Below are 269,854 nucleotides of genomic sequence, written 5' to 3' on the forward strand. Positions count from 1 at the left end.
TCCAATTTCATATCAAATATTAAGTTATAGTTTTCCTCGTAAGATTTATTACATAACCAAAACCAAAAAAAAAAAAAACCCTAGATTAAATATTTTTAAACTAACAGAACACATCAGTATTCACACAAGTAGCAGAATCTATTTTCATGTTAAAATTCAGTTCAGTTCAGTCGCTCAGTCATGTCTGACTCTCTGTGACCCCATGGACTGCAGCACGCCAGGCCTCCCTATCCATCACCAACTCCCAGAGTTTACTCAAACTCATGTCCATTGAGTCGGTGATGCTATCCAACCATCTCATCCTCTGTTGTACCCCTCTCCTCCCGCCTTCAGTCTTTCCCAGCATTAGGATCTTTTCCAACGGGTCAGCTATTTACATCAGGTGGCCAAAGTATTGGTGTTTGAGCTTCAACATCAGTCCTTCCAATGAATACTCAGGTCTGATTTCTTTTAGGAGTGACCAGTTGGATCTTCTTACAGTCCAAGGGACTCTCAAGAGTCTTCTCCAACACCACAGTTCAAAAGCATCTGTTCTTTGGCACTCAGCTTTCTTTATAGTCCAACTCTCACATCCATACGTGACTACTGGAAAAACCATAACCTTGACTAGACAGACCTTTGTTGGCAAAGTAATGTCTCTGCTTTTTAATATGCTATCTAGGTTGGTCATAACTTTTCTTTCAAGGAGTAAGCATCTTTTGATTTCATGGCTGCAGTGACCATCTGCAGTGACTTTGGAACCCCCCAAAAATAAAGTGTGCCACTGTTTCCACTGTTTCTCCATCTATTTGTCATGAAGTGATGGGACCGGATGTCATGATCTTAGTTTTCTGAATGTTGAGCTTTAAGCCAACTTTTTCACTCTCCTCTTTCACTTTCATCAAGAGGCTTTTCAGTTCTTCCTCTCTTTCTGCCATAAGGGTGGTGTCATCTGCATGTCTGATGCAGATATTTCTCCCAGCAATCTTGACTCCAGCTTGTGCTTCATTCAGCCCAGTGTTTCTCATGATGTACTCCATATAAGTTAAATAAGCAGGGTGACAATATATAGCCTTGACATACTCCTTTTCCTATTTGGAACCAGTATGTTGTTCCATGTCCAATTCTAACTGTTGCTTCCTGACCTGCATGCAGATTTCTCAAGAGGCAGGTCAGGTGGTCTGGTAGTCCCATCTCTTTCAGAATTTTCCACAGTTTATTGTGATCCACACAGTCAAAGGCTTTGGCATAGTCAATAAAGCAGAAATAGATGCTTTCCTGGAACTCTCTTGCTTTTTTGATGATCCAGCAGATGTTGGCAATTTGATCTCTGGTTCCTCTGCCTTTTCTAAAACCAGCTTGAACATCTGGAAGTTCACGGTTCACGTACTGCTGAAGCCTGGCTTGGAGAATTTTGAGCATTACTTTATTAGTGTGTGAGATGAGTGCAATTGTGTGGTAGTTTGAACATTCTTTGGCATTGCCTTTCTTTGGGATTGGAATGAAAACTGACCTTTTCCAGTCCTGTGGTCACTGCTGAGTTTTCCAAATTTGCTGGCATATTGAGTGCAGCACTTTCACAGCATCATCTTTTAGGATTTGAAATAGCTCAACTGGAATTCCATCACCTCCACTAGCTTTGTTCGTAGTGATGCTTCCTAAGGCCCACTTGACTTCACATTCCACAATGTCTGGCTCTAGGTGAGTGATCACATCATTGTGATTATCTGGGTCATGAAGATCTTTTTTGTACAGTTCTTCTGTGTATTCTTACCACCTCTTCTTAATATCTTCTGCTTCTGTTAGGTCCATACCATTTCTGTCCTTTATTGAGCCCATCTTTGCATGGAATGTTCCCTTGGTATCTCTAATTTTCTTAAAGAGATCTCTAGTCTTTCCCATTCTTTGTTTGAGGGAAGTAGATTAGAATCCGGAACATCAGAAGTTTTCACAGATTTTGTTTTTTAATCCATCCTCCTTTTTTGATAAAAGTAATTGTTTTGAGGTCATTTTTTCTATTTTAAAAAGTTTTTTTTAGATTTTTTTTGTTGCTCATATTTTCTTGATTCTTTATTAAATTTAGGGCCCTTCAATTTTAACATTTAACATGCAGAGTTCCAAAGAATAGCAAGGAGAGACAAGAAAGCCTTTCTCAGTGATCAGTGCAAAGAAATAGAGGGAAACAAAGATTTTGTGATTCATTTCATATGTCACAGAATTTTTGGAAACATACAAAAACTATGCTCATGTGAAAATGTTAATGATCATTTTATAAGGAGGCTTTTTATTATGACTACTCACCAAAAAGAGCAATGACAACTGATAACTTGTGTTTTTATGACACCAATGAAAATTATTTTAACTTACTGATTTTCCGCATGTTTAATAATTTGCCTAGGGCAATAAAGGCTTTAAATTAACAAATGCTACCTATGACAGACAAGATACATATCGATAGTAGATACTTAAAATTTACTATCAATAAGATATTTGATACATTGTACATTGTTAGTGTGAAATGAAAGTATCTCCTGCATATCAATAAACAAGAAATGTCACAGCCATCAGTGATTTCTGGCCTCCAAACGTGAATGAGGGCTCCCAAAACTGCAATCCAGAGGATGCTGCCACCCTCGTGGTGACTGCTGAAGAGTTGGATGGAAGAAGCAAGGTGTGCAAGGAAACAGGGCTGGCCCTGGAGAGCCAAGGTGTGTAAGAAGGGCATGAATTCAGTGAGCCCAGAAGCTTGCATCTTCCCACACACAGAATGCTAAATTCCTTAACTGGATACCTGGTCTTTGATGTTCAAACTGCCGGCTCTTTTTGTTGCAAACTTAGTTTCTCAAATGCAAAGTTCAGGAGACAGACTTTACTTTGTTTTATGAAGTAGATGTTATGTGCACTAACAAATGTACTTCTAAACATGTCTAAGCTTTAATTTTGTTTATTTTCCTCCTTTTTCATAAGTGAGATACTTCTTTTGTCATAGACCCCAGAAACCTAGCTGAAATTAAACATTGTATATTCCCAAGACAAGGAGTCATCAACATTTGCATTAAAAATTTTAAAATTTTGCATTTAAAATTTCTTAAACTAAAACTTGAGAGCACCAGAGGCAAATAAGAGCCTCATGCTCTTGTAACCTATCAGATAATTTTATTGTTAAGAATTATTTTTCTTTCTGTACAAATGACATTAAGTAGATAGTGGTTTTTCTTTTGTAAAAAGCCTTCTAAGAATGTTACAGTCCTGATTTCAAACAAGATTTTTTTCCGCAAAGCTCAAATTTTCTGTTCAACATTGTTCTTTCATGACCTCTGATGGTGAAAACGTAAACTGACATTACAAATACCAACAGAAAAAATGCCACAAATTCCATTTATCTTGTGAGTGAACCTCCTTTCCCTTCTTTTCACATTTATTTACCTTAAAAATGTAATGGTATCAATTATTCAATAATCTAGAAAGTGTTGCACAAGTTCATACCACTTCAAAGCATAAGAATCTCCTCTTATTCAGTCTATAAATCTCTAAAATGTATGTGTGCATTTTATAAAGCAGAGTGAACATTTTAATGATGCAACAACTTACTACTGTGACAACTAGCTCTCAAATGGAAATGGAATAAAGTTAGGATAAGCTGAAACAATTATTTTAATTTTCAAAGCCATCACTCTTCCTAAATCTGTCTATAGATGAATAAGGCAGCATGACTGCATATTAAGATCTGAATTATTTGGATTTGTTTATTTATTACTTCAACTTATTTAATAAGATTACTGTCTCAACCTGAGTCACTCCTGAAAAGGTACTTTATCTGGGAATATGACCCCAGAGGGCTTCCCCGGTGGGGCTAATGATAAAGTACCAGCCTGCCAATGCAGGAGACTAAAAGACATGGGTTTGATCCCTGGGTTGGGCAGATTCCCTGAAAGGAGGCATGGCAACCCACTTTAGTATTCTTGCCTGGAGAATCCCACATACAGAGGACCCTGGCAGGCTACAGTCCATGGGGTCAGAAAGAGCCGGACACAACTGAAGCAACTTACATGCATGCACATGATCCCAGAGCCCAGGAATAATGAATTAGGGAGTAAAAACAGGCAGGAAGGAAGAGCTGAAAAAAGGATGCATTATCAAAATGACTATGGCCAACCTATGCTGGATTCCACAGGCCTTCTAAGAGACTGCAATGAAACCCATAAAATAAATAGAAGGAGGATTTCCTAGATGCCTAGTCGTTAGGACCTGCACTTCCACTGCCAGGGGCTGGGTTCGACCTATTAGGGGAACTAATCCTGCATGCCTCATGGATCAGCTGGAAAAAAAAAAACAAAAAGAGAGAATGATTTTTTAATGGGCTTTCATCTCTCATAGGCTTCCCTGGTGGCTCAGATGGTAAAGAACCTGCCTGCAATGCAGGAGACCTGGGTTCGATCCCTGGGTCAGGAAGATCCCCTGGAGAAGGGAATGGCAACCCACTCCAGTATTCTTGCCTGGAGAATCCCATGGACAGAGAAAAGCCTGTCAGGCTACAGTCCATGGGGTTGCAAAGGGTCAGACATGACTGAGCAACTAACACTTTCACACTTTCATCCCTCATAGATTTAGTGGTCCTTAGACTTTGATTACCATATACCACTTGTATGTTGCACATATGTGGTAGTTCAGTGAGCATTCCACACCCATACTTCTCACCAGAAAATGTTCAGGAAAGGAAGCAAGAGGCTCACACCTTAGCCAGAGGTGAGGCACTTTCCAGTGGCACCTTCATGAAGCTGGTCAAAGTCAATGAGAACTGGTTGTAGAAACAGTGACTTCAGTAGAACGCAGGGCCAAGTGAATTTTAGGTGATGTACAAAGTGGTCGCTGATGCACTAGAACTGCTGCAACACACAGATTCACTTTTTCTATCGACTCCAAATCTGTCACCAAGTCTCCTGCCAGAGGCTAGCCAGCCACAATTTCTGCAAGAGGGTTTGTGGAACTAGCTACAGTCCCTGCTGCCACAGTTGGTCCCCAAAGCTTGATGGTCATTATCTCTCTTCTCTACCACTGATTCTAAATTTCTCTCACCATGGCCAGTATCTCAGCTGACCTAAGGTTGTTTGCCTGGAGTGATCCAGACCTGCTTCCTCTAGATTTGATTTGCTTTGCCTTCATCAGGGCTTCCCTGGGGGCTCAGATGGTAAAGAATCTGCCTGAATACAGGAGACCAGGGTTTGATCCCTGGGTGGGGAAGTTCCTCTGGAGAAGGGAATGGCAAACCACTCCAGTATTCTTGCCTGGAGAATTCCATGGACAGAGAAGCCTGGCGGGCTACAGTCCATAAGGTCACAAAGAATAAGACACAACTGAGCAACTAACAGTTTCACTTCACTTTCACTTTTCCTCAGGGCATAGTTGCTGTAAGTGCAATTCATCATGATCACCTGTCACAAAACATGAGGATGCATTAGTCAAGCTGTTGGATATTTTCCCCTGCCTCTATCATATGGCAGTGATTCAAACTCTTTGTGTTAATAAGGGTAAGTTATCCTTGCAAACAGGCTTCCCAGGTGGCACTAGTGGTAAAGAATCTGCCTGCCAATGCAGGAGATGCAAGAGATGTGGGTTTGATCCCTGGGTTGGGAAGATCCCCTGGAGAAGGAAATGGCAACCCACTCCAGTATTCTTGCCTGGAGAATCCCACAGACAGAGGAGCCTGGCGGGCTACAGTCCATGAAGTCGCAAAGAGTCAGACACTGAGCAAAAAATTCTCTTTTGCTTGATGATCCAGGAGTGAGGAGCCAAATTACTTAAATGAGGAGCCCAGAGTGATCAGGTGATAATTTCTGTGGAACTCTTTTACTTTGACCTCTGGTGGCCCTGATAAATAGTCATAAGGCCCTTTTGGAAGTGTAGTGAGAATGCTTATAACCAATCTTATTACATTACACATACTTCCTCAAGGGCACTCACCCTCCCTTTGAACCCTTGGTAACTAGATCTACTGAAATTAAACATATCCAGAAATAGGGTGAAGGATCTGGATTTTCCATTGTGATAGCTGACGTTAGTATTCTGTTCACAAGATCACACACACAAACATACACACACATATCAAGTAATCACTTAATCAGCTGTCCACTTAATCTCATCCCTCAAAACACCATGATTTATTAGCTATCGGCACAGATTTCTGCAGGTCAAGGCAACCTCATTGGTATGGCAGAATTCTGCCCATTTCAGTAATTACAGCCATCTTGCCTTTGATAGTTTTGTATTGCTGCTGCCACTGAGAAATCTCATAACCCCACTGATGCTGGGGAAACTAGTTCTACAGCAGCATCTCCTGTTAGAAACTCTGACCTGTGGAGGACAGAAATCACCAAGTTCTTTTACACCAATGAATTTTTTCTTGCCTTACTGAAGGGAATGTCCTTTTGAGTCCTCCTAAGGAGCAAAGTCAGGTGCTAGGCTCTAGATATCACATAACAAAACTACTCTAACATTCTCATCTCTGTGAGCCTCCTGACATCTTCAATAATACTCTGCCAAAGCAATTTCAGAATCTCTACTTCATCTGCCTATTGGCCATTATCACATCCAGGCTTCAGGGAAACATCCTAGCAGCAAATGACCAGCACCAGGTGTTCTCACTTGCATGTTGAACTCCAAGGCATGAGTGAGTGTTCCCAAGTCCATAAATCCTTATGCAGCCTTATTTTATCCTCCTTATCAGTTCAACACTCCAAAGATCCTCTCCTTCATGTGTTCCCCTGGCTCCTTTCTAGTATGTATACTGTGGAACCTGCACTTTCTGAAAACCATTTTCTCCCAGAGCAAGGATTATATTTCCATGCTCAGATTTTGAGGCTTGACCTGAGTCACTGGCACAGAGATGGTGAACGGTGGCAGGGCTGGATCCTGAAGAGGACAAGTGTCATGTTGTGAGTTGCCTTTCTCACATGAGGGCCCTAACTCAAGACAGCCAATGAGAATGTGCCTTCATTCTCTATTGCACTTATGCTGAAGAAAATGAGGATCTCCTCAAATGCCCATAGAGGTCCTTGCCATTTATGATGTGCTTTGAATTGATTTTGGCTGACCTGAACCAGTTATTTTCTTTATTTCAAAGAATTCAAAGAAAGCAATAAAAATCCAGCCATCCTTATAATTCCCACTGCCACCATACCATTCAAGTATAACAGTAAGTATATGAGTCAACTCTCATTTTCCACCTGTACCTCTCCCCAACCAACCTCATATGAGAAACGCAGAGCTGTGTTTCAATGGTTATCACCAAACCATTTCCCATTAGCAGTGGAATCTTCAGTGCCATCTGACTGCTTGCTGACTTACCCAGCTCCTAAATACCATCCTAATGGTCCCCTTTCCAGGGTTAATCGTGATCTATCCATCTTTCCTAATGTTTGCCTGAAAGCAGAACATGAGACACAGCTTTGCACGAGAGTCATCTATTAATATTGAGAAATGGGTTGCCAAGTAACAGTAGCCATGAACAAAAAGTGACACAGAGAAGGATCAAATGCCAATACAAGAATGTGCTAACAAGTTGGCCTCTGTGGTGAACAACTGGCTCTGGATCACAGAGGACACTCTGGTCAGTCTTACGAAATGAGTATCAATTCTGTCCAGGGTCAATAAGGAAAATCATTTGTTCATCAGCTCCAATCCCCATTGATCAAGCTTAGACCTATAGAGATTAATTTCTGCACACTTCCAAGCTTCAAGTATTGAGTGCTGAGTGGATTCCCTCAAAAGTCAGAGGAGCCCCATGGATCAGAAAGCCAGAGATCCACACTGCAGGCTCCAGGCAGGCCCACAGATGAATTACACCTGTGTATAGCTAGTGAAAGCCTGACTGGAAGTGGTCCCAGCAGCTGCAGCTAGAGTAAAAACATGAGGCCAAGAAGACATGAGGCTAATAGGTATCTGCGAATGACTGTGAAGGAGGCCTAATTTGCAAAATGCTTCCTAATAAGGATGGGTGAGAAAGGTTCCTAGAAGAAATGAAGGCTAAATTGAAACCTAACCCCCTAAAGGATGAGTAGAGGGCAGCAAGAATTGATAAAGAGGAAACAGGTCATTTTCACAGAGAAAGTAGCTTTCTCTATCTCTCAAGGGTTGAGGGAGCTTCTAATGTCTTCTAACCACACCCTACTTCTCCTACAAGTTGTGCTTGTACAGAACTGCAATTGTGCACTCACTGTCTGTCTGCGCCACTAGATCAAAGACTCCACCAGGGCAGGGATTATGACTGTCTTCACCCACTCAGCACTTGTTAGAAACAAAAATATGGACTTAATTGTCTTTTAGACTGTAAAGCGGTGAAGTAACCCATGTGCAGCTCCTAGCAACTTAAGTGGTCAAGAAAACAACAGCTTCTTAAAATCTCTATCATAATATTATTCAAATCTTTATCCTAGGGCACAGTTCCTGGCATGCACACATTTGTATTACAATAAACAATTGTTGAAAGAATAGTTCAGGCGGGACACGATGAGGTCTTTAGGTCTGCCAGCATCAATGATTTCGATTGATGCTGATTTTTCTTTTTATATCCTAAATACTGTCCTCTGAAACTCCAACGTGCTTTGCTTTTATTTTTTTAGAGGAAGAAATAGAAAAAATAAAGTAAAATTCAAGAAAATAATTGTAAGATGCCGCAATAGAACAGAGGCAAAGAAACAGTGGGAAACCACAGAGATGCTCTGATACACTAATATGTAGGGCTTGGGGTGTGTCTATGTATTTTCAATTTCTTGTCCACTAGATGGTGTAACAGAGTCCCTGTCCTGAAAACAGCTCTTTCCTGAAAACAGTTTCATTCACAACGCGCATGCAGGGCGTTGCACATGAAGGAAATCACTTAATATTTTTCAAGGGAAGTTTCCTCTTGGAAGGTAGAGGGCTGAAATAACACGGGAAGAGAAGGATTGAAAGAGATGACAAGCGGCGAGAAACGCTGAAATACTGGGACCGGGGGAGCTAAACTACATTTCCCAGGAAGCCACGGGCGGGCCCGCCACACCGCTCACTCCTGTTCCCGCGCTCACGACCCTGTCGTACATCCACCACCCCCAGGAGCACACGGAAGGCCGCAGAGTCTCCAGTGATGCAGCAGCAGCGGCGGCTCCCACCCGCCAGACCGTCCTGCTGAGCCACGACCACTCTAACCTGCGCTCGCGGAGGCGAGAAGACGCAAGCTGCAGTCCCTCCGCGCCCGCAAGCCACGTGACCAGCTTGCATCATGTGACTCCGCAGGCTGGCGGCTGAAGTCCGTTACCCTGGCAACTGGCTGCGCCCCCCTCCCCCCCCCACCCCTCGGACCTTCCGGGAAAGCGCGGAATTCGGAAGCAAAGGTAGGTGAGGCGTGGAAACCTGTTTCCCGCCCGGTTCAGCAGCGTCCATACTGTGCTCAGACCTGCTTCTTGGGGCCTTGAGTTTTGGGTCAGTCCCCACCTCCGTCCTGACTCTTGCGAGCGCCTTTGTCTTCTCGCGGACGCCAAAGGCGCGTTTCCTGGGGCCGGGTCTGCGGGCGGGATCCGCCTTTGACCTAGAATTTGGGGCCAAGACCTTAACCGCCGCCACCCTGAACTGAACCGAAATGCAGAAGAGGAGGAGGAGGTGTTACTGCTCAGGTTGGCCTAAGTGTTGTCCAGGTCTCCACACCTCCCGCCTCTATAAAAGGAAGCTGGGGTCGGAGCTGCTTCAAGGAGTTACAGTCCATAAGTTGGCGCAGACGCGCCGTTGGATTCATGAGGGGAGGCTGGAGAGAGTTTAGCGTTGCTCGTCACCATTGCATAGTTTTTTGTTGACCTTTCCTCCCTCCGAAGGATGCTTAATTTGTTCTAATTTGTATACTCCACTTTGTTTTAGGTAGATTCTGAGTCTTAATAACTCAGTGCAAAAATTTGCATCTGGAAGCGTCCCCAGTATCAGGAACAGTGTATTTTGCCAAACTTTTAAATATGGATTGATAATGACCTGAATGATAAAACTGCATGACTCTGCCTTTTCCTTTGCAGAAGGAAAACAGTCTTTTGAATATGCTAGTTTTTAAAAGTTTTCTTGAGAAGCCCTGGTTTAAGAGATGTTCATACATACATACATACACACACACACACACACGCATAGATTTAAGAAATATTGTGGAGACCACTTTCTAATAATTGGATATTAAAAATGAAAATGCAATTCTGAACTCAAGTATAATGCACATTGTAAAAGCTGTTTGTTAAATCAATTTTATTAACGAATTAGGACTCTCACTTGGTTTACTGGTCAGTGATTGTACTTAGATGCGAAATCATAAGAAATGCCGCGCAGGAGCGGGATCACTGGGTCGTATGGCGGCTGTAGGGAAGGAGCAAACCGGCCAAAATGATGGCGGCCAGGCGCTCTCACCGCAGGGCCCCTGGCTCTCACCCCACGGTTTGGAAACACATGGTCATGTAAGAGCTGAGGTCACGTATAGTAACCTGTAGAAGCCCCACCTGACAAGCCCTTGCCTCTGCATTGTGGCCGGGGTATGGCTGTGTCTGCGGGCTCAACCCGGCAGAGTACCCTGCGTCAGCTGTGCCAGTCAGGAGAGACTAAATATGTCTGTGGTTCCTTGGGTTCCTCGAGTTTTCTTCCAGCTGATGGCTGGCGATTTGCCTGCCCTGGGTTCAGCAAAGGGAACAGTGAGATATAGCAAGACAGTAAGTTAGATTTTTGGTTCCTTATAAAGAACCGCCATACTGTTCTCCGTAGTGGCCACACCAGTTTACGTTACCACCAGTAGTTTGAGAGGGTTCTCTTTTCTTCACACCCTCTCTAGCATTTAGTGTTTTTAGACTTTTTGATGATGGCCTTTCTGACTAGTGTGAGGTGATATCTCATTATAGTTTTGATGTGCATTTCTCTAATAATTAGTGATGTTGAGTGCCTTTTCGTGGGCTTCTTGGCCATCTGTATGTCTTTGGAGAAATGCCTATTTAGGCCTTCTGCCCATCTTTTTTTATTTTTTTCCTTTTTATGTTGACCTGTAAGTGAACACCTGAAACTAACACTGTTTTCTGTACATCTGAAACTAACATAACATTGTAAATCAACTATATTTCAATACAATTTTTTTTTTAGAGAAATGTATGAAGTTCAAGTCTGCCTGTTTTTTTGACGTGATTACTGATTTTCTTAAAGGATGTTTATTATCTCTTGCCATTTAGTGTTTCCAATGTTGTAAATACTTCAGAATGTTTACTTTGGAAAGTGAGAAGTATTGATAATGGCCCGCTATTCCAAAGAAGAGCTGGATGAAGAGTTTGAACAGTTCATGAAAGAAGTAAGTTTCTATTTTTAGAAGCTATGTTGTAAATACATAAATACATGCATATTTATAAATATAGCTTTCTCACCAGAAACACATTTCTTCAATTCTCCGTTTCACCTGTAAGATACAGTCAGTCAGTCATCAGGCTCTGTCACCTGTCTCCAGAGTATATCTATCATCCGTCTAGTTCTCTCCGTTTTCACTGCAGCCATCCTATTCCAGGGCGCCATTATCTCATTAGGCTACTGCAACAGCTCCTACTTCCTGTCCCAGCGTTCCTTCACCACACTGCAGCCAGCATGGTCTGTGACATAAATCAGACTCTGTTCTTCCAATGTAAAACACTATTCCTTCCCATCACGTAGAGAATAAAATCCAGACTGCTTCCTGGGGCTGACAAAGCCCTAGTGCTTTTGGGTATGTCCACCTCACTGGACTTTACACCATTCCTTCCCATTTTCCAGTCATGCCTTTTTTCTCCTCTAGATATGCCAACTCAATTCATGTTAGGAGCTTTGTACTACTAGCTGTTCCCTCTGCCAGTACTAGGAGCTTCCCTGGTGACTGAGACGATAAAGAATCTGCCTGCCATGCAGGAGACGTGGGTTCAGTCCCTGGGTGGGGAAGATCCCCTAGAGAAGGGAACGGCAACCCACTCCAGTATTCTTGCCTGGAGAATCCCATGGACAGAGGAGCCTGGCATGCTGTATAGTCCATGGGGTCACAAGGAGTCGGACATGACTGACTCACTTTCCATTGCCAACAATGCTGTCTCTTCCTCCGTTCTTTACCTGGGTGGTGAAGATCTCTTCTTAAAAATCCTACCTGAGGGGTATTTTTCCTGTTGACCCAGTAAAAGGAAAAGTAGCCGTCAGGTTCCTTCTTGGTATACCATGTACTTAATTATCCATGTTGCACTTACAACCATTCATTATTTTACTTCTTTAGCTCTGTTTTCTGACTCCCATAAGAATGAATGGTCTATGACATAATGGCTGTATTTTTTTAATTGAAGTGTAGTTGATGTACAGCATTATATTAGTTCAAATAGTGATTCTATTTTCATAGATTGTATTCCATTTAGAGTTATAAAATGCTGGCTCTGTTCCCTGTGCTGTATGATATGTCCTTGTAGTTTGTTTTAAACACAGTAGTTTGTACCTTTTAATCCCTACCCCAACCCCTATTGTGCCCCTCCTCCTTTCTCTCTTCCCACTGGTAACACTAGTTTGTTCTCTATATCTGAGAGTCTGGTTTCTGCTTTGTTATAGTCTTTCATTTTACTTTTTTTTGGTTTCTACACGGTAGTGATAACAGTACTTGTCAACCCTGACTTATTCCACTAAGTATAATACCCTCCAGGTCCACTCATCTTGTTTCAAATGACAATATTTTATTCTTTTTATGGTTGAGTAATATTCCACCATCAGTTCAGTTCAGTCACTCAGTCGTGTCCGACTCTTTGCGACCCCATGAACCACAGCACGCCAGGCTTCCCTGTCCATCACCAACTCCCGGAGTCCACCCAAACCCATGTCCATTGAGTCGGTGATGCCATCCAACCATCTCATCCTCTGTCGTCCCCTTCTCCTCCTGCCCTCAGTCTTTCCCAGCATCAGGGTCTTTTCAAATGAGTCAGCTCTTCACATCAGGTGGCCAAAATATTGGAGTTTCAGCTTCAGCATCAGTCCTTCCAGTGAACACCCAGGACTGATCTCCTTTAGGATGGACATATATATGTATATACTACACCTTCTTTATGCATTCATCTGTTGATTAATACTTAAGTTGCTTCCATATCTTTGGTAGTGTAAATAATGCTGCTATGAAAAATTGGGATACGTTTATCTTTCGAATGAGTGTTTTTGTCATAGGAGATATATCCAGGAGTGGAATCACTATATCATATACTTCTGTTTTTAGTCTTTTGAGGAACCTGCATACTATTTCCATGGTGCCTGCACCAATGTACATTCCCACTAACAGTGTACGTGGATTCTCCTTGCTCTACACCATCACCAGCATTTGCTATTTGTAGCTATTCTGATAGGCTTCACAGGTGGCTCAGTGGTAAAGAACACCTGCCAATGCAGGAGACCTGGGTTTGATCCCTAAGTCAGGAAGATCCCCTGGAGGAGGAAATGGCAACCCACTCCAGTATTCTTGCCGGGAGAATCCCATGGACAGAGGAGCCTGACAGGCTACAGGGGTTGCAAAGAGTCAGACACGACTGAGCATACACAGAGCCGTTCTGACAGGTGTGAGGTGACAGCTCTTTTGAGAGTTTTGATTTGTGTTTCCCTAATTAGCAACGTTGAACATCTTTTCATGTGCCTGTTAGCCATGGGTATATCTTGTGCCCATTTTTAAATCAGATTGGGAGGGGGGCAGTTACATGAGCTATTGATATATTTTGAATATTTACCCTTTATTGAGCATATGACATGTGATTGTTTTTTCCTATCCTGTAGGTTCTTTTCATTTTGTCAATGGTTTCTTTTACTGTGCAAAAGCTTTCAAGTTTGATTAGGTCCCATTTGTTTATTTTTGCTTCTGATTCCTTTGCCTTAGGAGATAGACCCAAAAAAATAATTGCTATGATTTATAATAAAGTGTTCTGTCTATGTTTTCTTCTAGGAGCTTTATGGTTTCAGGTTTTACTCTAGGTCTTTAATCCATTTTGAGTTTTTTTATATATGATGTGAGAACTATTGTTTTACATGGAGCTATTCAGTTTTTCCAGCACCACTTACTTCAGTAAGAGACTTTTTTCCGTTGTATATTCTTTCTTCCTTTGTTGTAGATTCATTGACCATAAATGCATGGGTTTATTTCTGGGCTCTGTTCTATTGATGGATGTGTCATTTTTGTGCCAATACCACAGTGTTGTGATTACCGGAGCTTTCTAGTATAGTCTGAGGTCAGAGAGCTTATACCTCCAGCTTCATTCTTTTTTCTCAAGATTACTTTGGCTATTCAAGGCCTTTAATTGTTCCATATAAATTTTAGGATTATTCTAGTTCTGTGAAAAATGTCATGCATGTTTTGATAGGCATACGTTAAACCTGTAGCTTGCTTTGGGTGGTATATACATTTAATAATAATCTTCCAGTCCATGAACATGAGCTAGCTTGCCATTTCATTGTATCATAGTCAGTTTCCTTTATCAGAATTTTATAGTTTTCAGACTGTAGCTTTCATGGACTTGCCAGGTGGCTCAGTAGTAAAGAACCCACCTCTAATGTAAGAGACAGGGGTTCGATCCCTGGTTCAGGAAGATGCCCTGGAGAAGAAAATGGCAACCCCCTCCAGTATTCTTGCCTGGGAAATCCCATGGACAGAGGAGCCCCGTGGGTTACAGTCCAGGGAATGGAGTCAGACCCGACTTAGCGACTAAACCACAGCCACGTTTTTCACCCTCTTGGTTAAGTTTATTCCTATGTATTTTTTTCTTTTTCATGTGATTTTTAACACACGTAAGGACTATTTTTGTCCATTTATATCTGTTAACATTTGCTTTATATATTTGTTGTAGTTATGTCATGTCTGACTCTTTTATGACCCCATGGACTGTAACCCACCAGGCTCCTCTGTCCATGGGATTTCCCAGGCAAGAATACTGGAGTGGGTTACCATTTCCCTCTCCAGGGGATCTTCCTGACCCAGGGATCAAACCCAAGTCTCTTGCATTACAGGGGGGTTCTTTACTACTGAGCCACTATATTAGGTGCATATATTTTAATGAACATTGTATCCTCTTCTTGTGTTGATCCCTTTATCATTATACAATGCCCTGGGTCTTTGTTATAGACTTTGTTATAAAGTCTGTTTTGTCTGATATGAGCATTGCTACCCCTGTTGTTCTCGTTGTTTCCATTTGTGTGAAATAACTTCTTGAACCTCTCACTTTGTTTTTGTGTGTCTTTATTTCTGAAGTGAGTCTCTTCTGTTTTACTTGATGTTGTTCAGTCAGCCACCCTCTGTCTTTTGGAGCATTTAGTCCATTGACATTTCAAGCAATAGATTTGGTCTTATTGCCATTTTATTGCTCATTTTGGGTTTTGCACTACTTGTCTGTTTTTTTCTCCTTTATGTTTCTTCCTTGTGGTTGATGATTTTCTTTAGTGATATGCTTGTGTTCCTTTCTCTGTAGTATTTGTGTATCCATTGTAAGTTCAAACACATTCTAAAGGATCTGTATTTTTTCCTCCCCTCTCCAGTATTTTGTGTTTTTGTGTTTTGTGTCATATTTTATCCCTTACCTGTTTATTGTAGTTATGTTGATGATACAATTTTTCTTTTCAGTCTTTGTGATAATTTATAAGTGGTTGGTTCACAGCCTTTATTATATGTTTGTCTTAATTAGATTTTTCCTTTCCTATACGTGCTTGCTTCTTATAGCATTTTCTTCTCCACTGAGAGAAGACTCTTCAACATTTCTTTTAGGATCAGTTTAGTATTGATGAACTCTTCTAGTCTTTGCTTGTCTGAGAAGTTCTTCATCTGTTCTTTAGTTCCAAATGATAATCCTGCTGGGTAGAGTATCCTAGGTTTTAGTTTTTTCCTTTTTTAGCATTTTATATATATCATGTCTTTCTCTTCTGGCCTGCAGGGTTGGTTTCTGCAGAAAAATCATCTGATCGCTGGGTGAGGGGAGGAGTGGTGGTTTGCTTGTATCTGAGCCTTTGTTGTTCTATTGTTGCCTTTTAGAATAATCTCTTCCACTTCTAACATTTTAATAACTCTTCAGCTACGATATGTCTTGGTGAGGGTCTGTCTGGATTCATTTTGTTCAGGACTCTCCACGCCTCCTGTACCTGGATATCTGTTTACTTCTTCAGGTTCAGGAAGTTTTCAGCCATAATTTCATCAAATAGATTTTCAACTCCTTTCTCTCTGACTTCTCCACCTGGGACACCTATAATATGAATATTGGTATAGTTGATGATGTCTCAGAGGTCCCTTAAATTGTTTGCATTTTTAAAATTTGCTTTTCTTTTTCCTGTTTGATTATTCTGTCCTCTAAATTCTGCTGTTAATTCGTTCTAGTGTGTTTTTCATTACAGTTGCATTCTTCAGATTTGATTGGTTCTTTTATATTTTCTACTTTTTTGTCAAAATTCTCACTGTGTTCCTCTATTCCTTTTTCTAATTTAATTAACATTCTCATTACTAATGCTTTGAACTCTTATCTGGTAAAATGTTTATCTCTGTTTGATTAGTTTTTGTTCTTTCGTTTGAAGCAAATTCCTCTGTGTTCTCATTCTGCGTAACCTTCTCCATCTCTATGAGATTAGGTGAAGCAGTCACCTGTCCCGTCTTGAAGGGGTGTCTCTTTGTGGGAGCGTCCCTATACAGTCTGTGTGCCCTGTGGCCTTGATGGAAGAGCTGGATCTGACATACGCAGGAGTCCTGTCTTTCTCCAGGTTGTGCTGACAGCTATCATTTTTGTAGGCAATGGGACTAGAGATGAAGGTGTTCCAGCCAGAGCCAGGTGTCAGCCAGGGCTGCTTCTCTGCCCAGTGACAGACACCACCTTATGAGGGTGGGAGCAGGTCCCGAGTTGCTGGGGCAGAAACCCTGGGGGTCGGGTCCCAGCTGGCTCTGTTCCCTGTGTGTACACTCGCCTCTCCAGCATTGCCGTCTTTCCGCAGAGAGGAGCAGAACTGGAGCAGGCGGGGCTGGAGTAGGGCGCTGGCTGTTTCCAGAGTGGTTACCGGATGGCAGCCAGCATTCCTGCAGTGTCAGCCTGCTTGCTCCACCTTGTTCGGGAGTAAGCAAGTGTGTTCACACTCCTCACGAGCAGAGTTTGGGTTTCTCACAGCCGTGCCTTCACTGGCTTTCTAACCAGCTAAGGGGACTCATGTTCCCAGTGTCAGAGCCCAGGGCTGGTTCCCCAAACGTGTAGTTCTAGGCACTCCCCAGGGTGGGTCTCGGAGCCTTCTAATCTGCTTCCTTTTCTGTGTCCCTTCCCTGGAGAGCAGGTCCTGACCTGATCCCTCTTCTTCTCTTCCTACCCAGGTTCATATGGCTCTTCTTACAGCTCCTGCCACTTACCACTTTCAGGGCTCGTCCACGTTGTCGTATCCGTTAGTGCCTCCTGCCTCGTTTATAGCTGGATAATACTGCATTGTGTGGACTGACCACATTTTGTTTACCTACTTATCAATTGATAGACTTTTGAGTTCTTTATACTTTTTGGCAATTATCAATAATGCTATGACAATTGTGTATAATTTTTGTGGGTATATGTTTTCATTTCTCTTGTGTATATACCAGAGGGTGGGAAATGCTGGGTCATGTGGTTTAACCTCAACATTTAACCTTTTGAGGAGCTGCCAGAGTGTTTTCTAGGTGGCTGCACCATTTTACTCTCATCAGCACTTCATTCGTAGTTTTAGGCTTCCAGTTTCCCCATATCCTCATCAGCACTGTTGTTAACTGGGGAACCAGCTTTTTTGTTTTGTTTTTTATGATTGTAACCAGAAAGCAATGTGGAAGATTGTCGTAAGTGAGAACACCTTCTGTGGATTAGACAGCGCCTGCCCGGGCATTCTCCATTTCTTTTATGATCTTTGCCATAACCCTGCAAGGTCGGTGTTACCTGGCCCGTTTTCTAGATGTATAAACAAAACTTAACTTATTTTGAAGTTAAAATTTGAACTCAGATCTCTCTGGTTCCAACAACCTGCAGTCCTTTCATGCTCTTACATAGCCATGAATTTAGGAGGAAAAGACTGAGGCAGGTTATCAGAGTTGGGTAAACAGGGAGAGACCGAAAGAGAGAAATGGAACATTTCAGGGTGACAGTGAAGTTTAAGGGTGAGTGGAAAGTGATCCAATGAAAATTCAGATGGAGTAGAGAGTACTCTTTCTTGCCTTCTCCCCCTTCTTCTTCCCTGGTGTTCAGGAAAGACAGTGAGTTCTTTTTGAACATTTTTAAATGGTGTTCTTACAAGTCCTTGGAGTAGAGCTGTTTGCCTGGCAGGTGGAGATGTGTATGTAATCATCTCAGAAGTTCAGAAAGTCCTTGCATTGCCCTGCTTGGGGGCCCATACAGTGTCTCTGAAGGTGGACAGGTTTCAGTCAGGGAAAGCCGGTTTTGAACCCCAGCCCTGTTATCACTGACGGTAGCAACCTGGGAAAGCTGCGTAACTTCTCTGCGTTTACTGCCCTGTCAGCACATCTCTGCTGGATTGTTTGAAGAGTGAGGTAGCCTGGGTATAGGTCCTGACATAGAGCAGGCCAGTCATTAATAAATGTTAGTTTCTTCTCCAGAAAAAGTGTGTTAAAAGTGAGGGTAAAAAGGACCCAGAGCTGAGTTCTGGGTAAGTTTCGTATTAACAAAAGAGCAGAAGAACCAAGAGCTAGCAGAGTTGGTTAGGAAAGGTCACAGAGATGAGGTGTAGCCTGGAGGAGGTGGTCTGTGAATGCGAAGAGGGTTCCAGGAAGTGAGAGTTGGGCACTGTGTCAAGTCCTGTGGTCTGTCAGGGGGACAGCTGACGGTGGCTCTTTATCTGTGGAGTTTGGAGGCCTTTGGTGACTGAGGAGAGTTGTTTTGGATGGGTACCAGATTTTAAGGAGTTTAGCAATGACCTTGAGAGGTTAGAATATATATAAAAAAAAGTGATGGGTAGAGTGAAAGGGAGATGTAGGACTAAGGACCTCTGCCTCTTTCTTTTGTTTGTTTTTGGTTGCTTTTTAATTTGTTGTTTAGTCTGACTCTTTTGTGATCCCGTGTACTGTAGCCTGCCAGGCTCCTTTGTCCAGGGAATTTTCCAGGCAAGAATACTGAAGTGGGTTGCCATTTCCTTCTTCAGGGGATCTTCCCAACCCAGGGATCAAACCCACGTCTCTTGCATTGGCAGGTGGATTCTTTACCACTGAACCACCTGGGAAGCCCTTTTCTAATTAGAGGAGACTTGAGTGTTCATTCTTTTATCCTACCATTATGCCAGGTGCTGTGCTTGGCCCTGGGGATGCAGCAGTGAGCAGCTTTAGTAACCTGAGGGAAGGAGGGATGGGAAGTTGGGGAGGGAGTGAGATGGAGATGCAGTAGGATCACCTGGTAAGAACCTGGTGAGGAGGGAATGGGCCCCTCCGCAGGTTCTCCTTGGACTGAAGGAAAGGATTTCTCTTCTGAGAGAGGAAATCAGTATCTTAATAGGTGAGTTGAGTGCTAGAGTGGAGGGAGTGAGAAGGGTGGTTTTGACTGTAGGGTCTTCATTTTCTCAGAGGGAGATACTGGCTGAGAGTAAGGGAGGTAGATTGGATTTAGAGTAGGAGTTTGTGATTGTAGTAAGATTTGGACCTAAAGGGTAGAGAAGGAGAAATAAAATTTTTTCACTAAGTTTATTAATCATTGTGACAAGCACTAATTGTCAAGATCTAAGAGAAACATTTTCAGTGATGAATCTGGGATTCAGTAGCTTATATCTGATTTAGCTTTCAGATGATTCTTTTGAAAATTCGAATAAAACACCTAGACAACCTAAAGAAGCGAAGAAGAAAGATACAGTGCCATGGTGGATAACTGAAGATGAATTTGAAAGTGGTGGTAAATACTGCTAATTTTAAATTGTTTGACCACAAGGGGGCAGGCAAGACTTTTGATTCTGGATGTTCTTACTGTGCTGTTTAGGTTGGCCAAAAATTCATTTGGTTTTTTAAGTAAAAATAAAAGACACATTTTTCATTTTCACCAAGAACTTTATTGAACAACATATTCACCATTTTGTTCCACTACTTTCTGCCATTTTTCAGAAAACTTTGTCATTACATCTTCCCCAGATGGAAATGGGGATTTTTTTGAGCAAAGAACTGTTCCAGGTGCCTTTTACAGTCTTCCAGGGAATTGAAATTTTTTCCATTAAGAGAATTTTGTAAAGACCAGTGTAAATGGGCATCCAAAAGTGCAGTGTCTGGTAAGTACAGCGGATGAATCAAAACTTCCCAGCTAAGCTGTAACAATTTTTGCCTGGTCATTGAAGAAACTTGTGTTATCTTGATGGAAGGTCGTGTGGTTTATATTGACTAATTCTGGACGCTTTTTGTCAAGTGCTGCCTTTAGTTAGTCTAACTAGGAGCAGTACTTGTTGGAATTAATTGTTTGGTTTTTCCAGAAGGAGCTCATAATAGAGGACTCCCTTCAATCCCACCATATATACAACATCACCTTCTTTGGATGAAGACCAGCCTTTGGTGTGGTTGGTGGTGGTTCATTTCACTTGCCACACAATCTCTTTGGTTCCGCATTATTGTACAGTATCCACTTTTCATCACCCATCACAATTTATTTTAAAAAGCACTTTTTTTGTTATGTTTCAGTAGAGAATTGCATGTGGAAATACAGTCAGGGAAGTTTTTTTTGCTTAACTTATGTGGCACCCAAACTGATTAACGTAACCAAACTGCTACAAAGGATTTTCAGTGCTTGACTTAGATATTTTAAGTATGTCAGCTGTCTCCCGCATGGTATAACATTTATTGTTCTCAATTAATTTCTTGATTTGATCACTGTCAACTTCAGCTGGGCTCCCTGACCATGTAGCATCGTCAAGCGAGAAAACCCCTGCACAGAACTTCACAAACCACTTTTGACAAGTTTGATCAGTCACGACACCTTCCCCATTCACTGAACAAATCTTTTTTTATGTTTCAGTAGCATTTTTACCTTTCTTGAAATAATAAAGTATGATACACCGAATATGATCTTCAGTATTAAAATGGATATGCAGCAATTCACCAGTTTTGGTAAGGTTTTTTTTTTTTTTAAATGCACCCTGGTATGCCAGCTGTCACAATATAATCTAACAAAATTTTTTCTCATGAAGTTAAAGACAACTAAGCTCTACTAGAGCCATTTTTTGGAAAAAATCAAATGAACCTTTTGGCCAACTCAATATATAAGGAAAATAATACTAATAGTGAATTTTAAGCTTGCATTGATTCTCATATAACTTTATATTTGTTATATAATTGAGAATCTGTATTTCTGCATTTTCAGATTATTTTACATTGAAATAATTTATAATTACTTAGTTTTAGATGGTGAATAATATAGGTATATTTATATGTTTAATGGTAAATTGATTTAAGGTGATTTAATAAGATACTCTGACAATGTGTTAATGTCATTGGATTTGGAAGATTTTAATATTAATAGACCTGTTGATTTTGGTATCACTGTCTGTTAATAACAGTAAAAAAAAACACAAACAAATACCATTGTCTTAATGGTAAAGAACTCATTGATCCTGTCTCCCACATGCATATACCTCTCCCAGAACCTTTCCTAGTCACATTTTTACAATGGAAAAATTACTCTCTTGCCTGTTTCCTTCATTATAGCTAGTATATGTGATACTGCTGAATTCATAAGGATCCCCAGGCTACCTCTGTTAAGTACCTGTGATAACAGAATCTGTGGATCTTTAAGCACTATTTTATGAACTGATAGGATTTCTATAGTTCTTCTTTTTCGTTGTACTCCTTGACCCTCAACAGTAAATAATAAATGTATTTAATAAGGAAATGTTACAATTTAATAGTCATTTCCCTGTTCTTTTTAACACTTTACAGTAAGGAATTTCCTTATTGTAAAATTCAGTGTATTTTTTCATAAATCTATAAATCATGAACAGTGCTAAGGTTTATATATGAAGAATTTTTGTTTTAGAATCTTTCCCCATATTGGTGCTTGAAGAGGATATTATATAGATTAAGTACTATTGAAATAGTTGACAAAAATTTGAGACTTAATTAGCTTTAAAATCTCTCTCCTAGAAAGTAGTGAATTAGAGTTGGGGTATGCCAACTTATGCAAACTCACCCTAAAGGGAAAGAATGAGTCCTAGACCAACACTTAGTGTAACCTGATTAAAGAGACTAAATTTTTTTAAAAGAATGTATCAGTCAGTGGATTTGATTAGTAAGGGGTGCAAAGAATACTTAGGAAGGAAACTTTGACAATGTGCATTTAAACACGAGGGAGAAGGTTTGTCTACCCAAGAGCATAACCTGGTCCCTCATTCATTCATAAGCATTTACTGAGATCATATTGCCTTCTGAGTATTTGGCACTAGTATACAAAGACAAAATATGATTCCTGCCAGCAAGAATGTAGAAGCTTCTAAGGGAGAACTGAACCATCCCTCTTGAGAGGAATGCATTTCTTAAAGAGACACCATTGAACATCAACATTGAACCAATTCTACCTTATAGTTTTGCTTTTTCTTTAAATTGGCATTAAGACAAAATGTTCTGCAGAGAAGGTGAAACTATCTATCTACTGTTATACTCTTTATTATAAATAGCTGAATCAGATCTTGGTTTTGGTTATATTAGTCTCTTGTGAGGTGGGTTAGGGTGGGTCACATCCCTGAGTCCAGCTTCAGAGCCCGGCTGAGACCCCTGGACAGATGCCTCGAGAGCACTTCAACCTTGGCATGCATATTTTCATCTGAAATCTCCTGATTTTCTCTGTGTTAAAGCTATTATTGGACCCATTAAAACCATTATTCACACAGAGCCATAAAATTTGATTCTGAACCCTTTCCAGTAGGACACTAAGTAGGAAATTGAAGTCAGAATTTGTTAACTTACTTTGATAAGGCTTTCTTCTAAGCAAAAGTGGTGTTTGTCTAATCTCAAACTTTATATCATACATTATAGTTATTTTTTCCATATATCAGTTTTTTACAACAATTATATACTGCTGGGATAAAGAAAATTTGATATTGTATAACTTTTACAGTGTTTTCTAATGCTTTTAGAATGACGAGCAAAATCCTTTCCCCAGCCTATGAAGATGAGCATGGTCTGACCATTGACTCCTGCCTTAGGGTTACTTCCTCCAGACTACCCTCACTCACCTTTTTGTATCCTTGCATGTGGCCTGCCCTCCCATTTTTGACCCTTGGACCTCCTTGTTCCCCAGCCTGGAGTTGTCTCCCTTCCTTCCTTCACGTAAGGCAGGAGATATCTTTCAAGTGGCATGGTTTATGTATTAAGTAGTTGCGCTTCAGAATAATTAATTTTTAAAGTCTTGATGCAAATTTTTAAAATATTCCATTGGGTAAGATTCACACAATCAAATAGAATTTTAATTTTCCTTTTGTGAATTTTTCGTCTGGTGAATTTTTATTTCATGTAGCAGATTTAGCTACTGTCCCCTAATATAACTCATATAATAGCATAACAAATCTAAGCTAATTTAACAGTATTACTATGTTGACATCGTGGTCAAAACAATTCTCTTAATGTAAATATCCAACTATATTAAATCCCATCCCAGGACCGTTTGGGACAAATGTAAGCTATTTGAAAACAAAGAAGACTTCTCAGCCTGTTATGGAAACAGAAGAGGAGTCTGCTGAAAGGATTCAGTTTCTTAAGAGCAGTGGAACCTCTATCTTGAGTATTGACAGCTTAGAAGCCAATGGTAAGAATTGTGGGCGATATATGTTGACAGATTATGATGCTTATAATCAGAATTTTTAGAAAAATTAACTCTTAGCTCTCTTGGAGCCTCCTTAACAGAAGTGTATAGACAGATTTAATATCTTCCCTGAAGGTTTAGAATTACACCTCTGAAGAATCCACATAAGCTTATATATTATGAACACAAATCTATGTTTGGTGGTAAGAGAGTAGGTAAAATGTTATAGATTTTTTTAGGTTTTGCTATATAATTTCAATAAATGCAACATTAAAATTAATTTCTTCAAATTGTATTTGTTAATGAAATGTATTTTTGCTTTCTATTTAGAGATAGTTTCTGAGCTTAATCATAGTGTTCTCGGATTGGGGCTGGACACGTTAGAAGAGCAAGAGGAGAAAGAACAATTTTTTGCCAGGCTTGAGAAAGGCTTGACATCGTCCGTTGATTATTCAAGGTTAAATAAGGAATTGGATTCTAATGACTCCATACATTTTAACGCTTTACATAGGTAATGTAAATACAATACAAACAAATCATTAAATAATTTTTGTGTCTTTCTATATTTTTATAAAGCTAGTATATGCATGTAATTAAAGGGGTAAATATAACAGGCAAAATTTAAATCTTATTTTTAATTCTGTTTTCTGTTCATTATTTTGATCAGAGTGTGTGTGTTTATGAGTGTGTAGAACGTGATCGGTATGTATATCGCCTGGAATACATTTGTATTTGAGTCTCTAGATATCTAAAATTTCATGCATGATATACTTTTGAGGTGAACAACATATTGCTAAGTAGACCTAACCAGTAAGGTAATTTATTAAGTCGTCTTCTACAGATAAAGTGAGTCCAGGTAGCTATTAGAGACTCGGGAGGGACTTCCTTAGTGGTCCAGTAGTTAAGACTCCATGCTTCCTACTGCAGGGGACACAGGTTTGATCCCTGGTTGGGAAGCTAAGATCCTGCCTGCTGTGTGGTGCAGCCAAAACTTTTAAAAATAAGATAGGAACAAAAAGGGAAAGAGGAACCAGGGAGCAAAGACAGATCTGGTTTGTGTCCTACCTTTGTGTATGGTTCACCCTAAAGATTATCAACCTAAAGATTATCATTTATCCTGGAAATTCTACTAGCTTACTGAGCTGGTGCCTTGTGCATGCCATAGACCTTTGGCATTCTCAAGATTTGTGTGACCTGATATCTTTAATATCCTCAGTTTTAAGTTTTCCATTTAATTTTGAAAATTATAAATGGAAGTCAGATTACAAGTTTAAGATTTTAAGAACCCCAAACTACAATTAAATTAAGGGTTAGGAAACTCATACCCTCTGGTCATTAGAGTGCCTAGTCTCCTCAGGATACTTGGTTTCTTACAGATAGTGGACAAAACAGTGACTGTTGTGAACTACGTAGAGTCTGAGATTTTTACCCTACTTGCAAACCAGACTGTGGTTTATGGATGCTGACAACTGACAAGGGTTCTTGGGTCAGAAACAAAATGACTGTCTCTTGACAAAAGCAGGACCCAAGTGCCATGTTGATTTGCCTCAGTTTCCCTTGTCCCACAAGGTTCACGGGGTCCATGATGGCTGTCCACCTATGTAGTGGGTTGCTTTACAGGACAGGGTCACTGAGCTTAGGGACTCTACTGCTTTTTTAATAAGTGGAAACAAGCCTGCTTTATGGGCAGAAACGTTGCCTGTCTTTCAGAGTTGATCACTGCAACTCTTGAGAAATGACCTAGGAAGGAGGATCTGTGCCTTATGTTTTTGGCTTACCCAGCAAGAACTTGCAGCGACCCTAATGGCCCATGGTGATTGCCTGTCTTAACAGTGACAACACAGAATAAGCATACACAGGTTTGCTGGCCACAAGTTTTTGTCCCTTTGGAGTATTTCTTAATGTTTCCTTGTTTTTAACAATGTTCTTAGAGATCTCTTCAAGACAGACTAGAGATCTCTTCAAGTAAATTAAAGATACCAAGGGAACATTTCATGCAAAGATGGGCTCAATAAAGGACAGGAATGGTATGGACCTAACAGAAGCAGAAGATACTAAGAAGAGGTGGCAAGAATACACAGAAGAACTATACAAAAAAATCTTCACGACCCAGATAATCATGATGGTGTGATCTCTCACCTAGAGCCAGACATCCTGGAATGCAAAGTCATGTGGGCCTTAGGAAGCATCACTACAAACACAGCTAGTGAAAGTGATGGAATTGCAGTTGAGCTATTTCAAATCCTAAAAGATGATGCTGTGAACGTGCTGCACTCAATATGCCAGCAAATTTGGAAAACGCAGCAGTGGCCATAGAACTGGAAAGGTCAGTTTTCATTCCAGTCCCAAAGAAAGGCAATGCAAGGAATGCTCAAACTACTGCACAATTGCACTCATCTCACACGCTAGCAAAGTAATGCTCAAAATTCTCCAAGCCAGGCTTCAGCAATATGTGAACCGTGAACTTCCAGATGTTCAAGTTAGATTTAGAAAAGGCAGAGGAACCAGAGATCAAATTGCCAACATCTGCTGGATCACCAAAAAAGCAAGAGAGTTCCAGAAAAACACCTATTTCTGCTTTATTGACTGTGCTAAAGCCTTTGACTGTGTGGATCACAATAAACTGTGGAAAATTCTAAAAGAGATGGGAATACCAGACCACCTGACCTGCCTCTTGAGAAATCTGTATGCAGGTCAGGAAGCAACAGTTAGAAGTGGACATGAAACAACAGACTGGTTTCAGATAGGAAAAGGAGTATGTCAAGGCTGTATATTGTCACCCTGCTTATTTAACTTATATGCAGAGTACATCATGAGAAATGCTGGGCTAGATGAATCACAAGCTGGAAGCTAGAATCCCGGGAGAAATATCAATAACCTCAGATATGCAGATGACACCACCTTTATGGGCAGAAGGTGAAGGACTAAAGAGCCTCTTGATAAAAGTGAAAGAGGAGAGTGAAAAAGTTGGCTTAAAGCTCAACATTCAGAAAACTAAGATCAAGGCATCCGGTCCCATCACTTCATGGCAAATAGATGAAGAAACAGTGGCAGACTTTACTTTTTGGGACTGCAAAATGATGCAGATGGTGACTGCAGCCATGAAATTAAAAGGTACTTGCTCCTTGAAAGGGAAGTTATGACCAACCTAGATAGCATGTTAAAAAGCAGAGACATTACTTTGCCAACAAAGGTCTGTCTTGTCAAGGCTATGGTTTTTCCAGTGGTCACGTATGGATGTGAGAGTTGGACTATAAAGAAAGCTGAGTGCCGAAGAACTGATACTTTTGAACTGTGGTGTTGGAGAAGACTCTTGAGAGTCCCTTGGACTGCAAGGAGATCCAACCAGTCCATCCTAAAGGAGATCAGTCCTGAATATTCACTGGAAGGACTGATGTTGAAGCTGAAACTCCAATACTTTGGCCACCTGATGTGAAGAACTGACTCATTTGAAAAGACCCTGATGCTGGGAAAGATTGAAGGTGGGAGGAGAAGGGGACGACAGAGGATGAGATGGTTGGATGGCATCACCGACTCGAGGAGTTGGTGATGGACAGGGAGGCCTGGCATGCTGCAGTCCACAGGGTCGCAAAGAGTTGGACACTATTGAGCGACTGGACTGGACAATGTTCCTAATTGTGGTACTTCTCCTGGAGAACGGCCTAGTCAGAGTGCAGTGTAGTGTTGAGTATATGGTGTTTGCTGCTACTGTTATTAGAGTTTATAGTTTCTTGGGCCTCCTAATGACCTCACTAAAGACTTGGTTGGGGGACCGAAAAAGGTCGAACTGATTCTTTGGTTTGAAAAAAGCACAGTGTATGAACTAATATATCCAATACAGTTAAAACACCTTGCTGAGTGTTTATTGGTTTAAGGCTCTCATTCAGCTTCGATTTTAGGATGAAATTGCTTCTTAGCATGGAAATGCTGACTCTGGGAGTTTTTTTTTCTGGCTTCCTCATATACTTGACTGGTTCTTGCAGCTTGAGGGGCATACCTAATCTGTAGTGTAGAAGGGCTGTCTGGGCCCTGAGAAATATAAGGCACACGTTTATGTGTAAAATTGTATATATTTGTGTATAAAGCTAAGAAATACGGCATTTTCTGCCACCCCACCCCCCCCCCATATTTCTTTGGTGGCTACAGTTACATTCAGGCTTGGAACATCCTTCATTTTTAAAACATTGCCTTCATAGTTTCCAGATTTTTAGCTTTTGCTAGAACAAGAGTACATAAGAAGAAATACGTAATATTAGGATTTTTAAAAAAATATTCACAAAAGATTTCATGGAAATATATTATTAATGTGTGATATTAAATATTTTCTAGTAATCAAGCTAATATGGAGCTAACTGAAGATAAACATGAGAATGAATCAAAACATGAAGATCTGGCAGGTAATGTCATTGATTTTAAAATTTACACTATTTGAACAGATAATATAACTTTTAATAAAGACATTGATAAGAGCAGGCTTCCCTTGTGGCTCAGCTGGTAAAGAATCAGCCTGCAAAGCAGGAGACCTGGGTTCGATCCCTGGGTCGGGAAGATCCCCTGGAGAAGGAAATGGCAACCTACTCCAGTATTCTTGCCTGGAGAGTTCCATGGAAGAAGAACCTTGTGGGCTACAATCCATGGGGTCACAAAGAGTCGGAGACAACTGAGCAACTTTCATTTTCACTTGATAATACAATTTTGTTTTTAATTATTTTTCTCTTATCTTGGAAAGAGCTTGAACAGGTAGAGTGAGTTGCCTGTGTCCCAAACGGAGCTACTAAGAAATTGTTAGAAGAGCAGGACTGTTTTGTCTGCTGGGAGTGGATAGCGGACCTATTTGGAAGACGGAAAAAGGAATTTTTGTCTTAGGACCTGGGGAATGTGTACAGCCGGGACAAATACCTCCAAAGCATGGTTAGGGAGATACATCTTTTTCTGCCTTTTGACTTTAAATGTGTCTGTGTTATAATACTTTAAACGATTTTCTTTTGGTAGTGTATAGCTGAGTTTTGGTTTTATTTCCAGTCAATCTCAGACGTTTAGTTGAAATGTTTCTGCCCTTCGCAGAAAGATATTCATTGGTATGGTTATTTACTGTTTTGCCATTTGTTCCTGTCAATCTTTTGTTGTTGTTGCTTTTGTGCTGCGTTTTATTGATTTGAGTATTTATAGCATTCCATCTTAACTTTTCTAATGGCTTGTTAGTTGTACTCCTTAGCTGTGTTTTTTATAGTTGCCTTATGATTCACACTGTGCTTATGCATCTTTACTTCATTAGAGCCTACTTTAAAATAACCTTACGCCACTTTACATGAATTTTAACAGAAGTAAACTTCCCCCAACCTTTTGGCCATTTTTGGCATACATTTTTCTTCTACATCACTTAAAAACCCCACAGTACAGCGGTATTAGTTGTTGAGGCAGTCTGAGCACAGGTTGAAAAGAATTTCCAGACAGAGAGCATTTCAGAAGGGAGTGAATTTATTAAGAACAGAGAGCAGAAGTAAAGTGGGTACAGCAAGCACAGTGGGCTGACAGGTGGCAGGGTCGACAGTTTTTCTGGGTGAATAGCCAATTTTTATAGCCTTAAGACAAAATTCTTGCTGGATGGTTGGCGTTAGGTGATGGGTTGGGGTGCTATAGGCTGCTTACTGGAATGGGCATCTTTGCCTAATTGGGAATTAGGAAGCTTGATAGTGATTATCAGGGTACTCTTGGCAAGGTTACACAGGGGCTTAGTCAGCTTCGGAGGTGTCCTTCTGTGGTGCAAGGCTTCAAACCTGTGGCCTTGGGGAAGGACTCAACATTATTATTGCTTTTAACAGACTATTATAAATCTTATACATAATATAAAAGTCTATATTTGTACTTACTCACATAGTTACCATTCCCAGTGAATTTTTTTACCTTTTATCTTGAAATGAATCTTTAAAATTTATTTTTAGATTAAGTTACAATTAACATATATAACTTACTAGCTTCAGGTGTATATCACAATGATTCAATATCTGTGTACAATGTGAAATGTTCACCATAATAAGTCTAGTTACCATCTGTCACCTTCAGTTCAGTCGCTCAGTTGTGTCCGGCTCTTTGCGATCCCATGGACTACAGTAGGCCAGGCTTCCCTGTCCATCACCAACTCCTGGAGCTTACTCAAACTCATGTCCGTTGAGTTGGTGATGCCATCCAACTATCTTATCCTCTGTCATCCCCTTCTCCTGCCTTCAGTCTTTCCCAGCAACAGGGTCTTTTCCCGTGAATCAGTTCTTCGCATGAGGTGACCAAAGTATTGGAGTTGCAGCCTCAGCATCAGTCCTTTCAGTGAACACCCAGGACTGATCTCCTTTAGGATGGACTGGATGGATCTCCTTTCAGTCCAAGGGACTCTCCAGTGTCTTCTCCAACACCACAGTTCAAAGCATCAGTTCTTCGGCAGTCAGCTTTCTTTATAGTCCAACTCTCACATCCATACGTGACTACTGGAAAAATTAAAGCTTTGACGAGACAGACCTCTGTTGGCAAAGTAATGTCTCTACTTTTTAATATGCTGTCTAGGTTTGTCATAGCTTTTCTTCCAAGGAGCAAGCGTCTTTTAATTTCATGGTTGCAGTCACCATCTGCAGTGATTTTGGAGCCCCCCAAAAAATAAAGTCTGTCACTGTTTTCCATTGTTTCCCCATCTGTTTGCCATGAAGTGATGGGACAGGATGCCATGATCTTTGTTTTTTGAATGTTGAGTTTTAAGCCAACTTTTTCACTCTCCTCTTTCACTTTCATCAAGAAGTTCTTTAGTTCTTCTTTGCTTTCTATCATAAGGATGGTGTCATCTGCATATCTGAAGTTATTGATATTTCTCCCGGCAGTCTTGATTCCAGCTTGTGCTTTATCCAGCCCAGCATTTCTCATGATGTACTCTACATATAAGTTAAATAAGCAGGGTGACAATATACAGCCTTGACCTACTCCTTTCCCGATTTGGAACCAGTCTGTTGTTCCGTGTCCAGTTCTAACTGTTGCTCTTGATACAGATTTCTCAGGAGGCAGGTCAGGTGGTCTGGTATTCCCATCTCTTTCAGAATTTTCCACAGTTTGTTGTGATCCACACAGTCAAAGGCTTTGGCATAGTCAATAAAGCAGAAATAGATGTTTTTCTGGAACTCTCTTGCTTTTTTGATGATCCAGCGGATGTTGGCAATTTGATTTCTGGTTCCTCTGCCTTTTCTAAATCCAGCTTGAACATCTGGAAGTTCATGGTTCATGTATTGCTGAAGCCTGGCTTGGATGGAATTTTGAGCATTACTTTGCTAGCGTGTGAGATGAGTGCAATTGTGCGGTAGTTTGAGCATTCTTTGGCATTGCCTTTCTTTGGGATTGGAATGAAAACTGACCTTTCCAGTCCTGTGGCCACTGCTGCATTTTCCAAATTTGCTGGCATATTGAGTGCAACACTCTTACAGCATCGTCTTTTAGGATTTGAAATAGCTCAACTGGAATTCCATCACCTCCACTAACTTTGTTCGTTGTGAGGGTTCCTAAGGCCCACTTGACTTTGCATTCTAGGATGTCTGGCTCTAGGTGAGTGGTCACACCATCGTGGTTATCTGGGTCATGAAGATCTTTTTTGTATAGTTCTTCTGTGTATTCTTGCCAATTCTTCTTAATATCTTCTGCTTCTGATAGGTCCATACCATTTCTGTCCTATATTTTGCCTATCTTTGCATGAAATGTTCCCTTGGTATTTCTAATTTTCTTGAAGAGCTGTCTAGTCTTTCCCATTCTATTGTTTTCCTCTATTTCTTTGCATTGATCACTGAGAAAGGCTTTCTTAGCTCTCTATGCTGTTCTTTGGAACTGTGCATTCAAATGGGTATATTTTTCCTTTTCTCCTTTTCCTTTAGCTTCTCTTCTTTTCTCAGCTGTTTGTAAGACCTCCTCAGACAACCATTTTGCCTTTTGCATTTCTTTTTCTTGGGGATGGTCTTGATCACTGCCTCCTGTACAATGTCATGAACCTCCATCCATAGTTCTTCAGGCACTCTATCAGATCTAATCCCTTGAATCTATTTGTCACTTCCACTGTATAATTGTAAAGGATTTGATTTAGGTCATACCTGAATGATCTAGTGATTTTCCCTACTTCCTTCAATTTAAGTCTGAATTTGGCAATAAGGAGTTCATGATCTGAGCCACAGTCAGCTCCCGGTCTTGTTTTTGCTGACTGTATAGAGCTTCTCCATCTTTGGCTGCAAAGAATATAATCAATCTGATTTCGGTATTGACCATCATGGTGATGTCCATGTGTAGAGTCTTCTCTTGTGTTGTTGGAAGAGGGTGTTTGCTGTGACCAGTGCGTTCTCTTGGCAAAACTCTATTAGCCTTTGTCACCTTCTATCACCTTACATAATTGCAAAAAATTATTTTTTCTTGTGATGAGAACTTTTAAAATGCGTTCTCTTAGCAGCTTTCAAATAGTTGGAATCTACTATTATTTTTAATTTCTGTCTAGTAGTATTTTTCTTCAGCATGTAAAACCTCCCTGGCTTTTCTTACAGTGCAGGTCTAATGGGAATAAATTCTCTGAAGTATTGTTTGTCTGAAAGTATATTTTGCCTTTGTTTTTGAAGAACACTTTTGCTTGATACAAAATTGTAGGTAATTTATTTTCTTTGAGCACTTTAATGATTTCCTTCTATTGTCCTCTGACATTTCTCATGAGAAGTCCAGTAATAACTTACTGTGGTCTTGTGTATACAGTGTCTTTTCCCTCTTTGGAAATTTTTCTCTTTGGGCCAGTGTTGTGGCAGTTTGGGTAGTATGATCCTGATGTGCTTTTCTCATGTTTGTCCTGTTTGCAGCTGTTTGAGCATCAGTTGATCTGTTAATTTATGGTTTCCATCCAAATAAATGTTTTCTGCCATTAAGTCTTCAAAATCATGCCTGACTTCCCTTGCTTTCTGATCCTAATTCCAAGTATGTTAGAAAGTTAAATTTTGTCTCATAGGTCAAAAGACTGTCATTTTTTAAAGCTTTTTTCCTCTCAGCTTTAGTTTTATTGTTATGTTTTCAAGTTCATTAATCTTTTTTCTTCTTTAATCTCTTGTTATTCCTTTTTTTTTTGACTCTAGAAGTTTCTTTTGCATCTTTTTTTTCATTTCATTTACTGTATTTCCTCATGTTCTTTGTTTTCAAGTCCTCAACACTGAGTGTATTCTGCAATCCCAGTATTTGTTTATTTCCGGGTCTCTTCTAGTTGTGGTGACTTTCTCCTCCTTGTAATTCTAGTAAATTTTTAATGGAGTGTTGAATATTTTGTAGATTTTTACATTGTTAAAATGAATTTTGAATTTTGTTTTCTTCTTTTGAATAGTGTTGAGCTTTGTTCTGGCTGAAAGGTTGATCTTTTCAAGGCTTTTCTTCTGCTTTGTTAGGGGAAGTCCTGAGTAGCCTTACTTTAGCAGGTTTGACACTGCTACTGAGACATAGCCCTCTTGATTTTTTCACTGGATGCCCCTACTGAATAACAAGGATTTTTTCCACTCAAGCTGGTTAGAGCTTCAAAACCACTTTTCCCTGTGCAAAATACGGAAATTTTCCAACTTCCAACATCCCACTTGTTCTTTGGTCAAACTAGACTTAAATAATTCAGTATGCAGGAGAGCCTCAAGGGGGCTCCCTGCAGATTTCTAGCGCTTTGTTTCTGAAAGTTACTCAGTGGTGTCCAACTCTTTGCAACCCCATGGACTATAGAGTCCATGGAATTCTCCAGGCCAGAATACTGGAGTAGGTAGCCATTCCCTTCTCCAGGGGACCTTTGCAACCTGGGGATCAAACTCAGGTCTCCTGCATTGCTGGCAGACTTTACCAGCTCAGCTTCATCCCTTTATCACTTGCCTGCAGCCTGCCTTGTTTTTTCAGTACTCTTATCTCTGTTTTCTTAACACAGTACTGTCCTGATCTCCCTGATCCTGCTTAGCGCTCCAGGATGTATGTTCAGTTCAGTTCAGTCACTCAGTCGTGTCCAACTCTTTGCGACCCCATGAGCTGCAGCACTCCAGGCCTCCCTGTCCAACACCAACTCCCGGAGCCTACCCAAACTCATGTCCATTGAGTTGGTGATGCCATCCAACCATCTCGTCCTCTGTCATCCCCTTCTCCTCCTGCCCTCAATCTTTCCCAGCATCAGGGTCTTTTCAAATGAGTCAGCTCTTTGCATCAGGTGGCCAAAGTGTTGGAGTTTCAGCTTCAACATTAGTCCTTCCAGTGAACACCCAGGACTGATCTCCTTTAGGATGAACTGGTTGGATCTTCTTACAGTCCAAGGGACTCTCAAGTTTTCTCCAACACCACAGTTCAAAAGTATCAGTTCTTCGGCACTCAGCTTTCTTTATAGTCCAGCTCTCACATCCATACACGACCACTGGAAAAGCCATAGCCTTGACTAGATGGACCTCTGTTGGCAAAGTAATGTCTCTGCTTTTCAATATGCTGTCTAGGTTGGTCATAACTTTCTTTCCAAGGAGTAAGCGTCTTTTAATTTCATGGCTGCAGTCACCATCTGCAGTGATTTTGGAGCCCCAAAAAATAAAGTCTCTCACTGTTTCCACTGTTTCCCCATCTATTTGCCATGAAATGATGGGACCAGATGCCATGATCTTAGTTTTCTGAATGTTGAGCTTTATGTACCTTCTAGTAAGTGTAGACTTAGCTCACTTGTTTATCTTTCTTAAGAATCATATTTTTGCACTGCTGATTGTCCGATATCTGAAAACATTTGTTTCATATACTTTATGCATTTTATGCATTATTTGGAGTAGGAGATAACAACCCTCTCTGGTATTCTTGCCTAGAAAATTACTCAGATAGAAGAGCCCTGGTGGGTTACAGTCCATGGTGTTGCAAAGAGTTGGACACAACTGAGTATGCATGTACTCATTATTTACAAAGTTCTTGAAATCCCACATGGTACAGCTGAAAATCCTCTAAATTCCATCATACTTAAAATTTATCAGCCAAATATTCTAACAGAGAAGGAAAAAATATCTCCAAAATGTATCTTTTAGATCTTTTACATCAAGAATTGTTTGCTTGTTTTCTGTTTATGCAAATTATATTTTGAAAGTTACAGATGCGGAGTATAATAGTAGAAATCCCTAATGTTGAATGTGCAATGTCTTCCAGTCAAACAGATCAGAAGTGTAAAAGTTGTTGTTCACTCAGTCGTGTCCGACTCTTTGAGACCCCATGGACTGTAGTGTGCAAGCCTTCCCTGTACTTCAGCATCTCCCAGAACTTGCTCAAACTCGTGTCCATTGTGTTGGTGATGCCATGCAATCATCTTGTCCTCTGTCATCCCCTTCTCCTGCCTTCAGTCTTTCCCAGCATCAGGGTCTTTTCTAATGAGTCGGCTCTTCACATCAGGTGGCCAAAGTATTGGAGTTTCAGCTTCAGCATCAGTCCTTCCAATGAAAATTCAGGACTGATTTCCTTTAGGATGGACTGGTTTGATCTCCTTGCAGTCTAAGGGACTCTCAAGAGTCTTCTCCAACACCACAGTTCAAAAGCATCAGTTCTTTAATGCTCAGCCTTGTTTATGGTCCAACTCTCATATCCATACATGACTGCTGGAAAAACCAGAGCTTTGACTCTACGGAACTTTGTTGGCAATGTAATGTCTGTACTTTTTAATATGCTGTCAAGGTTTGTCATAGCTTTTCTTCCAAGGAGCAAGCGTCTTTTAATATGGCTGCAGTCACCACCTGCAGTGATTTTGGAGCCCAAGAAAATAAAATAAAAATTAATATTTTCATTGTTTTCCAAACAGTGTGAAAGAGCTGGTGGAATTTATCTCTCATATTTCTCGTATGAGAACCACCTTCTCAATTGCGTTTTAGTCTTTCATTTTTATATAAACTTAATTTCCCTTGGTGTTTCTTTCAGAAATTGCTGATTCATTGTTTTCCTCTCTTTTATTTCTTGTCTCTCTTATTTCTCTCTGTGTCTACCAATGGCATTTCCTTCTTGCTTCAAACCTAGTTTATTTGTGACACAATTCCTGAGATTGGTCTTTTACATGTTAGTAATATTTGCCTACAGACTATTCCGTTACTAAGTGCCAGGAAAATGTAGTTCTGAAGATTGCATATTAGATTAGTACATTTCTTAAATACTATTTGGCTTTATTAACTTTTAATTCAGATTAAGTATAACACAAGCTGTAATGCTAACAAAGATAAATTATTACTGCTCAACATAATGGCTAAGACTACAGTGCATATTGTATAACAGTAACTCTTAATCTTCTCATCAATTCTCTGAAATAAATACTCATATTGTTCCTACTTTATAGCTGGGAAACATGAGGCAATGAGTTTGTGACTTGCTTTTGGTTCTACAGCTGAAAAATACTAGAATCAGAAGTTGAGTACAAGTCTTCTGGTTCTGGGTCATGCTACAAGCACTGTGCCACAGTATCTGAATTGTTTCTTATAATGCTTCTTTGAGGTGACACAAACACTACATCCTCTTCCATTGATTTTAGAAAGTTCCCGAATCCCAAGTAGTTGTTTAAGTTTATGTCATACTCTCCCATAGGACTTCCTGTAGCTCCAGCGGTAGAGAAGCTGCCTGCAATGCAGGAAACCTGGGTTCACTCCCTGGATCAGGAAGACCCTCTGGAGAAGGGAAGGGCAGTCCACTCCAATGTTCGTGCCTGGTGAATCCCATAGACAGAGAGGCCTGCAGGGCTCCAGCTCATAGGGTGGCAGAGTTGGACATGACTGCGCGACTAACACTCACTTAAGCTTATACCCTCCCACATGTCTTCCCTCCTTGTTCATCGTCTTTACTTAAGCAAGACTAATTCCTGAGGTACTTAAAAATCAGTGATTCCCACTGGAATATGAGAATGTTAATCATCTGATATTGGTCCTAGCATCTAGAATTTAATACAAGGTAATTTCTCTGTAACTGTTGTGATTGTGTCTACTGATACTATAAAATTCCAGGCAGAGTTCTTTTTCAGATGGAAGAAAAATAGAAGTGAGCTTCTCAGCCTCAGAACATAGATACTGTTGTAATTAACCAACCCACCTAGTTTATCTACCTAAGTCACAATACCCATGTTCTTCCACCCTTGTGTACCTGTGAACTGAAATGGAGATATGTCTATAGGTAGATCTCACTTGGAACATCTCTGTTTAGCTTACCTATTTTCAGACTTCCATTGTTAATCTCCATTCAAAGAGAAGACTGAAAGACGGTCATTCCAGAAGCAGACTCTCAAACCTCATGCAGCCTTTCACCCTTCAGGCCATCCTGTCTCTGAATGTGATCTAATTTTTTAAATAAAAATAAGATTATGAATGATCAGTTCTCTTCTGAAAAGGCCTTTCTTGTTCTGCAGCCCACAAATCTCACTCAGTCCTTCAACTGGAGGGCTGTAGACAACCAATTAAAAATTGATGATGAGATCCTGGCCAGACAGTTTCTGCCTATCTTCACCATAAGAATCCTGATAGCATCGTGTTAACTGGGCAGAACTTGCGTTTTGCTGCAGAGTCATTGAGATAGTAATTTGGGAGACTTTAGCTGAGAGGTGTCTAGGATTGGGAAACAGTGAAGGTCATTAAGGCTAGTATTTTCCTAAGGGAGGTGTCAAAGATAGAGTTTTCATAAGTTTTCATACCCTTTCATACTGCTTAAGGGTAACAGTAGAAATAACTGTAAAGACTAAAAAAATCAACTTAAGTAAAATCTAACCTTTGTTTAAGCATGTCTAGATTTTTCAAAAGTGCTACCTTTGAAAAGTAAGAAATTTGAGATTTTTATCTTTAAAAATCAAATAACTGTAGTTTGTTTTAAAAGTATATAATATTTTGAACACCTCTAGAAAATTTTAGTTGGAAAATAATTCAAAGTATTAATAATATAAAACTGATAACTACTTGAAAGTACAAAAAAAAAGGCTACCCAAGTCTTAATAATTGAATTCTCATCAATCTTTTCCTCAAAATAGTGTGTTCTTAAAGATATCTTTATGTTAACATTTAAGTAACTACTCTTACACAGACTTCTTTTGAAAATCAATAGTCTTTCCCTGGGAATTTGACTTTTTTGACTATATTATTCTTGTGGTTTTTTAAAAACTATTTTCTTCAGAAAATTATAGTGATGATTTTGAAGATGAGGATATTGATGCACCTTTGACTCCTAAAGGAGAGACTAATTCCAAAGAAAATTCCAAATCGGAAAAAACAAACGTTCCTAAACAGGTATGTATCAATTATATGTTTGACAGTTTGGAAACTTATTTCATTACCTTAGCTGACTACTGACTATTGCTCTAAAAAGAGCTTGAAATAGAGTTCTTTATATTCTTGCTATTGTTGTAAAGTTATAAGTCTGTTAATATTCAGACACTTTGTTAACTCAGGATGTCAGTTTTAATCTTACTGAAATACATAGCAAGTGATGGTTTTCTGAAAGATTTCTTTTGGGAAATTTCTTTAAGCTTTGAAAATTGAAAATTTCATTAAAATCTCAAATCCTAATTTTTAAACAGGTATATTAAACTGTACTTTTCTTTGCTTGGTCTTGTCCTTGTGAGACATTCCCTCCCTAGTATTTATGCCAATAGTGATGTTACTGACTGAAACTTAATGGGCTAAGATTGTTATTAATATTGTTAATTGTCAATTAAATTATTCAGTTCACATTCAGGGATGTTGTACTCTTAATTCTGTCATTTCTCAGTTTTTACCAAGACATGCCAGACAGAACTTATTCTTGAAGCTACCTAATAGTAGACAGTTGCTGTTTGTCATAAACTAGTGAGGTTATCTTGGAGTTCAATTTAAAGAGGGTGATTTCTGAGCAAGGTAGATGAACAGATGACATCAGGTATTTTAAACAAGGTGCATAAAGGCCTAAATTAATTGCTGTTGACCACCAAGGTTCAGAAGAGACTTGCAGAAGTTCTTTCACTGCTTCACTGTCTAGTGCTACAGAATGGTCAGTGAATGAGCATGGTGAGAGAAATCCAGGAAGTGTATTTCTTGATCTTTTCACAATGGGGTAAGGTGCTGCCTTTCAGGTTCTGTTACTCTTTGCAGTGTACTCATTTCATATGAGTTCAATTTCAAATCATATAATTTTCTTTTTTTAATTTAGGAAGAAGAAAAAACTGGCATGCTGGCTAATGGTAAATATTTTGTGTATTCATAAATTTTTGTAGACAGTTGGTCTTTTCAGAATTATATTTAAGTCTGAATAAATTACTGTATCTTGTTTTTAAGTAATTTCTGATGAATTAAAATTTATAGATTTTCTCAATATGTTCTTTATGCCTACCTTAAATTCTTCTTGTTTTATTTAAGGATATATGTTTTTTAAAAACCCCGGACCAAATGCCTTTGTGGATAAATTTTACGAAGCATTCATAGATGATTAATGTTAATCCTCCTTAAACTCTTCCTAAAAAACAGAAGAAGAGGGAATTTTTTCAAACTCAGTCTGTAAGACCAGCATCACCTTGATACGAAAGCTAGACAAATATTCCTCAAGAAGACTACAAACAAGCAATTCTATTTGCAGTGACATTAAAAAGAATACAAACTTAGGAGTAAATTTTATCAAGGAGGTAAATTATGCCTAAAACTATAAAATATCAGATAGAAATTGAACACTAAAATAAATAGAAAAATATTCTGTGCTCATAGATTAAAAGAATTACTACTGTTAAAATGTCCATACTATCCAAAGTGATCTACAGATTCAGTGAAATTCCTATCAGATTCCAGTGACATTTTTCACAGAAATAGAAAAAAAAAATCCTAAAGTTTTTATGAAACTACAAAGGACTTCACATAACCAAAGCAAGCTTGAGAAAAGAGCAAAGTGTGGAGGCATCACACTCCCTAATTTCAGAATGTATTACAGAGCTAAGTAACCAAAACAGTGTGGCATTGGTGTAAAAACAGACAGAAAACCAATGAAACAATACATCCATGCACCTGTGGTCACCTGATCTTCAACAAGGGTGCCAAGAATATACAATGAGGACAGATAGTCTCTTCAATACTTCATGTTTAGAGAACTAGGTATCCACATGCAGAAGAATGAAATTGGATCCTTACCTCATACTGCATACAAAAGTCAACTCAAAATGGATCACAGATTTTTAAGTATAAGACCATGAACTGCAAAAATGAAAAGAAAAACATAGGAATACAGCTGCTTGATGTTATACTGGGCAATAATTTTTTGGATATGACCCCCAGATCACAAGCAAGAAAAGCAAAATAGCTAAATGGGATTGAATTAAACTAAAAAAGCTTCTACATACATAGCAAAGGAAAACAGCAGAGTGAAAAGGCAGCTTATAAATTAGGGCAAAATATTTATGAACTATGTGTTTGGTAAAGGATTAATAACCACAATAAACAGAAAACTCGTGCAACTCAGTAACAATAACAACAAAAGTTAAAAGTGAGCAGAGGCCCCAAATAGACATTGCTCAAGATATGCAGCTGGACAAACAAGTGTATGAGAAATTACTCAACTTTGCTAACCATCAGGGAAATGCAGATCAAAACCATATTGAGATAATCAGCTCACACTTGTTAGATGACTGTTATCAAAAAGAGGAAAAATAAGTTTTGGCGAGGATATAGAGAGAAGAGAACTTTAGTACACTGTTGGTAGGGATATAAATTGGTACGGCCATTGTGGAAAGCAGGATAGAGGTTCCTGAAAAAAAATTAAAAGTGAAACTACCTTATTATTCAGAATCCCACTTCTGTATATAACTGGAAGAGATATCTGTACTCCCATATTTGTATGTGTGCTCAGTTGCCAAGTAGTGTACAACTCTTTGTGACCCCGTGAATCGTAGCCCACCATGCCTCTGTCCATGGGATTTTCCCAAGTAAGAATACTAGAGCCATTACTTCCTCCAAGGGATCTTCCCAACCCAAGGATCCAACCTACGTCTCCTGGGTCTACTACATTGGCAAGGCAGATTCTTTACCCTGAGCCACCTAGGAAGCCCCACTCTCATGTTTATTGCAGGATTATTCACAATAGCCAAGATATGGCTAGAACGTAAATGTCCATCAAAAGATGAACGGACAAAGAAAATGTATTTATAGTTAAAAAAAAAAAGGAAATTCTGCCATTTGCAGCAAAATGGATAAATGTGAAGGTATTGCAGTAAGTGAAATAAGCAGATGAAGAAAGATGCATGCTGTTTATTCTCACTTATATGTGGAATCTAAAAATGTCAATATCCTAGAAACAGAGTAGAATTATGGTTACCAGGGGCTGGATTTGTGGCATATGGAGGTTGGTTAAGGGGTACAAGTAAGTTATGGATATCTGATGTGCAACAGTGTGACTGCAATTAATGTTGTATACTTAAAACTTGCTCAGAAGGGAGATCCTAAGTGTTCTCATCACATACACCAAAAAGGGTACATGGATATGTTAATTAACTTGATTTGGTTGATTATTTTATAGTGTATCATTTCAGTTCAGTCACTCAGTCATGTCCGACTCTTTGTGACCCATGAACCACAGCACGCCAGGCCTCCCTGTCCATCACCAACTCCTGGAGTCCACCCAAACTCATGTCCATTGAATCGGTGATGCCATCCAACCATCTCATCCTCTGTCCTTTTCTCCTCCTGCCCTCAATCTTTCCCAGCATCAGGGTCTTTTCTAATGAATCAACTCTTCATGTCAGGTGGCCAAAGTATTGGAGTTTCAGCTTCAACATCAGTCCTTCCAATGAACATCCAGGACTAGTCTCATTTAGGATGGACTGGTTGGATTTTATAGTGTATATGTTTATCAAATCGACAAGCCATAGATCTCAAATATATACAGTTTTTAATCAGCACTATGTGTCAATAAAATTAAGAGAAAAAGGTGGTTTCTTTTTGGTTATTTTCCTCAGCCCTTTGCCTTTTACATATAAATATATGTTAGACCTGTATTTAAGCATAGATAAGTTTTGATGTAAGCCTACTCTGTTGTATATGAGAAGAAAATCATTTTTGTTCTAGGTATATAGTTATATATTCTTTATATGTAAACATTTATCTTTGTTTTTATAGATTGCATGTGATTTAAGTATTTTATTAATAAAACCATACAAGCTTATTTATATTCCTAATTTTTCTTTTATGTTATTCCAGTAGTGCTGCTTGATTCATTAGACTCTGTTACAGAAGTCAAACTTGATGAACCGGACAGAACAAAAACTGAGCCCAAGGCTCTGCCGGATATGACTGATAATGAAATGATAGGAACAGGTAAGAATGGGAAACTATAGCTAGTCTCTAAACATGTAATATTTTGTGACTAGTTGAATTCATTTCTGGGGAAAATATGATATATAACTATGTATAATTATATCAATAAGATTTTATGTTTTGTATTGAAGTATAGTTGATTTATTAAGTGTTAGTTTCAGGAGTGAATCAGTTATACATGTGTATGTATGTAGACATAGATACTCATATGTGTATATATATATTTTTAGATTCTTTTCTATTACACGTTATTACAGGATGTTGACTGTAGTTTTCCTGTGCCGTACAGCAGGCCCTTGCTGTGTATCCATCTTGTACAAGGTGTGTGTGTCTGTTCATCCCAGACTCCTCGTTCATTCCTCCCTCAGTAGCCAGAAGTTTGCTTTCTGTGTCCGTGGGTCTCTTTCTCTTTTGTAAATAAGTTCATTTGTATCATGTTTTTAGATTCTGCATATAAGTGCTAACATACAGTATTTATCTTTCTCTTTCTGACTGACTTCTCTTAGTATGATAATCTCTAAATTCATTTATGCTGCTTCAAATGACATTATTTCATTATTTTTCATGGCTGAGTAGTATTTCAGCACACATGCATGTGTGTGTGGGGGGGTGTACATCACATCTTTTTTATCCATTCATCTATTGGTAGACACCTGGGATGCTTTCATGTTTTGAGTCTTGTAAATAATGGTGCTATGATTACTGGGGTGCATGTATCTGTTTTGAGTTAGAGTGTTCATCTTTTCTGGATACATGCCCAGGAGTTGGGATTGCTGAATAATATGGTAACTCTGTTTTTAGTTTTGTAGGCAACCTCTCTGCTGATTTCCATAGTGGCTTCAGCAGCTTACACTCCCACCAACTGTGTAGGAGGGTTGCTTTTTCTCCACACCATCAGCATTTATTATTTGTGACTTTTTCATGATGGTCATTCTTCATGGTGGTGTGAGGTGGTGTCACATTCTGGTTTTGACGTGGCGTTTCTCTAATAGCGATGTTGCGCATCTCTTCATGTGCCTGTTAGCTGTCTGTGTGGCTGCTTTGCAGAAATGTCTGTTTACGTCTTCTGTTCATTTTCGATTGTGGTTTTTTTTTTTCCTATTGATCTGTTTGTATATTTTGGAAATTAAGCCCTTGTCAGTTGCATTGTTTGCAAATATTTCTCCCATTCTATAGGTTTATGGTTTCATTTTGTTTATGGATTCCTTTTGTGCAAAAAGCTTATAAGTTTGATTTGGTTCCACTTGCTTATTTTTGCTTTTATTTCTTTTGCCTTATGAGACTTAAGAAAATATTGATACAATTTATATTAGAGAATGTTTTGCCTGCGTTCTTTTCCACGAGTTTAATGGTGTCATGTCTTATGTTTAAGTCTTAAGCCATTTTGAGTTTATTTTTGTGTGTGGTGTGAGGGTGTGTTCTAATCTCATTGATTTGCATGAAACCAACCAGCTTTCCTAACACCATTTGTTGAGGAGACTATTTTTTTCTCCATTGTATAGTCTTTCCTTTGTTGAAAATTAATTGACCACAGGTGTGGGAGTTATTTCTGGGCTTTCTATTCTGTTCCACTTATCCATGGGTCTGTTTTTATGCCAGTACCCGGTTGTTTTGATTACTATAGATTAGTGGTATTGTCTGAAGCCTGGAAGATATGCCTTCAACCTTTCTTTTTTTTCCTCACAGATTTGTTTTAGCAATTTTATTGTGGTTCCATATAAATTTTAGGATTATTTGTTCTAGTTCTGTGAAAAATGTCATGGGTAATTTGATAGGGATCACATTAAATCTGTGAGTTGCTTTGCGTAGTATGCTATTTTAACAATATTGTTTCTTCCAATGCAAGAGCATGGAGTAGCTTTCCGTTTCTTTAAATCATTTTTAATTTCCTTCATCAGTATTTTATAGTTCTCAGCATGTAAATCTTTTAGCTCCTTGGTCAGGTTTATTCCTCGGTATTTATTAAATAAGGGCTTCCCTGGTGGCTCAGAGGTTAAAGCACCTGTCTGCAATGCGGGAGACCTGGGTTTGATCCCTGGGTTGGGAAGATCCCCTGGAGAAGGAAATGGCAACCCACTCCAGTATTCTTGCCTGGAGAATCCCATGGACAGAGGAGCCTGGTGGGCTACAGTCCATGGGGTCACAAAGAGTCAGACACGACTGAGTGACTTCACTTTTCACTTTCACTTTATTTATTAAATGCATTATTGAAAAGGATTTTTTTTCTTTTTCTGATATTTCATGTTAGTATAAAGAAATGCAACAGAGTTCTATATGTTAATCTTGTATCCTGCTACCTTGCTGAATTCATTTATTCTAATAGTTTTTATGTGGAGTCTTTAGATTTTCTATATAGAGTATCATGTCATCTGCATGTAATGACAGTTTTACCTCTTTCCTTCCAGTTTGGATCCCTTTTGTTTCTTTTTCTTGTCTCATTGCTGTGGCTCAGACTTCCAAAATATGTCAATAGGAGAGGTGAGAGAGCATCCTGTCTCATTCCATATTTCAGTGGGAAGGCTTCTAGCTTTTCACTGTTGAGTACTATGTTGGCTGTGGGTTTGTCATAAATAGCTTTTATTATGTTGAGATATGTTCTCTCTGTACCCACTATGGTGAGAGTTTTGATCATGAATTAATGTTCAATTTTATCAGATGCTTTTTCTGCATCTATTGAGATGGTTATATGGTTGTCTTTTCTTCTGTCGATGTGTTGTATGTATCACATTGATTGATTTGTATATGTTGAACCATCCTTGTCACCTTGGGCGGAATTCAGCTTGATCATGGTGTCTGATCCTTTTTATGTACTGTTGGATTCTGTTTGCTAATACTTTGTTGAGGATTTTTGCATCTGTATTCATCAGAGATATTGGCCTGTAATTCTGTTTTTTGGTAGTGTCTCTGTCTGGTTTTGGATCAAGGTAATGGCGGCTTCACAGAATGACTGTGGGTGACCCCCCTCCTTTTCAGACCCTTAGAAGATCTGGAGAAGAGTCGGTGCAAGTTCTTTCTTGTGTCTTTGTTAGAATTCCCTAGTGAAGGCATCCAACCTGGACTTTTGTTTGTAGGGAGTTTTTTTTTAATCACAGGTTCTATTTCACTTCTAGTAATTGGTCTGTTCAAATTATCTGTTTATTCTTGATTCAGTTTTGGTAGGCTGTATCAATAATAAAATTTTCAGTCTCACATTTTCTACTTATTTTAACAAGTTAAATAGTCTGAACTTGCTAATGATGACACTTTATGCCAGTAGGCTTAGTAAAGTGTTTTAAAAGAAATACTTGTTATTAAATGCTGTTGATACAAAGTATGGTACTGAGATGAATATTAAATAATTTCCTGTGCACCCACCCCCCCCCCCCAATTCTGTTAAAGTTGCTATATGTAGGAGAATTGAGACTTTGTTTTTGTGCTTCTTTCTGGGTAGGAAAAAGCTAGATCACATCCTGAAATTCTGAAATGTGTAGGACCATCTAGATTTGACTAAAAGTTTTAGAGACCTTTAAGATAGTGCCTTTTCAAACTTTCTTAAAGCAGTGGAACTGTTAGCTACCTCCCAAATGGAATCTTAGGTAGTACTCTCTATATAGATACAAAATGTATTTTATCAGTACAAATATAAATGTTTACATTTGTGACATTTACTTAAAAAGAACAGTAATGGTCTTTTGAAATTTTTAAAATTGTGTTACAGATACTTGTTACATTCTTATACCATCAAATTTCCAGTATGTTTGTATATGTTTTTATTGTATAATATGAAAATATTTTTGGTTTACCACGTAAACAAGTGCAAATGGGATCTTTTCAGCTTGCTTTTGCAAGTCTTAGGTGACCAATATGGTCAACTAAATCAACCCAGACACTAGTCAATAAAAGAGCAATAGAAATGGTAAATCACTAGCCAACTCTGAACATCTGCTTGCATTTTAATTTTACTTTTTATTTCTCTATGGCAGTATAATATACTTTTTTATGGCAGTATAATATATTTGTAGTAGAATTCATAGTGCAGTTTGATGAATTTTCAAGTACTGAACACATTCATGTCAGTGGCAACCAGATCAATAAACGAAGCATGATCAAAACCTCAAAGTCCACTCACATCTCTTATTTCTAGTCATTGCCATTCTAAGATTCACCACTGTCTTGTTTTGTTTACCTCCATTTTAAAATGTGAATATAACAGTTACAGAGTTAAAGCAACAACAAAAAATTGCAACAGAAGTTTTCCATCACAACATTACTCGTCTCCGTGTTACTGCCTGACTGAGTATTCTGCCATGAGGGAGGCGGGTGCTGGGCACGTGTTCCTCAGTCATACTGCTGTTTTTATCTAAATACTTGTCATGTGTGCTCTGGTAGTCTGCTTGCACTGTTTCCAGTAAGTAGATATGGATTCTTTTAAAAGGCAAGTGTAGAGCTACAGCTTTTCTGATCAGTGATACATTATAGGAGGTTCATTTATATACAGGATGGCCAGAGAAACTTTTTTCTAAGATATGCATGATAACAAAGCCAGAGGAAAGAGTTATCACTCTGCTCTTCATATTTTAAAATGAAAATTCAGACATCTGTGGAACCCATGATTTTCTCTGAATGAAAATCAGAGCAGTTTGAAAACTTCTGCTGTATATTACAAGAAGACTCAGAAATAAAAAACATATTGCTGGAAATAGAAACTCTAATATGATCTGGGAAATTATATAAAATTAAAAATTTTTGGTCTTATTTCTTAAACATTCTTGATTCTGAAATAATTTGGTGAGTCAGTTACTAGAAGAGTAGACTGTGACCTTACCGTCTTTGGTCTTGGACTTGTATTTCCAGCCTTGCCAGTTACCAGCTGGGTGACAATGCACAATTAGTGCGTCAAAGCCTGTTTCCTCTTCTTTAAAATGATGTCATTTGATGATCAATTGAGATTGTATAGTGCCTAGCATACTGTTACAGTTCAACAAGGATGAGCAGCTCTGTGGTTCTCATCACTTTCTATCTCAGTACTATTAATAGTCAAACTATAATAAAGAATCTGAAGGCATAAATACCTTTTGGTTATGAAGTATTCAATTTACCTACTGTTTACAAAAGTAGACTGGAAAATTTTCAAATCTGAGTCTGAGCTTGGATTAAGAACTGAAAGTATCAGCAGCTTCGTTTGTTTACCATGTGTCTTCCAGCCTTAAGCAGGCTCAGTTTAGGTGATACATTGTCAAAGATTTTTATCTCTTTTTATTTTGATAATACTGTTCATGAAACTTGTGCTTTACTGTCTTAAAAAGGTTGGAAACTATAAAATGATGGTCAGATCTCACCTTTTGCTTGTTTTCCTTTGTCTCAAGGACAGGGGCCACTTTGTGGCGTGGTTGCGTGACTGCAGCAGTCACAGGAGGACAGTGTTGGTTCACAGCCAGACCCTTGCCTCTGCCCAGTAGGATCTGACACTTCTCTGCCTCTTGAAGTAGAAAATATAGTGGGTTTTCGACTTGTGGTAATATATAAAATACATGCAAGAAGTCAGCCCTTTTCTCTCTATAAAATACATTAAAAGGTTTTAACATAGAAAGGACCTGAGAAAATATTTGAAGAGATGATAGCTGAAAACTTCCCTAACATGGGAAAGGAAATAGTCAACTAAGTCCAGGAAGCACAGAGGATTCTCAGGCAGGATAAACCCAAGGAGAAACATACCAAGACACATAGTAATCAAACTGATACAAATTAAAGACAGAGATAAAATATTAAAAGCAACAAGGGAAAAATGACAAATAACATACAAGGGAACTCCCATCAGGCTATCAGCTGATTTCTCAACAGAAACTCTACAAGCCAGAAGGGAATGGCATGATATATTTAAAGTGATGAAAGGGAAGAACCTACAACCAAGAAAACCGAGGAAGACTCCTTCGGGTTTGATGGAGAAATCAAAAGCTTTCCAGATAAGCAAAAGTTAAGAGAATTCAGCACCACCAAACCAGCTTTACAACAAATGCTAAAGGAACTTCTCTAGGCAGGAAACACAAGAGAAGGAAAAGACCTACAGAAAGTAAACCCAAAACAATTAAGAAAATGGTAATAGGATCATACATATCAATAATTACCTTAAATGTCAATAGATTAGATGCACCAACCAAAAGACAGACTGACCGGGTGGATGAAAACATGTGCGTGTATGCAGTTCCACTTATATCACTCTGCTTGACACCCCCAAATTGTATGTAATTATTTTATATTGTTAAGTTAATCATGTTCCCATTATGGCTTGCAATTGTAATTATCTTTTATTTTTTGTCTGGCTATTGATTGTGAAAACTGATAAACATCTTTTACTATTGTGATTATGTAACTATTAATACCATTGTATCATGATTGGTCAACAGAAAAATAATAGAACTCTTTATCACCAAAAATAGGATCTAATAGAAAAATCCACATGCATATCAGAATTATCTTGAAGTTTTTTGAAAAAAAGTACAAATGCTCAAGTATTGCTTTTTTTCTCCAGAGCTCCAGATATGTTTCTAATGAGCAGTCATGTTTAAAAACAACTGGACTATATGATGATCTTTTACTTTTATCTAGTTTGTTTCACTTTTTCTATTTCATATTCAGTGCTCCCATTTCATTTAGTTTATGTTTTCCAATTTCTCCATCTCTTTTTTTTTGATGTTCTTTCTCAAGCCTTTATCAAGCATAGTAGAAAAGCTTTTGTATACATATATATATAAATATGTATATATATATATTTTAGAAAACTTATGAATTTTTGCCTAACTAAAAAAATTATGACATTTTGATTCTACTTGTTTGACTTAGTATGAATAGAATGCTAGATTTCTAATTAAAGGGCTTCCCTAGTGGCTCAGATGGTAAAGAATCTGCCTGCAGTGTGGAAGACCTGGGTTCAATCCCTGGGTTAGGAAGATCCCTAGTATTCTTGCCTGGAGAATCTCCCAGGACAGAGGAGCCTAGCGGGCTACAGTCCATGGGGTCGTAAAGACAGAGAGACTGGTGGTCTACAGTCCATGGGGTCACAAAGAGTCTAAAAAATAGATATGCAATAAGCAACAAAGGTTTACTGTATAGCACAGGGAACTATAGTCAATATCTTGTAATAACCTATGATGGAAAATAATTTCAAAAATAATATATGTGTATTTGTATAACTGAATCACCTTGCTGTGCATCTGAAACACTGTAAGTCAACTATACTTCAATAAAATATATATATATTGAAAAAAGGTCAACATCTATGACCCTGAAATTATTTTTAATATCAGTTGGATTAATGATTCAAATTAGGAGACAAGTACCTTTCCCTTGCTCTGTTTTCTGAGCAGCACCTAGTGCTTCTCCATCTTGCGTTTCTAATTTTTAACTTTTAGGTAATTTGCTTTTCCACATGTTTGCTCAGCTGTTGCTTTAAGCCAAAACCACTTCTTTCTGGCACCTCATGCCTGTTAAATTAGGTATGAGCACTCAGTACTGTGATGCTGTTTCCCACTGGGATCATTTCTTTCATGCATACTCAGCAGATACTTAAGCATCCTGGTATTTCTCTAGAGGAGGCAAAATGTCTTCAGCCTTTTTCATTTCTTCATAAATTAATTCTCTTCTCCTTTTGAGTCTGATAGATGGTTTGGGGAAAAATATGCTTACTTTAGCAGGCAAGATTGTTTTCCTCAAGTCCTGCTGGACATCCCTGCCACTTAACTGTTAGTGATTCCAAACTGGTGGTATCCCCCACTTTTTAAATGTGTTTATCTATTTACTTGACGGCATTGGGTCTTAGTTGCAGCCTGTGGGATCTTCCGTGGTGGCGTACAGATTCTCTGGCTGTGGTGCACAGGCTCTGGAGTATGCAGGCTTCAGTAGTTAGAGCACTCAGGTTCTCTAGATGTGGCACATGGACTTGGTTGCCCTGCAGCGTGTGGGGTCTTAGTTCCCCGACCAGGGATCAAACCTGCATCCCCTGCATTGCAAGGTGGATTCTTAACCACTGGACCACCAGGGAAGTCTCCTTCACTTTTTTGTTTTTAGTTTATTTAAGCAAATCTATTCCATATTGGGCAGGCTCCAAACAGCAGTGGTGCCCTGATGACCTGAAGCAGCAGATGCAAAGCTATTCCATTGTGAGGCATTCTTACATAATCACATGTGGTACCTGGCACCCTCTTACACTTAGAGTTGAAACTAGTTCCTCAGAAATTTATACTGTGTAATTTACAGATTATATAGAGAAGGAGGAAGCTGTATATATGCTCTTTTATCCTTAGGCATTAATTGTCACAGTTATCAAGAGAACAGGAGTCTGATCACCCTATTTCTCTTGTTCTACTCTTCTGTGATGCTTTTATTCTTCTAATTTTGAAAATTCTGCTGTTAATAATGAAAAGTACAAGGTGAGTAAGAAAATACTCATAAAAATCTTAGATCATCACTGTCATTAGATTCTTTGAATTCTTTTCTCCAAAGTTTATCAGTTGATGGGAAGAGAAGGAGGTTAATGGGGACGGAAAAGTGAACTGTGACATGAGGTTCTCTGTTTGGGATAACTGGGTGACTGATCACACCATAGCCAAAGTAGCAGATACTGGGAGCAGAACAGATTTTGTTGGGGAATGTAACTAATTTACTTGAGGATGTATCAGATGTGATTTGCTTATAGAACAGTCTACATGTCTGTTAGGAAGTTCAGTGTTCAGAAAAGAGACAGAAGATAGATTAAACAGAAGACAGCTTTGGGAGTCAAATGTCTGTGGGCAGTTACTCAGCAAAGAGTGTTAGTGAAATTATCCATCACTGCCCCCCCCCCCCACACCCATAAAAAAGAGAAGTTTGAAAATAGAGCTGAAGATGGAGCCCTGAGATGAGCTATTTACCACAGAAGGTGGAAAAGCAGCCTTCAGAGCAGTGAGTAGAAGAAGAAGGTGTCATACGGAAGACACAGCCCCCAGGAAAAGAGCAGGGCCTCGTGTCTCACAGGGCAGAGAAGATCTTTCAGGCTGAAGGAAGTTAAAGGCTGGCTTTATCTCCTAGGAAGTTATTTTTTTTTTTATAGCAGCTTTAGCAGGGTTTTGGAACACACTGGACTGCAAAGTTAGAGGATTGAATTTCAGTTGAAGAAATGAAGAATACTAGATGGTTGGTGGCTCAGGAAAGCAGAGAGAGAAAAAGGTGGGGGCGGCAGGACGTGTGGAGCAGAGGAGAGACAGAATCCTTGAAAACTTTTTCTGTCATTTTGAGAAATTTAGTAGTTTTCTCCAGTGCAGAGAGGTTGTATAGGGATAGTGGGCAGAGATGGTTTTACAGGTGGCCTGTCGGAACGCAGTTCAGCCTGCTGAAAGAGTCCCCGAGCCTGCTGAGACTGCACGCCGGCAGGCTGTGGCCACCCTTCCTGAGGTCTGTATTTCACTCTGTGTCATATTGGCATTGTCCTACAGTCTTGTTCACCGTGCTTAACAGATGAACGGAGACCTTAGTGTTTTATGTTTCTCATGTATTTGTGCGGCTGTGCTAGAGATTACTTTTATCTCAACAGGTATTTCTTACGGACAAAGCAACAGTGACATTGAAGCTCTACATCAGGCTTATTGTCACATAGCACGTTCTTTGGGAGATGCAGATGAACAAAGAACTGAGAGCAATGCAGCAGAAAATACCAAGAGCTCGACAAAAGGTCATCCTCAAGAAAATGAAGGCTCCTCTAAAAACATCTCTACTACAGAGTCGGGTAAAAGCATCTTGTTTGAGCCTCTCTGAGCTGTTTTCAGTATGGTATAATTTAAATACAATTGGCTGTAGTAGTGATTTCTCAATATCTGAATTTAAAAGTTATAAATCTGGGAATTACCCTTTTAACTATAAAGTTAACATCGAAGATAAGTTAAAATTTTAATTCCTCCTCTAATATGCTTTGACCAAATTAAGAAATCTCTTGAATATTTTCACTTTTTTTTATACTTTTCCATGAACATACAGTAATGTTATTTTTTTTTAATGGAGAACAGTTTTGGGGGATCAACTACATAATGTTTGTGGATATACCCATACACATATACTTAGAAAGAGGGAAAGAAAGTAGATATATATTTCAAAAAAAATACCAAAGATTTTTTTGGTACAAATAAGTTTACAGTGGGAACCTGGGATTATTATATGTATCATTTTGTTAACTATGTCAATCAGAGAAAATGTGATTTTTATGGTATTAGATGTTAAATTAAGCAATTTACATAACCTTTTTGGTTGCTGTTTTAACTTTTCTTTCCTTAGATCTGCCCACAGTAGAGGAGCTGATGAAGCCTATCAGAATAGATTCCTTTGGGGTCAGTGATTTTGATTTACAACCCGTCAGGTATGAGTTTCTTGGAATGGTTTGTGTAGGTTGTTTGTTTGTGTATTATTTTGTCACTGCAAACTTCTAGAATCATTTGTTCTACCTAACGATTCCTAGTGAATGATTAAAGGTAGCTGGTATGAGTCAAATGGACTCAGGAGTGAGTCCTGTTTTCTTTTCCTATTAATCTTTACTCAGTTTATCAAAATTCATCTAGTTCTAAAATAAAAAAATAAACAATTGCTGCTAAAAAGTTGCTGCCCTTAGGTGGGTGGTCCTAAAGATTTTCACTGGAAAATAAAATCCCTTCAGCTCTAAATAGTTCACGGACAGCTGATTTGAACACTGAGTGTGAACATGAGTTTTATTCTTTGTGTGAGTCATCTACTTGCCTCCTTATAAACCAGTAAATTCTGCACTTAGTCACAGACTAGCCATCATCTCCCAGGGTGAGATCTTGGGTCACAAGAGAAATGGGCTTCACAAAAATCTCCAGCTCCAGTACATTTTAATGACAGCTTACAGGACCTGGCTGTCATTCACCAGCACAGAGAATCATATCCCAGTCACCTTGTCGTAGGACAGCTTGGCACCCATGCAGCACCAAGCGTGTTGCATCCGTTATCTCGTGAGATCTTCGTAACAAATAGGTCAGCATCTTTATCCCCACCGTTCAAGTGATGCACGCGAGGTAAGCAGACTTAACTGGTAGAGCTCTCACAGGAACCAGACAGTGATGACAATAACAGCTAACATTTTAATCACATGCTTACAGTGGACCAGGTGCTGTACAAAGCTCTTTACCTATCAGACTTTATTTAATCTTACAGTGATTCCATGAAGTCTATTCCATTATCATCCTCATTTTATAGATTAGAAACTGGGGCTTAAAGAGGTTAAATGAGTTTCTCCAGATCATATGGCCATGACCCAGGAACACACTCAGATTGTCAGATTTTATCTCCATAAAATATTTCTGTGAAAAGCCTGTCATCTGTTCATGTATTCATTTGTTCATTTGTGTTTTAACAGACAAGTTTTTGAGCCCCTGTTTGAACTCCATCTTCATCATGTAAATCCATTTGCAGTGGTTTCTTGGTCTTTTTCCTGCGTCTGTGCTAGTTGAGACAGTTCAGTGTAGTTTGTACTAAAGCTCGTCTGGTTTTGTTGCTAAGTCGTGTCCAGCTCCTGTGGCTCAGTGCACTGTAGCCTGCCCGGCTCCTCTGTCAATGGGACTTTTCAGATAAGAATATGGAGTGGGTTGCCATTTCCTTCTCCAGGGGACTTTCCCGACCCTGGGTTGAACCCTGGTCTCCTGCAAAGCAGGCAGATTCTTTACCAACTGGGCTATTAGGGAAGTCCATCTACTTGAATACTAAGTCTCGATTCTTCCAGTGATCTGCAGTGCTAGTTAATAGTTTTAAAAGGCAGTTGTGCTCACATAATCGTTGCTGTTTTGGGCTATGCTAGTGTTACTGAAGAGTCTTTTTGTTTGTTTTTTTACACATCTTGTGTCTTTGTTGGCTTCAGTTCAGTTCAGTCGCTCAGTTGTGTCCTGTTGTGACTCCATGGACTGCAGCATGCCAGGTCGTCTTCTCCATCATCAACTCCCAGAGTTGACCCAAATTCATGTCCATTGAGTCAGTGATGCCATCCAACCATCTCATCCTCTGCCGTCCCCTTCTCCTCCTGCCTTCAATCTTTCCCAGCATCAGGGTCTTTTCAAATGAGTCAGCTCTTTGCATCAGGTAGCCAAAGTATTGGAGTTTCAGCTTCAGCATCAGTCCTTCCAATGAATACTCAGGACTGATCTCCTTTAGGATGGACTGATTGGATCTCCTTGCAGTCCAAGGGACTCTCAAGAGTCTTCTCCAACACCACAGTTCAGAAGCATCAATTCTTTGGCAGTCAGCTTTCTTTATAGTCCAACTCTCACATTCATACATGTAAACTGGAAAAACCATAGCCTTGACCAGACGGACCTTTGTTGGCAAAGTAATGTCTCTGTTTTTTAATATGCTGTCTAGGTTGGTTATAACTTTCCTTCCAAGGAGTAAGCGTCTTTTAATTTCATGACTGCATTCACCATCTGCAGTGATTTTGGAGCCCAAAAAATAAAGTCTGCCACTGTTTCCACTGTGTTTCCCCATCTATTTGCCATGAAGTGATGGGACCAGATACCTTGATCTTAATTTTCTGAATGTTGAGCTTTAAGCCAACTTTTTCACTCTCCTCTTTCACTTTCATCAAGAGGCTTTTTAGCTCCTCTTCACTTTCTGCCATAAGGGTGGTGCCATCTGCATATCTGAGGTTATTGATATTTCTCCCGGCAATCTTGATTCCAGCTTGTGTTTCATCCAGCCCAGTGTTTCTCATGGTGTACTCTGTATATAAATTAAATAGGGAGGGTGTCAATATACAGCCTTGACGGACTCCTTTTCCTATTTGGAACCAGTCTTTTGTTCCATGTCCAGTTCTAACTGTTGCTTCCTGACCTGCATACAGATTTCTCAAGCGGCAGGTCAGGTGGTCTGGTATTCCTATCTCTTTTAGAATTTTCCACAGTTTATTGTGGATCCACACAGTGAAAGACTTTGGCATAGTCAATAAAGCAGAAATAGATGTTTTTCTGGAACACTGTCTTTTTTTTTTTTTCTTTTTTTTTTTTAATTTATTTTTATTAGTTGGAGGCTAATTACTTTACAATATTGTAATGGTTTTTGTCATACATTGACATGAATCAGCCATGGATTTACCTGTATTCCCCATTCCGATCCCCTCTCCACCCAATTCCTCTGGGTCTTCCCAGTGCACCAGCCCCGAGCACTTGTCTCATGCATCCAGCCTGGGCTGGTGATCTGTTTCACCCTAGATAATATACATGTTTCGATGCTATTCTCTCGAAACATCCCACCCTCGCCTTCTCCCACAGAGTCCAAAAGTCTGTTCTGTACATCTGTGTCTCTTTTTCTGTTTTGCATATAAGGTTATCGTTACCATCTTTCTAAATTCCATATATATGCGTTAGTATACTGTATTGGTGTTTATCTTTCTGGCTTACTTCACTCTGTATAATGGGCTCCAGTTTCATCCATCTCATTAGAACTGATTTTTGATGATCCAGCGGATGTCAGCAATTTGATCTTGACTCCTCTGCCTTTTCTAAATCCAGCTTGAACATCTGGAATTTCACGGTTCATGTATTGCTGAAGCCTGGCTTGGAGAATGTTGAGCATCACGTTCCTAGTGTGTGATATGAGTGCAATTGTGCGATAGTTAGAGCATTCTTTGGTATTGCCTTTCTTTGGGATTGGAATGAAAACAGACCTTTTCCAGTCCTGTGGCCACTGCTGAGTTTTCCAAATTTGCTGGCATATTGAGCACTTTCACAGCATCATCTTTTAGGATTTGAAAAAGCTCAACTGGAATTCCATCCCCTCCACTAGCTTTGTTTGTAGTGATGCTTCCCCCTAAGGCCCACTTGACTTCACATTCCAGGATGTCTGGCTCTAGGTAGCATCATTTTAATAATGTGGATTCTAGTATGGATTTTTGCATTTGTGTTCAAGAGCTGAAAACAAGTGTACTTACATTAAAGGCATAGCAATAATCATGGAAATGTCAGTAGTATAAATCCTAGTATACTTATCAAAAAATGTTTTATAGTAACCTAGGATAAGTAATTCTAGCTGCTGTAACAACAAAAAAAATCCCTTGAAATTTTAACAGTTTAGCATCATCAAAAATGTATTTCTTGCTCACATCATAATTCCATGTATCTCAGTGGAGTTGGGGTGGGACTCTGGTCCACATAGTCTGTTTAGGGACCCAGGCTGTTTCAGTCATCAACACACAGCTTTAAGGTTCTCATGGCTTCATGTAAAGAGTCTACGAGGAGAGAAAAAAGATGGTTTAGCGTACTTCCTTTTAACTGCCTCAACAGAAATGTTACATCACTTCAGTCTATATTCTGTTGGTAAGAACCAGCACCTCTAGCCAACGAGATCCAAAAGGGATGGAAAATGGTTTGCTTTTGTACCCGGAAAGAAAGTCAATGCGTTTGTAGGCATCTAGCCTGTCTCCTCCAGCATCTCCACTTCTGTCAAATATCCTCTCCACTCTTCTCCACACAGAGACCTACTCAGCTCCTCCCCAAAGCACACAGCCGCAAGTCCCATTTAAGACTGTTCATCTGGAAGGCCAGGATTTCTAGGTGCAGCACAGTTCTCTTCATCAGGTTTGAATATAGCTCCTCACTGTCTGCTAATCAATGAATTAAAAAGACAAGTTACTACTTCCTTACCCACACCCCTCCCATTCAGAAAGGAAAAGTATGAGAAGAACGTAATAGCCATCAGTAATGCAACTCTGGAATCCACTGAAAGACCTTATGAGGAATTTTCCTTAATTACGCCATGATTCTGCTCTTAAGGAGGAACTACCAAGTAACTATTGTTTCATATAGCTCTTGGTTCCAATCCTTGAAGAATTTGTCTTGTATTTTATCACCGTTGGCTTAAACTGAAGTGGTTTTCAGGGGGAAGGTATGCCCTTGGAGGAGGTGATCATTTCTCCATCTGCTTTCTGCCTGCAGGTGGTTTTAAGGCTCCCAAACAAGTCTCTAGCCTTTTTTCTTTTTTTAAGAAGAGTTGTGGTTTCTTTGTCGTTACAGTTCCTTCAGAAAGTTTATTAGACATCTGATGTACTTGGTTCCAGTTAGTCCCATGTGCCAGTAACTACACTTAACGTTCTTTGCTAGACAAAGGTTTTAAATCTGTCTTATGTCTGCTTCCTTATTTCCTCTGTTTTTTTCTCTCTCAGTTGCAGCTGTCTGAATATATTATTAGGAACAGTAACCTTAAGTTTGAAGATGACACTTAGAATAATATTATATTTGCCAAGGGACTGAGTCTCTTTTCAACCAAAAAGTCTCATTGGTATCTTGCTTTTTCATAGCATTTTGTAATGCTGAATCTTACTGTTTGAGTTTAGACACCAAGAGTGAACCTAAGACACCTTAAATGCCCAGACTTCTTTCCCTCTGATTTCTTCTTAACAAACCAACCCATTCTATCTTGAAATTATTTTTTTCTCATAATATCTTGTCAAAAGTAGCTAGTGGTAGCTGTCACTTAAAAACTGCCTGTTCTCTCCTACTATTTTCTTAGTACCCTAGACTGGGTAGCAATGTGGTCTGCCTTATAAACTGTTGTAGGTGACAGTTTAGCAAATGTTCTGTTACCATAAAGCATGGCTTGTTACCTCTCCAGCCTCTGTATCAATTTCCTTGCCACCTAAAACCCACCTACTAAGCCTCGTATTTTCTTGTCATCAGAGCACTCACATTCTAAAGACAAGAACTAGCGTGTGGCCCCGTTTAGACTGAAGGCCTTGATGAAATGTAGTTCAGTCTGTTCACAGCAAGAAAGGGGAACAATTATGATAATAATCAGGTTCTGCTACCATTAAAAAGGAAAGAACTGTTATCGATATGCTTTCTGATTATTACAGATACTTCAAGTATTTCTAACAATTATTAAGAAGCCAGTCTATCTTATGTGAAAATGGTAGCCTCTTAAACTTTCCTTTTCTCTTATTTTAAAAATGTAAAAATCAAGTAACCTAATGGACCATGATCTAGTAATTCAAAAATGACAATATACATATTTCTGGAACTCCCATCATATGCCAATATTTAATCACATTTATAATATTTCTTTAAGGGATAGTCCATATTTTAAAAATCTACTGATCTGAAATGTAACATTGCATTTAAGTGTTTTAAAATAAAGGAATGATATTATTTTAAACTCCTAGTGATTTTTCTTGTTTCACTTAAAAAATTTCCTGTACTGTGGATGAAATTATTCATTTTAATATTTATGTTTCATGCCTTAATTTAAATTATGGTCACTTCTTAGTTTCTTCTGCTCTATGTACTTAGTTGCTCAGTCATGTCTGACTCTTTATGATCCCATGGACTGTAGCCCACCAGGCTTCTCTGTCCATGGGGATTCTCCAGGCAAGAATACTGGAGTGGGTTGCCATGCCCTCCTCCAGGGGATCTTCCCACCTGAGGGGTCAAACCCAGGTCTCTGGCATTGCAAGCAGATTCTTTACCAGCTGAGCCCCCAGGGAAGGCCAAGAATACTGGAATGGAAAGCCTACCCCTTCTCCAGGGGATCTTCCTCAACTAAGAATTGAACCAGGGTCTTCTGCATTCCAGGAGGATTCTTTACCAGCTGAGCTACCAGGGAAGCTAGAAATGTGTAAAATATTTTTCCTGCCTCAAATGCATGTTGACTTTATGAGCTATATTACAAAAAGGCAATTTAGAAATTCATTTTTAAATTTTTCTTGGACAAAAGCAATCTCAGTCTTGTTTGGTTTGTCTTTCCTTTGAAGTAGGTCTCAGAGTCAACCATGAAGTCCCTTATGCAGCATTGAAATTACTATTTTAAAACAATTATGTGATGCTGTAAGTTTACTGTCTTAAACCAGAATTGTAAATAATATGTTTAACATTAGTAATCTAATTTAAACTTTTACAAATATTAAATATGTTTAATATTATTTATTAATGTAAATATGTTTTTATATAATATGTATACACATATTAATAAAACTGATATTTGAGGACTTACATAGGGTTCATTCTCTGTGTCCTGTTTTGTTTTATAGCTATAAGAAACTGGCTGAGAATAAAGAAACTGAATTTGTTAGCCCTTTACCCTTTAAGATTAACCCAAATGTTGTGTCTCAAGAAGCACAAACTGTGAGCCAATTTCTGGACAAAAATGAAGAGAATGTAGTTTTAGAAAAGGCAACAAATGAAGGTACAGAAAATAACTATCCAAGAGTAAATACTGTGGAAGAACAAATAGATAAAATGTACCTTGATATTTTGAAGAAAAAGATATCTGTTGGTGCTTCATTATTACCTCAGGATGACAAAACAAATAAGGTAAGTTTTTATAGTTTGAATTGATTTGGTATACTGATAAATGAAGCTATGTAAATACTGTTGAGAAGTGTGTATTTCCTAAGGTAGTGGGATCGCTCACATACTGACCTCCACATAACTCCTGGATATCTCTGAGCAGTATCTGTTATAACACTCTGCGGTCCCCAAATTTAAAAATACCACTGTAGCATTAGCTCTCTTTAAGAAGGCATTCTGCGTATTTTCCTTTTTTAGTAAACGTAGTCTAGGGTTTGAGCAGCAGCAAATTCAGTGCACTCATCATCCTAGTGACCTAGTAGTCTGTGTTGTACAACAGTGGGTAAGTTGGCATTTTATACACATGCTGCTCACAGCTCTTGAGAAACTTACATTTCACTGTTCCTTCTTTCTCTGTTCTTGACTTATTCTGATTATATATAATCAGACCATGGCCACAGCATTCCATTTTTATTTTACAGTTTTGAGTTATGTGTTTACCATAAACTATCACCTTATAGAATAAGGCAGGGTACTAATCGATTTTTACATTGAGAGCTCTGAAGAAAAAAGATAAAATTTTTGTCATTTCAAAACTTGTTCTTCTCTGCTTTCCTCCATGTTCATTCTTGCTTTCTGGCAAGCTTATTTTGTTTAATTATTTTGCTTTGTCTTACTCTTGATTTTGAAAATTTTGGTTCTAAATATTAAAATTCTGATGAATTAGTTTAGAGAACTTTAATATAATGGTTTGCTTTCTATGAATTATGTTCTTTAGTTATCAATATGATTTTACTACCTGTTAATCTTATTTGCAACTGTAGTTGAAGTTTATTTAAGTACTAAAGAGTTTGTACTTGTATGCAGACTTTAAGATCTCAGCTTGATTCTGGAGAAGGGACTGTAACTGGTAAACAGCTACCGTACAAGAAGGCCAGAAGTGCACCTCCTTTATTTAAAAGAAAACCCCAGAGTGGACTATATGCATCAGTTAGGAGTTCAGGGTATGGCAAACCCAGTTCACCATTCAAGACATTTTCTAATCTTGAAAAGAAAACTTCAAAGGACATCATGAAGAGCAAAAATTTGAGATCTATTCCTGCCTCAAATCAAAGTAGGAAAAAAGGTAATTATTAAAATAGTAAAAATTAAAAAATAGTAGATTATTTTCCTTGTTCTCTGCTTTCCTTGTTTCCTTTCTCCTTCTATGAACTTTATTTATTAATAGAAAAAAATGAGTTGTAAGTCATTGCATTCCTTTTCTCAAAGATTCAGTTCTGTTGAGTTCAGGAGGTTTTTCATCATTAGTTCTAGGTCTTCCTGAAAGAAACCCAGGAAGTATAGGAAGTGAATATAAGATAGGAGAGTCCAACTCCTCATCTGGCTGTCTTTAAAATATCCAAAATGTTTGCCAGAGCAGAGCCATCAATTCAGAATCAAGTGGCAATGTACAGGTGAAGGTTGATCCAGAAAGAAATACATGGGTATGAGTTCAGTATAGACTTTGGAGAGTCAAGATGTTTTCTGGATCACAGAATGCCTGCTTCTATATGTCATGGTTCAGGTTGGTTCAGTTCAGTCTCTCTGTCATGTCCCACTCTGTGCGACCCTATGGACTGCAGCACACCAGGCTTTCCTGTCCATCACCAACTCCCGGAGGTTGTTCAGACTCATGTCCATTAAATCGGTGATGCCATCCAACCATCTCATCCTCTGTCGTCCCCTTCTCCTCCCGCCTCTTGTCACAGTGCCTCCTAATCTAGTTATTTCCTTATTTAGTCATTTTGTTAATATGTTGGCAGTAGGCAAGGGCAATTTTTCACTTAGAAGCCCATGCTGCTAGTAAAAGAAATAGAGATGTTTGACTTAGACCCACATTTCTGTTGCCTTTGGACTTCATTGGGGAAGGGAGAGCAATAGAGCCAGAAGCATTTTGTCCTTTTCTGTATGATTAAATCGAATAGGTGACCAGTTCCATCATTGCTACCTGGTAACAAAAGTTGTCAGAGGAGAAATAACCTCATTGGAAAATTTACTTCTGCCTTAGAGTGCTTTCCCTTGCCTTTCCCTGCAACTGTCAATTTTGGACCACTTTTGACTGTATTTAAAATTCTTTCACATCAAAGATTCTTTTCTTCTGTCTATGCTTGTGCATATTCGCTGCAGAAACTCCTGCGTGTAAGCTGGAAAGGCTGGGACTGGCCCGTGTGAGCAGGGTAACAGCAGTCGGGTGGGTCTTCTGGAGACACAGAATTGTACTTGCTGGCTTAATGCAAGTACAAGCATCCTTTCCTCCTCTTCTCAACCTGTGGACCTCTAATCCCTTCCTCTAAGTAGTCTCCTGTGGTTTCGTTTTCTCTTACTTTTCTGTGAAACAGCTAGAGGGAAGGAGAAAGGCAAGCAGGTGAACGAACAGACAAAACGTTTTATAAGAATAGAGCACACTTTGTAAGTTCTTTCAAAATAAATATTAGATTTAGTTTTACTTAAATCCTGAAGAAAAAGAAACTTCCTCCTAAGAAATATTATATCCCAAAAGATTGTTTTAATAGACCATGAAAACCCCTGAAAGGTTGCCAAAACCATGTTGTTGTTTTTACCTACATTTTTCAATTCTATACATTATCAGTTTCCCTTCTATTAAATATGAAGTAGTTAAACCCCCACTCACTTGCCTGCTGCTCATTTTTGTTGGTTTTACTTTTACTTGTTCAAAATATATCTATTATATTATCTCTAGCAACTGTAATTCCCCACAGGTTTTGAATGTGGATCTTGGTTCTAGCTGTTACAGGACCAGAATGCTTTTCACTAGTCCCTTAACCATCACTTTCTAGAATTATTTTGGTTGGTTTCTCATTTGACTAAATTTTCTTAAACCATTGTTTTTTCAAGAAGGGCTCATGAGTTCCAAACACTGCACTTTTCACGTTTGAATTTTATATCCAAGCAAATTTTCTTTCATGTATAAAGAGAAAAGATATTGTCCGTGTACTGTTACTGAAAATAATTACCTAGGGAGACCAAAATTAAGAACTCAGGAAGGAAGAATTCTGGCATAAAAGCCCTGGCTGACTGCAGCTTGAGCAAGAACCACTTGTCACTCTTGGCTGCCATGTCCTTGGAAGAATCACAATGCTAGCAGATCATACCCCATTCATTGGCCATGTTAATGGACCTCCAGTGACTTGGAAGGTTTAATGCCTACTTTTACAATGACTCAAACTGTTCCTTTATGAACAGTGTAAGAAGTTTTCTCCAGAAAAACCTTCCACATCACAAGTCCAATTAAATATGATTACTACTATATGAGGAAACACTGGCATGCCTGGAAGAGAATAGAAGGAAATCTCAGGGTGAGGTCGTGCTGGGGACTTGCTGTTTCTTTTGACTTTTCTATATTTTCCAAATCTTTAATGATCATGTGTTTTAACTTCAATGAAAAAGCCAACCTTGCATTTTAAAAGTTGGCATCTTGAAGAAATTATATTAAAAATATGTTTCGAATGTTTCATTTACATCTAAGGCAATCAAGTACATGTTTATGCAATATTCAGTTCAGAATCTGTAATAGTAGATTATGGGCCTGAGGATCTCTTCTCAGTATTTCTGTTAATTTTTTTTTTTATTATAAACTGAGCAACTTATTGGTCTTAGAATTATTTCTTCTTTTTGTAAGATTTACAAGGTACCTTAAAAACTGAAAATTTGACTGGAGTGTGTGTGTGTGTGTGTGTGTGTGTATGTATAAACCACATTTTTTTCTAATTTAATAAACAGTATTATAGCAGTTTTATCATTTTATTTTTAATCAGATTTTAAACTACTTGTTATGAGGTTTGTGTGAAATTTATATTATTCCAGTGATACTATATCTTGATATACATTATTTATAAAAATTGTGCTTTGAAAACATACTTTAATCTGAACTGAAATATTTCATTATCAGCTGCTCTTTGATTCATCATTTAAATACTTCTATTTGCTATTGCTATGAACATTTAAAATGATGACGTATTGAAGAATCACAAAACCTGAAATTATCCTAATCCACATTCTCCTCACATTTATTGAGCTCCATCTGTCGTTTAATATGAATCTTGGGTCAAGAAACCTTCTGTGTCAAATCGAACAGAATGTTGATTGTGGGCTGGCATTCCAAGTGCAGTGAAACAGATGCCTTGCAGTGTTTGTCAGGCATTGGCCTCCTTTGAGATGCTCATTTGTCTTAGTGTCCTCACTGGATTAGTACTTACTGTTAAATAATTGCCTGAATACACACTCAACATGGTTTGTATTTGTGGTGCTTTATCCATTGTTCACAATATTTAGAAATCTTACCTGCAACAAAGCTGATCAAGCCTGCATCTTTGGGTAAACCAGCTCCCCAGACTGAAAGTTGGCTGGCTACTCCTAAGTCGTCCGAGGGCCCCACAGAAGTTGACTCCTGTGTTCAGTTTCAGAATGTAGGTATTAGATTTAAAAATAATATTCATACTGTTTTATGTTCTATATATACTAAAGCAATTATAAAAAATGAAATATTTGAAATTTCTTTTGTGTTGACGGGTGCTCATCACTTTTATTGAACAAGTATTGATCTTCTTGATTAATAGAATATTGTTAAACATGTCATTTTTATTCTTTGTGGGGTTTTTGCCCCCTAACCACCTATGTTTGAATCTATTATGTAACTCTACATAATGAAGTAATGCTTTTCATTAAAAGGATTCTTCAGGATACCACGGTGGGAACAAGGAGACAGAATTGCTTATGTTTAAAAGAGTTCAGGAAGCAGAGGAAAAATGGAAGAGTGCCCAAGCTCTGATTGAGCAAATTAAAGTCACTTTCTCAGAAAAGGAGAAAGAGCTGGAAAATAAGATGGAGGAACTAAAGAGACAACAGGAAAAGGAACTCTTCAGACTGAATCAAGACAATTATATTCTTCAAGCCAAGGTACTAGACACATTGTGCTATTTCTCCTTTTATTTATTAAAAAGAACTTGTACTCTCTGCTAAATGCATTGTTATTTTCTTGTCCCTGGGGCCTCTTGACTTGATATATTTGCTGCATAAAACATGAACATGGTTCCTGACAGTGCCTCCTTACGAAAGAGCCTACTTGGAATCCTTGGGGGGAAATCAAAAATTAAATTAGTTCATTTTTATAGTTTTCTTGTTAGCAGTCTTTTTTGAAAACTAATCACTTGGTTCACTGTGACCTTCAGGGAAGACAACAGTTTCAGAAAGAAAGCTTTAGAAGTTCTAGATTCAGGAAAGTGACACTGTGTAGCATTTCTTGAGTTACTTCCGCCATCAGAACCATCAGTACAAAGCATCACTGTAGTGACTTAATGGTAGTTGGTGTTACGATAATTCTAGTGTGCTTATAAGACAGTCTTAGGTCTATACACCTGGAATTTTCTGATGTTTTTCCTCACTTCTCACTGTATCATTTTCTTCCCCAAATGAAACAATACCTGCTTTTTCTCAAAGTTGAGTAGCTTTGAAGAAGCAAGCAAAAAACACAGGTGGTTGCATTTGGGAGAAACAACTGATCCTGTCACTGAAGAAAAATTGAAGCAAATCCAAAAAGAAATACAGGAACAAGAGGTGCTTCTTCAAGGATATCAGCAGGTATGGCTCTTCAGCACAAAGTTAGTCTTGAGATTCTTTGATTATAAAAATAAGGCATTTAAAAATATTTCTGCGTCCATTTAACAGGTAATGGCAATGTAAGGAAGTAGTAATTTGACTAGTCTGTGCATTTTTTAGGGGAGAATTAAAGCGGTTAAGAGCATGGGTTCTGGATTCAAAAAAATCTGATTTTAGATTTTGCTTCACTACCTGCTCTATAGCCTTAGGCAAATCACATTACCTCTCTCTGGCAGTTTCCTCATCTGTGAAATGAGGATAATAATACCTGTCTCAACGCATATGTATGGAATTTAGAGAGATGGTAACGATAACCCTATTTGCAAAACAAAAAGAGATACAGATGTACAGAACAGACTTTTGGACTCTGTGGGAGAAGGCGAGGGTGGGATGTTTCGAGAGAACAGCATCGAAACATGTATATTATCAAGGGTGAAACAGATCACCAGCCCAGGTTGGATGCATGAGACAAGTGCTCGGGCCTGGTGCACTGGGAAGACCCAGAGGGATCAGGTGGAGAGGGAGGTGGGAGGGGGGATTGGGTATGGGGAATACATATAAATCCATGGCTGATTCATGTCAATGTATGGCAAAAACCACTACAATATTGTAAAGTAATTAGCCTCCAACTAATAAAAATAAATGGAAAAAAAACAATACCTGTCTCACAATGGTTGTGAAATTAAAATAAGACTGCAGATCAACCTCTTCCTGCCTACCGCACAGTAACCAGTTAGTGCATGTTAGCCTGTTAGTAATTCTAATAGTCAGATTTCCTTAGAAACTGTCTTTTTTTTGCTTTGAAAGTGTTAGTCACTCAGTCATGTCCAACTCTTTCCAGCCCAGGGACTGTAGCCTGTCAGACTCCTCTGTCCATGGGATTCTCCAGGCAAGAATACGGGAGTGGGTTGCCATTCCCTTCTCCAGGGGATCTTTTTTTTTTTTCCCGTAGTAATATTGACTAGTTTTGATACTATATTGAGAACTATAAATTTGAAATCAATTGCCAGTGCCTTGAGAGTAAAAATAAAAAATGAATTAAATGGGAGAAACTGTGTGTGTTCTGCGGAAGCCTTACGTTGGTTCTCTGTGATAATGGAGTCTCGGTGGTATTGACCGTCCACCGGGGCAGCTCTGGCAGTCTTCCAGCATGAGGCTTGTCTTAGTTTAACTTCTCTATTCTTTTCCTCTGTCTCATTCCTTTTTTCTCTTGACAACTGTAACCTAAGCATCCAGCCTCACAGTAACAAGCATTTTCATTCTGGGGACATCCAGAGAAAGCATTAGCATCAGAAATTACAGCTTTTCTTTTTACTGTTTATTTATTTTTTCACTGGTCTCAGTTGGGGCACTCAGGGCCTTGTCTTCTTTGCAGTATGTGTGGTCTTTAGTTGCGGCATGTGAACTCGTCATTGCGGCACATGGGATCTAGTTCCCTGACCAGGGATTGAACTCAAGGCCCCTGCATTGGGAACACAGGCAGAGTCTTAACCACTGGACCACCTGAGAAGTCCCCAGATGGTCCTGCTGTAAATCAAATAGTATGGATTTTGCAAGATACCCGGCCCTGGAGTTAGTTAGCACCTTCCAAACCCTCCCTGCCATTCTGAGCTTGCTATATATACAGCATGGGTTTTAAAGCAGGATTTCACAGACCTATGATTTTGCCAACCACCCACTCCCATAAAGATAACATGAAATTGATGTGTCTATGTATGTATGTATGTGTTTTTCTGAGTTTCTTTAATTCTGCCTAAAATCACCCACAAACTATGTGTCAGGCACTGGGCCAGACATGTGAGACAGTTCATGGTTTTCATGAGATCCTCAGTGGTCCTTGGTTTTCATCAGTTTCTTGATTTTAAAGGGGTTAATAAGCCAGAGCATCTGAGCACAGATGGGTACTTTCTCCCCTATCCTCATTGTTTGAGTCCCTCTTTCGCTCAAGCCAGATGCTGTACTGGGTCTAGTCTATATACTCACTGCCCTGATCTTCTGGAAACACCCCGTCTCTAACTCCCTGCTCACATAAAGTTTCAGAAACAAACACGGATACCCACTGTGGCTGCATCCAGTTACGTCACTGCAGAAAGACAGGCCAAAAGCAGGAAAAAGAGCCAACATTCCCAGCGGCCTTTCCATCCCGGGCACACAAGTCAGGGTGTGGTTCTTCCTGCAGTCACTGGTCCATTCACTCCCATGAAATGCAGTATATTACTCTGACGGGCTGTTTGGTTTGAGGAATTTTTTTTCAACTAATCATTTTGAACATTTTAGAAAGAACTGTTCTCGGATTACAGATTTTCTTCTGAGACAAAAAGTTTGAAAAAGATGTTGCTTACTCAAAAACTGAAGAAATTGAAAAACCTTTAAAATTGCTTAAAGGATATATCTTTTATGAGCAGATGAACTTACATAAGTACTACTGGTTTTTAACTAAAATGTAATTTTCTGTTTATAAAAAGGAAAATGAAAAATTGTATAATCAAGTGAAAGATCTCCAAGAACAAAACAAGAAAAATGAGGAGCGAATGTTCAAGGAAAACCAGAGTTTATTCAGCGAATTAGCTGCCTTAAAGTAAGTCCTTTTTAAATTCTTAAGATCAAATATACTTGGGACTATTTCTAAGCATTTTATTATTAATAATACATTTAGTTATACTTAGAAATTATAGAAGTTGTACACTGATTTACAGTTCTGTAACTTTTATATTTTTCATATTCAGTGATTCTCTTTGGTGTTCAATGATCAGTACATACTTTAGTATTTTCAACATATTGGTATTGGAGTTTCACATGAATTTCAGGAAACTGAATTATTCCTTTTAAACCTGAGATACTTAGATAATATAATAATAAATAATAAACTACAATATTATTTACTGTGTTAGGTCAGGTTGCATACAAGTAGAGCCTGAGATGGGGATCTTTGTGGAGGTGCTTTCCTGGAAGATAACTCTTAGGAGAAGGGGCAGGAAAAGCGAGGTGAGGTGGGGGTGGGGGTGGGTGGTGAGAGGGAAAATCAGTGAGACTGAGTCTCGGCTGGAGGCTGGCTTCATTCCACTCTCACCAGGACGTGCAGGAGAATAGATTTCATTGCATAGTTGGTTCCTACTTGAGGCAAGTGGAGAGCGGCCCTTTGAGCCCCTCAAGGCAGTCTCACTGGATGAAGTGGGCCCCGGGAAGCAGGTGGCGGGTGTCCTCTGGGGCAGGGGGCAGGAGCTGCTGTTTGGCAAGGAAGTTTCTCCAGAGAAGGAGAACCTGGGAGTTATTACAACAAACACACCATGGCAGGCTGACAGAGCGCTCACACCCACTTACGAACCAATCATACTTCAGACTGTAAGGTCTTTGGGATGTTACTATGTCCCTCTTTAATATGCTAAGTGAAAGAGCTGAACCACCAGACATGGGCAGGCCAGGGTTCTGTCTTTTTTTAGGAAATGACTGCCAGCTGTGCATCATTTCACCCCAACACCTGAAATCTCAGATAGAACCACTATCCGAAGAAACGTCTTGGACTGTGAATGTACATGTACATTATGTTTCTCTACATACTGCTTCCATTTTTTTGTAAGATAATTTAGGGCATAAGAGACACGGCTGCTGTTAGCTCACACTGATCTTTCATGCACAGGAGAAAAAGGCGCACCTTGTAGCAGACAGAGCTAGAAAGTACACAGGTTGGCAAGTTGAGTACACTTTTGTATAAATTGGGGGGTCACCCCTTTCTCCTGTTAAGTGTGACCCCCCCATGCCAAGGCTAATAATCTGCATAGTTCTGATGCCCCATGGCTTCTACATCTGCTTTCTTCCCAGATGCTTCAACAAAATATTTTAAAATTTTATAATCTTATACTGCCTAGCTTTTAAAAGAGAAGATCTATTCCTGGCTCCAAACCTGAAGCTCTAAATGAATTTCCACAATGGAATAAATGGTTTCTTTAGACTTAGATGATCATATACAGATTCCTAAACTCCTTGTACAATGTTCTCTGGAAAAATAAAAGAAAAACTGACTTGAAGTTACCAGTAGTAGACTGTGTTTGGTTTTGTTAGTTTCCATGGGTATGATTGGCAATTTGTGTGTCTCAGAAAGGAGTCTAGAGTGATATGACAGAGAGTACAGAACACCACAGGGGAAATGCAGTAAGTCTTTCCCAGACATTGATTTTCTTTTTTCTGAAAATTGGCAAGAAATATTTTTATATTACAAATACACCAATACTCTTAGAGTTTCAATTCTTTTAGATTATACATAAATGTTCCCCTTAAAGTATACTCCTCTTCTAACATTTCAGTATTATTTTATGCAAATGAACTGTTTATCTTCAGTGACTCAGTTTTGATGTGCAAAGAGTTTTTAATTTTTAATAATTGAATATTTTGTACTTAAAGGAGGACATTGTAAACATATATATATGTATTTATTTTCCAAATAAATCAGAGAACAGATGCACAGAAGTCGTTTCCTGTCTCAAGCAGCTGAAGATTCAGAGCCCACCAGAAATCAAAATTTTACAGATCTGCTAGCAGAACTGCGGGCAGCACAGGTAAGGTACATAAGGATTTTAACCATTAGCAATAAAAGTGTGTTATAAAAATCCTTATGTGTGTAAAAAAGAAAAATTTGTTTTTGTAACTTATGAATAAATCTGCTTATAAATTTCATACCAATTAAAAACTAGGAAATACCTAAGATTAGCATTGACATACGTGTGACATCAGTATAGAGGTAACAATGTGACACTGGTTATAGATGGCATCTTTTATTATCCAGCCTCTTATCAGGCATTTATCATGTGGAACCATGTAGGAGGCATAACCTTATTTAGGGAAGATCCCTTGGAGGAGGGCACGGCAACCCGCTCCAGTATCCTTGCCTCCATGGACAGGCGCTTGAGGGGCTGCAGTCCACAGCATCGCCAAGAGTTGGACATGACTGAAGTGACTGAGTATGCGAGTGTGTACATACCTAACTTCAAACAAACTCCTCTTTGAAAACGGAGGGCTGAAATAGGAAGACAGTTTGAAAGTGATCATTCACCTTAAAAAGTGAGTTGATGTCTCCTCAGTCTTCAGGAAGAGTGAGTGGACTGTGCACTTATGGGGGTGAGGCCGTATCTGCAGGTGTGTGTGTCTGATGGGCCTGAGAGTGATGGACTGTGCACTGATGAGGGTGAGGCCGTATCTGCGGGTGTGTGTGTCTGATGGGCCTGACAGTGGTGGACTGTGCACTGATGAGGGTGAGGCCGTATCTGCAGGTGTGTGTGTCTGATGGGCCTGACAGTGGTGAGATGCAGCATTTGCTGCGTAGTTTTTTCTTTATTTTTACTGAATTGTACTAAAGCAGTGTTTACCAATGGGAAAAGTTTGGGGATTTAGGGCAGATTATCTTTGTCTTAAGCAGAACATAGGCATTGCTTGATTTTTATCACTCCTATCCCCAAGAACTATGCTTATAGCACCCACCAGTCACTGTAACACTCAAAACCACTGCCACAGACAGCTCCTGTGGAAGGGCAGTTAGCTTTCCCCACTCCCTCCTATTAAATACTTCCAATCTATTTCAGTGATTATGCACATTAGAAAAATTCCAATTGCATATCACATTCTAATTAGAAATTTATTATATAAAGTTAGGCTACACAGAAATATAAACATACCATAGTTCAGTAGTTGATGTTTGACAGGTTTTTGTAATATATAAAGTGCAGCTTCAAATATGAACCCATTATAGAACTTCCTTAAGATGCATGTGGGTACAGATGATTAGAAAGGTAAGCAGATAAATAGAATAAATGATTGGACACCTTCACTTATCAGTGGGCCCCCAAAACTAGCAAGTTAAGAGAGAAATTGCTGTGGCTTATGAAGGCTTGGGAAGACATGATAGGGTTTCAACCACAGCATTAACTTCATTTGAAGGCTGTTATTAGTGACCTTTTAAAAGTGTGGTTTTGGACACATTTTTGAACAAATGGTAAACCAAAACTGCCACTGAAATCACCAGAACATGCTGGCTAAAATATAATTAACATCTTGTAAATTATATAACCCTACTCTCAAGAAAGTAAAGTGAACTTCTGGGGTCAGAATAGAACAGAGCTAGCAGTAAGCATTGGTCCTAGGCTGTCAGCCCAGTAACCACGAGCCTTGAGCTTGAACAACAAAGTAGAGACAGGACCTCAGAACTTCACAGGGCCACATCCTTTAGTAAAACAGTGTTTTAGGGGAAAAAAATGCACTTTCAGAAGGGACTGAAATGTCAAGAAAGCTTCTTTTTGTTAACTTGGTATCTATAGAAAGAGGGGGGGAAAGATCTCATCTTCTCAGTGCTTTATTGATTATTCAGTATAGCTGTCATCCCTTCTCCTTTCATTTGTGTTTTAGTATTTGAATTGAGACCACCTTCAAGGGTAGTGGGGCTTCCCTCATAGCTCAGTTGGTAAAGAATCCACCTGCAATGCAGGAGACCCCAGTTCGATTCCTGGGTTGGGAAGATCTGCTGGAGAAGGGATAGGCTGCCCACTCCAGTATTCTGTGGGCTTCCCTTGTGGCTCAGCTGGTAAAGAATCTGCCTGCAGCGCAGGAGACCTGGGTTCGATCCCTGGGTTGGGAAGATCCCCTGGAGAAGGGAAAGGCTACCCACTCTAGTATTCTGGCCTGGAGAATCCCATGGACTGTACAGTCCATGGGGTCGCAAAGAGTAGGACATGACTAGGGGACTTTCACTTTCAAGGGTGGGTCATGTTCAATCTGGAAAAAAAAAAAACGTGATCTTCAGTCAGCGGTCATCTTAAGTGTGTCTGAAGAAACATAATGCAAAACACTTTTAAGGGTGTCTTCTCTTAACTCAGTTCACGCAGTATTCCTTCAGATTAAATCATGTTGACAGTACACTTGTAATGCAGAATTACAAAATCCGGGGAAATAGCCCACCATGATTAAGCATGGCGTGACTTAATAAACAGGGTTAAAACCCCAGTAGAATTATTGAGTAGACTACAAATTAAATAGATTTAAAATGATTAAATATATAGAATATGGAGAAGGAAATGGCAACCCACTCCAGTACTCTTGCCTGGAAAATTCCATGGACAGAGGAGCCTGGTAGGCTACAGTCCATGGGGTTGCAAAGAGTCAGACACGACTGAGCAACTTCACTTCAAAGATAAATAAGAGATAGTTTAATTTGGAAATGTACTGATATTCCTATTGGAAAATAATAATGTTTTTAAAAAGAAAAAAATATATAGAATAAGGGAGAAATTCAATGTGAGGAAGGAACAAAACAGACCAGGGAAGTTCAGAGAAAAATAAAGAGAATAAGTAGAAAAGTTAAATAGATGATCAGATGTAACTAAGAAGAAATTAGTCAACTGGAAGATAGATCTAAGAAAACTTAGAGTGAAACACACAAAATAGAGAAATAGAAAATAACAGAAATAGGAGATGCTATAGTATGTAATTAAATATTTTTATAAAGTAATGGCCAAGAATTTTCTAGAAATTATAAAAGATGAATTCTCAAATTCAGGAAATATAGTGAGTCCTGCTCAGGATACATAAGTAAAAATCTACATCTAAGCCCATTGTGGTGAAAGTATCACAGGCAGGAACACCTTAAAAGAAATGTGTTAGTTGAAGATAAAAGTTATTTGGGGATGTAGTTAGTTGTGCAAATACCAAAAGATGGAATACCATTATGTGTTTTATTTTCATTCACTCTGGTTTTCTGAGTTTAGTTTCAGAGCAAAACTTTATACTGGGATAAATCTGTAGTATAATGTTCATGTCAAACCTACTTAAAAATTAAAACCCATTAGTGTAGTTGTAAAATATGAGCCGGTTCTTTGTAACCTATGCATGGGCACATACTGAAAACAAAGATCTTGAGCCCGTTGCTCCTAGTTTCCCAGGAGGAGGAGGAGGCGGAGGAGGAGGAGGAGGAGGAGGAGGCCAACTGCAGCTCAGCTGTCCGTTAGGAGCTCTTGGCTGTGGAAAAATGCAGGCAAAGAAGACAGGCCTGTGCCTTGCTCACTGGAGCAGGCATTCAACCAGGGAAGACAGATAGTAAGTGAAAGAAATAGGCGCACATGGAGGTTCAGCTCTTTGAGAAAAACAAGAACAGAGACTGGTGGTAGGCAGGGCAGGGGTGAGGCAGCTCTCAGCAGTGTGGGTCAGCAAGCGAGGAGGCGCTCCTGAGAAAGTAGTGTCTGCGTCAGGAGCTGAGGAGCAGCGGCCACTCACTGTGCAAAGACCGAGCTTTCCAGACGGGGACACGGTGCCTCGGGAGCCTCTGAGGAACGAGTGGGTGAGTGAGGACAGGGTGGTGGGAAAGAGGGCCAGAGAGATAGGCAGAGGCCTCCGAGTGTCCCACAGTACATTCTTGAAGAAACTCGGCGCTCTCCTGAAAAGGCATCCACAGAAGATCCCACAAAAGATTAAACAGTGAAATGATGTCGCTAAAACCACGGTTATATTAATACAAGGCCTTATGGGTGGATTTATTTTCTTTATGAGACTGGATTTTAAATTGTAGCGTGATACAGAGTTTCTAAGGATTTTCCTTCGACACTGAACTATAAAGTGTACCGCCTTGAGCACGGGAGTTTCTCCAGCAGTTGTCAGCTGAGTGTGCACTTACTGATGCCTGCCGTGTGCTTACTGCCAAACGTAAACGAGCAGTCAAATCAGCCTTGATGTCCCCAGAGAGCTCTCAGCCTCATGAAGAGAAAAGGCAGGTGATACAGACCAGTGTCACATGAAACAGTAATAAACTCTGTACTTCCAGGTACACTGGAGGTGTGTGGGAATGCAGGGGTGGGGTTTCCCAGGAAGAGCCTCATTTGAACTACACTGTGAAAGGTAAACATGACAAGGGCTGTTGAGTATGGCACGTACAGCACATTGAGAATTTAACTTGCTGTGTCAAGCATAGCTTTTGCCTTTGTGATACAAGGAAGAGAAAGATAAAGTTCTGCTTTCAAGTAAATATATAATATGTCAGGGGGTGATGAGCATGTGAGAGGAAAGTAAAGCTGTACACCCCAGGGCCAGGGTGGGGGTTGCTAGTTTCGAGTGACCAGACAAGGCCTTCCTGGGGCCTCATTCGAGCAGAAATCCCGATAAAGTGAACACGAGCCACTTGGCTGTCTGAGGGCAGGGGAGCACTGAGTGCCAGTACCTTGGGGCAGGGACGTGCCGGGCGGGTTCAGAGAACAGCTGGGAGGTCTCTGCAGGCGGACAGTGGGAGGGGGAGACTTGCAGGCCACGCATCCGAGGAGTGAGCAAGCCTGGGTTCTGTGACACTGAAGGTCACGGTAAGAGCTGTAGGTTTCCCCTCAAAGAGGTGGGGGCCACAGAGAGTTTCAGACCAAGGAATGATATTAACTGAAAACAGTTCCTCTGGCTCCTGGGAGAACAGATTGTAGGTGCTGAGGGTGGAAGAGGCAACCTGGTTAGGAGGGTGGAGAAACCCAGGAGCAGTAAGAAAAGAGATTGGAAGGGGCCTGGAAGCTGTATTAAGTGATGAGAACTGATTCTCGGAGGCTCTGAGGAGCTTGTATCACTGGAAGGGGAATGGTGATAAAATCAAGCTGAAATTTAAGAAAAATAATTAGCAGTCTTTATGATGAATTGGGGACAGGAGGAGAAGGGGACGACAGAGGATGAGATGGCTGGATGGCATCACCGACATAAGTTTGAGTGGATTCCGGGAGTTGGTGATGGACAGGGAGGCCTGGTGTGCTGCGATTCATGGGGTTGCAAACAGTCGGATACGACTGAGCAACTGAACTGACCTGAACTGATGATGAATTGGTTGAAAGAGACACTATTCTACAATTGATTGTGGTTGGAAATAATTTGCCTTTGTATTTTTCTGACTATCAAGAAAGAAAAAAGCAGTTTGTTGGAAGACATCAAAAGACTGAAGCAGGACAAACAAGCTCTTGAAGTAGACTTGGAAAAAGTGAAGAAAGAGAGAGACCAAGCCAAGGACCAGATTGCTTATGCTACAGGTAAAAGTCTGAGCTGAAATGGTTTACCTTTATACTCCTAACTGTTCTCATCTTGAGTTAAGTAATAGCAGTTGGATAGTATAATCAAAATGCTATTCCTTGAAGTGTATTATAATTTTAGAAGCTTTTAAAATATTAGCTATTAATAGGTATGTGCAAACACATCACTGATTACAAGATCAAAGAAAGTCATGGATTATTTTGAATTTGTGGCATCACATACTTAGTTATTTATAGTCATCTCAGGTAGACTGTGACTTTTCAGGGTATAGTCCCTCTTTTTATCTCTGAGTCTGAAACATGCTCTCAGTTCAGTTCAGTCGCTCAGTCATGTCCTACTCTTTGCGACCCCATGAATCACAGCACGCCAGGCCTCCCTGTCTATCACCAGCTCCCAGAGTTTACTCAAACTCATGCCCATCGAGTCGGTGATGCCATCCAGCCATCTCATCCTCTGTCGTCCCCTTCTCCTCCTGCCCCCAATCCCTCCCAGCATCAGGGTCTTTTCCAATGAGTCAGTCTCTTCGCATGAGGTGGCCAAAGTATTGGAGTTTCAGCTTCAGCATCAGTCCTTCCAATGAACACCCAGGACTGATCTCCTTTAGGATGGACTGGTTGGATCTCCTTGCAATCCGACAAGTATTTGCCAAATGAACAAGTAACATTGTACTATGTTGTAGAAAACACAAAGATGGATACGGCATATCTCACCAGGGAAAACAAAGGAGAGTAAAATAAGGAAGCAGAAAAGTTTAATATTAAAAAAATTAGAAATAAACATGAGGATGCTAATGAGGATTTCAGAGAAGAGTGGCATTTGAGCTGGGTCCTGACAGAGAGATTCATAGGTAAAGAAACGGAGAGGCCCAGAATCTGACATTTGTTTTCATAGAAATGACTTTACTTTTATAATGAAAGTCATTGGAAAATCTATTAATCAAGAATTTCTAGATGCCATTTTTGCTGCAAGTTTGATGATGTGGACTATGAGCACAGTCTTCATCCTGCTTCACTAATACACTAAAGTGGACACAACCTTACAAAAAAACAAGTTTTTTGCCTCTTAATAGCACTTTCATTAGAGAGGCATTGGTTTTCATTCAAAATGTTTTAATTTAGTTTATTTCCACATTTTGAAAAATTATTATCGAGTTATTGAATTACTTGATCTTATAGGTGAAAAATTATATGAAATAAAAATTATAGAAGAAACCCATAAACAAGAAATCAGTCGTCTGCAAAAAAGATTACAGTGGTATGCCGAAAATCAGGAACTTCTAGATAAAGATGCAGTTCGGCTTAAAGAAGCAAATGAAGAAATTGAGAAGCTGAAACTTGAGGTAACAGATCAGTTCAGAATGTGTTCTATAGATGAACCCTGTTATCCTCAACACTCCTTCATAGGCCTGTGTCATTGAGTCAGTATACTTGAAATTCTGTTAATTACAGTGGTCGGGTTGACTTTGGTTTGTGTTTATTTGTGTAGTCTATTTTAGATTAAACTGAGAATACAGGCAGCTCTCTGTATCCACAAGTTCCCTATCCAGCAGATTAAACCAATCAAAACCAATCATGGATTAAAAATAATCAGAAAAAACAGAATGTCAAAAAGCAGAATTTGCTATGCAGTGGCAACTATTTTCACAGCATTTACGTTGTTTTAGGTATTATAAATAATCTAGAGATGATTTAAAGTATATAGGAAAAAAGTGAAAGTTGCTCAGTCGTGTCTGACTCTTTGTGACCCCATGGACTGTAGCCCGCCAGGCTCCTCTGTCCATGGAATTCTCCAGGCAAAAATACTGGAGTTTGCCATTTCCTTCAAGGGACCTTCCCGACCCAGGGATCGAACCCAATCTCCTGCATTGTGGGCGGATTCTTTACTATCTGAGCCACCAGGGAAGCCCAGTGTAGAGATGATTTAAAGTATACAGGAGTTACATGCAAATTCTACACCATTTCATACAAGGGGCTTGAGCATCCTTGGATGTTAGTATCTGTGGAGTTTGGGAACCAGTGCCTGGCCCACCCCCTCCCATTATCAAGGCATGGTTATAAATCCAAGCTCCTTACCACAGCCTGTGAGGTTCCCACGTGGTCTGAACGCGCCCTGCCTCTCCAGCCCCGTCTGTAATGCCCTTCCCCAGTCACGCTCCTCCAAGCACAGCAGGCCTCCCTCTGGTTCCTGAGCATGCTGAGCCCAGGCCACTGGTCACTTTGGCCTGAAGTGGTCTGGCCTGCGTCCTTCCCATGTCTCTTCGTTTGTTTCAGCTCTGATTTCTCCTCCCCAGAAGGATCTTCCTGACCTCTTTATCTAATGTAGCTACCAGTCCTGCTCCCCTCTGACTGTTTCTCATTCTTTCACTTTATTTTCTTTGTAGTACTTGTCATGCTCAGAAGTTACTTATTTACTTCATCAGCTCATCAGAGCTCTCCTTCCATTAGGATATAAACCCCATGAAAGCAGGGGTCTGGCTTGTCTTATTTGCTCTGTGTCTCCAGCACAGTGCTCTAAAATGAACTCCCATCATGCTTTCCTCTTGAGGTCTGCTGTGTTTCAAGTGTATGTTTCTTAACATCGTCTTTCCTTATTGGTAGGTTGAGAAGCTGAAAGCTGAATCTGGAAATCCATCCATCCAGCAGAAGATACGTTTAAAAGAAAAAGCAGCTGATACCAAAAAAATTCAGGATCTAGAGCGACAGGTATGTGTTCAGGGTAAATTTTCTTTAAGATATTTTATATACAGTGCATTTTTGTTTTTTATTTTAGAAGTTCCTATATGATGTAGTCAACTGGCAAGCTTTTGGTGTTACTCATTCATTTTAATATAGAACTGCTTCTGCTTTCAACTTTGAATACAGTGTTCAAAGTAACAATAAAAGCAGGAAACAAAATCATTTTATATAATCTGTGATTCTATGAATAAAGAAATTTTTAGAGCCACGTGTCTCATTAGGTGGTAGACCTACTGATGGAAGGTTGTTTGCATCCCAACTCTATTTGACATCCAGGAAGAAAGAAACAGAACTTTGACACTCTGGGTGTAGAGCTAGGATCTTTCTCCTGAAGGATAGGTGAGAGAGGAGGTAGGGTAGGAGACCCTCCAGGTGGGAGTGTGTTAGTAGCACTTGGGAAATCTTGTGGGATGCTCTGGAAACCGAACATCCCACCTCCCAGAGAGCGGGCCTCATTTTGAGCCCTTGCTCACACTGTGTGTGTGCACACAGTTGTGTCCAGCTCGTTGCAACCCTGTGGACCGTAGCCCACCAGGCTCCTCTGCCACTCTTTAGACTTAGAAATACTCATGTCACGGTCAGTGTGCTGGGAGACTTTTCAAAAACTGCATAGTGACACTTATTAGGATCAAGTTTTTTCTTTTTCATTGAAGTAGTTATTTTGTAAGCAGAAATACTAATAAACTTTTTCCTTATGTTTTTACAACCTTCTGTAATATAGTGTTTGTATTCATAACTAAATATTAAAATAGAATTTCCAGCCCTGTTCATAAGGGCACATGATTCTACAGTTGTGACACTTAGATGTACAGCTATTATTCCATCACAGACCTGAAACTGTGAGGTCATCACTGGGCTGAATATTATCCCCATTTTAGAAGAAGAAGGAAAACTGGGCAAAAAATTAACTTCGTTAGTTTTACAGGACCTGTTAGATTAAAAGGTATGATTTGGTAGTTTGGTTCAGTGGCCACAGAAGGAAGAGGAAAGAGGTGGTTTGAAGAGCTAGAAATATTCTGAAATAACTATAGTCTAGGATTGTTTGACTTTTTTTCCCCCCAGTGCTTAAGACTTAGATTAGCCCATGTAGAAGAAGCCATCCAGAATTGCAACAAAAGACCAAAGGAACCACTTCAGCACTAGACGACTTAATTTTAAGAGAATACTGTGGAACCAAACGTATAAGAGTAAAAAAATAAAACATGCTTAAAACAAACTTAAGGTTTGAAATGGTGACCCATATTGACCAGAAATATGTTATAAAAGTAACCTCCCTCTTTTACTAGCACTTTCATTAAAAATTTATTGGTTTATTGGATTAGAGCTTTCTAAAATATTACTCATTAATATTTTGTATAGTTTGCTACATGTGCATTTCAAATCCTATTCTCTTTCCATGAGCAGACGTTTCTATCCTAGTGATTGTAAGTCTTAATATATATTTTATAATCAAGGTATATCAATATATTCAGAATCATTTTGAGCTGTATTCTGAAATTATAGAATAAAACATCCTTTTTTCTAAATAGTAAGTACATAAGGAAAAGTGGGGCTAATTGTATGCATGTTAATAGTGAAAATTTCAGGTTATGTTCATTCATTCATGCTCTTATTTAATGATATATTCAGTAGTTTAATTTCCAGTGAGATTTTTAAAAAAAAAATTGTATGATAGAGCCACACTGATAACAGTGACCAAATAAAAATATTAAAAAACCAGATTAGAGAAGATAAAAATTAGTTTTCCACCAAAAATGTAGTATACATTTTAAAATATCAAAATCAGATTGCAAACACGACTTAAAATTTAAATGAATATATTATAGACATGTTAAATCCATTTTTAAAAACTAGTTTCTTTTTTAATTTATTTTTTAGTTGAAGGATAATTGCTTTATAGAATGTTGTTATTTTCTGCCAAATATGGTCTCTTTTTAATATACATGGAATGTATGTGTGTATGTATATATATATATATATATATATATATATATATATATATATACCTTTATATGCTTACATCTGATCTAGATTTTTAATACCAGAGGAAGCAAAACTGAAAATTTTGCAGATGAAATTACCAGTATTTGTATCTGGATATATTCCACTTGACATCTGTATACATTTATGTCCATATCAATGTACATATCTGTGTACATTTATGAATGTGGAAGCAGTCTTCAGGAATGGAAATACTTGCTGTTAACTTTGCAAATGGTGTTACCTCTAGGTACCTACTAGGACTAATAGTCTAGAAACAGGATTTTGAGCAATCCATTTTGCCTTAGGAAAGGTGGTTTTTGAGACCAGATCATGATAAAACCATAATCAGGCCTTCATCACATGCTGGCCACTCTGCTAATCACTTCACTGAGATAAATGTCATCTTATCCTCACTTAATTGCATGAACACCATGAAATCAGTATTGTTTTCTTGCTGTTTTACCAGTGAGGCAGAGATTTAGATGAGTGTAATAGGAAGTCACAAGATCTATTTCAAATAAATATAAGAGGGTTTCTGTAAACTAATCAGTTAAATTAGACTTATACTCCTAGTGTTTTTTAATCAGATAATCTAGATTAGAAAATTTGAAATTTGTGCTACTGTACGTTTGATTTAGTCTTGAGATGTGATATAAACATCTCTTTGAAATCTAAACATGGCTAATATAATCTAAATGTGTACATTAAACTGCTTAATTTTAATATAGCTGTGACTTTAAATGCCTACTACAATATTTCACTAGGTTAAGGAAATGGAAGGAATTCTAAAGAGACGATACCCCAATTCTTTGCCAGCTTTAATACTGGCTGCATCAGCAGCTGGTGATATAGCAGATAGAAATACAGTGGAATTTATGGAAAAAAGGATAAAAAAACTAGAAGCTGATCTGGAGGGCAGAGATGAAGAAGCAAAGAAAAGCCTTCGTACCATGGAACAGCAGTTTCAGAAAATGAAGGTAAGTGCCAGGTTAGCCATGGAGGTGGGGCTCTGAGGTGCGCCATGGGAGTTAGAGCGTCTTAGAATGAGACAGAAGAGGATGTCTTGGGATGGGGCAGTAGGGAGCAGTGCAGAGACCAAATAGAGGAATGAATTCCAACCCCTCCGTTTTGATCTGTCTAAATTTTCCCAACTTTTTCCTTTTTCTAGTCCCTCTCTCATCCCACTTTTGCCCCTGCTCGTATTTTGGCCACTTCTTCATTTCTGATTCCCAGTGCACATCAAGTGTTCATTTGCCTTTGCATGTGCTCTTCCTTCTTCTGAAATAGCCCTGTTTCCATTTATCCCCAAATTTATACACACCTCTCAAGGCTGAACTTGAATGTGCTCTCTCGCTGCCATCGTCTCCCCTTCCCTCAAGGCCTCCAGACACACTTGGGTGCCTCATCCCCTCTGCCGTGTGTTCATAGGCCGTTAACCGCAGGACATTGAAACTTGCCATGTCACTCTTCTCACCAGGCTGTGAACTGTTGGAACCCAGGAACTGGATTTATCTGTAGGGTCTGATGCAGTACTGGCAGTTGTAACTCAATAAATGCTCATTGAATGAATGAGCGAAACCCTCCTCCCTCCTTGGCCTGGACTGTTAGGTTATGTTTGTTAATTTAGCTCCAGTGTGCAAATTCCAGTCTGACTTCAATGAAATTTCTAAATTGATGTTAAGCCGTTGAAAATGTGCTATTTCTTATAGACGTCAGTATCCCCAACTGCTTTCTCTATTTATCCTCAGGGAGAATAGTTTGTCAGTTTGCATAGAGAGGGGTACACAGTAATGGTGAGACTTAAAATAAGTTTTAGTATACAAAAACGTGTAATTTAATGTTGTGAAACAACATACAGCATTATGAAATTATATAACATAAATTGAGAATATGGAATGGAATGCCTATCAAAGATTAGGACTTCAACACACTTGACTGACTCATGGAGCATGGCCTTGGAGGCATCAGAATATATGGTGGGCCCCTGAATGAAGGAAAAGGCAGGGCCCGGGAGAGTTCAGGGCTTCGGTAACTAATGAAGCACTTAGCAGTGGTCTGTTGTTGCATGGATTCTTTTCTGCAGATTCAGTATGAGCAGAGACTGGAGGAACAGGAGCAGTTACTTGCTTGCAAATTGAAGGAGGCAGCCCAGAACCAACAGGACAACTCCTCAAGGGCTAAAGCCCTGGAGAAGGAACTGGATGATGTTAAGGAAGCCCATCAAATCACCGTAAAAAACCTTGAAGCTGAAATAGATGTCCTTAAACATCAGAATGCTGAATTGGAACTCAAGAAGACTGAGAAGGATGATAAAGATTTCCAGTCCATAGAGTTCCAGGTGGAACAGGCTCACTCTAAAGCTAAACTGGTCAGGCTCAATGAGGAGCTGGCTGCAAAGGGGAGAGAGATACAGGACCTTTCCAAAACTGTGGAGCGGCTTCAGAAGGAGAGGAGAAAGATGCTCTCTAACCAGCACCCTAGGGCTCGAGAGGAGATGACAGCCAAAAGGGTGAAGAAAGATGGTCTGCACCCTGGCAAAGGAAATGCTGACTCCTCCGGAACTCTGGAGGGCAAGCTTTACCAACCACATACTTTTACTGATTCCCACGTTTCAGAGGTTTTACAAGAAAACTGCAGATTGAAAAATGAAGTGGCAAGATTAACTATGGAGGGGAATGAGCTGAAGATGAAATCTGAAGCTACAGTGAATCAATTTGAAAACACCATGAAAAGGTAAAGATAAGTTAATTTGTCAGTGTGTAGAGACATAGAAAATTAAAAAATTTTAAGATGTATTTCCCCTGGGTAATTAGTTTGACCCTGAACTAAATTCACAAACCAAAATTTAAGAACCTGTGTAATGTGGCATTTCCTTCTCCAGGAGATCTTCCCCAACCCCATGGATCAAACCTGGTTCTCCCGCATTGCAGGCAGATTCTTTACCATCTGAGCCACCAGGGAAGCCCCCTGAACCAAATACACAAACCAGATTTTAAGAACCTGTATAACATGGCTAAGTGTAGATCTGTTTGAGGGTTGGATCTCCTACCTGTTGCAAGCCGAGAATCTGGTGAACTGGGATCTTCTTGTGAACCCCATCCTTCCTGCCCAGTCTTGTGTCTCTGCAGATATCCAAATGGTGTTAGTAAGCTGACCCATCTCTACAGATTTATGGTTGTGGTAGGCAGATGGCTGTCAGAAAACAGCTCTTGTTAAAATCAGTTGATATCCTAAGAGGAAACGGTGCTCTTTTCCAAACTCTTCGAATTAATCTTGTGATCACATCTGTCCATGCCTTGAAGAACTTCTGCATCTTTCTTTCTCAGACTCTCCAAGACCTCCTCTGAGCCTTCTCAGAGGCGTACATCTTTCTCACCCAATCAGACCAAGCTCTGGGCCTCTTTCTGCCTTTCGGACCAGGTTTCCCACAGGCCGCCTCTCCTTGTGTTTCCCCGACTTCCTCTCGGCATGGTCCGTGCTCACACTGCTGGCCCTGGTCTCTGGAGAAGGACGGTCCTGTCGCTTTTTCTGCATGGACACTGGAGACAGTGTCGCCTGCACTGCCTTTCCTGAAAGGCTTTCCTCCCTTCGTCTCCATGACCTGCCAGCTCTCACTAAAGCTCCTCTACTGCTTTTAAGTGACTCCTGATTCCTGTTCATTCTTCTGCCTCAAAAATCTGACTTTGTTACAAAGTTTTTGGCTTTTGACTGTCTATTCTCTGATCCTTCTTCTTTGCTAAACTCACCCATTCTTTATGGCTTCTATGAACCTGACTCCTAGATTTTACTTTTCAAGACTTATTTTATTCCCTGGGTTCAGATGTTACATCTGAAAATTTGTTGGATTGTTCCTCTTGGAATCAGTAGTATTTCAATTTTTTTTTCCTCTATTTAACATGCAAAATAATCCCCTCTTCCAGCATCCCTGTCTCTGTCTGTGACCATACTTTTTCAATTTCCAGGCCCAGCTTTACCACCTTTATTCCTTGGATTGACAGTCTGTGGGGTGCTTCCTTATAAGTACTTATTTTGCTTTCTTCCTCCATTTACTAGTGTGGCCCGCTTGGTTTACTAGGCAGTTGGCCCACCCTGATCTCCCTGATTTCGTTTCTTTCTCCCCTGATCATCTTGCTTAAAAATCATTAATATTCTTTAGTATTCCTGTGTCTGAGTCACTGTCCTCCAGTGACTCCCAACTTTGCTCAAACATCAGGACTAAATTTCTGTCCCTAGCATCTCAAGTCCCATCACTATTCTAATCCTGCTCTATCAGAGTTGTGTTACTTGCCAAGTTTCTTCCCTGCCTTTTGCTCATTCATGTTTCATTTTCTAGGAAAAATATTACCCAGAGCTGCTTAGAAATTTCCTGCTCCCACCTCCAACTCCTGTATAACTTATGTACCAAGAAAGCACTGTCATACACCACCTTACAGCTTCTTGAGAACTGATGTCAGATTATACTTTTGCAACTGTAGGCAATAATAGGTCTGAATATGAAGTTCAACATAAGGTTTAGAGTGTATAAAACATGTGTAATTTAATGTTTGTGAAGCAACATATTAATTGTGAAGTTATATAACATATTGAGAATATATAATATTATGACCTTCAGAGATTAGAATTTCAGTACACTTGACTAGGGCTTCCCAGATGGCTCAATAGTAGAGAATTCACCTGCCACTCTAGGAGATACAGGTTCGATCCCTGGGTTGGGATATGCCCTGGAGAAGGGAACAGAAACTGATTCCAGTGTTCTTGCCTGGGAAATCCCACAGACAGAGGAGCCTGGCCAGCTGTAATCCGTGGGGTTACAAAGAGTTGGACACAAATAAACACACACACACACTTGACTAAATTAAGGAGCCCAGAGTTGGAAGCATCAGAATGAGTAGTGATTGCCTGAATGAAGGAAGAGATAGGACCTGGCAGAGTGCAGGGAGAAGTAGAAGCAGCACCTAACAAATGCTTATTGATTGATAGGCAGCCACGTCTGATTGAGCCATCACGGCAGTTATATCACTTCCAAATTGAAACCTTGATTCTTTGTCCTGAATATGATAGTGGTAATGAAGCCGGTTGAAAAGAATGTGTTGTTCAGTCGCTCAGTCATGTCTGACTCTTTGTGACCCCATGGACTGCAGCAGGCCAGGCTTCCCTGTCCTTCACCATCTCCTGGAGTTTGCTCAACTCATGTCCATTGAGTCGATGATGCCATCCAACCATCTCATCCTCTGTCGTCCCCTTCTCCTCCTGCCCTCAGTCTTTCCCAGCATCAGGGTCTTTTCCAATGAGTCAGCTCTTCGCATCAGGTGGCCAAAGTATTGGAGCTTCAGCATCAATCCTTCCAATGAATATTCAGGGTTGATTTCCTTTAGGATTGACTGGTTTGATTTCCTTGCTGTCCAAGAGACTCTCAAGAGTCTTCTCTAGCACCACAGTTTGAAAGCATCAGTTCTTTGGCGCTCAGCCTTCTTTATGGTCCAACTCTCACATCTATACATGACTACTGGAAAAACCATAGCTTTGACTATCTGGACCTTTTTGACGTCTCCAAAAATAATTTAAAATTCAGATTTTCCTGTAAATTTTCCTAGACACAATTTTTTAGTTGTTAGTCTGTTTCTGAGACAGCTCTGAACCGGAGATGTGAAAACTAACCTTTCTTCTTTTGGCTGTTTTTTTTACTATGGTTCAGTTATATCATGGGTACTTTAGGCTTTTATGCTTGTCCTAGGACCCTAATAACACTGTTTCAGTGAAGAAGTATTCATATAGTCAGATAAGCAACTGATATGTTTGTTTATAGTTTGGGAATTGCCATATTATCAACAGTGATTGCTAAATGTCTGCTTTCAATAAAATTGTGTCATTTTTAAATAATTTTTCCAACAAGAGAGGAAATGGTTATCTGTAAGAAATGTCCCGCTTTTTAGTCATAACTTTACCATTTACTGAACAACTGCTGAATGCATAAATTTTGTCACAGAGACAAATGAGCAGTCCCTCACATTTAATGGTCCAATTAGGTTCAGACTACCTTACGTCCTGAGAATTACCGTAAAGATCATTTTATTCTCAAAACCTGAAGCTAGCCCTGAAGTTATGCATGGGCTGAAAGCTGGTGAGTGTTGCCTAGAGACAGAGCATTTGAGGATCTAAAGAATTGGGGCAGTAAATATGAGTTTATCTTAAAAGGTAAAATAACAAGCTCTTTACCTTAAATCCAGACAACATTTACAGCCTTTGTTTCTCTCAAAGTGCCCCAGGCTGCTGGTGGTGTCTGGCTCTGCTGGGCTCAAACCCCAGCTCTACAGTTTACTGACCTAGGATCCCAGATATATCACTCTTTCCTACACTCAAGTTTGCCTTTATAAAATTGAGTAAATAAGAGCAAGCTCATGGAGTGGCTGTAAGAATGCCTAGGCAGTAATGTCTAAAGCACCGAGCACAGCGCAGTAGATGCTGGTGCCTTCTCTCCGTCTGCTTCTTTAAGCTCCTGGCTTCTTATACTGTTTATAAGCTAACTGAATTACAGGTTGAAGAACCACTTTTGTGTGTGGTTTTCTTTACTTTGCTCTAAAGGTTCAAGGAAGAAACTGCAGCACACATCACATCTCTCAAAGCATCTCATCAGAGGGAAGTAGAGAAACTCCTTTGCCAAAATGCAGTTGAAAATTCTTCTTCCAAAGTAGCTGCACTAAATCGTAAAATAGCAACTCAGGAGGTAGGTGACTTTAATAAACTTCGACTGTGATGTGATTTTTCTTCCCCAAGATGGTTGCCAAAGTATCTGGAAGTACTTAACTTCACTGCTTAAGTTTGGTGATAGAAATGAGAAATTATCGTTGCTTTTTTTTTTTTTTAAATAGGAGTTGACACCCTTACCATACATGTGTTTAACTATTCAGCTTTACTGTTATACATCTTAATAAGTGTTTTTGCAATTTTGTCCCTATATTTCTCAAATAGTCCTTCTCCTAAGTAGGTTGTAATAGGTGGTTCAGGGATAAATTGAATATGATTAGGACCTTAGCACTTGAACCTGTGTTGAACCATCTCCCTTCACCCCAAGTCCAAACTGACAAGTCACTCTTCTTTCCTGTTTTTCATTAAATAAAGAATGTTTCCTAGCCATTCAGGCACGGGGGATAAAGTAGTGAACAGAGACATGTACACACTTCTAGTCAATACGAAGCACATTCATCTGAGAATCATGGCGGGGCGTATTGACAGCTCATCTGCATTTCCTCACGTGTGTCGTCCTTGGATAGCATATATGTCAGCTGTAACATTTACCAGTGTCAGCTGTGTGGCCTGTCTTCTGTGGCTTTTACAAATTGAAAAAAAAATGATTAAAAGAGAACTTTCGACTTACTCTCAAATGACGTATCTAAGAAAAAAGAAAAGAAAGCAAATATGGCAAAACATTAGCAGTGAGTAATTCAAGTGGAAGAGTATATGAATGTTCCATGTGCTCTTCATCTTTTTTGTAGGTTTTAATTTTAAAAACCAAGTTGGGTAGAGGGGGGATCTTCAAGAAATAATTCCCTCATGACCACCTCTCCCACCCATAATAATTTAACAGCATCTTAATTAAAAAGAAATCCATCAGTTGTGGAAGTTTGAGCATGGGCAAAATATGAGATATGAAATTATTGTAAATTTTCTTATATGTAAAAACATTATTATTAGATTCAGGCAATTTTAAAATAGGATCCTTTTAATTTTTTTTAATACATACAAAGGTCATTAGTTCACTTTCCTATATTTTTCAAATGTTCATGGAAAAACTTGACTAACTCAGCACTGCTAACATAATTTCCTAGGTACTTTTAAAACATTTTCAAAACCAAGTCACCGAGCTGCAGAGTAAACAAGAGTCTCTTGTCGTTTCTCAAGTTCGAGAGGAAATCCTACAGAAAGAGGTAAGAAGTAACCAAAATATTGGGCTGATGTAAGCTTCTTAGCCATTTCAGTCACATAGTCCTGCATAATTTTTTAATTTAAGTGTACAAATGGAGATAACTCAGAAATGACTGTCCTGTCAAGAAAATATTACTATTTCCCCAGATGAAGCTCAAATAGCAATTAAATTATTTATGTTTGTATTTGTTAAGATTTTCTGGGGAGTGGGGAAATGGGGCAGATTTGGTTTGGTGGTTTTGATTTTTTAGGAGGTAAAATTGTATAATTAAGGCCATTTCTGCAATAAGTAGTAACACTATTTAGTTAAGAAAAAGGTAAGTAAATTATTATGACAGTATTGCTGGATCATCAGGAACAGTACCATTACAGGAAATAGACCTTTCTGGAAGTTCACCATTTTGATTACTCTGAGATCCTTTTGATTCTAGAAAGTGTGAAAAATCAAATAAACTGTGCATTCTATTCTTTGAAGCTTATACATCATTTTTTTTATTATTCAGGGGCTTATTAAATCACATGATAAAAGTGAAACATACAACTAAATTGCATCATGGAAAGATTAATGTAAAATACTGCACAGTCACATAACTATCCACTTAAACATCTTGTTCTTAGAGTTCAAGGACCATAGTTGAACACTGTGCATACTTTTCACTGTTGAAAATATACATAAACTTTGTTGTATAAGTAATAAACGTACAGAACCTCACAGACCTGAAGTAAAATTTTTAGGAAAACAGTGAAAAGAAATAGATGTTCATGTTTGCTGAATGAAGATCAGTTTTGGTCAAGTTCCTGTATTCTTAGTTTGGGAATAGCTGAATATTTTTAAAATAGAAAAGCTGTAACACATGATTTCCAAGCCTGTGTAACTAGAGGACTAAGGAAATCACTTCATTTCTTGAATAAAGCTAGTGACAATCCGCCTTTTGATATGGACTGTACTTAAAATAGCTGTTTTAACATGGCTTATTTATTCCCACCACTGATAACCCTGTAAAGGTCCTCTCTGATGGCGTGTGTGTTATGAACCATTTCATCTCAGGCCAGTGGGAATATGAACCATTGCTAGCCTGTATCAGCTCCAGGAATTATTCAGATTACTGTTTCTAATGACTCCAAAATTGCCTTTAGCCAACACACTAGGTCGCCATAGAGCTTATCTTGTTTGTTTCCCTTCTCTCATGAATTATAGTCCTGCAGTGCTGTTAACCAGTGCTTGAAAAGAGTTGTGTCTTATATTGACTGGTTTCTCTGCTTGTTTAAGAAATGTGTTGCTGACGCTTACTACACCATGGCCTCGAGTGAAAGCACACTGTGTGTGATATCAAAAATGGTGAATTCCGTTTTTTGACTGCTTGTTTTTTTTTAATGTTTTCTTCCCGTTTTTTTTTTTTTCTTTATTTTTTATTAGTTGGAGGCTAATTACTTCACAATATTGTAGTGGTTTTTGCCATACATTGACATGAATCAGCCATGGATTTACATGTATTCCCCATCCTGATCCCCCCTCCCACCTCCCTCCCCATCCCTTCCCTCTGGGTCTTCCCAGTGCACCAGCCCTGAGCATTTGTCTCATGCATCCAACCTGGACTGGTGATCTGTTTCACCCTTGATGCTATACATGTTTCAATGCTGTTCTCTCAGATCATCCCACCCTCGCCTTCTTCCATAAAGTCCAAAAGTCTGTTCTAAACATCTGTGTCTCTTTTTCTGTCTTGCATATAGGGTTATCATTACCATCTTTCTAAATTCCATATATATGTGTTAGTATACTGTATTGGTGTTTATCTTTCTGGCTTACTTCACTCTGTATAATGGGCTCCAGTTTCATCCATCTCATTAGAACTGATTCAAATGTATTCTTTTTAATGGCTGAGTAATATTCCATGGTGTGTATGTACCACAGCTTCCTTATCCATTCATCTGCTGATGGGCATCTAGGTTGCTTCCATGTCCTGGCTATTATAAACAGTGCTGCGATGAACATTGGGGTGCACATGTCTCTTTCAGTTCTGGTTTCCTCAGTGTGTATGCCCAGGAGTGGGATTGCTGGGTCATATGGCAGATCTATTTCCAGCTTTTTAAGGAATCTCCACACTGTTCTCCATAGCACCTGTACTAGTTTGCATTCCCACCAGCAGTGTAAGAGGGTTCCCTTTTCTCCACACCCTCTCCAGCATTTATTGCTTGTAGACTTTTGGATAGCAGCCATTCTGACTGGCGTGTAATGGTACCTCATTATGGTTTTGATTTGCATTTCTATGATAATGAGAGATGTTGAGCATCTTTTCATGTGTTTGTTAGCCATATGTATGTCTTCTTTGGAGAAATGTCTGTTTAGATCTTTGGCCCATTTTTTGATTGGGTCATTTATTTTTCTGGAATTGAGCTGCAGGAGTTGCTTGTATATTTTTGAGATTAATCCTTTGTCTGTTGCTTCATTTGCTATTATTTTCTCCCAATCTGAGGATTGTCTTTTCACCTTGCTTATAGTTTCCTTTGTTGTGCAAAAGCTTTTAAGTTTAATAAGGTCCCATTTGTTTATTTTTGCTTTTGTTTCCACTGTTCTGGGAGGTGGATCATAGAGGATCCTGCTGTGATTTATGTCAGAGAGTGTTTTGCCTATGTTTTCCTCTAAGAGTTTTATAGTTTCTGGTCTTACATTTAGATCTTTAATCCATTTTGAGTTTATTTTTGTGTATGGTGTTAGAAAGTGTTCTAGTTTCATTCTTTTTTACAAGTGGTTGACCAGTTTTCCCAGCACCACTTCCTAAAGAGGTTGTCTTTTTTCCATTGTATATTCTTGCCTCCTTTGTCAAAGATAAGGTGTCCATAGGTTCGTGGATTTATCTCTGGGCTTTCTATTTTTGTTCCATTGATCTATATTTCTGTCTTTGTGCCAGTACCATACTGTCTTGATGACTGTGGCTTTGTAGTAGAGTCTGAAGTCAGGCAGGTTGATTCCTCCAGTTCCATTCTTTGTTCTCAAGGTTACTTTGGCTATTCGAGGTTTTTTGTATTTCCATACAAATGTGAAATTATTTGTTCTAGTTCTGTGAAAAATACCATTGGTAGCTTAATAGGGATTGCACTGAATCTATAGATTGCCTTGGGTAATATAGTCATTTTGATAATATTGATTCTTCCAATCCATGAACACAGTATATTTATCCATATACTTGTGTCCTCTTTGATTTCTTTCATCAGTGTTTTATAGTTTTCTATATGTAGGTCTTTTGTTTCTTTAAGTAGATTTATTCCTAAGTATTTTATTCTTTTTGTTGCAATGGTGAATGGTATTGTTTCCTTAATTTCTCTTTCTGTTTTCTCAGTGTATAGGAATGCAAGGGATTTCTGTGTGTTAATTTTATATCCTGCAACTTTACTATATTCATTGATTAGCTCTAGTAATTTTCTGGTAGAGTCTTTAGGGTTTTTATGTAGAGGATCATGTCATCTGCAAACAGAGTTTTACTTCTTCTTTTCCTGTCTGGATTCCTTTTATTTCTTTTTCTGCTCTGATCTGTGGCCAAAACTTCCAAAACTATTTTGAATAGTAGTGGTGAGAGAGGGCACCCTTGTCTTGTTCCTGACTTTAGGGGAAATGCTTTCAATTTTTCACCATTGAGGATAATGTTTGCTGTGGGTTTGTCATATATATAGCTTTTATTATGTTGAGGTATGTTCCTTCTTTTCCTGCTTTCTGGAGAGTTTTTATCATAAATGGATGTTGAATTTTGTCAAAGGCTTTTTCTGCATCTATTGAGATAATCATGTTTTTTTTCTTTCAATTTGTTAATGTGGTGTATTACATTGATTGATTTGTGGATATTAAAGAATCCTTGCATTCCTGGGATAAAGCCCACATGTATTGGTCATGATGTATGATCTTTTTAATATGTTGTTGGATTCTTTATACTAGAATTTTGTTAAGGATTTCTGCATCTATGTTCGTCTTTGATATTGGCCTGTAGTTTTCTTTTTTTGTGGCATATTTGTCTGGTTTTGGTATATGGGTGATGGTGGCCTCATAGAATGAGTTTGGAAGTTTACCTTCTGCAATTTTCTGGAAGAGTTTGAGTAAGATAGGTGTTAACTCTTCTCTAGATTTTTGGTAGAATTCAGCTGTGAAGCCATCTGGTCCTGGGCTTTTGTTTCCTGGAAGATTTCTGATTACAGTTTCGATTTCCTTGCTTGTGATGGGTCTGTTAAGATCTTCTATTTCTTTCTGGTTCAGTTTTGGAAAGTTATACTTTTCTAAGAACTTGTCCATTTCTTCCAAGTTGTCCATTTTATTGGCATAGAGCTGCTGGTAGTAGTCTCTTATGATCCTTTGTATTTCAGTGTTGTCTGTTGTGATCTCTCCATTTTCACATTTCTAATTTTGTTGATTTGGTTTTTCTCCCTTTGTTTCTTGATGAGTCTGGCTAATGGTTTGTCCATTTTATTTATCTTTTCAAGAAACCAGCTTCTAGCTTTTTTGATTTTTGCTATGGTCTCTTTTGTTTGCTTTGCATTTATTTCTGCCCTAATTTTTAATATTTATTTCCTTTTACTAACCCTGGGGTTCTTCATTTCTTCCTTCTCTGATTGCTTTAGGTGTAGAGTTAGGTTATTTATTTGACTTCATTCTTGTTTCTTGAGGTAAGCCTGTAATGCTATGAACCTTCCCCTTCGCACTGCTTTTACAGTGTCCCATAGGTTTTGGGTTGTTGTGTTTTCATTTTCATTCATTTCTATGCATATTTTGATTTCTTTTTTTATTTCTTCTATGATTTATTGGTTATTCAGAAGCGTGTTGTTTAGCCTCCATATGTTTGAATTTTTAATAGTTTTTTTCCTGTAATTGAGATCTAATCTTACTGCATTGTGGTTCAGAAAAGATGACTGGAATGATTTCAGTTTTTTTGAATTTACCAAGACTAGATTTATGGCCCAGGATGTGATCTATTCTGGAGAAGGTTCTGTGTGCACTTGAGAAAAAGGTGAAATTGATTGTTTTGGGGTGAAATGTCCTATCAATTAGGTCTAGCTGGTCCATTGCATCATTTAAAGTTTGTGTTTCCTTGTTAATTTTCTGTTTAATTGATCTATCCATATGTGTGAGTGGGGTATTAAAGTCTCCCACTATTATTGTGTTATTGTTAGTTTCCCCTATTGTTATTGTTATAGTATTTGCCTTACATATTGCAGTGCTCCTATGTTGGGTGCATATATTTATAATTGTTATATCTTCTTCTTGGACTGATCCTTTGATCATTATGTAGTGTCCTTCTTTGTCTCTTTTCACAGCCTTTATTTCAAAGTCTATTTTATCTGGTATGAGTATTGCTACTCCTGCTTTCTTTTGTTCTCCGTTTGCATGAAGTATTTTTTTCCCAGCCCTTCACTTTCAGTCTGTATGTGTCCCTTGTTTTGAGGCGGGTCTCTTGTAGATAGCATATATAGGGGTCTTGTTTTTGTATCCATTTAGCCAGCCTTTGTCCTTTGGTTGGGGCATTCAACCCATTTACATTTAAGGTAATTATTGTTAAGAATGGTCCCGTTGCCATTTGCTTTGTTTGGGGTTCGAGTTTATACAGCCTTTCTGTGTTTCCTGTCTAGAGAAGATCCTTTAGCATTTGTTGAAGAGCTGGTTTGGTGGTGCTGAATTCTCTCAGCTTTTGCTTGTCTGTAAAGCTTTTGATATCTCCTTCATATGTGAATGAGATCCTTGCTGGGTACAGTAATCTGGGTTGTAGGTTATTCTCTTTCATTACTTTAAGTATGGCCTGCCATTCCCTTCTGGCCTGAAGGGTTTCTATTGATAGATCAGCTGTTATCCTTATGGGAATCCCCTTTGTGTGTTATTCGTTGTTTCTCCCTTGCTGCTTTTAATGTTTGTTCTTTGTGTTTGATCTTTGTTAATTTGATTAATACGTGTCTTGGGGTGTTTCGCCTTGGGTTTATCCTGTTTGGGACTCTCTGGGTTTCTTGGACTTGTGTGACTATTTCCTTTCCCATTTTGGGGAAGTTTTCAGCTATTATCTCCTCGAGTATTTTCTCATGGCCTTTCCTCATTTCTTTTGATTCTTTTTTCTTTTTTCCTCTCTCCTTCATTTATTTCCACCATTTTGTCTTCTACCTCACTTATCCTATCTTCTGCCTCTGTTATTCTACTGTTGGTTCCCTCCAGAGTGTTTTTGATCTCATTTATTGCATTATTCATTTTTAATTGACTCTTTTTTATTTCTTCTAGGTCCTTGTTAAACATTTCTTGCATCTTCTCAATCCTTGTCTCCAGGCTATTTATCTGTAACTCCGTTTTGTTTTTAAGATTTTGGATCATTATTATCATTATTCTAAATTCTTTTTCAGGTAGATTCCCTATCTCCTCTTCTTTTGTTTGGCTTTGTGGGCATTTTTCACATTCCTTTACCTGCTGAGTATTTCTCTGCCTTTTCATCTTGTTTAGATTGCTGTGTTTGGAGTGGCCTTTCTGTATTCTGGTGGTCTGTGGTTCCTTTTTATTGTGGAGGTTTCTCCCAGTGGGTGGGGTTGGACAATTGGCTTGTCAAGGTTTCCTGGTTAGGGAAGCTTGCGTCGGTGTTCTGGTGTGTGGAACTGGATTTCTTCTCTCTGGAGTGCAATGGAGTGTCCAGTAGTGAGTTTTGAGATGGGTCTATGGGTTTGGTGTGACTTTGGGCAGCCTGTATATTGACGCTCAGGGCTATGTTCCTGCATTGCTGGAGAATTTGCGTGGTATGTCTTGCTCTGGAACTTATTGACTCTTAGGTGGTGGTTGGTTTCAGTGTAGGTATGGAGGCTTTTGGATTATGTCTTATTAATTAATGTTCCCTGTAGTTAGGAGTTCTCTGGTGTTCTCAGGTTTGGGGCTTAAGCCTCCTGCCTCTGGATTTCAGTCTTATTCTTCCATTAGCCTCAAAACTTCTCCATCCATACAACACTGATAATAAAACTTCCTGGTTAATGGTGAAAAGATTCTCCACAGTGAGGGACACCCAGAGAGGTTCACAGAGTTACATGAAGAAGAGGAGAGGGAGGAAGGAGATAGAGATGAGCAGGAGGAGAAAAAGGGGGACTCAAGAGGAGAGAGACAGATCTACGCAGTACTCTGTTCCCTAAGTGTTCTCCGCAGCCCAGAACACCCACAGAGATTCACAGAATTGGATTGAGAAGAGAAGGGGGAGGGAGGAAATAGAGGTGATCTGGGGGAGAAAAAGGAGAGTCAAAAGGGGGAGAGAGTAATCAAACCAGTAATCACACTCCTGAGTAAAAATGGGTACTGAAGATTGGATTCTTAAATGTCCAAAATTGATATCAAATACTGGAAAACAAAGGTTAAAAATCTAGAGTAGATGGTAGGTCCTTAAAAATACAATATTAAAAACAAAAACAGAAACACAAAAAATTTAAGAAATACGTATGAAGTTTGCTTTAAAAATAGGGTCCTTTTTTTTTCTGCAAGGTTATAGTGGGTTATAAAAATGAAAATTAAGGAGTAATATAGGAGTAATAGAGGACTTTAAAAAAAAAGAAAAAAAATTTTTTTTTAAATTAAAAAAAATAATAGTAAAAATATATCTAGGAATTTCTCTGGAGCTGTTGCGGGCAGTGTGGGTTTGGTTCAGTTTCAGATAGCTCCTTGTTCCAGCTTACACTTCTCGATATCTATAGGCCCCTTCCGGTGTAGTCGGTGTTACCTACAGGGATTTTAATCTGTTGCAGCGGTCACTTCTGAAGCAGTTCCCTTTGTTTATTTGGCTTCTGTTTGCAGGTCTCTTCAGTGTCTAATTTCCGCCCTGACACAAGCGGGCGGAGGTGGTCTCTTGTTTAGGTTCGCTTGTTCAGTCGTGCTGCGGGGAGGGAGGGGCGCTGCAGACAAATGTCACTGGCCTGTGTGGGGAGCACTCGCAGTGTTCTGGCCACACTGGGTTTGCCCCGCTCACGGGTGTGTGCTTTCCCCGTCTACACTGCTCAGGCTCCAGGCTGCTCTCCAGGGAGCGGGCCCTGAGTTGCGTGCACTTCCCAGGCCTAAGCCGCTCAGGTTCAGGTTTTCGGGTACTCCACAAAGGTGCAGACTCGGTTGGGCCTAAGTTTTGTGCCTTCTCCACCTGAGCAGCTCAGGAAGCCAGGAGCTTGACGAGCGCACTCTCTTCAGGTGCAGCACGACTTCTCCCCTCCCCGTCCCAGCCTCAGTTTCCGGGTGCACTGGTCCGGTGCGCCTTGTGTCTCTTCTGGGGAGCTGATCTCTGGCTGCGACCCTCCCAGCGGATGTCAGCCATCCAGAATCTCAGGAAGTCTTTGGTTAGAAACTGGAAGCCTGTTTGCAGTTTGGTAGGGGATGCCATCTCTGGGGCTGCGTTTGTCCCGGGCGCCCGCCTCCTGCCTCCGGCAGAGGATGGGCCAGTCCACAGCCGGCTAGCTCTTCTCTGGTATTGCTCAGTTCTTTTGTTCTGGAACGGGCCGGCTGTGCCTTAGGTTAGGGCTTTTCGCAGGTTAATTCTCTCTCTCTCTCCCCCTCTCTCCCTCCCTCCCTCCCTCCCCTAAGCAGTGCCACCTGCTCCTCTCCATTCAGCCCCCACTTGCTGGTGGCTGATGCGAGCATCTGGGGTGCTTTTCTGCTGGGAGTTGCTTTGGGGCATGTAATCTGTGGGTTTTATTTATTTTTCCTCCCAGTTAGGATGCCCTCCGAGATTCGAAAACTTCCCCCAGACCCGCCAGTGAGAGGGTTTCCTGTTGTTTGGAAACTTCCTCTATTAAAAGTCTCCCTTCCTGGATGGATCTAAGTCCCTAGCTCTTTTGTCTCTCTATTTATCTTTTACATTTTGTCCTACCTCCTTTTGAAGACAATGGGCTGCTTTTCTGGGTGCCTGATGTCCCCTGCTAGAGATCAGAGGTTGTTTTATGTAGTTTGCTCTGCGTTCAAATGTTCTTTTGATGAATTTGTGGGGGAGAAAGTGGTCTCCCCATCCTATTCCTGACTGCTTGTTTTTAAAGCAGTTTTGTAGAGCCATAAGAAAAAACTGAGTAATTTCAATTTTTTCAACATAGTTCAAAGGACCTTTTTAGGTTCCTTTGATGGTGTCATATTTACCCTGATTTTTTTGTGATCCTTGACTCCCTCATTGATTATCTGTGCATTTGAGTCAGGTTTTCTCTGGCAGAGATGGTTCTTCACTGGTCAGCTCAGCTTGGGTTTCTGGGTGTGCCTGCTGGTCATGTCCTTGGCTGTGTGGGTCTTGCTTTCAGGGTGTATTTTTGGGCAGGGCCAATGCCTGAGCTCTGAAGTTGGGGCAAGAGGGATGCCATTGACTAAACACAGTTGGGCGGGATTTGGGGTTTGATTTCCATACCTAAGTGAAGCTATTTCCTAGCCTGTATCCACAGTACCAGGGGTGGCTTATGATCACTGTATGGCTAAGTATTTACTTAAACCTACACTTTATAATAGGAGTCAAAATCGTAATAATGATAGTTACTGTTTATTAGGGGTTTCCTGTATACTAGGCACTGTGTTAAGTGTTCTGTGTGGTTCTCACAGTAACCCAAAAGAGTAGGTACGATTATTCCTACTTTATATACAAAGAAACTGACGGTGAGAAAAATGAAATAACTGACCTGAGGTGCTGGTTCAGTCCCTCAGTCACGGCAGACTCTTGGTGCCGCACATTCAGCAGCACACCAGGCCTCCCTGTCCTTCACTGTCTCCCGCAGCTTGCTCAAGGTCACATCCACTGAGTCAGTGATGCCCTCCACCCGTCTCATCCTCTGTGGCCCCCTTCTCCTTTTGCCCTCAGTCTTTCCCAGCATCAGGGTCTTTTCCAATGAGTTGGTTCTCTCATTAGGTGGCTAAAGTAACCTGTTACCAGGCCATAGCCAAAGTACCAGCATAGGACTCAGGGCCTCTAGCTCCAGGTTCAAGGTTATTTTACTATTTACCAGTCCCCTATCATTGGACATTCAGGTTGTTGCCAGGTTTTTCTATAGTATTCAAGTCGCAGGAAGCATTTTTTTTAACCTCACACCTTTCTTTTTTTTTGAGGTGTTTGGATTATTTATCATATCCATTTGCTAAGAACTTTAGACAATATATACATTTTGGATGTTGTTTGGTCCCAGCGATATTGAGATTTCTGTGTGTGGTGTGTGTTTTTTAAAGCCGGAAACACTTTTGATCATGCATCTTTCCTTATGTATCCAATTGCCTCCAATGGACATATTCACTAAAATAAAAGAATTTTTTTTAAGGACTTTAATTATACTCTTAAAGGTGCTTCTTAAGAGGTACAAATGAGGGAACGTTATCTTTACTCTTTGTCTAGAACCAAATCTCTGAATTTATGTAATTTACGAATGGATGTTTAATCTTTGAAAAGTGACTCCATTGAATGATTCACGGGTGATGCTAAGCACCTGCTGTCTGCTATGCACAGCTGTAGGAGCTAGGAAAACTTAAGGACAAAGACAAAATCCCAGTTCTCGTGGAGCTTATGCTTTGTTTGGTAGTGAGACCATAAACAAATACAAGTTTTGATAAAGAAGATCAACTGAGTTAACATTTGTCCTTAGCATAACACCTAGCCCACGATACTGCCATAACTCATTACTGCTTATCCTTTAAGACTCAGACACAGCTGCCTCCGGCTGAGAATCCTGCGGCCACCTCTCCTTCAGGTTACGAGCCCCTCACTCACCACCTTACTATGCACGCAACTCTCCACCGCAGCATATCATGTTAGAATTGTCATCTACTCAACTTGCTCCTTCCTCTAGACTAGAACGCTCCTGGTGTACCCAGAATGGGTCACCTGTGGTCACAAGATGATGGTGACTGGAAAGGTGATCTGAAAACAAACTCAGTCATTTTTCAATCATTAAAATGTTTGTAGAGGATGAAGTGATATTTGACTAATACATGTATGACAGTGCTTCTGACAACTGTCTTAGTTCAATAATCATTGCTGGTTTTGTTTTGGGGGTAGTTTTTTGTTTGTAGGGGTTTGTTTTTTACAATTTTGTTTTCAGACATGATTTTTTTGCCCACCACTCATCACCACGGCATGGTATGTACAGCATCTCCCCAATCTTTCTGTAAGTCATCCCCATTAACGTCTGTTTATTTATTTGGTCACTGATGATATACAGGATGTCCTGCATTTAAACTGTTTAGATTTGCCACTGATTTAATTTGCTTATATTTTCACATTTTTTAAACTAACTTCAGAAGAGCATATTGGTTCTTTTTTTTTTTTTTAAGTATTATTGGTGTTTTTAGGTACTAGGTGGTTCCTTGTAAAACATGACTGTTAACTTTATCCATTTTCATTTGTTTGTTAATTATTTTGCCTTTTGATAACAGTTTGCAGGTTATCATAATTATATGGTATAACGAGTGCTACTAATTGTTTTATGAAGTCCAATATAGAGATCCCTCATATCACCTCCATTTCACTCCCTGGTGCCACAAAAATTTTACCATTTTTTTCTCTGGGCCATGACATGAAAAAGGAGGTACTATGCTAGACTGTCCTCTCTGTGAGGACAGGGACCGTGCACTCTGGAACCTAAGACACAACCAGCACAAAAAGAGTTCAGTGCTTACTCATCTCTGTTTTATATGTGTATGTCACATGTGGAATGAATTATTATAAGTTATAAGATGATAAGAACTGGAAAGAGAATTACAAATAGAATTACAGGGAGTGACAAAAAAGGGTTCATATTTATTGAATCCTCTGTGTGTTTTAAATGTATTATTTAATCCAAAAAGTAGTCACACTATTAACATATACTTTGTAGCAAGGCTGAATACATCAAAGAAAGTGCCAAACTTAATTTTGGGCACTACAGCCAGCCTGCATACCTGGGAGAGAGAAGTTGGTCCACTCATCTGGAACCTTTTCAAATGTGAGGTCAGTTCAGAGCTAGGATGAGTCTTTACTTTCTGGACTGAAGAAGTGAAAGCTATTACTCTTAACAACTCCAGATACCTTTGATGTTAACAAGAAGTCTCTGGTCTAAAGAAATTTTATACAAAGAATATACAGTGAATGTTCTTCTAATGATTGCCAGTGAAAAATGAATTATTTCCTTATAATTTCCCATTTATTTCATATCTCAACTTCAGATTACAAAACTCTTGGAAGAATTAAGAGAAGCCAAAGAAAATCATACACCGGAGATGAAACATTTCATGGTCTTAGAAAAGAAAATCAGACAGATGGAAATGAGACATGAGCAGAGAGAACAGGAGCTGCAGCAGGTAAGTTAGTGAATTATATTACACATTTGTGCAGTTGGTAAATTAGTGAATTATATTACACATTTGTGCAGTTGGTAAGTTAGTGAATTATATTACACGTTTGTGCAGGTCTTCACGTTTAAGTCCTCCAGTTTACTGTGTTTTTGTCATCCCTAACAGATTACTTCTTTCAGAGTGTTTTCATTATATATTGATTTTATTCTAGATAAGTGTATAGCTTTTAAGAGAAAATAAGACTAATTCTCAAATACTTGAAGATTGGTTTACCTTATATCTAGAAAAATAGAGAAACAACTTTTGTATTATGTTCTTAATTATTGATGGATGCCTAAAAGATAGGCATTTTACCCTGGGAATAGGACTCTTGGAAAACATGTACATATTTAAGTCATTTTAATAAATGTTAGTAAGGTACAGGCTTATATTGAAATGTGATCATTTAAAATATCATTTGCCTAGCGCTGTTAACATTATGATTACTACAAATAACAAATAACAAATCAAGCTTCCAGCTGATTCGGTTTCTGTGGGAGCTCCTTCTGGCTTGTAGATGACCTTTCCTCAGGGTGTGCTCTGTGGGGTGGGGAAGTGCGAATAGATACCTCTTTTTATGAGGACACTAATCCAGTCTGACTAGGGCTCCACCCTTGTAACTTCATTTAACCTGAATTAGTTTCTTACTCCAAATACAGCAAAACTGTGTATTGGAGCTTTAACATATGAACGAGACGGTGGGTCACATACAAACAGTATGTAAATTTATATACTCTTTGAAAACAACAATTATATAACATGCAAAGCTTTATGGATAGCCCAAGTTCCACAGAGAAACCCTAGCTCTACTTAATCATACCAAGATTCTAGCTCTTTATCATACAGAAACTAATAAATGTGAAATGGAACACAAAGAGATTAATGTACTTGATTTCTTAGGCTTTTTTTTTTGTGCACTTCTCTTAAAAACATTGTAGTCTAAGAAACCACCAGTCATAGTAGAAATAAGGCATCATCATGTGTCACCATATTACCAGAACCTACCCATATTATATAATTCCTGTTGTAAAAAATGGTTTTAAGTTGTTGATAAATATGTTTAACATTAACTTTCTTACTTGTTATAAGCACATACTATATTATAGCCTTAGGACATATTTTGTAGTCTTATTATAAACAAATGTGATATATAAACATATATATAAGTTCTCTATATATTATTTCAATATGGCTTATAAAATTTATTTCACTTGCTTAAGCAAAAATATAGTAGGGTTTTTAGGACATCCTTGATTTATAGAAAGGTGATAGATATCAGTTTGATGTATAGCATGGTAAAAAATCAGGACATCATCAAAATGGTGAAATGGTTCATTCCTGACTTCAGGATCCCTTAGAAGAAGACCACCTAGCAAGTATCTATAAATAAGACACAGTTTGAAAGTCTGGGAACACAGGTGAAGTGAAGCACGCTTTTACATCAGAGAGACCAAGAAGGACCACATTAGAAGTGTAAGAGGAACAATCAAACTGATAACATTTTTCCTCCCCTAGAACAGAATCCAAGGTGAACATCCAGCTCTCCCACCATTGTGGGTTGCTTCCTAGGAGACCCATTCGAGTTTTCCTTCACGGGTATTTCAGGGGTAATCTGTAGGGCTTGACCATTGGGGATGAAACAGAAAAGGGGGACAGGATTTACAGTAACCAGCACTTGACTCGTGGTAGACCAAGTTCCTGCTCAGAGTAGTGCCCAAGGAGACACCAGCCAGTGGCTGTTCACATTTGCTGACCCTGTATGGCCAGGGATATCCGGGTACAGCTCTGCCTGATGCAATACCCCAGACAATGAGCCTTGCCAGCCTTGGAACCTTTTCCACCACCTGCCTGTGTAGGGAAGCTAATTCATATCCCCATCTAATGCTGAATACAGCTTCCAGCTCCCCAAGCAAGGAAACCTAACCAGGTGCCTAGAAGCTGTGTAGCCCATCCTACAACCTCACTTATAATGGCACTTGAGCCCGGAGAGCCTAGACAGCAGCAGCACTGTCTATCTGCAAAGCTAAGCCACTGGCTTAGTAGTCTTATCTAATGTGGAAGCTCAGTCACAATTCTGCCTGATTTAGGTCCCCAAAAAGTCGATCCCATCTTGGACTTTTTCTGCCACCCCAATAATTCATGGCACCATCTACTGCTAAGTGTAGTACTCAATAGAGTTTGAAAAAAAAGCATGACCAGAAAATCTCGGCAACTGCAGAACTCATCCTCTTAGACACACTTGGCTTCCAGTCCTATCCAGTCCCAGCCAGCAGCAGCCTCTTGACCTGAGAGCTCAGGCAGTATCCTTACCCAAAAAAGAGACCCTGATAGCAAGTTCCACCTGCCCAAGGACACTACCAGCTGACCTGTCCAAAACCCCAAGCTGAGCTAATAGACAACAGACTGTCTCTGCCAATGCCAACATATAAAGTCTAGAAAAGGAGTCCATTTACTCAAATGCACAGATAGCAACACAAAAATCAAAGACCATGAAAATCAGTTAAATATAATACTATCAAAGGAAACTAACAAAGCTCCAATACTGCTTATAACAAAATGGAGATGTGTGAACTGTCCTAACAGAATTCATAAAAGTCCTTTTTAAGTTAACTACAAAAAGACACAGAAAGACAACTGTATGGAAATCAGAAAACAGACATGACCAAGATAAATTCAGCAAAGAAATATAAACCATTAAAAGAAAAAAGAAGATCATAGAACTGGAGAATTCAGTAGACAACTGCAGCAGCAGACTTGACCGTCCAGAAGAATCAGTAAGCCAGAAAACAGGTCATTTGCAATTATCCAGTCAGAGAAGCCAGAAGAATGAAAAAGTGAAGAAACCCTGTGGAATTTATGGGACACCATCAGAAAAAAACATTATCCCCACTATGGAAATCCCAGAAGGATAAGTCAAGGAAAAAGGGACAGAAAGTTTATTAAAGGCAATAATGGCTAAAACTCCTCGGGAGAGATATGGACATAGATTCCTGCTTTGCAGGTGGATTCTTTACCTGCTGAGATACCAGGGAAGATAGGTTTAACCCATGAAGGGCTACACTAAAACACATTATAATTAAGTTTTCAAAGGTCAGAGACAGGTTCTAGTTCAAGTGGGCAATGTAAAAAGACCCTGAACTCACCTCCTCCGCTGGGCACACTGATCTACAGCATACAGAATGATTTTTTCAGGACAGAACCCCCAAAATAACTGAGCACCTCCTACACATTGGATAAATGAGAAAAAAGAAAACCACATCAAAGTAGGTAGGAAAGGATAAGACACAATCTCACCATAAACCTCTCCCCTAGCACAGTGATTCACATTCAATAGGGAACTGAAAACCCAAGCTTCTCCCTGAAGGAAAAAGGGTTTGAACCCCATTGGACACTCCAACTTTTAATTCCTGAACCTGAGAGATGAGCCCTGGCAAAAGTCCAACTTTGAAAGCTAACGAGGCTTGTGTCCACGAGACGCACACGGCTATAGCAAACTTGAGAAATAGTTTTAATGGGCTTGCACACAAAGACCGCCCACCCAAAGGCCCAGTGCAGGGACAGATGCCTGAAAAGGCCTAAATAGACATTTCTCCAAAGAAGACATGCAGATAGCCAGTAAACATGAAACATTGCTCATTATCAGAGAAATGCAAATCAAAACTGCAGTGAGATATCACCTCACGCCAGTCAGAATGGCCATCATCAAAAAATCTACAAACAATGCTGGAGAGGATGTGAAGAAAAGTGAGCCCTCCTGCACAGCTGGTAGGAATGCAAATTGGTACAGCCACTATGGAGAACAGTATGGAGATGCTGTGAAAAGCTAGGAATAAAGCTACTGTATGATCGGCAATCCCACTCCTGGGTATATATCTGGGGAAAAACCATGGTTTGAAAGAACACATTCACCCCAGTGTTCATTGCAGCACTATTTACAATAGCAAGGATGTGGAAGCAACTAGATGGCCTTTGATGAATGGATAAAGAAGTTGTAGTATATATATACAATTGAATATTACTCGGCCATAAAAAGAACAAGTGTGAGTCAGTTGATCTGAAATGGTGAATGTAGAGCCTCTTAAGCAGAGTGAAAGTTGCTCAGTTGTGTCTGACTCTTTGTGACCCTGTGGACTATACAGTCCATGGAATTCTCCAGGCCAGAATACTGGAGTGGGTAGCCTTTCCCTTTTCCAGGGGATCTTCCCAACCCAGGGATCGAACCCAGGTCTCCTGCATTGCAGGTGGATTCTTTACCAGCTGAGCCACAAGGGAAGCCCAAGAATACTGGAGTGGGTAGCCTATCCCTTCTCCAGCAGATCTTCCCAACCCAGGAATCAAACCGCAGTTGCAGGCAGGTTTTTTACCAACTGAACTATCAGGGAAGACATACAGAATGAAGTAAGTCAAAAAGAGAAAAGCAAATATTGTGTATTAGTGCCTCTATGTGAAACTTAGGAAATGGTACTGATGAACCTCCCTGTAGGGAAGGAATGGAGACATAGACGCAAAGAACAAACTTGTAGGCACAGCAGGGGACGGAGACGGTGGGACAAATGAAGAAAGTAGCACTGATGTGTATACTCACTGCCATGTGTAAAATAGCTAGCTAGTGGGAAGCCGCAGCATAACACAGGAAACTCAGCCTGGTGCTCTGCAACAGCCTAGGTGGGACTGGTGGGGAATGGGAGGGAGGCCCACGAGGGAGGGGCTTTTATATGCATGTATATACATGTATATATGTATGTATGTATACATGTGTGTATATGTATGTATATATGTATGTATATATATGTAAATACACACATACATAGTACAGCAGAACCAACACATTACATTATAAAGCAATTATCCTTCAGTTTAAAAAAAAATGAAATTTGAACATTTTCTAACATCATATACAAAAATGAAATGGATAAAGACCTAAATGTAAGATTAGATATGATAAATGTCTTAGAAGAGGACATGGGCAGAACACTGACATAAATTGCAGCAATGTCTTTTTTCATTCATCTCCTAGAATAATGGAAATAGAAACAGGACCTCACTAAACTTAAAAGCTCTTGTACAGCAAAGGAGGCCGTAAACAAAGAAAAGGGCAGTCCACAGAACATGAGAAAATATTTGCAAAGGAAGTGACCAACACAGGATTAATAGCTCATACAGCTCTATTATCAAAAAAGCAAAACAGTCAAACACTGGCAGAATATCTAAATAGATACTTCTTCAAAGAACATATACAGATGGCCAAAAAGGAAAGAAAAGATGCTCAAGATCACTAACTACCAAAGAAATGCAAATCAAATGTACAGTGAGATAGCGCCTCGTACCAGAATGGCCATCATGAGAAAGTGTACAAACGGTGAGTGCTGGAAAGGCGACTCTCATGTACTGTTGGTGGAAATGTAAATTGGTACAACCACTATGGAGAACAGTATGGAGGTTCCTTAAAAAACTAAAAATAGAACTACCTTATGACCCAGCAATCCCACTCCTGGGCATGTATCTGGAGAAAACCATAATTGAAAAGATACATGCACCCTGTGTTCATTGCAGCACTATTTACAGTAGCCAAATATGGAAGCAACCTAAATGTCCATCAACAGAGGAATGGATAAAAAGATATAGTACATATATACAATGGAATATTACTCAGCCATAGAAAGAACAAAATAATGCCATTTGCAGCAACATGGATGTCCTAGAGATGACCATACTAAGTGAAGCAAGTCAGAGAAGGCTATCTTACAATATTGCTTTTATGTGGAATCTAAAAAATATGGCACAAGTGAATGTATTTACAAAACAGACTTTCAAAAACTTATGGTTATCAAAGGGGAAATGTGATGTAAGGGAGGGATAAATTAGGAGTTTGGGATTACCGTATAGACACCACTACACGTAAAATATATAACCAATAGGGACCTACTGTATAGCACAGAGAATTCTGCTCAGTATTCTGTAGTAACCTATATAGGAAAAAATCTGAAAAAGAAGGAATATTTGTATATGTATAAGTGAATCACTTTGCAGTCCACCTGAAACTAACACAACATTGTAGATCAAGTACTCCAATACAATTATAACCTCAGAATTGAGAGCAGCTTCCAAATAGCAAGGAAAGCCATAGTTTTAAAAGGTCCCTTTCACACCTGACTAAAAATACTAAATTTCTTCCATAATTTCAGTTCTGGGGGGAAAAAAAAACACAAGACCTAAAAAATACACTACCATGTAGCTTCTTACAAACATCTCTACTGTTAATCTAGGAAACATGTCACCACTAGAAAATGCAAAGGTTTCACTGTGTGGTGCTAGAACAATCTTTTGACTTCATTGTTCTGTTGGGTTTTTTTTCTGGTGGAGTAGTTGATTTACAGTGTGTCAGTTTCTGGTGTACGGCAAAGTGGTTCATTTATACAAATACACATACTATTTCAGACTCTGACTGAAGATACAAATCATCATAAGCAGGGCTTCCAAGGTGGCACTCATGGTGAAGAATCTTCCTGCCAATGCAGGAGACACAAGAGACACAGGGTCAATCCCTGGGTGAAAAGATCCCCTGGAGGAGGAAACATGGCACCCCACTCCAGTATTCTTGCCTGGAGAATTTCATGGGCAGAGGAGCCTGGTGGGCTGTAGTCCACGGGACATAACTAAGCACACACACGCACACATTTCAATCAATGTAGGAAAAAACCTTTAACACGAACGCCCATTCTTGATAAAAACTCAACAAATTAGGTATAAAAATAACGTACCTCAACATGATAAAGGCCACATGTAACAGGACCACATGTGTATGCGTTCGTCTCTCAGTCTGTCCAACTCTTTGTGACCCCAAGGACTATAGCCCACCAGGCTCCTCTGTCCATGGAATTCTCCAGGCAAGAATACTGGAGTGAGTTGCCTTTCATTTAACATCAAAATCTATAATGACAGGTTGGAATCTTTTCTGCTAAGATCCAGAAGCAAGAGAAGAGTGCTCATTCTCACCACTCTTATTCAACATAGTATTAGAAGCCTTAGCCAGAGCAGTCAGGCAAAGGATAAAATTGTTTCTATTTGTGAATGACATTATTTTGTATAGAGAAAATCCTAAAGACTCTACCTAAAAACTTCTGGTGAATTCAGTGAATTCAGTCAAGTTCTTTGATACCAAAATCAGTATACAAAAGTCAGTAATGTTTCTATATACTAACAACAAATTATCTGAAGAATAAAATAATTCCATTTATAATAATATCAAAAAGAATAAAATACTTGGAAATAAATCTGTCCAAGGAGGTAAAAGATCCATATGTTGATAACTATAAGGCATTGATGAAAAAAATTAAAGACAAAGGTATTCCGTGTTCATGATTTATAAGAATTGATACTGTTAAAATGTCCAAAGCCATCTATAGATTCACTGCGATCTCTGTCAAGATTCCAATGGCATTTTTTATACTGATAGAAAAACCATTCTGAAATTTGTATGGAACCACAAAGACCATGCAGAGTCAAAGCAATCCTAAGGGAGATCAATAAAGCAGGAGGTATCTTCATTTCCTAATTTCATACTATATTACAAAGCTGTAGTAATCAAAACAGTGTGGTCCTGGCATTAAAAACAAGCACATAGCCCAATGGAATGGACTCTAGAACCCAGAAATAAATCCATGTATATATATATTTGATAAGGGAGCCAAGAATACCCAGTGGAGAAGAGACACTTTTCTTTATAAATGGTTCTGGGGAAATGTAATATTTACATGCAAAAGACAAACTAGATCCCTGTCTTACACCACTCACAAAAATTACTCTAAATGGATTAAAGACCAGAAACCATAAAATTCATAGAATAAAACACAGGGTAAAAGTTCACTGATACGTGTCTTGTCATAGATCCTTTTTGGATGTGATACCTAAAGCACAAACAACAAAATAAACAAATGGGCCCACATCAAACTAAAAAAGCATCTGCACAACCATGGAAAGAATCAAAATGATGTAAAAGCAAGCTCTGACTCATACAACTCAATAGCAAAAAAAGAAAAAAACTAATTAAAAAATGGGCAAAGGACCTGAATAGATGTTGTTCCAAACAAGGTATTTAAATGCCCCACAGCTGTATGAAAAGATGCTCAACACCACTAATTATGAGGGAAATGCAAGTCAAACCCACATGGAGGCGTATCAAAAGTGTATTTGTCTGCTCGGTTGTGTCCAACTCTTTGGACTCCATGGACTGTTGCCTGCCAGACTCTCTGTCCATGGAATTTTTCCCAGCAGGAATACTGGAATGGGTTGCTATTTCCTACTCCAGGGGATCTTCTTGACTCAGGGATCAAACCCGCATCTCCTGCTTGGCAGGTGGATTCTTTACCAAGGCAACATCTGGAGAAGGGCTATTATTAAAAAGGCAAAAGTATTGGCAAGGATGTGGAGGAAAAAGAACTCTTGTGCACTGTTGGTGGCAATGTAAATAGGTGCAGCCAGTGTTATTTACAGTATTTGCAGTATTATTTACATCAGCCAAGACATGTCCATCAGTGGGTGAATGGGTAAAGAAAATGTGATATATATATATACACACACACACACAATGGGATGGTATGGAATGGTATTCACCCATTAAAAAATAGGAAATCCTAGCACTTGGAAAAAACATGGATGGATCCTTAAGGGCTTTTGGAAGGTTAGACAGAGAAAAACAGACACTATGATCTGATATGTGTATTCTTTAAAAAAAAAAAAAAAAATTAAAGATGAGATTGGTAGTTCCCAGAGGCAGGGTGTAGATGTGGGGGAATTGGATAAAGGTGGTCAAAGGTTAAAACTTACAGTGCAATAGAAGTTCTGGGTGTATAATGTACTGCATGCTGACTGTAGTTAACACTTATATTGTATATTTGAAAGTTGCTAAGAAAGTAAATCTTTTCATCACAAAAAAATTTTGAATCTTAACGTGGTGACACATTAATTTATTGTGGTAATCATTTCACAGTATTTACATATATCATGTCATTTCTTTGCATAACTTCAGTTCAGTCGCTCAGTCGTGTCCAACTCTTTGCGACCCCATGGACTGCAGCTTGCCAGGCCTCCCTGTCCATCACCAACTCCCGGAGTTTACCCAAGACTCATGTCCATTGAGTCGGTGATGCCATCTAACCATCTTATCCTCTGTCATCCCCTTCTCCTCCTGCCTTCAATCTTTCCCAGCATCAGGGTCTTTTCCAGTGAGTCAGCTCTTTGCATCAGGTGGCCAAAACATTGGAGTTTCAACTTCAACATCAGTCCTTCCAGCAAACACTCAGGACTGATCTTTAGGATGGACTGGTTGGATCTCCTTGCAGTCCAAGGGACTCTCAAGAGTCTTCTCCAACCCATAGTTCCAAAGCATCAATTCTTCGGACTCAGCTTTCTTCACAGTCCAACTCTCACATCCATACATGGCCACTGGAAAAACCATAGCCTTGACCAAACGGACCTTTGTTGGCAAAGTAATATGCTATCTAGGTTGATCATAACTTTCCTTCCAAGGAGTTAATGTCTTTTAACTGTATACCTTAAACTTGTACAATGTTATGTTAATTATGTCTGAATATGATTGAAAAGTCGTTAAATGCCAAGTTTTAATATATGAGACCTCAAAATAATGAACTGAAAATTCATACAGTGTTTTGAATTCCCCATAACTCAAGCACCTATTTATACAATGTCTGAAATTCTTTTATTTCACTGATAAATTATGAAGTAATTATTCGATAGCCAGGCAGAATTATAAATTTTCTTTCAGAGGTTCAGCATGTATAATGTCTGGAAACATTATTGGTTTTGTTGCCTTAACCTGTTACTTTTTTATGTCTAGCTTTGTGTGATTTGCAATGACTGTGATTAACATTTCCCTTCTGGTAAGGTATTTTATTAATGACATTGTAAGAACAGTATTGTAAGTTACTGGACAAAGTACTTACTTCACAGCTGGAAAAAACTGATCTACATAAAGAAGGCAGTCTAGTATGGGTAGTTAAGAGGAGGGGCCCTGGGCCAGCCCATTGGTGTGAATTCTAACTCTGCCTCCAGTGGCCTCTGTGTGAATCTAGGGCAAGTTAATTGTTTTATTTATCTGTGACTCTTTTTCCCCACCTGTTAAATGAAGATGGATATGTAGAATATCTCCTGGCATGTTACAAGATTGAATGTTAACATATATAAGACTTGAAGCCAGGCCTGGCACATGATAGGTGTCATCGTATGGTTCATTAGTGACATGTTGCATTAAAACTGTCTTGATTGCATCTCAAGTGCAGTTCTTAAGAACAGCATTTTAGGGATGTTTGAATTCATTCCAAGGTATTAAATGCTTTAAATGGTATCCTGCCCTGCCCCAACCGAGGCTTAAAATAAAAAACTTTAAACTTCTTAACTCCCTATCAGAATTAGATACTAAAATTCCCACTTACTCTTTGCTTATAAGCCTTTACTGACCTAATGGGGCCTGTTAGGTAAGGTTCCTCTCCCGCTGCCCCATCCCCTCTGATACATAGGTCGCCAGGTTACCCTTGTCAGCATTGACCCAGTTGAGCTCCTAGAAGCTGTTAGAGGCTCATATAAACTCTTAACAGTAATGTGGTATTTTTAATTTGCAGATAATACAGCAGACACACCAGGTAGTAGAAACTGAGCAAAACAAAGAAATTGAGAAATGGAGAAGACTTGCACAGCTGAAGAATCGGGAGCTGGACAAGTTCCGAACGGAGTTAGACTCGATCTTGGACGTTCTCCGAGAGCTGCACCGGCAGGGCGTGGTTGTGCCAGCCGCTCTGGCAGAAGTGAACGCACCAGAGTATTAGTAGAAACTCACATGTCACTCGACCTCACAGAGAGGCCTGCAGATGGTTGGGGTCCCTGTCAGAAGGAGGCTTTTGAAAAAAGTGATCCAGTATGTTGCTGGAACATAAGAACAACATTTCAAAATAAATTATATTTTACCAGCTAGGGGAAAATAAAAGCAGCATTAATGGTGTATTTTACTGGAAAAAGTTATCAACATTTTAAATAATTTAGACAGTCCCTTTATGGCAGATGATTAGAACTGGTATTATTTATTGCAAAAGGCCTCACTTACACACTAGATATGGGAAGACAACAAAATTGCAGGTATTTGGCCATTATTGACTAGGTGTGTATTTTTAATTCTTGCCCAGAAGAACAGCTCCTCTTTCTCACAGAAACGGGGGGCAGTGTGAGCACTGTGGCTCAGACAGTCACTGGTGTAATAGTGCTTCATGTTCATTCTGACAAGTAGGTAGATAGTGAACTCTCGTGTTTTCCCAGATTTCCACCTCTAGGTGCCTCATTTTGCACCTGATGCAAGGTGAAAGGTATACATCACAACTAATAGGGGAATTTGATTTATTCAGTTTTGTTTATGCTGTGTGTCTCAAATGCCAGTCCCTCTTTTGTAACTCTAAACAGAATGCAACATTTTTACTTTATTTAAGAAGTAAATATATGTTCACTGAAGAAGTTAAAAGCATGCCAGATTATAAAATAATTAAAAGTAGCCAGATTATTCTCTTACTTCACAGTAGCGTTTCCAAAAGCAGATAATAGGCACGTGAGATACTGGCGAGTGAGAGCTGTCGCTGGGGCTACCCCTGGTGGCTGCTTTGTTTTCAGCTGTTCTGGCTCACTGTTGTCCAGTAGGAGGGTCCTATGAGCCACGTGTCATTTAAAAATTTTTATAGCCACATTAAAAAAGGTAAAAAGAAATTAATTTTGGTAATTTATGTGATATATCTAAAATAATATAAAAATTGGGATTTTACATTCTCTTTTTCATCCCAAGTTTCCAAAATCAGGTAAGTTTTCATTTACAGCACATCTCAGTTTGAACCAGCCACATTCTAAGTGCTCAATAACCACATGCCAGCAAGTGGAGTTCTAGAATAATCATTACAAAGTGAAGTACTTTATAAAGGACATGTGAAGTAGAACTTGGTAAACTTATAGGTAGTAAATGTGAAATGTGGAAATCAAATTAAGGAATACAATTAATGTGTGTATTAATGTCCAGCATTTTTAATGTCCTTTTCCTAAGGGTAGAAAGCATTAATTATAGTTTGCTATTTTTTTATGTGAAAGAGTTGTAAGTTATAAACTATTTTGGTTATTATTTCAGTGTGTTTTGTATACTTTTTATCTGCAAACCTATTCATTTATAACTGTACCTTCCCTTTGTCTTTTTGACTGACCCTCCATGGGCCATCCATTCTAAGCTCAAGCACGGCTGAGTCTGAAACACAGATAGTACAGACATCAAACAGATGATCAGTTCCCGAGAAGGTGCACCCTGCTTTTATGAGGACTCCATATTTTGGAATAAGCCACACACGTGACACAGCTTCGATTCCATTTACAGAGTAAAGGTCCATATCCACTATCAGAACTGCTAGTTACAGCCAGAAACCTCAGAGACCGTATCTCGGCCCTTCGTTTTTGCACTGAGAGTCTAGGATGAGAACACAGATCAACACGTTTAGACCATCTTGAAAAAAAGAAAGGCAGAAAGGCTTTTATGAAAATTCAAACTCCAGAGACTATCAGTCCCCTTCCACCAGTTCTGTCCCCTCACGATGTCATAAGACACCTGCATCCACAGGCTTGCCAGCCCTGGGAAGGGCAAAGTTCAAGATTCTGCTCAAGATTCAAGGTTGCTGCTCACACCATTGCTTTTGTGTGAGCAGAGAGGTTACGATCAGATCTATTACTTGTGAGCCCACAGCATTCCATAACTAGCTGTACCCATCAACCCTTAGAAATCCAGGCTTTAATATTAGGGTTCCATTCCAGACTGGAAAAATTCTAAATCAGTGACTAAATACCAAGAAGATGGTAGCCAAACCGAAGGGTGCCTATTGGGGAGGTCCAAAGTCTACAGGTACCTTATTTAACAAGTCATTTTAATTTTACCCGAGATTAAACACTTAGTAGTTATGCAATGGCTATCCTACTTTGAAGAACCCCTTAGCAGTGAATGGGCTTCCCTAATAGCTCAGTTGGCAAAGAATCTGCCTGCAATGCAGGAGACGCCCAGTTTGATTCCTTGGTCAGGAAGATCCCCTGGAGAAGGGATAGGTTACCCACTCCAGTATTCTTGGGCTTCCCTTGTGGCTCAGCTGGTAAAGAATTGCCTGTGATGCAGGAGACCTGGGTTCGATCCCTGGGTTGGGGAGATCCCCTGGAGAAGAGAAAGGCCACCCACTCCAGTATTCTGGCCTGGAGAATTCCATGGACTGTAAAGCCATGGGGTTGCAAAGAGTTGGACGTGACTGAGCAACTTTCTCTTTCACTTTAGCAATAAATGGTTAGAGGAGTGAAGTTTGAAAGTTTTCTAGTCCCTGTGCTGTATGCTAAGTCACTTGAGTTGTGTCCGACTCTGTGACCCTATGGACTGTAGCCCTCCAGGCTCCTATGTCCATGGGGATTCTCCAGGCAAGAATACTGGAGTGGGTTGCTATGCCCTCCTCCAGGGGATCTTCCCGACCTAGGGATCAAACCGAGTCTGATGTCTTCTGCATTGGTAGGTGGGTTCTTTACCACTAGAGCCAAATCCCTGCTACTGATCATTCTGCTCTAGTATTTGAACCCATTAATTACAGCCTTTTTCAGTTCTTTCGAAGGGTCCTTTAATGAAAAGCACATGTAATCCTTCTCAGCACCTGTTCAGCTAGCTAAGGGATTAGTTCCTAGCCCAAACTAATCTATTTCCTTCTCTCTAAAGCAAAGTATTGGAAGGACTGATGCTGAAGCTGAAACTCCAATACTCTGGACAGCTGATGTGAAGAACTGACTCACTGGAATGAGTGAGATGATGCTGGGAAAGATTGAAGGCAGGAGAAGGGGACAACAGAGGATGAGATGGTTGGATGGCATCACTGACTCAATGGACATGAGTTTGAGCAAGCTTCGGGAATTGGTGATGGACAGGGAAGCCTGGCATGCTGCAGTCCATGGGATTGCAGAGTCAGACACGACTGAGCGACTGAACTGAAAGCAAAGTAGGTCTGGGTTGGTTGAAAGCTTAAATCACAATCACCTAAATAGTGCAAATAGGAGGACTCTTTCCCACCAATGCCTACTTTATAGGACTGTTGTAAAAAATAAGTTTGAAGAGCACCATTATCAAGGGATCTACGGAGGAAAGAGGCACCACGTTCCATCAGTGAAATAAAATAGGTTGTTAGTAAATTCAGTAGCAAGAGGCTAGACTTCATGGAAAAGCAGACAAAAAAGGGAGTGTGGCAGTAATTGTACCAGGTAAGCCTCCTTGGAGCACAGAGGTGAAGAGGCAAGAACACGGCAGGAGTCTGACCCAGTGAGCTAGTCTTAAATAGCCTGCCCTGAACGTAAACCCTTTCTGTGGCCTTCCAGTGTCCCCGCCATAGGGTATTGATAGTACAGTGAGAAAGACCTGATGCAGAGGGCCTATGCAACTCCTTGGAGAAAGGTCTGGAAGGAACTTGGATTTGTGAGGCATGGAAAAGTGAAGTCATTAGAGAAGAACTGTTTACAAAAGGGTTAAGTTGACCTCATTGGGGAAGCCTGAGTGGACTGAAGATCCTGGTTGCTTTTCTCCCACCAGTGGCAGGAAGTGTAAAGATACTTGCATGCCCACGTCTTACCTGTTTTGCGCATCATCCTGGCCGTGTGCAAGGAGCACTCATGAGATCAGGCAGGTGCTTACTCCCCTGACTTGGGGTCAGAACCTTCATAGGAACCAAGTTCCTCACACATAATAGGGGCTTAGTAAATTTATCACCTTCTGTTGTCCTTGGACTTTGATCTACATCCAACCCTTTGCTCCCATCAATCCCCAAAGATCATGTCTACTCTCATACTCACAGCACAGTTGTGCTGCTTCCAGCAGAATGACATTGGATCTGCATCTCTACTGTTCCTTTCTCCTGAGTGCCAGCCCCTATTCCCAGTTCCTGCCAGAATTACCCAGTGTCCTTGTAAAACTCAAATGTGTTTGAAACCAACTCCTTTACTTTTCTCCCTAAAACCAGCTGCCCACTCCCCTGGGTTTCAACATTCTCCAGTCAGTTCCAAACTCTAGGGCATCCTTGACCGTCTTTGTCAACCTGGGATGCTGTAACATCATAGATTACCATAGATTGGGTAGCTTAAACAGGGAGCATATTCCTCAAGTTCTGGAGGCTGAGAAGTCTGAGGTCAGGGTGTTGGTGCTTCCTTGCTTGAAGAGAGCAGACTTACTGTGTCCTCACATGACCGAGGGTAGAGAGACACAGCTCTCTTGAGACCCTTACAAGAGCACTGATTCCATTACTCCTGAGGGGTCCACTCTCGGAACCTCATTTAATCCTATCTGCCTCCCAAAGGCCCTGCCTCCTGACATGGGAGACAGGGTTTCAGCACGAGAATTTTGAGAGGACACACATACTCAGTTTACACATCGACTAACTCTCCCCAACGTGGAGTCGTTAAACCTGTAGCCAACTTCTCCAAAATAAGGCTTATATCAATCTGTCTTTTTCCATTCCCATATCCACCACCACAGAAGCCCAGTCACCATTTTACTTATTTTTCTGGTAGAGGTTTAATCTATTTCTCTACTGCAGTGTTCTCCTCACTCCAAACAGTCTGCGAAGCAGCACTGCCAGCTCTGCTTCAGCACCCCGTGTTCCCCCTTCACCCTGTTGCTTTTTAGGTGCAAATGTCAGAATCCTCACCCCAGCCTCCCTCTCCATCAGACCGTCTCCACCTCTTACACACATCCTCCCTATGTTAGTTTTCTGTTACTACTGTATGTAGCACCTTACTGTTCTGGAGGTCAGGGGTCCAACACAAGTCTCATCTGGCTAAAATCCAGGTATCAGCAGGGTGTGCTCCTCCTGGAGGCTCCAGGAGAGACTATTTCCTTGCTTTTTCTGGTTATCAGAGGCCACCCACATCCCTTGGCTTGTGGCCTCACTTCCTCCACCTTCACTGCCAGCATGCTTGCATCCTCTCGGGACATTCTTCCAAGATTACATCCCCCTCTGACTTCTAAGCTCAGTTGGGATGTGTTCTCCTCTTTTAAGGACCCAGGTGATTAGATTAGGCCCCCTGCAGGATAATCCAGGCTACTCTTCCCACTGTGTCCTCTCAGGATCCTCTTTTCCCATCCCACTCAGGCTTTATGTGGCTATGACACTCACCTTGGGTAATGATTCCTCTTGTGAGCAATGTAAGGCTCAAGACACTTAAGAATGGCATTTTTGCTTTTTTCTTCCTTAGTCTTTCCACATTTGTTACATGTGGTGAGTCTATGAACCCTGTTTATTTGCAGCCCAGCACTAATCTTTAACGCGTTTAAAAGGCAATTATTAGAAGATAGAAATCCTCTTGGATTTTTTCCCTAAAATATCTGTAGTCCCCTTTGCCACGTACAGTAACATTTTCACAGCTGGCTACCTTGTGGGGAAGGGAGGGACATTATTCTGCTCGCCACACTCCCATCATTCATACTAACCTGCTGATCTCAAGCAGGTTTGCCCCCTTCCTCCTTGATCATCTCGTTCCCACCACTTCCTTTGTTTGCCGTGCCTACATCAAATGTCTGATCGTTGTTCTCACTGTATATACACACACATCCCCTACCCATTTATTTTCCTAGACTCTTCTAGAGGAATCAAATCCATAATGGTAATGATGATATTGACTGATTGCAGGGGACTCTCACGGATTCTGATCAAGAGGGAATCATTGCAAGGCTGCTGCAGAAACAGGCTTAACTGCTGTAGTGTTTAATGGAATCAACTAAGTTCATCATTTTTTAAAATTTTATATCATTTTATTTAAGATTTTAACATGAATTTTCCTTAACCACTAACCAAGTTTTTACTCTAGGACAAAACTCTAAGAGGATTTCTTTCTTCCAATGAATTGGCTACTAGCATTTCAAACATGTGATCCCTTCAAAAAATAGTGCTGGGCTACAAATAAACAGGGTTCACATGATCTCACCAGATGCAATGAATGTGGAAAGACTAAGGAAGAAAACAAAAAGCCTTTCCTAAGTGTCTTAAACCTTGCATTGCTTACAGAGAAAACATTACCCAAGATCACTGTCACACCAACATAATGCCCACATGTAATAGGAAAGCTAGTTTTCCTAAGCATATGGTTATGTTGCTAATTTGTTAGGTGCTAAAACAATTTCCTCATTGTATATGTTCCTAATAAGTACGGAAGAGTTTAGGCTCTACAAAGAAAGGTAAACATATTCCCCTGCTGCCAAATCTGTAGACTGAACGTCCCCATAAAAAGGACATGATTATACTTCCTACAGAAACTCCTCCTGAGAAATAACAGGCTTTTAACTGCAGTTCCCCTAGTGGAGGGCTACAGTAGGACTGGAGGGAACCACTAGAAACACAGTAGGTCTGAGGTGAGGCGCTGCTGCCCTTGGCAGCCAAAGATGTCATTGATGTCTTTAAGGATGAACATTTTCTCAAAAGTTCAATGAACAGGGAGAATGTGAACAATAAGTAGATTATTAAGACAGTTGTTAAGCTGCATGTAACTAGCACCACAAGTCAAATATAGCATATTTTGATACTTAGAAAGTAATTATCTATTTTTCTTTAAAAGTGCATTAGTAGCAATAGAAATAATAAAGAATGAGCCATCTTGGAGATAACAATAGAAAAAACAATTCTAAATCTGTCAGATTACTTTACAACAGGCAGGAAATGAGCTAGATGTCTTCCACAGACATCTCAGTGTCAGACTCACTCCTGCAAAGTATAAAACTAGTTTTTCAGTAGACAGAACAAAGTCAAGATTCCTGGATCTTGAGAGGTTTACTACATGGCAGGGGAGATCAGACAAATACATGTAGCCAAATATGAATAAATGCAATAAAAGTATGATGAAGTGTGCATGGAGCACAGAAGAAAGAAACTCCTTTCACCTGGGATCTGGAAAGCCTTTTTTGGAAAAAGTGGCTTTGAAGATGGCCAGAGAAATGGGTGAAATTTTGGTAGAGTCATATGTAAGGAAGGGAATTTAAAAACTTATCCTAAATTCAAATAAAGATGCAAAGGATCTCAAGTACCCAGAACAACTCTGAATAAGAAAAACAAAGCTGGAGGACTTAAACAATCTGATTTTAAGACTTTTTAAACCTACAGTAATCAAGAAGTATGGTCCAGAACTAAACCAATACATACATGGACAACTGATTTTCAGTATCAGTGCAAAGGCAATTGTGGACAAAGGATTTTTTTCAACAAATAATGCTGCAACAATTAGGTATCCACATGCCAAAAAAAATGAATTTCAATCCATACTTTTCTATGTACATAAAAATTAACTCAAAATGGATTACAGATCTAAATATAAAATCTAAAACTATAAAACTTCTAGAAAAAAAAATGTAGGATTAAACTCTTACGACTTGGATTTGGCAAATATTTCTTTGCTACAACACCAGAAGTATGATCCATTTAAAGGAGAAATGAAGTCACTCTGAAAAAGAATTTATATCATGAATAAAGAACTCTCAAAACTCAATAATAAAGCAAACACCCCAGTATGACAATGAGGAGACTTGAAAACACGCCTCACAAAGATATCCAGGTGGATAAATAAGCACATGAAAAGATGCTGAATGGGATTTTTCAGGCAAGAAACTGGAGTGGACTGCCATTTCCTCCTCCTGGGGATCTTCCCAACCCAGGGATTGAGCCAGAATCTCCAGCATTGCAGGTTAGATTCTTTACCATCTGAGCCAGCTGGGGGGCTTATTAGTCATTAGTGAAATGCAACTAAAAACCACAGTGAGATACTACTACACACACATACTAGAATTAATAAAATTAAAAAGACTGACCTTGCAAAATGTTGGCAATGAAGTAAATCATTAAGAATTCATATACACTATGAGGAATTCACAGTAATATTTAAACAATTATTTTAGAAAACTGATAAGCAGTTTCTTTAAAAAGATAAACATCTAAGATATGACCCAGATATTCCTCTTCTAGGTGCTTTAGAAAATAAAAGCATATGTCCATAGAAAGACTTATAACCAAATAGTCACTGCAGTTTTCCTTATAGTAGCCAAAATTGTAAATAACCCAAATATCCATCAATAAGAATGAATAAACAAATTATGGTCTATCCAAACACTACTCAAAATAAACTACTCAGCAATAAACACTACTCAGCAAAAATAATAAACTACTAATCAGGGATGAATCTCAAAATAATTATGCTGAATGAAAGCAGTCAGACAAAATAGAGTAGATACTGCTTGAATCCATTCATACAAGTATCTTGAAAATGCAAACCAACATACAGTGATAGAAAGCAGATCAGTGGTTTCCAGGGCAAGAGATGGGAAGGGAGGGATTAAAAAAGGGCAGAAAACTTTTGGGGGGTGATGGGTGTGTTCATTGTCTTGAATGTGGTAACGGTTTCTTGGGGATATACTTATGTCAAATGAATTAAATTGTATGTTTTAAATATGTGAAAATTATTTTGCCAAATATACCCCAAAGCTGTTTTAAGAAAAAACAGTTCAGTCCTGACTCACCTCAACTGGAGTAAGGTGATAGCCCCTCACTCTGTCTGGCTCATAGGAAGAAAGGGGAGAAATTACTCTCACAGAAGATAACATATGACACATCAAGGAATTTTTCACTCATGATGTCTGCCATGTTAATAAAAATTTCTAGATGTGAAAAGTGTCAAGACTATATGATTGATAATACGAGAATAAGAAACATTAAACAATTAATGCAAACACAGATGATGTAAAGAGATAACAAGAAAAACCATAAAATAATTCCCATTAATATATTTAAGAAAATAGAGGAACTTGTGGGTAAATAGATGACAACATAAAGATGTTCACCAGAGAAACATGCTGGCACGTACTTTTAAGAAAAACCAAGCTCATACTCTAGAGCTGAGGCTTTCAGTTCTGCACACATGGTGAACTAAACTAATTTGAATCCCTTTTAAGTAAAATTCTTATTAATAGTTATGCTGGATAAAATACAACAAAAATAATATAGAGCTAAATATGAAGGAGAGAGAAGTTCGCAGGTGACATATATTAATAAAAAGGACACTTAACCAGGAAAGTAAACTTGTAAGTTGATGCCACAGTACCCTGGAGGAAAGAGGCTTTAATCTGCCTAGTGAATAGGGCTATACTGTCCATTTAGAAATAAAAAGAGGAGTTCATACCAGATGTGCAGACTTCCTTTATAGAACCCCCCAGATTTGCATGCCCAATCACTCAGTTGTGGCTGACCCTTTGAGACCCTATGAACTGTAGCCCACTAGGCTTCTCCTCCTATGGGATTTTCCGAGCAAGAATACTGGAGTGGGTTGCCATTTCCTCCTCCAGGGGATCTTCCTGGTCCAGGGATCGAACTTAAGTCTCCTGCGTCTCCTGCATTGGCAGTAGATTCTTTACATTGAGCCACTCGGGAAGCACCTGGGAAACTCCCTCCATAAAAGTTATTGAAAAAGCTGCCTCTTCATTGAAAGGGAGACTCAATGAACTCTACATGCAGACACAGGGAAAAGATGGAGCAACCGGTGCTGCCAAGGTCTCCAGGAAAAAAAATCAAAGTCTCCCATAAAAAACCTAAACTCCCAAGTCCATGCTTCATGTGGATGTGGAATCCAAATGGATATACTCTCTTTATGATTCAGGAATTCTCAAGCAAAAACTTAACAATTCCAGATTGATCAAATCACTTGGGGCCTCAGGATAAGCAATACAAATTGTTCTCTAGGGAAACTTTTATAAACTAGAATGTGTGAGATAACCATAGGGGAAAAAAAAATACATGCTGAAGAGCTCACACTATGCAACACATGCATCCATGCATATAATACACAAGACAAAAAACAGAAGTAAATAATTGGCATGAGGAGGAAGTAGCTAATCCTCAAAGCCAGGATGATCACTATTCCAGGGCCTGAAATTATGAAACAATCTAAAAGAGAACATAAAATAAGTTTGACTGAATCATTAAATGTAAATCATAGAAAACATAATAGAAATCAGGATATCAAGAAAAAAGATCAATTTTTTAAAGAACTAAACATAACATATAAATAAAATATATATAAGATCTTACATATAAAATTCAATGGTCATTACAGAATATCGAGTAAAGTTCCCTGTGCTACACAGTAGGTCCTTGTTGATTATCTATTTTATATATAGTAATGTGTGTATGTTAATCCCAAACTCTAATTCATCTCTCTCCCCATCTTTCCCATTTGGTAATCATAAGTTTGTTTCCTAAGTCTGTGAATATATTTCTGTTTTGAGATAAGTTCGTTTGAATCATCTTTTAAGAATCAACATATAAGCAATGTCACATGATATCTGTCCTTTTCTGACTTACTTCACTCAGTATGACAATCTCCAGGTCCATCCATGTTGCTACAAATGGCATTATTTCATTATTTTTTATGGCTGAGTAATATTCCATTGTGTGCATATGTGTGTGTGTGAGTATACCACATCTGCTTTATCCATTCCTCTGTTGATGGACATTTAGGCTGTCTTCATGTCTTGGAATCCTACTCAGGGTCTCAGCCATACCTGATTTAGATGAATAAGATGATGATATTTGGGACCCTTGAGCTGACACTATATCGACTAAATATTGGACTTTGATTTGATGATGTAATTATTGAGATTTTAGAGGATGTTGGGGGTGAGACAGATATATTTTGCATGAATCTTTGGGGTCACAGAGGAGAATGTAGTAGGATAATGCCCTCCCCCCGCCAAACATGTCCATTCATAATCCCTAGAACCTATGCATATAGTACCTTGCATGGTGAAAAGGACTTTGTGGATGTGATTAAGTTAAGAATCTTGAGATGAGAGACTACTGTGGGTAATCCAATGTTAATTACAAAGGTCTTATAGGAGAGAGGCAGAATGGTCAGAGACAGAGAGGTGAAGTGGAAAGAGGTGACAGTGATACAGGGCTATGAGCCAAAAAATGTGAACAGCCTCTGGAAGCTGAAAAAGACAAGAAACGGATCCTTCGCTGGAGCCTCCACATGGAACACAGCCCTGATGACAGCTTGATTCTAGCCCACTGTCACTGATCTCGCGCTTCTGCACTTGAGAACTGTAAGGCAATAGCAGTGGATTGCTTTAAGTCACAGAGTGAGTGGCCCTTTGTTCCAACAGCAAGTGCACATGGACTCAGGAACCAACCTGAACATGAAGCACATGCTGCCTGCTATGCCATCATGAAGTTCTTTGTCTCTGACCCAGGAGTCTTGTGCCTTCTGCCAGCTTCCACAGAACTGTGTCATAACTTGTAAGCTTGAAAGAGGGGTCAAATCTTAAACCCTTCACAATTTTTGACATTTAGTCAGTAAGAACAATGGTATATAGCCATGAATATTTTTCTATCTTTTAAATATCTGTCAGTCTTCTAATAAATCTACTTTTAACTAAAAAGCCACTTAAATAGTTTTGCATCTTAGTAATAGATAACCATGGTTTATATTCAGTTACTTAAATTATGAATAATAATATTCACATTCATAAAAGCCATTAAAATCAGCACTCTTTAATGAAAACAGGAAGTTTCTTTTTACAAGAATGTATATTAACTATAAGAAGTGTCCCATGCTTTGAGTCTTAAAGAATACTATTTTCCTCAAAAGACATTATGGGAAAGGGATTTCTTTTGGTGGGATAAATCCTAAAAGAAATTTGTTACATGACTCATACCACTAGGATCCTAGAGATGACAGGAATTAGGAGGCATTATAAACGTGGAACTGTTTTTAAATAAAATGAAAATTTTTTTCTTTGTGTGCAAACAAAGAACCAGAGAAAATTATGGTGCAATAAATCTCTTTATTTTTCAGTTTAAGCAAGACAGGTGGTAAATGAAAGTCCATATTGAAAATGCCACCCAAGAGATTAGTAGCTGGCCATGCATGCAATGTGACTGTGCAAAACAAAGTCATTTCCAAAACTGTGCAGATTTCATTCCTTCATGAAATTAACCCTTGCGTTGCCTGGAATGTCTGTTGATGGGGTGTTTATAACCCATTCACCATCCCACCTCCAAGGCTACACACTAGCCACACAGCCATCACCCACACATCAGACAGCCTGGCAAAGAGCACTCTGCTTGTTCACCAGCCAGTGACGCAGCAGGTGACCAATCACAGCTACACTGACACGGACACAGAACGCACTTCCTTTGACTCAGCTCACAGCCTGCCATACATTTGGGGGATAGGACTGTCATATAAGGTGCTCACCTTGGGGCATGGGGTGTGGGGGCTGTCTTCAGATTTGAGCTGTTTTAGCAAAGCGCTATAAATTTGGCCACAGTGACCGTGAGAGGCAAGGTCTCCTGACATCCTGGGAGATGCTCGAGCCCCTGACATAAGTTGGGTTCAATTAAGGGTTGAGAGAGAGGTACAGACCTGGGGGAATGTTATAACAAGAACCAGGGGGCAGCCTCTAGTTTATATAATTTTGGGTATTTCCAGCCTCATGTGAATACAAAGTCAAAAGTCCACAAATTATTGGATGACCTACTCCAGACTCCTCACCTTACAGATAAAAAGGTGGCATCCCAGAGAATCAAAGTAACTTACTAAAGGTAGAGCATGGTAGTGGCAGGGCCAGACAGGAAACGTAGCACATCAAACCCCATTCGTGAACGCTGACGCCGAATACGTGACCAAGTTCTCAGCAAGGAAGATGAGATAGTGTAAATATTTGGTTCCCCCAAAAGTTCCAAATATGTTTAAAGGCATGAAAACTCAGCTTCACCATCTTTCTTCTCAGGGGGTTCTCTTCTCTGTCTTTCTGCCTCTCTCTCTGTCTGTCTCTTATATACAAACACACACACAATCTCGATGAACAGAGATTTCTGGCTATTCAACGACAAACCCAGCATTTTCAGGAAGACACCTGATAAAATGTGCTTCTCAGTCCAACTCTTTGTGTGAGGTCTGGACCACTGGCTTATTTTCTAGAACAATAGGTGTTTCGGAAATCAGGAGATCATCTTCCCCAAAGGAGTTCTGGTCGGTGTTGACGAAGTTGGGGATGTCGAATTTCATGAGCCTGTTCAGCTCCTCCTCTGGCCGCCCACTGCATCTGATGGCTTCCTGGAGATGAACTTCACTGCCGAGGGCCGTGGTCTGGAGACAAGCTTTGGCCCTCTCCAAGGGGTCCGCTTCACTGATGTAGCAGTGAAAGAAGGACCTGGATTCCTCATTGCCCTGTGAAGAGAACACCTTATCTGGCTCCAGGGGCTTTCCAAAGTCTGACACAAAGCTGTTCATCCTGAATCTCTTCTCCGAAGACTCTGCATTGCTGTGAAGAAAGGCAAGATAAAAGACTCCTTACCCTCCAGCTCAGTTACCCGCGGGATGATGGTTTCTAGCATCTATGAAGTACATGTCCCTGTACAGAAAATGCAGACAAACATCAAACTGAAAGACACTACTTCTGAAGATGTACAAATCAATGCAAGGCAAAAGCCTCAAGGTGTGGGCCCTCAGACCGTCCTGAAAAGATGCTTTTCTCTGAGGGATCTTCTATATTCTGCATCACACACCAGTATTTCTGTGGGGCCCTTGGTATTCTATCTGCAGTAGAATTATTTGTAGGGCTTCTCAAAATGCAGTATTCCTGCTTGCAGATCCTCAGGATCTCTGGCAGAAGGTAAAGGTAATCTGTATTTTCTTAGAATCCCCAAGGATCACTGCTCATGGTCCAGTTTAGAGCCGCTGGCCGACATCAGACCAGCCTGAACAACAATCTGATCCCACAGGGGTGAGTTTCATGTTTGTCAAAGCACTGCCATATCCATTGATCTCTCCCAATTCTCAAAACTGACCTATGCAGTCACTTAGGCCAAAAGTTATACCCATTTCACAGAGGCAGAAGGTAAGGTAAGGAGCAGTCAGACTGCCTGCTTGATTGACACAATCCGTGACAGGAGTGGGGAAAAAGCTCAGCTTCTTAATTCCCTGTTTCATTTAGTGTGGAACAAATTAGCAATTTAATGGTAGAAATTGGTGAATGGATGAGTAAAATAACTCTCAATGAGCACCATAAGTACATGACAGAAAGAGCAGATACAAATTGAATAACCTGATGGCCCACCTAAAATTCATCTGCTGTGGTTTGTGGGTTCTTTAGTTGTGGCATGTGGGATCTAGTTCCCTGAACAAGGATTGAACCCAGGCTCCCTGTGTTGGGAGCAAGGAGTCTTAGCCACTAGACCACCAGGGAAGTCCCTAGCCCACCTACTTTAATCACCATCCTTTCCAGATTGATATAAAAGTGACTCCCACACAGGTAGAGTGACCCATAGGTCAAGAATCATGTCTGAACATGCCTTCAAATCCAGGACAGAACTTGATGACAAGTAGGCTCTGGAGTCTACATTTAAGGCGTGTGTAATCTCAGTGACTTCAGTTTTTAAACCTCTTCCTCCCCATCCCATTGATGACTCAGATACAGTGTTTATGACCAAGCTGTCATGGGGTAGGCAATATGGGATCCATTTACAACTCTTAGAAACTCACCTCCAAATTATCAGGAATCACCTGGATTTCAGAGTTCAGTAATTCTAGAAGCTTTGCAATCCAGGCAGCGGAGACACTTTTATATCAGATTTATCTCCCGCATGACAATCCAGCTGACATCAGATGAGGAATTCTTCTCAGAAATCTGAGTTCCTCCTTTTAGTGATAAGCCTGATTAACCAATCTCATTGGTTAATTGCCCACTCAGCAAAGGTGATATAAAGATCAATGGTTGACACAAGAGTACATCATTAATAGGTTATGTATTCGGAATTCAGAGAAAAATCATTTGAGAGAGACTGACAGAATTGTGTTTTAATGCAAATGTGATTTTCTTCCCCTGGTTGTCACTTCACCCAAGTTTAAAAGATGTTTGAGAACAGGGATGAAAGGCGCCGACAACCTGTGACCTAAGAAACTAAAAAGTCATCGAGGAAACAGAGGGGATTAACATGTTAGAAAAAAGCACGGTTAGGATGGCTGGGATCACGCAGTCTCCCAGCTCCAGGCTGAGAAGCTCTGAGTACTCGCTTCCTGCCTATCTGGAGCATCAGCTGAGTATGAAAGCCAGCCCCCTGCACACAGCAGCTCTTCCATTACCCAGGCTACACGTTCTCAGGATTACGAGTTGCGGCCACTGAGCACCCCCCTCCGCACCAGCCCTTGCTGAGAAAGGCACAAGGGCAGAGCATCTTGCCCCTTCCCCAAGGCAGAGCCCGGGCAGTGGACAGTAAGATGCCTTCCCTGCCTCACCCCCACTCACCTTTCTCCCCATGACCTCTCCTTGTGATAAAAGTACAATCTGATTCTTCCTTCCTGAAAATAAGGGAAAAATCCATCTTTGTTCTCTTAGAGTCTGAAAGGCGAAGTGTGTTAGTCACTCAGTTGTGTCTGACTCTTTGCAACCCCATGGACTGTAGCCTGCCAGGCTCCTCTGTCCATGGGATTCTCCAGGCAAGAATGACTGGAGTGGGTTGCCATTCCCTTCTCCAGAGGATCTTCCTGACTGAGGATTGAACCCGGGTCTCTTTATTGCTGGCAGATTCTTTACCGTCTGAGACACCTAAACAGACCATCCTTTTATTCCTCTTTCCTTCCTTGACTGATAAACTAAAAAACCTGTATGTGAAAAACTGCGGTCATGGACATGGCTTGTTTCAATTCAGTTTCTATTCATCCCACCACTGAGTAAACTCTATGCACTGAAATCCATAGATCTTAAACATAAAATTCAATGTATTTTTATTGACACATATACCCAAGTAACCCTCTAATCAAGATATAGACTATTTCCTTTCTTCTGGAAAGGCTCCTTCCATTCAATTTCCAGCCCCTTCAGGTAACACAGATCTGATTTCTATTTCCATTGATTAGCTTTGCCTGTTCTTAAACTTCCAGTCAATTTACACCTCCTGGAGGCAGGCAATACCTCCTAGAAGCAATCCGTTTTGTTTTTTGTTTTGGGTGAGGTTGGGGGGGAGGGGCGCTGCAGGACATGCAGGATTCTTAGCTCCCCAACCAGGGACTGAACTCATGCCCTCTACATTGGGAGCACAGAGTCTTAACCACTGGACCGCCAGGGAAGTCTCGATCTGTTTTGATTTTTATCACTGCAGGTTAGCCTGTTCTTGAAATTTATACAAAATGGAATCATGCAATAAATAGTGTTTGTGTCTGGATACGATAGCATTTTCTCTTGATCTATGATCTGCATTTTCATTTTCTTAGAGATGTCTTTTGATAAGCAGCTTTACATTTCAGTTAATTTCAAATTACTAACTTTTATCATTTACATTAGAGCTTTTACATCTTAAGAACTAATTGCCAACTCTAAAGTCACAAAGATATTCTCCTAATTTTTCTTCTAGAACCATCCTGTCCAATACAGTAGACAACAGCCACAGGTGGCTCTTCAAATTTAAGTAAAATTTAAAATTCGATTTCTTAGTCACATTACTCACATTTTAAGTGCTTAACAGCCACATGAGGCCAGTGGCTACCTAATTAGGCAATACAAAGAACATTCCTGTCATCACCGAAAGTTCTATTGGATTGAACCATTCTAGGAGGTTTTACTTTGGGTTTATTATATATGTTGAGACAGGGGTCAAGGTTCATTTATTCTCATATGTTTATCTTGTTGTACCAGCACTTTCTTTTCAAATGACCTCATACAAAAATCTGTATTTCTACACACTGGTAATAAACAATAAGAAAATGAAAAAAAAATACATTCACAACAGCATCAAGAAATAGGATACTTGGGAATAAATATAACAAGGGGCGTGTAGGACCTGTACACTGAAAATTTCAGTATTGCAAAGCGAAATTAAGGAAGAGCTTAGTATGTGAAGAGATATACCAGGTCTGCGGACTGAAAGCCTTCAGGTGTAAAGCCATATTACCATAGACACACTACTGAGGGTTCCTTCCTTCAAGGGCCAAAAACATTTCTCCCTTCCGGTTTAGTCTGCTAAGTTTGTTCTCCAATGCCTTCCAATACTCACTCTTTATAATTTGTCCAGATTTTATCATTGTTACCTGCAAGGTTATTCTGAAACATACTACTCTGCCCATCCTGAAATGGGAACCCATGGACGGGCCGTTCATGAAACATTTCTGCTTCCACCTCCTTCCCTGACTCCTCCAGTGAGTTGGGATCTCTCCCAGAGGACAGGGGGCCTCTCTCCACCTGCCTTCTCACTCTACACTAAGCCCTTTTCTTTCCCTGCCTGGCACCCTCTTTAAGATGATGAGCTCTTGAGGGCAGGCAGTTTCTTGTGTGGGTTCTCAGCGCCTTGCAGAGTACTAGGCATAGAGTAGTTGCTTCTTACATTTTTGTTAAATGAATGAATACATCGTCATGAAGAGATCTTGAAACCAAAGCCACTCTTGCCTTGGCAGGGGGCCTCTGCTACAGTGCCTACAGGGTTGGAAATCAATACAAGGGCACGCCCAGGTAAGGCCTAAAAGCAAGGGTGGGTGAGCCTTAATAGAGAGATGGTCTAACACGTGGATTAAATAATATAAATGTAGAGCATAATTTAAAAAAAATAGAGAGAGGGTCTATTAATAGAGACCTTGAATGTGGCTCCAGCTTCAGAGGTATGAGAGATTTAGTAAACTAGCCCCACTGAGGTCTGCCTTGCACTGTTTTTGGCCAAGGGAAGCACTGTCTCTGCCTGCAGCCCACGGTGCTCCCCACATCGCCGAGCTGTCCCAGAGTCATCTGGTGTCTCCTGCCCTGAGTCACTGGAGCTCACAGACCAGAGAGCTACTAAAAGGGCAACAACGGGAACACTGAAAGAACAAGAAACTTTGAGATGTTGACTGAGCTAGCAAGTAATATCATGTTAAAGTATCATAAAGAGAAAGAAAACTGAAGAATATGTGTGCTAGAGACTGAATGTGTGTCCCTCCAAAATTTCTATGCTGAAACTTAATCCCCCAAGTGATGGTATTAGGAGACAGGGCCTCTGGGAAATGAAGTGATTCATCTTATGAATGGGACTAGTGCCCAGATAAAAGAGGCCCCAGAGAGAGAGAAAGAGAGAGAGAGAGAGAGACCTTGTTCCTTCCCCCATATGAGGACACAGTGAGAAATCTAGCATCTATGAGCCAGGAAACAAGTCCTCACCAGACACTGAATCTGCCAGCACGTTAACCTTGGACTTTTCAGCCTCCAAAACTGTGAGAAATAAACTTCTGTTATTTAACAAATCATCTAGTAAATATCCATGGTATTTATAGGAGCCCAAACAGACTCAGAAAATTAGAAAATTCAGAATCTCCAAGAACTTTAGTGCTTTTCATTATATTTGTCACAGTCCTACCTATGCTATACCTTGTCATCATGAAATTGAGATCAAGCTAGTGTGTTTGCAAGAAATTCTCCTCTGTCATACTAACTTTAGAAAAATGATAACTGCTGATTTTGGTACAATCTAAAATTTGTTTCACTTATTTAAGAATCTGTATTCCTCATTTTCAGCTTGTTATAAGAAATGCAATTTGGACCTATCAATTGCAATATTCCCGAACTCCACCAGTCAGATTAAAGAGACTGTTCAGATTGTTCCAATTCTTTTCTTCTTCTCACTCTAGGTTGTGTCATGTAGTCTGTGAACCAGATCAGAGATTCCCCCTCATAAGGACCCATCCAGTCCACCAGCACCTGCAGGGAACGCCATCTGCTTTCATGACACTCCCCCGCTCACAAACTCACTGATTCCCCAAATCCTTCTTCCTGATCTTTCAGAGTCCACTCCCACATCACGTGGCCTTTCCAGCGTCTGCTCCCGCCAGGCCCCCGGCTAACCTACAGTCCAGCCACTTGGACCTGCCTGTCCCCCAAAGCCCTCAGGGTGGGCCCCCTTTGTGCCTTTACTTATGCAGTTCCTTCCACTCCTCTCTGTCAAAATCAAATCTTTCCTTTGCTATCCAACTCCCATGTCCCTGCCTCCACGGACTTTTTGATCTCCCAACAGGAAGGAATCTTCCCCTTCTCTGGGCTCCTGTCCTATTTAATCAACCTTCTCTTACATCATTTACCGGGGGGCTCAGTGGTAAAGAATCCGCCTTCAATGCAGAGACACAGATGTGGGTTTGATCCCTGCGTTGGGAAGAGAAAACGGCAATCCACTCCAATATTCTTGCCTGGGAAATCCCATGGACAGGGAGCCTGGAGGGAACAGATCAATCACATACAGGGTGCGGCCCTTCCTGTCTCAGGTCAGAGCTGCCTGGTGTGATCTTTTCTCTCCTATATACTGCTGTGCTGTATTCCACTCCTCTCTGCATCTCTCAAAGGGACTTGTCATTAGACCCTCCATCAGTACCCTGGACAGTTGTATCTGCAGATGGTCTGGAGCCCTGATTCCTGTGAAAGGCACAGCCACCTCCAGTATTTAGGGACGTGCTCCTTCCTCTGTGACCTAAGACAAATCAAGTCAGGAGGTCAGACTACTCCCCCCTTCACTGGCAGAGGGAAAACACCCGTAAGGCTCTGCGTTACTCCCTTAGGAATTTTAGAGATTTATGAGTTTTTACAAGTGGACTGCCTGCTGCTAAGAGTCTCGGCAAGGCTTCACTGCTGTCAGCTTTGCTCCACCCATAAAAAAGTGGTGGGCAGTCCAGTCTGTGGGCACCTACTACTTCCGGCAGTGACTTCCAGTGGACTTTTAGAGTTGCATAAGCCAAACAAAGACCTACTAAGAGTGAAAACTCTTGTGATGACCCACCAGTGAGAAAATGATAATAACCATTTCTGGAGCCATAACCTGTCCTGAGAGCTTCACGCCCTAGCAGAGGCACCAACCAAACCCGTGTGTGTGTGTGTGTGTGTGTGTGTGTGTGTGTGTGTGTGTGTGTGTGTGTGTGTGTGTGTGTGTGTGTGAGTGCCTCTTGGTTGCTTTCATTGGTAGTTCTGACTTGCCAGGGAGATGTCAGTCTCTGAGGAAAGACTCTACTACCTTAGAATGACCCTTAGTACGTCCTGGGTAAGCCATAGCTTTGCACTCAGGAAATACCTCTTGATTGATGGAGAATTAAAAGAAACTACTGAACAAAGGTGTATAACTTGAATCAGATACATAAAGCAGTTGGATTTTTTACCTGTTGATAAATGGAGACCTCTCAGAATAACAGATCTTCCTTAGGAACCACCTGCTATGTCTGCATTCAGCTGGTTCCTATGACCTTGGTCATTATCGAAGACCTTGAGCACAGACAGTCTCCAGCTGTTAGCTTCTAGGTGCGCTGTACCCATGCTTGGGTGAGAATCATACTCAGGTAAATTGCAACTCCAGGTAAAATGCAATTTCCATTTTTGCAAGGTCATGAGCAATACCGTCCTCATCCCTAAAAAAAAAGACCATCCCCACCTAGACAAGTGCACTTAGCAAAGGCTACTCAAAATGAGAATATCTGAGGTGTATGACGTCTGAGAGTTGATCTTTTTTTTTTTAAGAAGTCCAAAATATTCAACATAAAATGCAATCCAAGACTTTCTCTTACTCCTTCTCTCTGGCAGATTTATGACAATGAGGCGATTATGATGCTTTAACAAGACGGCAAAGAGAGTAAATGGCTCCTCAGTGGAGAAAGCACAGGAAAAATGGTTCTTTTATCCTGACTGTCTATAAAGGATTCAAGTGAGAGGGTCCCCCCACCCCATACAACAGCAGATATTCTATGGGAAAATAATCCCCATTAAAGCTACTTCTTGGACCTAAAAGCTTTTTAAAAAGGCATGATGGCAGCTTTATAAGAGTCTTTCTACCCTCTGCTCTCTGCTTTACCAGCATTCACCCTTATCTGAGTCTCCTCCTGTGCACAGATTACCCTCCCCCGCCTGGCGGTCAGATGAGTGTGGCTAGTCCTGGCCAATGAGCTGTGAGAGGAAGGGATGTGTGCCATTTCCTGGCTGAAGAACAGACCAGCAAGTGTGAGCTCTCCATGTGCCCCACTGCTTGTCACAGAAATTCAGGAGGCTGAACCTTAGAAATACTGCAGCTACAATGAAGAAGCATTGGTCCACCCCTTGGCAACCCTCAGAAGACATGTAGCTTGAACAACGTAAACCTGTGTTGCATTACAGTGAGATTTAGAGAGCTGTGTACTCCTATCTCATAATCTCATTATGACACATCCTCTCCTTAACAGAAGTCACTGAGTAGGCAGTGACTCTGGAATTGAAGTTCTCATGCTAAAATGACCCCAAGTTGTAAACTTCAGGGAAGAAGCCTATTTGTCATTCTTATGTCTTACTCCTTCCAGTGGGATTCACACACTCTTTCCATAGATCAGCCGTTCAGTCTGCCCAGGATGTCTCCATGGAGAAAAAGATAGAACTAAGTGGCAGATTCAACACTAGTCAATTCTGAGTTGGGGCCTTAATCAGAAGCGATGTCAAAATTCTCCAAGCCAGGCTTCAACAGTACATGAACCGTGAACTTCCAGATGTTTCAAGCTGGATTTAGAAAAGTCAGAGGAACCGGAGATCAAATTGCCAACATCTGTTGGATCATCAAAAAGCAAGAGAGTTCCAGAAAAACATCTACTTCTACTTTATTAACTACACCAAAGCCTTTGACTGTGTGGATCACAACAAAGATTATCTTGAGATAATCTTCAAGAGATGGGAATACCAGACCACCTGACCTGTCTCCTGAGAAATCTGTATGCAGGTCAAGAAGCAACAGTTAGGAACTGGACATGGAACAACAAACTGGTTCCAAATTGGGAAAGGAATATGTCAAAGCTGTATATTGTCACCCTGCTTATTTAACTTATATGCAGAGTACATCATGAGAAATGCTGGGCTGGATGAAGCACAAGCTGGAATCAAGATTGCCAGGAGAAATATCAATAACCTCAGATATGCAGATGACACCACCCTTATGGCAGAAAGTGAAGAAGAACTAAAGAGCTTCTTGATGAAAGTGAAGAGTGGAAAGAAAAAAAAGCTGGCTTAAAACTCAACATTCAGAAAACTAAGATCATGGCATCTGGTCCCATCACTTTGTGGCAAATAGATGGGGAAACAGTGCAGATGGTGACTGCAGCCATGAAATTGAAAGATGCTTGCTCCTTGGAAGAAAGGCTATAACCAACCTAGACAGCATATTAAAAAGCAGAGACATTACTTTGTCAACAAATGTCCATCTAGTCAAAGCTTGGTTTTTCTAGCAGTCATGTATGGATGTGAGAGTTGGACTATAAAGAAAGCTGAGCACCAAAGAATTGATGCTTTTGAACTGTGGTGTTGGAGAAGACTCTTGAGAATCCCTTGGACAGCAAGGAGATCCAACCAGTCCATCCTAAAGGAAATCAGTCCTGAATATTCATTGGAAGGACTGATACTGAAGCTGAAATTCCAATATTTTGACCACTTGATGGGAAGAACTGACTCATCTGAAAAGACCCTGATGCTGGGAAAGATTGAAGGCAGGAGAAGGGGACAACAGAGGATGAGATGTTCTTTGTGACCCACAACCCAGAGAGCTTGTTACATAAAGCTGTTAGAATTCAGACATTTGAGCCATGACTACGACTCTCTACTTAGTCCCCTTTCTAAAATCATCTTACTCTTTCTTCACACAAAGACATCACTTTGCCAACAAAAGTCCAAATAGTCAAAGCTATGGTTTTTCCAGTAGTCATGTACAGATGTGAGAGTTGGACCATAAAGAAGGCTGAGTGCCAAAGAACTGATGCTTTCAAACTGTGGTGCTGGAGAAGACTCTTGAGAGTCCCTTGGACTGCAAGGAGATCAAACCAGTCAATCCTAAAGGAAATCAGTCCTGAATATTCATTGGAAGGACTGATGCTGAAGCTGAAGCTCCAGTACTTTGGCCACCTGACATGAAGAGCCAACTCATTGGAAAAGACCCTGATGCTGGGAAAGATTGAGGGCAGGAGGAGAAGGGGATGACAGAGGATGAGATGGTTGGATGGCATCACCGAGCTCAATGGACATGAGTTTGAGCAAACTCTGGGAGATAGTGAAGGACAAGGAAGCCTGGCATGCTGCAGTCCATGGGGTTGCAAAGAGTTGGACACGATTGAGCAATTGAAAAAGAACTTTTTCTGAGAGACATACTCAAGGTGAGGTGAAGCCAGGGTAGAACGAAGTCACATTTGGCACATGTAGCTCCAACATGAAAGCTTAGGACCTGGCTGTCCTGTGGGAGGATGAGAATCTTCTGCTCCTTCCTACTCTTTACCTGCACCCCTCTGCTCTCCCCAGGATGCCATAAGCCATGCAGGTGTGGACTGATCTTCACTGAGGGCTGCCTGCTGGGAGGCTAGTGCATGCCAGCAGTTCTGTAGGCGTCCATTCACTCAATCTTTACGAACCCCTAGGAGGCAGCGACGACTTTATTTTTACAAGTGAGCAATCATGAAGTACAGAGAGGTTAAGAATCCAGGAAATCTGGAAACGCTGACTCCAGAGCCCGTGCCTGATCCAGTATGTGATGAAAGAAAGCAAATCTAATAGCTTGCTAATTATCTTTGCTGTAAGAGAGAAAGATTTAATATTACTGATATGAAGTCATTTAATGCAGGGTTGACAACAGGAGCTTCAGAGAGACTTTAGTTTGAGGCTTGGCTCCATTTGTTGCTGTTGTTCAGTCGCTCGGTCATGTCCAGCTCTTTGAGACCCTGTGGACTGCAGCAAGCCAGGCTTCCCTGTCCTTCACTGTCTCCCGGAGTTTGTGCAAGCTCATGTCCATTGAGTCTGTGATGCCATCTAATCATCTTGTCCTCTGTCGTCCCCTTTTCCTCCTGCCTTCAATCTTTCCCAGCATTAGGGTCTTTTCTAATGAATTGGCTCTTTGCATCAAGTGGTCAAAGTATTGGAGCTTCAAATTTCAGCATCAGTCCTTCCAATGAATATTCAGGACTGATTTCCTTTAGGATTGACTGGTTTGATCTCCTTATAGTCCAAGGGACTCTCAAGAGTCTTTCTCCAACACCACAGTTCAAAAGCATCAATTCTTCAGCACTCAGCCTTCTTTATGGTCCAGCTCTCACATCCATACATGACTACTGGAAAAACCATAGCTTTGAGTATATGGACATTTGCTGACAAAGCAATGTCTCTGCTTTTTAATATGCATAGTTTTTTTTAAACCTGTGAATCCTTATATGAGTGATTCAGTCTCATTTTTCTCATCTGTAAAGTGAGATTTTACAGGGTAAATCCTATGTGATTTATTTCTTCTTTCAGTGGGAACTTAGTGAGATTATACTATAAAGTGATTAACAGACCCTGGCAGATGGTAAATGTTAAAAAATGTTCTTAGTATTATTCTCAGTGATTTATCATTATGTCCTCCATGTCTAATTATCAGGGGCAAACTTAAAACTGATTGTTTTATATTAAAGTTGGCTGCTTGGATAATGTCTATTTTACAAAAAATATTTCCTGCCAAATAAATGTCAAGTTTACTAAAATATAAAACCATTCTTAACTGCTCCATTTAGGGGTTTTTCCATATGTCTGTATCATTCAGTTTGATTTTCATATACTACAGCCAAATGCACGTCTTACACTGCTTCAGAAAAACATTTAAAGTGTGGCCCTGAGGGCTGATCCATCTTTTCATTAAAAGTAAAAATGAAAAGGTCAAACTTTCTCCTTAACCTCACCAAAAGCATGTAGGGTTACAATGACCCCTGTTCTTTGAGATGACTAAGAATAACCATCAAAAGAGAAATCATCTATTAGAAGGACAAATAGCCAACTGGAAAAAGGGAACAAGCCTCAGCTACCCAGGGTCAATGTGAAATGTTGAGGCAATGTATTAGTTAGTGTTATCCAGAGAAATAGAACTAACAGGGGTGTGTGGGTGTGTGTGTGGGTATGCGTGTGGGTGTGTGTGAATGTGTGTGTGTGCCTGTGCACATTTATTTCTATATCTATCTATCTATCCATTCAGGGTGAGGTGGGGACAGATTTAGTTTAAGAAATTGGTTCATGTGATGGTGGAGACAGGCAAGTCCAAAATCTGTAGGGTTTGGACAGGCTGGAGACCCAGGGAAGGGCTGCAGTCTGAGTCTGAAGGCAGTTCCCTGCCAGAATTCCTTTTTTGCTAGACAGAGGTCCATCTGTTTCTAGGAATGCCTTTTGCAGTTGGATGAGGCCCACCCTCATTATGGGGAATGATCAGTCTTCCTAAAAGACTGATCTCACCTAAAAAAAAAAAACAAAAAACCTTCACAGAAGCATCTAGAATAATGTTTTACCAAACATCATGGCCTAGACAAACAGAAAATTACTCATTACAGGAAGTCATGCTCCTTTTTGAGCTAGGGTGTTCCCATCTATAAAATCATATGCATCTTATGTCAAACAAGTACATCTCAACAACCATGAAAAGTCCATCTGGCTCGCTGAGGAGCAGGAAGAGAAAAGGGCTTACTATTCCCCGGTCACTCTACTAGTTGTGCCCGAACCTGAGCTTGTCCTCGGCTTCTTTTACTACTGCTATAGTGAAGTCACTCAGTCCTGTCTGACTCTTTGCGACCCCATGGACTGTAGCCCACCAGGCTCCTCCATCCATGGGATTCTCCAGGCAAGAATACTGGAGTGGGTTGCCATTTCCTTCTCCAGGGGAATCTTCCCAACCCAGGGATCGAACCCAGGTCTCCTGCATTGCAGGCAGACGCTTTAACCTCTGAGCCACCAGGGAAGCCCTTACTACTGCTATAATCCACACCAGATTTCTAAACTCCTTGGACCAATATACTGAAGCAAAGGCATGTGCAGATGTTTGCAAAAACAAGGAGACAGAAAAGGGAAAGTTCATATTTTTTTTAGTGGCTATTCCAGAGATTCTCAACCATCCATCTCCATAGCCTTCAATAAAATGGTCTTTTACTTTCATTTAACATGTATTTGAATTTTTCTCCCAGACCTTAATGTCTGAAAACAGCTGTGTGATGTGCAGAACCATTCCCTTTATATGATTAGTTGTTAGAGTTCAAGTGCAGGCTGGAGACTGAACAGCAGACAGTGCAGACTGTGTGATGAGTTACAAGAAGAACACCACGGCTAGGCTGTGAGGATGAAGGCAGACACTGAATGGAAATGTGAGGATTTGTGCTCACTTTCTTCCATTTACTCTCCCAGGCCGTTCCCTACCCTTCCCCACCCTGCCCTGTGCCCTGGGAAACTGACCTCTGATGTAGGCTCTGGCCACTGGTAGTGGTGCGGGGCTCAGCCAGTGGGGAGCAGTGGTGAGAAAGGGGAGAGACGGGGAAAGGCGGGTGTGGGTATTTGTTGGAGGCTCCCTCCCTAAGAGGTCACACTGGGCTGTGTCCCTTGACCTGGGTCACTGCTGCTCTCAGCCAGTCTCTCTGCAGGGCTCCCGGGAGACAATGAGGACCCTTCAGATTTAGGGCATCTGCTCCTCAGTGTTCTGAGCCCTGGCATCCCGCAGCATCCAGGAAGACGGGCTGCTCTCGTCCCAGGCCACAAGCTGTGACGAGTCCCCTTGTCAAAAGCTCTAATCCAAAAAGATACATGCACCCCTGTGTTCACAGCAGCACTATTCACAACAGCCGAGATACAGAGACAACCTAAAAGTCCACCAATGGATGAATGATAAAGAAGATGTGGTACATATATACAATGGAATATTACTCGGCCATAAAAAAGAATGAAATAATGCCATTTGCAGCAACATGGATGCAACTAGAGATTATCATACTAAGTAAGTCAGAAAGAAAAAGACAAATACCATATGATATCACTTATATGTGGAATCTAAAATATGGCACAAATGAACCTATCTATGAAACAAACAGACTCATAGATATTGCCTTGTGGTTGTCAAGGTAACAGAGGAATGGACTGCAAGTTTGGGATTAGTAAATGCAAACTAGTAGATACGGAATGGATAAAAAGAAAGATCCTACTGTATAAAACAGAGAACCACATTCAGTATCCTGGGATAAATCATTATGGAAAATAATACTGAAGAAGCAGAAATATGTGTATAACTGAGTCACTTTGCTGTACAGCAGAAATTAACACAGCATTGTAAATCAACTATATTTCAATAAGAAAATTAAGTTTTTAAAAAGCTCTTCTAATTACCTAATTTGAATGTGCTATCTGCTGCCTTCTGGAACTGACTGACAAGGTATCAAACAAGTTGTTATTTCTTCCTTTTTTGGAAGAGTTGGGATTAAAAAAGTCTCTAAAACATTTCTGAGTTTTTGCAAACTATAACCACCCAATTATGTTTTTATGTTATTCAACACTCATTAAGCATCCACGCAGTCATTTCCTCCATAAATCCAAAGCCCATCACAGATGTTCTTTACCACACCATGAAACTTTTATAATCCTTTATCTCACTTTGAGCAAATTTAGTGCTGAATTCAGTGAATAATTAAACAATTTAGTCGAGTATTCAGTAACAACAATTTCTCTGCTCCTTGAAATGTTTTTTAAGCTAGCTTTCATCCTATTTTTGTTATTGTCATTTTTCATTGTTTTCAGTCTGGTGAGTCACCTAAATTCTTTTGGGAATAAGGAGAAAATCCATCTTAATTAATAACCTTTCAAAATAAACATCGAGTCAGGATCAGCATTAAGACTACAGGAAAGACCAAGAAACCCAGGTGCATGAGGGTTCACTTGAAAAGAAGCCTCAGAGGCAAGAGGCAAAGTGCTAGGAGGAAGACAGGTTCCACCCAACCAGCACCTGGGTCTGGAGGGAAATCCATCTCTCCATCCATTAGAAGCAACTCCACCCCCCATACATTTCTGTTTGTTCAAGTCCCTGTGGGGTTTAACAGACATTTAGAAACAGCCCAAACTTACTCTTGGTGTGGGGCTCCTGTCTTTGTCAGCAGAGTCAGCACAAAAAACATAAAAATCACGAAGACTGCAAGACCAACCCAAAATCCAATCACAATGGAATCTGTAAGACAGTTAACACTGGGATTAGTATTTCATAGCAACATAAAATTTAAACATTCAAGGAATCTGTGCTTTTTGATACATGAAATGAAAGAGGATGGTCACAGTCTTCTGAGACAACCTTGAACTATCGGACAGCAGGGAACAGTTAACATAAGCAATGAGGGAAGAGTCTATGTCTTCAGGTTCCTGACTCAGGTAACCTAGGAGATGTCAGCCTTCCCGACTCATGGTTGCTACATCCCAATGGAAGAATTTAGGACAGAATCAGGCTGTCTAGGTCCTCAAGATTCCACTGAAGTGTCTTGAGTTAGAAAACCCAATTTTTAGCAGAAACTCCAGGATGAAGCTTAAAATGATATCTGATTCATATCAACCCAATTTTGTTTTTTCACTCAAGTTCATGCTGGCATAACTCAGGTCTTCACTACATCCTGCAAAGAACATACAAATGGCCTCCTGAGTGCTCTTCCTGCCTTCGGTCTTTGCCGGGGCCTCATCTCTAATGGAATCTGCTTTATCATAGCTCTGATAATATTGCTCTTTCATGAAAAATACTTCAACAAAAATATAATTGACCTTTTTCACATGAGAACAGATTCCACATACAAAGCACTTTTACCATATCTGGCATCTGAGAAGAAGGTGGCTCACGTTTGCAGTCTATTATTGTTTAAGTGGTTGTTTTCTCTCAGTTGATCCTTACTTTAAAACTGATGCTTCCCACCAGTCTGGGGGACACTGTATTCCTGTATTTGCCTGAACCCTTAGGCATAGTTTCTTAATACTCACACCTTTCCAGGGCCCCGTACCTTCACCTGGCCAGAACAACTTTCCCCAAACTGGAGATAATGAAAGTCTATCCCTCATTCAAAGTGCATTCCCTACATCAGTTGCTTCAGAAAGCCTAATCTCCCCAACTGATGTGCCTGCTCCCTCCTGTGAACCCATGACCTTTCTGTCTGTGCTTCTCTGCACGGGTCCCTCCTTGATCCTGTCACATGTAATAGTCACTAGTGTGTGTCTCTCGGATGTGGATGAGGTCGAGCTGTCTACACAACCCGGCACATTCATCATAAGGTCTTAAGTTTGGGGGAAAAAACAGAGTTGAATTATTTTACATTTTCTGATTTATTCTAAGAAGTTTCCCTACATGGCAATACAGTGAGGATGCCTAGCAATTTTAAAAAAGATGAACAGAACATATACACTAAATGTGTTTAAATACAAAGCATTATTCTAATTGAATTATGTATATATAGCACTCTTTCTAATATGAAGAAATTAGATTAGCAACTTGCTTTGTATAATTCTTACTTTTATTCTAAATATACTATCACCTAGAGGGTAACAATCTTTATTTAACAATGTTTAAAAAAATTACTTATTTTTAATTGAAGGATAATTGCTTTACAATATTGTATTAGTTTCTGCCATACATCAACATGAATCAGCCATAAGTATACATATGTCCCCTCCCTCTCAACCTCCCTCCCACCACCTACCCCTTCCCACCCCTCTAGGTTGTTTCAGAGCCCCAGTTTATTCAATGGCATTTATTCAGTACTCTGGATGCAAAACCAATTTATCTTTCCCAGGGTTAAGAGTGCCTGAGAAACAGGAATTGTAGACTTTGCCTTACAAACTAATGGAAATGAAGCCTAACAAGACATACGGACAAATACCAAAAAGCACATGTGTACAAAATGCAATTAACATGTAACAATAGCATCTCAGTTATGGGGGCACAGACTGCAAAGCATCATTTTTGCAGATAAATGCCAGCTCAGCCTCCTGTACTTCATCAACTGCCTGAATAGCAAAAGCCAATTCTAAAATGACCTGCCAGCATTACAGAAGTCCTCAGTTGAGAATTTAGTCATGTTGATTCATTTTCAAATCTGTTTACTAGAGAGGGGTTCTCATGAGGACAGCTCTCACACAGCAGATGGTGGCTGGATCCCCATGTGTCCTCCAGCCCCCTAGCCCAGGGTGGGCATAGGCAGAGGTGTCTTTAACCCAGCCCAGTCCCTTCCCCCGGCCTTCTAGTGACCCAGGGAGCTGATCAAAAAGCAGCAATAACGTGGGACCTGAGAGGGTCTCAGCCCTCAGCAAAGTCACAAGAGAGAAGAGAGTGGGAATAAGGAGAGCTTTGGTTAGAATCTTAGAATCCCCACGGTCCAATGGCATTTTCACGCATTCTCTTGATAATGTGGAATCCACGTTTCTCATGACAATATGCTTTAAGTAGCTTTGCTTACTCACATTCTCCTCCAGAGGAAATTCTGCATCCTCAGATTATCGCCATTAATTCTCCTCTACCTATCCTCATCCTCTATCCAAACAATAAATACATGAGGCCCAATAAATACATGAGACACCTTTCTCACTCTGAGACCCTTTCAGAGAGTATCAGAGAGCTCCATCTCATTCCAGGAACAACCAAATTCTCTTGAAGTTTTATTTCTATGTCAAGTTTCATGGATACAAGTATTTCAGTGAAAAGGGGAATACAGAGCCTCTGGTCTTCCCCAAAGTACCCTTTCTCAGGAGGAAGTTAGAACAGATGTTTACGTAGAGTGAGTGGGGGCTCCAAGAAACCTGGTTGGTTAAGGAAAAGCCTTCCACGGGGGTTTCTAATACAGCCAAAGAGCTACTTCTGTCCTGTCTAGAGACTGAGCTACTTAGAGACCATTATAGTTTAAGAGCGTATAGGAGGAGAAACTGCCCAGGGGAATTCCAAATCGAATGCATCATAATAAAATAGCCTCCCCTTTACCTGACATCTAGCGAATGGAATGAAACAAGAGAGCTGACAGCTGCACGGTTTCCACTGGCATGGTCTGCTTTCCCATATATTATGTTTTCCATTTTAGGGGAGGATGAGAGTAACTATCCCATCCCATTTCCCCTCCCCCCCAACCAGTCAGAATGGCCATCATTAAAGGGTTTACAAACAATAAATACCGGAAACGGTGTGGAGAAAAGAGAACCTTCTTACACTGCTGGTAAGAATGCACAGCCACTATGAAGAACAGTATGGAGGTTCCTTAAAAAACTAAAAATAGAGCTACCATATGATCCAGCAATCCTACTCCTGGGCATATATCCAGAGAAAACCACGGTTTGAAAGAATTTGTGTACCCCAGTGTTCAACTGCAGCACTGCCAAGACAAGGAAGAAACCTCAATGTCCATCAACAGATGAATAGATAAAGATGTGGTACATATACACAATGGAATATTACTCAGCCATTAAAAGGAATGAAATAATGTGACCTGTGGCAACATGAATGGACCTAGAGATGATCATACCAAGTGAAGTAAGTCAGAGAAAGACAAATATTATAATGGTGATATGTGAAATCTAAAAAAATGATACAAATGAATTTATTTACAAAACAGAAATAGACTCACAGACTTAGAAAACAAACTTATGGTTACCAAAAGAGAAAGGTGGAGGGGAGAGATAAATTGGGAGTTTGGGATTAACATACACACTACTATGTATAACACAGATAACCAACAAAGACTTACTGTATAGTACAGGGAACTCTGCTCAATATCTTGTAATAATGTAAATGGAAAAAGAATTTGAAAAGGAATAGGTATATGTGTAACTAAATCACTTTGATGATCATCTGAAACTAACACAAAATTGTATTAGGTTGGCCAAGAAGTTTGTTTTTGGCCAAACTCTTTGCAATCCCATGGACTGTAGCCTGCCAGGCTCCTCTGTCCATGGGAATTCTCCAGGCAAGAATACTGGAGTGGGCTGCCATGTCCTCCTCCAGGGGATCTTCCCAACCCAGGGATCGAATCCAGGTCTCCTGCATTGCAGGTGGATTCTTTACCAGCTGAGCCACCAGGGAAGCCCAAGAATACTGGAGTGGGTAGCCTATCCCTTCTCCAGGAGAACTTCCTGACCCAGGGATTGAACTGGGTCAATTTGGTACCAGTTGAGCTACCAGACAAGCCCAAATCAACTATAGTACAATATAAAAATTTTTTTTTTAAAAAGACTATATTGTGACCTTCCCATCTCATGGTTATAAGAAAAGCAAGGGTTAATGCTTAATTTGAAAGACAGGGCTCCGGCACCAGCACAAGCACTGTGCTTACACCGATTCTGGTCCTAAGGCGTTCGGGCCAGTTCTGCATTATGGGCTCCTGGGAAGGGGCCAACAGTGGGCTTCCGGCACTGATGTCTACTGCGCTCCCCATCACAGGTCTCACTCCAAACCATGAAGCGTTTTCTGTAATGTTCTTCCTCAGGTATCTTACAGCTCAATCTCTCATTTCCTTCAGGCATTTGTTCATATTTTCTCCTTCTCAGGAAGGCCTTCCATGTCCATTCTATCTATACTTTGACCTTCACACTTCACACCTCCTTTCCCTACGTTATCTTCTATCACCATCTGGCATAGTTTGTCTATTTATTTATTATCTGTCTCTCGGGGTAGAATGCAAGATCTATAAGAGACGGGCTTTTTTCTTTCCTGTCCACTGCTGTATCTCCAGTGATTAAAACAGGGCTGCACACGAAGGAGACACAGAAATAAAACACAGACTTTTGGACTCAGTGGGAGAAGGTGAGGGTGGGATGATTTGAGAGAATAGCACTGAAATGTGTGCATTACTGTATGTAAATAGATGACCAGTGCAAGTTTGATGCATGAAGAAGGGCACTCAAAACTGGTGCTCTGGGACAACCCAGAGGGATAGTGTGGATAGGGACATGGAAGGGGGGTTCAGGATAGAGGGGACACATGTATACCTGTGGCTGATTCATGTTGATGTATGGCAAAAGCCATCACAATATTGGAAAGCAATTATCCTTCAATTAAATTTATTAAAAAAAGAGTGCTGCAAGTAACAGGTACTCAATAAATACATATAGAATGAGTGGATGAATCAATGTCCATTTTTCTGGTATCAAATATATGTCAGATACAGGTCCACTTCAGATAGTTATAAAGTTTATTATCAGATTCAAAACTGAAGGCAAAAGGAGAATTTACAATGATCATCAGAGGTTGTTTCTCAGATAAAAGACCCTATAGAGATAGGATCTTAATTTCAGCAGGCAGGAGAACTCAGTCTAACTAGAGATGTAACTATTGTTGCTAAGAACAACCCATCACATGTAAAGTAAAAAGATAGCCATTATGGTCACTCTTGTCTTCCTAAATGCTTCCCCTTGAAATGACTGATTTTCATTCTTTTCAACTTGTACCTAATTGGCTTTGAATTTTTCTCAGCAAAACAAGAAGATGCACTCGAAGCCCAGAATTACAGCTTTTTAAAATGGAAGACACTAATCCTAAAGTTATACAATACAATAATTGACTTATTTTCCTGTATGTCTTGGGGTTTGTTCTGGAAGCTAAGGGCCTCTAATCAGATCTCTTACATTAAAATAGTAAAGATTTACCTAGGAATTTCTGTTTTTTGCCTAAAATGAATGCTAACACTAACAAAAAGCACTCCTTCTCAATGGTATAGTAAGTAAAATGTGTAAATAATGCCTACATTTCTGCTTACATTTTGCAGGAATTTTTTCCAGCTATAATCATCTCTAAATGTAATATGGCCCAAAGAGATTTTCAACTGTCTCTGGAAATGCCCCAACTAAAATTACAGTAGTATTGCCCTTTAAACTAAGAAAAAGAGGCAGGAGAAAAATGACACAAAAATAAAATCTGTGTCATGAAGTTATAAAAGCTTGGATTACAGGAAAACATATGATGATTTGCCCAGTCATTTTGATTTTCATGAAAATCCTTAACAGCAAGTATCCTTACCCACAGACTATGCCAGAAAAATAACAGATTAAAGAATTAAAGCAAATTAAGGAGGGTGATTCACACCCTGACAGCAATAGCCCTCCATCAGATAATGGATGACAGTACATCCTAATGGATTCCACATGCTTTTCTTTTACTTCCATACAGAACTACTGAGCAGACATCAACAAAGGAGTGTGTGAAAGCATTTGATTATTACTATTCACTTCAGGGGTAAAGGATATGTGATTTAGTTAATGCTTTTTAAGAAACAAAAATAGAAAGCTCCTGATATAGGAAATTACTAACTCCAAAGCTCTTTACAACCCCATCGATGGAGACCAGAAGGCAGGAACCAGCCAGCCATCACTGCCCCTGTCTCTCTAATAGTCCGGGAGTTGCTCAACCACAGCCACCAGCAATCAGCAGCATCCAGATCCTCAGGACCTACAGGTGAAGCCAGGCTCTTGTGGTCCTTCCTGCAATCAGGGGTGGGGAAAAGGCTAAAACTTCATTAGCTGGAATTGGGGGTCAACCAAGATGGAGACTTGGGAGGCTCCGGAGGTCCCCTCTTCCCACAGACGCATTGACTATATGGCTTCATCTGGAGCAGTTCCCTCTGAAAGAGTTCCAGAAGCTAGCTGAATGACCCCTACACGTCTGAAAAATGAGGAAGTACCCACCTTCATATCAGTAAGAAAGGCTTAGTCATCTCCTGCATTAACCCCACCCCCAGCAGAGCAACGTGTGATCAGAGGTAAGCCCCAGTTCTCACCCTCCCGAGGAAGGGGTGGACCACACATCTGGAGCCCCACTGGAGGCAGTTCAAGATGGCGGCGTAGGAAGGTCCCCAATTCGCCTTCTTCCACGGACATACAACTACAACTACACGGGATACTTTCCTCAGAAAAGACCTGACAACTGAACAAGCAGAGCCTCTACAACAAAGGATAAGAAGACAGCACTGAGACAGTTAGCAGAGGCAGAAACACAGTCTCACACACACACACAAAAACAGAAAAAAACTCCATCCTAGGGGCCGCAATCCACAATTGGGAGCGATCTCAAGAATACAGAACTCTTCTCTAAGGTGAGAGGGGTCTGAGCTCCATCAAAAGCATCCCAAATCGTCAATCCTGCCTAGAAAAGACAAGCCCCCAAAATGGCTGACTTTAAAAATCCAACGGGTATTACTTTCAGGAAAAACAGAGCTCCGCAGGGAATGGAGAATATGTTGAAAGGGCTCATGCGCAGACCCCCTCACCCCAGGACCCATTACAAAACACCAGTTTGAAAATCACCTGGCCTATTCAGAAAGGAGACCCACTAACTAATCTTAAATCTTCTGCTGTAGAGGCACAAATTTGCTGGGACTCTTTCCGCTGATGGACACATTGGCCATTTTTATGATCTCATTCTACCTTGCTAATTCCAGGGCTGGTGGGTGCCATCTTAGAACTCTCCCTCTAACCTGCTAGTGTCAGTGGGGGTGCCCCCTGGGAGCTCCACCACCCCTGTGTCACAGCTGGGCTGGGCAAGCACTCTGCCCACCCTTGCACTGCAGCAGGCAGCCCATACAGGTGATGTCCTTTGAGTTCCTAGTTCTGGTAGCCAGGGCTTCTCACAGAACATTTCCTACATGCCACTCCTTTCAGACTGCAAGAAGTGGCTCTTTTAGCTAATGCACAGAAGCCAACACAGAGAGTCAAGAAGAAGGAAGAAATGGAGGAATATGTTCCAAACAAAAGAACAAGATAAATCTCTAGAAATAAATCCTAGTGAGAGTTCAAAATAAGGGTCATAAATAGAGGAGTAAGCTTTTTGATATCACTCTTAGTAATAATTTTTTTTTTTTTTTTGGATTTAACACCCAAAGCAAAGACAACAAAAGCAAAATAAACAAGTAGGACTACATTAAACTAAATAGATTCTGCATAGCAAAGTGAAAGTGAAAGTGAAGTTGCTCAGTCGTGTCTGACTCTTTGCAACCCCATGGACTGTAGCCTATCAGGCTCCTCTGTCCATGGGATTTTCCAGGCAAGAGTACTGGAGTGGGTTGCCATTTTCTTCTCCAGGGGATCTTCCTAACCCAGGGATTGAACCCAGGTCTCCTGCATTGCAGGCATATGCTTTACCATTGGAAACCATCAATAATGTGAAAAGGTCACCTATGGAATAGAAGACATATGCAAACCACATATCTGGTAAGAGTTTAATATCCAAAGTATACAAGGGACTCATATAACTCAATAGCAAAATAAACACAATTAAAATATGGGCAAAGGGCCTGAACAGACATATTTCCACAGACAATATGCAAATGTTACAGGAACATGAAAATGTACTCAATATCACCAATCATTAGGGAAATGCAATTCAAAACCTCAAAGAGATATCATCTCACCCCTGTTAGAAAGTCCTTTATCAAAAAAGACAAGAGAGAACAAATGCTGGTGAGGATGTGGAGAAAAGATAACCCTTGTACATTGTTGGTAGGAATGTAACTCGTATAGCCACTATGTATGAAGTTCCTTAAGAAATTAAAACAGAACTACTGTAAGATCCAGCTTTTCCACTTTTGGAAAAATATCCAAAAGAAATGAAAGCATTATCTTGAAGAGGGTATCTGTACTCCCCTGGTCATTGCAGCATTATTCACAATAGCCAAGGTATGGAAACAATCTCATGGTCCATTCACTGATGAATGGATTAAGAAAATGTGATAGACAGATGATAGAAATTTGAATATTTTTCAGCCTTTAAGAAGAAGGAAACACTTTCTTTTCGGCCGGAACCGCCATCTTCCAGTAATTCGCCAAAATGACCAACACAAAGGGAAAGAGGAGGGGCACCCGCTACATGTTCTCTAGGCCTTTTAGAAAACATGGAGTTGTTCCTTTGGCCACATACATGCGAATCTACAAGAAGGGTGATATTGTAGATATCAAGGGAATGGGTACTGTTCAAAAAGGAATGCCCCACAAATGTTACCATGGCAAAACTGGGAGAGTCTACAATGTTACCCAGCATGCTGTTGGCATCATTGTAAACAAACAAGTTAAGGGCAAGATTCTTGCCAAGAGAATTAATGTGCGTATCGAGCATATTAAGCACTCTAAGAGCCGAGATAGCTTCCTAAAACGTGTGAAGGAAAATGATCAGAAAAAGAAGGAAGCCAAAGAGAAAGGGACTTGGGTTCAGCTGAAGCGCCAGCCTGCTCCACCCAGAGAAGCACACTTTGTGAGGACCAATGGAAAGGAACCTGAACTGTTGGAACCCATTCCCTATGAATTCATGGCCTGAAGGGTGTAAAAATAAAGACCTGGACTGTACAAATGTTTCTCTTAATTGAGTAGAGGTGTTGTGTCCAAATTCAGTGGGTGATGTCTTTTCAAATTTAGTGTTTTTTCTTCCTTAAAGATGTAAGATAGTTTGTTGTTCAGTATGCTCCATTTTTTTAATAAATTGACGTATTATTTAAAAAAAAAAGAAGAAGGAAATATAGTCATTTATTACAACAAGGGTGAAACTGGAAGGCATTATATGAAGTGAGATAAGCTAGTTAGAGAAAGACAATTAGGGCATGATATCACTTATATGTAGACTCTAAAAGAGAAGTCAAACTCAAAGAAACAGAGAGTAGAAAAGTGGCTGCCAGAGGCTGAAGGGTGGGGAAATCGGGAGAGGTTGGTAAAAAGAGTACAAACTTTCAACTATAAGATGAATAAGGTCTGGGGACCTGACATATAACATGGAAAGTATAGTTGATAATACTGTCTTTACAGTCAGCAAGAGAGTAGAACATAAATGTTCTTACCAATGAATAAACAATCAAATACATATACCTGAGGTGATAGAAATGTTAATTAAGTTGATGGAGAGAATCCTTTCACAATATGCACAATGTATCACCATTTTATTTATTGTATAAATATATGACAATTTTGTTTGTCAATTATATCTCAGTGAAGCTGGAAAAACTAGAAAGTCCACCTTGCAATGGGGCGGCAAGTAGGGGTCAGAGGTCATGATGCCAAGACAGCTCAGAGAGTCAGAGGCCAGAAAATAAGAAAGGAGGGAAAGCACTTCCTTGGCCACATTCGTCTTCAATTCTAACCACTCTTGTATTTCCTAAACATGTCCCATTCATCTGAGTCAGTAAAGGACTTACCACTTTTATAACACTGTGTACATTCATTCTGAAACAACCAAACCTCTCTAGGACATAACCACGACAGGACCCGGGAATGGGCAGCAGTTTCTGCTCATGACAACTCTGCTTAAGGAAACTGATCTGCTTCATGCTTGCCAGTCAGCAGGCAGTTATGATTAGAGGTGAACAGTACCCTTTCATAGAATTATATTTCCTTGCTCTGTGCTAGATGATTAATTACTCCAATAACATGAAGCACAATTCATGCCTACAACAGAGTTGGGAATGATCATGAGTTATTCTGGTCCTTTAGAATGAAAAAACTCAGACAGACTGCTTTCCACAGTCCCAGAAACCTAGCAGGGCTGAAGGCATGCTGTGGACCAAGTGTTAAAAAAGGAAGCTTCTTCAAATTAGAGTCCTAGATTCTATTTGTGTATACATTTTTGATGGTCTAAATGTTCACAGTTTTGGAGAGCTAGAATCATTAATTTTTTTAAGTCTCGATTTGAAAGAGACATTGACTCATCTTCCACTAAGGGAATCTTCTAAGTTCATCATCAGTCATGTTATACATCCCAGATCAACAAGCCTATATGTGGAGGGGATTCACGGGGTTTAGGGGGTAGAGGATAAAGTTATGTGTAAGTATGTCCATGGAAAGTAAACACTGGCGGCTTCACAGATTAAGGCAAACACACAACATGCTTACAATGGGAAATTGTACAAGACTTACATTTGTGAGCCTTCAGTCCTTCAAAAGAAACTGGTCCAATCTCATAATACTCATATTCCCAGGTATAATCAGAATTAGATGCAGATTGCTGGGATGTCCTGTTAGAAATTAACCTCTGGGCAGACATTTCTACCTGCACAAATGAAGAAAGGCAAGCGCAGAGTTTGTTAACTTAGCCACACTGTCCTTGACCATCTTCAGGAGGTCAGCAGGCAAAAGCCTAAGGGAGGTCCAATCCATCAGGTCAGGGACATTTCTCCCTGGCTGCCCATACTTCATCCCAAGTGGCCATTATTTCCTTTTCTCTCTCCAAGAGACTGGTATATATTTGTAACCAGACACCATGTATTCTTTTGAGGTTGTTCCCCCAGAACTTAACCCAGTGCCTAGCACATAACCAAGTTCCAATAACTGATGAAAGAAAGAAGGAGGGAGAGAGTGGATCAAAATCCTCTGAGCTCACAACTTTAGCCTGACCACATATCACCACCTATAAAGAGCCTACAAAGGATAAATAAAATCAGTAGCAGGAGAGAAGCAGCTCAACAGATTTCTATCAAGCACCTTCCATAGAAAAATAGACATGCCACCTACATCTAGTGAAATGGAGTGGGGCAAAGAGAAGGGGACATCAAAAGTCACATCATTGGGGAAGATCCTCAATGGAAGTCCCAATCTTGGTCACCACTAACTCCTGAAATTTGTCCTATTTTCTGGATGTGCCAATGCCTCATTTTTTTACAATTTTAGATTAGAAAATGCTGACTTCTTTGTGAAATGAGGTTGCCCTGTACAGCATGGACACCTAAGATGCCAAGTCCACAGAGCTGGGATCCAGCACTGTGTACCTGTGATATGTGAGGCATGGTACATCATGGGCTAGGAGATGTCAGGCCAGGATCCCAGAGACCTCCCCTAATAACGGGGCAAGAATGTGCTTGCATGCTCAGTCACTCAGTTCTGACTCTGTGACCCCGTAGACTGTAGCCCACCAGGCTTCTCTGTCCATGGGATTTCCTAGGCAAGAATACTGGACTGGGTTGCTATTTCCTTCTCCAGGGGATGACCCTGACCCAGGGATCAAACCCGTGTGTCCTGCATTGCAGGCAGATTCTTTACCACCGTGGAAGCCATAATGGGGGAAGAACACTAAGCAACAAATAACAGTAACATAAGGAAGAGTCTGAATGAAGTACCAGTCAAAACCAAGATTCACTGAACAGTATAACCACTGAGGACCATTGCCCCACCCCAAGAGCTTTTTGAAGCTCCCCTTCTTCCACCCACCATAGGTCAGGATCACCCACTGCTGCCTCCAGGGCACAATCTCCAGAGAAGCTGAGGCAAAATCTCCACCACTCTTCTGCCCCAAAGCATGAATCTCACCTTTCCTTCTTTCTTTTTTAAAAAAAATTAATTTATTTATTTTAATTGAAGGCTAATTACTTTACAATATTGTGGTGGTTTTTGCCATACATTGACATGAATCAGCCATGGGTGTACATGTATCCCCCCCATCCCAACTCCCACTCCCACCTCCCTCCCCATCCCATCCCTCTGGGTTGTCCCAGTGCACTGGCTTTGAGTGCCCTGTTTCATGCATCAAACTTGGACTGGTCATCTATTTCACATATGGTAATATACAACGCTATCCTCTCAAATCATCCCACCCTTACCTTCCCTACAGAGTCCAAAAGTCTGTTCTTTATATCTGTGTCTCTTTTGCTGTCTCACATAAAGGGTCATCATTACCATCTTTCTAAATTTCATATATATGCATTAATATACTATATTGGTGTTTTTCTTTTTGACTTACTTTGCTCTGTAGAATAGGCTCCAGTTTCATCCTCCTCATACAAACTGATTCAAATGTGTTCTTTTTAATAGCTGAGTAATATTCCATTGTGTATATGTACCACAACTTTCTTATCCATTCATCTGCCAATGGACATCTAGGTTGCTTCCATGTCCTGGCTATTGTAAACAGTGCTGCGATGAACACTGGGGTACACGTGTCTCTTTCAATTCTGGTTTCCTCAGTGTGTATGCCCAGCAGTGGGATTGCTGGGTTGTATGGCAGTTCTATTTCCAGTTTTTTAAAGGAATCTTCACACTGTTTTCCATAGTGGTTGTAGTAGTTTGCATTCCCACCAACAGTATAAGAGGGTTCCCTTTTCTCCACACCCTCTCCAGTATTTATTGTTTGTAGACTTTTTGATAGCAGCCATTCTGACTGGTGTGAGATGATACCTCATTGTGGTTTTGATTTGCATTTCTCTGATAATGAGTGATGTTGAGCATTTTTTCATGTGTTTGTTAGCCATATATATGTCTTCTTTGGAGAAATGTCTGTTTAGTTCTTTGGCCATTTTTTGATTGGGTCGTTTATTTTTCTGGTATTGAGCTGCATGAGCTGTTTGTATATTTTTGAGATTAATTCTTTGTCAGTTGCTTCATTTGCTATTATTTTCTCCCACTCTGAAGGCTGTCTTTTCACCTTGCTTATAGTTTCCTTCATTGTGCAAAAGCTTTTAAGTTTAATTAGGCCCCATTTATTTATTTTTGCTTTTATTTCCATTACTCTGGGAGGTGGGTCATAGAGGATCTTGCTGTGATTTATGTCAGAGAGTGTTTTGCCTATGTTTTCCTCTAGGAGTTTTATAGTTTCTGGTCTTACATTTAGATCTTTAATCCATTTTGAGTTTATTTTTGTGTATGGTGTTAGAAAGTGCTCTAGTTTCATTCTTTTACAGGTGGTTGACCAGTTTTCCCAGCACCATTTGTTAAAGAGATTGTCTTTTCTCCATTGTATATTTTTGCCTCCTTTGTCAAAAACAAGGTGTCCATAGGTGTGTGGATTTATCTCTGGGCTTTCTATTCTGTTCCATTGATCTATATTTTCGTCTTTGTGCCAGTCATACTGTCTTGATGACTGTAGCTTTGTAGTATAGTTTGAAGTCAGCTTTATAGTCTAGTCTGAAGTCATCACTTTTCCCTCTTTCTTTATTCCCCATTCCCAGTCCTGGATACCATAGAAACAGACTCCAAGCCCTCACATCCTGTTGTTCAAAAGAGGGTGCACTCTGACCCAGAGATGTGTGACAGTATCAGAATGAGAGGGTGACTGTGAGTGCCCAGCCAGACAAATCACTACTCCAAAGGTAGAGGAGAAGGTACCAACTCTCCTTTGGGAAAGAAAGCTATACAAATTTTAAGAAAAGCTGACCTTTGAGTAAGGATTTGGTTACCTTTCTAATACTGGCACAGAAATAACCACTGGTAATGGTAATGAAACCATTATGAAGAGTAGCTCTTCAGTTGTGAGGTTCAGAGATAAATGGTAGATTAGGACGAACATAATTCCCATTTCAGAATGTTGAGAATTTCACACCACACAGGAAAAGGCACTGCATTTGAAGTCAGAAGATGAGGGTCTCCATTGTTGTTTTCCCTCCATTTGCTATGTTGCCAAACAGGACACTTCAGCCAGCCACGTCTTCCTCTTCTGCAAAACCAACCATCCCGACTTCCTGTTGTTGGCAGGAAGTGGTTCTGCCTACGGTCACTAATTGACACCATCATTATCCACCTGGCCTGCTTCTTGAGCCTCCTGTTTTTTCTGCTTCTACTATTACCAACCCACTGCAATCCATTCTCCACACATCAGCCAATGATTTTTTTAAAAGACTAATTGCCCTTGTTACTCCTTTGCTTAGTACTTTTAAATGGCTTCCTATTGCTCTAAGGACAAAGCCTAAAATCCTTAAGATATTCTACAAGGTCACGACTTGAGCCCTGCCATCTCCCCTTCTCTTGCCTCCTACCATACATCAAGTTGCACTTGGACTTCTTGCAGTTCTTCAAATACTTCATGCTCCTTAAAACCTGCACACATACTGTTCCCTCTGACAGGAGTATTCCTCCTACCACTTCATCCTAACCCACGTCTCCTTTCCCGCATACTCTCATCATGTATACTGGAGAAAGCAAATCCATTTTACCACCTGTTTTTGTATAGTCTGCAAGTGAATAATGTTTTAATATTTTTAAGTTTTATTTTTATTTCTTTCTTCTCAAGTTTTCATTCATCTTATTTTTTAAATTATTTTTTTGCCACATCATGTGGCATGTGGGACCTAAACTTCCTGACCAGGGATTGAACCCACACCCCCTGCAGTGGAAGTGTGGAGTCTTAACCACTGGACCACCAGGGAATTTCCAAGAATGTTTTAATATTTTTAACCATTGGGAAGAAACAAAAGAATGGTATTATTCATGATCTGAGAGAATTTTAAGAAATTCAAGTATTAGAGCCCGTAAATACAATTTTATTGAAACGTAGCTACCCTCATTTTTGTTTTGTCTTCTCTAGTGGTACAACAGCTGAGTAGTTCTGAGGGAGATAGCAGAGTCCCCAAAGTCTAAAATATTTACTTTCTAATATCTTATAGAAAAAGTTTGCCAGCTCCCTCCTCGAGAGTTGTGGCAAAAAAAATGATCTGAGCTTCAGTTTTCCCAACAGGAGAGTAAAAGTGGTAACAGTACTAACATCGTGAAGTTGGTCTAAAGATGAAATGTGATGTTGCCTGAAATGTGCAGAGCCAGGAAGCAGGGAAAAGCTAGTCTGAGAAAGAAATGCCTAGGTTTATTCTTTACACAACCACAACTTCCCTGTCAGCCAATTCCTATCAACTTCACCATATGGTTAGTTGATCTATGTATTTTAGATGAATAAAATTACTATACTAAAAAATAAATCAAAAGGCATTCATTTCATGGTTTAAAATCACAATGAGAAATATGGGATTCATGATGTTTCATCCAATCAAAAACATGGTAATAATCTCTTCTTGAGGCAAATAAGATGAATTCTGGTTTGATCATATCATTTTTATGGGAAATTAGCATTACAGCCAATGTAATAAGCAGAGGAAGGTAGCTGGCTTCAGCTGGTGTCAAAACAGAAAAACAGAAAAACAGAAAAAAGTATATAAAACGATAAAGAAAACAAATATGAGCAAGCATTTTCCATGCTCTGAGCATCACTGCCCATGATGTTCTTCTCCACATCTGTGCACAGTGGTCCCCCATCTGTGGTTGCCCAGGCCCACAGGTCCAGCGGCTCTTCCTGCTAGTCTATCAGCTCAGAAAGAAGCATTAGAACCACCTGCATAGGACCAGCGAGGAAACAGCAAGTAAAATATCTGTAAAAGAGTCAGATATCAAGAAGTATCAACCACTTACCCACCACAGAGAGGTGTTTCTTAAACTTCTTTTTTTTCTCTCTTACATTATTCCTATTCATCTAAATGAACTAGTTAGAGATGGATGGAGACCAAAGGGTGATGGAAGTCATAGGTGACAAGGTCCTGAGAGTGGAAAGGTGGTCCTTTAAGACAGGATGCCTGACAGATGCCTGGAGACAGGAGGCTCTCTGGGGAAGCGGAATGCGATGCAGGCCACACCATCCCCATGCCAGGGCAGCCATCTTTGTGGAGTCCTTCCCATGAAAGGAGCATCCTGTGTTTTCACTGGCTATTTCCTCTCGGTTCTTGAATTGCCAAGACAGATCTGGAGGACAGAACCTCTGGCTTCTGCCTCTACCTCACATCCTTGAAAAAGTCCACGAGGCAGTGCTTTTCATGCAAGTGTCAAATTATCCAGCTTGGGCCATCACATGCCCAGGACAAACAACAAACAGGAGGCAGGGTGTTGCATAATGTCCGTTGTTGAAGCCCAGGGGTGCCTTTCTGAGCTTTGCAGACACAGAGGCTGGCGCTGCTTCACCATCTGGAAGCTGCCAGCGAGTCTGGGTAGCAGTGCCCAGAGTATATTGTTGCCACAGTGGGGAATGTCTGGGCTTTAACACACACTGAAGGAGCGATGGGGCGCTGAGGCTTGCTCGCGGGGCTGCTGGGCTCAGACAGCTGCTCTCTTCAGAGCCCAGCAAACAGGAAGCACAGAGCGCGGTGTGAGGCCGCCTCCTGCCCCTGCTGCTCCCACACTCCCTCCTGAGAGTCTCTTCATGTCAGATTTCATCATAATATTAGAATCAGTAAAACAAACTTCTTCCAGAGGAAGCATATCCAAACAAGCCTATTGGCACTGTACAGAGAGACTAATTGCTCTTTTGAGTAGCTGAATGCATCCTTGCCAACAACAATAATGAAAAATTATAACCTCACCTCAAAGCCCCACCTGAAAAATAAACTTACCTTCTCCAGGTGTGCACTGGGTACTTCAGGACAGTATATAGGGGTGGGAGAGGGCAATTAGCAGGCCCTAGGAACCTCTCAGAACCATCGAAACATTGTCCCTTCTCCCATCCACATGCCCAACACTTTCATGTCTTCTTCCAATTATCCAATCTTTCTTTCTCCAACCCAGGTTCCCACACCACTCCTGGATATCCTCTTGCCTTCTTAAATCAGGTCGAATAATTCTCTCCACCTCCCTGAACTTGGGAAGATGTATATGAACATGGGGGCTTCCCTGGTGGCTCAGGCAATAAAAAATCTTCCTGCAATGCAGGAGACCCGGGTTCAATCCCTGGGTCAGGAAGGTCCCCTGGAGAAGGGAATGGCTACCCATTCCAGTATTCTTGCCTGGAAAATCCCATGGAGAGAGAAGTCTGGTGGGCTATAGTCCAAGGGGTTGCAAAGAGTCAGGCATGACTAAGAGACTAGCATTTTCACTTTCACACATGAACATGGATGCTGCCATGGAATGAATTAAAAACTCTTCATCAATATCTGTGGTGGGTCACGATGGGTGCATGTGACGAGGGAGCTGTTTCCTTGGAACTGGACCTTTACTGCCATGTTAAGGGGTAGACATGAGCAGTTGAGTTTTCCAAGTGACCACCAACTTGGCACAGGACTAGCACATAAAGGAGAGATCCAAAAGATGCCTATAAACCCTAAAAAATGAGCATCCACAGGTGCGCGTGCACACACACACAGCCAGGAAGATACACCAAGCAGTTGCTGGGCCAGTGCCACAGACCTAATGATTGAAGGTGGTCAGCTTGCATGGAGGCAGACCTAATGACCCATTTAAATTTGAGATTAAAATTCCCAACTGTAGGCATTCTTTCCACTCTTCAATTCCCAAATTCCAAAAGTTGGTGTGCCACCCAGGATGGCAACCTCCATTCTGACCTGGGCCATGACGATCTCATTAGTCACTTATCCTTATCTCTTTCTTCCTTCTATTCATAGCAACAGTTATCCCTTCACAACAGAGAAGTCACCCTTTCTCTTTCCAGCCGAGACATCCAAAAAATCAAAGTCTGGCCAGGCCCTATTTTGGTCACCGAGGAGCCCAAGGTCAGAATCACAGCTTTAGAAGCTTCATTCCCTCACTGCACAGAGATACGACCAGGCACCCAAAGTAGAACCGATGATCCCCCCCAGCTTATATGCAGCCACGTGGGATGGACCACACAGAAATCTAATAAGAGTCTTCAGGGTTATGAACTGGGCTCATGGTTAGGCCAGAACCAGCTGGATATTCCTAAAGCATTTACAAAAGGCACTACATTCCAGCAAGGAATCACACTTGACTCTATAAAATCAGAACCACTGTGGTCCCTCCCAGAATACTGCTTAACAAATGCTGACATGGTCTTACCCAGTGCATCGCTCCTTTTTATAGATTCCATGTGAATGTGAACCACCGTGCTCTATGTGCACGTCACTTTAATTCTCATGTTTGCAGATTCCTTTTCAGTGAATCCATTTTAAGTCAGCAACTTCTTACACAGAGTGTGGCTTTTTATTTCCTTCAATTAAGGAGGCCATGCTTCCTGGGCTTCAGTCCTCCTCCTAACTATTATCTTGACTTGAACACACATCTTACTTGTAAAGTCCAGGACTCTAGTTATTCAATTCAGACTATAAATATTATACACACACATGGTCCTTCCTCCCTTTTCAGATGGACACAATTCCAAAATTTCTCTACACAATCAAGGTTTATGCCTTGCTGGATATTTCCTAGGAAGTACTCAGTTACTCACAAAAATGTGGTGATAGGACTTCCCTGGTGGTACAGTGGATAAAAATCTGCCTGCCAATGCAGGGGACATGGGTTCGATCCTTGGTCCAGGAAGATCCACATGCTGTAAGCAACTAAGCCACAGCTACTGAGCCTAAAGCCACAAGTACTGAAGCTCATGAGCCTACAGTCCATGCTCCAAAACAAGAGAAGCCACTGCAATGAGAAGCCCAGGCACCACAATGAAGAGTAGCCCCCATTCGGCACAAGTAGAGAAAGCCTGACAGCAATGAAGACCCAGCAAAGCCAATAAATAAATAAACAAAAACAGCGACTGACGGCTGACAGAAATTCTTGATGCATCCTCTTCCTGTCTCTTCCTTGTTGTCTACTGCACAACAGCAACTTATTTTGAGGAGCAAAACTTGGAACAGAAAGTGCTTGCAAGCCTGAAGATTTCCTGTCTGAAAATCAGAATCAATGCCAATAGAAGAACAATTTCCAAAACCAGAAAGGAAGCTTATATTTTGTGCAACTAGATTTTCAGCCAACACCTGAAATGCAGAGAAGCTGAATTACAAGTGGGCATCCTTCCTCCACCAGCTGATCTCTCAAAGAGGATGAGGGGTGGGTCCTACACTCACCTTCTCCAGTTATTTTCTGGGCACCAGTTACGTTCTGGGTACATAGGCTGAGAAGTACTTTATAAAGTTGCTTGGTCTGTTTTACTCCCTGGGTCAACACAGCAAATACTTATTGCATGAACTATGAGGTGGGGAACACGATGGCTATCCTTGAGCCTCTTGAAGAGGTCTTTTGAGATGGGAACAGTCTCGGCAATGAACCACAGGACAGGCCATGCGAGGACCGCATGAACCACTGGGGGCTGTCTGGGGGCCGTCTGGGGGCCATCTCCTCCCTTTGGTCTCTCTTCTATCAAGACAGGGACCTCTCCACTTACTCACTGCTGTATTTCCAGCAATCCACCCAAAACCTGGCTCATAGCAGACATGCAATTAATACTCACCGAGTCAGTTTCTCATGATGTGGAAAAGCCATGAATTTATTTTTTTTTCATTCTCTTTCTCTACCCTGAACCCAAGAAGAGAGCTTTCCCATTTTAACAGAGACTTCAGCTGGACAGAGAGAAAACTGTCAGGCCTGCACAAGGAAATACACTCCAGAGAGTACCTGTAAAGCGTCCATCTGGGAAGAATTGCCTGAAAGTGACAATGCATGGCTCTGAGATATGCGAGGGGGTAGCAGGCACGCTAGCCTCAGCTCTGCAGATTTAGGGAGCTGGATTTTCACAGTCCTCCAGGGGTGAGGCGGGCACACTGACCAAGCAAAGGAGAATGATTTATAACCAGAACATCCATTTGTTGAATTACAATAAGGAACAAAATGGTCAAGAAGACCAGAGCAGAGGTTCCGCAGTCTGGGAAACAAAATTCAAGATGAGAAGATTAGCCGGTGAATGTAGAGTTAGGGCAAAGGAGTCATGTAATGTAATTTAGACCACTACACACGTGACACGATGCTCTGCTGTTTGTCTTGTATTCCAGCATGGATGTCCTGTTGCAGCCACAAAGTGAGGCCACTCTCAGCAGTGGAGGGGCTGGAGTCCTCACTAGAGAAATGTCATCCAGTTGATGAACTCCTGCCTCCTTCTGGACCCTGTTTTCCTCGTTCTGGACCTCAAAAAGTTCTAAGCATGCTGTGCATGCTCAGTTGTTTCAGTCGTTTCCAACTCTTGGCAACCGTATGGACTGTAGCCCGCCAGGCTCCTCTGTCCATGGGAAATTCCTGGCAAGAATACTGGAGTGGGCTGCCATGCCCTCCTCCAGGGGATCTTCCTAGTCCCGAGGGGTCAAACCCACATGTCCTGCATTGCAGGCAGATTCTTTACAACTGAGCCACTGGGGAAGTCCCCTAGGCGGGTTGAGGACATATCCCAAGATGACCACTCTCCTATAATTGGTCTTTTGGGGTTCCTATTACTATTTACTTTTTGCTATATTCCTGAGCCTTCTGAAAAAGCACAGCAGAAGATGTAAATAGACACTTCTCCAAAGAAGACATACAATGGCCCAAAAGAACATAAAAAGATGCTCAGTGTCACTAAATATCAGAGAAATGCAATCAAAACTACATGTGGATCACCTCACACAAGGCAGAATGGCCAGCATCAAAAAGTCTTTAAACAATAATGTTGGAGAGGATATAGAGAAAAAGGAACCCTTCTACTTTGTTGGTGGGAATGCAAATTGGTACAGCCACTATAGAGAATAGTATGAAGCTGCCTTAAGCAAACAAAACAGAACTTCCATATGATCCAGCAATCCATTCCTAGACATACATCCAGAGAAAACCTTAATTCAAAAAGATACATGCACCCCAGTGTTCATAGCAGCACTATTTACAATAGCTAGGACATGGGAGCAACCTAAATGTCCAGGGACAGAGGAATGGATAAAGAAGATGTGGTACATATATGCAGTGGAATATTACTCAGTCATAAAAAGAATGAAATAATGCCATTTGCAGTAACATGGATGGACCTAGAGATAATCAGTTCAGTTCAGTCACTCAGTCGTGTCCAACTCTTTGCAACCCCATGAATCGCAGCACGCCAGGCATCCCTGTCCATCAGAACTCCCAGAGTTTACTCAAACGCATCTCCATTGAGTGGGTGATGCCATCCAGCCATCTCATCCTCTGTCACCCCCTTCTCTGCCTGCCTTCTATCTTTCCCAGCATCAGGGACTTTTCCAATGAGTCAACTCTTCGCATGAGGTGGCCAAAGTATTGGAGTTTCAGCTTCAGCATCAGTCTTTCCAATGAACACCCAGGACTGATCTCCCTTTAGGATGGACTGGTTGGATCTCCTTGCAGTCCAAGGGACTCTCAAGAGTCTTCTCCAACACCACAGTTCAAAAGCATCAATTTTTTGGATGCTCAGCTTTCTTCACAGTCCAACTCTCACATCCATACATGACCACTGGAAAAACCATAGCCTTGACTAGACAGACCTTTGTTGGCAAAGTAATGTCTCTGTTTTTTAATATGCTATCTAGGTTGGTCATAACTTTCCTTCCAAGAAGTAAGCATCTTTTAATTTCATGGCTGCAATCACCATCTGCAGTGATTTTGGAGCCCCAAAAATAAAGTCTGACACTATTTCCACTGTTTCCCCATCTATTTGCCATGAGGTGATGGGACCAGATGCCATGATCTTAGTTTTCTGAATGTTGAGCTTTAAGCCAACTTTTTCACTCTCCTCTTTCAATTTCATCAAGAGGCTTTTTAGTTCCTCTTCACTCTCTGCCATAAGGGTGGTGTCATCTGCATATCTGAGGTTATTAGATGATATTTCTCCTGGCAATCTTGATTCCAGCTTGTGCTTCTTCCAGCCCAGCATTTCTCATGATGTACTCTGCATATAAGTTAAATAAGCAGGGTGATGATATACAGCCTTGACACACTCCTTTTCCTATTTGGAACCAGTCTGTTGTTTCATGTCCAGTTCTAACTGTTGCTTCCTGACCTGCATATAGGTTTCTCAAGAGGCAGGTCAGGTGGTCTGGTATTCCCATCTCTTTCAGAATTTTCCACACTTTATTGTGATCCACACAGTCGAAGGCTTTGGCATAGTCAACAAAGCAGAAATAGATGTTTTCCCGGAACTCTCTTGCTTTTTCGATGATCCAGCAGATGTTGGCAATTTGATCTCTGGTTCCTCTGCCTTTTCTAAAACCAGCTTGAACATCTGGAAGTTCACAGTTCACGTATTGCTGAAGCCTGGCTTGGAGAATTTTGAGCATTACTTTACTAGCGTGTGAGATGAGTACAATTGTGCAGTAGTTTGAGCATTCTTTGGGATTGCCTTTCTTTGGGATTGGAATGAAAACTGACCTTTTCCAGTCCTGTGCACACTAAGTTTTCCAAATTTGCTGGCATATTGAGTGCAGCACTTTCACAGCATCATCTTTTAGGATTTGAAATAGCTCAATTGGAATTCCATCACCTCCACTAGCTTTGTTCGTAGTGATGCTTTCTAAGGCCCACTTGACTTCACATTCCAGAATGTCTGGCTCTAGGTGAGTGATCACACCATCGTGATTATCTGGGTCATGAAGATCTTTTTTGTACAGTTCTTCTGTGTATTCTTGCCACCTCTTCTTAATATCTTCTGCTTCTGTTAGGTTCATACCATTTCTGTCCTTTATCGAGCCCATCTTTGCATGAAATGTTCCCTTGGTATCTCTAATTTTCTTGAAGAGATCTCTAGTCTTTCCCATTCTGTTGTTTTCCTCTATTTCTTTGCACTGATTGCTGAGGAATCTCAGCAATCTCTTATCGCTTATCTCTCCTTGCTATTCTTTGGAACTCTGCATTCACATAGGAATATCTTCCCTTTTCTCCTTTGCTTTTCACTTCTCTTCTTTTCACAGCTATTTGTAAGGCCTCCTCAGACAACCATTTTGCCTTTTTGCATTTCTTTCCCATGGGGATGGTCTTGATCCCTGTCTCCTGTACAATGTCACAAACCTCTGTCCATAGTTCATCAGGCACTCTGTCTATCAGATCTAGTCCCTTAAATCTATTTCTCACTTCCACTGTATAGTCATAAGAGATTTGATTTAGGTCATACCTGAATGGTCTAGTGGTTTTCCCTACTTTCTTCAATTTAAGTCTGAATTTTGCAATAAGGAGTTCATGATCTGAGCCACAGTCAACTCCTGGTCTTGTTTTTGCTGACTCTATAGAGCTTCTCCATCTTTGGCTGCAAAGAATATAATCAATCTGATTTTGGTGTTGACCATCTGGTGATGTTCATGTGTAGAGTCTTCTCTTGTGTTGTTGGAAGAGGGTGTTTGCTATGACCAGTGCGTTCTCTTGGCAAAACTCTATTAGCCTTTGCCCTGCTTCATTTCATATTCTAAGGTCAAATTTGCCTGTTACTCCAGGTGTTTCTTGACTTCCTCCTTTTGCATTCCAGCCCCCTACAATGAAAAGGACATCTTTTTTGGGTGTTAGTTCTAAAAGGTCTTGTAGGTCTTCATAAAACTGTTCAACTTCAGCTTCTTCAGCGTTACTGGTTGGGGCATAGGCTTGGATTACTGTAATATTGAATGGTTTGCCTTGGAAATGAACAGAGATCATTCTGTCATTTTTGAGACTGCATCCAAGTACTGCATTTTGGACTTTTTTGTTGACCATGATGGCTATTCCATTTCTTCTAAGGGATTCCTGCCCACACTAAGTGAAATCAGACAAAGATAAATATATGATATCACTTATATGTGAAATATAATTTTAAAAGAATATAGATGACCTTATTTACAAAACAAACAAACTCACAGATACAGAAAACAAACATGATTACCAAAGGAGAAAAGGGATCGGGAAGGGATAAAGTAGGAATTTGGGACTAATATACATATGCTACTATATATAAAATAGATAACCAACAAAGATCTACTGTATAGCACAGGGAACTCACTCAGTATTCTATAACAACCTATATGAATACAGAATCTGAAAAAGAATGAATATATGTATAACTGAATCACTTTGCTGCACACCTGAAACTAACACAACATTGTAAATCAACTATATTCCAACAAAACTAATTTTAAATAAATAAAAATGTTTAAAAGTACTAGAATCATGCCAAAGAAGTGACATGAAGTGTTAGTCACTCAGTCAAGTCCCTTCTCAACCCCATGGACTGTAACCCACCAGGCTCCCTGTCCATGGGATTCTCCAAGCAAGAGTACTGGAGTGAAATGTCATTCCCTTCTCCAGAAGATCTTCCCAATCCAAGGATCGAATCCGGGTCTCCTGCATTACAGACAGATTTTTTCCCTGAGTTGGGAAGATCCCCTGGAAAAGGGCATGGCAACCCACTCCAGTATTCTTTCCTGGAGAATCCCATGGACAGAGGAGCCTGGTGGGCTGTAGTCCATGGGGTCGCAAAGAGTCAGACACAACTGAGTGACTAACACACAAGTCAAAGAACCAGCTATCAAAAAGCAGCGCTTCATCACGAGATACTACTTCACACCCATTTGAATGGCTATTACCAAACAAACAGACAAACAAAAGTCCCCAAATCAGAAAACACTAACTGTTAGCAAGGATGCAGAGAAACTGGAGCCGTTGTGTGTTGCTGGCAGGAATACAAAACGGTGTAGCTTCTACGAAAGACAAGGTAATGGTTCCTCAAAAATGTAAATATGGAATACCTTATGACCCAGCATGTCCACCTCAGGGTAATGAAATGCCCCAAAGAAATGAAAGCAGAGGTTCCAAGAGATAGCTGTACATCACCACAGCAGCATTATTCACAACAGCCAGAAGAAAGAAACAGTCCAAATGTACACATATGGATAAATGAATAAACAAAATATAGTATGTACATACAGTGGAATATTATTCAGCCTCAGAAAAGAAGGAAATTCTGCCATATGCAACTACATGGATGAACCTTCAAAATAGCATGCTAAGTGAAATAAACCAGACACATAAGAACAAATACTGCATGATTCCACTTACATGGTATATTCAAAGCACTCCAATTCATACAAAGAATGTTGGTTGCCAAGTGCAAGGAGAATGGAGAACTACTGATTAATGCTGGGGTCCCCAACCTCCAGGATCTAATGCCTGATGGTCTGAGGTGAAGCTGATATAATAACAGTGGAAATAAAGTGCATAATAAATGTAATGTACTTGAATCATCCTGAAACCATCCCCTCCCTCCCCTGGTCCATGGAAAAATTGTCTTCCACAAAACTGGTCCCTGGTGCCAAAAAGGTTGGCAAACAGGTTGATTTAATGAATATGGAATTTCAGTTGGGAAGATGAAAAACTTCTAAAGATGGGTGGTGGTTGATGGGTTGCACAACACTGTAAATGTGCCTAATGCCACTGAGTTGTAATTTAAAAATGGCACATTTCATGTTATATATATTTCACCCCAAAATGTTCTAAAATGTTTTAAATAAGAAAAATATAACAAAAATCAACACTTTCTGACCAATGTCCTAAGATGGGGGATGGTAACTGAGAGGTTCCCCAGAGTAAAAGACCATCCCAGGCGACAGAAGATGGTGCTGGGCATCCAGGCACCCTCCCCATGTGGGTCCTTCCTCCACAGCCAACCTTCTAGGATCCAGCTTTGCTCAGTTCAAAAGCCTATGTGGCACTTCCTCACCACGTAAAAGGAATACTCGCTCTGTCCAGGCTGTGAGGAATCACCCTTCTGCCAGAGAGAAGCTGGCAGTGTATTTATGCTGTGTGAGCTCTGGTCCCCACACTCTGACTAGTCCAGCAAACAGACTAGCTCCATTTCCCAAATCTTTCTGCTAAGTTTCATCTCCCATGGTCCCTGTCACACTAGCCTGCCACATTTCAGGATAAAGTCCACCATCAGTTATCCTTCCAAAGCTTCCAGGGCCTTCTCATGGATTACATGTAAAGCCAGTTGCTTCCCCAGGACCAAAAGGAAGTACCTCAATCTCATAAAATTGGCTCCAGTCTCTGGGAAATGTTTCCTGGAGACCAGCTGTATTTCATGGACCTGGAAAACAGGGATGCCAGTATATATATATATTTTTTTTGCCAAGGAAATTTGTAAAAAAAACAAAAACAAACAACTATCATTAACAAAGATCCTTTCATAGACAAAAGTTATTTTAAGCACCCTCGAAGGAGGAGAGAGATAATCTCACAATAAAAATAGTTCTCTGCAAGGAAAGAGAGCTGGCAGCCTGGCACCAGTAATTTTACAGCAAACAGACATTTCCTTTTGGGTCTTGCCTCTGTCCACTGCATATTCACTGTCTCTGAAAGCAAAGGAGAAGGACTAAAAGAGATGTAGTGAAATTCCTTTTCAGATCTATGACTCTAGAACTTAATAGAATACCTAGTTGCTTTCTACTTTCATCACACACTCAATGATGTGTGTGGTGTGTGTAGTGCAGCATGAATAAGATGCTATTAGAGTTGTGTCCCCCCAAATTCATATGTTGAAATCCTAACTTCCAATACCTTTGTTTTTTTTTTAAGATTTTTTTTAATGTGGACTATTTTAAAAGCGTTCATTGAATTTGTTACAATATTGCTCTTGTTTTAAGGTTTTGGCCCAGAGGCATGTGGGATCTTACCTCCCTGACCAGAAATGGAACTTGCACTCGTTGCATTGGAAGGCAAAGTCCTAACCACAGGACCACTAGCAAAGTCCCTCCCCTGTACCTTTGGAAGTGACTATATTTGGAAACAGTCTTTAAAGATGTACTTAAGTTCGACTGCTGTTGTTAGGGTGGACCCTAATGGATCTGACTGGTGTCCTTATAGGAAGCGGCGATCAGGACACAAGGAGAGACAGCAGGGGCACTGGTGTACAGAGAGCCCACCACGTGGAGAGGAAGCAGAAGGGTGGCCATCCATAAACCAGAGAGGCCTGGGGCAGATCCTCCCCTTATGGGCCTCGGAGCAAACCATCTCCGCTGACACCTTCATCTTGGACTTCCAGTCAGCAGAGTTGTGGGAAATTAATTTCTGTTGTCAGAGCCACTCAGTTTCAGGTATTTTGTTACAGCAGTCCTAGCATAAGGACACGGCTGCTGAAGTTCAATGCATGAAGCAGGGCGCTCAAAGCTGGTGCTCTGGGCCAACTCAGAGGGATGGGGCGGGGAGGGAGGTGGGAAGGGGATTCAGGATGGGGAGACACATGTGTACCCACGGGTGACTCAAGTCAATGTATGGCAAAACCCACCACAATACTGTAAAGAAATTATCCTTCAGTGAAAATAAATTAATCAAAAAAACAAGAATAAAGGTGCTGAAATTAATTTTTTAAAACTGATGTGTTATTTGATGAATTAGTTAGACAAACTGTCCTAGAAAGGCCCTTGAAAATAACTTACTTTATAGCAATCACTCTTACAGGCACTAAATAACCTACATTTTCGGAAAGAAAACCTATTTCAGTACATGACAATGTCAACCAATATATTGATCAACCAATACATTCTTATTAACATGCCCTCAAGGAGAAAGAACATGAACATGTTAAAATTAGTATGAGTCAATTCAGCTCAATAAAGAAGTTCTAAACACTGTGAGTTTGATGTTGAACGATAGAGCAGTGGTTGAAAGCTCACGGCCTGTACCCACAAGGAATTCAGAGTATTGAGGCTTGTGTTCAGAACCATGCTCTCCTCTGTTGAATGTCACTCTCTCAAACAAACACACATACACACATGTTAAGAAACGTCACAGCAGCCTGATGACAAGCAGAAAACAGGTACAACACAGACATTAAGAAAAGAAGGAACCGTCAGGGGGTCCGGTGACTGGGACTTGGCCTTGCATTGCAGGGGGCACAGGTTAGATCCCTGGTCAGGGAGGTAAGAAACCACATGCCTTCCAGCCAAAAAACCAAAACACAAAACAGAAGCTATATTGCAACAAATTCAACAAAGATTTTAAAAATGGTTCACATTAAAAACAACAACAACAACAACAAACTTTGAAGAAATAGAAGGACTCATTATGACAGAGGAGCCTGGGGTGAGGGGACCCTCAGAGATGGTCATCTGAGGTTTTGCCCACTCTGTCCCACCTGCCAGCCTGGACTGCCATCTCCTGCTTTCCAGCTTCCCACTTGCCTTTGAGGGTAGAAATCAGTCATCATTTCCTCCAGGGAATTCCGTCCAAGTCTCTCAGTCTTTGAGGACTCTCTCCCTTCTTTCAAATCCCATCACATGGATCACTTGAAGCTCTCATTTTAATAACGAGAGTATAAATCAGATTCTGTTAGTGCCTCTCACCAAACCATCATACTGATTTATATAGATGCTATTAGAAAGCATCACGGCCAGCTGGATTACCATTTTAATGATGATAGAAAGACACCCACCCTTTCCATTTTAATTAATGGAATTTTTGAAACATTTGGCACAAGAAGACTAATGAGCGTGAGGTTGGCTGTGTCTTAAATCACTTGGAGGAGAAATAAAAGCAAAAATAAACAAATGGGACCTAATGAAACTTAAAAGCTTTTGCACAACAAAGGAAACTATAAGCAAGGTGAAAAGACAGCCCTCAGATTGGGAGAAAATAATAGCAAATGAAGCAACAGACAAAGGATTAATCTCAAAAATATACAAGCAACTCCTCCAGCTCAACTCCAGAAAAATAAATGACCCAATCAAAAAATGGGCCAAAGAACTCAACAGACATTTCTCCAAGGAAGACATACAGATGGCTAACAAACACATGAAAAGATGCTCAACATCACTCATTATCAGAGAAATGCAAATCAAAACCACAATGAGGTACCATTACACGCCAGTCAGGATGGCTGCTATCCAAAAGTCTACAAGCAATACATGCTGGAGAGGGTGTGGAGAAAAGGGAACCCTCTTACACTGTTGGTGGGAATGCAAATTAGTACAGCCACTATGGAAAACAGTGTGGAGATTTCTTAAAAAGCTGGAAATAGAACTGCCATATGAGCCAGCAATCCCACTTCTGGGCATACACACCAAGGAAACCAGATCTGAAAGAGACACGTGCACCCCAATGTTCATCGCAGCACTGTTTATAATAGCCAGGACATGGAAGCAACCCAGATGCCCATCAGCAGACGAATGGATGAGGAAGCTGTGGTACATATACACCATGGAATACTACTCAGCCATTAAAAAGAATTCATTTGAATCAGTTCTAATGAGATGGATGAAACTGGAGCCCATTATACAGAGCGAAGTAAGCCAGAAAGATAAAGACCATTACAATATACTAACACATATATATGGACTTTAGAAAGATGGTAACGATAACCCTATATGCAAAACAGAAAAAGAGACTCAGATGTATGGAATAGACTTGTGGACTCTGGGAGAAGGAGAGGGTGGGATGTTTCAGGAGAACAGCATTGAAACATGTATATTATCTAGGGTGAAACGGATAACCAGCTCAGGTTGGGTACATGAGACAAGTGCTCGGGCCTGGTGCACTGGGAAGACACAGAGGGATCGGGTGGAGAGGGAGGTGGGAGGGGGGACTGGGATGGGGAATACATGTAAATCCAGGGCTAATTCATATCAATGTATGACAAAAACTACTGTAATGATGTAAAATAATTAGCCTCCAACTAATAAAAATTTAAAAAAAAAAAAAATAAAATAAATCACTTGGAGGATGATCTGGCCAACAAAGCGACTTTGTCTTTATTGCTGATGGAATCTGTCTCCAAGCAGTGCACACTGTTCCTTCCAGCCTGGAGCTGAATCAGTCTTTTGATAAGCAAGAAAGGAGTGGGACCAGGTATTTACATCTCTGTTCCACAGAAAAGGAAATTTAAACTAAAGCAATGGGTTAAGAGCTGGATAAAGAGGAGGAACAAAGCTACACTTTCTAATGATCTACTCTCTCCTAGGACCAACGGTGCCAAAAAGGCCCAAAGTCTTGGGTTCCACCTGGTTCAACCTCCCGGAGCATCAAATTTAAGAGAAAATTTAGAGGACACTTTAATATTAAACATGTTATAAAATAACTACAAATAGCAAATGAAAGCTCAATATAAACATCTACTTGCTTCTGGCAACCTTGGGCTCCACTTCAGACTCCCACAAAAATGAGTTAACTCTCTTTGCCTATGGTGGTAATTTAGCACAAATTTTAAAGAAGCATAGGTAGGAATGTATGTAGGTTTACAAAATATAGTTTCTAGTAGTTTCCAGATCTTCAGATCTGCATCTTAAACTTCTGTGGGTTTTTTGTTGTTGGTTTTTGCTTTGTTTTTCACAGAAGACAGAATTATATTTTCTGGGGAAATCTACACAAAGGTTGATAGAAAGACAGGTTATGTTTATAACTATTACCATCACTTATCTCCTACTTTTTTTCCTTGATCATCAACCAGGGGAATTCAGAACCAGTATTTAAGGAAGAAGCTCCCCTAGCTGCCCCGTCTTTGCCTTTAATGGTTGTTTTGGCCGAGGAAAACAAATGCACCTTTAGGGGAAATAATCATTTGAAGCTTATAAGTTATTTTAACTTGAAGGGTTATGAAATTTACCAATGCTCTCTAGTCAGGGAGAAATTACATAGCTCTTGGTAACACGGACATGAGAAACAATTAAACTGAGACAAAAACATCCACATTCAGCAGCTCAAAGATTCTCAACTTCCATTTTTCACTTCACATCTCAGCAACACCATGATGGACTGAAGACTCACCCTGGCAAAGAGAAGAAGCAAAAATGCAAACCTGCCTTTCTTTCCAATGGGACCAAGCACTTCATATACTCCAGTTAAAAAAAAAATCACTTTGTACCCTGAAATAAGCCCAAAATAACATGACCATCCTGTCTGTAGGTTTGGTCTCCAAAATCATAAAACTTTGAAAATGTCCTATAAACCTGGACTCCCTAAAAATTTTTTTTACCATGATTGCTTACCATGGGAATGTCTGAAGATAAATCATAACTTTGGGGAATATGACCATCATGTGAGAAAGCTGTTTTCAACCATGAACAACAGACTATGTGCATTTGAGAATCCTGGAAACTATCTGGGGGCATTGTCCTTGAAGTTTTTATTGTGTTTTTATTTGATGAACCAATCTTCTGAAGCCTGGCTCCCTTGAATTCTCTTGCAAGTAAACATTTCCTTTTCTTTTCGAAAGGCTCCTCTCGAAGTCTTCATCTGAAGTACACATCAAGTATAGATCGCTACTCTTTACTATTTCCACTGAAGCGTATGTAACACACACTCTGAGCTGGCACAATTTATGGGACCTGATGAAATGTTAATTTCATTTTTCTCTTCCGCTGCTCCGTAAAATGCATTCAGTGGATTCATCCTTCCCACTCTCAGACTAACACTTGAGCAGAACCCTAGGGACTTTTCTACTGAAGCAACCATTTCAAAGTCTCCCAAGAATTAAAGTGTGCTGTCTGGGGACAAAAGAAACTCCAATCTGGTTATAACAATAAATCTCCTGCTATGCTAGCGAGGCCTGCTGCATGCTGGACCCCTGTAGCAACCCTGCAGGACGTTGGCTGGCGTCTTTTCTCTTTCCTTATGCCCAACAGCTGGCCAGCTTCTCATCCCTCCAAGATCAAAGGAAGTGGAGGGGCTGTGGAAGTCCTATCTGGGAGTTGTAAATTAGAGTGAAATATGCCAGAACAAACCCCCAAAATCTGTCTCCAAGCAGCACACACCATTCCTTACAGCCTGGAGCTGAATCAATATTTTAATAAGTAAGAAAGGAGTGGGACCAGGTATTTCCATCTCTGTTCCACAGAAAAGGAAATTTAAACTAAAGCAATGGTTTAAGACAGAGCAGTAGGAAAATTACTCTTTCTAATGATCACTTTCCAAAAGCTTATGTCTCATCCCCTCCTTTTTTATTAACTTTTATTGTTTACTGTCCTAACACTGACATATAATGTTGTGTGTGTTGTACATGTACAGAAGCTTTCTCAGTTATACATACACATCTATCTGCTCATCTTTGGATTCTTTTCCCATATGGGTTATTACAGAGTGTTGATAGACTTCCCTTGGTATACATAGGTTGTTATTGACTATTTTATATGTAATAACTTGTATTTGTTAATTCCAACCTCCTAATGTACCCCTTGTGCCCTTCTTTATTCTTTAGTAACTGTAAGTTTGATTTTTAAGTCCCTGAGTCCATTTATGTTCTCTCAATTAATTATTTTTAGATTCCATCTATAAGTAACATGATATTTTTCTTTCTGGACAAATGGAGTATATTTCCTGCCATATTTCTGGTTTCCTTTCTGGAAAAGGAATATCTCCTGCCATATTCCTGGTTCTGACTTTCTTCACTTAGTTTGATCATCCATAGTTTTAGCTATGCTCCTGAAAATCATATTTCATTCTTTCTCGTGGCTGTTATATCCTACACTCATTACATGGGTCCTTTCATGTACTCATTTTCCTTCTACTGATGGCTCACTCGTAATTTGAATGTGTGCCTTGTTCAGAACTTTAATTTGGTTCCTTATTTTATTTTTGTAGGCACACATAGATGTCTAGCAGCGTCTGTTCATTTCCAGTTACTGAAGGCTTATTTTTCTCTTATATGTGTGTGTGTGAGTCACTCAGTCAGTGTCTGACTCTTTATGGCCCCATGGACTATAGCCCCGCCAGGCTCCTCTGTCCATGGAATTCTCCAGGCAAGAATACTGGAGTGGGTTGCCACTCCTTTCTTCAGGGGAAGATCCAGGAAGAAATGGCAACCCACTTCCTGGTCCAGGGATTGAACCCGGGTCTCCTGCACAGAAGGCAGATTGCCGTCTGAGCCACCAGGGTACAGATCTAATAAAACCAAGGAATTTGAGCACTAGAAAGGGCACTGAGTAATGAAATCTGACACTCCCTCACCCAGTGGGCAATCCCTTCCCCCGTCCTGACAGATCCCCCAGTACTGGCTTGATCTACTTCTGGAAGCAAACCTACTTTCTCTTCCTCAGATATCTGAGGAATGTCCTCAGAACTGACCAAGGCTGCTTTTTTGCCAGGTGAAAAAAAAATTCCCTGTTCCTCATATGGCCTGGTACTCAGACCCTCATCATCCCATCACCTTTCTCAGGATCCTCTGAAGTTGGTCTCTGTCCTCTATAAAGGAGCCACCCTGGATATGACCCTGAGTAGAGTGGTCCCCAGTTCCTCTGACTCAAATGTCACAGGTTTGTAGATGGTAGTGGTTAAAGGCCCATGTTGTAATCCCAGCTCTACACTTGCTGCCTATATGATCTTAGACAAATTTCTTAATCCTTCTGTGCCTTAGTCTCAACATCTATTAAATGGGAATGGTGATGAGAAATGGAGTATTTCCTGCCATATCAGTAAACAAAGATGTCACAGTCATCAGCAATTGCAGCCACCACAGATGGTGAGCTGGTGAGCCTGAGGAAAGTCAGGAAAGAAAAGTCCTGCCATCTAGCAGCCAGCAGCCACTTCCTAAGGTGAGCCCTGAGGAAACTCGGGATGTGAAAACACAGGATACTGGCCCCAGACAGCTGAGGTGCATATCAAAGGAATGATTTCAGTAAGCCCAGACTCTTGCATCTTCCCATACATAGAAAGCACTAAATTCCTTAACTTGAAATATTAATTTTCTTTAGTTAACAATCATCGTTTGATATTATGACTACCTGCTCTTTGTTGCAAAAATTTACATAGCCTGCCCCCCCCCCCCCCCATGGCACCTCCTCAGAGCAGTTCTCTCAGGGTTACTTGAGATGCTGCCTCCCAGGCTTGAAGTCCTAAAAATTCCCACCAAATAAAACATAACTCTCAACTTTTAGGTTGTGAATATTTTTAAAGTCAACAGTGATAATTACATTCCCTACTTCATGAGGGTGTGACAGGATTGAGAAAACAACTGTGAAACACTTAAAACTCTACCTAACACATAATCAGCTCCATGCAAATATCTATTCGCTTTGTTTTCTTTTTAAAATCCTGTTCTCATCACTGCAACCCATGTTTGCTCTTGAGCAGCTACTTTTCAGGTTGGCCTGGTGGGCCACTGGGACCCTCAGGCTACTTCTCTCACAGGAACTGCAGCTTAGCAGAAACACCCCATCCTTTACTTATTTCACTGATCCCCAATGCAGAAGACCTTCAACCATACTGAGCTCAACATTATATCTCTTGCCTGGAGATGGGTCTTATAGAGGATCCTACAGAAAAATGTCCCCTCTATATCTGTCTCATGATGAGTGACACCAGGGAGGTGTAGAGATGGAGCCCTGTGGTGTGTCCACTCTTCCCACACCTTATCCTTAGGGACAGTATGCCTCTGTAAAGGCAGGACACACAGCTATGATGTGGGTGGGAGGCAGTGACTGAGTTATTCATAGGTCCCTAGCTGTGAAATGTAAACAACTATAGCCACCTAGCTGTGAGGACCAAAGGAAGCTGTGCAGTAGGAAGCACACAGCCAAGTGGTCATCAGACCCACGCAACATTAGAAGATCAAAAATAAAGGATTTGGAGAGGAATTCTGATTGGTAAAATACCTCAACACCTGGGGGCCTAGAGAAACGGGCAGGAGGAAGACTACATTTTCCAGAAGATGCTGATGATATTATTTGCCAAGTAAAAGATGACCCCACGATGAGCAGAGGAAGTTAGCCTGGAAGGAACAGGGTTAGGTATGCACACCCATGCAGAGGCAGTGGGATAAACCACACACACACACAAAACATTCATAACCCAATACTTGCCCTTGTACATACAGTGAGTGCACTCTGATCCTTTCTCATCCCTTCTATTGAATTTCATGTTTCAAAAAAGGCGGTGCATTGATAGCATTCCAATGCACTGATAGCATTCCACTGATGAGTCACAACCCACAGCTGAAAAACAGTAGATACCGTGTGCCCCAATCCACAGCCCCACTAGACTGCTAGAAAAGAGAAAAAAGTTCATTTGGCATACACTGATTTTGTAAATCCTTTCCCTGGTGCTCCTGAGCTAGCTTCTCAAAGAATTTGTTCTGGAGGGTTGCCAGGATTCAATGTTGCCTTCTTTTGAAGTCTACGGACTCCGCTACCATCTCTCAAGCCTGCTCTGAGGGACTGTGAGCTAGGATGCCTGCTACTTGAACCTCAGCTTAGTTTCAGGGTTTCTGGATCCTCTTAAAGGGGTTTGGGCTGCCCGCCTTTATTGAAAAGAAGGAAGCAGACTGGGGCAACACTGCCTTCTCCTGTCACCTGTTAATATCACCTCATCCTTCATAAACACTGGGTAATCTTCCTGATAAGAACACAACTGTTTGTTGTCAGGCACTCCAGCACCTGCCTACCTCTCCTGCACTCTGGACCTTATTCTTGTAGCCTTGGTCTTTCTTGCCTGCATTTTAGGTGATGCACCCCCACTGGATCACAGTCTTAGATTCCAGACCTCGCTTCCCCACTGTTAACTGGGGGGTTTGGCTGGGAAATCTTATTTAATATCTCAATCTAATTTTCTTCACGTGTAAACTGGAAATATGATCGTCTACCTTTGGGATTTTATCAGAATTAATTTATACATGGGAGTTCCCTTCTCCTCCCTGGAGTAGCAGGGAGACTTTCCCCAAGCTCCCTTTGCTTTCAGAACACAATTGCAGGCTTCGATTTTGTTAGATGAAATCCAGAGTATCATCTGCGATTGCCCGTGTTATCTAAACCGCGGCGGAAACCACAAAGCCTCCGAACAAGTTTCTAATGAGGCGACTCTCTTTCTCAATTAAATACACAGAAACGATGGGGTAAAAACCGAACCCGGTGTTTCCCTCTAAACAGTAGAATGACCTGAAGGCAGGCGCCTGGGCACAAGCAAAATGAATTTACAGCAGTCAAACCCGCGTTATTCCGGGAGCCCAGCCCACGGCCAGGGGCGCGCACCCGCCGCGCGTTCCGCCGGGACAGGCAGGTCTCCCGCGCTGGGTTGGGGGCTCTCTCGGTTGCTGGGGACATCCGGACTGGCCGGCCAGAACAAGGAAAGTTCTCCCCCTGCCCCGGCGGGAGAAGGTGTGACCTATCATTGAGTGCAAGCGAGACCCACCACCCCAGCCCCGGACGCCGCGCTCTTTACTTTTTCGGAAGCCCTCCGACAGGACGCGCACAGCAATCGGCTTCCAGGAAGGCTCTGAACTTGGGTCCACTCCACGCGTCCGCACTCTCGCCCCGGGCACCCTCGAGCAGCAGATCTCTCCTGCCCACTCCCTTCCACTCAAACCACCCCCGCCCGCAAACGAAAAACCACCCCCTCGCAACCTCAGCAAGCCCGACCGTCCGTGGGAGCCAGAGCCTCAAGCCCCCGAGTCCCGTGCCGCCCGCGGTTACCGGCTCCTGCGAGGTGCGTGAGCGCGGCCGCCGCCTTCAGCTGTCTGGCCGGCCGGGCGCTCCCGGCGCTGCGGTGCGGCGGGGACGCGCGCTCCCGACCTGCGGCGGAGGCGGCGTGGCGCCGTCCCCCCACCCCCACCGAGTTCAAGGGCGCCCCGCCGGAGCAGCCAGCTCTGCCGAACGCTCGTGCCCTGGGCTCGGGGGTGGCACTCACGCACCGTCTGGATGACAGCCTGTCGCGAGGAAGCGAAAAGGACCCGAGCGCATTGTTAGCCCTCCCGGGGCTCGGCAGTGCGCCCCCTTGGCCAACTTTAGGTAACCGGAGCCCGCGAGCTGAGCGAGGAGTGAGGCGGTCTAGGAGGGGCTTAGGAAAAGTCCTCAGTACTGGGTTCAGGTTCAGTTACGCTGGGACTGGCCGTCGTGAGCTACTTTAATACCTCACATTGTTCTCCTCATGCCTGCCTGCACCGGGTCTCCCAGACAGGGCCCCCCAAAGATGGGAGCGAAACAGGAGTGGTTTCAAGTTAGAGACCTAGTTCCCTCCTGCCTTCCAGTAAATACTTATTGAGCCCTTATTCCATGCCGGTCCCGATCGGGCGATGGGAAGCAGCCCCCTGGGGCCTATATTCCAGGGAAAAGACAGGCAATCAACAGAACAAATAAGAACGTGTCCTGTGTTGGATTGCGACAAGTGCTACAGAGAAGAAATAACTCAGGAAAAGGACAGAGAACGTTGATGATGAGGGATTCAGTATTAAAGCAGGGGACTGGAGATGACCTCCCCGTAGGCTTACCTTCAAGTTCAGGAGGCCTGGCGCCCTGAAAGCCAAGTGGAACCAGCGTTGTATTGCAGTGGGGTAAATGCAGAGAGAGCAGCAGGCAGGCAGGTTGGTGACTCTGATTAACTCCATCTCTTGGCGCCAGAAAAGGATTCCTAGAAATGACAGCTGATTCTTTTTTTTTTTTTTTAAGCTAGTTTCATCACTCCATGTAAAATGAAGTGTTTTGCAAACCACCCTTCCAGCTATATTCCTCAACCTTGGCCATAGGCAGTTTAATTCTAAATGGCATAATGTGACCATCTGTGATGAGATGCACTAGTCCTTCCGTAACTCTCCATGTTGGTTACACATTCCTGGTCACCAGGAAGCAGTCCGTCGCCCGCACAGAAGAGCCCGTACTGCCCCGTTGATGGTACAGAATGCAGCAAATGCAATCAGAGCACGGAGCCTCAGAATGACTAGTGCTGAGAGGACATGGTGCAAACAGGCCCATCTCTGCCTTAGCTGTCAGAGTTGGGTGGTGTCTTTTGGGCAGAGGGCCAAAGACTCCTGAAAACAAGGGCATATCTTACTGTGTGGAAAAGGCCACTAACCCTCAGTTTTGGAGGCTGAAACTGCAGCATTCAGTGGGAGCAATATCAACAATGGTATGGCAGAGCTCCCGTCACTCTCCTGAGCATCTCTGCCTCCCCATCAGCGCAGTTCAGTTACTCAGTCATGTCTGATTCTTTGTGACTCCATGGGCTGCAGCAGGCCAGACTTCCCTGTCCATCACCAACTCCTAGAACTTGCTCAAATTCATGTCCATTGAGTCAGTGATGCCATCTAACCATCTCATCCTCTGTCATCCCCTTTTCCTCCTGCCCTCAATCTTTCCCAGCATCAGGATCTTTTCCAGTGAGTCAGTTCTTTGCATCAGGTGGCCAAAATATTGGAGTTTTGGCTTCAGTATCAGTCTTTCCAATGAATATTCAGGATTGATTTCCCTTAGGATTGACTGTTTGGTCTCCTTGCAGTCCAAGGAGTCTTCTCCAACAAGACAGTTCGAAAGCATCAGTTATTCGATCCCCAGCTTTCTTCACCATCCAACTCTCACATTCATACGTGACTACTGGAAAAACCATAGCTTTGACTGATGGACCTTTGTTGGCAAAGTAATGTCTTTACTTTTAAACATGCTGTCTAGACTGGTCTTAGCTTTTCTTCCAAGGAGCAGTGTCTTTTAATTTCATGGCTGTAGTCACCATCTGCAGTGATTTTGGAGCCCAAGAAAATAAAGTCTCACTGTTTCCATTGTTTCCCCATCTATTTGCCATGAAGTGATGGGATCAGATGCCATGATCTTAGTTTTTTGAATGTTGAGCTTTAAGCCAACTTTTCCACTCCTCTTTCACTTTCATCAAGAAGCTCTTTAGTTCTTCTTCACTTTCTGCCTTAAGGTTGGTATCATCTGTGTATCTGAGGTTATTGATAGTTCATGCCTCCCCATGGCTGCATCTATTTCCTTCTTCCTTCTCCCAGTGTCAGAAATATCTTCCTCCTTTTCTTCAAGGTCCATCTCAAATGCCACTTCTTCCAGGAACCCTTCCTCACAGCCCCAGCTACAAACGAACTCTTATTCTAAAATCTGATCCCTTTTTATGGCACCTGTCATTTTAGAGTTTAACTGTAAAATAAGCTCCTCCTATTCCTCCATAGGCTTGTTTTATATTAAATTTTTCCACAAGTCCCAGCTTAGTGCCTTGTAACCAGAAGACATTTAATGAGTTTTTTGTTAATAAATCTAGAAGAACACAGCTTCATTTTCCCTTTTTAAGTTGACATATAGTTAATGTACAATATTGTGTAAGTTACAGGTATACTGTATACTGATTCACAATATTTAAACATTATACTCCATTTATAGTTATTATAAAGCATTGCCTGCATCCCCCATGTTGTATAATATATCCGTGTAGCTTATTATATATAATGGATTATACCTCTTAATCCCCTGTCCCTGTATTGCCCCTTCCCCTTCTCTCTCCCTGCTGGTAGCCACAAGTTTGTTCTCTGTATCTGTGAGTTGTTTCTTTTCTGTTATTCAGTATATTCACTAGTTTGTTGTACTTTTTATATTCCACATATAAGTGATATTGTACAGTATTTGTCTTTCTCTGTCCACTGTCCCTTAATTTTGTCACTTCATTCCATAACACCTTTCAAGCTCACAGAAGTTTAGTGATAGGACTTATATATGGCCATAGCTGTTGTCTGTCAATACAAACTGACAACAATTTACTTTGAAGTCAATTCAATTTGCCCCATTTTGAAGTGGGAAAACTGAGGTTTATGAGTAATGTCCCCACCATGAGACTTGAGTTGAGATTTAAACTCAGCTCATTGCCAGAGCTGAGATTTAAACCCAGGGCTGTTTGACTCCAAAGTGCATGCCCTTCACCACAAACTTATGCATCTCCTCAATCAGTCATGTATTCACACATGCATTCATTCATTGAGTGATCAACAAATTGTTTCTATTTACTGTACTCAGCTCTGCAGTAGGTGCTGAGATAAAACAATCAGACTTTAGGATTAGAAATCTTATAAAAGAGATGCATAGAGGCCCTGCAGGAGTGCTTTGTTGAACGTTAGGTGATGACAATAGGGATTCACTGAGATAAAATGTAATTTTAACTTTGGAGGATACATCATATTTGATAGAATGATATTAAAGAAAAGCATATGGTAGAAGAGTGAAGAGCACATGCAAAAATATGGAAACGTGAGAAAACGTGCATTCAGAGAAGGGCTTCAGCCATTCAGGAGGGCTGCAGCATAGTGAAGGAGGTACTGAGATGGGGCTGACAAGGTAAGCAAAGCAAACCACAGATGGTCCACGCATTAGCTCCATGGAGTCAGTTATCCCCTGAACATGTATAAAAATCATGGATGACTAAGTACAAAAACTTTGTGCAGGAGAGGTTTGTGATCTTTAGTTAGAATCTCAAAGGGGCTGACTGACCTGCAGCTGGGATGTAGGGAAATCAGTTCCCTTCACCATGGCCTCCTGTCCAATCCACAGACCACAGGCCATGGTAAGGGGAACTTACCAGGGGGTTGCAACATCAGCCAGGATGCTCTGTATACCTGGGCAGGGGTGTAAGGCTGAGCCCTGCCAAATCACCTCAAAACATGCAGTGGTACTGCCAATCCTGGGCAAGGATGGCTGGACCCTGACCCTCTCAGCATCTTCACCCCAGTATGCTCTCAAGACAAAAGGAGCAGGTAGCTGACTGGCATCTTTATAGGAAGAGATTAAGACACAGAGAGAGACCAGGGGCACTCATGTACAGAGGGACCACCCCGGGGAGAGGCAGCAAGAGCATAGACCTCTGGAAGCCAAGGAGAGTGACCTGGAACAGACCTTCTCTTTTCATTCTTCAGAGGAAACCAAGCCAGAGGGCCCCCTGATCTTGGCATTCTAGTCTCCAGAACTAGGAGAACAAAATTTTGTTCTTTAAACCATCCAGTCTGTGGTGTTTTGTTATGGTAGCCTTAGCAGACTCATAGGTTAACAAAACACAAATTCACACCTCAAAGATAAAACTTTTAAGAATTTCAATATGGTGACCACAGAGCATTAAATCTCAAATGAGGCCCTCTGAAGTGTGGAGTTCCAGGCCCCATGCTGGCCACATGTCCATGATGCCAGATCTTGGAAATATGGGAACAATGATCTGAAGACAACTTGGGATTCATCAGCAGGGAGATGAGGTGAAAGCCATGAGAAGGGGTGAGAGTGCTTCCTAGAAATGTGAAATGAAAACACCAGAGGGCCAGTATTGGAAGCTAGAAAGGAAGGAGGGGATAGAGGGAAGAAGACAGAGAAAAAGCAACTAGAGAAATCAGGGGTGGATGAGAGGAGGAAAGTGACCCCTAATGGAGAAATGAGCACTAGGGTCTAAGGCTCGAGGTCATGGGACTAAGAAGCAAAGACCATTGACCTTTGCATGAAGGTCATGTGGTGGGAATTGAGGCCAGGTTGCTGCTGGATCAGGAATAAGGGCTGCAGGTGCAGGCTACCCTTCTAAGGAGGCTGGGGGGTGGGGGTAGGGTGGGACTGCCGACAACCTTGGTGCAGGGCTATGAAGACCCAAGGGACAGGAGACTGAAAGCCAGCCCACACTCTGTCACTAAGACATGTCAGCCTGCAGGAAGGGCTGATGGAAAGTCTTCTGACAAAGACACCTAATGGCCTCACCTTGAATAATAGAGCTGCAGCTAGACCTTTGTGTGTTGGTGTATTTATTATCTGCATCCCCTCACTGGCTCCATGAGAGCAACAACTCTTCTGTCTCCATCTGGCGCTGGCAGCAATACTGACACATAGGAGGCCCAGTAACACATGTTCCAGAAATGAATGGGATACAGAGTTAAGGGAAAAGTTGCTTGTGTTTTGTCTTTATTCTGTTTCCAACAAAAGAGACTTAAACCTGTTTATTGATTGAGAGCAAGGACCAAGAAGGAAGAAAGAAGTTGAAGGCAGAGTTGAGAGAGGAAATCATTGCTGAAATAAGACACTAGAGAATAGAGTAAGAAAATCAATCAAAATAACAGCCAGAGGTTAAAAAAAATTATCTGAATTGCCTTTGAGAAATTCAGTCATTTGTTCATTCAGTGGTGAGCACATGACTTTATTCTGAATCCTACTGGGGATGGGGAAGTTTGGGGAAGGGAAGGATGGATACATAAGAACATGCAAGAGAGACTCCCTCCCAGCTGTTCAAAATGATGACATCTGATTAAGAAATTTCTCATGGAAAAGATAAATGACAATGAAACACAGCAAGGGGGTTCCCAAGTGTCTGAGCAACAAGGAAAGATTTGGAAGCAGAATGAGCTGGGGGAAAACCTGGAGGCATTTGGAAACTCACTACAGAGGAGTGACTCTGGAGAGGGGATAGGGAAAAGGATGGAGAATGTAAAGAAGGTGCTCAGGCGTGGCTCACTGCCATGGCCGGTTGCTCGGCCTCCAGGACCGGCAGGCCGGGCCCAGTGTTGGCTCAGGACCTGGGACAGCGCCATTTATCTTCCGGTTGGCCAGGATCCATGCCAATGGGCCAGCAGGAAGCAATAAAAATCCAGACCTCTCTCAGAGAAGGACATATCCCTAATAGCTACTGTGTCTGGGAGAGGGAAACTTGGCAGAAGTTGAGGGAGTTCAGTAATGAGGCAAGAAACAACTGAAGGAAAGGGATGGGAATGAAATATCGACACTGTTTTCAGAGGTCAAAGTGTATAATACAACAGCATTAACTCTGTTAGTGAAAAGATAATCTATCATAAAAACATTATATATTTTCCAAATAATTTGTAGTTTAATCAGAAAGATAGTATAAAATTTATCATTTGTCTCTAGCCGTAATTTGTTTGCCAATTCTTTGCTTCATTGCAAAATATAAGAAAATCTCCTATTTCAGAAAAAAAAAATGTAACCCATGGTTTAAAAAAAAATCCAAATCGAAGGCAAAATCATGCATACACACACACACACTCCACTATGCAAAGTCATCCAAGGAAGCAGAAAGTACAACTTGCCTCCATACAGTTGTTCAATTAAAGTTTCCAAAAATGAATAGGAGAGTGAATGTTCAGAAACCTACAAGATGAGGAACACTGTCGTAGCTGGCTATGTTCTAATAGAGAATCTCTCCCAAGTCAGCCATGGTAGGAGAGCTCCACCAATTTTCTTAGGTGATTTGAGAATTGTCACCTTTTCCTTCCTTTTTGCCTGACTTGGATTTCATTGTCTTGCCTGTTATCCTGTTGCTCTTTTCAAATTAGCACAGTTGTTTCTGAGGATATGTAAACTGCTCTCCCTTGCCAATGGTGCCCTTTTATTGCATGGAGCAGACACAGACCAGGGAATGCCATCTGCACACATATGCACACACAGACTCCCTCCTGGGTATATCCACCCCATTCCTTTCCTTCTGAGACTTGAGCATTTGTCTGGAGTTCTCCTCTTTCTGTTAATCCTGTTATTCTTCCAGCAGAACGACACAAAATGTCCACCCACAGACAAGGCACCAGGCAGACAAAACAGTTAATGCATTTCAGTTCATGTTTGGCATTCAATCAAGACAATGGAGCTGCCAGCCGCTCTGAAATGTCAACTAGAATACATTTTACACCGCCAGGGAGAGAGAGGTAGTGGCCCAGGGAAAAACTATAGCCTTGTGGTGATAATGTGCAGCTTGAGGTTCTGATGCTCACATTTCTTTTTTTCCAAATCAAGCTGCTTTGGAGTGAATTTCTGGTGGCTACTCATTCATTTACTATCACACAATAATGAGGAAGATTCAGTCTGTTGACTCTGGGCTGATCCAGTCTAACAGCAGATAAGAGAGATTGGGCTCGTCCTGGCTACTTGCTCCTTGTTTTGCCTTAAATTGTATCACATGCAGGAATTATTCCAAAGTGGAAAAGCACACTGACTCTGGCTATGATATTGGAAACTACGGCTGCGTGGGTGGCCCTTACGTGTGTATGGCTCTGTCTGACTGCATGCTGCCTACTTGCACAGCAACCCTACCAGTGAGAACAAGAAGAGGTCTTGCAGCCCCCTCTTCATCTTCCCAAGGAATCCACCTTCCTTCCACCATTTTGTTCCTGGTCCTTTGGCCTCAGGGGAATTTTACACTCACCATCTTTACAGGAAGGATCTCCTTATCTGGTTTCGGTTCATGCATGACCAAGCCAGTGTATCCCTGCTGTCAGAGAACATGCACTGACCCAGAAGCAGTCCCCCAAAATGCCATTGCTCAAATGGGCACCCACTACCCTCAGCCTTCACTGAATTCCTGCAAACTCACAAGCGCTGCTGGCCCGGTACCTGGCCACTCTGTTCACACCCTCTCTGCTCCTCCCTCATCTCCCAGGAATTTCAGATAGTCTGGCCCTGGGTGAACTTGCTGTGGGAGGCTGTCTCTAGCTGTCAGTCACATTCCTATCACCTTTGGTCCCATTCCTCTCTAGCCTTCCTTGATAATCCACACTTACACACACACACACACACGCACAGAGACACAATTTCAATCCACTGTAATTTTACAGCGATTTCAGAATAGAAGGAAATGGCAACCCACACCAGTATTCTTGCCTGGAGAATCCCATGGACAGAGGAGCCTGGCAGGCTACAGTCCATGGGGTCGCAAGAGCTTGGACATGACTTAGCGACTAAACCACCACCACAGAATAGAAGCCAATAATACTCAGAGCACTTACTCCATGCCATGCCAGTTGCTGTGGAGACATCACTCTCCATCCTCACAATCATCCTATGAAACAGCTGCTGCTGTTGTTCTCAGCCCCATTTTACAGATGTGGAAACTGATGCTTAACAAGGATAGGCAGATGCTATATGCCCCTCTGCATCGAAAGCATTCAGCATACTTCTGCCTCTCCTCAAATGATCAGTAAAACTATTCTTAATATTTTTGGCCCCACCAAAATGCATGTCCACATTTTATAAGAAACTGACTCAAAGTGAAGAAGATGAATAATAAGGAAGTGGTACATTAATGTATATACATCTGGGTATGTGTGTTTTGTCTAAAATGTCAGAGAGAGATATTGAAAGAAATGTAAAAACATTTGAATTTTTATTATTTTAAAAGTAGCACTAGTACTTTATGAAGTACTTTATAGAAAGACAAAAAAGAAAATCATATATAACTTCACTGCCATAAAACTACCAATGATGGCATTTTGCACTTATTTTTAGACTGGAGTGAAACTTGGCTATTTACAATTATGTTTAAGTAGTAATCATATGGTCTTTACAAATTTGTATGTTTCTTTCACTTAACCCCATTATATTGTGGGCATTTTCTATTTTATTATATAATCTCTAGGACCATCATTTTAATGGCTACAATATTTCATTGAGTAGGTGCCATAATTCATCTCATTACTGATAGTTTGGTAGATTCTGATTTTTTTCTACTATAAGTTTTGTTGTAATGATATTTGTGTTTATCTTATACAAAGGCAGATATGACAAAATTCACAGCAATTTTTCTCTCTGTACTGGAACTACAAATATATTGAGTGTTTTACATTTGCAGACATTTTTCAGATGTCTGGCAATAGGTGGTGCCAGCAACATCCACCTTTGTAAGAGCCTGTGGGTGGGTAAGAGCAGAATGTACCAGTGAAAGTTTTTGTGTCTAGTTATTTTATTAATAAGAAATGTCATTATGAAGTACCTTAAGTTTATCAATGAGAAATTACTCAACTTAGCCTGGATATGAGAAAACTGAGACCAGGGAAGGATGATAATATAATGTTATGAAGTAAAAGGGGAAGAGTTGGGGGAGAATTGTTGGGTGGCCACAAGTGGAGGCAGGTTTCTGCCAAGTAAGGGGAACTTCTGCAGCATGACCCGGAGAGATCCCATCTGAAGGCTGCCATCTGGAACAGGGTGGACAGGCCCGTAGCAAGAACTCAAGTCACCCTGCAAGCCTAGGCTGGATGCTCTGTAAGATCTCTTCCCACCCTGAGATATGGTCACTCTAGAAGTTAGACAAAATGAGTTTTTCCTTTTGTAATATAGAAAAGAATCAATTACCATAATTTTGAACAGTTTATAGTGACAAGGCAAGTTCTTTTATAATGGAGTGCATTTATTCAGTAAATCTGCATCATGCATCTAGCATGATTTGGGCATTATTTTAGATGCTAGGAATGCAAGAGTGAGCAAAGCAGGAAAAAAAACAGGAAAAAAAGAGCAGCCTTCATAGTGCTGATGCAGTCTTCAAAAATGGTTATGTGTTGTTTTTTTTAAAAAAATATTTTCATTTTTTGATGGGGACCATTTTTCAATGTCAGGATTTTTGGTCCCAAGACATGTGGGGTCTCAGCTCCCAGACCAAGGATGGAACTCACACACCCTGCCCTGGAAGGTGGCATCATAATCACTGGACCACCAGGGAGGTTTCTGTATGACTTTTCTTATTTGACCCCAGAACAACAGCATGAGGAGAACAGATCAGGGACTCTCTGTGTTGTGCATGAGGAGGTAAAGGCTTAGAGGGTCCAGTGACGGGCCCAGGAGCACAGCCTGAATTGTGGGGAGGGAGGCAGACAAAGCCCCAAGAGCCTCTGTGACAGGGCTCTGTGCAAGCTGTGTCCTGACCATGGGCCTGAATTTCTACTGTTCCAACTCAGACTTCCCCAATGGGCAATACGTCCTGAATTCCCTGAAAATGACTGCATTTTTCTTTTATTTATTTATTTTTCCATTTATATTTATTAGTTGAAGGCTAATTACTTTACAACATTGTAGTGGTTTTTGCCATACATTGACATGAATCAGCCATGGATTTACATGTGTTCACCATTCTGAACCCTCCTCCCACCTCCCTCCCTCCCCATCCCATCCCTCTGGGTCATCCCAGTGCACCAGCCCTGAGCACTTGTCTCATGCATCCTACCTGGACTGGTGATCTGTTTCACCCTTGATAGTATACATGTTTTGATGCTGTTCTCTCAGATCATCCCACCCTCACCTTCTCCCATAGAGTTCAAAAGTCTGTTCTATACATCTGTGTCTCTTTTTCTGTCTTGCATATAGGGTTATCATTACCATCTTTCTAAATTCCATATATATGCATTAGTATACTGTATTGGTCTTTATCTTTCTGGCTTACTTCACTCTGTATAATGGGCTCCAGTTTTATCCATCTCATTAGAACTGATTCAAATGTATTCTTTTTAATGGCTGAGTAATATTCCATGGTGTATATGTACCACAGCTTTCTTATCCATTCGTCTGCTGATGGGCATCTGGGTTGCTTCCATGTTCTGGCTATTATAAACAGTGCTGTGATGAACATTGGGGTACACGTGTCTCTTTCAGATCTGGTTTCCTCGGTGTGTATGCCCAGGAGTGGGATTGCTGGGTCATATGGCAGTTCTATTTCCAGTTTTTAAAGGAATCTCCACACTGTTCTCCATAGTGGCTGTACTAGTTTGCATTCCCACCAACAGTGTAAGAGGGTTCCCTTTTCTCCACACCCTCTCCAGCATTTATTGCTTGTAGACTTTTGGATAGCAGCCATCCTGACTGGTGTGTAATGGTACCTCATTGAGGTTTTGATTTGCATTTCTCTAATAATGAGTGATTTTGAGCATCTTTTCATGTGTTTGTTAGCCATCTGTATGTCTTCCTTGGGGAAATGTCTCTTTAGTCCTTTGGCCCATTTTATGATTGGGTCATTTATTTTTCTGGAGTTGAGCTGGAGGAGTTGCTTGTATATTTTTGAGATTAATCCTTTGTCTGTTGCTTCATTTGCTATTATTTTCTCCCAATCTGAGGGCTGTCTTTTCACCTTGCTTATAGTTTCCTTTGTTGTGCAAAAGCTTTTAAGTTTAATTAGGTCCCATTTGTTTATTTTTTCTTTTATTTCCAATATTCTGGGAGGTGGGTCATAGAGGATCCTGCTGTGATTTATGTCAGAGAGTGTTTTGCCTATGTTCTCCTCTAGGAGTTTTATAGTTTCCGGTCTTACATTTAGATCTTTAATCCATTTTGAGTTTATTTTTGTGTATGGTGTTAGAAAGTGTTCTAGTTTTATTCTTTTACAAGTGGTTGACCAGTTTTCCCAGCACGACTTGTTAAAAAGGTTGTCTTTTTTCCATTGTATATTCTTGCCTCCTTTGTCGAAGATAAGGTGTCCATACATATGTGGATTTATCTCTGGGCTTTCTATTCTGTTCCATTGATCTATATTTCTGTCTTTGTGCCAGTACCATACTGTCTTGATGACTGTGGCTTTGTAGTAGAGTCTGAAGTCAGGCAGGTTGATTCCTCCAGTTCCATTCTTCTTTCTCAAGATTGCTTTGGCTCTTCGAGGTTTTTTGTATTTCCATACAAATTGTGAAATTATTTGTTCTAGTTCTGTGAAGAACACCATTGGTAGCTTGATAGGGATTGCATTGAATCTATAGATTGCTTTGGGTAGTATAACCATTTTGACAATATTGATTCTTCCAATCCATGAGCGCAGTATATTCTCCATCTGTTTGTGTCCTCTTTGATTTCTTTCATCAGTGCTTTATAGTTTTCTATGTATAGGTCTTTTGTTTCTTTAGGTAGATATACTCCTAAGTATTTTATTCTTTTTGTTGCAATGGTGAATGGTACTGTTTCCTTAATTCTCTTTCTGTTTTCTCATTGTTAGTGTATAGGAATGCAAGGGATTTCTGTGTGTTAATTTTATATCCTGCAACTTTACTATATTCATTGATTAGCTCTAGTAATTTTCTGGTAGAGTCTTTAGGGTTTTCTATGTAGAGGATCATGTCATCTGCAAACAGTGAGAGTTTTACTTCTTTTCCTATCTGGATTCCTTTTATTTCCTTTTCTGCTCTGATTGCTGTGGCTAAAACTTCCAAAACTATGTTGAATAGTAGTGGTGAGAGTGGGCACCCTTGTCTTGTTCCTGATTTTAGGGGAAACACTTTCAATTTTTCACCATTGAGGATAATGTTTGCTGTGAGTTTGTCATATATAGCTTTTATTATGTTGAGGTATGTTCCTTCTATTCTTGCTTTCTGGAGAGTTTTTATCATAAATGGATGTTGAATTTTGTCAAAGGCTTTTTCTGTATCTATTGAGAAAATCATATGGTTTTTATCTTTCAATTTGTTAATGTGGTGTATTACATTGATTGATTTCTGGATATTAAAGAATCCTTGCATTTTGGGGATAAAGCCCACTTGGTAATGATGTATGATCTTTTTAATATGTTGTTGGATTCTGTTTGCTAGAATTTTGAAAAGGATTTTTGCATCTATGTTCATCAGTGATATTGGCCTGTAGTTCTCTTTTTTTGTGGCATCTTTGCCTGGTTTTGGAATTAGTGTGATGGTGGCCTCATAGAATGAGTTTGGAAGTTTACCTTCTGAAATTTTCTGGAAGAGTTTGAGTAAGATAGGAGTTAACTCTTCTCTAAATTTTTGGTAGAATTCAGCTGTGAAGCCATCTGGTCCTGGGCTTTTGTTTCCTGGAAGATTTCTGATTACAGTTTTGATTTCTTGCTTATGATGTGTCTGTTAAGATCTTCTGTTTCTTCCTGGTTAATTTTTGGAAAGTTATACTTTTCTAAGAATTTGTCCATTTCTTCCAAGTTGTCCATTTTATTGCCATAGAGCTGCTGGTAGTAATCTCTTATGATCGTTTGTATTTCAGTGTTGTCTGTCGTGATCTCTCCATTTTCATTCCTAATTTTGTTAATTTGGTTCTTCTCCCTTTGTTTCTTAATGAGTCTTGCTAATGGTTTGTCAATTTTGTTTATTTTTTCAAAAAACCAGCTTTTAGCTTTGTTGATTTTTGCTATTGTCTCTTTTGTTTCCTTTGCATTTATTTCTGCCCTAATTTTTAAGATTTCTTTCCTTCTACTAACCCTAGGATTCTTCATTTCTTCCTTCTCTAGTTGCTTTAGGTGTAGAGTTAGGTTATTTATTTGACTTTTCCTTGTTTCTTGAGGTAAGCCTGTAATGCTATGAATCTTCCCCTTAGCACTGCTTTTACAGTGTCCCATAGGTTTTGGGTTGTTGTGTTTTCATTTTCATTTGTTTCCATGCATATTTTGATTTCTTGTTTGATTTCTTCTATGATTTGTTACTCAGAAGCATGTTATTTAGCCTTCATATGTTTGACTTTTTAATAGCTTTTTTTTCCCTGTAATTGAGATCTAATCTTACTGCATTGTGGTCAGAAAAGATGACTGGAATGATTTCAATTTTTTTTGAATTTACCAAGGCTAGATTTATGGCCCAGGATGTGATCTATTCTGGAGAAGGTTCTGTGTGCACTTGAGAAAAAGGTGAAGTTGATTGTTTTAGGGTGAAATGTCCTATAGATGTCAATTAGGTCTAGCTGGTCCATTGTGTCATTTAAAGTTTGTGTTTCCTTGTTAATTTTCTGTTTAGTTGATCTATCCATAGGTGTGAGTGGGGTATTAAAGTCTCCCACTATTATTGTGTTATTGTTAATTTCCCCTTTCATACTCATTAGCATTTGCCTTACATATTGTGGTGCTCCTATGTTAGGTGCATATATATTTATAATTGTTATATCTTCTTCTTGGACTGATCCTTTGATCATTATGTAGTGTCCTTCTTTGTCTATTTCCACAGCCTTTATTTTAAAGTCTATTTTATCTGATATGAGTATTGTGATTCCTGCTTTCTTTTGGTCTCCGATTGCATGAAATATTTTTTTCCAGGCCTTCACTTTCAGTCTGTATGTGTCCCTTGTTTTGAGACGGGTCTCTTCTTGACAGCATATATAGGGATCTTGTTTTTGTATCCATTCAGCCAGCCTTTGTCTTTTGGTTGGGGCATTCAACCCATTTACATTTAAGGTAATTATTGATAAGTATGGTCCCATTGCCATTTGCTTTGTTGTTTTGGGTTCACGTTCATACAACCTTTCTGTGTTTCCTGTCTAGAGAAGATCCTTTAGCATTTGTTGAAGAGCTGGTTTGGTGGTGCTGAATTCTCTCAGCTTTTGCTTGTCTGTAAAGCTTTTGAATTCTCCCTCATATGTGAATGAAATCCTTGCTGGGTACAGTAATCTGGGTTGTAGCTTATTCTCTTTCATTACTTTAACTATGTCTTGCCATTCCCTTCTGGCCTGAAGAGTTTCTATTGAAAGATCAGCTGTTATCCTTATGGGAATCCCTTTGTGTGTTATTTGTTGTTTCTTCCTTGCTGCTTTTAATATTTGTTCTTTGTGTTTGATCTTTGTTAATTTGATTAATATGTGTCTTGGGGGTATTTCACCTTGGGTTTATCCTGTTTGGGCCTCTCTGTGTTTCTTGGACTTGTGTAACTATTTCCTTCCCCATTTTGGGGAAGTTTTCAGCTATTATCTCCTCGAGTATTTTTCTCACGGCCTTTCTTTTTGTCGTCCTCTTCTGGGACTCCTACAATTCGAATGTTGGGGCGTTTCACATTGTCCCAGAGGTCCCTGAGGTTGTCCTCATTTCTTTTGATTCTTTTTTAATTTTTCCTCTCTCCTTCATTTATTTCCACCATTTTATCCTCTACCTCACTTATCCTATCTTCTGCCTCTGTTATTCTACTGTTGGTTCCCTCCAGAGTGTTTTTGATCTCATTTATTGCATTATTCATTTTTAATTGACTCTTTTTTATTTCTTCTAGGTCCTTGTTAAACATTTCTTGCATCTTCTCAATCCTTGTCTCCAGGCTATTTATTGTAACTCCATTTTGTTTTCAAGATTTTGTATCATTTTTATTATCGTTATTCTAAATTCTTTTCCAGGTAGATTCCCTATCTCCTCCTCTTTTGTTTGGCTTTGTGGGCATTTTTCATATTCCTTTACCTGCTGAGTATTTCTCTGCCTTTTCATCTTATTTAGATTGCTGTGTTTGGAGTGGCTGTTCTGTGTTCTGGTGGTCTGTAGTTCCTTTTTATTGTGGAGGTTTCTCCCAGTGGTTGGGGTTGGACAATTGGTTTGTCAAGGTTTTTTGGTTAGGGAAGTTTACGTTGGTGTTCTGGTGCATGGGACTGGATTTCTTCTCTCTGGAGTGTAATGGAGTGTCCAGTGGTGAGTTTTGAGATGGGTCTATGTGTTTGATATGACTTTGGGCAGCCTGTATATTGACGCTCAGGGCTATGTTCCTGCATTGCTGGAGAATTTGCGTGGTATGTCTTGCTCTGGAACTTATTGGCTCTGGGGTGGTGGTTGGTTTCAGTGTAGGTATGGAGGCTTTTGGATGGTCTCTTATTATTTAATGTTCCATGGAGTCAGGAGTTTTCTGGTGTTCTCAGGTTTTGTGCTTAAGTCTCCTGCCTCTGGATTTCAGTTTTATTCTTCCAGTAGTCTCAAGACTTCTCCAACTATACAGCACTGATAATAAAACTTCTAGGTTAATGGTTAAAAGATTCTGCACAGTGAGAGACGCCCAGAGAGGTTCACAGAGTTACATGAAGAAGAGGAGAGGGAGGAGGGAGATAGAGATGAGCAGGAGGAGAGAAAGGGGGACTCAAGAGAAGAGAGACAGATCTATGCAGTACTCTGTTCCCTAAGTGTTCTCCTGTAGCCCAGACACCCACAGAGATTCACAGAATTGGATTGGGAAGAGAAGGGGGAGGGAGGAAATAGAGGTGATCTGGGGGAGAAAAAGGAGAGTCAAAAGGGGGAGAGAGTAATCAACACACTCCTGAGTAAAAATGGGTACTGAATATTGGATTCTTAAATGTCCAAAATTGATATCAAATACTGAAAAACAAAGATTAAAAATCTAGAGTAGAGGTTAGACTCTTAAAAATACAATATTAAAAACAAAAACAAAAACACAAAAAATTTAAGAAATATATATGAAGTTTGCTTTAAAAATAGGGTCTTTTTTTTGCAAGGTTATAGTGAAATGAAAATGAAAATTAAGGAATAATAGAGGAGTAATAGAGGACTTTAAAAGAAAATAAAAGAAAAAAAATTTTTTTTAAGAAAAAAAATTTTAATTAAAAAATAGTAAAAATATATGAAAATGAAAATTAAGGAGTAATAGAGGAGTAATAGAGGACTTTAAAAGAAAATAAAAGAAAAAAAAGAAAAAATTTTTTAATTAAAAAATAGTAAAAATATATGAAAATGAAAATTAAGGAGTAATAGAGGACTTTAAAAAGAAAATAAAAGAAAATGAAAATTAAGGAGTAATAGAGGAGTAATAGGGAATTTTAAAAGAAAATAAAAAAAAAAGAAAAAAATTTTTTAATTAAAAAAATAGTAAAAATATATCTAGGAATTTCTCTGAAGCTGTTGCAGGCAGTGTGGGTTCAGTTCAGTTTCAGATAGCTCCTCACTCCAGCTTACACTTCTCAATATCTACAGGCCCCTTCCGGTGTAGTCGGTGTAACCTACAGGTATTTTAATCTGTTGCAGCGGTCACTTCTGAAGCGGTTCCCTTTGTTTATTTGGCTTCTGTTTGCCGGTCTCTTCAGTGTCTAATTTCCGCCCTGACACAAGTGGGCGGAGGTGGTCTCTTGTTTAGGTTCGCTGGTTCAGTCGTGCTGCGGGGAGGGAGGGGCGCTGCAGACAAATGTCACTGGCGTGTGTGGGGAGCACTCGCAGTGTTCCGGCCACACTGGGTTTGCCCCCGCTCACGGGTGTGTGCTTTCCCCGTCTACACTGCTCAGGCTCCAGGCTGCTCTATAGGGAGCGGGCCCTGAGTTGCGTGCGGTTCCAGTTTTCGGGTACTCCACAAAAGCGCAGACTCGGTTGGGCCTGCGTTTTGTGCCTTCCCTGGCCCGAGCAGCTCAGGCAGCCAGGAGCTTGACGGGCACACTCTCCCCGGGTGCGGTGCGCCTTCTCCCCTCCTCGGCCCCAGCCTGTTTCCACGTGCGCGCAGGTCAGGTGCAAGCGGCTTGTGTCTGTTCTCAGGAGCTGGCCTCTAGCCGTGACCCTCCTGGCAGATGTCAACCATCCAGAATCTCAGGAAGTCTTTAGTTAGAAACTGGAAACGTGTTTGCAGTTTGGTAGGGGATGCCGTCTCTGGGGCCGAGTTTGCCCCTTTCACGTCCCCCTGCCTCCTGCCTCCGCCGGGGGGTGGGCTGGTCCGCCGCCAGCCAGCTCTTTGGAATTGCTCAGTCCTTCCTTTGTTCTGCGAACGGGCCGGCAGTGTGTTCGGTTAGCGCTTTTCGCTGGTTAATTTTCTCTCTCTCTCTTGCTATCCCACAGTTTAAGTTGCTATCTCACATTAGCTCCCTCCGATTGCCCTCAGGGCATTCAGGCCCGGTCCTTACCCTAAGCAATGCTGCCCGCTCCTCTCCGTTCCGCCCCCACTTGCTGGTGGCGGATGCGAGCATCTGGGGTACTTTTCTGCTGGGAGTTGCTTTTAGGCATGTAATCTGTGGGTTTTATTTATTTTTCCTCCTGGTTAGGTTGCCTTCAGAGATTCAAAAACTTCCCCCAGACCCGCCAGTGAGAGGGTTTCCTAGTGTTTAGAAATTTCCTCTATTATGACTCCCTTCCCGGGACAGGTCTCTGTCCCTAACTCTTTTGTCTCTTTTTTTATCTTTTATATTTTGTCCTTCTTCCTTTCAAAGACAATGGGCTGCTTTTCTGGGCGCCTGATGTCCTCTGCTAGCGATCAGAAGTTGTTTTGTGGAGTTTGCTCAGCATTCAACTGTTCTTTCAATGAATTTGTAGGGGAGAAAGTGGTCTCCCCGTCCTATTCCTCTGCCATCTTAGCTCCTTCGACTGCATTTTTAACATAGGAAAGAGGTTAAGCCTCAGAAGCAGTCTCATTACAAGCATAAGATATTTCAATTTCTAAGCTATGAGGTTCTCAAAGGCTGACATTGTATTTTAACCATGTTTTAAAACTTCATGCCTGGCACATAGTACATGATTTATCAGCGTTTGTTTGTGAAGAACCATAACTCATCACTATCAGATGCTGTTCTAACATTGTGTTTTTCAAGTATGCTGTTCTTGTGAAAGGACAGTAACTCAGAAATGGAAAGTGATGTCATTTCATATGACTTTGAAGAAATTGGAAGGGTAAGATAGGGATCTGGGTATCAGAAAAGTTTGGTACAACGGACACGCTGGTCCATGGGTCAAACTGGTGTCTGGATGAAGCAAGGGTCTGACCTCATCTCCATCTTCAAGCATTAACTATTTTGAGAATTGAATGATTGTTTTCTCAGTAATTCCAGTGTGTTCTGGTTAATGAATTTCCAGGAGTTTAACTAAGGTCTTCATTCTTATCACTGGATTACCTAGAAGTTGAGTCCAGATTGGGACATGTTGGGATATTACAGGCATTCTCTGTCCTTAGAAATGAAGAAAAGTAAACACATTTTTTTCATGGTAGGTTTCTAGCAGGTCTCTGTTTAGGTGGAGAAGTTAGTGAAAAGATGGCAGCAAGCTCCCTTTTCAAGTCCTCATCACCTGAGAAAAAAGCCACATTAGACCTAGTCTAGTCTAGCAAAGGATATATATATATATATCAGTTCAGGTCAGTTCAGTTCAGTCGCTCAGCCATGTCTAACTCTTTGAGACCCCATGAATTGCAGCATGCTAGACCTCCCTGTCCATCACAAACTCCCAGAGTTTACTCAAACTCATGCCCATCGAGTTGGTGATGCCATCCAGCCATCTCCTCCTCTGTCATCCCCTTCTCCTCCTGCCCCCAACCCCTCCCAGCATCAGGGTCTTTTCCAGTGAGTCAGTTCTTCGCATCAGGTGGCCAAAGTATTGGAGTTTCAGCTTCAGCATCAGTCCTTCCAATGAACACCCAGGACTGATCTCCTTCAGGATGGACTTGCAGTCCAAGGGACTCTCAAGAGTCTTCTCCAACACCACAGTTCAAAGGCATCAATTTTTCGGCGCTCAGCTTTCTTCACAGTCCAACTCTCACATCCATACATGACCACTGAAAAAACCATAGCCTTGACCAGACGTTCCTTTGTTGGCAAAGTAATGTCTCTGCTTTTTAATATGCTGTCTAGGTTGGTCATAACTTTCCTTCCAAGGAGTAAGTGTCTTTTAATTTCATGGCTGCAGTCACCATCCACAGTGATTTTGGAGCCCCAAAAAATAAAGTCTGACACTGTTTCCACTGTCTCCCCATCTATTTCCCATGAGGTGATGGGACCAGATGCCATGATCTTAGTTTTCTGAATGTTGAGCTTTAAGCCAACTTTTTCACTCTCCTCTTTCAATTTCATCAAGAGGCTTTTTAGTTCCTCTTCACTTTCTGCCATAAGGGTGATGTCATCTGCATATCTGAGGTTATTGATATTTCTCCTGGCAATCTTGATTCCAGCTTGTGCTTCTTCCAGCCCAGCATTTCTCATGATGTACTCTGCATATAAGTTAAATAAGCAGGGTGACAATACACAGCCTTGACGTACTCCTTTCCCTATTTGGAACCAGTCTGTTGTTTCATGTCCAGTTCTAACTGTTGCTTCTTGACCTGCATACAGGTTTCTCAAGAGGCAGGTCAGGTGGTCTGGTATTCCCATCTCCTTCAGAATTTTCCATAGTTTATTGTGATCCACACAGTCGAAGGCTTTGGCATAGTCAACAAAGCAGAAATAGATGTTTTCCTGGAACTCTCTTGCTTTTTCAATGATCCAGCAGATATTGGCAATTTGATCTCTGGTTCCTCTGCCTTTTCTAAAACCAGCTTGAACATCTGGAAGTTCCTGGTTCACGTATTGCTGGAGAATTTTGAGCATCACTTTACTAACGTGTGAGATGAGTGCAATTGTGCGGTAGTTCTGTGCAAGAATACACGAAGAACTGTACACGAAGAACTGTACAAAAAAGATCTTCACGACCCAGATAATCACAATGGTGTGATCACTCACCTAGAACCAGACATCTTGGAATGTGAAGTCAAGTGGGCCTTAGAAAGCATCACTACAAACAAAGCTAGTGGAGGTGATGGAATTCCAGTTGAGCTATTTCAAATCCTGAAAGATGATGCTGTGAAAGTGCTGTACTCAATATGCCAGCAAATGTGGAAAACTCAACAGTGGCCACAGGACTGGAAAAGTTCAGTTTTCATTCCAATCCCTAAGAAAGGCAATCCCAAAGAAATACTATAGCGCTGGCCAAAAAGTTCATTTGGCTTTTCCTGTTACATCACATGGAAAAACATGAACCAAATTGTTGGTCAACCCAATTTATTTCTATACTATACATAGCATATATAACTGTATATGCATACATAACTGTAAAGAATACATGAGAAAATATATATGAGAAAAAGGAAAGGAAAGGATGTCGGGTGAAAACAATGCAAAACATAAATCTTTCTAGGTAGATGGAGAAACCTGCAAAAGCTCAGTCCCAAAGACAGTTCTAAATTCATTGTCTGTGTTCTGGCAAAAAAAAAAAAAAAAGGCAGATTCAGAGAGTAGCATTGAAACACATACACTACTATATATAAAATTAAATAGCCAGTGGAAATTTGCTGTATGATGCAGGAGCTCAGATTTGGTGCTCTGTGACAACCTAAGGGGTCAGATGGGGTGGGAGGTGGGAGGGAGGTTCAAGAGGGAGGAGACATATGTACACCATGGTCAATTCATGTTGTTATATGGCAGGAACCAACACAGTGTTGTAAAGCAAGAATCCTCCCATTAATAATAAATGTAAAAAGAAGAACAAACAAAAGAATAGCTTTATTGATTTGCCAGGCAAAGGAGGACACAGCTGGCTCATGCCCTTCAAAAACTGTGTCTCAACCCAGGAGAATAAATAAAATAGATAAATTCAGTGTCTGTGCCCTGTCAAAATATTGATTTGGGGAAAAAATTTTATTTGGATTTTTCTGTTACATCTTATAGAGAAACTGGAACAAACGTTTTGGCTAATCCAATAATTTCTCACCCTTGTTCACTTGAGAAGAAAATGTTAAAGATCAATGAAAGGAAAGAAGTTGTCTGGTGGCATCTAAGTAGTTAAGGAGAGATGATGTAGCTGGTGGTGAGGAGGCAGGGTTAGAGTTAGAGAGATCTAGGGTAGAATCTCTGATCTGCCATTCACTTGTTCTGTTCCTCAGTTATCTCATCTGCAAAGTAAAAATAAGCATTGTCTTCAGAACTGTTGGGAGTAGAACTTATGTGAAGGGCTTAGGATGCCGTCTGTCATAGTAAATACTCATCAGAAGCAGCAGTGGCTTGGTTATGCATGATGTTGGCAGTAATCACAGGGCCATAGGCTCAGCCTTGCAGAGAAAAGACACAAGATATTTTGAGTCTGGACTTCTGAGTCCAAAATTAAACAATTTTGTGCTCTGGGCAAATCAGTGAATCTGTTTATACTCCTATTGGTAACAAGGCATCAGCCAGCCAATCCTCACAAGTAGCAACTAATTTGATTTCAATTCCGGAGTCATATGAAAAGTGGAATCAAGGATGGCCTACTTCAAAGCAGCAGTCATGCACAGATGTGAGAGTTGGACCTTAAAGAAGGCTGAGTGCCAAAGAATTGATGCTTTTGAACTGCGGTTCTGGAGAAGACTCTTGAGAGTTCCTTGGACAGTGAGGAGATCAAACCAGTCAATCCTAAAGTAAATCAACCCTGAATATTCATTAGAAGGACTGATACTGAAACTTCAATACTTTGGTCACTGCTGCGAAGAGCCAGCTTATTGGAAAAGACCCTGATTCTGGGAAAGACTGAGGGCAGGAGGAGAAGGGGATGACAGAGGATGAGATGGTTGGATGGTATTACCGACTCAATGGACATGAGTTTGAATAAACTTGGAGAGATAGTGAAGGAGAGGGAAGCCTGGTGCGCTGCAGTCCATGGGTCACAAAGAGTTGGACACAGTCGAGTGACTGAACAACAACTTCAAAGCAGCCTCACCAGAAAAGTGCACCCTCCTACTTTGTTGGTTGGGGTGTAAGTTTGGAAAACCACTATGGAGCACAGAAAGGAGGTTCCTTAAAAAAACTAAAAATAGAATTGCCGTATGAGCCAGCAGTCCCCCTCCTGAGCATATATCCAGAGAAAACTCTAATCCGAAAAGATACTTGAACCCCAGTGTTCACACAGCACTATTTACAACTATTTATTTACAAGCTAAGGTATAGAAGCAGCCTAAATGTCCTTCGACAGGTGAATGGATAAAGAAGACGTGATATATACATACAATGGGATATTACTCAGTCATAAAAAGAATGAAATATTACCACTTGTAGCAACATGGATGGACCTAGAGATTATCATACTAAGTGAAGTAAATCAGACAAAGACAAATATCATATGATATCACTTATATGTGGAATCTAAAAAAATGATACAAATGAACTTATTTACAAAACAGAAATAGACTCACAGACATAGAAAACAAACTTATGGTTACCAAAGGGGAACACTGGAGTGAGGAAGGGATAAATTAGGAATTTGGGATTAAAATATACACACTACTATACATAAAACAGATAATCAACAAGGACCTACTGTATAGCACAGGGAAATACTCAATGTTTTGTTATAATCTATATCTTTTTCACCATGTATATATGTGTGTGCATGTATATATACATCCTAACCACTTTACTGTACATCAGAAACTAACACAACATTGTAAATCAACTATGCTTCAATAAAAAAAATTTACAAAAACATTCACCCCAAGATCTGAGTGGGTTTTACTTCCAATAGACTTTCTGTGAAACTAGAATGTCTCCCAGGGAGACGATAAAGCTGCTCACTCTAGTTTGTGTCCATGCTGTGGTTTTTCTCTGTGCCCAGCGATATTTTCTGGAGCTGGGTTGCTTCTTTTTTACAAGATATGATAGTGGCTTGGGGAACTCAAGTTCTGGTATGCATGCAGAACATAATTAGGGGGAAAGAGCCCCCAGGCAGAAGTGTTCTCAACTCAAATAGAAAAGAATTAGAAGTTTGTTTATTAATATCTGCTGTTTTGGGAGATCTTGTCCTGTGGCTCTTTCCTTTGCTGAAAAGAATGGACACTGTGACACCTACTGTCAGCATGGATTTCCCCAGAAAAGTGCTCCCTCAGGCTTTCCAAGGGAAAGGCACTTTCCAAGGCTTTCCACTTTATCTCTAGGGTGATATGATTAACAGCAGGTCTGCAGCTCAGTCTTCTCATTAAGAGGACAGAGATGCCCGCAGAAAACGAAGAAGGTAGCTTGGTCTAATCTCCCGATAAAGATGCTAATGACAGCTCTCCTGCCAAGCAAAGTAATTAAATTGCTGGTAGAAGAGTCCTTCTCTAAGGAAAGGTTTACCCATGGGTCCCAGGTGATCAGGCCTGGGCTTTGTAAAGTTCTGGGGCAGAGTTCTCTGTCATAGGCATGTAAGCCTTATAACCAACGAGTGTGAACAGGAGAGGTTTCAAGACTAAAATGGTCCTCTTCTATACACGATCTGACCTAACATATTCCTCAGACATGTCCAGAATTCCCCTGAGCTACAGTGAGTCCAGGACTTCATGAAACGTCCTGAAGACCTGTGTTGACAGCCCTAGGCTGGTCCCTGATTACCCTGTGCTTCTTGATCTGTTATCTCCTTGAAATTATCAAGAATGCTTGACCCTGGGAGTGTGCATGTATACTAAGTGACTTTAGTTGTGTCCGACTCTGTGACCCAATGGACCGTAGCCTGCCATGCTCTTCTGTCCATGGGGATTCTCCAGGCAAGAATACTGGAGTGGGTTGCCATTTCCTTCTCCAGGGGATCTTCCCGACCCAGGGATCAAACCCATCTCTTATGTCTCCTGCATTGGCAGACAGGTTCTTTACCACTAGCACCACCTGGGAAGCCCCTGGGTGAGATCTCTGATTCTTGTGAATCTGATTAGACAGTCCACCTTGTGATCAGTTGGGAGGCTGGTAAAGGACAAAGGGGTTTGTTCAAGCTCCATGTATCAGGCACCAGTCTGCAAGGTGAGCTTCATGCCTCTTGGGAGGGCCTGTAAACCAAAGGCAGGTGCCCATTTTGAATCACCTTTGAGACCTGCCGGATGTAAAGACTTGGCACTTAGTCTGCCAAGATACTCTAGATGAGCATCAAAAGGAGAAATGGATGGAATTTAGAAACCTAGGTGGAGATGTCATTCTCATCAGACAGATTTCCCTCAAATTTGAGATAAAAGGCTTTCATTATAAACTACTCTCTGAATCTGAATTCAGCTAAACTCATAACATCAAGTAGGACAGTAATACCAAACAGTGGCAGATCTAGCCAGATGGATGGAATGTTTGAATGAAAGCAGTCATTCAAGCAAGACAACCATGCCAAGTGGGAACTTGGGTATTTTCCAGGTAGCATGTAGATCAGAGGGTCCCTGGGCACTCATCCCTTCATTCCACCTCCAGTTCTGCCTCTTACTGACCCCACCACTTGAGTCTATAAAGACTACCTTTGTCCTTGGACTCCCAATTATTTTAATTTTCTACCCATTTCCTCTTTCATTTTTATCCCTTTGGGATCAGCTTTGTTAAGCTATCTGCCTTATAAGAAAAAAACAAACAAACAAAAAAAAAACCAGGACTTTTCCAGTCATCCAGTGGCTAAGACTCCGTGCTTCCAGTACAGAGGGCACGGGTTCGATTCCTGGTCTGGAAACAATCACACATGGCATAGAGTGAGGCCGAATAAGTAAACAGAAAGAACTAAAGTCACACAGTACTTTCTTCCTCATGATGGTAGGAAAATTAGCTCCCTTTAATCTTCTGGAGAGGGCTTTGCTTTAGGACTTGAGTCTGTAAGCAGCATGTTGCCTGATTCAGTGCAGATTATGGATGTGCCTGTAGCTCCTTTAGTCACCAGAAGCAGTTATCTGTGGAAGCTGGATGACACGCTGAGCTATCAGTTCCCTCCCAGGACCAGAAAAATCATTCAACTCAAAATTCAAGCAGAAGGAGCGAGCTCTGTCTTATTTGCTTGGCAATTACTTTGTTTGACAACCAGTCCTTCCCTTCAGCTTCTGAGGAAAACTCAGGGCTTGTACTACTGATTAGAGAGCAAGAGTTTTTTTTTTTTGCCAAACTCTAATGGATATTCCCCCAGATTTTGGAAGCAGAGTGAACATTGAATGATCAAAGAGCATCAACTGTGGGCTCCACTTCAGATGTCTCTTTGGGCGGGAGAAGTTTAGCTCTATACCAGGTGCTAGGTTTAAATCAATAACTCATCTTCCTTATATCCCAAGTAGATATCCTGGATTTTTGTACTTTCTAAAGAAATACAGAATATTTGCAACAGAATAGCAGACCTTGGACTCTAAGACATGTAAACATCCTTGTCTTCTTTCTCTCAAAGACAACTGCTTGTTTATATTTAACATTTAGGTATCATTTACTGTTATCCAGACATTATAAGGGCTTCCCTGGTAGCTCAGCTGGTAAAGAATCTGCCTGCAATGTGGGAGACCTGAGTTTGATCCCTGGGTTGGGAAGATCCCCAGAGGAGATGGCAATCCACTCCAGTATTCTTGCCTGGAGAATCCCATGGACAGAGGAGCCTGGCAGGCTACAGTCCATGGGGTCACAAAGAATCAGACATGACTGAGCAGGCACACACACAGAGACATACCAAAAGACAGAAATTCGTCTCACTTTTGTTGAGCACTAGGACTAGACACTATGGTATTACAAATCAAAATGAATGTTATTAACTATTTATCCATTCTTGGCTCTATACTAGGTTCTGAGGATATGTTAGTGGACAAGATAAACTCTGCCCCTGCTTCACAGAACACACAGGTTTTGGAGAAGGCTGCCGAAAAATGACAAACATTCTGAATCATCCTTCTAGGTTTGATTTGGTCAAATGCTGAGATTCCCTGATTTGGCAGTCATAATCTCAGGAGTTGCTTCTTGAATCTGGCAGTTCTTCATTTTAGAACTTTGGAAGAGACATGATAATGGGTACTAAGTAATTTAATGGTTATCTATGGGGTTGACATTGCTGGGTAGAGGGAGAGATCCAGTGGTCACACAGGCAATGCCATGGTGGGGGGGGGGGGGGCACTGGTGAGGGCCTCATTGTGGATGGATTCTGTCTACCAAAGGGGCTAGAGAAAGAAAGTCAGGCCTAGTCAGAGCAGACTGAGTCGGGGAGCATTCTCTCCCTTAGAAGTCAACTGATGATGATTTAGAGCGTCCACTCTGCTATCGGAACAAATTAAGAAAAATATCTTTTTAAGGATAGAGGCTTTCTGAGCAAAAGGCAGAAATGAACTCAGGACAGTGAGATCAAGAACCACATGGACACACACATGAATCCAGGCTGTCTTGCAACCACGACAACTGAGGAATGAGTAGTAGCAACTGGCACTAAGACCGGTTTTAGGCTACAAGGCTGTGTATTTCATACACGGTGGACTGCGTTACTTAAGTGTAATGAACATTGTATTTTCCTAGAATGGACGATTACTTCTTCCTGTAGTGTTCATAAATTTCTATCTGTGTTCCTGGACAACATAGACACTTCCTAAGAGGAATGAAACAAACTAGATACACAAAACTTGGAAGAGATAGATAAGCCTCTTCTCCACCAGAGTTGTGGTCTCTGTTCTCAGCTTCATCCAGCTACAAGTGGCTAGTGTTTGGATGGGGACCATCTCATCAATCAAACATCTTTCTCTTTCCCTTAGGCTCCATTATCACCTCTCAGAGGAGTACCTTGGCTCCAAGGAAAATGGTCAAGGCTGCAGACTTAACCCTTGCCTACGGTTAGTATTTCATGTTTATACTCTCTAGACAAAGCCCCAATACCTTTTGGAAGGTTTCATTCAGTGAAGAGAGATTTACTGCAATGTGTCTAAGTGTGTACAGTCAAGGATGAACGTGCCAACCCGTGTGACAGGCACCTCTAACTGAAGGGTGTCTTCCTGTGGAGGATCTCGATGCCCTAAACACTGTGGAAAGAAGCCCTTAGCTCACTGCAGACTGATGACTGTGTAACTCTGAACAAGGAAAAGCTTTCGGGGCCTCTGTGTTCAGTGGCCCTGGCAGGCTTTCGCAATTTGGCTAAACAAGTTCCAGGGCAGTGTGGGACAATAACAGGAGTTTGGAAAAGGAGGTTGGAAGGGAGATCTGAGTGGTCCCCTGCAGTAACCGCAGAGCCGAAGCCAGAGGCGTGTGCCAAGAACAAAATTATGAGATGATCCCTCAGGATAGCAAAGTAAGGCTGGTCAAACCCAGCATGAAAGGGCAATGAAATGTACAAACTACAGGAAAGAACCACCAAGGAAAAAAAAAACACCCAAGCTTCATGCTGATGAAGTTGGCAAATTTACTTTCTAAAGAGGCCAACTTTCCCCTACTCCCAGCAAAATTCAGTAATCCATAATGACACCTAGTTAAATTATTGTTGTATAACTGATCTGGGATTCAGAGTACATATAGGCAATGTGTTGGTAAACACATATGTTAAGTGACCATGGAACCTTGAAAGAAAAAGCAATTAGGGGCTCAGAAATTGTTTTTATGTCATTTTTATTTGAGAAGTGAGACCTGAAGAGAAGATGTTTAAAAACAAATAAAAAACCCCTCCATTCTAGTGAACACATGAGGGCTTTAATTCATACTGTATAGAAAGAAATACAGGTAAGGAAAATATGCCCAATCAACACTTCCTTTCCAAACCCACTAGATAGAAAGATTTGAGAGGGAAAACCTAAAACCATGGAGTTAAATAGCCTGTGACTAGTTTAGAGTGTGGGATTCAGAAGACCACTTGGCTTACAGACCCTCCCAGTATAATGGTTCCATCAAATTTCTCTTCGGTCATAACACTGACATTTTGATATCCCAGCAGAAAAGTACAGTTATGAGCTCATGCTTATTTTTACCAGCCAGAGCATTATCCATGTGTCTCTTTAGAACAGTGAGGCCCCTAGGACACAAAGAAAGGAAAAAACATTCAATCATGATTTTTGATGCTGTGATTTGAAGTCTCAGTACCTCCTTTGAGAGAGCTACAAAGATAGTAGGAAGCTGAGATTCCCAGGGCAGGTCAGCAGGCAGTAGAGGAGCGGCATTTTCATAGCAACAATAAAAGCTTGAGAAAACATTGTTTGAAGCTCTTCATCAGGTAATTTCTGGCTCCTTTCCTTACCAGGATGAACTTATTGGCCCCAAGCCATACGCCATGCAATGCACAAGTAATTCAAAGTATTTTCTTCTAGCCAATTAGTAACTGTGTTTAACTCAATGAACAACAAGTGACCCTAAAGTCTGGGGATGTTCAAAGTCCACTGCTTCATTTTCATATGTCTAGAAATACAGGTGCCCAGATTTGTGTGTCTCTGAAAGAATAAAGGAAAAGGAAAATTGCAATGAAAGTTTTATTCTTTGACTTTCATCTTTTGCCAAGTTTTAAGGACTTAACCATGAAAATCACAACAGAGGAAGGAAATTCTGCCCACTGCTCTAAGTGATTTTTATAAATCTCATTCTTTTTGTTTTAAAGAGAAAAATGATATCAAGATTGTATGTGTATTTGCATTTCCTTTCTAAGTTCAAGGCTGAGAAAATATGAATTTAGTGAGGAAACTCAGAACAAAGAAGGAAAAAATCTTATTTAAAAAAGAAGCCAGAAGCTCACTTAAATTGTGCTTGACTTTTCAAAAAATTATTTGCCCAAGGGACTTCCCTTGTGGTCCAGCAGTTAAGACTTCACCTTCCAAGGGTGCAGGTTCGATCCCTGGTCAGGGAGCTAAGATCCCACATGTCTTGTGGCCAAAAAAAAAAACCAAAACATAAAACAGAAACAATATTGTAACAAATTCAATAAAGACTTAAAAAATGGTCCACATTAAAAAAAACTTTAATAAAGTTAAGAAAAAATATTATTTCCCCACTACTTCTTTCATTAGGAGAAAGAAAGCCTGTTAGCAGGGAGAGTTCAAAGTCTACCAGGGGAGTTATAAGCATCCTTCTTTAATCAAAATCAATATCTGACCCAGAATGTCTTGCTGGAATCAACCACCTCAGTATGACTCACACATTAGTTCCTGCTTCTATTGGTGAATCTCCATCTGTATTTTTATTTTATGGTCTTTTCTAATTGAAGTTGGAAGCATCATTGATGACCTGGCTGGCTCTAAGAAGTAAAGAACTAAGTAGTGAGATTGTAGAAAACAGGAAGAGATTATTTATCATGTTGACCTTGGAAATTATGTCTACAGGACTCCACAGTTTTGGTTGGTATATTAGCTTCTTAGGGCTTCTAGAGCAAAATCTCATAAACTTGGTGGCTTAAAACAACAGAAACTCATTCTCTTACAGTTCTGAAAGCTCAAAGTCTGAAATCAAGGGGCAAGTAAGGTTGGTTCCTTCTGGAAATCTCTGAAGGAGATTCTGTTCTAGGTTTCTCTCCTAGCCTGTGGTGGTTGCCAGTAATCTTGGCGTTCCTTGGTTTGTAGATGCATCACTCGAGCATCTGCCTCCATCATCACGTGTGTCTGTGTCTCTGCTTTCTCTTCTTATAAGGATGCTAGTCATATTGAATAAGGGATCCACCCTACCCCAGTATGACTTCATCTTAACTTCTATCTTAATTACATGTGCAAATATTCTATTTCCAAATAAGGTTACATGGACAGGTCCAGAACTTAGGACTTCAATGTACCTTTCTAGGGCGACACAATTCAACTCACTGTAGCCAGAAACAAATTTTTATAATTTTAACCAAAATGACTAAAGTTAAAGAAATCATTCTGTGTAAACCATTTTATGGACCTATTCACCCTAAAAATGTAAGCCTTTGGCTTCACCCATGAGATTTCCATGTCAGCAAGTTAGGTTTTATATATGCTTTGTATAGTGGCTTTTAAAACACACCCATCAGGTAACTGCCCTTTGGCCTCATTAAAATAACCCACTTGAGCTGCTGCTCTTGGGCTGGAAATATTCTATTTGAAGTTGACTTACAGAATTCAAACTTATCACATATAATATGAGACCAAAATTTAGGGTGTTGGGAGTTTACACACTCAGATATTGGATGATCAAGGAGGAGACCAAAACTGGAAGTTTCCTATCTGATCCACCAAACTCAGACAACTTCCAGTGGGGTTCCAGAACAAGAATGCTTGGAAAGTAGTTTTCCTGATTTCAGAATAGTAATGGAATTTCTGTAGCAGCAGTTCCCCTGAAATCAGCTCCATTGGGTGATGTTTTTCTCATCTTTGGAGGAATCATGGCCAAAAGCACCTTGAAATGAATTTCGAGTTAAGACAACCTAACCTTTGAACCAACCACACCAATCAGGCAGCATCGAGAAAAAGTCCAAGTAGAGAGTAATCAAGTGTTTGTGACTGACTCCTCCATTTTTATCTGTTGGAATTAAATGTAAAAAGCCCTTAATTTGGGAACATTATAAATGCCATGAAATCACTAACTACACAGTAATTGTTTTGACTTCCTCAAATTTCCCCCAACGTTTCACCCTGAAAAATATCAGGCATACAGCAAAGTTAAAAGAATTTTATGCTCAACATCACCTAGATTATATCATTAACATTTGCTCTCTCCTACAACTATCCATTGGCCCAACCTTCTATCTACCTGTCAATTTATCTTATTTTTATGCATTTGAAAGTAAATTATGGACATTAGTCACAACCTCCTAAATATTTCAGCATGCATATCTTTAGCTGGGGATTTACATAAATCCCCATTTACATAACAGGGCACATAAACTATGAGATATTTATATCAAAGCACCCCCCACCCCGTGAAGATAATTTGTTTCATAGTAAGTGTCCAGGTAGCATATTCTTTGCCCCAGGCATTTCAGTGAATAACCAAACAAAGAAAGAAATGTTAGTACCCAGGAAGGAGATGGCAAACAATGGGAGGAGGTGAAACAAGAACTGGTGGAAACCAGCAAAGAACCGGAAAAGAAAAACCATAGAAATAAGGCAAAGTTGGAGGAAACAGAAATCAAATCGACACTGTAATAAAAAGACAATTCTTTGAAAGTTGAAAAGAATTAGAAAGAAAAAGATAAAGAAATGGGCAAAGGAAATCCAACAGATAGTTGAAATTACCAAAGAGAGAAAAACTACTTAAGTAGTATGAGAATGAGAGGGACAGAAACAAAATGGTAAACACGATACAAGCCCTGCAATGTAGAGAAGTTGTATAACAATTAGCATATGTCCAGCCATATAAATGTGATTTAACTATTACAGAGTGAAATGTGAAGATGGGCAACAAAGATGGGAAGAAAAATCCAATGATCTGTAATATATCTGAGTCAAAGGATATCATTTAAGGCTGTAAAATGAATACAAGTACAAGCATATATAAAGGTATAAAAATAAAATTTTAAAATTATTTTTTACCCAAATTAGGAGATGTAGGGGAAGGAGTTGGGTGGAAAACATGAAAATAAGCTTGTTTTATAAGGAAATGGCAACCCACTCCAGTATTCTTGCCTGGAGAATCCCTTGGATAGAGGAGCCTGGTGGGCTACAGTTCATGGGGTCGCAAAGAGTTGGGACACGACTGAAGCAACTTACTACAGCACAGCACAGCACATTATTGCTCACAGTAAGGAAAAATAGATATTGTCACCAAAGAAAAAAGGGCAAAGGGTAATACATATCTAGAATACACAAGTAACCACAAAACAAAACCACTGAACTTCCTAAATATCAGATAAATCATTCAGAATATAAAGATCACAGACTGAAATATTTTTTTAAAATACTTTTATGGAGAAGGAAATGGCAACCCACTCCAGTATTCTTGCCTGGAGAATCCCATGGACGGAGGAGCCTGGTGGGCTACAGTCCACGGGGTCGCAAAGAGTCGGACATGACTGAGCGACTTCACTTTCACTTTCACTTTCAACCCTCAGCTGAGAAGACTTTCAGCTCTTGTGTTTGCTATTGATTGTTTTCTTGAGTTCTCAAAGACCTGTGACCATATTTTTTTTAAGTTGCCTGTTTTCTAATTGCATCACTTTACACACTGTTGTCTAATAATATGTGGTATTTAGAATGCCTTCTTAATTATTTTGAGCAGCCATTGCCTGTATTTTCTTAGCACCTCCTTGGTTTTCTTATGTGAACTCATCTGACAGGGAAATGCAGCTTTTTTGTTTGCCCTCTCTGCATACTGGACCATCTGAGTCAGTGTTCTAACTAATCCCTGATGGTCTCTGAGCTACTGTTCTACCAGACTCAGTAGTTATGTGCTTCAGGAATTTTTCGGTAGAATTGGTCCTATTAGAAGACTCTTGGTGTCACGTTTGTTACCTTAAAAGCTGGTCCCTTGGCTGAGGCTCTTAAGTTTTTGAAAACTTGATTCTCTTTCAGCTGAAAATTGGCAAGGTTATTTAAAAAATTGAGGGAAGCCATTTAAGAAATTGAAAAGTAATCGCAAACAACATTGGGTAGTTGTGACTTTCAGTTCTGTATCAGTTGAATTTTTGTGCTCTTTTCCCTGTGTATGTGGTGGTTCTATTTTTCTCCAATAAAACTTTTTATTAAAAAAAAATAAATAAAAATAAAATACTTTTTTAGAAACTATTAAGTGACATATATAAAAAATAACAGAATTGAGACATGTCTTTTTAAATCAATAAATATAAATGGAATGAACATATCTATTAAAAGAAAAAGAATCGTAGGCAAGACTAAAAAGCAAAACACAACTCCAAGCTGTGTGTATAAGATTCACTTAAAACAAAGTAAGTCAGAAAGGTTTAAAATAAAAGTGGGGAAAGTTATACCAGGTATTTAGAAACCAAAAGAAAGCAGGAATCCCAATTATAAAATCATAATAGATGTAGTACCAGAAAAGGAACATTAAATGAAACAATGAGCAGGCATTTTAAAATCCTAACTCCTTATAATTAATGGTGACTCTGTAACAGCTATAAATATTCACTTGAGCATAAAATAACATAGAAAAAATTTTCATAATTCAGAAACTATAGGAAATACCAGAAATATTGGCAAAATTATATTTCTAATAGGAGTTTATCTCTCAGAAATAAATTGGCAAAAATGGAATTAGGATATAGAATACCTAAATAACATAATTAATAAGAGATAACTAATAAAAATGCAACACCTAGAAAATAGAAAATACATCTCCTTTTCAAGCACCTATAGTATAGTCAACTAAAACTGACCAGACTAGTATACAAATAAAATCTCAATAAATTCTTTATGATAGTGAGTTTTGCCATCCAAGAAAATGAATGTCTTTCCATCTATCCAAGTCCATTTTGTCCTTCATAAATATCCTACCATTTACTTCACATAGGTCTTTGTTTAATTATTGATACTCTTGTCTCTTGATATTTTACCTTATTCAAGACTATTGTTAATAGACTTATTCCATTAAGTTGTTAACTGTATATATGTATATATAAAGAAACATATATGTGTGTGTGTGAATATATATACTATTTATTAATATTAGTGTAATACTATGCTCCTTTGGGCTTCCCTGGTAGCCCAGGTGGTAAAGAGTCCGCCTACAATGCAGGAGATCTGAGTTCGATTCCTAGGTCGGGAAGATCCTCTGGAGAAGGGAATGGCAACCCACTCCAGTATTCTTACCTGGAGAATCCCATGGACAGAGGAGCCTGGAGGGCTACAGTCCATGGGGTCGCAAAGAGTTGGACATGACTGAGCTATTAACATGCTCCTTTACTGAACTGTAGGTTTTTCAGCTGATTTTTATTGCCAAATACCCAGTAACTTCAGTCAATTTCCCAGTAGCCCTGTAGTCCCAAGAAGGGTGGCCGGAAGGGGAATCTGGAAGTTCCTGCAAAGACTCAGAGCAGCTGATGGCCACTCATTTGCCTCCACTGCTGGAAGAGAACATGATTTCTGCTTTCTTTCCACCTTCTAAAATCTTATGCATTTTATTCATACTACTCCAGTATTCTTGCCTGCAGAATCCCATGGACAGAGGAGCCTGGCAGGCTGCAGTCCATAGGGTCGCAAAGAGTCGGGCACAACTGAAGCAACTTAGCATGTACTAACACACCAAAATTACGATTGTGTGTGTGTATATATATGTGTATGTATATATCACTTCACATAGAAACTGCACTTCAAAAAACTTATCCTCTACATATATTTACATGTGTGAAATTTAAATAGCAAACACATGCATACAACCTAGCTGTCCATCAATAGGGGGTTGGTTTAAAAAATTATAGTATAGTCATTCAATGGATTATTGTGCATATTAGAAAAGAATGAAGAAAAACTTTGTGAACTACTTTAGAAATAGTTTCAAGACATTAAGTGACCAAATTAAAGTGCAGAACTTTATGAAGAGAAATCTAACCTTTGTTTTTTAAAAAAGGAAAAATCACATAATATTCCACTGGCTTTTATATGCTAAAAATCCTGGAAAGGCAAACAGGAAACTAACAACAGTGGTTGTCTTTGGGAGAGGACAATAACAAATGGGCAGATGGAGGATAGGATGGGAAAGATATAATACTATTTGGGAATTTATGTTTGAATTATTTAAATGCATTGCCTAGTCAAAAATAAATAAATGAGTTTTTAATGACGAAGCTTAGAGGAAGAAAAGAACTTGGCTGAAGTTCAGTGGAACCCTATAAAAGCAGTTATCTAAAGACTTGAGAATAAACTCCATGAGGAGTAAGTCTGATTCAGCCTAGAAAAGGGAAAACTGGGAGGTGACACAGCAGAATTTCTGTGTACAAGACAGTTGTTGACTATTTGCCACCTTTCCTGAAGACGTGAATGGTTGAGCTTGAATATCCAAATCAGACTGTGAAAACAGGACTAGGTTATCAAAAGCTTACACAGACTGAAGCCAACCCTCCTTGAGATACTGAACTCTCAATTCACTTGCTTAAACACCCTGCACTGGCTTTTTGTTCAATTACTTTAGAACAGGGAGCAGAGCCCTTCATAATCCGCACCAGGATACCTTTTAAACCGGGCCCACTGCTAGACACCTGCTGCCTCTCTCTACATGATACACTCTCATCTCTGGCCTGGTTTTAACTTTCTGTTTTTAAAACCTCTTGTGCATTTTCATGCCTCCATGCCTTTGCTGATGCTGATCTCACTTTTTGGAATATTCTTCTACTTATCTTCCTAAAGGGACCCTACTCATTCTTGAGACTGAAGAAGTAATGCCTTTGCAAAACTGTTTGAAGTCCTCCCTAATTATGGCATAATTCTCTGGGTCTTCCTGTGTCTTCTCCAGCTGAATGCCCATATCTCTGTTTTATTGTTCACTAAGCTACATGGTGATTAGTAGAATAGAAGTTTGGTGTCCCATTAAAATCAGCAGATACTAGATGTTATCTTTTTATCCTTAGAAACCAACATAGTGGCCCATAGTTAGCACAGTCCCTGGTCTTAAATCATGCTTACTATATGGAGTGTGAGGTGTAAAAAATGTAATTGGGAATAAGAAAATTTAGACATTCATTCTGTGCTTATACATTCAAACACTTTGATAGAATGATTACTAGTCTGCTCTCCTATGTTTACATCTTAAGGGACAAATTCCAAGGCAATCTGTGGGATGTACTAAACAGACTCTTGAGTACACCGGGATATATTCATTTCAAAAGATAAACAGTGGGTTTGCCACAAATGCGGTTGTCAATGGGGAATATAAATGTGCTCTGAAAGTGAAACAGCACCTGTTTTCTTCATACATGAAGAAAATGATCCTTTAGGTGTGTATTTTCTGAGACCGTATGTATTTAAAACTACCAAACTTAATGTTCCACTAATTTATTTCAGCATTTTAGTTCTTTTCCTTAAGGAGAAAAAGAAGAGAAGCCCACAAAAGCTTCTACCTGATGCTACCAACACTCACCTCTCCACATCTCCCATGACACAGTAGACAGAAATAGGACCCCTTTAAGAAGACTTGGTTTTAGAAATGGATCTCTTACATGTCAGAAAAATACATGTTAATTTATCAAAATGTTTCAATCAGGGAATTCCATCTCAGGCTCATATTTTACATCCAAAGTCCTGTTCAAACACCTAAGTCCCTATGAAATCATTTTATTTATCATAACTGAGTATATTATTCATAATTGTAATACATGATCATATCATTTATGAGGAAATTGAATCAAACAGAAGCCTGTCCCTTCTTTCAGTCCAATTTTATACTGACTCTGCTCAAAAGAAGTGGAAACAAACTCCTCTGAGGTCAGCTGAGTTGGTCTGGATGTCCCATTCCATCACTGGGACCTTGAGCAAGTACTCATCCTCATTAAACCTCTGTTTCCTCCCCTCATATAAAATAATAATAATTTTTTAAAAAGAAATAATAATAACAACATACCTTAAAGCATTTCGAATTAGAAATGGGTTGCACATAGTACCGGGCATATAAAAAATTCTCCACAAGTTGTGCGTTTTGTTTTTTTTTCTAAATCATAGTTCCATCTGCTTACCAGTATTTTCCTAGCTTATTGTAGTTTCCTCAGTCCGCAGCAGCTGTGACCTCCCTCTACCTTACCCTGATAGGCACACTCATCTTGGGCCTTAAATATCAATACCAGCGTCAACTCCCCTGAGAAAACTTCCTGATTTCCTCCTACTTTTCTAGGCCAATTAGTCATCCTTGAATGCTCTGCATACCTCTCTCATTACCCTTACTATACTGTTATGTGATATTTACTTATTTATCTATCTCCCCTACATTAGTGTAAATTCCTTGGAAAGAGAAACTGTCTTCATCTGTGATACTGTAGTATCTTTACTTCTAAAGACACTAGTTCTTTCCCACACCTGCATTTAGAAGGGAAATAAAAGCAAAGCTCTTATTTCAGTCATTTCAGATGACTGAAATGAAAGACACTCTGGGTGTTAATGATATTTTGATGAGGAACTCAAGGGGAAATTTCCTATTAAGAGTGTTAATCACTCAGTTGTGTCCAACTCTTTGCAATCCCATGGACTGTAGCTTGCCAGACTCCTCTGTCCATGGAATTCTCCAGGCAAGAATACTGGAGTGGGTAGCCATTCCCTTCTCCAGAGGATCTTCCTGATTCAGGGATGGAATGCAAGTCTTCTGCATTGCAGGTAGATTCCTTACCATCTGAGCCACCAGGGAAGGACTATTATAGCAAATATTTATAATTTTCTTAGTCCTGAGTTAGTCATTACTCTTCTCAAAAAATAAAATAGTGGTACTTATAAAAAATTAATCAAAAGGATCTTAGGTTTTGAATCTAAAGTCTACTTTGCCATATAAGTAAAACAAAATATACCTCTTCCAGAAGCAAATTCGAGTACAATATTGACAATATCCATAATGTATTTTCAAAATGTTCCAAGTTCACAATAATATCTCAACAAATCTATAGATGAATAAAGAATGAATAATAGACCCTCTGTTTTAGGTGAAGTTAAAGTTTAGGAAAAAGGTTAAAAGGTTTCAGTGATCAGTGTCTGTCAGAAGATTCTGTTTTTAATTCTCTTATGAACTGTGTTTGAGGGTAGAGTCGTGCTGGTTTCAGAACAGGGCTAGGAATATGTAAAAATCCTCAATATTTCCTTCAAAACCCTCTTTACATACAAACATTTCATCAAGATTAACTTATCCCTTACATGTGGAATCTAAAAAGAAATGATACAAATGAATTTACTTACAAAACAGAAAGAGACTCACAGACTTAGAAAATGAACTCATGGTTGCCAGGGGGAAGGGACAGTTAGGGACTTTGGGAAGGTCATGTACACACTGCTATATTTAGCATGGATTGTGCGGCACATGGAGCTCTGCTCAGTGTTATATGCCAGCCTGGATGGGAGGGTGTTTGGGGGAGAATGGATGTATATGCATTTATGTGGCTGAGTCCCTTCACTGTTTGCCTGAAACTATCACAGTATTATTAATCAGCTATGCCCCAATACAAACTGCTTTTGGTGTTAGAAAAAAAAAAAGGCTAACTTAATTAACAAAATTATTTTTCAAGATGGAAAACATCACTGTAGAAAGTGAAGCAATCATTTTTTTGAAAGTTATATTTAAGCACTCAATTAGAATGAGAACAACACTTTGCTAATTAAGTTGGAGGCAATCTTATACTGGCTTCTCAGGTAGCTCAGAGGTAAAGAATACTCCTGCCAATACAGAGGATGCAAGACATGTGGATTCAGTCCCTATGTTGGGAAGATCCCCTGGAGTAGGAAATGGCAATCCACTCCAATATTATTGCCTGACACATTCCAAGGACAGAGTCTGGCTATAGTCCTTGGGGTCTCAAAGAGTCAGACATGACAAGCATGCATGCAAATACAACCTTATACTAGGAGTCTGAAAGGCTCAGACCCTCTATGCTTTTGGTGCAGGACAGTATATCCAGATTTTGTTATTGATGGAATCTGAAGAGGTACTCAACTTCAAAAGCCAAGAAACCAGATTTCAAATCAAAAGTAGGCACAAACCTACAATAACTCATATAGTTTTAAACACAAGCAGAGGGAAAAAAGATTTTTTATTTATAAGTACCCCTTTATTTTCTAAGGAAGAAAGATTCTGGTAAGTGAAGGATTTCACCATAGGGAAGAGGTAAAATGGACTGAGCTCTGTAGTATAAACCAGCTGCCCAAGAAGCCTCCTTTAAAATGTTCATTTCTCACCAATGCTCAAGGGAGGGGCATTTTATTGGAGAATGAGGACTCTCTGATTTCTGCTCCCAGAAAGTCATGGAGTGAGGACAATAGCTTTCCCCAGGACCCAGCCACATGTGTCACACAATTATTTTCATCTTTTGGTTCGATTCAAAACCCCAAGTGGAGCAACTAATTTTATCACTGATAGAACTGAAAGAAAAAGATAAACTAACCCTAACCAACATAGGGGTTTATATACATCCTGCTGGGATTTGCTCCTGGTAGCTGACAAAAATAGTGATGTTACTTAGAATCAATAACAAAGTCTTTAGAAATGTAGCTGAATGTGCCATGAAGTCACAGTCTCAAGTGGAACAGCTATACTGACAAAACTGTAACTATTTCCCTTCGAAATCACAACAGTCCAATATAGGGTGTCTTTGTAGTAAGTCTTCCCTCCTGGCTGATGAAATCAGTCACCATGGTAACAGGTGAACGCAGCAAGAGGCAGAAAATCATTTTCCATCCCCAGCACGATTCCTTCCCCTTTTACGAAATAACTCCAACACTCAGACAAAATAACAAAAAGCCCTAACTGTGAACACTCCAGAATTCATAGATACAGTCTCCTCCCTTGCTCTACTCAACCCATCTCCCTACACCACCCCATCCATACCAAAAACACTCTTTTTTTTTTTAAATTCAAATCTTCCCTCACTACAACTCTCCCTTATCTGGATTGACTTGATAGTGTCAATTCATAGTTCTTCCCAAATGTTCACAGGCAGCCAGGAGCCAGGACAGACCCAGGAATGGCCCCAGTTTCCAGTTCATCCACCCTCCACGTCCATTTACAAATACGTCCCCTGTGAAGGTGCATGCATCCCCTTCCCTTCCAAATGACCTACCTTCCCAAGGTCCTCATTTCATCTCAAGGTGGGGCCACTTTCTCCCAGGCCCAGACTTCTCATGCTGGTCCCAGACTTTTCACTTCTGGTTTTCAGGCCCCACCAGCTGCTAAATTTTTCAGATACTTCTTTGTTGTTTTGCTGGACTTCATCCCTTCCTCCACCCTCCCCAGCAACTTCCCAAATGTGCAGACTTCATTGACTTACAATTTCCTTGCTAACCTCTCTCTTGGCATCAGCTTCTTTCTCTCTGACCTGTTTCCTAACCCTTGTATTGTAATGTAGAAGTTCAAAAACACTTTTCTTAGCTGCGAAAAACCAGAGACATCCCTTGAAGAGCAAGACCTGCCCTTGTTGAGGAAATGATCTGCATCAGAATCTGCTGCTTTGGGTTAGGAAGGGACTGAAAGTGGGTGGGACTGTTGTGGGTGAGGTGAGGGGAAGTGTTTGTTACCCGGAGGAGGAAAGATGGGATGCCAGCGAGATGACAGAGGCTTTGCACCCTAGGCCTCCCAAAACTTTTATGACCAAAGTTACAAAATGCCTGGTGAAAGCAGATTTTGATTTTGTTTATTTTGTGGGGTTGGCGTGTGTGTGTGGCAAACTGGGGGGGGGGGTGCTTTGCTTGTCATCCTGGTTGACATGACAGGACTTACACAGGCCCTTTGTCTCCCTGAGGCAGACAGAGAGCTGAGGGAAAAAACGATGAATATATGACTTGTAAGAAATTCTCAAAACCATAGAAGGGCTCTGAATTCTCACTTGTCATGTTTGACTCTCTGAAGGAGGCCCTGGCTGATGCCTAGCAAACATTTTACTAAGCTTATGTAACTTTATAACCGGCTTTTAATGCTTTCTGGCCCAAGGGAGAACGTAAAAATAAACAAACACACGTAAATCCATGGCTGATTCATGTCAATGTATGGCAAAAACCACTACAATATTGTAAAGTAATTAGCCTCCAACTAATAATATGAAAAAGTAAAAAAAAAGAAAAATTGTAAAATGTGAATAGGACACTTTATACACTGTGATTATAACCTTATGAAAACTATTTATACGCAGGGGGCATGGGTTTGACCCATGGTCAGGAAGCTATGATTTCACAAGCCACATAGTGGGGCCAAAAAGTAAAAAAAGAAGAAAAAGTTAAAAAAAACTTTAAGTAAAAAAATAAGATAATTAATTTAAATAAAAAGTAAATTTGAATTAAAAAAATATACCAAAGATCAACAGTTTGGTAGTGGAATTACTGGTAACTCTTTTTCAAATGTTCTGTGATACAGTTATATTAGTTTTACTTTTTAAATAGGTAATTATGAAGGCTAAATAGTAATATGAGGAACTGTTCATGACAGTATATTAAGTTTAAAAAATAGAGTAAAGTAGTGCTCTGGTATGTCTGCAATAATGTAAAATAAAAATCCAATATAGTTAGTTACCCTCCACTCTTTTTGAAAGTTCACTTTTATACCACTTCATTTTTATGAAAGGCTTACATTAGCACCTGCTTTCACTAATGGAAAGAAATCCTAAAAGGATTCTTGCTTTTATGAAAAAAAGGTGAAAAACAAACAGAATGTTCAGCATTTGCTTGCAGTGAGCTGTCACAGGCCATGTGCACCCTAAGCAGAAAGAGTTCACCACCAAGCTCTTTCCTTGGAACTACAGTCAGCATCTTAGTATCAGGGTGTCTTAGCTTTGACTGGGTCTCTGAGCAAGTGTACCCGCTCATTTGTGCCTGACTCTGCAAATCCATGGACTGTAGCCTGCCGGCTCCTCTGTCCATGGGATCTTCCAGGTGAGAATACTGGAGTGGGTTGCCATTTCCTCCTTCAGGGGATCTTTCTGATCCAGGGATCGAACCTGGTCTTCTGCATCTTCTGCATTGATGGCAGGTTCTTTACCATTGAACCACCTGGGAAGCAGGTGTCTGTGAGCATCTACAGTTTAATTTCAATTTATTTTGTGTCTCCCTTAGCTGGATGTGTCCCTGGGAAATTGCTTCTTCACTTCACCCCATTCTGATTTACAAAAAGTTTCTTAGGAACACTCTACTTTGGATATGGATGAAACCCAATATGTAGACAAGGGGTGGAAAGGTGTTAAAAATGGTCCCAGTTTGATTCTTTTCAATTAATTTTTATTGGAGTATAGTCGTTTTCCGTGGAGGAGGGCATGGCAACCCACTGCAGTATTCTTGCCTGGAGAATCCCCATGGACAGAAGAGCCTGGTGGGCTACAGTCCCTGGGGTCATGCCTGAGCGGCTAAGCACATAGCCGTTTTATAGTGTTGTGTGGTTTCTACTGTACCGCAAAGTGAATCAGTTGTGTGTGTGCGTGTGTGTGTGTGCCCCTCTTCTTTGGATTTCCTGCCCGTTTAGGTCACCACAGGGCATTGAATAGAAGCCCTGCACTATACAGTAGCTTCTCATTAGTCATGTATTTTATACATCATAGTGTATATGTCAATCCCAACCTCCTAATCCATCCCACTCCCCACTTCCAAACTTTCCCCTTTAGTGTCCATAAGTTTGTTCTCTATATCTGTCTCTATTTCTGCTTTGTAAACAAGTTCATCTGTACCATTTTTCTAGAATCCATATATATGTGATACTATACGTCACTCTGTGTGACAGAGTGAAGTAAGTCAGAAAGATTCAGTGTGATTTTTATGGGAGGCAGACTCTGTGATAGAGTTGACTTCAAGTTGTTTTTTTAGGGAGCCCTTAGTATCAAGACTTGTGGGAAAGAAGAATTGGAAGGGGGGAGGGCAGGGAGAAGTCTAGCCGCCCTGGTCCCTGAGTCGTCCCTGTTGGGCCGGAATCCGTGTTCTGCATGGTTCCCTATGCTCAGTCCCAGGACCCGGGCCACTCCAGGGAGGGGTGGCCTCAGGGGAAACAGCTCTCGGTTGCAGGGGCTCCACCTGAAGGTGTCTGCTGACAACACTCTTAGCAGCTGAGCCCATAGTTCCTTCCTTGAAGCAAGCTGAGTCACACATGTCCCTATTCAGTACAAAAATGAGAACATTTGGTATGAAATGGCAGGATACAGTGTCTTCGTGTGTGTAAAAATCCCTTTTAATGTTGCTACATCAAATTTTTATTGCTATAGAACTGTGCTTTTATTTTTTTTAATTTTTAGAACTGTGCTTTTAATAGAACCCATCTCATAGTACTGCCATGAGAGTGAAGATAACAAATGTAAAGCACAGGCCTGGTCCAAAGTGCTCAATATTATTTAATGGTTATTTGTTTTTCATTTCTCCTAACTTAAGCCATACTGGGATGAGTTAGTCTTCTCCTCCGCCTTCCTTGTGTCACTAGTCAGGGCCAAGCTACACTTTTTTGCATCTGCCCCTTCTCTTTCTGCTTCCCAGCATTAAATATGACATAGGGAGTTTGGGATTAATATATAATATACACATATAAAAAAGAGATAACCAATAAGCAAGGTCCTACTGTACAATGCAGGGAACTATATTCAATGCTCTGTAGTAAATTATAAGGGAAAAGAATCTGAAAAAGTATATATGTGTGTGTATATACATACACACACAAATGATGTATATACATACAAATATATGTGTAGCTATAACTAAATCACTTTGCTGTATGTCTTTACTCATATATATATGAATATATTTATTATATGTTTTCATATATATGTATGGGATTTCCTGGTGGCTCAGTGGTAAAGAATCTGCTTGCCAATGCAGGAGACGGGTTCAATCCCTGGGTCGGGAAGACCCCTGGAGAAGGAAATGCAATCCACTCCAGTATTTTTGCTTGGGAAATCCCATGGACAGAGAACCTGGCAGGCTATAGTCCATAGGGTTACAAAAGAGTCAGACATGACTTGGCGACTAAACAACATATATGTACATATTGATATATATATATGAATATATTGTATACATTAATATATATGAATATATATATGTATAACTGAATCACTTCGCTATACACCTGAAACTAACACAGCACTGTAAATCAATTATACTTCAGTGAAAAAAATTTTTTAATTTAAAAATAAAATGACGTAAGGATGTGATGCTGGAGTCACACCAGCCTTCTTACAAGCATCTGATGACAGACAAGAGGGACAGACCCACACTCTAAGGTTGGTGAAGCAGGAGGACACATAAATAAATGAATAGTCCATGTCTTTAATGTCATTTTTGAGATGACAAGCAATCCTGAGTTGTTTTACTCAGTAAACAAAAATATATATCCTCATGATATTTAAGCTACTCATACTTGCACTTTATTACTTGCAGCTAAAAATATTTCTAGCTAAAACATAGGGCAGAAGGGATAGATGGAAGATTGGGAGGAAGAAACACATAAGGTTTACAAGCTGGCTGAGTTCTGGTAAGTTGGGAGAGTTGTGTGAATACAGGAACTTTATAAATAGAACTTCATGATGAGATCTCTTCTGACTGTGTCTGCTTCAAATTGATCCAAAGTTTAATTTTCTGAATACCTCCCTTCTCCTGACACAGAACAAATTAAGCCCCCCTTTGCCTCTAGGCTACGTGGAGCAGGTGTGTGCAGAAAGAAAGGGTGCTAATGAGATTTTCTGTTATTGGTGGAGACTATTGTGGCCATTAAAAAACAAATGAAAAACTGTTTCATTCAGACATAGATTCCAAGAACTTTAGTAAGAAGACCTGCATTCTGACAGTTTCCAACATTACCTATAATTTTAAGCTATTCATCCTCTTTATTATTCATCAGCATGGAGTTGTAGAAAGACAGTTGTGGAAAGACATCCCCATCCTCAGGAGGCTGTGTGCACATGATTCAGCTAGTGACTGGCTGTGGACCTTGGGGGAAGAAATTCAGGAGCTAGGAATTTAACTCACTTGCCAGAATTCCCCCAGTAAATGAGGAATGGAGAGCGGAATAGACTTCAGTGCTTCCTCAATTTTTATTCTTCATTCTAACTCTCTAAATGATGCTGCTTATCAGAGGCAGATTTCAAGCTTTTATACTGTCATAGATGAAAGAGATGGCTAGGAAATAAAATCTCCTTGAATGATTAATTTAAATGAGTTTTAAGAACTGTAGAGTTTGGAACATTATGAAAAATAAAATTATGAAATATAAAAAATTAAATTATGAAAAATAAAACTGACTTCCTAGGTTGACTTTTGAGAAAATAGAGTGAATCCATTTCCAAGAGATGGGCGAAATGACCCCAGCCCAGGCCCGCAGATCCCACACGCTCATACACACTTGGAAATGTCAGTTATTCAGCGAGATGCGGGTTATATGTATGCCAAAACTTCTGTTTTGTTTTGGCTCTTAACTTTGTGTGGGTGACTGAACACTTCTCTCAACAAAATGATTTGTCAGTGCATGGTGGAGGCTCCCAGGATTAGCAGACCAGTTCCCTGCTCCTCTCTGCTGGGCTGTGCTTCTCTTCCAGCCTTCCACACTCCCCAGCTCAGGCATCCTGTTGCATCTTTCCAGACCTGTCTTTCAACTGCTTACATGACTGTATGTTTATCTTTGACCCCTCAAGTGCTGCACAATCAAGTTCACACATATAGAGACTTCCCTGGTGGTCCAGTGGTTGAGAATCCACCTTGCAATGCAGAGATGCAGGTTTGATCCCTGGTCAGGGAACTAAGATGCCACATGCTGCAGGGCAACCAAGCCCATGTGCCACAACTGCTGAAGCCCGTGTGCTGAGGGCCTGTGCCCCACAACTAGAGAAAGCCCACAGGCACCAATGAAGACCCAGTGCAGCCAAAAAAGAGGACGTTGACACATGAAATGTCCACGGAGCCTGGCTCTACTAAGACAGTCTGCTGCTTCTCTCAGCACATTAGATGAATCCAGAACCCCGAGGAGGGCAGTACTATGGAGCCTCACTCTGACCTGAGTGCTTCTACCAGCAGGCCAGCTCTCAGCTCCTTTGTTCTTGTTCCCCTTGGGCCCTCTGCTCATAAGCAATGCCTCAGCGGTTCTCAGCATCACACACAAGTTAAGCAAGTACATTCTCACCTTGAGGGTGCCTACAAGGCACTAAACCAGATCAGGTGATCTGAGTAGATAAAAAGGCCTCTGTGCAAACCCTGAATAGACACATCAAGTGCATAATCAGTTTAGTTTAGGGGCTCAGTCATGTCTGACTCTCTGTGACCCCGTGGACTGCATAATGATGGTTACTTTTTAATCTCAAACCAAAAAATTTGGCATAGAAGGGACCACTTTTAATCTGTGAGATCAAACAGTAGTTAGCAAAGTTATTCCCTTTAATTCATGTATGCCATGAACTGGTAGCAGAAGTAAAGGTATAGGATATTTCCTCCAGATAACAGACTCTTCTTAGAGTTCTCTGTTTAGTCTACATGGGGGTATGACAATGTTGGGCAGTGTCTCCCATGTGTGGGCTGAGAGTCCTCTTCCTCATATATCACTAGGGTGGCTTATTTAAAATGTAATTTTGTAGACTCCATCCAAGAGTTAAATCAGAATCTCTGACAGGGGGGATGCTAGGAGTGTGTACTTTAACCAGTTCCCCAAATTTGAGACCCACCCAAGTAGACACAGGGCTTCCCCTGTGGCTCTAGTGGTAAAGAACCCGCCTGCCAGTGCAGGAGATGGAAGAGACTCAGGTTCGATTCCTGGGTTGGGAAGGTCCCCTGGAGCAGGAGCATGGCAACCTATTCCCGTATTCATGCCTGAGAAATCCTATGGCCAGAGGGGCCTGGTGGGCTACAGTTCATAGAGTCACAAACAGTTGAACACAACTGAAGCAACTTTGCACACATGTGGAGAATGTGGAGTTTGACTAACATATCAATGTTTCCCAAATGTGCCTGGAGCCCGAGGTCCTTTTCAAACAGACTCCCAGACCCCTTCCCTGGGAGGTGCAGGTTCAGTAGGTCGGGGGCAGACCCTGGAATCCGTACACTTAATGTGTCCCCAGTGACTCTGGTGGGACAAGTTTGGGGAACTCTGAATAGGAGAAAATTGCAAGGCACATCACAGTTAAAACTGTAATAGTAAAGCTGACAGTTATTACATCCTTCCCACTGAACACTGCTGAATGTTTTCCAGTGTTTGCTTACCTTGAAACAATCTTATCAGATCAGTGATCATTATTTTATGGAGGAGGGGAATGAAACTTAGCAAAGTAACTTGAGGTCATACAGCTTGTAAGTACTGAAGTCAGGTCCTAGAAGTTAAAAGCCCCTGCTCCTTCCCAGGCTGTCTCTGTCTTTACACATCAGACAAGACTAGGACAGAGTGCCTTCTCTCCTTCACTACCCAGGGAGAGCCTCTTCCATGGGTTTTACCGTGTTTTGAAATAGGACTTAGCACTCAAGGTCATAAAATACATTCCTCTTCATTTTATAAAATGTTTTGCTGACCAGAATCTTATTTTTAGGGTTTCATTTTGAAAACTTTTTCCAATGTTCACATTTTATGCTAAGTTCACTTCTTTATCAGGACACCTGAAGCTTCACATCATCAGCTTCTCCCCCAGTGACCTTGTAGAATTAACCTCTGTGTCACAGCTGAGAACTCAGAATTATCTATTACTGCCAAGAGGCTAGAATGAACATCACAGAGTCTCTCTCTGAGCAGCTGCAACAAATATGCTTTGGTCTTAGATGTTCATAATCTTTTTTTTTTAAACCATGTGTATTGTTCACATGGAAACTCCAGGTCAGGCTGAACTCCTGAGCTTGTTAACTAATTTTTAAGTTTGCTGAAGAAAGTTTGTTTAAAAAAAAAAAAAATCAATCTTCAGAAAACTACTTCCTGTGCGTACATATTGTCATATTGCCTGGGGCTCTGATATTTCAAAGAAAGGGTTGTGTCAGGGTTAGGGAAGGAGATCAGGTTGGGGGGTGGGAGAAGGAGATGAGGTGGTCTTATCCTAAACTAATGGATATTATATGTAATTTCTCATTCAGATTCAAAGGTAGGAAGAAGAACTTGATGGCAGACAGCCCAAGTCTGACTTTGAGTGTGGCCAGTGTCCTGAAAGATTGTATGGTTCTCTGAGGAACAGAGCAATGGACCATGAGTAGTTCAAATGCACAGGAAAAGCAAATCAGGAGTTATTCTTAAAAAGCAATTGCATTTTTCATATATCATGTTATTGAACTGGAAAAATTATTATTGTTAAAATCATCATATCCGCCCCCAAGGCAATCTACATTCAATTCAATTTCTATCAAATTATCAATGGCATTTTTTTTCACAGAACTAGAACATTTTTTAACTTTTTATGGAAACATAAAAGACCTCAAATAGCCAAAACAATCTTGAGAAATAACAAGCTGATGGAATCATGTGCCCTTACTTCAGACTACACTACAAAGTTACAGTAATCAAAACAGTATGGTGTTGGTGCAAAAACAGACACATAGATCAACAGAACATGACGAAGAGTCCAGAAATAAACCCACACACTTATGTTCAGTTCATCTATGACAAATTATGCAAGAATATACAGTGGAGAAAAGATAATCTCTTCAATAAGTGGTGCTGGGAAAACTGGCCAATTACATGTAAAAGAATGAAATTGGAACATTAGTACCAGATACAAAAATAAATTAAAAATGGATTAAAGACCTAAATGCAAGATCAGATACTATAAAACAAGAGAAAAACATAGGCATAATGTGCTTTCACATAAATTGCAAAAAATTTTTTGATTCATTTCTTAGAATAATGGAAAAAATAAATAAATGGAACCTACTAAAACTTAAATCCTTTTGCATAGCAAAGGAAACCATAAACAAAACAAAAAGACAATTTATGCAATGGTAAAAATATTTGCAAACAATATGACCAACAAGGGATTTGTTTCGAAAATATGCAAACAGATCATACAGCTCAATATCAAAAAACAGAAAGCCCAGTCAAAAAATGGGCAGAGGACCTAAACAGACATTTTTCCAAAGAAGAAAGATGGTCAACAGGCACATAAAAAGATGCTCATTATCACTAATTAATAGAGAAATGCAAATCAAGACTATAATAAGGTACCACTTCACACCAATCAGAATGTCCATCATTAAAAAGCCTACAAATAATAAATGCTGGGGAGGGTGTGGAGAAAAGGAATCCTCCTATACTGTTGGTGGGAATGTAAATTGGTATAGCCACTATAGAGAACAGTATGAAGTTTTCTTAAAAAACTGATATATATAATGGAATATTATTCAGCCATAAAAAGAATGAAATAATGCCATTTGGAGCAACATGGATGGACCTAGAGATTATCATACATTAAGTAAAGTAAGTCAGAGAAAGACAAATATCATGTGAAATCTACACTGGATCTTAGCCAAAAGGCCAAGAAGTGATTATAAGTGAAATCTAAAATAATGATACAAATGAACTTATTTACAAAGCAGAAATAGACTCACAGGCATAGAAAACAAATTTAAGCTTGCCAAAGAGCAGGAATAAATTAGGACTTTGGGGTTAACAGATACATACTACTATTTGTATGTAAAATAGATAAACAAGAAGGATCTACATTATGGTCCAGAGAAGTCTATTCAGTATCTTGTACTAACCTATAATGGAAAAGTATATATATATATAAAACTGAAAACTTTACTGTATACTTGAAAATAACACACCATTGTAACTCAACTATACATTAAAGAAAGTCATTTGTTTTGAAAAAAACTGTTTTAAATTTTGAGATGTTAGGGGGAAAAAGTAATTGCACTTTTATAACGAGATGAAACAGTGGCCTGTTCAATTACTGAGAATGATTAAGGTACTACTCAGACCTGTCTGCTTCAGAGTCCTATTTGTTTTTTCCTTTAAAGAAAATCCCAACAGCTTCATTGAAGTACAATTGGCATAGAATACAGTGCTCGTATATTTAGAGTACAATTTTAGAGTAAAATAAGTTTTGGCATAGGTATACACTGTGAACCATCACCACAGTCAACATAGTGAACTACATACTATTAGCAAAAAATTCCTTTTGAGTTGTTTCCACATGGAGTCACTATGAATAAAGCTGCTATGAATATTGTTCACAATTTTTTGTGTGATACATGCTTTTATTTCTCTTAGGTAAATACCTAGGGGAGGAATGGTTGGGTGATTTAAAAATTAGATCTATTTTTTAAAAAACCAACCTGACCTACTACATCCCAGGCCAATACTCTGGCCACCTGATACAAAGAGCTGACTCATTGGGAAAGACTGAGGGAAGGAGGAGAAGGGGACAGAGGATGAGAAGGTTGGATGGCATCACTGACTCAATGACATGAATTTGAGCAAGCTCTGGGAGATGGTGAACAACAACAAAAAAATTTTTTAATTACATTTATTTTAAAAAACCTGACCTACTACATCCCAGGTCCTGAGTCACAGATATACTCTTCACAGGCCCTCTGGAGGCTGATTCATAACCATATCTTGTCTCCCTTCAAGCGGGACATCCTGCCACGCACAGGATTGCTGGTGGTGCCTCTGCTGATACCACACACCAGTGAGTGATCATAGTCAGCTTTTTCAGGTTCATGGACTGGTAGTTATGTTATTCGTTGGCAAATGCAATACTTGGATCTCCTCAAATGCTCCTTGAAGACCACCCATTATTTCAAGGCTAATTAAGTGACTGGGCTTTTCCCATGTACAAACAATATGGTGGACAAATCTTGCGTATTTTAAGATATTTCTTATAAAATGATTGGACCTTGTCTCCAGGGCATAATAGCTCCAGGAGATTTCTCAGCCCTTCAGGTGCTTATTAAAGACAATATTTATTTTCTTTCTCCCAACTCTGAAGAAAGACATTAACCTCATAAACGGTTCATAGGAAATTAAACACATCTAAACTCCAGAAGCGACTGAACTGAACTGAACTGAAACTCCAGGTTTAAATAGGAAAAAGAAAGGCTTGCAACTGATCCAATTTGAAGTGATTTGAAGGTTCAGCCAACATCATGTGACTAATTCAAATGTATAATAACGACCTGCTTTCCCTGAACAAACTGCAAACAGTATTATGTGCTTTCAGGCAACAAGTCTTCTTCAGTCCTTTTCCCAGTGTCTGAAAGAGTGTACACTAGAGAAGAAGATTTATTGATTCTTTTGGGCAGGATGACTTTTTCCAACTACAAACATCTCATAACATAATCCAGAGATGTTTATTCCTAGTCGGAATTTATTTCTCTTCCCTTCTGTTTTGTTCCTCTGAGTAATTTCTGCTGAGAGAAACGCTCTCTTCACCTCCTTCTGATGGGGTTTTCTGTTTATACACAGCAGACGGATACCTTGTGCAACAGTCGTGTTTAAAAGGTGGCCCCTTTCACTTATCCTAGACGTGGAAAGTTTTGCTCTGTGGCTAAGCTAGTCCCTCTCAAGATGCATCCAGATATGACCCCACGTGGTGGGGGTGGGGGGTGGGCAGTGAGAGTCTGTCTAGGACTTGGGTCCAGAGAGCTGCCCACTGGAGCAGGAAGGCACAGAGGGAAGAGCTCTGGAACTTGGAGATTCCCACCCCACCCTGAATCTGGTGAGCTTCTAAAGGTCAGCTGAGCCCTACTGCACTTATCTTTTTAAAATTTATTTAATAAACATTTATAAAGAACTTAACTGCAGCAGGCATCACCTAATCATTTACAAAGACTCATTCGTGAAACTCCCATCATTGCCTTGTGAGGGTGTGTTATGATTCCCACTGTTTAGAGGAGGGAACGGAGGAACTGGGAGGTTAAGAAACCTGACCCCAAAGTCACCAGGTCAGGAGGCAGGAGAGTCAGACAGTGGGCATCTGAGTCCACTCCCTTCATCTCTACCTGTGCCAGATGTGGAAAAGCCAGATGTGGACAGCGGCTATGGCAGCAATCCTGGCGCAGTCGGATGAGGGTGAGGGGAGGGGGCACGCAGGAGGCAGGGCAAAGGGAGCGTGTAAAGGAGGTCTGTGGGACCACAGGGACAGGACCCAGGCTCCCAGACCAGCCCGCAGGTGGGTCAGGAAGCACTGAACTGCAAGTGCCAGAGGTGGCATATTCATTCAAAGCCTCAGCTTTGCTTCTACTTTGTCTTGTAGCTAAATCTGATCTTTTCATTAAGGACTCTATTCATTCATCCATTTGCACATTCATTCACTTGTGTATTTGCTCAGTCAGTCATTCAACAAACATTTACTGACCATGAATTGCCAGGATCTTTGCTAAATGCCAAGGAGAAAACATAGCAATAAACCACAGACTGTACACTAATTTAAGGTTTAATAATAATCACCTTAAATTAAAAGAATCCCTGCTTAAGAATCCCAGTGGATAACTTACATTTAGACTTATTTAAAAATGAAGGCTTATTAAAAATGAATGCTCATTTAAATTGAAATAGATACATTTCATTTAATAGATACATACACATTTAACGTGTATCCTAGTCATTGAACCATTTTGGTCAAATGAATCCATTTTCCCCACTTTGCTAAGCAGATATTAAAAAAGAAAGAAAGGGTAATAGAAGGTGAAAATATAAGTTTTGATTTCAAATTCACTAAAAAGAAGACAAAATGCTATAGGTACTATTGAACCATACTTTCTTTCTGGTTGTCTTGTGGGATCTTAGTCCCCAACCAGGGACTGACCTCAGCAGTCAAAGCGTAGTGGAGAGTCAGGGAATTTCCCGAACCATATATTTAAGTGCTCAACCAGCATTATTGTTTCTATGAACAATTTTATAAGGCATAGGTTAAATTTTATTTCCTTAGCAGAGTGTGGCTTTTTAATAGACAATGTAAATATAATAGGTAATTTCAATTAAGGCATTAATTAAATAAATTGGGCAAACTCGGATTTACTTTAGACCAGTGGTTCTCAAATGTTTTGGCCTCAGGACACTTTTCTACACTCTTAAAAGATTGTTATCTCATATATTTTCCTTTTTTTCTCCCCTTTGGTGAGAACATTTATACTCTCTTAAGAGATTTCAATTATATAAGTCTGTGTTACTAACTACAATCTGCATGTTTTACATTAGCTCCTCAGACCTTATTCATCTTATTCCTGAAAGTTTATATCCTTTTCTCAGCCTTTTCTTAGTTTCCCCATCCCAACCCTTGCTAACCATTTTCTACTCTGTTTCTAGGAGTGTGACTTTGCATTTAGATTCCACATATAACTGATTTCATGCAGTACTTGTATTTATTTGTCTGACTTATTTAACTTAGTATAATGCCCTCAAGTTCCATCCACATTTTCCCAAACAGCAGGATTTCCTTCTTTCTCATAGCCAAATAATATTCCTTTGTACATATGGGGCTTCCTTGGTGGTTCAGTGGCAAAGAACCCACCTGCCAATGCAGAAAACTCAGCCTGGATCTTTGGGTAGGGAAGATCCCCTCTAGAAGGAAATGGCAACCCACTCCAGTATTCTTGGCTGGGAAATCCCAAGGACAGAAAAGCCTGGCAGGCTACAGTACATGGGCTCACGAAAGAGTCGTAAAACACATCTTTATCTGCTGCCAGACACTTAGGTTTTTTTTATACCTTGGCTCTTGTGAATAATACTGAAATAAACATGGGAGTGCTGATACCCCTTTGAGATCTTGTTTTTGCTTCCTTTGAATATATATATACTCAAATGGGGTTGCTGGGTTGTATTTCTGTTTCTGATTTTTTGAGGACCCTCCATAATTTTTTCCACAGTGGCTGTACCAATTTTCATTCTCACCAGTAATGCATAAGGGTTCCCTATTCTCCACCTGAGAGAAGCATTTAAATAGCCTGTAAATAATTATGATAGCATCACCAACTCAATGGACATGAATTTGAGCAAACTCCAGGACACAGTGGAGGGCAGAGTATCCTGGCTTTTTATAGCCCATGGGGTCACAAAGAGTTGGAAGTGACTTAGTGGACGAACAACAGCAAATAACCATGGATAATCTTGTTTGATACAATATCAAAATTCAACCACAATAGTTTCTCAAAGGTAAACCACATAGTGGAATCTGAAATGATGTCAATGAACCTTTTATATTTTGTAACATTAAAATCCATTGGTCTATCTTGTACTTTGAGTAGATCTTTTAATTGTGGATTTTTTTTTTTACCAGATTGCATATTGGTAAATATCTACTCACAACATTGTACAGGTCTTTCAAATGTTGATATCAACTAGATGGTGAAGGACAGGGAAGCCTGGTGTACTGCAGTCCATGGGGTCACAGAGTCAGACATGACTAAGTGACTAAACAACAAACTGTACAATATCCAAAAAAAAAAAAATCACATCTACCAATAGCTCCATCAATATCATCAAAAATATGTTTAAGTATTTGAAAGCTGTCAAACTCACAGAAGACAAAAGTTTTCCAAAATTCTAGTCTCTTGAAAGTCAAAACTTTATCATTAGCAAAGAATAAAAAATTAGCCAAAAATGTCAGTCCTGGGAGTGACAGCCTACTTTGTAGGTTTTTTTTAAAAAATTGCCTGTCAAACCCACCAGTCTGAATAACCATAGCTTGTATGTCATTTGTTATTTCAAGTAAAAATAGTCTTCTCTGAATAAAACAGTCAGCTCAGCTTACAATTCAAAGAGCTTTTCCCTCAAACAACTGCCTTCAGTCTACAGCAGAGATATCTTATGTGTCCTTACTATTTTGTCTCACACAATATTTTTCTTCTGCATCAAGGGCATTGTTAAGTGAAACTAGTGTTTGTTTTTTTCAGGGCGTGCATGATGTTGAATAATACAAACACCACTGGTTCAGTGCAGTTACCTTAATTTGTATTAAGGCTCTAGCTCCAGCGTTTTTACACACCAATGCTTTTGTATCTTCAGTAAAATGTCAACACATTTGTACAAGGATAAATCACAAGATTAAAAAAAAAGCGAAACAACCCTTTGAATTTCCCAGTGTAGCTGAGGCTCACTGTGGAATGTTCACATTTAGGAAGCTCTTCTTTGTGCTAAGTTAGTACTGATAAGAGACGAGCTGAAGGAAAAAAAAGTCAGTCCATCCCTGTCTATAGACCAGTCCATTTGCAAGGTGAAAGTGCGGTTCTGCAGAAGGGAAGATGAGGACTCCGTCACCATGTTTGTAGCTAAGTCCTGAGTTCACTGAGTTGCTAATGGGTGCTGACAGGATTCCCTTTGCTTACTCTCCACCCACCAGGCAGTGAGCAACACCCAGTTATAAAATCATTACAGGATTTATGTGTCTCAGACTTGTTTGTCTCCTTCAGTCATGTAACTTATCCTAGAAGATGCTTCAGGGAGTTCTCATCTCTAGTTCAAAAGCTGAAACAAATTATTTTTGGAATTTAAAGAGCTCATCAAGCCTATGTTTAAAATATTTGATTATTTATTCTTTAAACTCTGATTTATTGGTCTCGATGTTGGCAACTCTAAATTGGCAATATAGAGTGACAATTTAATTAATATTCTATATTATCTAAAAATTTTCTATTGCATAAGACCCAGTTGGCAAATTATTAACACCTATAAAGCAAAGGAGACAGAGGTTTTGTCATCTGTTTCAAGTAGAGTTTTGCAGTCTCTTTTGTCAGAGAATTCTACAGTGTCAGTTTCCATTTTCGTCAGCATCTTTAGACATGGATGGTACAACTGTGGTTTGAGAGAGCAAATCTCATCTTTCTTTTTTATGTCAAGACCCTTTCTTTAATGATAAGAAAAATTATCTTTTAAATTCTACAATAAAATTATTAAACTCATAAAATTCTCAAATATAGTTTTCTCAATCAACTTTTAAGTCTTGTTTGTATCTATAATATGCTCTCACTTAAACAAAATTATGTATGTCTGTATATCTAAATGTAGAAAATGGATGCAGAATGGCCATCCACATGTTAATTGTGATGGTGATCATCTTGGAGCAATATCTTGGCAGGATTTTAGCCAGTTTTGCTTTCTCCTTTATGTTTTTGCATATTGCCTACATTTTTTGCTGTGTTTTTAAAACAGCATTTAGAGGCCATTTTCCTTTGTTTGTTGCAGGGAGTTACCCATTCCCAACTTAGATTCTTGTGTGTGATGTGCTGTGGAAAGGATGAGTGGGACTAATCAGGCAATTTGATTGATGACTCTGATGAACCTGCCCAGAAGTAATTTGGGAAACAGAACTTGTCCATGCTAATCAGAGCTTGCAAAGATGGATTTGAATATCAGAAATTGAATATTTTCACTTAATTTGCTAAGAGAACTATAGCTGTCAGATTCGACCAGAATATCATCTCATTCTCTTCCAAATCACAGTGTTGATGTGTGAAAACACATATGGAGTCACGGTGGCACAATGGCAAAGAACCCGCCTGCCAACGCAGGAGATGCAAGAGACATGAGTTCGATCCCTGGGTCGGGTGGATCCCCTGGAGTAGGCAATGGAAACCACTCCAGTATTCTTGCCTGGAGAATCCCATGGACAGAGGAGCCGGGTGGGCTACAGTCCACGAGGTCACAGAGTCGGAAACTGCTGAGCACACACACACACACACACACACACGGAAGGCCAGAGCAGGAGAGGAACTTAAGAGACTGGCTGGTCCAGACCTGCCATGTTACAGACAAGGATTCTAGGCTGCAGGCAGAGGAAGTACATCTCCCAGGTCATGGAGGAAATCTCAGAGCATGTGTGTGGTAAGGACTGGTGCCATCTGGGAGACCCAGGATTACGTCCTCATAGAGCCCTGATTAACCAGCCCTGGAGAAACAGTGTCGCAGCCCTGACCCTCTGCCTCTCCTTTATCAGCTTCATCAAGACTTCTTACAAGCTTCTTGTCAGAGCTTCCAACATGTCTTCTTGTCATGGTTGAATTACATGTACTTGCATCTTGGTACAGGAGAGTCCAAGGAGGATACTACGCAGCTGAGTGCTGGACAGAACAAGACTCACACACAGAAAGAGACAAAGCGAGATTGGTCCCAGTCGTATGCACCGGGCTTCACGGCTGGTGGATCCACCTCCGCTACAGAAAATGCAGTGCAATTGGCCTATGAACCCCCAAGATCCTAGCATCGCTCCTTAGCAGCAGTAGAAGGACCCTGACTGGGTCTGAAATACCAAAAGCTGAGGTTGTACCTGAAGGCCATCGACATACCCGCTTAAACACAACAAAGAACACTTATCCAGGGAAACCTTTGCCACACAAGGTTACTAAGCAGTATGAGAATACTCTTTACTTTGAGGTGAAAAAAAGCAAAGTCCTGCTTTAGGTACCGTCCCCTCCTCCCTCCTGCCCACTGTCCTTTGAGGCCACTTCACCCCACTGTGCACTCCAGCTGCTCCCACCGTGGCCTTGAAGGAAGGAAGGTAAGGCAGTGGTCCCCAACCTTTTTGACACCAGGGGCCAATTTTGTGGAAGACAGATGGTGGGCAGGGGAGGGAGATGATTCAAGCATTACATTTATTGCGCACCTTATTTCTATTATTATTACATCTACCTCACCTTCACCTCAGATCTTCAGGCATTAGATCCTGGAGGTTGGGGATATAAGGGGATATCAGGTTCCCTGATATAAGGGGAACAAAGTCAATTCCTCCAACTGCTGACCCTGTTCTCACTTCAAACTCCCATTGTGCTCCCCAGGACTGAGAACCTCCTTGGTCTGCCAAGCCTTAAAGGACGAGACATCCTGCCCATCTCTATCCTCTCATAACCAACCAAGAGTACCCAAGGCCGAGGCTATGGTCAGTGAGATGTGTATGTGGGCTGAGAAGTCCAAAGACCTGGGCATGAATCCTGAATGTTGCACTCATCAGCTTAGTTAGTTATGTAAGTTCCCCAGCACCTCTTCCCCACCTGCAAAGTGAGCATTATTGATAGAGTGCAATGTGTAGAGCATACTGTTTGGTGAGGAAAAAATGAGATGCAGCTCATGAAAATGCTCTGCAACATTTGCTAGAGATCTCAGTTATTCCCTTGACTGGGGCTCATTGCAACCTCATTCCTCAGAAACACTTTGGATCAGAGACTTACCCCTGTTTACCAGCCTTTCATCCAGGGCCTTGTTGGAGAACAGAGGGAACAAAAAGTGCTCACTGAACTGAGAAGTTATCTTGAAGTGGAAAAGTGAGGCAAACAACTTCATACAATCAATGAATCAGTTTAATATAGGGTAACTTACAGGGTGGAGAAGGCAATGGCAACCCACTCCAGTCCTCTTGCCTGGAAAATCCCATGGATGGAGGAGCCTGGTAGGCTGCAGTCCATGGGGTCGCTAGGAGTCAGACATGACTGAGCGACTTCACTTTGACTTTTCACTTTCACTCATCGGAGAAGGAAATGGCAACCCACTCCAGTGTTCTTGCCTGGAGAATCCCAGGGACGGGGGAGCCTGGTGGGCTGCCGTCTATGGGGTCGCACAGAGTCGGACACGACTGACGCGACTTAGCAGCAGCAGCAGCAACTTACAGGGTGGTATCTGGATTGGGGGGAGGGGAGACAATGACCTGGAAGTATTTGCAGCTGCATTCTGCACCACACCAAGGGGTCATTGTGGCAATTTTAGAGTTAACCTGAGTTATTTGGTCAGGTATTCAGAAACAGGAAGCACATTCTTAAGTCAAGATTCATGAATGGGTAACTAGTCTCATGGGTGCCAGGAATATGTCAGGGAAGGTTTTTATGATTTCAGGGGGCACTAATAGAGCATTGAGGCTACCTGGTCCTATTGATTGTTAAATAATACCTGTTAACTAAAAAGCCCTTGATAACAGAGAAGTGATTTTTGCTGTATAGTACAAATCCGGGGCAGTCAGCAGGACAGGAGAAACTGTAAGGGCCCCAGATGGCATCAGTTATGCTAATTGCCACACACTCCATCCATGACATCATTTTTTAAAATTTTTGACTACAAAGTGGAACCTTAGTCCCTCCCTAGAGATTGAACCCACATCCCCTACATTGAAAGGTGGAATATTAACCATTGTCCCATCCCTTGAAGGCCTCTGCAATCTTATCTAGCATTCTTCCGCATAGACCCTAGAGCCAGAGATAAAGATTACATGTAAGAAAACTGGTGTAAGAAATTCTATTAATAACACAATTTTCTTATATTTCTTATGGCAATAACTTCAAAGTTATTTTTTAAATAGAACATTCTCCAAGAAGGTTTAGGTCCCCTATTTGCTCCTTGTCACACATGGTGGGGTCAGCCTGTCGGTCAGCCATCATGGCCTTCATTCAGTTTTCATGTCCCAAGGCCTGGCTTTTACTGACCAAATCAGCCTGGGCCCCCATCTCTGACCACTCTGGTCTGGCTCAGCTGATACTCCCTTCTAGAAATGACAAGGCAGAAGAGAAGATCATCAAGTGGCAGGGTCTAGTCATTTGAGGGCACATGCAAGCAGCAGATGAGCCAGGTGAGATGGGAGCAGACATCTCAGGTTTGGAGCAACTCTGATTGAGTGCTGTTGTCCTTTAGGTGAAATCTGAGACTTGGAACCCATCTTCTGCGCAGGACAGCACTACTGCTCACCCATTAAGGAAGGGATGCTCCAGCACTCCGCTCTCTGCTCCTCTCTCTCCTCTCTCCTCTCCTGCCTCCTTCCTCATGATTGGAGCGTTTCAGCGTGTTTGACACTGGCTCCTCCGTGGCCTGGCCTCACTTCCTTTTATGACTCACTCATCCTTCATCCCTCTGGCCTTGAATCCTCTTACCCCTCTATGCCCATTTTGAAAGTGACTCCCCCAGCTTGATAACCTAAGCTTCTGTTCTTCTTCCAGGAAACCTGTCATGATTTCTTGAGACTAAGTAAGGAGTATCTCTATACTTCTAGTATTCTTTGCATATTTCTAGTGAGCATTTATTGCAATGCACAATTGTTTGTTTACTTATTTGTTACGCTCTAAATTAGGGTCTTCTGGATTTAAAAAAAAATTCTGTTGTACTGAGGGATGGAAGTGTCCACCCAAAGTGGGCTCGGAGGTCATCAGAAATTTTGAGTTAACACAGGGATGAGGTGGGTGAAAATAGAAACCGAGATGAACAGACTCTTCCTCACAATTGTGTATCATTTGGGTGCTTGCAGATGCTGGAGGTAGGGAATATCCTGCCATTTGTGTGGGCCTTGGCTTCATGTTGGTAGGGGTACATCAGCGAGGAAAAAACGCCAGAGCTCAGCTTGTGAACTGTGACTTAGAAATAAATTACAGAGTCGTTGTTTTCTTATTTTCTCCTCCCTTGCCTTCCATGCTGTAATGTAGCACTTACGAGCTCTACAATGAATCATAGCAATAAAGATCCTTTTCCTGTTGCCTCTAAGATTGCCTAGACATTTGTTATTCAGTAAAAACAGCCATTAACATTCTCTGAAAATATTCCCCTAGAATATATCTTCCAGGGCTTTCCAAATAGCTGAAGGAAGAGTTTCAAAACTTTTCCTTTAAAGAACAACTTGAGACTAGCACTTCTTGGAAGAAACGCCAACCTCAATTTTTCTTGGTTTAATTTCATTTCAAGAACAGCACATTTTCTTCCTCCTCCTCTTGAGCCTCGCTTGCTAGTCCCAAGAAGAAAAGCAGTCATGATGAAGCAGCTTGGGTTAGTCGATGAAAAGGGGAAGGACAGAAATAGTAAGATTGACAACAAAAACACATTCGGGAGGACAGAAAAAACCAGAAATTCACTATGTGAAAACACTAGTAAAACAGCTAAAGTATGGAAAAGACTGATGAGAGAGATAATTAGCAAATAATAGGAATGAAGAAAATGCCCTTAACTACAGCTATAGAACCAACACCCAAAATAAGAAAATACTTTGAACGCTTGTTTCCCAGTGAATTAGAAAAGTTAGATAAACCATTTTCTAGATGAATACATTAGGAAAACTGACTCAAAGGCGGGGGAGGGGGGGGGGCGGGAAGCACAGAATCCCTGCTATAGTCTAAAATGTTTATGTCACCACAAAGTCATATACCGAAAGCCTAACCCCTGAAGGTGATGGTGTTAGTAGGTGGGCCCTACTTAGTAGGGGGATGCTTAAGCCATGGGGATAGAGCCCTCATGAATATTAGTGCCATATACAAGAGAGAGCCCTACCCCTTCCACCATGTGAGGACGCAGAGAGAAGGTGCCAGCTGTGAGCCAGGAAGAGGCCTGGCTGGCACCTTGATCTTGGGCTTTTTGGCCCCCAAGAATGTGGGAAATAGATTTATGCCGCTGATAAGCTACCCAGTCTGTGACATTTTATTATATCAACCTAAACAGACTAAGATAACTCCAAAGAGACTTAAAAATATTAAAGACAAACAAGAATATATTGTGTTGGCCAAAAAGTTCACTTAGGTTTTTCCCATAAGATTTTAAGGAAAAACGTGAACAAACTTTTTGCCAACCCAATAAAAATCTGTCCATAGGATCAGGGGAAAGTGATGAAGCAGTTTCACAAAAGATCCACCAACAATGGAAGTGCCACCTAGGAACTTTACCATAAAATAGAAAAAGAAGAATTATCTACTCCAAAACACACATTCAGTTCAGTTCAGTCGCTTAGTCGTGTCTGACTCTTTGCGACCCCATGAATCGCAGCACACCAGGCCTCTCTGTCCATCACCAACTCCTGGAGTCCACCCAAACCCATGTCCATTGAGTTGGTGATGCCATCCAGCCATCTCATCCTCTGTCATCCCTTTCTCCTCCTGCCCCCAATCCCTCCCAGCATCAGGGTCTTTTCCAATGAGTCAGCTCTTCGCATGAGGTGGCCAAAGTATTGGAGTTTCAGCTTCAACATCAGTCCTTCCAGTGAACACCCAGGACTGATCTCCTTTAGGATGAACTGGTTGGATCTCCTTGCAGTCCAAGGGACTCTCAAGAGTCTTTTCCAACACCACAGTTCAAAAGCATCAATTCTTTGGTGCTCAGTGTTTTTTTATAGTCCAACTCTCACATCCATACATAACTACTGGAAAAATCATAGCCTTGACTAGATGGACCTTTGTTGGCAAAGTAATGTCTCTGCTTTTTAATATGCTGTCTAGGTTGGTCATAACTTTCCTTCCAAGGATTAAGTGTCTTTTAATTACATTGCTGCAAAAACCATCTGCAGTGATTTTGGAGCACCTCAAACTAAAAGTCATAACCAGTATTACTCTTATATCAAAACCAGGTTAGAATGATTTAAAGAATGAAAATAACAATGCTAATTTCAGAAACATTGACAAAAACCTCCTTAATAAAATGTTAGCAAAGAAGATCCATGATTAGAAAATGAAATAAAAATTCTGACCTAACTGGGTAACTGGGTTTACCCCAAGAATATGAGCTAAGTCTAGAAAAACCTGTTTTTTTAAAATATCTATATCTAAATTTTATCTGTTATCATATCAACTGAATAAAAGAGAAAATAAGATCCTCACAATAGATGGAGAAAAACTTGGTTTTTTTTTTTTTTTTTTAAATTTTTATTAGTTGGAGGCTAATTACTTTACATCATTACAGTAGTTTTTGTTATACATTGATATGAATTAGCCCTGGATTTACATGTATTCCCCATCCCAGTCTCCCCTCCCACCTCCCTCTCTACCCGATCCCTCTGGGTCTTCCCAGTGCACCAGGCCCGAGCACTTGTCTCATGTACCCAACCTGAGCTGGTTATCCGTTTCACCCTAGATAATATACATGTTTCAATGCTGTTCTCCTGAAACATCCCACCCTCTCCTTTTCCCAGAGTCCACAAGTCTATTCCATACATCTGAGTCTCTTTTTCTGTTTTGCATATAGGGTTATCGTTACCATCTTTCTAAAGTCCATATATATGTGTTAGTATATTGTAATGGTCTTTATCTTTCTGGCTTACTTCGCTCTGTATAATGGGCTCCAGTTTCATCCATCTCATTAGAACTGATTCAAATGAATTCTTTTTAATGGCTGAGTAGTATTCCATGGTGTATATGTACCACAGCTTCCTCATCCATTCGTCTGCTGATGGGCATCTGGGTTGCTTCCATGTCCTGGCTATTATAAACAGTGCTGCGATGAACATTGGGGTGCACGTGTCTCTTTCAGATCTGGTTTCCTTGGTGTGTATGCCCAGAAGTGGGATTGCTGGGTCAAAAGGATTCTCAAAAATATACAAGCAACTCCTCCAGCTCAACTCCAGAAAAATAAATGACCCAATCAAAAAATGGGCCAAAGAACTCAACAGACATTTCTCCAAGGAAGACATACAGATGGCTAACAAACACATGAAAAGATGCTCAACATCACTCATTATCAGAGAAATGCAAATCAAAACCACAATGAGGTACCATTACACGCCAGTCAGGATGGCTGCTATCCAAAAGTCTACAAGCAATAAATGCTGGAGAGGGTGTGGAGAAAAGGGAACCCTCTTACACTGTTGGTGGGAATGCAAATTAGTACAGCCACTATGGAAAACAGTGTGGAGATTTCTTAAAAAGCTGAAAATAGAACTGCCATAAAAACTTGGTTTTTAATTTAATGATTTTAAAAACATAGCATATTTGTTTGCAGACTTAGAAGGAAATTTTCTCAACCTAATACAAATTTTAATACAACTGAAAAATCATGCTTAAAATAGAAAACGGAATAAGAAAAACATCTGATAAAATTAACACCATTAAGGAGAAGGCAACGGCAACCCACTCCAGTACTCTTGCCTGGAAGCTCCCATGGACGGAGGAGCCTGGTAGGCTGCAGTCCATGGGGTTGCGAAGAGTAGGACACGACTGGGTGAATTCATTTTCACTTTCACTCATTGGAGAAGGAAATGGCAACCCAACCCAGTGTCCTTGCCTGGAGAATCCCAAGGACAGCGGAGCCTGGTGGGCTGCCGTCTGTGGGGTCGTACAGAGTTGGACACGACTTAGCAGCAGCAGCATTATAATGAAAAACAAAGGTGTGTTCATAGTTTCTCTAACTACTCATACTTTCACATCTCCAGAGTTGTATTCCTTCTTTACACAATTATTACAAAGGGATCAAATTTTAAATATTTTATATCTACTATATATTCTGTGAAAACAGAGAAATAATACAAAAAAAATAGGTGATTAAGTTGCCAGTGAATATTTAGTCCTGATTAAATATAAGTAGACTCTTTCGCCATGACCCACTTAAGTTTGGAATACTTTTTTTATAACTGCATCTGTACCAAATCATGAAAAAATATTACAGAGACATTTGCTCTCTTGATGAACAGTTATAACTCCCATTTAAAGGAATGGAAAATGAATCTGTAAATCCTTCCTCTTTACCAGATCTCAGTGCCAAAGAACTAGATGTGTTCTGGTGATAAAGTTCCACAAGGAAGAAAAAGTAAGCCTCATATCTGGAAATTGATTAGAAAAAAGTACTATTGCTTTATATTTTTTATAAATATACAAATATTGAGACTTCATTAAAAAAATGCTTTCTTTCTAAGTACCTCAAGATATATGTTCCTATGAAATAGGGAGTTTACTGTAGCCATTTTTTCCTAATAATTCTAAATAACATCATAATTAGTTTCAGAAGAAGCCGGCTTCTCAAGAAAGTGAAATGGTAAAATGTTAATCTTAGATCTCCTCTATATTAAAAAAATTTCCTCTAGGAATATTTTATATATCAGTAGGTGGTTGTATTACTTATTATATTTTTAATCTGAGCTTAGAGGATTATATTGGTCTTGAATGTATGTATAATTACTTATTATATATATATATAATTATCACATATTACCTTCTGCATACATTACTTAGAACAGACTTTATAGATATGAAGCTACTGTGATTCAGAAAATTTAAGTGATCTGACCAAAGTGACAGAATCAAGAAAGGATCCAAAGTTTTGTGTTTATTTGTAAATATAAAAAAACTCTGAGTAGCAGAGCATCTTCTTATGTTTTAATATGCAATGAAATAAGTTTGAATAATATTTCCTATAGCAAACTTCAGAGTGGCCATGAGGTAGGGAGTCTCAATTGGGTCCTCAATGCTGACTTGCCATATTTCTGTTTCATTAATCTACCCAGATTAAAAACTGACAAACAAATTAAAAGTTTAAAAAAAAAAAAAAATTAACACCATTAAAAATTAAAAACACAGACTCTCAGATATAAAGAACAAACCAGGGGCTTTCCTGGAGGCTCAGTGGTAAAGACTCCACCTGCCTACCAATGCAGGAGACGCTGGTTTGATCCATGATCTGGGATGATCCCCTATGGTTGCATGGAGCCACAAAGCCCGTGCCCGACAACCACTGAGCCTGTGCTCTAGAGCCCGAGAACCGCAACTACTGAAGCCTCCGTGCCCCAGAGCCCATGCTCTGCAACGATAGAGAGAGAGAGAGAGAGTTTGCCTCTCAGTCGTGTCTGACTTTTTGTGACCCCACGGGCTGTAGCCCACCAGTATACTCTGTCCATGGAATTCTCCAGGTAAGAATACTGGAGTGGTTGCCACTTCCTTCTCAGGGGATCTTCCTGACCCAGGGTCTCTCACACTGCAGGCAGAGTCTTTACTGTCTGAGTCGCCAGGGAAGCCCCCGTAACAAGAGAAGCCTCCACAATGAGAGGCCCATGGACCACAACTAGAGAGTCACTCCTGCTTCCCATGCGGCAGTGAAGACCCAGCACGGCCAAAAATAAATCATAAAAACTACATATACAAAAAAAGAACAAACTAGGGTCATCTGTGGGGAGGGGGGCAAGACAGAGGTAGGGGATCAAAAGGTATAAAATAAGGTAAAGGAAGTTGCAGGATATAAAATTAACACACAGAAATCCCTTGCATTCCTATACACTAACAATGAGAAAACAGAGAAATTAAGGAAACAATACCATTCACCACTGCAACAAAAAGAATAAAATACTTAGGAGTATATCTACCTAAAGAAACAAAAGACCTATACATAGAAAACTATAAAACACTGATGAAAGAAATCAAAGAGGACACAAACAGATGGAGAAATATACCGTGTTCATGGATTGGAAGAATCAATATTGTCAAAATGGCTATACTACCCAAAGCAATATATAGATTCAATGCAATCCCTATCAAACTACCAACAGTATTTTTCACAGAATTAGAACAAATAATTTCACAATTTGTATGGAAATACAAAAAACCTCAAATAGCCAAAGTAATCCTGAGAAAGAAGAATGGAACTGGAGGAATCAATCTGCCTGACTTCAGACTCTACTACAAAGCCACAGTCATCAAGACAGTATGGTACTGGCACAAAGACAGAAATATAGATCAATGGAACAGAATAGAAAGCCCAGAGATAAATCCACGAACCTATGGTCACCTTATCTTCGACAAAGGAGGCAAGGATATACAATGGAAAAAAGACAACCTCTTTAGCAAGTGGTGCTGGGAAAACTGGTCAACCACTTGTAAAAGAATGAAACTAGAACACTTTCTAACACCATACACAAAAATAAACTCAAAATGGATTAAAGATCTAAATGTAAGACCAGAAACTATAAAACTCCTAGAGGAGAACATAGGCAAAACACTCTCCGACATAAATCACAGCAGGATCCTCTATGACCCACATCCCAGAATTTTAGAAACAAAAGCAAAAATAAACAAATGGGACCTAATGAAACTTAAAAGCTTTTGCACAACAAAGGAAACTATAAGCAAGGTGAAAAGACAGCCCTGAGATTGGGAGAAAATAATAGCAAATGAAGCAACAGACAAAGGATTAATCTCAAAAATATACAAGCAACTCCTCCAGCTCAACTCCAGAAAAATATATGACCCAATCAAAAAATGGGCCAAAGAACTAAACAGACATTTCTCCAAGGAAGACATACAGATGGCTAACAAACACATGAAAAGATGCTCAACATCACTCATTATCAGAGAAATGCAGATCAAAACCACAATGAGGTACCATTACATGCCAGTCAGGATGGCTGCTATCCAAAAGTCTACAAGCAATAAATGCTGGAGAGGGTGTGGAGAAAAGGGAACCCTCTTACACTGTTGGTGGGAATGCAAATTAGTACAGCCACTATGGAAAACAGTGTGGAGATTTCTTAAAAAGCTGGAAATAGAACTGCCATATGACCCAGCAATCCCACTTCTGGGCATACACACCAAGGAAACCAGATCTGAAAGAGACACGTGCACCCCAATGTTCATTGCAGCACTGTTTATAATAGCCAGGACATGGAAGCAACCCAGATGCCCATCAGCAGACGAATGGATGAGGAAGCTGTGGTACATATACACCATGGAATATTACTCAGCCATTAAAAAGAATTCATTTGAATCAGTTCTAATGAGATGGATGAAACTGGAGCCCATTATACAGAGCGAAGTAAGCCAGAAAGATAAAGACCATTACAGTATACTAACACATATATATGGACTTTAGAAAGATGGTAACGATAACCCTATATGCAAAACAGAAAAAGAGACTCAGATGTATAGAACAGACTTGTGGACTCTGGGAGAAGGCGAGGGTGGGATGTTTCAAGAGAACAGCACTGAAACATGTATATTATCTAGGGTGAAACAGATCACCAGCCCAGGTTGTGTACATGAGACAAGTGCTCGGGCCTGGTGCACTGGGAAGACCCAGAGGGATCGGGTGGAGAGGGAGGTGGGAGGGGAGACTGGGATGGGGAATACATGTAAATCCATGGCTAATTCATTTCAATGTATAACAAAAACTACTGTAATGATGTAAAGTAATTAGCCTCCAACTAATAAAAATAAATGAAAAACAAAACAAAACAAAACAAAACAAAACAAAAAATAAGCTAAAGGATATATTGTACAATGCAGGGAATACAGCCAATATTTTATAATAACTATGAATGGAGTAGGAACTTTAACAGCTGTGATTCACTATATTACATAACTATAACATATAATATTGTACAGCAGTTATACGTCAATTAAAAAAATTAAAAACAAATGCCATGCATATATTTGGAGAAAATTACAGTTTGAAAAAGACACACGTTCCCCAATATTCAAGTTACAAAAGTCAAGGCACGGAAACAAGCTGAACGTCCACTGACAGACGAGTGGGTAAACAGGACGTGGGGCACATATGCAGAAAAGAGTAAAATAAAGCCATCTGCAGCAACATGGATGCAGCTAGAGATTACTGTACCAGTGAAGTCAAAAAAAGAAAAACACCATATGATGTCACTTATATGTGGAATCTAAACTATAACATAAATGAATTTACCTGTGAAACAGAAGCAACTCACAGATAGAACAGACTTGTCGTTGCCAAAGGGGAGGGGGTTGGGGCGGGGTTGATTGGGAGTTTGAGATTGGCAGACGCAAACTATGGTACATAGAATGGATAAACAACATGATCCTTCTGCAGAGCACCATAGTAGTGGACCATAGTGTTAGTCGCTCAGTCGTGTCTGACTCTTTCTGATTCCATGGACTGTAGCTTGTCAGCCTCCTCTGCCCATGGAATTCTCCAGGCAAGAGTACTGAGTGGGTTTGCCCTTCTCCAGGGGATCTTCCTGACCCCAGGATCAAACCCAGGTCTCCCACACTTCGGGCAGATTCTTTACCATTTAAGCTACCCAGGAAGCCCTCTGTAGAATACCGGGAAATATACTCAATATCCTGTGATAAACCATAATGGAAAAGAATATGAAAAGACTGTATATGTATGTGTGTGTGTGTATAACTGCCTCACTTGGCTGTGCAGCAGCAATTAACACATAATAAATCAACAATACCACAATAAATTAAAAAAACAAAAAATAATGCTGTGCAAACTATGAATAAAAAGGGATTTCCTAATCTGGTAAATCTTGTAAAACTAGCAAATATCCTATCTAATGGTGAAATGTTAATTCTAAAGAATTTTAAAATTAGTTTAAAGGCAGAAATAAAACAGCCATTATTCACAAATAGTGTTCATCGGCCTGGTTTGCTGCAGTCCAGGGGGTCACAAAGAGTCGGACACAACTGAGTGACTGAACTGAACTGAATTCATTATTTAACTCAAACTTGAGAAAACTCAATTATTAGAATTACTAATTGAGGTCAGAATAAGACAAATATATATGAATAGCTTGCATTCCTATATACCTAAATATATGTATGCATACAATTTTAAAGTATATCATATGTAACAGCAACAAAATGTAAGGTATTATAAGTAAATCTAAAGAAAACATGTATATCTTTATAAAGAAAATCATAAAAATCTATTGCAAGACATTAAAGAAGCTCACTATATAAATGGATAAGAAGAGTGGATCCCATGTTCAAGGATAAGAAGAGTGATTATAAGGATGTTAACTGCCCTCCCACCCCATAAGCTATAAAGCTTCAGTTACAATCCCAACACTATTGTTCATGGAATTTGACACGCTGTCTTAAAATTCATGTAGAAAGCAAAGAACCAAGGTCAGACATGACAATATGGAAGAACTTCAGGGTGAGGACCCTCATCCTGGCACCTATGCAGACTCTCCTAAAACTTGAAGAATGAAGCAGCATGGAACAGGGGAGAGCCAAAGAAACATACAAACAGAATGGAGAACTCGGGTATTGATGTGTTCACAGATGAAGACCTGACCTGTGAGAGAAGTGACTTTGGAAAAGAAGAAGGACAAAGTAGTCTGGGGTTTTTCACATTTTGTTTTAAATTACCCACAGTAAGAAAAGAATCTAATATTGCAACCCAAACCACACCATTATGTATACGTAGGTCACTATATATCAAAACATAAAATGAAAGCAGAAGATTCAAAGAAAATAGTTACAGTTACTATGTGCAATGCATTCTGGTATTTTTCTATTCAGTCCTGTTTATTTAAAAAAAAAACCCACAAAATTGTTGTAATGCATACAATTGATACCACAATGACTGCAGACTGTAACCCTCAATGAGGAACACTGCACTGCACAAGGAAGTTGGTGACAGAGGTTCCATGCAGTGAGGATGCTAGTGTGGCTCTCCAGGAGTGGGAGAGGGAGTTGATCTGCAGTGTTTGCCCGTAACTGTGGTATACAAATTCCTACCATGGCTGATATGAACTACCAGTGTGTCTACCAGCCAGCTAAAGAGATTCTTGAGAATTAACAAAGAATTTTTATTGTTGGTATGAGGTAGGGGCTGCACAACACTGATTCTAGGATAACTGATTACGTGGAAGAAATAATCAGACCTCTATATTGCACCATACATGAACGTTAACTTAGGTGAACTAAATACCTGGCACATCCTTGAAAAACAAAGATGTGAATATGAAATGAGAAAAGCAAAAGTTAGAAAAGTGCAAAACAAAAAACAGTAGTATGTCCTTTTAACTCCTCTGTAGGAAAGGATTCTTAAATGATATGAAAAACATAAGCCACATAAACATAAGTCATGAAGGGATAGCTTGATACATATGATTACATTTAAAATAGATGTTTCTAAGAAGTAAAATGTGTTTAGTTACTCAGTTGTGTCCAATGCCTTGCGACCCCATGGACTGTAGCCTGCCAGGCTCCTCTGTCCATGGGATTCTACAGGCAAGAATACTGGAGTGGGTTGCCATGCCCTCCTCTAGGGATCTTCCCAACCCAGGGATGGAACCCAGGTCTCCCACATTGCAGGTGGATTCTTTACCATCTGAGCCACCAGCAAAGCCTGAGAATTAAAATACAATCACTTAAAAAGTGAAAAAAGCAAGTCATAGACCAGGAGACAACATTTGCAACTCATATATATTCAGAATTTTAAAGGCATGCTTACAAATCAATAAGAAAAAGACACTCCCAAAGAAAAAAGTACAAAGATATGTGCAATTCGTTCACGGCTGAGAAGATCTAAAGGGCAGAAGAAAAAGGAAGAGAGGGGAAAGCTCAGCCGATGAGGGGGGTAAAGGAAAAGGAAAGCTCAATCCCACTTGGGGATTCATCTGAGTTCACACTGGAAAGCAATGTACACATTTAGTCCTTCAATTTGCTGCTGTTGTCGTTCAGCTGTTCTCATGTCCAACTCTTTGTGAACCCATGGACTGCAGCACACCTTCAATACAGGACATTTAATACAGAGGCTTTGGAAACATAAGAGACATAACTGCAGGAACCCTGAGGCTGGGAAGGCAAGAGAAGTGATGGTGTTTTCAGACTCCAGGACTTGGGGCCGCCCAGCAGGCTGTGAGTGGAAAATGGGCCATCCAGCCAAGTTAGAGCCATGGCAGGGGTTGGCCAAGGGAGCTGGGGCCACGGAGGCACAGCCCAGGCCCCAGTGGAGGCAGAAGGGATGGAGAAAAAGACCCTGGCTTCTCCCCTTCCCTTTCCTACCAGTGTCTCCCTCCCATTAGCTGGACAAAAATGGAAGCCAGCAGGCAAGGGACCCTGGGAATTGTCCTTTAGAGATGGGCTACCTCCAGGACTGTTGTTATTTGCTCAGTCATGTCTGACTCTTTGCGATCCCATGGACTATAGCCCACCAGGCTCCTCCAGCTATGGGATTTCCAAGACAAGAATACTGGAGTGGGTTGCCATTTCCTTCTCCAGGGGATCTTCCCAACCCAGGGATCGAACCTGCATCTCCTGCATTGGCAGGTGGATTCTTTACTGCTGAGCCACCTGGGAAGCCCTCCTTCTGGGATAGGAGAGAGGAAAGATTTGATAGCAAAGAGGTAAATGCCCAACACATTGGATGCACTGAGAGCATTCCAAATCCATTAGATCGGAAATATTTCTAAAGTTAAGCAATAAAAAGCATTTAAGGATTTGAATGGATGAGAAATCCAATCTACTGATAGTGAGTGGGTAAACTGACACAATCAGTTGAAACAGAGGGTTTTTCTCTAGTCTAAAGGAAGGTACACATATCTGTGACCTAAAAATTCTACTCCTAGGTACAAATTCCAGAGAAAATTCTCACATATAGGTACAAGGAGACATGCACAAGAATAGTAACTATTTGGAGATGGTTAAAAAAAAATGGAAAAACTTTCAATGTCCGTCAATAGGAGAGTTGATTTTTTAATGTTATGTTTTCATATCCATATGTATTCATATGGAACACTATATCACAGCTAAAATGAAGAAACTAGTGCTACATGTATTAAAATGAATTTATCTCTCAAACCATGCCATTAAAGCAAAGTAAGGAGCACAAGACCATATACAATTATCAGTCATATAAAGTTTAAAATTATACCAAAGAAGTTCTTGCACTGTTGAGAAAGTTCTAGGCCCCCAAAAGACTTGCCAGCCAGGAGATCTAGCAAAGGGACTGGGAATACCCAGAGAATCTGACTTTGAAGGTCACTGGGATTTGATTACAGAACTTCCATAGGATTGGGGAAACAGAATCTTGGAGAGCACAAACAAAATCTTGTGCACACCAGGACCCAGGGGAAAGGAGCAGGGATCCCACAAGAGACTGAGTCAGACTTACCTGTGAGTGTTTGGGAGTCTCCAGAGGAGGTATGGGTCAACAGTGGCCTGTCTTGGGGTCAGGAACAATAGGAGAAGTCGTCCTGGGAAGCATGGCATGTTGGCATAAGTCTTCTTGGAGGATGTCGCTATTAGCCCTACCATAGTGACTGCAGGCTCCAGGACTGGGCTGCCTCAGGCCAAACTGCAGTGGGGGAGCACAGCCCCATGCATCAGCAGGAAATTGGATTAAAGATTTACTGAGCATGGCCCTGCCCACCAGAGCAAGACCCAGTTTTCCCCACAGCCAGTCCCTCCCATCAGGAAGCTTGCACAAGCCTCTTATCCTCATCCACCAGAGGGCAGACAGAATGAAAACCACAGTCACAGAAAACTAACCAAAATGATCACATAGATCATAGCACTGCCTAACTCATGAAGCTATGAGCCATGCCATGTAGGGCCACCCAATACAGATGGGTTATGGTGCAGAGAGATGACAAAACGTGGTCTACTGGAGAAGGGAATAACAAACCACTTCAGCATTCTTGCCTGAGAACCCCATGAACAGTATGAAAAAGCAAAAAGATATGACACTGAAAGATGAACCCCCCAGGTCCATTGGTGTCCAACATGCTACTGGGGAGAAGTGGGGAAACAGCTCCAGAAAAAATGAAGACGCTTAGCCAAAGCAGAAACAACACCCAGTTTTGGATATGTCTGGTGGTGAAAGTAAAGTTTGATGATGGACAGAACTATATTGCATAGGAACCTAGTATGTTAGGCCCATGAATCAAGGTAAATTGGATGCAATCAAACAGGAAATGGCAAGAGTGAACACCAACAATTTTAGGAATCAGTAAACTAAGATGGACAGGAATGGGCAAATTTAATTTTGATAACCATTATATCTAGTACTGTGGGCAAGAATACCTTATAAGAAATGGAGTAGCCCTCATAGTCAAGGTCAAAAGAATCCAAAATGCAGTACTTGGGTGCAATCTCAAAAATGACAGAATGACCTCAATTTGTTTCCAAGGCAAACAATTCAGCATCAAAGTCTATGCTCTAGTCACTAATACCAAAGAAGCTGAGGTTGAATAGTTCCTTGAAGACTTACAAGATCTAGAAATAACACACACACACACACACACACAAAGATGTCCTTTTCATCATAGGGGATTGGAATGCAAAAGTAGGAAGTCAAGAGATACTTGGAGTAACAGGGAAGTTTGGCCTTGGAGTACAAAATGGCAAAGGCTAACAGTTTTGCCAAGAGAACACACTGATCATAGCAAACACCCTCTTCCAACAACACAAGAGACAACTCTACACATGGACATCACCAGATGGTCAATACCAAAATCAGATTGATTATATTCTTTGCAGCTGAAGATGGAGAAGCTCTATACAGTCAGCAAAAACAAGACCTGGAGCTGACTGTGGCTCAGATCATGAGCTCCTTATTGCAAAATTCAGGCTTAAATTGAAGAAAGTAGGGAAAACCACTAGGCCATTCAGGTATGACCTAAATCAAATCCCTTATGATTATACAGTGGAGGTGATGAATAGATTCAAGGGATTAGATCTGGTAGACAGAGTGTCTGAAGAACTATGGATGGAGGTTCATAACATTGTACAAGAAGACAGTTATCAAAACCATCCCCAAGAAAAAGAAGTGCAGCAAGGCAAAATGGTTGTCAGAGGAGGGCTTACAAATAGCTGAGAAAATTAGAGAAGGGAAAGGCAAAGGAGAAAGGAAAAGATATACCCAACTGAATGTAGAGTTCCAGAGAAAAGCAAGGAGAGATAACAAAACTTTCTGAAGTGAACAATGCAAAAGAAATGGAAAACAATAGAATGGACAAAGCTATTGGAGGTGATGTAATTCCAGTTGAGCTCAATATCCCAGCAAATTTAGGAAACTCAGCAGTGGCCACAGGACTGCAAAAGGCCAGTTTTCATTCGAATAACAAAGAAGGGCAATGCCAAAGAATGTTCAAACTATTCGCATGCCAGCAAGGTAATGCTCAAAATCCGTCAAGTTAGGCTTCAATAGTATGTGAACTGAGAACTTCCAGATATGCAATCTGGATTCAGAAAAGTCAGAGGAACCAGAGATCAAATTGTCAACATCTGTTAGATCATAGAAAAAGCAAAGGGCTCCAGAAAAACATCTGCTTTATTGACTACACTAAAGCCTTTGACTGTGTGGATCACAACAAACTGTGGAAAATTCTTAAGAGAGATGGGAATACCAGACCACCTTACCTGCTTCCTGAGAAACCTGTATGCAGGTCAAGAAGCAACAGTTATAACTGGACAACAGAGTGGTTCCAAATCGGGAAAGGAGTACCTGTATACTGTCACCCTAATTATTTAACTTATATGCAGACTACATTATGTGAAGTGTCAGACTGGATGAAACACAAGCTGGAACCAAGATTGCCAGGAGAAATGTCAATAACCTTGGATATGCACATGACACCACCCTAATGGCAGAAATGAAAGAGGAACTAAAGAGCCTCTTGATGAAGGTGAGAGAGGAGAGTGAAAAAGCTGTCTTAAAAGTCAACATTCAAAAAACTAAGTTCATGGCATCTGGTTCCATCACGTTATAGCAAACCGATGGGGAAAAAGTGGAAACAGTGACAGATTTTATTTTCTTGGGCTCCAAAATCACTGCAAATGTGATTGCAGCCATGAAATTAAAAGACACTTATTCCTTGAAAGAAAAGCTATGACAAACCTAGACAGTGTATTAAAAAGCAGAGACATCACTTTGCCAACAAAGGTCCATATAGTCAAAGCTATGGTTTTCCCAGTAGTCATGTATGGATGTGAGAGTTGGACCATAAAGAAGGCTGAGTGCCAAAGAATTGATGCTTTTGAACTGTGGTGTTGGAGAAGACTCTTGAGAGTCCCTTGGACAGCAAGGAGATCAAACCAGTCAATCCTAAAGGAAATTAGTCCTGAATATTTATTAGAAGGACTGATGCTGAAGCTCTAGTACTTTGGCCACCTGATGGGAAGAATCGACTCCCTAGAAAAGACCCTGATGCTGGGAAAGACTGAAGGCATGAAGAGAAGGGGCGACAGAGGATAAGATGGATGAACGGCACCATTGACTCAATGACCATGAGTTTGAGGAAACTCGGGAGACAGTGAATGACAGGGAAGCCTGGCTTGCAGTCTGTGGGGTCGCAAAGAGTCAGACAAGACTGAGTGACTGAAAAACAATGAATTTAAAAACATAAAAGACAATTCCCTATTTTGCATGGGGATATTGTTTAGGCCCAGGTACAAAGTTAAAGAATAAAAAAATATGCATGGGGATGATAAACACAAAATGCAGAATAATGGTAACTCTGGGGGTTACCACTCCATGGAATCACAGGAGTGTCCCAAGGAGTCTTCACTAGTATTTAAGTGCTTTGTTTCTCAGGTTAGGTGGACAATACTTGCCTGTTTCTGACAGTTTCTCTAAATCTTTTTTAGATGTCTGAAATCCTAGATTTTTATTAAAAAGATAAGAAGTGCTGACATCAGATTACTTTGTTACTCAACTAAATATATCAATCCTCAAGTTGGCCAAAACTCTGAAAAGAATTTATAAGAATTCATAACACAAAGCAGTGTAAGGATAGCAATGGTTCATAGAGTTCCTATTAATTTCATCCTATGTTCCTGAGCTTACAAATACTTGTGATCTTTCCTCCAAAAAGCTCAGCTCTGTGTTCTATCAAATATATAAAAAGCCAGAACATTTTGAGATTGCATTAAAGGCTAAGGTGTATTCAGTACTTTCTCTTCTTCAGGCACCAGCATCGCACTGTACATAATGAGAAAAACAGGGCACCAAGGGAGGACATCCACTTCCCAAAGCCACCCAGCTAAATGGGGACAGAGCCTTCTCTGCACTCACTCTTCTGCCCTGCTCAGCATAACCCCTGTTTTTCTGTCTCATCTCAGGGTAATTTTTAAAGCAGGATACATAAAATCTGTAGGCCTATGCAATCTCTAGGCCTGCTCATAATGTGAAAGTGAAAGTTGCTCAATCGTGTCTGAATCTTTGTGACCCCATGGACTACAGAGCCATGGAATTCTCCAGAGCAGAATACTGGAGTGGGTAGCCTTCCCTTTATCCAAGGGATCTTCCCAACCCAGGGGTCGAACCCAGGTCTCCTGCATTGCAGGCAGATTCTTTACCAGCTGAGCCACAAGGGAAGCCCAAGAATACTGGGAGTGGGTAGCCTATCCCTTCTCCAGCGGATCTTCCCGACCCAGGAATCAAACCGGGGTCTCCTGCATTGCAGGCGGATTCTTTACCAACTGAGCTATCAGGGAAGCCCTGACCATAATGTAGTGTTTTCTAATTTAACAGAATAGAAAACAAAACTCAAAGGGCTCCTAAGAAAAAAGATAGCTCTCTCTATCAGCACTCCTGGCTCCAAGGCCCTGTGACAATTCCTACCAGCTTGTGACCTTGCCCATGTTAATCAGACCAGCTGCATTCCAGTCCTGGTTCTACGACTTTCTGACCTGTCACAGCTTCTTGCATGCTCAGTCGCATGCATGACCCTTTGGACTGTAGCCCACCAGGCTCCTCTGTCCATGGGATTTTTCAGGCAAGAATACTGGAGTGAGTTGCCATTTCCTTCTTCAGGGGATCTTCCTGACCCAGGGATCGAACCTGCGTCTCCTGTATTGCAGGCAGATTCTTTACCCACAGAGCTATCAGAGAAGCCGTAAAGAAGCCTTTAAGCTTCTTTAAGCCTCAAAAACAAACAAACAAAAAAGCAAACAAACAAAAACAGAGTATTTAATACCTACCTCACTGAGTGACTGAGAGTGCTAAGTGAAAGTATGTCAACAGCTCCTGCCCACTGTCTGGTCCATAACCTGAGATGGTTACACATGGGGCAAAGTCAATGGCACCCATCTCTTCCCAAGGCCATATTGAGTCACCTCACATTAAATCTGGCCATAGCAAAAGGACCTAAACCACACAAATGGGCAAATTCTATACATCAGTGCTTTTTGTTTGGATTTCCCTTAAGAGTTCATTGTTCCACTTCCACTTCTAAGTGTTACCTCATGATCTGCATACAGATTTCTCAGGAGGTAGGTCAGGTGGTCTGGTATTTCTTTTTTTTTTTTTTTTTTTTCATGTATTTTTATTAGTTGGAGGCTAATTACTTTACAATATTGTAGTGGTTTTTGTCATACATTGACATGAATCAGCCATGGATTTACAAGTATTCCCCATCCCGATCCCCCCTCCCACCTCCCTCTCCACCCGATCCCTCTGGGTCTTCCCAGTGCACCAGGCCCGAGCACTTGTCTCATGCATCCAACTTGGGCTGGTGATCTGTTTCACCCTAGATAATATACATGTTTCAATGCTGTTCTCTTGAAACATCCCACCCTCGCCTTCTCCCACAGAGTCCAAAAGTCTGTTCTGTACATCTGTGTCTCTTTTTCTGTTTTGCATATAGGGTTATTGTTACCATCTTTCTAAATTCCATATATATGCATTAGTATACTGTATTGGTCTTTATCTTTCTGGCTTACTTCAGTCTGTATAATGGGCTCCAGTTTCATCCATCTCATTAGAACTGATTCAAATTAATTCTTTTTAATGGCTGAGTAATATTCCTTGGTATATATGTACCACAGCTTCCTTATCCATTCGTCTGCTGATGGGCATCTAGGTTGCTTCCATGTCCTGGCTATTATAAACAGTGCTTTGATTAACATTGGGGTGCACATGTCCCTTTCAGATCTGGTTTCCTCAGGGTGTATGCCCAGGAGTGGGATTGCTGGGTCATATGGCAGTTCTATTTCCAGTTTTTTAAGAAATCTCCACACTGTTCTCCATAGCACCTGTACTAGTTTGCATTCCCACCAACAGTGTAAGAGGGTTCCCTTTTCTCCACACCCTTTCCAACATTTATTGCTTGTAGACTTTTGGATAGCAGCCATCCTGCCTGGCATGTAATGGTACCTCGTTGTGGCTTTGATTTGCACTTCTCTGATAATGAGTGATGTTGAGCATCTTTTCATGTTTTTTAGCCATCTGTATGTCTTCCTTGGAGAAATGTCTGTTGAGTTCTTTGGCCCATTTTTTGATTGGGTCATTTATTTTTCTGGAATTGAGCTTCAGGAGTTGCTTGTATATTTTTGAGATTAATTCTTTGTCTGTTGCTTCGTTTGCTATTATTTTCTCCCAATCTGAGGGCTGTCTTTTCACCTTGCTTATGCTTATAGTTTCCTTTGTTGTGCAAAAGCTTTTAAGTTTCATTAGGTCCCATTTGTTTATTTTTGCTTTTATTTCCAATATTCTGGGAGGTGGGTCATAGAGGATCCTGCTGTGATTTATGTCGGAGAGTGTTTTGCCTATGTTCTCCTCTAGGAGTTTTATAGTTTCTGGCCTTACATTTAGATCTTTAATCCATTTTGAGTTTCTTTTTGTGTATGGTGTTAGAAAGTGTTCTAGTTTCATTCTTTTACAAGTGGTTGGCCAGTTTTCCCAGCACAACTTGTTAAAGAGGTTGTCTTTTTTCCACTGTATATTCTTGTCTCCTTTGTCAAAGATAAGGTGTCCATAGGTTCTTGGATTCATCTCTGGGCTTTCTATTCTGTTCCATTGATCTATATTTCTGTCTTTGTGCCAGTATCATACTGTCTTGATGACTGTGGCTTTGTAGTATAGTCTGAAGTCAGGCAGGTTGATTCCTCTAGTTCCATTCTTCTTTCTCAAGATTACTTTGGCTATTCGAGGTTTTTTGTATTTCCATACAAATTGTGAAATTATTTGTTCTAGATCTGTGAAAAATACCGTTGGTAGCTTGATAGGGATTGCATTGAATCTATAGATTGCTTTGGGTAGTATAGCCATTTTGACAATATTGATTCTTCCAATCCATGAACACTGTATGTTTCTCCATCTGTTTGTGTCCTCTTTGATTTCTTTCATCAGTGTTTTATAGTTTTCTATGTATAGGTCTTTTGTTTCTTTAGGTAGATATAGCCCTAAGTATGTTATTCTTTTTGTTGCAATGGTGAATGGTATTGTTTCCTTAATTTCTCTGTTTTCTCATTGTTGGTGCATAAGAATGCAAGGGATTTGTGTGTGTTAATTTTATATCCTGCAACTTTACTATATTCGTTGATTAGCTGTAGTAATTTTCTGGTAGAGTCTTTAGGGTTTTCTATGTAGAGGATCATGTCATCTGTGAACAGTGAGAGTTTTACTTCTTTTCCTATCTGGATTCCTTTTACTTCTTTTTCTGCCCTGATTGCTGTGGCCAATACTTCCAAAACTATGTTGAATAGTAGTGGTGAGAGTGGGCACCCATGTCTTGCTCCTAATTTTAGGGGAAATGCTTTCAATTTTTCACCATTGAGGGTAATGCTTGCTGTGGGTTTGTCATATATAGCTTTTAATATGTTGAGGTATGTTCCTTCTATTCCTGCTTCCTGGAGAGTTTTAATCATAAATGGATGTTGAATTTTGTCAAAGGCTTTTCCTGCATCTATTGAGATATTCATATGGTTTTTTTTTTTAAATTTTTATTAGTTGGAGGCTAATTACTTTACATCATTACAGTAGTTTTGTTATACATTGATATGAATTAGCCATGGATTTACATGTACTCCCCATCCCAGTCCCCCCTCCCACCTCCCTCTCCACCCGATCCCTCTGGGTCTTCCCAGTGCACCAGAACTTTCAATTTGTTAATGTGGTGTATCACATTGGATGATTTGCGGACATTAAAGAATCCTTGCATTCCTGGGATAAAGCTCACTTGGTCATGATCTATGATTTTTTTTTTCAATTTTTTCTTCATTTTATTTATTTATTTTTTTTTTTTTTTTCATTTATTTTTATTAGTTGGAGCCTAATTACTTTACAATATTGTAGTGGTTTTTGTCATACATTGACATGAATTAGCCATGGATTTACATGTATTCCCCATCCTGATCTCCCCTCCCACCTCCCTCTCCACCCGATCCCTTTGGCTCTTCCCAGTGCACCAGGTCCAAACACTAGTCTCATGCACCCAACCTGGGCTGGTGATCTGTTTCACCCGAGATAATATACATGTTTCGATGCTGTTCTCTTGAAACATCCCACCCTCGCCTTCTCCCACAGAGTCCACAAGTCTGTTCTATACATCTGTGTCTCTTTTTCTGTTTTGCATATAGTGTTATCGTTACCATCTTTCTAAATTCCATATATATGTGTTAGTATACTGTAATGGTCTTTATCTTTCTGGCTTACTTCGCTCTGTATAATGAGCTCCAGTTTCATCCATCTCATTAGAACTGATTCAAATGAATTCTTTTTAATGGCTGAGTAATATTCCATGGTGTATATGTACCACAGCTTCCTCATCCATTCGTCTGCTGATGGGCATCTGGGTTGCTTCCATGTCCTGGCTATTATAAACAGTGCTGTGATGAACATTGGGGTGCATGTGTCTCTTTCAGATCTGGTTTCCTTGGTGTGTATGCCGAGAAGTGGGATTGCTGGGTCATACGGCAGTTCTATTTCCAGCTTTTTAAGAAATCTCCACACTGTTTTCCATAGTGGCTGTACTAATTTGCATTCCCACCAACAGTGTAAGAGGGTTCCCTTTTCTCCACACCCTCTCCAGCATTTATTGCTTGTAGACTTTTGGATAGCAGCCATCCTGACTGGCGTATAATGGTACCTCATTGTGGTTTTGATTTGCATTTCTCTGATAATGAGTGATGTTGAGCATCTTTTCATGTGTTTGTTAGCCATCTGTATGTCTTCCTTGGAGAAATGTCTGTTGAGTTCTTTGGCCCATTTTTTGATTGGGTCATATATTTTTCTGGAGTTGAGCTGGAGGAGTTGCTTGTATATTTTTGAGATTAATCCTTTGTCTGTTGCTTCATTTGCTATTATTTTCTCCCAATCTCAGGGCTGTCTTTTCACCTTGCTTATAGTTTCCTTTGTTGTGCAAAAGCTTTTAAGTTTCATTAGGTCCCATTTGTTTATTTTTGCTTTTATTTCCAATATTCTGGGAGGTGGGTCATAGAGGATCCTGCTGTGATTTATGTCGGAGAGTGTTTTGCCTATGTTCTCCTCTAGGAGTTTTATAGTTTCTGGCCTTACATTTAGATCTTTAATCCATTTTGAGTTTCTTTTTGTGTATGGTGTTAGAAAGTGTTCTAGTTTCATTCTTTTACAAGTGGTTGGCCAGTTTTCCCAGCACCAACTTGTTAAAGAGGTTGTCTTTTTTCCACTGTATATTCTTGTCTCCTTTGTCAAAGATAAGGTGTCCATAGGTTCTTGGATTCATCTCTGGGCTTTCTATTCTGTTCCATTGATCTATATTTCTGTCTTTGTGCCAGTATCATACTGTCTTGATGACTGTGGCTTTGTAGTATAGTCTGAAGTCAGGCAGGTTGATTCCTCTAGTTCCATTCTTCTTTCTCAAGATTACTTTGGCTATTCGAGGTTTTTTGTATTTCCATACAAATTGTGAAATTATTTGTTCTAGATCTGTGAAAAATACCGTTGGTAGCTTGATAGGGATTGCATTGAATCTATAGATTGCTTTGGGTAGTATAGCCATTTTGACAATATTGATTCTTCCAATCCATGAACACTGTATGTTTCTCCATCTGTTTGTGTCCTCTTTGATTTCTTTCATCAGTGTTTTATAGTTTTCTATGTATAGGTCTTTTGTTTCTTTAGGTAGATATAGCCCTAAGTATGTTATTCTTTTTGTTGCAATGGTGAATGGTATTGTTTCCTTAATTTCTCTGTTTTCTCATTGTTGGTGCATAAGAATGCAAGGGATTTGTGTGTGTTAATTTTATATCCTGCAACTTTACTATATTCGTTGATTAGCTGTAGTAATTTTCTGGTAGAGTCTTTAGGGTTTTCTATGTAGAGGATCATGTCATCTGTGAACAGTGAGAGTTTTACTTCTTCTTTTCCTATCTGGATTCCTTTTACTTCTTTTTCTGCCCTGATTGCTGTGGCCAATACTTCCAAAACTATGTTGAATAGTAGTGGTGAGAGTGGGCACCCATGTCTTGCTCCTAATTTTAGGGGAAATGCTTTCAATTTTTCACCATTGAGGGTAATGCTTGCTGTGGGTTTGTCATATATAGCTTTTAATATGTTGAGGTATGTTCCTTCTATTCCTGCTTCCTGGAGAGTTTTAATCATAAATGGATGTTGAATTTTGTCAAAGGCTTTTCCTGCATCTATTGAGATATTCATATGGTTTTTTTTTTTTTAATTTTTATTAGTTGGAGGCTAATTACTTTACATCATTACAGTAGTTTTTGTTATACATTGATATGAATTAGCCATGGATTTACATGTACTCCCCATCCCAGTCCCCCCTCCCACCTCCCTCTCCACCCGATCCCTCTGGGTCTTCCCAGTGCACCAGAACTTTCAATTTGTTAATGTGGTGTATCACATTGGATGATTTGCGGACATTAAAGAATCCTTGCATTCCTGGGATAAAGCTCACTTGGTCATGATCTATGATTTTTTTTTTCAATTTTTTCTTCATTTTATTTATTTATTTTTTTAAACTTTTTTTTCCATTTATTTTTATTAGTTGGAGCCTAATTACTTTACAATATTGTAGTGGTTTTTGTCATACATTGACATGAATTAGCCATGGATTTACATGTATTCCCCATCCTGATCTCCCCTCCCACCTCCCTCTCCACCCGATCCCTTTGGCTCTTCCCAGTGCACCAGGTCCAAACACTAGTCTCATGCACCCAACCTGGGCTGGTGATTTGTTTCACCCTAGATAATATACATGTTTCGATGCTGTTCTCTTGAAACATCCCACCCTCGCCTTCTCCCACAGAGTCCACAAGTCTGTTCTATACATCTGTGTCTCTTTTTCTGTTTTGCATATAGTGTTATCGTTACCATCTTTCTAAATTCCATATATATGTGTTAGTATACTGTAATGGTCTTTATCTTTCTGGCTTACTTCGCTCTGTATAATGGGCTCCAGTTTCATCCATCTCATTAGAACTGATTCAAATGAATTCTTTTTAATGGCTGAGTAATATTCCATGGTGTATATGTACCACAGCTTCCTTATCCATTTGTCTGCTGATGGGCATCTAGGTTGTTTCCATGTCCTGGCTATTATAAACAGTGCTGCAATGAACATTGGGGTGCACGTGTCTCTTTCAGATCTGGTTTCCTCGGTGTGTATGCCCAGGAGTGGGATTGCTGGGTCATATGGCAGTTCTATTTCCAGTTTTTTAAGAAATCTCCACACTGTTTTCCATAGCGGCTGTACTAGTTTGCATTCCCACCAACAGTGTAAGAGGGTTCCCATTTATCCACACCCTCTCCAGCATTTATTGCTTGTAGACTTTTGGATAGCAGCCATCCTGACTGGGGTGTAATGGTACCTCATTGTGGTTTTGATTTGCACTTCTCTGATAATGAGTGATGTTGAGCATCTTTTCACGTGTTTGTTAGCCATCTGTATGTCTTCCTTGGAGAAATGTCTGTTGAGTTCTTTGGCCCATTTTTTGATTGGGTCATTTATTTTTCTGGAGTTAAGCTGGAGGAATTGCTTGTACATTTTTGAGATTAATCCTTTGCCTGTGCTTCGTCTGCTATTATTTTCTCCCAATCTAAGGATTGTCTTTTCACCTTGCTTATAGTTTCCTTTGTTGTGCAAAAGCTTTTAAGTTTCATTAGGTCCCATTTGTTTATTTTTGCTTTTATTTCCAATATTCTGGGAGGTGGGTCATAGAGGATCCTGCTGTGATTTATGTCGGAGAGTGTTTTGCCTATGTTCTCCTCTAGGAGTTTTATAGTTTCTGGCCTTACATTTAGATCTTTAATCCATTTTGAGTTTCTTTTTGTGTATGGTGTTAGAAAGTGTTCTAGTTTCATTCTTTCACAGGTGGTTGACCAGTTTTCCCAGCACCACTTGTTAAAGAGGTTGTCTTTTTTTCCATTGTATATCCTTGCTTCCTTTGTCAAAGATAAGGTGTCCATAGATACATGGATTTATCTCTGGGCTTTCTATTCTGTTCCATTGATCTATATTTCTGTCTTTGTGCCAGTACCATACTGTCTTGATGACTTTGGCTTTGTAGTAGAGTCTGAAGTCAGGCAGGTTGATTCCTCTAGTTCCATTCTTCTTTATCAAGATTACTTTGGCTATTCGAGGTTTTTTGTATTTCCATACAAATTGTGAAATTATTTGTTCTAGATCTGTGAAAAATACCGTTGGTAGCTTGATAGGGATTGCATTGAATCTATAGATTGCTTTGGGTAGTATAGCCATTTTGACAATATTGATTCTTCCAATCCATGAACACTGTATGTTTCTCCATCTGTTTGTATCCTCTTTGATTTCTTTCATCAGTGATTTATAGTTTTTTTATGTATAAGTCTTTTGTTTCTTTATGTAGATATACTCCTAAGTATGTTATTCTTTTTGTTGCAATGGTGAATGGTATTGTTTCCTTAATTTCTCTTTCTGTTTTCTCATTGTTAGTGTATAGGAATGCAAGGGATTTCTGTGTGTTAATTTTATATCCTGCAACTTTGCTATATTCGTTGATTACCTCTAGTAATTTTCTGGTAGAGTCTTTAGGGTTTTGTATGTAGAGGATCATGTCATCTGCAAACAGTGAGAGTTTCACTTCTTCTTTCCTATCTGGATTCCTTTTACTTCTTTTTCTGCCCTGATTGCTGTGGCCAACACTTCCAAAACTATGTTGAATAGTAGTGGTGAGAGTGGGCACCCTTGTCTTGTTCCTGATTTTAGGGGAAATGCTTTCAATTTTTTACCATTGAGGGTAATGCTTGCTGTGGGTTTGTCATATATAGCTTTTATTATATTGAGGTATGTTCCTTCTATTCCTGCTTTCTGGAAAGTTTTATTCATAAATGGATGTTGAATTTTGTCAAAGGCTTTTCCTGCATCTATTGAGATAATCATTTGGTTTTTATCTTTCAATTTATTAATGTGGTGTATTACATTGATTGATTTGCAGATATTAAAGAATCCTTGCATTCCTGGGGTAAAGCCCACTTGCTCATGGTGTATGATTTCTTTCAATATGTTGTTGGATTCTGTTTGCTAGAATTTTGTTAAAGATTTTTGCATCTATGTTCATCAGTGATATTGGCCTGTAGTTTTCTTTTTTTGTGGCATCCTTATCTGGTTTTGAAATTAAGGTGATGGTGGTTTCATAGAATGAATTTGGAAGTTTACCTTCTTCTGCAATTTTCTGGAAGAGTTTGAGTGAGATAGGTGTTAGCTCTTCTCTAGCTCTTCTCTAAACTTTTGGTAGAATTCAGCTGTGAAGCCATCTGGTCCTGGGCTTTTGTTTCCTGGAAGATTTCTGATTACAGTTTTGATTTCCTTGCTTGTGATGGCTCTGTTAAGATCTTCTATTTCTTTCTGGTTCAGTTTTGGAAAGTTATATTTTTCTAGGAATTTGTCCATCTATTCCAAGTTGTCCATTTTATTGTTATAGAGCTGCTGGTAGTAGTCTCTTATGATCCTTTGTATTTCAGTGTTGTCTGTCGTGATCTCTCCATTTTCATTTCTAATTTTGTTAATTTGATTCTTCTCCCTTTGTTTCTTAATGAGTCGTGCTAATGGTTTATCAATTTTGTTTATTTTTTCAAAAAACCAGCTTTTAGCTTTGTTGATTTTTGCTATGGCCTCTTTAGTTTCTTTTGCATTTATTTCTATACCCTAATTTTTAAGATTTCTTTCCTTCTACTAACCCTGGGGTTCTTCATTTCTTCCTTCTCTAGTTGCTTTAGGTGTAGAGTTAGGTTATTTATTTGACTTTTTTCTTGTTTCTTGAGATAAGCCTGTAATGCTATGAACCTTCCCCTTAGCACTGCTTTTACAGTGTCCCATAGGTTTTGGGTTGTTGTGTTTTCATTTTCATACATTTCTATGCATATTTTGATTTCTTTTTTGATTTCTTCTATGATTTGTTGGTTATTCATAAACGTGTTATTTAGCCTCCATATGTTTGAATTTTTAATAGTTTTTTTCCTGTAATTGAGATCTAATCTTACCGTACTGTGGTCAGAAAAGATGACTGGAATGATTTCAATTTTTTTGAATTTACCAAGACTAGATTTATGGCCCAGGATGTGATCTATTCTGGAGAAGGTTCCGTGTGCACTTGAGAAAAAGGTGAAGTTGATTGTTTTGGGGTGAAATGTCCTATAGATATCAATTAGGTCTAGCTGGTTCATTGTGTCATTTAAAGTTTGTGTTTCCTTGTTAATTTTCTGTTTAGTTGATCTATCCATAGTTGTGAGTGGGGTATTAAAATCTCCCACTATTATTGTGTTACTAAGCCTGGCTTAGAGAATTTTGAGCATTACTTTACCAGCATGTGAGATGAGTGCAATTGTGTGGTAGTTTGAGCATTCTTTGGTATTGCCTTTTTTTGGGATTGGAATGAAAACTGAACTTTTCCAGTCCTGTGGCCACTGCTGAATTTTCCAAATTTGCTGGCATATTGAGTGCAGCACTTTCACAGCATCATCTTTTAGGATTTGAAATAGCTCAATTGGAATTCCATCACCTCCACTTGCTTTGTTCATAGTGATGCTTCCTAAGGCCCACTTGACTTCACATTCCAGGATGTCTGGCTCTAGGTTGGTGATCACACTGTTGTGATTATCTGGGTCATGAAGATCTTTTTTGTATAGTTCTTCTGTGTATATTTGCCACCTCTTCTTAATATCCTCTGTTTTTAATATGTCTATACCATTTCTGTCCTTTATTGTGCCCATCTCTGCATGAAATGTTCCCTTGGTATCTCTAATTTTCTTGAAGAGATCTCTAGACTTTCCCATTCTGTTGTTTTCCTCTATTTCTTTGCATTGATCACTGAGGAAGGCTTTCTTATCTCTCCTGGCTATTCTTTGGAACTCTGCATTCAGATGGGAATATCTTTCCTTTTCTCCTTTGCCTTTCACTTCTCTTCTTTTCACAGCTATTTGTAAGGCCTCCTCAGACAGCCATTTTGCCTTTTTGCATTTCTTTTCCATGGGGATGGTCTTGATCCCTGTCTCCTGTACAGTGTCATGAACCTCCATCCATAGTTCTTCAGGCACTCTGTCTATCAGATCTAGTCCCTTAAATCTATTTCTCACTCCCACTGTATAGTCATAAGGGATTTGATTTAGGTCAACCTGAATGGCCTAGTGGTTTTCCCTACTTTCTTCAATTTAAGTCTGAATTTTGCAATAAGGAGTTCATGATCTGAGCCACAGTCAGCTCCTCGTCTTGTTTTTGCTGACTATATAGCTTCTCCATCTTTGGCTGCAAAGAATGTAATCAATCTGATTTCAGTATTGACCATCTGGTGATGTCCATGTGTAGAGTCTTCTCTTGTGTGGTTGAAATTTTTGCTATGGGTATTTGCTATGACCAGGGCGTTCTCTTGGCAAAACACTACTAGCCTTTGCCCTGTTTCATTCTGTACACCAAGGCCAAATTTGCCTGTTACTCCAGGTATTTCTTGACTCCCTACTTTTCCATTCCAGTCCCCTATAATGAAAAGGACATCTTTTTCAGGTGTTAGTTCTAGAAGGTCTTGTAGATCTTCATAGAACTGTTCCACTTTAGCTTCTTCAGCATTACTGGTCAGGGCATAGACTTGGATTACTGTTGAATGGTTTGCCTTGGAAATGAACACATGGAACAACAGATTGATTCCAAATAGGAAAAGGAGCATGCCAAGGCTGTATATTGTTACCCTGATTATTTAACTTATATGCAGAGTACATCATGAGAAACGCTGGGCTGGAGGAAGCACAAGCTGGAATCAAGATTGCTGGGAGAAATATCAGTAACCTCAGATATGCAGATAACACCACCCTTATGGCAGAAAACGAAGAAGAACTAAAGAGCCTCTTGATGAAAGTGAAAGAGGAGAATGGAAAACATTGACTTAAAATTCAACATTCAGAAACTAAGATCATGGCATCTGGTCCCATCACTTCATGGCAAATAGATGGGGAAACAATGGCTAACTTCATTTCTTGGGGTTCCAAAATCATTGCAGATGGTGATTGCGGCCATGAAATTAAAAGACACTTGCTCCTTGGAAGAAAAGTAATGACCAACCTAGACAGCATATTAAAAAGCAGAAACATTACTTTGCCAACAAAAGTCCATCTAGTCAAAGCTATGGTTTTTCCAGTAGTCATGTATGGATGTGAGAGTTGGACTATAAAGAAAGCTGAGCACCGAAAAATTGATGCTTTTGAACTGTGGTGTTGGAGAAGACTCTTGAGAGTCCCTTGGACTGCAAGGAGATCCAACCAGTCCATCCTAAAGGAAATCAGTTCTGAATATTCATTGGAAGGACTGATGCTGAAGCTGAAACTCCAATACTTTGGCCACCTGATGCGAAGAACTGACTCATTGGAAAAGACCCTGATGCTGGGAAAGATTGAAGGTGGGAGGAGAAGGGGACGACAGAGGATGAGATAGTTGGATGGCATCACCGACTCGATGGACATGAGTTTGAGTAAACTCCGGGAGTTGGCAATGGACAGGGAGGCCTGGTGTGCTGCAGTTCATGGGGTCGCAAAGAGTCAGACACAACTGAGCAACTGAACTGAACTGAAAAGCTGGCTGTTAAACATTTACCCAGCTACTCTTGTAGGGTTGTTAGAACTGGCTTTGTCAATGGAAAAAGCACTACGTAAATATTCACTATAATTAAGATTTCAAGACCAAGAGGACAAAACCGGGCACGTTTAGGAATGAAAACGCTTCCCGCAAGAGTTGATTGTCCATCCCACAGGACACCTGGCAGCACACACAGGTAAGGCCTTCCTTTGTGCCCGAGCTAGGGGGGGCACCAAGGAACCAGGAGTTTTTCTAGAGTTGGTCCAGCATCAAGGGGATGAGTTCCACAGCTTCATTACTGAGTGAATCCCATGGACAAAAAAGCCTGGTGGGCTGCCATCTAGATTGTGCTTTTCCTAAACCCCAGTAATTACCAGTAGCTTTTGCTACTTCCTAACTGGGTGAGGTGGAGAAGGCAGTGGCACCCCACTCCAGTACTCTTGCCTGGAGAATTCCATGGACGGAAGAGCCTGGTGGGCTGCGGTCCATGGGGTCGCCAAGAGTCGGACACGACTGAGCAACTTCACTTTGACTTTTCACTTTCACGCATTGGAGAAGGAAATGGAACCCCACTCCACTATTCTTGCCTGGAGAATCCCAGGGATGGGGGAGCCTGGTGGGCTGCCGTCTATGGGGTCGCACAGAGTTGGACACGACTGAAGTGACTTAGCAGCAGCAGCAGCCACTGAGTGAGGAAGAATGGCCCTTCTTCTAATGGTATATTGCACAGAATTCTCACCTCACCAAAGAATTAGAACAATTAATTCAAGATTTTAAAATACTATATACTTTATGAGTGTATACACAGTTGTTAAGTCATGTTTGACTCTTAGCGAATCCCATGGACTGTAGCCTGTCAGGCTCCTCTGTTCATGGGATTTCCCAGGCAAGAATACTGGAGTGGGTTGCCATTTCCTTCTCCAGGGAATCTTTCTGACCCAGGGATTGAACCTGCATCTCCTGCATTGGCAGGTGGATTCTTTACCACTGAGCCACCATAGTATATATTAAAATACACCACATAATATGTGAAAGACAATGAGGAAAATCTAGATGCATAATGATGATTTTTTTTTTCTAAACTGTGTGAGCACATGGCTATCCGAGACCTGCCTTGTGACAATTCTTATATATAAGTAAAATATTAACTTGCTCAGAAAGTGAAAGATCCCCAGCATAACAAATACCTGAATGTATTTCACTAAGAATTTCAGCAGCTTTTCCCTTAGACGTGTTTACAAGTAAGAGTTATTTGTACAGAACACAAATAACTGTTTTTCAGCATGTTCTAAATGAGAGGAAATAGAATTGTAATGAAGTCCATGCAGGCTGCCTCAGCAAACATTACGAAAAAATACATCCCCCTCGCTGTTCTAATCATCATGGGCTGCGATGGCTAATTAGAGAATCCTGAGTCAGAACATAAGCTCTTCGAATTTAAGGAAGAGGGTTGCCAGCAGCTTTTTCAGATTTATCTCCAAGTGCCCAGTTGTTAACAGAGCAATGGACAAAATGTACTGAAACAAGTCAGTGGTTGTTTCTCCCCCAAAGCAAAGCTTCCACAAAGCTCTTGTGGTTTGTATTTGCCGACAGTGATGATTTTCATTATTTAATGTGTTTGTCATTGAACCAGAATTGAAGCTGTTTCATTATGATCCTGCTTGTCATTAGCTGTCTGCCTCTCTGACCCTTCCCTTCCAGAATATTCTCCCAACTCCATTGCCAGAGCTATCGTCCTAGAATTTTAGTCATTCACATATCAACTTCAGAGTGGCCCTCTGCACTATTATTTATTTTACTCTCTTGGTTTAGTCAGATTTAAATTGATTTATATCTCTAAACTTATTCTTGTACTAAGCACTCCATAGGATTTGCTGTCAAATAATGGAAGAAAATATTCATGAAACAAATCTGAAAAAGGACTTATCTAGATATATAAAGAATGCTTACAATTTAATAATAAAAGCAATCCAATTAAAAATGGAGCAAAAGATTAAAACAGACACCATATGAAAGACAATACACCAGTGGCCAATAGGCACATGATAAGTTTGACATGAGTAGACACCAGACAATGCATTAAAACTATAATATTGAAAAGCAATTAACCTTCAATTAAAAATGAATAAATTTAAAAAACCACAATAAGATACCCCTACAAGCTTAAAAGATTAATAATTCAAGGTTGTTGAGGATGTGGAAGAAGTGAAATTCTGATACAGAGCTGGCAGGAATGTAAAATGGTACAACCAGTTTGGGAAAAACAAACTAAAAACCCACTAAACCTGGCATTGTCTTAAAAATCTGAAACAGTACATTCAAAAGCATGATTATCTAACTAGCGTGTCTCAACATTAGATCTAAAAATATATGCAGAATAAAATAGAATTAAATATACAGTTACCATGTGACTCAGCAATTTCAGTAGTAGGTATTCATCCAAGAGGAATGAAAAAATACATCCATGGAAGGATTTGGACATGAATATTCTTGGGATAACAGAAGCTTCTCTCGGGGTGAAGAGAGCTGAGCACCTGCTGGAGGACTAGGGGGCTGGGGACAGCAGCCTGAAGTCCTCAGGCCTTGCTTTCCTGGTGAGGAATCAGTGCCTCATTATAGGGGCCCCAAGCTCAGCACGTTGCCCCCAAAGAGGAGCCTCCATGCTATGAGTGGGGACCGGGCAGCAGCGGAGGACTGGAACCAGGGTAGAAAACACACTTTTGCATTGTAGATAGGTTACTTTGGAGTTCTGAGGCCTGCCAAACTGGCAACCGTGCGTGAAGATGATTCATAGGAAAACCAAAGCAGAAACACACCAAGAGAAGCGGTGTGGTGGAGGCTTCATTTTTTTTTAAGCTAGCAACCACCATGCTAAATATCAGAGACCAAGCAGAGACTGTCATCTGCCCAAAGATGGGGGGCTGTAGTTATTAACAAACACAGCCCCAAACTAGTTTAGGACAAAATTTACATGGCTAGACAAAATATAATTATCTTACCTTGGACAATTTTCTCTCTGTTCCCTACACAGACTGCAGTAGGCAGAATGGTCTTCCAAAGACGTTCTTCAAATGGTCTCCAAAGCGAAATCTTCTCCAGGGAAGAGTCGAGCCCAGCTGACAAGCCTGATCACAGCCTTGCGAGAAGACCCAGATGAGCCTCACTGGGCCCAGGCATCTAAGCCTTGGAACAAATAGGCTGTTGTTTTAAGCCACTAAATTTGTGGTAATTTGTTCTGGCAGAAATAGAAAACTGACACATAAACACATTTTTAAAAGGAAGTAAGAAAGCAGAATTCTCAAGGAAAAGTGACTTTGAATATAATTCCGTTTTCTTATTGCAAACACAGGAAGTAGGAGTCTTGGAGCTCTTTGCTCAAGAATAATAGTTACAGCCACGTGTGCTTCTCAGTATATGGCTGCATTAAATGGGGGACTGGGGCTCTATTTAGAGGAGTTCCCAAGGCGTTCTAGAACACACTGGGGTGAAGAATAGATTTCAGTGAGATCAAGGCTGCAAACTTTTGTTGTTGTTGTTAGTTGTTCAGTTGTGATGACTCTTTACAAACCCATGGACTACACAGCTCGCCAGGCTCTCTGTCCATGGGATTCTCCAGGCAAGGACACTGGAGTGGGTAGCCATTTCCTTCTCCAGGGGATCTTCAGACCCAGGGATCGAACCCTGTTCTCCTGCACTGCAGGCAGATTCTCTATCATCTGAGCTACCATAGGAATAGTAATTAAAGACTACAATAGGAAGACCAATTCTAAGGCTTTCACTGGTGTGGTTTAGGGCCAACAGGGAAGGGCTGGTTGGAATGAAATCAGACTGGAGAGGGCGACACTGAGCCTGAATAGTTCTAGGACTGGCGAGATGGAAGGTAGCACCAGTGAATCCAAGAATTCAAGAGGAGGAACAGACTTGGGAGAGATTTAAACTGTGGGTCGATTCAAATCCACTTCAGTTGACTTCACTAATTAAGGCAGTTTTAAGACTTGCCTGTCTTCCAAGGGGCATGTAGCCAAAACAATGATATCTGCCCAAGTTACTTTCCTAGGAACTTGGAGGCACTGTGTCTAGCTGGAGCTGAGCTGGTTAAGACTATTTAGAATCATTGATGCTCCAAATGGCACAGTGACCTTTTGATATCAGAGGGCTAAAAACTCCACCCTTGGGTCCTGCAGAGTGCCTCCACTTTTGAACATGCAAGGGCCTGGAGCTTAGTCACACACGCGCAGAATGACAATTGCCCTACCTTTTCCCAATCACCTCTCCCCATGCCTCAGAAAATCCTGCTTCTTTATTCTTTAATCCCATAACTACCCCAGCCCCTTCCAGATCTGAGACTTGTTCTCTGGCCTCCTGACTTGGCAGATTTTTTTTAAAAACCCTCAGTTCAATTCAGTCACTCAGTCGTGTCCAATTCTTTGCGACCCCATGAACTGCAGCACACCAGGCCTCCCTGTCCATCACCAACTCCGGGAGTCTACTCAAACTCTCGTCCATCACGTAGGTGATGCCATCCAACTATCTCATCCTCTGTCGTCCCCTTCTCCTCCCACCTTCAATCTTTCCCGAGCATCAGGGTCTTTTCCAATGAGTCAGTTCTTCGCATCAGGTGGCCAAAGTATTGGAATTTCAGCTTCAGCATCAGTCCTTCCAATGAATATTCAGGACTGATTTCCTTTAGGATGGACTGGTTGGATCTTCTTGCAGTCCAAGGGACTCTCAAGAGTCTTCTCCAACACCACAGTTCAAAAGCATCAGTTCTTCGGTGCTCAGCTTTCTTTATGCTGGAGACCCGGGTTCGATCCCTGGGTCGGGAAGATCCCCTGGAGAAGGAAATGGCAACCCACTCCAGTACTCTTGCCTGGAAAATCCCATGGACAGGGGAGCCTGGTAGGCTACAGTCCATGGGGTCGCAAAGAGTCGGACATGACTGAGCGACTTTACTTACTTAGAGCTGTCTTTATAATCCAACTCTCACATCCATACATGACCACTGGAAAAACCCTCACTGTGCTGCAAACCTTGGCGTCTCAGTGTTTTGGCTTGCTAAGCATCAGCCAAACAAACCTGGTTGGGTTACATGGTGGTCATGGCAAAAGTTTAGTTTGGGATCTATTGAATTTTAGGGGGTTATGGAACATCCAGGTGGTATCTGGGAGGTAAAACTGAAGCTCAGTTGATTCTCAATTTAAGACACTAATCTGAGGATTATTAATATACAGGTTGAGAGGATGCTTATGGGTTTTATTTTGCTTTAAAATGCAGTATGAAGAGGATAGAGGAAGAGATACAGAGGGTAACAGAGACTTTGTTTACTGGAGGCAGTCAAAAAAGGGTTGGGGGAGAGAAGAAAAAGGATAGAAAAAATAAGAAAGCTGGCTAAGGTAGAATTAATTTCTATATTACTAATTAACAACAAAAAAGGTATGCCTAGAAAGTTCATAGTCTTAGGGGAGAAAAGCAGGGGGCAGGAAGGCAGGAGGTAGA

At 40.4% G+C, this 269,854-nt stretch overlaps 3 protein-coding genes across 12 annotated transcripts; 2 read left to right on the forward strand and 1 right to left on the reverse strand.

Moving 5' to 3' along the window:
* The first annotated feature begins 9,067 nt into the window (after positions 1-9,067).
* Positions 9,068-112,123, forward strand: CEP162 (centrosomal protein 162). Of its 3 annotated transcripts, none has more exons than XM_020885723.2 (27): positions 9,070-9,347; positions 11,196-11,311; positions 19,745-19,856; positions 23,595-23,741; positions 24,069-24,249; positions 28,068-28,135; positions 37,896-38,008; positions 38,907-38,937; positions 41,933-42,049; positions 51,594-51,785; positions 52,328-52,409; positions 59,073-59,355; positions 60,199-60,457; positions 63,664-63,797; positions 64,060-64,287; positions 64,828-64,968; positions 67,452-67,564; positions 69,434-69,539; positions 74,885-75,011; positions 76,188-76,351; positions 77,610-77,714; positions 80,495-80,707; positions 81,814-82,463; positions 86,313-86,454; positions 87,557-87,655; positions 99,790-99,924; positions 110,595-112,123. In XM_020885723.2, the coding sequence occupies exons 2-27, from the start codon at positions 11,255-11,257 to the stop codon at positions 110,796-110,798; spliced, it is 4,203 nt and encodes a 1,400-aa protein (XP_020741382.2). In that variant the 5' UTR covers positions 9,070-9,347; positions 11,196-11,254; the 3' UTR covers positions 110,799-112,123. The 3 variants fall into 3 exon arrangements, with proteins under 3 accessions (XP_070320564.1, XP_020741382.2, XP_020741383.2); XM_020885724.2 differs by lacking the exon at positions 9,070-9,347 and adding an exon at positions 9,395-9,626; XM_070464463.1 differs by lacking the exons at positions 86,313-86,454; positions 87,557-87,655; positions 99,790-99,924; positions 110,595-112,123 and adding an exon at positions 83,693-84,810 and having other exon boundaries at positions 9,068-9,347.
* A 10,734-nt stretch (positions 112,124-122,857) lies between these two features.
* On the reverse strand, positions 122,858-176,501 carry MRAP2 (melanocortin 2 receptor accessory protein 2). 8 transcript variants are annotated; one of them, XM_070464455.1, is made up of 4 exons: positions 176,373-176,501; positions 149,690-149,822; positions 138,917-139,016; positions 122,858-124,357 (listed from the first exon to the last, which is right to left on the reverse strand). In XM_070464455.1, the coding sequence occupies exons 1-4, from the start codon at positions 176,487-176,489 to the stop codon at positions 123,967-123,969; spliced, it is 741 nt and encodes a 246-aa protein (XP_070320556.1). In that variant the 5' UTR covers positions 176,490-176,501; the 3' UTR covers positions 122,858-123,966. The 8 variants fall into 8 exon arrangements, with proteins under 8 accessions (XP_070320556.1, XP_070320557.1, XP_020741388.2 ...); XM_070464456.1 differs by lacking the exon at positions 176,373-176,501 and adding an exon at positions 175,797-175,881; XM_020885729.2 differs by lacking the exon at positions 176,373-176,501 and adding an exon at positions 175,579-175,769.
* On the forward strand, positions 147,584-148,148 carry LOC110132380 (large ribosomal subunit protein eL21). The gene has a single exon (XM_070464464.1). It carries the CDS (start codon positions 147,621-147,623, stop codon positions 148,101-148,103), a length of 483 nt encoding a protein of 160 aa, XP_070320565.1. The 5' UTR covers positions 147,584-147,620; the 3' UTR covers positions 148,104-148,148.
* Positions 176,502-269,854: the final 93,353 nt, after the last annotated feature.

This window comes from Odocoileus virginianus, unplaced genomic scaffold (genome assembly GCF_023699985.2).
Source record: "Odocoileus virginianus isolate 20LAN1187 ecotype Illinois unplaced genomic scaffold, Ovbor_1.2 Unplaced_Contig_24, whole genome shotgun sequence".
Lineage (NCBI taxonomy): Eukaryota > Metazoa > Chordata > Mammalia > Artiodactyla > Cervidae > Odocoileus > Odocoileus virginianus.

Excerpts from the sequence above, each read along its gene's own strand:
- CEP162 (XM_020885723.2), top strand. The coding sequence starts at position 11,255 with ATGGCCCGCTATTCCAAAGAAGAGCTGGATGAAGAGTTTGAACAGTTC. Across the intron at positions 11,312-19,744 it reads TTGAACAGTTCATGAAAGAA|CTTTCAGATGATTCTTTTGA; the intron begins GTAAGTTTCTAT and ends TATCTGATTTAG. Across the intron at positions 86,455-87,556 it reads GTAAAATAGCAACTCAGGAG|GTACTTTTAAAACATTTTCA; the intron begins GTAGGTGACTTT and ends ATAATTTCCTAG.
- MRAP2 (XM_070464455.1), bottom strand. The coding sequence starts at position 176,489 with ATGGAGTTAATCAGAGTCACCAACCTGCCTGCCTGCTGCTCTCTCTGC. Across the intron at positions 139,017-149,689 it reads AGGACTGAAGGCTCACAAAT|ATTCCATTGTGATTGGATTT; the intron begins GTAAGTCTTGTA and ends ACTGTCTTACAG. Across the intron at positions 124,358-138,916 it reads ACAGGAGCCCCACACCAAGA|CAATGCAGAGTCTTCGGAGA; the intron begins GTAAGTTTGGGC and ends CTTTCTTCACAG.
- LOC110132380 (XM_070464464.1), top strand. The coding sequence starts at position 147,621 with ATGACCAACACAAAGGGAAAGAGGAGGGGCACCCGCTACATGTTCTCT.